This window comes from Lemur catta, chromosome 2 (assembly GCF_020740605.2).
Source record: "Lemur catta isolate mLemCat1 chromosome 2, mLemCat1.pri, whole genome shotgun sequence".
Classification (NCBI taxonomy): domain Eukaryota; kingdom Metazoa; phylum Chordata; class Mammalia; order Primates; family Lemuridae; genus Lemur; species Lemur catta.
The window spans coordinates 131,211,228-131,462,423 of NC_059129.1; the positions used below are offsets into that span (position 1 = coordinate 131,211,228).

At 35.8% G+C, this 251,196-nt stretch overlaps 1 protein-coding gene and 1 pseudogene across 5 annotated transcripts; one reads left to right on the plus strand and one right to left on the minus strand.

The window, feature by feature from the left end:
* The first annotated feature begins 53,530 nt into the window (after positions 1-53,530).
* Positions 53,531-201,504, plus strand: STXBP5 (syntaxin binding protein 5). Of its 5 annotated transcripts, XM_045544542.1 has the most exons (28): positions 53,535-53,966; positions 55,238-55,335; positions 76,131-76,212; positions 79,755-79,855; positions 88,605-88,739; positions 90,298-90,361; positions 95,812-95,895; positions 104,970-105,093; positions 117,901-117,979; positions 136,889-137,043; positions 138,254-138,326; positions 140,700-140,847; positions 141,106-141,173; positions 141,445-141,485; positions 142,714-142,934; positions 143,436-143,614; positions 149,490-149,615; positions 151,647-151,798; positions 157,799-157,864; positions 162,843-162,902; positions 163,005-163,052; positions 177,396-177,446; positions 183,444-183,683; positions 186,727-187,096; positions 187,360-187,525; positions 189,810-189,921; positions 193,824-194,044; positions 195,748-201,504. In XM_045544542.1, exons 1-28 carry the CDS (start codon positions 53,817-53,819, stop codon positions 195,787-195,789), a joined length of 3,456 nt encoding a protein of 1,151 aa, XP_045400498.1. In that variant the 5' UTR covers positions 53,535-53,816; the 3' UTR covers positions 195,790-201,504. The 5 variants fall into 5 exon arrangements, with proteins under 5 accessions (XP_045400501.1, XP_045400498.1, XP_045400499.1 ...); XM_045544543.1 differs by lacking the exon at positions 163,005-163,052; XM_045544545.1 differs by lacking the exons at positions 189,810-189,921; positions 193,824-194,044; positions 195,748-201,504 and adding an exon at positions 188,665-188,693 and having other exon boundaries at positions 53,531-53,966.
* On the minus strand, positions 58,406-58,507 carry LOC123633590 (annotated as a pseudogene).
* Positions 201,505-251,196: the final 49,692 nt, after the last annotated feature.

Genomic DNA, 251,196 nt, shown 5'->3' on the forward strand with positions numbered 1-251,196 from the left:
TATAATCTTTGACAAAGCAGACAAAAACATATCCTGGGGAAAAGAATCCTTATTCAATAAATGGTGTTGGGAAAACTGGATAGCCACATGTAGAAGACTGGAACAGGATCCACACCTCTCCCCTCACAAAAATCAACTCACAGTGGATAACAGACTTAAACCTAAGGCACGAAACTATAAGAATACTAGAAGAAAATGTTGGAAAAACTCTTATAGACATTGGCCTAGGGAAAGAATTTATGAAGAAGACCCCTAAGGGAGTCACAGCAACAACAAAAATATATAAATGAGACCTGATCAAATTAAAAAGCTTCTGCACAGCCAAACTATCACGAGAGCAAACAGACAACTTACTGAATGGGAGAAAATATTTGCATGCTACACATGTGATAAAGGCTGATAACTAGAATCTATATAGAACTCAGGTAAATCAGCAAGAAAAAATCAAAAAAACCCATTAAAAAGTGGGGAAAAAATATAACAGAAACTTTTCAAAAGAAGACAGACTAATGGTCAAAAAAACATGAAAAAATGTTCAACATCTCTAGTCATCAGGTAAATACAAATCAAAACCACAATGAGATATCACTTAACTCTAGTAAGGATGGCTTTTTTCAAAAAGTTCTAAAACAATAAATGTTGGCATGGATGTGGAGAGATAGGAACACTCATACACTGCTGGTGAGATTGCAAACTGGTATAACGTCTGTGGAAAGTAATATGGAGATAACTCAAAGAGCTACACATAGAACCACCACTTGATCCAGGAATCCCATTACTGGGCATCTACCCAAAAGAACAAAAGACATCCTATAAAAAAGACATCTGCACTAGATTGTTTATACCAGTACAATTCACAATTGCAAAGATGTGGAAACAACCCAAGTGCCTATCAATACATGAGTGGATTAATAAAATGTGGTATACGTATACCATGGAGCTCTACTCAGCCACAGAAAACAATGGTGATCTAGCACTTCTTGTATTATCCTGGATAGAGCTGAAGCCCATTCTACTAAGTGAAGTATCACAAGAATGGAAAAACAAGCACCACATGTACTCACCATCAAATTGGTATTAACTGATCAACACTTATGTACACATACAGTAGTAACATTCATTGGGTGTCAGGCAAGTGGGAGGGAGTAGGAGGGTACGGATGTATTCACACCTAATGGGTATGGTGTGCACCATCTGGGGGAAGGACATGCTTGAAGGTCTGACTCAAGTAGGACAAAGGCAATATACCTAACCTAAACATTTGTACCCCCATAATATGCTGAAGTAAAAAAAAAGAAGATTCTACTAGTCCTGACATTATTTTGAGACAGTTGACCCTTCCTTTGTGTGATCATGTAGAGTGCCCTGTCTTGCTGACAGCTTTGACCTCATGGCAGTTTCTTGCAGCTGCACAGCCTGAACAGTGTATTTCTTCTCAACAATGTATGTACTTTTGCCTTCTGAATTTAAGAACAGATAGGTCCATTTTCCAAAAAGCAAAATATTGCAAAAGGAAGCTCTAGGTGCAAAGGTAAGAAAAGGGTACCCAATGAGTCCAAGGATGGTATAGGCATCTGGGACATCATTCAGTGGATATGCATTTCACTCCACACCAGAACCCATGGGGTGATTTTGCACAGGCTACTAAGCAAAAAAGGTTATTTCACCACATCTTTAAGAAAAAAGCTACTAAGGCCTTTCCATTTCACTGTTCTGGCATAACTTCACTGTGCCTCCATTTCCTCAACTCAAAAATGAAAATAATGGGACCAATCTCATAGAGTTTTGTGTGGATTGAATTAATTAATTCATTGAAAACATTTAGACCCATACTCAAAACATGGCAATAATTCAAATGATGTTAGCTATTACTGCTGCTGCTGCTGCTGTTGCTATGGTTGTTATGGAACTACATATGTAGTTGTGGTACCTAACAGAATCTGTAAATCTGAAACCTGTAAGCAATCTAGGTGCTACAGACATCCAAATTTACCACCTTCGTAACTCAGATCATTGTCAGACACACTTCATGATTAAGCACATCTTTCTCCAATTCTAATCACCCAGGAAAAAAAGATTTATAAGTCATCTAGTATTTAATATGTTTGGGAAACCGTACTTCACAATGATTTAAGGAATACATTAGGTTATTAAGTCTAAATGTCTGATTTCCTTAAGGACTAAGTTTGACAGCTGATATCTCTACCATTTCACTTTGATACTTCTTGTTTTCGTTTTTGTTTTGTTTTGTTTATTGTGAAGGTATATCCTCATTCTTTCAAACACATATTTTGGCTTGTGATTATCTTTCAAATTTTTCTTTAGAGCAATGTTTGTGAAACCATGAATAAGTAATTTTTAAATATGTGTTCTGTCATGGAACCAGTGCAGCACAGACAGCTTGAAATGTCATCGAAGTGTTCAGGAAGGATGTGGCTAATGAATGCACAGTACATTGATGGTTTGAGAAGTTCCATTCTGGTGATTTTAATTTTGAAAATGAGCCATGTGGGTGACCTGAGACCAATGTGGATAATAATGAGCTGAAAGCTGTAGTGGAAGTGAATCCATCTCAACCTACACGTGAATTAGCAGCAAGGTTTGCTGTTCCAAGGTTACTATTCAAATAATGTTGGACCATTTGAAACAAATGGGCAAGGTAAAGAAGCTGTATAGATGGGTACCATATGAATGAAACAAGCATCCGAAGAGAAATTGTCTCAAATCTTGCCCTTCTTTGCTGTCACAGCATAAAGGTGAACCATTTCTACATTGTATTGTTACATGTCATGAAACATGGATTCTTTTTGACAATCACAAGCATTTGTCACAATGGCTGGATAAAGATGAAGTGCCAAAACAAACTCCAAAACTGAATATTCATCAAAAAAAAAAAACAAAAACTAATGGGGTCTGTTCAGTGGTCCAGTGCTGGTATTATCCACTAAGGCTTCATGAAACCTGGTCAGTTGATTACAGAGGATGTCTACTGCAACCAATTGGATGAAATGATGAGGATGCTAGTGATTAAGTAGCCAGGATTGGTCAACAGAGACAGGCCAATCCTCTTGCAAGACCTCATGTTGCAAAAAACAATGCTGCTCAAACTACAGAAGGTGAACTTGGAAACTCTCTGTCATCCACCATATTCACCAGATCTTGCACCAACTGACTACCACTTCTTCCAGGCTTTGGACCATTTCTTGCGAGGAAAAATAGTCAATTCTCAACAAACTGTGGAAAATGCCTTTCGCAGTTTCATCACCACTCATTCTCCAGGCTTCTTCACTGCTGGCATAAACAAGCTACCATTAAGGTGGCAAAACTGTGTCTATAGTTTAGGCGCATACTCTGATTCATTGTACTGCTTCTTGTTAGAGATATAAAAAACTACACTTCTGATTCAAAATCAAACATTTCATATTTAACGACCTAATAGAAGATGAGCTCAGGTTATGCCTGTAGTTTTCAGAGAAACAACCAACATGAGAGACTACTACCATCCATGGAGAGTTGTTCAGAAACTGTGGTATTTATCATATAGAATAGATAAGGAGAAATTTGCCAAATATGGTAAATAGTTTGGAAAGTGTCTGGCTTAATATGTCTCCCTGCACCCAAGGAGAGTCCATTCCTATGATGAGTCTGGCCTTGACTGTGTGTCTTGTTTTGGCCAATGGTTTAAGAGCAAATGTGAGGCTAGCAGAAGAGTGAAAGGTGCTTGTATTAGTCAGAGTTCTCCAAAGAAACAGAACCAACAGGGGAGCAGGGAAGGTTAAAGGAAGAGCTTCCTGTGACTGTGGAGGCTGAGAAGTCCCACCGTCTGCTGTCTCGAAGCTGGAGACCCAGGAAAGCTGGTGGTATAGTTCCAGTCCTAGTACAAAGGCCTGAGAACTAAGAAAGCTAAGGGTGTAAGTCCATATCCATGTCCAAGAGAAGACCAATGTCCCAGCCAAAAATAGTCAGAGAAACTGAATTCTCCCTTATGCCATCTTTTGCTCTATTCAGTTTCCCAACTGACTGCATGGGGCCCCTCCACACCAGGAAGGGCTATCTGCTTTACTCAGTCTACCTATTCAAATGTTATTCTCAGCTAGAAACACTCTCACAGATACATCCTGAATAATGTTTAACCAAATGTCTGGGTGCCCTGAGGCACAGTCAAGTTGACACATAAAATTAAGCACCACAGTGCATCCTTCTTTGCCTTATTCTTGGTGTTGGAGGAAAATAATTTAGTCTTTTGCCTTGACTATGATATCTGTATGTTTTTTGTAGATGTTCTTAATTAAGTTAAGGAAGTTCTCTTTAATTCCTAGTTTCTTGAGTGTTTTATCCTGAAATGGTGTAGGATATCGTTAAATATTTATTTTGTTTTATTTTGATTTTTTTCTATTGAGATAGCTAATTGTGGTGTTGTTGTTTTCTTTATTCTTTTAATATAGCATATTACATTGATCGATTTTCATATGTTAAGATACTTTTGCATTTCTGGCATAAAATCCTATTTGGTTGGGGTGTATACTTGTTTTTATATTTTTTGTACTCATTTTGCTAGTATTTTGGTGAGGATTTTGTGTCTGCATTTATAAAAGATATTAGCTTATTGTTTGCTTTCCTGTGGTGTCTGTGTTTGATTTTGGTATTAAGGTAAGAATAGTCTCAGAATGAGTTCGGAAATGTTTTCTCCTGTTTTTTGGGGGGAGGGGGCAGTGGGACGTTGGGGAAGTTTGTGAAGGATTTGTGTTAATAATTCTTTAAATGTTTTTTAGAATTCACCAGTTGTTACTGTTTTTTGCTTAGTGATGTTTCCACACTAATTCTGTAAAGTCTTTATTCTTCGTTATGGGTGACCACTGAAATCTCTACTCAGCCTAGTGATCAGCTAATGTGTAGGCAAAATTTTCATAAATGCCTAAAATCAATAGATCTCCCTGTCTTTATTGAGAGGCCTCTGTGTGCATGTTGCGGCATGCCTCCTACATCCAGTTCGCAAGTCTGCCTTAGCTTCTACTTTCTGCTTGTGCAGAGCTTCGAACTAAGCCAGATCTAAGAGCTCAGGGCCTTCTCAGATCCTTCCTGAGTATGCACACAGCCTTCTAGATTCCCAGGAATATGTCAGAGCTTTTCAAAGCCCCTATACATACCTCATGCCTCACTTTTTTTTCTTTTAAGCCTTTTTGTTAGTTTATTGTTGGCCCTAACTATTGACCATCACCTCTGGTATTATGATATCAAAACACTTGCCCATAAATCTTTTCAATAAATGGCTTCTCTAGGGAGATACTTTTAGCATTGAGCAAGTTTGAGTCATACCCAGCAAGCCTTTCCAGTTGTGTCTTCGAGGGAATCATCAGATGAATCAAATAATGTTGATTCTTTGGGAATGAAGCTTTGAAAGAGCTCTATCTCTGGTCTCTTCCCTCTGACACTGGGAATGCAGGCTTTTTCTTTCCTTCTTTTGTCCCCACCAAAACTATTGCTGAGCTGGGGGGAATGGGAGAAGAGATTAAGGTTAAGTTAAAACACCACAAAGCTTGCTGTTCTTCCCAACATTCAGCAGTTTTTCTTAAATAAATGCTTCCTGGATAGCCACAAGACTTTGGCTAATTTCCAGGGTTCTGAAAACTTCATTCTGACTATTTTGCCAGGTTGTGGTGGTGGTGGTGGTGGTGTCACTTTTATGGAGGGGTACATTTTTGGATCACATTTTTACTACACATCACTACCAGTGGTAAATTAACTTTACTAACATTGAACTAATAAAATACGACCAATTAGCCAGAATTGACACTAATTTTATGACAACTCAATTTTGCATACTAACAGAGGGAAAAAATACTAAAGCAACTCATTCATTTCGACATTTCAACTATGAAACATGACTGCAGGTAATCTCACAGGAAAATCTTCTATAAATATGAAGAACAATTAAATATGAGTAGAAATGTACTTAGGTGACTACTTGAGAGAAATACCATTCAATGGTAGTGTCAGGTTGCAGTCTGAAATGTTGGTTCTTGGTGTGCTCATGGCCAAAGAATAGCCAGACACACACCAAAGTAAGGCAAGCATGAAAATGAGTTTTATTGAGGAGGGAAAGACAGGATTATAGAGCAACAGCAAGATACAGGTTTACAGAGCATGATACATACCCACAGATGACTACTGGACCCATTGTTGCAGCAAAGGGAGAGCAAAAGGAAGGGTGCAAATGGGGTTGGTTATGATCTGCATCTTGTTTTATAGTACCCAGATTGGGACCTCCTTAGTGGCTCAGATGTCACCACGGAACCACTTTGATTGGAGGGTTGGGAATTGCATTGCTACGCACAAGGGTTGTTCTAGGTCAATTTCCAAACTCTATGGTACCTATGCTGCTTGGCCTGTGGGCTAGAGAGTCCTCTGCATTCTTTTGCCGTTGGCGTGCTAAGGTCTGATTGACAGATTCGTAGGGTGTTGCCTCCTCCCCCAGGTATGGCAGTTGCTCAGGAGAGGATTAGGGTGGGACAGGACCAAGATGGGGGCCTGGGGCCACCCTTGTCCTTCTTTCCAGGTGGAGCAATTGCATCAAGGCAACAGCACCCACTTTTGTCCCTAGGAGACCTGGAATCCCTTGTTATCTACCTAACAGTAGTTCTAAGATCTAGAAGAACAAATCACAACTTTGAAAATCAAGACAAGTTATAAAATACAGTTAATAAATTAATAGTAAATTTTACTTGTAAAATTAATGAATCAAAATGAAAACAAAGACTTTTCATTAGAAGTAGGCTGCATAAGAATATTAATCTCACTTTGTACTGAAATTCTCATCGAGGATGATTGATGATGGAAGAATATAAAAAGAAATATATTTCTGTGACTGTAGTTTTATTTGCTGACACTACAAAAAAACCAATTCTCTACTACACAGAAAGTGAATTCATAATGGAAAAACACAGAAGCATCTAAATTTGACGGCATGCTATACCAAGATAAAAACAAACCCAGAAAATGCAAGAGTAAAAACGAAGTTGATTTGCTAATTATTGTACTGTGATCTTTGCATTTTCTTTCATCTATCAAGTAGCTTTACTTTTAAATTCAGTCTTCTCTGATGAAAATAAGAGGGTTTCTTCAAAATCTTATTTTTCGCATTTGTCCTCACAGCAACTGATGTCTTAGATTAGATAAATAGAACTACTCTGGGAGAAACACGATTCTAAATCAGATGATAAAGTATGTCATAAAATGACATGGATGAAGTGTTCCTTCAGTTGGATCATTCAGTACTTAAAAGGCTACTTTAATTTGGTAACTTTGGGGGCATAGACAACAGAGACATGTAGGTAATGATTGTGCGTTATTATAGAGGGCAATTTAGAAGTATATACTTGACCCAACCCTTCCTAGGAAGTCATCACAGTAAAATGTAGTCCCTAGATTATACTTGGAGGACTATCATTGCCCTCTAAACTGTACCACATGGCTGTCTATTAAGATAGTAGGTTAATTCTTAATATCTCTGACTTCCAATTGCAATTACAATAATTTCTACTCAAATAAACATTTTATTGCATTCTGTTAGTTTTATATGTTTTAACAATATGTTCTTTGAGTTCTTAAATTTCTGTATCACCCTCTTCTCTTCTCTTTTCTCCTTCAAGTCATGGAGAAGGCCTCTCCTCATTCGTTTCACTCTAGCTCTTGGCTGGGGCAACAAAGGCCTCAACTCTTCCCTCTACTCATTCAAATAAGTAGCAACCATAAAGTGTTCTTAACTAATTGAAAGAAGTTTTTCAACTTTACACTAGTTTTGTCCTATCTGAATATAATTTGGAGACTTCCCCCTATCTCGTTTCTCATTTGTAAAACCTCATCGTCTCTTCAGTGATATGTCAGTAGAGGGCAGTCTGTTGGGATGTCTCATTCCTCACTATCCAGTTACTGTAGTGTGGATGGCATACAACTACTCCACTGAACAAGGCACACTTTCCAGCCCTTATCTTACTGAAAATTTCCTAGCATCTGAAATAGTTGACCACTCTTGCCTTATAAAACACTCTTTCTTTGGCTTCCTCAGTTTTTCTTCTGGTATTCTGGGCCATGTTTCTCAGCCTCATCCTCAGAGCCATCTCGCATTCCCTCCCTCAGATGTTTACTTTCCGCCCAGATCTCCTAGTAACTTTCCTCTTTTCACTGTCTATATACTCTTCACAGGTGAGTTCATCCACTCCCTTGGCTACAATTGCTGTCTCTAAATTTGTGATTCCCAAATAGTCTTCAGCTAACAACTTTCTCATTTTCTACAGAGCTTCACATCTCCATAACCAACTGCCTCCTGAATATCTTCATTTGTATGTCTGATAGGGTCCGAAATTCAGCTCGTTATTATTCCCATAATTTCTGCTACTCCTCGTGTGTTCTATATCCCAGCAACGGGCACCATGGCAGACAGAAGTGGATGCCTATCCAAAATCTATCCTTGACCTTTTCGCTTTCCAAAAAAAATTTTTTTTCAGAATTCTACCTTCCTGTATGAGATCCCTGAGCTTTAGTCCTGATGTGTCCTGTTTGGTTGAAAGTACTTTAAACCAATAAATTTAGAATCATTTCCTTTGCCAGTAAGTGGGTTTGCATGGGCATATGATACAATTCTGGTGAATGAGACATAAGCAGAAGTCTGCTGGGATGCTTCTGGGAAAAGGTCCCTACTCTTAATAAAAGATGCAGGAAGAATCTTCTCCTTTGTTCCCCTTAGTGTTGTTAGGCTTGGATTGACACCTGAAACTGTTGTGAGTATCTTGTGCTTTTCAGCCAGATCTTACCTAAGAAAAAGCACAATATGATGAAAAATAGTTTCCAAAGAACAGTGGAAAAGTAGAACTAGAGTCCCATTCCTCAGGCTGCTCTTCTTTTGAACGATGGCTCAAATCAGTGGCCCTCAAACTTAGCAAGCATCAGACTCACCAGAAAGTCTTCTAAAATAGAACTAGCTCAATGCTACCCCTAGAGGTTTTGATCCAGTAGCTCTAGAGTAGAGCCCAAGAATCTGCATCTCTAACCTGCTCCCAGGTGACGCTGGTTCTGCTCAGCTAAAGAACACACTTTGAGAACCACCGGTTTACATCATTGACCTAGGATTTCTTACTGCTTGCAGGCAAAAGCATTTTAATGGATAGATAAAGCCATGAACTCCACTGTCAAAACCAGAATCTCATCCTAATAGTGTCTCATCCTAAATTCTCTATCCTTTCCCCAACACATACAATCTCTCATGAAGTGTTACTCATTCTATCTTCTAAATATATCTCATATTTGTTTGGCTTTTTCTATAGTGAATATCACTTCCTAGTTCAATCCAACCTCTCTCCCATGGTTTACTGCAACAATCCACCCAGACTTTTTGTGCTAGTTTCCTTCCCTTCTTGCTGTCCTCCACATTGTCATAACATTTCAAATATATGAATTTGTCCATCTTTCGTTTGCTTAAAACTTCACCGGGGCTCTCCTAGGCCTGCTAAAGTTAGTTCTGAGTCTATACCTTGAATGACAGTACTTGCTCCTACATGTTTTGGGCTCATCCCTGTCACTCCTCATCTAGTGCTTGCCTACTCCAGCCCTCCAGAATGTCTTCTAGTTCCTGGAGACCTGAGATCACTAGGCTTTCCACTCCTCTGTGCCTTCCCACATGCTCTTTTGTTTTCTCCCACCCCACCTTCTTCTCTGATTGAATTATACTTACTTATCTGGAATTAAAATTTCTGTTTAGATATCTCTTCCTCAAGGGAGTCTTCCCTCTTTCAAGTGTGGACTTGATACCCCTCCAACAGCTCTCAGAACACTCTTCATTTCCCCCACTACAGTGCTCATTTTATTGCACTGTAATTACCTCTCTACTTGTCTATACATTTTGGGAGACCACAGACCATATCTACTTCATCCACTATGTGAACCCCTCCCAAATGACCACATTTTCATTATTATCATTATCTTCTTCATCATCCCTCTCCTCCTTCTCCTCATCACCTAGCAAACAGACACTGAGCTAAGCGGCTTACATGGAATACTTTATTTGACATTCTAACTACCATATTTTGCACATAAGTAAAATTGAGGTTCAAAGGGATCAAGTAATTTGCCCAGGGGGTCATCCCAAGGAGGAAGAAGGATTCAAAGCTGGGGATCTAACTCTAGAGCTCATTTTCCATCACCCTTCCTCTGAAAACAGTACAATAGCACTTGATTTTCCTCCAGAAAACCACCCCTTCTCTACCCATTCCTCATCTTCCCTTTCCTGAGATTTCACTCCTCACATTACCCGGCTCCAATATGCCTGTCATCACACACTCAGCAGCCGGTGGGAACAGGCTTCATTGTCGTTTGCCAGAGAGGTACAAAGCCTTTTGCTGGCCCCATTCCCAGCCTGGCCAGCCATCCCCTCACCATGCTCTGGAGAATGACTGTGCAGGGGTCCTGCTTTCTCACTATACCTGTAGGAACACACACACATTAGAAAGAAAAGAATGATTCTTTCCAAGTAAGTATTTAAGTAGGTATGCCCCCATCCAAATTTAGAAAGCACCAGGTTCTAAGAGTAAAAATAAGTGTAAATGTACTCCTTTCGTTAAAGTAATCAAGCTAATAGAAACATAAAAAGAAAAATTATTCTGAAATGTGAAACTGAAAATGCTACTGTTGGTAAACTATAAACCACTTCTCCAGGCTGCCCCTGGCACTTGTACACTCTTCTACTGCCACATGAGTTACTATCCTGTGTCCTTGGCATATGACAAGTTCTTTGAATTCCTTAGCATGAGGACTGTTTTTCATCCTTGGATGCCCAGCATCAAGCATAGTTCCTGACATAACAGAGGTGCTTAAAAAAAAAAAAGAAAAGAAAAAAGAAATGAGGGCAGTTGTACATATCATCCAATGGAGAGAAAACATATATTTCCATCAAAGGGTCTTCTTTCTTAGCAAGATAGTTTAAAAAGAAATCCGGTTAAATAATTTAAAAATCAGATTTGAATCTGTCTGACTAGATGCTATTGTTAGGTTTCATAACTAAAATGGAAAGATATGTTGTCCTCTACTCTGTCATCACCAATGTCTCGAGGCATAGAGATTTATATAAACTGTCACCCTGCCCATATTTCATCAAAATTTCACCTTGCTGCCATGCCTGGCCCCTCTTAGCCTGTAGTAGCATCCATTATGCTTCTGTCAACTGTTCTCACTCTGGGGCAGCCTATCTATGCTCAGCTTCTCATTTTATACACAGGTAGGCATCTTAACATGATTCAGTGATTTCTAGTGACAAGGCCACAAGACCCTCATACCATGTGGCAGAGGGCAAGGGCAAGGTGAAGGGCAGATCCCAGGGCTGCCTGCCATCACTCATTCTTATTTCTTCTGCAGGCTGTGGCCACCTTGGACCGTCAGTGTGTGTAGATGCCTGACAGCTGGCTGGAGTAATCTGTTCCTGAGACTGATGAATTTTCTCCAGTCAGCACCAGGATACTGTCATGAGTAGACAGCCTCAAAATTGAAGTTTCCTGAAAAAAGAACATCCTGAAGCTTGTTTGAACTGTATTACTGAAATTTTTTTAGTGCATGATGACTCAACTCTGTTTGTCCATTGCAAACATAAACAGGGCTGATTTTTAAGGGTGTGCCTGGTTAAACATATTGTATACACCCTCTATAATAAGACTAACACCTGGTTAGAAGCTGCAGTTTATTTTGTGTGGAGTGTTTAGTTTTCACATAGAATAGAAATCAGGAAAGAGGTAGTTAAATAAAGTTAACATATGTCAGATCATGTGTGTCCTTATATGTCATGCATTTTGCTGTAAAGTATTTTATTGGGACAATTAGCAAAACTAGAATGGGGTTTAAATATTAGAGGGCAGTGATACATTATTGTTAATGTCCTCATTTCGATGGTTGTATTGTGGTTATACTGGGCACTTACCATATGAAAAGCACTATGAAGCACAGAAAAACAGTACAAGAATTACCCCTTGTAAACTTCACACTATAAAGTTGCTTACAGCATAACAGGAAAGCTATCAGGTACTTGTAAAAGATCATGAAAAATATAACACACGATGCCATCAAAACCAAACACAAGACAAGAAACTAGTTCTCACTACTTTCTCCACCAATGACATTGACCTTAATACTTATTCTTGAAGACTTATGGAGAGTTGGACCCAAGTCGCTGTGAGCCAGAAGTAATTCCATTCCTTTCACCTTATTGAATGGACATTAGAAGGAGCAGGAGTAACATTATTCTAACATTAGTTTTTAATGTATTCTATTCAGTATTAAAAGATAAATGCCTCACCATCTTGGGGACATGATCACTACCTAATTCATCTCTAAAACAGTTCATCATATCTCCATATAACCCAAATTAATCAATTTTGAATAAGGATAATTTTCAAATGGGGTAACAAGTGACTGTCTCCACTGTCCCTCCTCCCACATTAAGGAGTACTTCCTGCACACTGCATTCTCAGAAGCAACAACTGCAAATTTTGGTGCGGCCATTTGAGAATCCTGTTGCTTGCCACTTTCTCTGTGGCTCTTTCCATGTGTGCCAATAGCACTGTGATAATAAACTCACAGACAGTTCTCAGATTTTAGTGCCCATTCTTCCACAATGATGGAGTGTGCTAGAGGATGATAGGAATACAATTCCTGAAGATGCTTATGGTGCAGTGGAGGGAGATAACAAACATGGGCAAACTGCAAAATGCATACATACAAAACATACACCCAAAAAAGTGATTAGGCCCAGCTAATGACAGGAGACCCCCTTTCCTCTCTCTCCCACTACAAGATTCAGAATTTCCCATCTCTTTCCTTCCCTCTCCACTGCCTTATATCAGAATCCCTTGTTCTCATTCTCCCCCAGCAACCCCAATCCACAAGCATGGAAAATTTCATTTCCCATATATGGGAAAATCAACTTTTTAGGGACCACGTATCTGCACTTTGTGGTCAGGGCAGCTGCTCTTACCTCCCTGAATCTATTGTCCACATGTATAAATCTGGGACAAGCAACTTACTGCCCAGGCTGGAGACCGGATTCAACACGGTAATGCATGTGAGGAACCTACGCTGGAAACACCCTTCCCAGTTCTCTTCTCTGCTTCTCTCAAGATAGGACTAGAGCTAGGAATGCAGTGGGAAAATAGAGGGGAACAACTGGTGACAGGAGAGGGAAAGGGAAAGATCTCTCTCTTCTACTTTAGCTTTGGCACTCCTAACCCTAGCTGATCTTTTGCTCTCAGGGAGCAAGAAAAAGCCTCTGCTTCCGGATCTCTCTCTGCCCTCCTAGCATCAGGAGTAGAGAGGCTTCGGCCCACCTGTTCGGGTCCTTTTCAGTTCCTGGAGTGCCAGGGAGAGCAGGCTCACTCGAGTTGGGCCGATGTTGATCTTCCTCCTGAGGATCTGGAGATCTCTGAGTTGGAATCTTCTCGGCATCCTCTGAATTCAGCTTCTCACACCTGCACTCTACTGCGATAGCCTCCACCCCGTGGTCCAGTGCAAAGGGGAGACTGCTCTGCCTGTCCTATCAAGCCACTCACAGAGCCTGGAGCCCCTGACACCCAGCTCCCCACCCACCCAACCTCCAGTGCAGCTCGGCCTGGGAGAAGCTATATGTTGGGACTAGATAGGAGCAAGATGGAATAACTGTGCATCTGTATAAACTCATATGCAATCTCCCAAGAATTCTTAAATCTCCATTTCCTCCTCTATCCACTTTCACTGTACACAGTTGCTACTCCCACGACTTTCCAAAACTGCTGAACCGTCTGAGCCCTTCACACCCTTCTCTTTCTCTCATCACAAAAGCTAAAGGAATGCTCCCTAGAGAAAGAAAAAAGGAGATGGGGTGAGGGGGAAGAAAGAAAGAAAGAGAGAGAAGACCAAGAAGAGGGCAAAAGTCGGGAACACTCGTGTGGTAGCAAACTGTAATTTGTCACAAGTGTAAGGCTCCCTCTCCCTCAGGTTCCAATAGCATCATCCCCAGATCTCCACGTGATCACGTAGCAGTTCTCCACTCGGGAAGAACGTCTTATTCCCAGGGTAAGTACCAGCAAGTAAGTATTCTGGAGTCATTTCTAATGATATAAACTGAAAAGAAACTGATCAGGAAATTATTTTTAGCTTCTCCAGAACTTTGCAAATGTCACCTCAGGTACTTCCACACAAGGCTTTTATATAGTTTTTTGAGCCAGGAGGCTCCTATAGTCCAGTGGACTGTCTCTTCAGCTGTTTTAAAACCTTGACTCAGCTATTTTGTGCTCTTTTAAGGAACTTAAAGAGTTTGTTTTGTTAGGTTAGGAAAGAAAATCTCACATAGGACTATGTTTTGGTAGTACATTCCACAAACTTCTCAATTCTTCCTTTTATAATATTTGTCTTGTCCCTCTAGAAGAAAGGTAGAGAATTAAAACAAAGGACCAGCCTATATAACACTAGTTGAGGAACCCCAAACTTGGAGCCAAGGTACATGAGTTCTGCCCCTCCCTCTATTAATAAACCACTTGCTGTGCAAAGTTTGAGGAAAATTGGCCTAGCTCCTTGATAGGGCTGTTCTGAGTAGTATATTAGATAATATGTAAAACTAGCTTGAAAAATATAATATACAACATATGCATATATATATATATAGGGTGCTATGTTTAAAGAACTTACTAAAATAAAAAGATAAATACAAAGCCTGTGAAAAAGAGTACAAGACTGCTTTTTACTTAGAATTACCTATTTTCTTTAAATATTATAAGAGACCTTTGCAACAGGGAAGTCTCTGAATCTGAAATGTTTCTTTTAAAAGTAGGGAAGTTTCTTCTTCTACCATGTGATGTTTGGATTACATCTATAAATAAATCTAACCCATTGCATTTTTAATTAATTGGCACATTAATTGTGTCCAATTGACAAACTGACGTTCAAACTATTCTCTGGATAAGTTGATCAATTGTTTTTTTAAATTGTTTAGAAATAAAATGGGATATAACCAAAAGACCAACTGGCTGGCTTACCAAAAGACTAACATCATGAATGAAGACAGCCTACTTGTATAATTTAGGCATAAGGTGGATATGAGGAAGTATACTCAATTTATTTTTTATAACGAAGCTTATAGCTTAGTTCATTACAGCTTAGTCTTCTATGTCACTCAGCTAACTCACAGAGGATACGTTCCTTTTCCAAGGATACAGGACTTGGTTTATGCAGCACACCATAACCACTTAAGTCTTATATTTAATGCATTATTTTCTTTTATTTTATATAATAATTCTTAAATCCATGCTTAGAAAAATCACTATATATTATCCTTTGTTCTAAATTATCATGATTTCTTATGTGATACTTATTTTCTCTGTACTACCTACTGTAACTTATGCTCAAAAAGATTTTTTTAAAAGGTAAAAAATGAAAAAAACCTGAAAAATGGCAGGTTAGTGGAGACCTCCCAGAGTAGGAGGTGAAGAACGTGGACAGCTACACACAAGTGGATCGCTCTCCCACAGGAGCAGCATCATGAATCTACAGAGAAGCAGTGCGGGACAAGCAGCGCTGGAAAAAATAAAAATAAATAAAGGTGAATTGGAGAAGCAACTGCAAAGTCTGAAGAGTGCGAGATATACAACAGGGAATAAAGTATGGGCCGGCCACGCCCGTTGGCCGGCCAGGGCAGTGTGATCTGACCCACAGGAGGACTCTTCCTCCACTGCCCTCCACATCCACTCAGGCAGGGAAGTGCCTGACATCAGTGAGAAGTTGTGGCACGGGATGACAGGCTGCGTGGAGAAGAGAAATTAGCAGGAAACATTCTGAACTCTCCAGTGCTCTGTGCTAGGTCCATGCTGGGCGGGGGAGGGACTGGTCCGAGTGGACACTTCTCGGGTCTGCAAGAGGGAGTTTGGAGACGGGCATCTTGCCTTTGGTGGTCACCGGGACCAGAACGAAGGAGGTGAATGCCAAAAGCGAGGCCCTGCCCCTGGAAACCACTGAAGATTTGGCTGGCACAGGGTGGGACAGAGAGTGCAGGACCCCCTACTGGGCTGACGTGAGACAGTGGGTCAGGGAAGCAGTGGGGACAGCCGGTGGCTGGTTGACACAGCCTGCCAAACCCAGCACCCACTGCCCCCTGAGCAGTCTCCTCCAGTGCTGGCTCTCTGTGGGTGTGCAGCTGCCATTTTGGGGGTCCATAGTCTAAAAATGCTGCGGCCTTTTTGCCAATATGGGCACCACCTCTTCTCCAGCCCAGCAGGGCAAGCCCAGGCAATGGTCTCAGGCATCGCCCCTGCCCCTGACCTGCACAGCAGGCCCCCACCTTGGAGGAGGGGAGTAATGAGAGAAGCCCCTTTCTGAACATTCCTCCCCCAACCCAGCTGCTTGCTTTTGGGTCCAGGAGGACAAATCCCACCCCTGGAGGGATGCAGTAATGAGAGAAGTCGCTTCCTGGGCTGAGACACATGGCAGCCTCAGGCAGTGCCCCTCTCCCAACTTGGCAGGGCAGACTTCACCCTTGGAGGCAGGGAGAAAGAAGAAAAGTCCCTTTCTCTGTGCGACTGGCATGAATCTGTGGGACCTTGGAAGGAAGCAAAAGGGGGAAGATTGTTGATTCGGTCCAGCAGGTTGGTTTTGATCATCTGATAAGAACGTAACACTAGGGCTCACCCTTGGTGCCCAGGCTGCTGCCAGCTTTGGGGCTTGTGGTCTGGGAAGGAAAATCCTGGCCATAGTCCTTAGCAATGCACCAATTGACACTCCTCACCGGGAGCTGCCTCGCAAGTGTGGTGAAAGAGCCCTGAATAACATATTAGCAGCTCTCCCCTAGCAGCAGATCAAGCAACCACAGAAGTATATGCTCTCAGGCTCACAGGCACCTGTTACCCTTACCCCACCTAAAGTGGCACCAGGGCTCAAGTAACCTTTGGGAGTGATAAGACATTTCCCAAAGATCGGGGCACTTGTATACCCCATTCAGTGGTTTAGGGCCCAATAGAAAGGCATTGGAATACCTTGATAATAGACTCCTCCATGTAAACCACAAGCAACAAAAGAGAGGGTAATCCCCTAGCCAAACACAGTGTCTTCCATCTCAAATGAGTGAAGGGCAGTGGAGTCACACACACAAGCGTGATTCACCACCTGGCAGATTAAGCAAGGGATCCAAACTCACTAATCTCCTTTGGCAAGAGGTGAAGACAACAGGTCAGAGATAACCCAACAGGCTAAAACACCTCTAAGGCAATACAGGACCAAAGGGCATCGCCCCAGCACTGACAAGGAACGTCCCTTTGGGGATTTGGACATAAGGCCATAAGCCAGCCCCAGCACCCCCAGTTTTTGATAAAGTAGCCTGATGAGAATCAGCAAAAGAACACAGGAAACATGAAAGATCAGAGAGAAAAGTCACCCCCAAAAGAAAATATTTGATCTCCATCAATGGATACCAACTTGCACAATATGATTTAAACTGATAGAGGAAGAATTCCAAATATGGATTGTAAGAAAACTCAATGAAATTGAAGAGAAAATAGAAACCCAACATAAAGAAGACACAAGAGTAATACAGGAAATGTATTTCTCTAAAGAAATTGAAATACCATGGAAAAACCAAACAGAAATCTTGGAGATGAAGTAGGCATTCAAGAAACTTCAAAACACAGTGGAAAGCCTCAAGAACAGAATGGATCATGCAGAGGAAAGAATCTCAGATCTTGAAGATAATGCCTATGTGCTAAACAAATTGGATGAAGAAAAAGAACACAGAAACAAAAGATAAGTCCAAAACATACAAGAAATGTGGGATTATGTAAAGAAGCCAATTAGAAGAATCATAGGCATCCCAGGGAGAGAAGAAGAAAATACACAAGCACTGGAAAACTTATTTCATGGAATGCTGGAGGGAAATATGCCTGGCCTGGCCAGAAACCTAGATATCCAGATACAAGAAGCACACAGAACTCCCGGGAGACTCAACGTGAAAAGGCAATCACCACATCATATAGTTATTAGGCTGACCAAAGTAAACATGAGAGAAGCAATCCTTTGAGCCGTGAGGCGAAAACAGCAGATAACCTACAAAGGAAAACGTATCAGACTAACAGGAGACTTCTCAACTGAAACTTTACAAGCCAGAAGGGTGCCTATCTTTAATCTTCTAAAACAGAATAATGGCCAACCTAGAATTCTCTACCCGGCAAAATTAAGCTTCATCTATGAGGGAGAACTAAAGACTAAGAACTAAAGACACCAAGCCACCAAGCAAATACATATAAATACAAATCCTGTGCTTTTACCGTAAGGAATCTAATTGTCTTATTTGTTTCTGGCTTCTGGCACAGTGTCTGATCATAGTAGTCACTCAGTAAATATTTGTTTAACTTATTCTGGTAAAATAAATAGAAACATCCAGAGAAAATAACTCAATCTGAGTGTGCATTGAGGCAAGTTTTCTTTTTTTATGGTTTTCTTTTCTAGAAGCCAGAAATGGTTTCTACTCAGCTAATCCCCACCAGCAATTCCCTCATGGCAAATTTCCAAGTAACTATAAGTTTCCTTAAAATACTGTATGGAGAAATCTGCGGTTCACAGTCGTTAGAAAGTGTTTTGATAAGGCAGACCATAGCCTCTTGAAAGGGATATGAAGTAACCTGAGTCCTGCACAACAGGTTCTTATCCTTAGACCATACATAACCGCTTCTTGCAACATGATTTCTACTGAAGAACAATTCTACAAGCCAGAATAAATTAAATATGCAATCATTTTTGCAAAGTTATTCTTATATTCTATAGTATTTATATAATAAACACTTAATAATATTCTCACCATAAGCACTAAAAATCAACCCTTAAATGCTTCTTTTTCTAGACAAAGTGTAAACTTGAGACTAAGAATCCATAGTAACTGTAGGGCTGATTCATCTAGTGACACTTTGTACATTCTTTAATTTTCTTCCCATCTCCCCCCAAAACATGATCAATCAAGAACAATTTTCAACTTGAATATAATGATAAGTTTAGGGCACATAGTAAAGACAAATGATAAATCTGAATTAAACTTAAATCACAGAAATAAAATCTGGAAAGCATTGCTGTTTTCTTTTAATTTGTTTACGCCATTAGGCTGTATGTTGTGAGGCCAGGAAGGAACACAGTAAGCAATGTCATCATTACCCAGATACAGTTAGAACCTGGGGGCCGGGTGAGGTGGTTCACACCTGTAATCCTAGCACTCTGGGAGGCCAAGGCGGGAGGATCACTTGAGGTCAGGAGTTCGAGACCAGCCTGAGCAAGAGTGAGACCCTGTCTCTACTAAAAACAGAAAAATCATCCGGGTGTGGCGGCAGGTACCTGTAGTCCCAGATACTCGGGAGGCTGAGGCAGAAGGATCACTTGAGCTCAGGAGTTTGAGTCTGCAGTGAGCTATGATGATGACACTGCACCCTAGCTTGGGCAACAGAGCAAGACTCTGTCTCAAAAAAAAAAAGAAAAAGAAAAAAAGATTTCAGAGAAATATACTGAAATATTAAAGTAGTATCTCTGGATAATGAGATTGTGAATGATTATTACTTCCTGCTTTATAGTCTTCTATAAATGTTTTACCATGAAGAGAAATTGTATTTTACATCTGAAAGAAAAACATGTTATTTTTATAGATGTCATAGGGTCACACTGTAAAATTGTTTTGATAATAGAGTGATATCTGGTTAGTTTGACAGAAAGCAAATGAGCACATTGTGAGGCTCCCTTTAAATGTGAAATAAATATTTCACTTGTCCTTGAAAGTCAAGCCATTGAATTCTTTGAGACACAAAGTATGAATTTGATTTCTCCTCGAGGAACCCAATCCTCTTCAGAATTTACACATACTTACAAAATTAATACATTAGGTTAAATGAAAGAGAAAAAGAGAAAGAAATTATAAAACTAATAAAAGAATTAGAGATACAGTTGTATACTTTTTAAGAAAGGCTTTCTTTCAATGCGAAATTTTATTATAAAGGATTTAACCAAGTTATTTAGTTGTGGGACTTGGCTCTGGTCTTTTAAAATTAGGTGAAATGATGAAATTCTACCAAGGACCACCTTTTTAAAAAGTTGCTTTCTAAATACATGCCATATTATGATTGTCTCACATTTGTGCTTATTACTCTCTAAATGAATTTCACAAGTACTGATGACAGATACCAACCACAACTTCTCTTCCTATCTCTGAAATGGAGAATCTCCATATTCTTGCTAAATCCCTTGCTAAAATGTAAATAACTAGCTGGGTATGCTTAATGTTTAAAATAAACATATTTAGGACATAATACTGCCATTGATCATTCATGAACATATTCAACAAATGCATATGTCTAATACATGCCCCATGATGTGTTAGGCTCTGACAGTAAAGGGATGAATAAGAAAACTCCCTGCCCTTAATATTTCATATTCTATAGAAGACATAAAAGATACTGGTAGAAAACCAAAACTACACAGTTCCTTGTTTGCCTTGAGCCCTTAATTACACAATTAATGCTTACTTTTCACCTTTGAAAAAATATTGTTACTATTTTGAGGGAATCATGCCCAGTTTTCTTCCTTCCTTCCTTCCTTCCTCCCTCCCTCCCTTCCCCCTCTTTCTCTCCCTCCCCCCTCTACTTTTCCTTTCTTTCTTTTTTGTATAAACTCTATACCTGCGCTGTGCAGTATGGTAGCCACTAGCCAGGTTATTGAGCACATGAAATGCAGCAACCCAAACTGAGATGTGTGGTATGTGTAAAACACATATGTCATTTCAAAGATTTAGTATAAAAATATATAAAATATCTCCTCAATAATTTTTTACATTCATTACACGCTGAAATGATATTTTAGACATAGCGGGTTAAATAAAATTATTATTAAAATTAATTTTACCATTTCTCTTTACTTATTTTAATACAGCTACTACAAAATCCAAAAATACTTATGTGCCTCACTTTATACTCTAGTACAATGCGTTGCACTAAATGCACTCTGTTGCACTTGGGGAAAAACAGAGAAGCTACAACTTCTCAAAGCATGTTTGTGTAAAGCATGATGACATAGGCTTTACTGTTAGTAGTGAGTTAGGAGGGTCAGCTCATGTGAACAGGAACACACAGTTCAGCAGAAAACGAATTGTGTATGAGTCACTAATAGTTTTTGTGTATATTATGATGACTATAAAATACAGCAGCAATTAGGGACTCATCTCTATCTTTTATCTCAGGGACAGAGGGGAAAAGAAGTTGTTCTTTTCGGTCCCAGTAACTTGTTTCATATTATTGAAAGCAAGTACTTTATTTATAAAACACATCAGTAGATCTATTTTTATGGGTTTTATAATTGCCACTTCTTAATTGGATTATTTGATATTCTCAGTACAAATTCTATGTACATCTATACATATCCTTATACCAGAGAATAGCCTCTTACTATAGACAAAAAGACCACGAAAGCAAGAACAATGAAACAGTACTTCTATTTTCTCCTTAAAAGTAGAATAAATAAAATTCCCTTCCCATTTGCTGTGATTCAGAATTAGTATTTGTAGTTTTTAGGGTAAATGGATAGAATTCAATGAAGTGTCACTAAAAGTTTTAAATGACACATAGTATGTTAAAAAAGATATTTTCAGCAAGACAATTATTTGATATACTTACTAAATGTATTCTTTAGTTTTTATAAAGAGAACAGTCAAAATTTTAAACTTGTTTAGTTTTTTAAAATTTATACATTTATATTATTTTTCTCAATAATATAGTTTACAGTGTTTATTTATAACTTAAACCACATTATAAAATATTCCATTATAACTTTTACAGTGATCGTTTTTACAATGACATGTCTATAATATAATAAAGGTGCTTCTCAAATAATTTTGGATATAACAAGAATGTTAGAGCAAAACGCTCCTAAGTGTCATCCTATTAGAATCTGCACTTATTATAAGTCTCACCTTAAATCACTTTGCCATAAATCATAATAGCATGCAATATAATACATGGCCATATCCCTAGTGTATAAAAGACACATTTAAAAAGTAACATACCTGCATACTTTTTTGTCTGATGGAATCATTTCCTTTAATATTAGATCATAATATTAATGGTACATTTTCTCATTATCTTTCTCTTTGAGAAGTTAGAAACTTCTAAAAAATTTTTTCTTTTCTTTTCTTTTTTTTTTTTTTTGGTGAGACAGAGCCTCACTCCGTTGCCCAGCTACAGTGTCTCATCATAGTTCACTGCAACTTTGAACTTCCAGGCTCAAGTGATCCTCCTGCCTCATCCTTTCAAGTAGCTGGGACTATTTAGAACACACCACCACGCCAGGCTAATTTTTACAATTTTTGTAGAGACATTGTTTTGTTCTTGCTCAGCCTAGTCTAGAATTCCTGGCCTCAAGCAGTCCTCCCACCTTGGCCTCCCAAAGTGCTAAGATTACAGGCATAAGCCACCGCATCCAGTCTAAAAGTTTTATCTCTGTGATTTATCCATCGAAAATTTGGTCAAAATACTACTTTTATTTGCACCTGGTCCCTAACAGGCCATGGGCCAGTACCTGGAACTAATGCCTGCTTGCTTTAAACCCACCAATTAAAACTCCTCAAGGAAATCCTGCTTGGATAATGCCCTGGACCCAATAAAGGTATTGGCCCAAGGTTCTCTCTTTCTCCCTGTCTGTGCTCCATGACCAGAGTGCGTGTTGGCCTCCAGGCATGCTGTGTACCCTGCAGGACCTGTAAATAATAAAATCCTATTTCCTTATTGTGTCCCTCCTAATCCTTGAAGGAGTGTTTTCCATCTTAATGATTCTAAACTAATACTCACAATATATGGACACCACCACAAAAAGCTGCTTCCTTTGCTATCACCCCTTGGGTCCAGGAATAAACTACAGGTGTTCATTCAGTATCTCAGTGATTCTCTTGGGCTTTCCAATCATGTTTTTTTGTTTTGTTTTGTTTTGTTTTGTTTTGTTATTTGTATAACATTTCAGATCTTTTGCTGAACATGTACATTCACATCTAATGCATGCTAAACATTATATGTTTGCTAAATATCTATAGTACTGTTTAGGTCAGTTTTTATTTCTTTTATTTTTCTTTTTACATAATTTACATAATAATATATTATTGCTATTGTTTTGTTTTTCTGGAATAAGTCTTGGAGTTCTATCCAACTTTATGATTATCCTTTTAAAAATATCATAGATATCATTATATTGGAAAGACAGAATATACAAACAGGCAATGGCCAGACCATATCTAAAAGTAGAACTATGTCTCACAGTCTGCAGCAACCAGCTCCAGAAACCAACCTATTGTCTACAGAAACCATCCAGGAATCTAGTCTGCCATATGTAAGTCACACTTTGTAGGAAGTCAGACTTCTATATCTAGCAACTAGCTCAGGAAGTCAAACAATAACCTCTGTAATAATCAGCCCCAAATGTCCAGGACTTGATTAATGACTTGGTAGCTTCCCTAATTTTTGTCCTGTCTTCCAGCATAGGACTAGCCAGAGAAAGCCAAATATGCTCCCCTAGCCAATCATATGGGTGCCCTGCTTCCAGTTAGCCCTCTGACAGCTTCCTCATGCTAACAGCCTCCAATCAGGGCACAGCTGAAGACTTCCCTTTCTTCCACTATAAAGCTTTCCCGCTCCTCTGCCTCCCTTTGAGTCCCTGCTAAAACACAAGCGATGGTCGCTGATGCCTTCACTATAACAAGCTCTGAATCAGTAGCCCTCGCTTCTTCTCATTTAGTCAGCCTTCATTTCTTTCCACATGTACCAGGCAATGACAGTTTTTGTGCTTAATATTATTTATTGATACGAAGTGGTTGGCAAATTTAACAGTAACATATGTTTAATTAATGTGTATTTATTTATGATTCACTAAATAAAATAATTATAAGTATTTATTATTTTATCATTAAAGTTTCAGTTGGACTTGTCTCCTTTATAGAACTAGCTGTGGCTAGACCAAAAATGGGATTTTGACTCATAAAGGAAGACATTCTTAAGGATTTATTCATGTCCAGAGTTAGCAATGAAAGCAAAGTTTTCAACAGTAGTTCACATAGTAAATCATGGATTCTTTGGGTTTTGCACATAGAGATGAGTCGTTACCAAAGTGTTTTTTATCTAGCAAAACAAAGCCTTTTTACATAATTTGTAAAAAGCCTTTTTACATTCTTTGTTTAACAAAAGGATGTTAAATCTGAAATTATAATTGACTTTATGGCTGCAAAAGCATTTCGTAAATGGAAGAAAACAGCATGGTCTTAGAGCAGTAGAATTCTAATAGTCAACATAAGTTGAAAAGTGACATGCGTTCCCGGGTATCTATTTTTGTACAGCCCATGAGCTAAGAGTGGTTTTTATATTTTTAAGTGAGTGTGAAAAATCAAATAAAGAACAATATTTCATGATGCAGGAAAATTATATGAAATTCTAATTTCAGTGTCCATAAATAAAGATTATTAGAATATGACCATCCTCAGTTTTTACATATTATCTATGGCTGCTTTTGTGCTACAGTTGTATAATTGAGTAGTTATGACAAAACCACCTGGCTTGCAAAGTCTTAAATGTTTACTATCTGGCTCTTTACAGAAAAAGTTTGCTGAACCTTATCCTAAAGCAATTTTGGGGCAATGTAAAGAGCCACAGGTGAGTGGCTTAAGCCACCAGACCGGGTTGGGAGCCGGAGATCCAGGAAACGCTCGAGTTGTTAGGCCAAAGGAAACAGTCAAATCTCTGGTAGAGAAACTGAGAGGAAAGAAATTCATGTGTTTTCCGTCCATTGTACTTTCTTCAATTCTTTTGAATAGTCATTTTTCTGGTTGATATTAAGCCTTAGGAGAGCATTAAGCCGCAGTGAACTTAAAATGCTAACAATTTCCGTGGAACTGTTCATATCTGCTTTTCATCCCACCCTGTCCTACATCATTATTGTCTACACCATTTACCATACATATGGATAATTATCTGTAAATGCATATGATCTGTTTCCTCATGTAAATTGTAAGCTCCTTGGTGGTTGAAAAACAAAACAAAAACAGATGATGCCTTCTACTACTCCCATGTATTTGTGTATTTCCAAGGCTTGGATCAATATCCTTACACAAATGTGCTCACAAAGGTTGAAGATGATGACAACATGCTGTGAATTATCTATATTTTTCTTTCTCAGGGAAAAGGAAATAAACCCCTACAAAAAACATGTTTCTGCATTCTAAGAATTTCAACTATATAGACTTTGATGGAACTGAACCTATTACGTGGATAGCACAATCTAATTAATACAAATTGTTCTCATTAGGGTATTAATGGGCTTCTGGCTGGTAGTTTCAATTGGAACCTGTCGCAATTGTTCAGTGTACAAGTGGCTTAGATGTTGTTTACTGTGGTTTACCATTAGGAAGGAAAGGAAGCAGATGTATAAACAAATAGAGTTTGGTAAATACCTAATAAAACATATATTTCACTGGTTGGAGTTGCTAAAAAAAGAGACCTTTAGAGCTGTTTTGATTTCCTTCTCTTTGGGACTCCACTCCCCTCAACTCCAACCCCTGCTTACATACACATACGCATCTCAATCATTCCAGCCAGGTACATTCAGAATCAGAGAATAAACTCTTTTATGGTGAAATAAAAGTAGAGAACAGTTTTCAAAGGAATATGTGCTTATCCATAGAGTGAAAGGAAAAAAAATCCAAAAATACTTCTAATCAATGTAGTTTATATTTCTAATTTTCACCCAGGATTCTGAGGAAATGAGTAAAGTATGGTTTTCATTTAATTCACTGAAGACACCCATTTGGGAGGGTTAACCTTTTCCTTCTTGTGTCTTCCTTGTGACTTAGTTAATATAAATTGTTCTCAATAGGGTATTAACAGGGTTCTGGCTGGTAGTCTCAACTGGAAGCTGTTGCAATTGCTCAGTGGCCAAGTGGCCAAGACGCTGTTCACTGTGCTTTTACATTAGGAAGGAAAGGAAACAGGCTTGTAAATAATTGCTTACAGGCTATGTCTGAATTATAATTCTGGAACCTTAAGATATCTAAATAAAATCATAGATTACCCTTTTTAATCTAGGTGAATGTACTGAAGATATTCTAAAACCTTAATCACTGATGTCATCTGTATCTTGTATGAGGGAATCCTTGGCATATTTGACTTTAAAATGCTTCTCTAACGTGGCGGATAAAGTAAGGATAAAGTTGAAAGAAAGAGGAAGGAGGTAGGCCAAGGCAACATGGCCCAGACAATTTGCCAAAAGGAATGCAACAGAATTTCAAAGGTTCTGAAACAGATTTTGAAGAATGATACGGATGGGGCAGGGGAACTGGCAATTTTTCACAAAGAAAAATAATTAGTTCATTAAAATCCCATCACCCCTTTCCCTTCAGTGTCAGCAGACTGATAATAAACTACGATGTAGACACTTCCCCTAGCTTGGTTCACAAACAATGTTGAAGACAACATATATCTGGGATGTTTGCTACTTTTCTAGTAATTTTGGAACTTAAACATGAGGGATTATTTCTTCATTAATATCAGGAATTGGGACAGCATTCAAACTTCAAAATATAACAATGAGCACATAGAGCATCCATGACAATAACTTTGAAAATCCCTTGCCGTTCCAACCATGTCCCTGGTCAGGTTATACATTATAATGACCAGCCGATAACCTGGCATGCAGTAGAGACTGGGTAAATACCTTGCAAATGAACATAGGAATGAACCAATAACTAACTAACTGGAGGTTTAGGTGTACGGTTCCACAAATCCTAACACTGCATATAAAACAAGGCATAAAGTGGTTCACATGTAACACGGATAAAAGCAAACATTATAAAGACACAGTCTAAAGCATATTTGGCTATTGAAATTTATATGGGCTAGTCCTTGGTGAACACATTTCTAATCATAAGAAAAATACCAGCAGCACATTAGAGAAACACATTTGTGCATTCCTTATCTAACAAACATTATAAAATTACTGTCTACTCTTGTGATTACTCTGTTTGATGGGTACTATCTTTTGGAGAATCAGTGACTTTTCATCCTTGGAGAAAGAGGGATTTGTGATATTGTTATGGAATCTTTTTTCTATTCATTCTTCTGACATTTTGATCTTCTCTGGAATAGTACACATTGACCATGGCATGAAAATTTTTCTTTTCTTTATTTTATAGTGTGACTAATAATCACAATTTAGGAAATATGCCGCTCTTTATGAAAGTTGAGGAACTTGCTTGAGGCACACAGAAAATGGGGGAAGGGTCAGAATTAACTTTTATATTTCCGTGGTTTTAATCTCTTAGTTCTTTTTGCTCATAATAATGCTCTGCATTTATCCCTTAACTCCCCATGGATATGGGTAGGATTAAGTGCCCTTCTAACCTAAAAGACACCCTCTGAAATTCCCCTTAGCACATTTCAATAATTGTTTTATTTCCATTTACTCTTTGAAAACCATGTTTTTATTCAAGTACCATAAAATGCAATGGTTGAGAGGCCAGACAGGGAATATGCATCAATGAAGTGGAATGAATGCAGATGTGGCAACAGCAACCACAGCCCATTTCTGGGAGACAAGATGGTAGGAAGCTGGTGAAACAAGCAGAATGCAAAGCCTCCAATTTTCTGAGAGAACAGAAATTTAGATTAGCATATAAGGCTTTAAAATTTCATTGTGTTTATTTTGGTAACTAATTAAAATGTAACACCCTGTAAAGGCCAAAGCCACAGACCAAACCAAGCTTGTCTGTGGGCTGTATTTAGCCAGAGGGCCAGCTCATTTCCTTTGCATGTTGCCAGACAGAACTGCTGGGGGGATTTCACTCCCTGTTTGGATTAGCTTGTAATGTATCAGCAATTAATCACGTTCAAGAAAATCCAATAATGTTCTCAGTAATGCCAACGTTGATGGATTAACTGTACAGCCTCCCCAGGTGTGTACTACTCAACAGGACAACTGATTTTACATTGAGAGGTGGTGTTATACACTAGTTAAGAACATAGACTCTGGAGTCACATCGCATGTGTTTGAATCCCAACTCTGTCATGTACCAGCTATGTCACCTTGTGCAAGGGATTTAATTTCTTCGTGGCTAAGTTTCACATCTGTAGGATGGAGCCAAAGTCAGTTATGGTGACAATTATATGGATATATACACACATACATATATAGTACTAATATCTAAGTTAGCACTATTTGTTATTTGATATTATTCCTAAGTCACAGAATTGGTGAAAAATAACAAACTTTTTCATGTCTGTCTCACATTAGGGAGCAGCCAACACCATATGTGGCCTCAGATAACTTTCTCCTCCAGACAGAACACGTGGGAGTATCAGATCCCTGTGGCAAACTCCCTTTCGTTGTCCTTAACACCACACACCATCACTTCTTGGAAATGTCATAGTTGCATATTTCAGTGAAAGGATATATACAGTGATTTTCTGAAATACTAAAAATACTAGCAGTTAATAGTATGTCAAGCTATCTTTTCACTTTTCTCTTTTTGGAGATCATCCATTTTAAAGTCAGGGACACTCTGTTCCAGGGTTGGAAAGCAGAAAATTCAAAGGACTTTTAACTTCCTCTTTTATGGGTTAGTGAAGCATGAAACTCATTGACAGATGCTTCAGTAGATATAAGTTGCTATGCTATTCCATTCAAGTTCATGTTTACATTAAATAATTTCAGCAGTTTTAATTTTTTTAGAAGACACTGAAAGCCTTTTTGAATGCCTAGAAATGGAGAAAACAGAAGGTCACATGAGGTCTTAGTGATTTTACTCAAATAATCATGTAAATTTATAAGTAATAAATGACACAGAATTCGTTTTATGTAGCACAGGTATATTTGCTCACTGATGAAATTCAAGACACATTCTGCCCTTCAGTGATGTTGTAACTTTCTTTTTTATTTTCCATACTCCTACTAATAAATAAAACTGTCAGACCCACCATGTTTTCATTCTTCCAAATTCTACCTTTCCAAGGAAGGAAAAGTCACAATGCTATGACTTATGAATAATAATAGCAAATAATTAGATAGTGCTAACTTAGATCTTAAGTACTATATATGTATGTGTGTGTATATATCCATATAATTGTCATGAAAGCTGTCATTATCTCCATCTAACAGATGTGAAACTTGATTTTATGGAGATTGAGAAGAACATTTACTTCCACTCTGCTCTTGTACAGTGCTTCTAGGAGGTGGTTTTATATTCACATGAAACCCAACCCAGGAGCCAACAAAAGCAGAAGTGCAGAAGCACAGAATCACCTAGGATAGGAAGGCACATTAGAAATAACCAAGTCTATACACACACAGACACACACACATTCATTTAACAACAAAGAATCAAATCTCAAAGAAGTGTACACAAAATTTACAGCTGGGTGCACAAGGACTCAAACCTAATATTGTTAACTGATTACAAGGTTTTAGAAGATACCAAAAGATAAGATATTTTTTTCTATCCTGTACGGCATGTTTATGAGCTGCTAGATATATAATAAAATTTGAGATGCATAACTTACAACACAAACTGTTTTTCCTCTCATAATTATTTCTAAATTCTCAGTGTTTCTCAGAAATGGTGGCTGGACCAAATACATCAAAATCACCTGAGGTCTTGTTAAAACTGCAGATCCCTGAGCCCATCCCAGACATACTGGGTAGGGGGGAGATTTAGAATTTGGGAGTATGTCATTTTAATACAGAAGTTGGGGGATTGTTATAAACATTAAAGTTTGGGAACCACCAACATCAGGATCTGTTATGTACGTTAACAAAAGTGAATTAGAGGAATAGGAAAAAACATTCCCACCTAATTTACTAAAAAATTGCTATACTTTAAAATCTCTACCCTGTGTGGTTAAGCTGCTTTAGGGAATCATTTCTCTATAAATCCCAAATGTGCTTTCACATATTTGCACTCAGTGATTTTTCATAGGGCCACTTTCTCACCTGGCTTTGAATCCTGAAGAGCTACCCAGGAATGAGCATTAGAAGTCAATGAAAGCATTTAGCTTATAGTAGGTATAAGGAGTTGTATTTTGCAGCACTTAAAACAAAAGTATAGCCAGCATTTAATACTTTAGTGTTTCCTAAAGGAGACTTTGTCTAAATGCTAGAGCATTTCAAACCAAAAGAATGGCACAGAAACTATTATCTAAAGGTAATATTTCTGTATTACACCATTTTTCCTTTTAATTTATTCTTTACTGTAAAAAGAAAAACTATAATTAAAATTAAACACCAACATAGGTTAGTGTTTAAATCATATATCAAATTTAGAAACATAACAGCTTTTAAAATGCATTTAACCAGCAAATGGCATTTCAAATATAGGAGATCCACAGATAATCTTCTAAAACTCTAATTTAAATTTGAATCTCTTCTTTGTCCTGTCGCCACTATTTCCCTTCAACATCTTTTGTGCCAGTACAAACCTGGTACTCTACGCATTCTATAAATGAATTGAGGCTTTTTCGAGATTTTATTTTAAGGAAAAAAAACTGTATATTTTAGTTTAAGACAATAACAATTAGTAAACCTCAAGGTTGCATGCTCAGTGTTTCATTACAAAGGAGTTATTTCTCCTTGTTTCCTGAAAATGCACATAATAATATAGTGTTGTTGTGTTATTGTTATAGTATACTGTCTCTGTTTATTACATCTCCAGTGTGTATAGTTCATTATTATCTTTGCTGCACTGGGGCTGTCTTCTCAATGACAGCTGTGACATCCTGCCCTCTACTATACTCATGACATTTACATCTTACAGGTGATTACGAATGTATTCAGAACAATAACCAAAATTAATAACAGTCTAGAGAGTTGAAGAAATTTAAAATTATCCTTCCAAACTAATGTCACCAGTCCATTTAAGACAATGTTTATCTGTAGAGTAGTGTTTGTCATGCACAAAGTTTTCATTACTTTTTCCATGCATTTCTTGTACACTGCCATATAATGCTATATTACATCTAATATCATCATACACTTTATATACCACTATAGTAAGACATAGGTGTGGTTTCAATGATAGCTTTCTGTAAATATTTGCAGAAAGACTTTAAATAAACTAGGTAGGGCTAGTTAAATGTTTTCTAAATTTATACTGGATTGGTTGTACAATGTTTAATCAAAACATTGGTTTAAACTTGCTGTATCTAAAATATTTTGGGAAAATGGGGGCCAGGAAAATGCCATTAGATTGACTGACATCTAGCAGGAATTAATGACCAATAATAACCCATTTCCCAGGAGAGAAATGCAAGGAACCAGATCTTTGCATACCTGGGGTGTTATAGGAATGCAAAGAGATGACTTGCTGTGAAACTCTACACCTGGGACCAGGTTTCTACACCTGGTCAGCCTCACACTTCTTATCAGTAATTCCCTTCTCCAAAGTCCATTCTGGGTCAAAGAGCAGAGCTAACATGCATGTCTATACCGAATTTTCTTTGAGTCCTTATTTTGTGCCACAACTTGTGCTGAGTTCTTTATAATCCCTTTTGCTTATATAATTACAGTTGAGAAAACTAACAGCCTGTGTTCTCAATGACTATGGCATATAACTGGAAACATCCTTTCTCGTGTAGACAAAATCAGTGACTTGTAATATGACATCTTTGGACTAACAAATCACTCCAGTCAACCCCAGCCAATATTCTATGGTAGGATATTAATAAGGCCTTGTTGTATTTAAATCCGTAGCTTTTTCAAAGTGCACATTTAATTGTTACAACTCCAAGGTAAGCAGGAAAGAGATTATGATCCTTACAGTAGAGACGAGATAACTAAAGGGAGGAGAACTTCTGTCAACTGACTTTCCCAAGGTTATATAGTTAAATAATGGCAGAACTGAGTCTAGAACATTGGCCTACTGATGACTCCTCCAATGTTTTTCTTGCAGAATCCCCTTCAAATAACACTTAAATTTTTGGTTATTCGGTCCCTATGTTTTAGAATTTATATGAATTTCATTTTTCCAGAAACATACAACTCTGTGTGGAAAAAAACTGAGAGGAAAGGAAAAGGAGGTAGAAAAACAAAGCAAAGATATAATAAGCTTCAAACCACATCATAAACAAACATAAAAGGAAACACATTCCCTGGAATACTGGACTTGAGTCCTCAAAAAATTTGTAAGGCTGACCTTCAGAAGGCTAGTTTCTTAATTTATAATTTATCCAATAACAATATTTGAAACTCCCAGAACACTTTTGCAGCTTCTTACTTTTGTCATTCTATGCTGGCTACAGAAAGAATTGATTTATGTATTACCACTAGTTATCAGTCATTGCCATTCTGGACTGAGTAACTATAAGAAAATCTTAGTCTCAGTCAAAAACGAAATGAACTTCAGCTATTTTTTAATTTTTAAAGATAAATATGTGCACAAGTGAGACCAGCATCACAATTCTTATGGCTTACTTTATTAATCAGTATCATTTGGATTATCATTTATTATTATAAATTTTTATAATTAAAAAATAAGATAAATTACTATGGAAACTTGGTTGTTTTCTCCATCATTTACAAAGATTTTCCAACCTAAGTGAATAAATCAAAGCTCAAATTCATAAGACAGCTGCTCTCTTGCTCAGTCAGGTTGGATGGTTTCTGTTCCATTTCTCTCTAAGCATCAATTCTATTCTCCTCTCTGACAATCTACTTTCTCTGCTTATTTATTATTCCTGTTTTTCTATATTCTGTCTGTGGTTTTTTATGTGTAAGCTTTTTTCTTTTTTCCTTTCTAAAGCATGGAGTCTGGCCTCAAATCTCTCTGCTTTATAAGTCTAGCACCCATATTAACCAGCCACAGTTTCGTTCCTTAATTCAAATGTTCAATAGACATATAAAGTTGCCTCAGCCCAGTGTCTGAACATGTTCCAAAAAGATATGATAAACATGGTGAAGATTTGTGCAAATAATGCCACTGAAGCACGCCAAGTCAGGATAATTCCCAAAGAAAACAAGATGAGCCAGGCAAACACCAAAAACATATCTACTGTTAAATAACATTTATCAAACATTATCCTAACAACCACAATAAAGGAAAACAGGATATTCTGGAACCAAATAGAACATGCACCTAAACTACATCAGAAAGCAACATGGACAGTTCTTAAAGGAGGTAATATATGAGCTGAGATTTGAAAGATGAATGGGTAATAATGGTTAGAGAGAGACAATGAAACAGGGTGTTTCACACAGAGGGATCAACGTGTACAAAGTAGTATGGAAGAGTTTGGCATCTTGAGGGAACTACAGATATTTCCATAAACCTACACACAGGCTGTGAAGGGGACAACAGCAAGAGATACATCTGGAGGGCTAGGTGAGGACCAGATTACAGTGCATTAGCCATCTCACCAAGGAATTTGACTTTATCCTATAATCTATTAAGGAATTTTAAGAAGAGTTATGACATAAAAATGCTAATAATAGTATAATAACAGCTAATATTTAACATAGTTAAAATGCCAATAATAGTATTAATGATAGCTAACACATCTCAGGCACCATGCTAAATGCTTGGCATGCATAATTTCAATTAATTCTCACAAAACTTCTTTAGATATAAACTGTTGGCATCTTTATTTTTCAGAAGAGATTATTTAACTAGTCAATATACAACCATAAGCAAGAATGAATTGGCTGGGAGCAAGAATAGAAACCGGAAAGTGAGTTATTGCGTTGTTGTATTAATCCCTGCCTCAGACGACTAGGACTTAGTCTAAAGCAGTAAACAAGAGAATGGAGAGGAAAGATTGGATAGGTGAGAAATAAAGGAGTCATAACCAAGTTGTTCAGATTAGATACAGTCAAAAGGGAAAGGGGATAGTTAATAAGAACTCCAAAATTTCTGCATTTAGGAAGACAATAGTGCCTGAAAGGAGAAGAAAATCTGAAGAGAAATAAGTTAGATTTAAGGTAACCGTGAGATGCAAAAGTGGAAATATCTAGCGGGCAGTTGGATATATGGGAAAGGTACTCAGGAGAAACACAAGAAATGTCATTGCTTAGACAAAATGGAAGGTGTTTCTTACTCATATAAAATTCTAGCACAGATATTTCCGTTTGGCAGCTGGCTCTCCTCCACACGGTTATTCAGGGATCCAGGTTGATGGTAGGTTTACCATGTTCAACATGGAGTTTCTCTAGTGTCTATACTGGGAGAGAAGAGTAGAAGTTTGAGGCCAGAGATTTCCTCTTAAGCAAGTGAGGGGGAAGTTGCACATATTTCTAATTATATTCCACAATTGAGAACTACTGCACATCCATATCTACTGCAGTGGAATCAGGAAATACAATTCCTAGCTTGCTTGACATGAAACAGCTAGAATTCTATTATTATGGAAGTCAGAATAGCTATCAGTCCCTGCTATAGGACAATAGTTAGAGAGTGGATTGGTCCTTTTCAGGCTGCATGGGACCCATCAAGGAGCTGGATTCTAGATTCTTTCATCTTTTTACAGATCTGGAGTCACAGTTCTTACTTTGACATTTTTTTAGAATTTGGTGACCTGACTCCCAGTTGTCTACGTCATAACATATAACACTGTCGTAAGAAATGACCAAAATTCCAGGTACACTTTCAGGTTTATCACCCTACCATCACCACCAACAGCTTGCTACAGCTTTGTCTTCCTGACTTTTCTGTGTTATCTGCTGGAAAGATCAGCATAGATGGCATGTTATAAAATCTTTATATAATTTTTAGGGAAACCAGGGTTAAAGAGGTTTGGAAAAGATGACTGATAGTCTAATATTAACAAGACAAAACTTCACAGGCATACATGGTGTATAGTTTTAAAAAATTAAATTCTTAAGGAGAGAGGTAGGAGACCTTGCTCAACACCAGTTAATATGGAAAGACCTTGAGTTTTATTTGACCACAAGATCAATATGCAGGAACACTATGATACAGCTGCTAAGAAAGTAATGGAATCTTAGGCTTTATTAGTAGGCTTGGCACATACAAAAAAAAACATTGGCACACAAAACATTATATACTGAGCTCTTGGGCATGCCAACTTACAGTCACCCTTGACTTCTTCCTCTCTCTTCTCCCCAAAGAATTAATGTCCAGTCTCACCTATTCTACCTTTTAAAAATTTTGTGACCCTTGTGGCATTGATTGGAATTAGACATATCAGCATGAATTCATTATAAATAATTATATATTATATAATACATATAATATTTGATAGAAAGATGTGTGTGTACATTTCTTAGCAAACACCACAATAACAATGAGTACATCAAACACTCAGATCTGTTTCTAAATACCATTTTTCACTAAAAGTCACCAGGGATCCTTAAGGAAATGGCTGAGGCCAGGGCTGGGGCAGGGAAACTATAAAATAAGCCTGGAACATTTTGTTGTGCCAGGAAGTAAAAAAGTGTTAAAATAATAATAAAGACATGTTAAAAAAAAAAAAGACTGAGTATCCACTTTAATGGGTATTAAAATTAGTGGATGAAATCATGTTTGATGAATAAGAAGATATCTACATAGTTTCAGAGTAATCTCCCACAAATTATTTATTAATTACTAAAACAGAAAAATAGTACCTTTATAGCATATTTGCTTAATAAACATAAATTTATTTACATAATCAAAGTTAATGTCACTAATAGTGAAACAAATTGACACATGTACTTCCTGACATGATATCCAGAAAAGAACACAATATCAATTCTATGGTATTTTTGAGAATAAAGAATACAAACCTGAAGAGAATTGTGAGGAAACATCAAAGAAATCCAAACTGAACAATATTCTACAAAATTACTGGCTCTACTCTTCAAAAACATCATGATCATGAAAGAAAAAGAATGGCTGAGGAACTGTTTCAAATTAAACAAAACTAAAGAGACAAGAAAACCTGTGATTCTAATTATATCCTGAACCAGAAAAAAAAAGCTATTAGGATATCATTAGAACAAATTTTGAAATTTGAATAAAAACTGTGAATCAGATGATAGTATTGTATCAATGTTACATATTCTGGTTTTGAAGGAAGTACTTTGGTTGTGTGAGAAACAGTTCTTAGGAAATACATACTGAAGTATTTGTGCCTAAAAAGAAGAAAGAGAAGAAATGCTTAAGTAAATGGGGCAAAATGTTAAGAATTGTTGAATCTGAGAAGAGGAAATAATAGAGTTCCCTGTAATATTTTTTCCAACTTTTCTGTAACTAAGAAATTATATTAAAATTTGAAACTAAAAAACAAGTTTTAAATCTGACCCAAGTAGTTAGCAATAGAGTGTTTTCTGAATCTGATTATACACCCTTAATCCGTTAATCTAGGAACTTCCATCTGCTGTGTACAAAGAAAAAAAATGGAAAAGATTATGAACTCTTTTAATTATACTAACTCTGTGTTCTTATTTGATATAATTTATCTTTTGACCTGTACCAAGGAGTTCATATCATTGTCTACCAGTCACGTGGGTAGCGAGCGGAAAAAGCTTTCGATAATGGAATTCCAAAGAGAAATAAGATTAGAAAGCTAGATCTAAAAGACTTTGTTTTAGGATAGTAAATGTGATCCCAAATAGGCTAAAAATACTCTGCAGGTGTCACAACATCTTGGGGCAATTTCATCCTCATGGAATGCTAAAGAGAGAATTCTCACTGGAGTACTCAAGCCTTAAAGTTATAATTCAACTACACCAATACCTAAACACATTTTAAAATACATCACACATTTAGTATATTTATCCTCCCAGCAAGAGCCCTACAAAGGAACTACTATTATCCCAATTTTACAAATAAAGAAACTAAGAGAGATGTTGAGTAACTTGTCCAAGTTCACACAGTCTGTAAGGGTTTGAACTGGGATTTGAACCCTGTCGCACTACCAAAGAAAGATAGTGCTTTTTCTCCTTTCTCTTTCATACTTTTCTGTGAATGACGTAAAGACCCTAAAGATTGCAAATATTCCTGAAAACACTTTGCTCAGGCAGGGTAGGTAGAAGAATTACTATATAGAGTTAATGTAGCTGGCCACTAGTGCTCTTCTAGAAACCTAAATAAGCATCATTGCAAATAAAAATTTGTGTCCAAAAATGTATTTATACTGGCAAAAATATATTTAAAAAAACTTAAATGCCAAATAATACAAATGGGTTAAATAAGTCATGGTACATACAATGAACTATAATAAGTTATTTTCAGAGAATTTTGATGATCATAAGAAAATGCTTACTATATGTTTTGTCAAAAAGCAGAATGCAAAATTATTTAGACACTATGACTGAAATATATGTATCTATATATGTTTAGTATACATGTGTCTGTGTGCACACATAGGTAGGAAAAAGACTAGAAGGAAATAAATCAAAATGTTAACATGTTTATCACTAGATATTGCAGGTTACTTTGGTTTACATTTGTGTATCTTGTATTTATTATCTAAACTTTCTAACGTTAGCTTCAATTATTTTTATAATTTTTAAATTATAATAGAAAATTCAATGTAGCTTTTGAAAAGGCAATAATGAAAATAATAGACAAGTTAAACTAAGAAAGCTACCAGGGAGACTGGTGTCGCCTTTACCTACAGTCATGAAAGAAGCCAGACAGTGGAGAGAGTCCCAACCAGCTGTAGGCAGAGATTTGGGGGCAATTGTCCATCTCACAACCACACTCACACAGGTTTACAGTGGCATCGTTGGAGCCATCTTCTAAGTAAGAGATAGAAAAAAGGACCTCAAGGAAACTAGAATGTATCCACTGCTTAGAAAAACATTCAGGAAAAAAAATTGAAAGTAATAAGACTTTGAATTCAGCAATTTAAAACAAATGAAAATAGGTCAGTGAAAGTATTCTGCAGGACAGTAGATACAGGTCATTTATCAAAGCCCATAGAGTGTCCAACATTAACAGTGAACACTAATGTAAAACACTGCTGCAAACTATGGACTTTGTGGGATAATGATGTGCCAATGTAGGTTCAGCAGTTGTAACAAATGTACTCTGGTGCTAGATGCTGATAGTAGCGGAAGGGTGGGTAGTGGGAACAGGGTATACATAGAAGCTCTGTACCTTCTGTTCAATTTTTCTGTAAACCTAAAACTTCTCTGAAAAATAAAATTCATTAATTTAAAAACTTTTAGAAATGAAAATGGAATTTTCTTACAAACTCTGACATAATCCTCTAATCATTTGAACTTTAAACTATGAAATTACTGAAGGAAATTTAATTGGATTAACTTCATTTGGATGGACTTAATCTAATTGGATTGAATTGCATTGAAGTTTTAATATGTGCCTGTGTATTTTATGCCGACATTCCTTAGGAGGAAGGACAATTATTTTTTAGGGGAGTGTTTGTGTGTGCGTATGTGTGGGCAGCTAGATGATAGCTACATACATACATACATATGTAGACAGATAAATAGATATCCACTATGCATTTAACAGAACATCTTGTCAGACACTGGTGCTAGCTATTGGAAATAAAGCCATTAAAGGTAAATTCTTGTCCTTTAAGAGATTATAGTCTAGCAGAGAGGCAGGCATGCAAAGCCAACCTCTGCTGACATACATGCCGTGTACTGCTTTAACTCCAGGGGCCACTCACATTGCAGACTAGGGAATGAATGCTATAACTTGCTTGGAGTTGCTCTGCAGTCCTACAAAAAGTCACAAAACAAAAATAAGAGTGGGCCATCAGGACCTGGGTGACTAGACACCCAGTCTTTTTGAGGAAATGACAGAGGTGTCATAGAACAGATGACATAATTTGGATTCATAGGATGATCAGAAGGAAGGTATGTTCCAAGCACAAGCAAAAGCAAGGCTGGGGAAAAGAAGACAGTTTCCATATTTCTGGAAAGTAAAATGCAAGGTGAGTAGTGACAAGAGAGAACCGGAGAAGCAGGCGGGGACCAGGTGGTGAAGAGATAGAGAGTAAAAATCTCATCCTGGAGACAGGGAGTTCAGAGACATAAAGAGCTTGGAATAAAGACATAACATGATTAGATTTTCATTTTGGAAAAATAATCCTTGAGTAGCAAGAAGAAATTCCATGCTAGAGACAAAAAGATGGTGAACTCAATCAACACTGCAATAATCTAAGTGAAAACAACAAGGGCCCAAACTAGGTTGAGTGGCACGATGGGGAGGGAGGAGGAAACAGACCCAGAGGTGTTGAGGACATAGAGTCCTGGGGCTTGGTGACTAATTGGACGTGGTGGTGAGAGGTGGATAGTGGTGGTCTTCTCTGAGGGAGAGAAGGTGAGAAACGGAGCTTGTTCAAGGGAAGAGATGAGCAGCTTCGTTTTAGAGAAGTTGAATTAGGAGTGCCTGTGTGGCATCCACGTGGAAACATCCACATGACAGCTAGTTATTTGGATCATTTCTCTTTCACTGACATGGAAGAATTGGTGCCATCAGGATGGATATAGCTCCCTTATATTTGTTATGTGGACACCCATCAGGGACCATGCAACTTGCAGAGGGAAGTGGGGCTGGCAGCTCAGGGTGAACCTTCACCCAGTGAGCAGGGAAAAGCCTGATGTGGTCATGAACCAAGGTGAGCACTGAGTTTACTCTCTTCCATGACACCCTTTGCTGTTAGGCTGCTTTCCTGGAAAATGCTACTAGGATAGAACATATATATGTCTTCTCTCTGATCAGAATGGTGCTTAGCTGGTGTCTTTGTACCTCCAAAAACACACGAATAAAGCCGAATATGCACACAGTGAACATTTGAAAACATCTAATTAGGAAAAAACAAATAAACCACCAGCTATCTTGCTATAGTAGCATCAAAAACACATTTATTAAGAATATATTTGGAGGAAGCCCTCTGGTAGGCATTTCACAAAAATCATTAAACTCTGTCCAACAGAATTTAGACAACAGAATTTCAAACATAAAATAGTAAACTGACATAAACAGCCGCCCTCAGGCTAAAGTGATTAAACAGAACTAACACATAAATATCAAAGTATGTAATATAGTTTGAGGAATGGCAAGTTCAGAGAATTACACATGGAGGCAAAATAAAATAGAAAGAAACAGCTACTTCTCTTTCAACCCATCAAGAAAAGCTTCATTGAGGACATAAAATTTTAGCTATTTGTAGAATGCTGAGCTTGGGTTTCTGGGACTAGCAGAAGTTTCCACGTTAAAAAAACAAAAACCAAAAACAGCCTGGAAATGGCTTGTAAGAAGGAGTGAGATAATCTAATAAAAGAAAAATTGTGTTAATGTGCTTGGGGAGAGGGGATATGTTGGATTTTAGAGGTAGAGGGTAGGGATCGTACTTTCAACTTTCAATGGGAAGGCATTTCGATAACTGCTACTTCTGATATATTGTCTGCACTCCATATTAGTAATTGCAATTGGACTGTGTAAGTTATGAATATGCATAAAACCACTCTATATTGTGCCTTATGAGATAGAAGTAAATTTTTAATTATATCACAGTTTTATTATGTGTTCTTCTCAGGCTTCATTGGAGTGTTGTGACTTCTATTGTTACGAGTTTCTAGTTTTCAAGTATACTGACAATGTGCTTATTAAACATGCATATTTTAGGAATTAAAATGCATTTCTATCCCAGGTGAGAGAAATAAGCTTCATGAGCAGAGGAACTTCTGAACAACAAGGAAATTATTTTCATTTCCTTCATCCTTAGTGATTAAAAAATAGAAAGAGACTGAAAGAATTCAGGACATTTTCAGTACTGCTGTAGAATGTTAGAAGAATGAGCATGTTTATAACTGCAACCAAACAACTTCCACCACTAGTAATTCTAGGGGTATAACAGGTTTCACAAACTGGAGTGAAATAGGATAGAGGAACTGAGCCACTGAGGGTAGGATATGACAGCTGGTAGGAAACCAGCCTAACAGCAAGTTTTGGTTTGCTGTGCTGGCACTTAGAGCAGATACATTAAAAGAGGGTTCTTGGGGACATAAGCATCAGGTACCATCACAGCTACATCACCATGATCACTATGATGACCAGTTATGATGTTGAATCTTAGTATTGTTATGGTCAGTTGAGTTTTCTGTTGTTTGGATTGGAAGCACTACGAGTCTATGCGACATCTTCAAAATTACTGATCTAGAAAAGTCACTGATTAAAAAAAAAAAAATAACCAACCAACCAACCAAACAAACAACAACAAGTAAAAAGTCAATGCCAAAAAAAGATCACAAAAGTGGTGACTATATGTTAGGAGGAAAGATATTTCTTCCAGTACTTGTGTAGAAAATCAACTAAAAACTTAGACAAGTGAATTGAAATGAAACACAATGAAAACTTGAAGAAAAGATAACTAACTCGTGGTGAGTGTTTCATTAAACCTGGGAGGAAAGACAAAGTCAAGCTGCATTAACAGATTATTTGCTATTGATGCTGTTTATAACTCTGATTCAGAATCTTTCTAATCATCTCCACAATGTTACAAACTAACAGGAAAATTTCACAAAATGTTTTAGAACAACAGCTCAAAACTATTGTTTCAAAAAATGGAATGGGAGACAGAAATTGAAAAGTAGAGAAAAAGAAATAATGCTCATCTGCTATAAACTGAAATTTATCCCTACTTACCTCTTTCCAGGGCAAAATGAGAGGGGCATAATAAGGTCCTAGAGGTGGATGATTTCAATTCTCCAGAGGAGCACAGGTTCAGAATTGCCACGTGGAAGAGCTGGGCCCGACAGCTCACACAAAAGTGACTGCACTGTCAATGCAAGGGGTGTGTCTTGGATCATTTATGTTAGAGGGTCTTGGTCTGTTAATGCAAAGGAGTGAGATGTTATGCTACTGATAGAATCTTTGCCTTACCTTGAATCCATGACTTCAGATAATCTGGATGACAACATTTTTTTTTCCCTAAAGGGCAACAGAAATTGTGGCCTTCTTGGAAGTATGGAGGATAGAACCAAGCTGAATGTGGGTCACTAATCCAGGATTTTTATGATGAGATTTTAAAATAAAAATAAAATTGATGACTTCCTTCTTTCTATAGTTTATACAAACTTATGACAGTAATAATAATAACATTATAAGGATATTGAATATAATGTAATACAGTAGGATAAAGAAACAGAGACATTAATAAGTATGGTTTTCTCTCGCTCCTTGTCCATCCCTCCCACCACCTTCCTTGCCCTTTGGCCCATTGGCAGATTGTGAAAACCTTTCCAGCAAACTAGAGAGACAATGTCTTCATTTTTTAAGCCTAAATTTAAAATGGAAAGATTTAGGAGGCAGACAAAAGTGATTAATTAAAAAAAAAGAATTCTGTCTGCTCTTTCTGCCCTCCCCATGCAGATATGAGCAGGGAAGAAAGGAAGAGAAAATTTAAAGTTAGGTAGAAATGTGGGGAAACCTACACCTTGAACCTCCCTCCTCAGGGGATGAACAGTTGAAGAAGGGCACTTCACAAACGTATCTGTCTTATTTGGGCCGCTGTCACAAAGTACCTTAGATGGAGTGGCTTATTAACAACAGACATTTATTTCTCACAGTTCTGGAGACCAGAGGTCCAAGGCCAGAGTGCCAACATGGTTGGGTTCTGGTGAGGGCTCTCTTACAGACTGCAGACTGCCAACTTCTTATCATATTCTCACATGGTAGAAAAAGAGTGAGAGAGGTCTCCGGGGTTACTTTTACAAGGGCATGAATCCCATTCATAAGGGCTAGTTTCCTCCCAAAGGTTCCACTTCCTAATACCATCATATTGGAAGTTAGAATTTCAACATATGCATTTGGGTGGGGAAAGGAAGACACAAACAGTCAGCCTATAATACTATGTACCCTTGAAGTTTCTTCTTTTTCCTCCTTTAAGGTTGGTGATCCAAGAGTAGTGAACCTGTGCCTTTTGTTCTAGGTGAGGTCCAGGGAACTACCAGCTTCCCCGAGAAGAAATCTCCCACCCTACTCTAGCCAGTCAAGTAAGAATATAGCACTGCAGTAAGCATGAGGGGCCTGCAGAAATGCTCCTTGGCCCCAGTTCATGTCTTACAACTGGCCAAGGGGATGTCATATTACATGGCTATGGGATGGGCGCTCCCCACCAGAGATCTGTGAGTCCATGGCTACATCTCAGGCAACTGTCAGCTGCAGAGAGTCGAGTCAGCTTCCCAAGAGCATCTCTCTGCCCTTGAAGGCCAGAGGTTCGTCACCTGTACTGAGGACCTGGCGTGTCAAACCAAGGCTGAGAAGTCAACACCATTCCCTTTCCCTGCTATGGCAGCATTGTGAAGGAGACAGAAAACAAACTTCTTGAAATGACTGAGTTTAAAATTGGAAATGGCTGAAAAATATCTTAGCTTACCTGATGTGACAAGACTAATTTTCCATATCAGGTTAAAAAAAAAATGAATGGTGGGCTCCGAGTCAGAAATTAATTTTAGTGTTTGAAATGGGAGAAAGTTTCACTTGCACACTATGAACACTGTGCCTGCCAGTTTAAAGACAATGTTTCAAATATACTGTTTTGGGGATCTCTGTCCTTCTTCCTGATGTGCTCCTGGATAATCATTTGGCTGCCACTAAAGCAGCAATCTGATTTGTATGGCAGCCAAGAAAATCCCAGATCCTATGTTTGCTAATTGGACATAACAATTCGTGCTCAAGGGCAGCAGGCAAAATGGGCTTTACTCTGCCAGAATTATTTTGGCTTCCAATTTTTGGTTAGCCCGACTCCTTCATTCCAAGTTCTCTGACCCCTAAAATACTTTTCTGGCCAATAGAACCCTGAGTCTCCACCCAGACATAGGAAACACTCATTCCACTGTATCTGGAGATGCCAAGGCTTTCTGTGGGAGAAGATGAGGGTTTTCAGGGCAGAGCTTTGTGCTTTTCTGAAACTTGATCACTTTAGAATTAATAAGAATGCATATTAAAATTAATTCACAAGAAACTAGAAGTCATAAACATTAGACAATAATATTCTGGCATATGATCTTTCCATTTTAAATATAACAGAAATCATAGTTTGCTAACCAAATTATTGAGAGAAACAGGTGGGTCAATGATACAACTCTAGGTTTAATTAAATTAAAATTTAATAACTTTTAGTTCTTAAATTATAAAATAGAGGCCCAAATGATGGCCTGTGCCTGATCTCTACAGTAGACATTTAGATTACTAAGGGGGGTTTGGGGAAAGGGGAAACAAAGTGCATTGAATCTTCAAATTATTCCTGCACATTTAATTTTTTTTATCCATATATAAAGTTTGAAGCAGACGAACTTATTATATAGAGGAAATTACTTTGATTATTTACAACGTGGACTAGCCTAAGTTCTTCAAATCAAAGAATCTCAAAGATTTACTCAAAGTTCCTTGATTTGAAGATTAAAAGAGAGTAGGGTACAACAACTAACAAACAAAACTTATATTTCTATTACTTTGCAATAGGGTTTTTTTTTTTTTGGCATTTACTATTTGATTTGCTCTCTACTGCATGTCTTATTTTTCCCCATTTTGCAAAGAGACTTTTGTAAACAGAGGGACTAAGCGACAAGCTAAGGAGTTGTGTTGGCTTATTTTGAAGCCAGAAGGAACTCCTGCCTCTAGCCCAGAGTCCATTGATTCATTCTGCTCAATGAACTGTCCTATGACTCCAGGACACAGCGCAGAAGAAAATAAAGTTCCTTACCCATAAATGTATAGTGCCTCAGGTAGTGGTTAGTGCTAAGGGGAAAACGAAGGCAGGGTAGAGAGATTGGGGTAGAGATGGGAGGTGGCTGTGTGTGCATGTTGGCAAGAGGAGGTGAAGTTATACCTATTTGATGGGAAAAAGTCAAGGAAGGCTACCTCAATGAGGTAACATCAATGTCACCTTGTCACGTCAGTTTGTGACAATTGGCAGGGACAAAAAGAAAATGTGGAATGGGACATGCAACTCTCTGGCAGAAGAGAAGTATAGGCCTGGGAGTGGCCAAATCCAGCCCACAGCCTGTTCTTGTAAATAAAGTTTTACTAGAACATGGCCACGCTCAGTTGTTTATATATTGTCTGTGGCTATCTTTGTGTTACTTTGGCACTATTGTGTAGTTGCAACTTAAGCTGTATAGGGCACACAAAACTGAAAATCTTTACTAGGTGGCACATTACCCTGGTTTATGTAGAGGCAACAAATGCAAAGCCCCGAGGCACATGTGTGCTTGCTGTGTTCAAGGAATAGCAAGAAAGCAAGTGTGGCTATTTTGGGGTGAGTGAGAGGAGATAAGGACAGACAGAAAGTGGAGACTGGATCTGTAGGCTCTATAGGCCCCTGTAAAGAATTTTGATCTTTACTTAGATGGAGATAAGAGAGGACTGGAGGATATTGAGTATAGGACTGACATAATCCGACTTCCATTTTAAATTGATCACTTTGTTTAGAATACACGAGAGGAGGTTAGTTTGGTATATATGCAATAATCCAGATCAGGTAAAAAATGATTCTAGCTTGGACCAAGGCATGAACATGGAGTTGTGAGAATTCATTAAACTCTGAATATATTGTAAAGATAGAGCTGATAGGATTTGCCAGTGGACATAAAATAAAGGAGTGTGTGTGTGATGGGGGGAAGGTGGGGCAGGTGATTGAAGTTTACTGGTGTGGGCCTGAACATCTGGGAGGCTAGAATCACCATTAACAAACACAAGGAAGATTGTTGGAAGTGTAAGGTACAGCTTGCAATTGAAAGTGAAGAATTGAGTTTGGACATTCAATTTTAGATACCTTTTGGGTATAAGCCTCTTATACAAATCAAAGGTTTGTATGAATCAAATCTGGAGTTTAGGGGAGAGGTTTGAAATGGACATAGAAATTTGGGAGTCATCAATGTTTAGATATTTAAGTCATGATAAGAGAATAAGTCACCTGGAGCATGTCTGTAGACATTGAAGAGAATGATTTTATTAGCTACCATTTAATTTCAACACGTGACAATTTTTGTGCTAGCAACTTCATACCATGTCTCTAATCTTACCACACTCTCCATAGGTAGGCATTTGTACCTCCATTTTACACATGAAGAAATGAAAACTTAAATGTTAAGTGACTTGTCTGACTCTACTTAACTAGTGACAGGATCTAGGTATGCCTGCTTTAGCGTTCAGAGCCCTCACTGTTATGCTATGACATAAGAAATAGAAATACGAAAGAGTGAGCATCAGCTGAACATATGTGAATAGTTAAAGCCACAGTAGAATTACCCAAGTACATCGCACATTAACACCAAGAATGTCACCAGGTGAGTACCTCTCCTCTACATTTCAACTGCGGTGAGATGCCCCTTTCAGGAAACCACTAGACTGGTGGACTATGATAATGCTCTCATGAAACTTCCTCCTCCATTTCCTGAATTTAACAAACTCCCTCATCATGAACAAGCAGCACATTTCTAGTTTAAGAGCAGAGTAAAAGACAGCCACTGCTGAGGAATTTATGCATCAATGACATGGACTGCATTTTAGGCAAACTACAGATTACTAAGTTTGGAAGCTTTTATAGGACACTGAAAAAACCCTATATTAAATCAGAGGAAAGAAACTTCATGACTGAAAACTAAATATGAATCATATGAAACAGCACAGGAACAGAGAATGTTATTCATCAGTAGATGTGACCCACGATGTCACTAAAATCTCTATAGTGTTGCCATTACCTGCACAAATCTATCGGCCCTAAGCAAAAGTTTTTTGGTTGACTGATAGTCTCAAACGACTTTGTTTTCACCGGCTTCTCAACAGTGCAGTCATCCCCAACTGCTGAAAACTAATGTGGGGCACAGAAAAGCCTTAAGTGTTCCTCTTTTTCTTCCTACAGCTCTGGGCTGAAAGGATCATTGTTCATTTTGTCACTACAAAATTCCAAAGAGGCTCAGCACTCCAAGTGGAAGGGAAAATAGGAACTCATTCTAATTTGTACACAAATATGAAAACCTCCACTTACCCCAATTATGAAGCCACACCATGAGGTTACACCCTCATTACAGTTATGAGGAAACCAAGGAAGGGAAGTTGTATTTGGGGCCTGTTGAACAAGATTAAGTCTTGGTAGAAATATTTGGGTCATGCTAGTCTGGATGAAACACAGTGGGAACAGTCAGAGGTACTGGATGAATAACAGGGAATTGAGTGATCCCAGCTCCCTGCCTCCACCCTCCTCATCTCCCAACCCCACAGAGGGTCATCCTCTTGGACACAGCGCCATGATGATAAGGACATACCCATCACGAGAGTGTTACTATATAGAGAATGAAATGACATACAGTCATAAGCCTCAGGAGAATTAAAAGGTGCTTTAGAAATTGGGTTTGTCCTTCCTTTTAGGGATTTTGCTTCCTTGCCACTATATTGCCATCTTATTGAGTGCCACAACCAAGTTGGATCATGTCTGTATTTCCCACAACATCCCGCAAAGTACCTGTCCCACAGTAGCTACACAACAAACGTTTGTGCAAAGGAATACTAATGATCACCTGCTGGCAGATAAACCTAAACACTAGGATTCAGATTCTTCACCCTCTATACTTGATCCACTGGAAATTGTACCAGTTCTGTACTCTTCCGTTTCTCCCTTGCTTTATAGACTTTAGTCATTTTGTGTCCCTGACATCATGATTATTTTCTCTCTGGATGGATTTAAGGGCCAGGAACAAACTGGAACCAAAGTACTAACGTGTAAGTAGTCACATTCCTTGTCCTTCCCTTGTGAAGAATATTCTTTGTGCTTCTGGGAAATTCACCTTTTTTTCCCTTTCTGATTAGCTGAGGCTATTAGCTGAGTACCAGAGAGAAGGGAGTAGATGGGACTACATAAGAAAGTATATAGAGCAGAAAAATCTAGGAGGTGAGAGGAAGGGGAATTTGGAGAGAGTGAGTATGCCATCCATCAAAGGCTGGGCTTTTTGAGGGGAAAGGGACAGGGGCTATTTGAAAAACTGCCACAGATTGGGGTAGAATCGGGTGGGGAGGTTGATAAGAGTGAAGAGAATTCCAGGGATGTTTTCCTATACTAAGTGTTTTATCTTCCTTCAAAAGTAACCTTGAAAACATTCAGAAAATATCTAAATTGTTTTCTAAGACTTTGGGAGTTAGGGAGGTGTGTGTGTGTGTGTGTGTGTGTGTGTGTGTGTGTGTGTTGAGAATAAAAAGACCCAGTTTTGTTGGGGGTGTAGTCAATATCATTTACATTCATTTTACTAAACTTTTGGTTTACTAACATGTTAGTAGGTTATTTAATAGAGATTTTGTATTAAACATCACATGCCTAAAGGAACTTAGTTTGTGCCATTGGTCATAGAACCAGTATGGTGGCCACTGAAGGTAGAATTGGGACTAGGAAAGTGTGAAAATAGATTAATAGAGTGGAATAAAAAGAGCAGCTGACTATGAGGCCAGAGGGTAGTCAGAAGGCTGGAAATTTACCCAAAAGTGGAAGATGTTTGACTGGGACGGGGAAGAAATACTCCAATTTTAGGTCTGCAGGCACACTGTCTTTGGACAAAGTGTGTAGTGGTTGCCAAAAACACAGTCAAAAAATCCATTCTGAGTTTAAAGCTAGATGCCTGGTCCTGTTTTGAGGAACTTTATCCCACGGATTGAAGCCATGCTTTCCCACCTTCTGTATAAAACCTTTGAGAGTTAATTAGTATCCTCCACATGTTTTCGTTGTTAGTACTATTTTCTTGGCTTTGATGGATCCTTGGAGAAAGGATTGCTCCCACTCTCCTTACATTAAGGTTTTCGTTTTGATCCTTCTTTATTTCCTTAGGGTTGATCAGAAAGAAAAGAGTTAGCATCTGAATGTTCTATAGTCAGGTGGCTAAGAGAGGTGACACAGCTCTGTGCCAGGCCCCAGAGCTTCAGATGGAAGGCCCTGACACATCAGTCAGCCTCAATTAACACTGTCTCACTGGGCGCCCTGTCAGGCGACGCTGAGGGGAAAAAGTGGTCAGGCTTCTGTTAGTATGCTGGCACTTAGTTACTGACCTATTTTCCAGAAAAGGGGCACTAGTTTGTGTGGTCAGCAGTGTTTAATTAAAAAAAAAAAAAATGTGACCTGGCAATTCCCTTAGAATCACACTTTGTATGCTCGACCTGCCCAGACCCATCATTTAGCAGGGGATTGGGAGCCCATTCAGAAAAAGGGGCTTGAACTAGGCAAACCAACTAACATCTCTGCTGCAATTTACGAATAATTTAAATTCAATATTCTACTAAACGGTGTAGTGAATCAATTATTGTCATGTACACATCCTTTGGGACTCAATAAACTGAAATAAAGATGAATGCTAGTAGGTCAGATAGACTTAGTCTACCTTCCAAAGAGATTTCACCAATAAATAACTTCTAATTAGAATATTGATTTTCAGTTTTCTACTGTCTTTATCTCAAGCAGCATCCAGCTGCCCCTGTGAGACCAGTACCAGAGCCTTCATTAGTCTGGTAACCTTGAAACCAGATAATAAGGAATGGCACATTTAGAAATGTTATGAATTCATAGCCTTCAACCTTCTATGCCTGACAACTTAGTGGGCTGCCTTTCTTTTTCCACGTGTGGTTTCTCTTTTTAAAAATGTATCTTTTAATTTTCATTGTATTAATTAAATGTTGTTTGGTGCTACCCTGACTCAGCTAAATGTTACATATATGTGTGTGTGTATATGTATCTATACACACACACACACATGTATTCATATATATAATTTGTCAGTGGTATGCTATTACATTATCATGTCCTGGTTCACTCTTCAATAAGCAGGTAAGAAAGAATTCCATTTGGGAGAAGGTTGCCCAAATCAATCCAAATGCAAAAAGTGATAGAATTGCTTGAAATCAACATATTTATTCATTTATTAAAATGAAACAAAACAGGCTGGGTGCGGTGGCTCACACCTGTAATCCTAGTGCTTTGGGAGGCCAAGGCAGGAGGATCCCTTGAGGCCAAGTGTTCAAAACCAGCCTGAGCAAAACTGAGGCCCCGCCTCTACAAAAAATAGAAAAATTACCTGGGCGCAGTGGCATCCACCTGCAGAGTCCCAGCTACTTGTGAGGTTGAAGCAGGAAGATCGCTTGTGCTCAGGTGTTTGGAGTTGCTCTGAGCTATGATGGTGTCATTGCACTCTAGCCTGGCTGACAGAGCAAGACCCTGTCTCAAAGAAACAAAACAAAACAAAACTTTCCTGAGAGATCATTATGGGTAAAATTCTGTGCTTTGTGCTACATTTTAAAATAAATAATACAAATTATTAATTTTTTATTCATGTTGTTTTAAACTTAAAAATTTCAGTTAATTTTAAATTAAATTCTTAAAGTTTCAGTTCTAATTTTAAAGATAAATTGATCAATTACTACTGACTTACAAGAAATACCATGAGTTTGAAGATCCATTAATTTATCTTTGCTGTATAAAGGCAGTTATTTTGAGACATTGGTGTTTTTGACTGACTGGGTTTCTGGAAATGTCCCAGTGTCTCTGAGCTTAGAGAGGATGGATTGCAAGTTCATAAAGCTAGCCTACATTCATCTTAAATTCCAGGTATCCTCTTGGTACTGAAGTTTTGAGAATGCCAGAATGAGTTCATAATCTGATGGGAGAGAGAAAGTATGGAAATCAAAACAAAAAATCAAAAGTCAAAATTAGGGAATTTGCTTAAATTGATGGTCTTTTGAAGTTTCTTTTACCTCAAGGACACTGATAGTGGAATATGAAACTGATGTTTCTGAGTATCTACAGAGTGCTATTATAAGTAATGTAGTACAAACTTTTCCTACCCTTTTCTTCCCCCTGCAATTTATCCTCATAAAACCCTAGGGAGAAGGTAGTATTAATCTCATTTTACGCATGAGGAATCTGGCCCTTAGGAAAATTAAGGAATTTTTCCCCAAATTGCACATGTTACCAGGGCCTGGATTGATATTCGTGTCTGGCAGACAGTAAAGCTGAGGATTTTTCCACTACACCACAAGGTCTCTCAACAAGAAGCTGTCCCTTTTCCAAAAAGTTTCGTAATTCAATGATGGGAAATTATTCAATAGATTTATTTTAAACCTAGATGTAAAGGCAGATCATAGAATCCTGTAGGAATGTAATCTCTCTGTTCTGTAATTTTCTCCACGGAGTCATTTGTATTTTTAAAAAGCTCTCCAGGTAATCCTACATTCCCCTCCCCACTGCCTCCCAGTGCACTTCTGCCTCCTGTTCAGTTGGTCAACTCCAACTCATCAGGCAGTCTACGGTGTCACCATTTCCAGGCCTTCCCTGGCCAGTTAAGTGGCTGTCTGCAGTCTTCTTCCTGACATTATTCCATCACTGAACTCAGCACGTTGTTTCACAATTACTTGTTTACATTAAGGTCGTCCTAGTTAGACTGTGGTGAGCTGGTTGAAAGCAAGAATTGCATTTTTGTATCTTCAGTACCTAACACAACTCCTGACACTCAACAAAATGTGTTTTAGAGAACTAAATTCGTAAAGAAAGAGTTCAGAGCCACTTGGGAATAGCCTAATAAAGTCCTCAAATCTGTTTCATTGTTCGTTGCACCCAGTGAATTAACTGCCTAATTCAATAAATTATAAACCGCAAAACAAAATTTTATAAGGTCCAAGGGTGAGACGTCGGCCTGGCATGCGGAAGCTGCGTGGTGAACTACATTTCCCGAAACCCACGAGCCCGGGTCGTCGTCGGTTTGCAGGCTGTCCTTTGAAGGTTGGTGACAACAACCAATACTGCGACGAGAATTTCTCTGGAGGGGCAGGAGGCTGCCAATCACAAAGAGGAGGGCGGGTGCTTCTGATTTCGGTTCGGAACTAAAAAACCCTTTGTAGTTCTTCTGTGGTTTTTCGCAGGACCAGAGGGGGTGGGGAGTCAGTAACCCGGAGATTGTCCTCCCCGCCCCCACCCGGAGCTGAAATTGGTCTTCACGCGCTTCCCTCCTCCCTCGCGTCTTTCCCATCTTCCGCACCTTTGCCGATCGCGTGCCTCCGCCTCCCGCCCACCTGGCCCGGGCGGCGCGCCCTCGGCAGGATTCCCCCCTCAGCCCCGCCTGAATCTCCCTCCACCTTTTCAAACTTGAGCCGGACCTTTGTGTCCAAGCATCCGCGCGAGATTGGGCCAGTGAGCAGCGGAAAGGTCTGAGCAAAAACTTCATCTCACCCTCCTTTGCCCTCTCGAGAGTGGAGAAGCCACCGGGGATTACTGAGTGGATCATCAGCATTAGGGCGGATTTAGGGCTCTGAAAACGAGTGGCAGCGCGCTGTTCACTGCCCCCCCGCCACCTCGCCCCCGTCCCCACTCACCCCCCGCGCGCGCCGACAGGGTTGGGGTGGTGTGTCACCGGCCGGGGCAGACGCCCAGCCCTGGAGCGGTTCCCCTTTGGCAGCCTCTTCCATTCTAGCAGCTACCTGCTGGCCAGACCCTTCCCACCAACAGGAAAGCTCCCGGAGAGAATCCGCTTTTTCCCGTCTAGGTTTCTCTCTTTTCCTAGTACCCTCCTCAGTCAGTCATCCTCTTGCCACTGACATTGTTGCCTAGACGCTCTTTTTCAAAGCCCAAACCCAAATCAATCCAAAACAAAATCTATCAATAAAGCCACAACGATAATATTGCAGCCAGCGGCCGCGAGCGTGTTTATACTTTAGCCGGTGCTTAACCGGAGAAAGCATAACCCCCCGCTGGAATGACCGAATTTGCAATAAAGGTTTCCTGCTGCTTGTTAGTCGTCAACATTTTTACTATGCCAGCTGCAGGAGAAGCAGCTGCATACTCTGGCAGTGCGATTGGGGTGGGAGAAATTTAGCCAGCGTCTGGGATTTTCGCAGAAGATAAATTAAACCCCAGCTTCGCTCGGGCTTGGGCGCTGGTGGGGTCGCGGGGGGGCGGGAAAAGGCAGCGGTGCGCATGCGCACTCCTCGCAGCCCCGCTCCGCGGAGGCCCAGCTGCCGCCACCGCCGCGGCCGGCGCTGTACCCGCGGCTGCCGCCGCTGCTCGGGGCGGGCGTTGGTGCCGTGTGCCGAGGCGCCCTGACAGGCGAGGGGGAGCGGCTGGGCGGGGAGAGCCGGCGACCGCCGCGGCGCCTGAGGAAGGCAGCCGGGGCTCTGAAGGAGCGAGGGTGGGCTGGTCCGGCGGCGGCGGCGGAGCGAGGCGGAGAGCGCGGGACCCACCCCGGGCGCCCTGCGTGCGATGCCGGGCGGGCGGCGGCGCTGAGCGGCGGGGAGGCCCGGCGGCGGCCGCGGAGGGAGAGCCGGCAACCCCCGGCAGGAGAAGGCGCGGGAGCGGGAGGACGCGCCGAGGGACTGCGGGGTCGGGGCGGGAGAGCGGCGGCGGGGCCGCGGGCCATGGACGTGGCGGCGGCGGGGGCGAGCCGGGGCGGCGGCGCGGCGCAGAGTCCGCCCGCGGCCAGGTGAGGCTGGGCTGAGCCGGCTCGGGCGCCGCCGCCACTGCTGCTGCCGCCGCCGGGCCGCGGAGCGAGGAGGCGGCGACGGCTGAAGCGTCGCCACAGCAGCAGCGGCGAGCGGCGAGCGGCGGCAGCCTCAGAGGAAGAGGGGTCGCCGCCCGGTGTTCTCGTGGCCGCCGCTCTCTTGTCGTCTCAGCATTTCCTGTTCGGATTATCTTTTGCTTCCCCCCCAGCTACCACCTTCCCCTCACACTCCCACTACTCCGTGTCCTCGGTCGAAGCTGCCTTTGGCCCCGGCTCGTCTCCCCTGCCCGGGGACCCCCTGTGCCTCCGTTCCCGGGCTGCGGGGGAGCCCCGCCGAGACCATGAGGAAATTCAACATCAGGAAGGTGCTGGACGGCCTGACCGCCGGCTCGTCCTCGACCTCGCAGCAGCAGCAGCAGCAGCAGCCGACCGGGAACCGTGAGCCGGAGATCCAGGAAACGCTCCAGTCCGAGCACTTTCAGCTCTGCAAGGTGAACGGAGCGCGCAGTCCCGCGACGCCGTCATTGAAAAATTGGGGTCGTTTTAATGGGCAACTCGGGCTTTACTGGGGAGTGCAGGGGAAGAGAGCGCCAGTAATAATCTATAGTTGTAAAGGGCTCGCTCCTCCTCTAGCGAACGTTTCTTTGATGGGTTATTTTGGAGATTTATATCTTACTCTTTTCCCTTGATTTTTGTCTCTTCCCTTTTCACATGCAGCAGTCACTTCAAGGTTGCTTCAAACGCAGTATCTGACCTTTAATTCGTATTCTGACATTACCAGCAATGATCTGGAAGCTTTTATATTCAAGCATTTTAATATAATTCACCAACTTTGAAGTTTCCTTTGGAAACAGTGTCTAATGAATACTGTTTATCTAAAAGCCAAACCTGTTCTACCAGATCTTTGCTCATCACTTTTCCCTTAAAATGTGTTATGAGTGGCTTACAATATGAAATCGCAGCGTTCTTTTATCATTGTATTTGGTCAAAAAGTTAGTACTAAGATTTTTTCCTATTAATGACACAGTTATTGCATAGTGTTCTGTAATTCAGAAAGAATGATGCAGCGAATTAATTCACCAGCTGCTCATTGAGAAACACAAATTTGTCGTGGTATTAATACATACCTTCCTTATAAATAGCCATGTGTTTTTATGTCAGAGTTTCTTAAAAGCGTGCGCATATATTTTTTTGCCCTGATTCCCTAAAATGATCATGGCCTCAGTAGTAAATTGCAAAACTATATGTTGTAATCGTTTTCATTCTGTTACAAGTGCAAAATGTTGGGATAGAGGTTTGATAATTGCTTTCTGAATCCTTGACTAAAGTAACTGTATGACAGCTTTTTCTTAGAAGTTCTTGCATTTAGCATCCAAATAAAGTAATGGTGAAGCCATTACTCCTCAAATAAAGCATGAATTGCATTTTTTAATGGATTTACAGAATTTTGAACCACTGCAAACTTTAGTCATTTGATGTCAGATGTAATAGCATAGAATATTAATAAGGAATTTTCTTCTGTGGAATACCAGGATTATGGAAAAAGTAATTAAAGTGTGTCACTGGGATAGATTTTTGTTTTTGTTCTATATGAATAACTTTATTAGTGTAGATTTCACTTTTTTTTTTTAAGCAGTAAGTGCATGTATAGTGTTTTGCATTGGTGATAGCTGGTTCTAAATTCTAATGGCTCTATTGACTTTTCTGTTTTTAAATTTCACTTACTGCCTCGGTTGCTGTGTTGTCTCTTGCCCATCCCTAGACTGTTCGCCATGGATTTCCCTATCAACCTTCAGCCCTGGCCTTTGATCCTGTACAGAAGATCCTTGCAGTGGGAACTCAGACTGGTGCTTTAAGGCTGTATCCTTTCTTTAATTTTATTTTTTAACTTTTACTTTGTTCTCCTTAGTCCTATATTGCTGATAAGTTTGAAAGGCATTTTTATTTTGCTGCTTAATTCCAAAGAAATGGTGTGATCAGGTATATATTATGAGAAATCATGTGGTGTTGGCTTTTCCCTAGATTATATGTAGATTCAGGTTATATATTGCTGTGATGTTTCTCAGCTTAGTTTAAGCAGCTAAACATATATCCAAATAGAAGTCTAAAGTTTTGCTATAATGACTGCTTTTCTTGCAAGGAGATAGAAGTTCCTAAGTGAAAATGTATCTACTTATACTAGTGATCTGTTAAATGGGGTATGGTAAGGATGAGGTTGAGAGATAGTACTACGTGCACATTTTAGTTGCTTTTTAAAATACTATGCTAGATGTTGAGCTTATGACCTATTTATTATTCTAATGAATTAGAGGTTGGATTGGAGTTTGAATTTGGTTGTTTCTGGCATGTCCATCTAGAAAAATGATTAGCAGAAGACAAATGTAGCAAATTAATTTTCTATAAATAGTTTTGAAGGTTAATATTTTTAGAAGTTTTAGAGATTTTCTTCAAAAAATGCATAGGGATTAATGTACTTCCTTGATACATTTTTTTTCTTTTATAGTCTACATAGAAACTATTAGGGTATCTGTACATTATTAGTATAGAAAGAATTACTTTTCCTGGTTATGCATGAACTATAGTAGTTTTGTCATAAGCATTTTTTTCAAATACTTCAAAAGATTTTTTCAAGATCTTTTTTTTTTAGTTCGAACAGTGGAGATTACTTTGTCTTTTTAAATTGAAATAAAATTTGCGTTTGCTTTTACAGCGACATTTAACCAAACTTAACCTAAATATTCTTATTTTTAAACATAAACATAAGATTCTAAAAAGAAAATACTTTGTTCATCTATCTGTAGGATACCTGCCTCCTGCATATTATTGAGGTAATGTGTTGGTAATAAATAGAAAAAAAAAATCACTAGATAATCTCAATAGACATTACTATTGTCAAAAAAAATGAGGTGGGGGAGCAGCTTTACCCCTTTACACTTTAGGTTTATCTGGCTCCTGAGGAAGAAGGAAACCGGCATTTGAGTTAAACATGTGCCGAACATTTTACTTACCTTTTAAAATCTTTATTCCAAAAAAGTTCTGCATGGTTTCAGGATAAGCCTCAAGTTTCATTGTGATTTAGGTGATATCTTCAAAATGCTAATAAAAGTTTTCAGGTGGACTACTGAACCGTGTTACTAAGTAAAGTCTAGCATACATAGTAAATTCTAGTAATGTAGTCATACCTGTTTAGATGGTAAAATCTGACCAGCCTAGATCTGAATCTGTTAATTTCTGAGCCAGTATCTCTAAACTGCTCTTGCCCAAATATCTAGATAGTTGAGACTAGAACATATATATTTTGGCTTCAGTTGTTTAGATATTTTTATTTCTGAACCCAATGATCAAAACCTTCTAGTTTAGGGTTCCTATTTTAGTCTTGAGAAGATGGAAATGAAGTTATTTTGTTAGTGTGGGTGAGTGTTCAGCAAAACCTCTGTGTAGTGACAAGACTAGTGCATTGTTGGATCTAGATGGACTCTTTGGAACTGAAAGCAGATTTTTTTTCTAAGAAAAGAATTTCATAACTGGACTAGGAGAAAAACAGTAAATTTGAATAAATCAGTTATTTTTTTGATTATTTTGCTTTTCTTTTAAATGTGTTCAATTTTTATTATTTTCCCAGTGTGGTAACAACAATCTCTTGGTATGTAACTTTTTTTTCTTTTAAACAGCCAATCCAGCCCTTTTATAATTTAATTATAAATGAATACCACCAGCAAGGCTGATTTTATAAAACCAAGTATTATGCTTAGACAACAGTTTTAATTGTAATGCATTTGAGTAATTAACAAGTTGACACAAAAGATATAGTTAAAATGTTAGGCCTAATGCTAATTGCCAATTAAAATCAAGGACCAGGTGGCCAAAATTATCACTTGTGTATGACTTTTGGTGTATATATATTTTATAATTAAATGTTATATGAATGAAAGTGAATCTGTAATTATAGTTTGCAATTCTAAAATATTTTTTAGAACCCCTTTACTATATTTAGAATGAAGTCTGGAAAAACTATTTACCAAATCTCTTTCTCTTTTCCCTTTTTATGAGCTTTGAATAAACATTCCAGAGTGATACATTGGCTTGCCTACCAGTAATACCACCTAGTCATTCCTTCTGTTAGATTTAAGTAGCAGATGAGCTTATGAGCTTTATTTATTATGGCTCTGATTTATAGAAAATGACTAAGACCTTTTTATTTTTATCTCATTTTCCACATATGTGGTTTAAGATAACACATTTCTCTTTGTTATTTTTGAAGCTAGACACCTAAATTTATAGATTCTAGTTTTAAAGTTCCATATTGGCTTAATATGCAGATTTATTGCAAGTATATATATTGACCTTGCTCTTTTGTATTTTTTTCCTATTGTAGTTGGCTCCTTTTGATCCTTTTCTTTATTTCCTCATATTATAGACTCTTATAATCTATAATACATTTGTACTAAAAGGTATCGTAAGAGCAGAAATATACTCCTAGATAAAATCTTTTCCTTCATTTAACTGCAGAGCAAAACGTAGATGTTTTCAGAAGTGGGATCAGGCCATTAGAATTCCAATGCATATCTAATTTGACTAACAGAAATCTTTCTAAATGTTGGAGGACTATACCAAGTTGATCTATCTACCTTGAGTTAAAAACAAAAAACTAGATAAAGTTGTATGTGATATCTTATGTTTGTAAGCAAAGGTTATTGAAAGTATGAATCCTTAAATAATACCTAACCAATAATGAGGCAAAATAAATTTAACGTATTTACTGCGTTACTGTATAGGAAATGACTGATGATATCATTATAAATATATTTAATGCTCATCCTTCTTCTGGAGAGAAGATGAGGTTGGAATAGCAAGTCATACAGCAGTGATGTGATTGAGTTATCTTAATTCTTTTCTTTTCGCTATGTAGAAATATGTACAATTTGATTCTTATGAGTCATGTAGGGATCAGAACTATTGGGATAAAATGATCCATTATCTATTCTCATATAGATAAGTACACTTGATCTTAGCCAAAAGGCTGAGAAGAGATACCCATATGGATAAGTAAAAGGAAGAAAGGGTTCTGACTGAAGAATGAGGTATTTTTAATAATACCTGTTGTTTTTATCTAGACTTCTGATTTGAAATTGCTTCATACTCTAAGGTAATCATGGGATACCCTGATCTTATTTTTAAGGTAAAATTTTGTCTAATTACAGTGAGTCATTTTATATGTGAATATTTTAGAGACTAAGAAAAATGGAATTCAAATTTACTGAATTTGTATAAGCATTTGAGGTTGTTTAAAATAATTGTCAAATTATTATCAAAGAACCTCATTTATTGTCTTTTTGACTTGTGGAAAATACAGTGTAATAGGCAGTCTCTATTTGATGTGGCATGAACTTTCTTTTAGATTGAAGTGTAATGTTGCTGGATACAGGTTTATAAAATGATTTTTTTTTTAACTTGAAGTTCATTTAAGAAGCTCTTATCAAGTGTCAGATGACATTAGATTATAAATTCTGGCCTGAATTCTGGTTCTTTTCTTTTCACTAAGAATTGTAATAATTATGTGTCCTTTAGAATTGTTTTTTTTCTTACTATAAAAATGAAGGTGCTATTAGATGATTTCTTCAACAAACAATTCTGTGATTTCAAGTAGGTATACATTGTTTAACAAATTTCTAGTCCTAACCAGTGGAGTGGAACTAGGTAAATGTGTTTGAAATTAGAGAATTATTTTAGGGCTTTAAATTTCTATGTGTTGGTAGATAGGATTCAGAATGGCAGGGAGAAAGGAGAGGCAAAGTTATTTTAGGTAAGAAAAACAGTATGGGGAAAAGTATGGAAAAGGGAATTTATCATGGTAGTTTGGATGAAAACTGAAGAGACTGTTTGAAATAATTGAGTTAGAGGGAGAAATAAGGAGCCAGTTGGTCGAGGGTCTTGAATGTTAACCTGAGGTATCTGCATATTATTCAGTCAAGAATTGCAGTTATATAAGGAGATGCTGATAGGACTAAAGTGATTGTTTAGCATGATTATTGGGGCAGTGCTGTCATAGATGAAAAGAATAGTGAAACCTCACAGGTAACTATTAATCCATCTAGGTAGTAAAGTGGACTCTAACAGACATGGCAGTATGGGAATTGGAGAAGGACTTGATGACTTGTTTGTATAAAATCTTAGGGAATAACTAAAGATGGTGAAGTTTTACAAGCAGAGCACTGAGACAGTTAGATAAATGGAAAACTTGGTAAAGAGGTGGCAGAGAAATGTTGGGTTTGAAATTATGTCATCTTTTATCATATTGCCATTTTGAGAAGGTAGCCTAGACTTATTTTAGCATAACAATCTGATACACTTTTATGTTTGATTTCCTTTTGGGCTGGTTCTTGGTGATTTTCTGATTTTTGCTATTGGATTTATATTTAAAGTCATTATTAGCAGATTGGCTTTGTCCATTTATTCTGTCAGTGTTTCTCAATAGTAGTAGCATTTGGGGCGGGATAATTCTGTGGGTTTTTCTACCACATTGCTGGATAGTTAATATTCCTGGCTCCCACCTACTAAATGCCAGTGTTGCTTTCCCTGTCACTGTGGCAACCCAAACTCTCCCACACACTTCCAGGTGTTCCTACTTGAGAACCAGTGGACTTGGCCTTAGTTCTTCATCAGTTAAATAGGAATAATAATCCTACCTAGCTCTGAGGTTATCGTCAGGTTTAAATGTACTAATGTATGTATGTAGCTTTAAAGATAGCAGAGGGATGTTTGGGTGAATGTTCAATATATGATTGTTATTATTATTAATATGAGAGTGTTCCTGGGGCCTTAGTTTTCAGGTTCTTTATTCATTTATGTCACTAAATACTTTCTGAGACAACGAGGTGCCAGGCACTGACTGTGTAGGAAGGCCTTCATTTGATTTATTTTTGTAGCTGATGCAGTCCTTGAAGAAACGATGTTGAAAACTATTTAATGTTATTTTTCTATTTGAGTTTGTCTTTAAAATGGTCAAGTTCTTCTTAACCACAAGTTTGAAGAATTGCTATTTAGATATAATAACATATGTGGAAGTTCCACACACATATTAGGTACTAAATAATTGTTTAATAACTTTCTATATTGTACTTGTAAGATAGCATTAGAATGTTTTGACTTGCTGCTTATTAATTTTATTTTAAAAAACCTAATTATACAACTGAAAAAAGATTTGGAAATGATTTTTGTTTAAAATAGATAAAAGTGAAATAATTAATTTAGCTAGAATTTAGGCAGATTTTTTACCTCCTCCATCCTTTTTGTTCTTAGCCACTTTTCTCCCTCTGCATCCTCTTTGTTCATAGACGAGTTATGGTCATTTGAAGTTCTAGCCATATAGGAGAAACAAGGATCTTGACATACTTTTACTTCTCAACTCTTAGTGCTTCATTAAAGAGGACTTTACATTAAAGGAAGAATGAGTACTGTCTCAGCTGTAAGTTGTGATTCTCAGTATGGACTACTGCAGCAGGAGGAATAGAGACATTTACTTCAGAAATAACCAGAAAAGCAATCTGCCTGGAAGCAGATTATTTTGCAGTGGATTTGTGGAGGGAAACAGAATGTGTTAGAAACTGTATGGAATTGAAAAGGATATGTAAACTATTAAGAATATCAGTCTGTGCTTTGTAAGCCTTTCTGCTTTAAGTAAGATGGGTTCTTATTTCTTTTTGTTATTCTCTTTGTTTTTCAGTATAATTCATTTGAAATCATAACTTGACTTTACCATCCTAAATGAAAAAAGTAAAGGAATTTTGGACAAATTACCTTATTATTAGAAGTTTTCTACCTTATTACCAATTACCTTATTATTAGAAGGTGTTCTAATTTTCAGACTAATCTTGTGTAAGTGAACTAGAATCTCTGTGTTTCAGTTTCCTTTCCTATAAAATGAGGAAATTGGAATGCATGATTTCCAAGAGTCCTGCCAGCTTTAGGGTCTTAGAATTTCTTTTTCTGTGGAGGATTTGGGAGTTCTTTGGGCTATGTCTCTCAAGTGATTTTCTGATCTACTGTTGCAAGTACCTGTTAAAGGGATGAAGTATTAGACTCCATCCTGTTGTGACTTCGTTTGCTTTGTATCCACTGACTGCGTTTATCATCCAGGTCAGTAGATGCACAAGTGTAAAACTTTGTTTACAAAAGAGCATGTGAGTAAACTAACACAAATGTTTTTCCTTGAAATAGCAACTCACATTGAATAGTAAGACGATAGGTTGTAGCATTTTCTTTGTATAACAGTTAGTGTCTCATATGACATAGGAAACTTGGGCAGTTTTTAATACCATTAACAAAGTTTTTCTTCTTTTCTTGGGTGTTAATGGTTGAGATGTAAAATTAAAATGAATTTACTTAAAAAATAATACTGAGTTCCTAATCACATGATCTTAATAATTTTTATACAAGAGATTTAATATAGAAACTATCTTCCTTGAATTGCTGGTATATAATTTGAGTGCTAAATTTGGTATTTGTATAGTAATTTGGAATAGTAATAACTGGGAGTATTCATGTAAATGTGCTATAGGGTTAAGTGTCACTAAATAAAAGATAAGCTTTGGTTATATTAATTTGGCTTTAATTTCATAAATTAGAAGAGATACATTTTTAGCAGGAAGAAAATTAATGATTAGAGTACCAGTATTGATTTGTTTTGCAGTGTTTAAATGAGAACTTCCTGACCCGATTTGCCACATGAGCATCATCAGAAGATATACTTAGTATTTTGGTACTGCAGATTAAAGAAATAGTTTTTTGGTTTGGCATGAACAGATATTCATCTGTTTAAGAATATAACAGAATGATATGAAGAAAGGGACATTTCATTATATGCTGCTTTTGTATTTGAATACCTTTTATTAAGATAGATTTTAAATACAATGTAGTACTAACAAAATGTTTTGGGAAGCAAAACAAAGTGATTGTTGACTTGATTTTTATGAGATAAACTAAGAATTCATAAAACTATAATCATAAAAGACTGCCAAAAGATACTTGATACATCTCTCTTTCCTTAGTCACATGCAACATAAGTTATTCTAAGGAGAAGAAATGGTACTGTCTTGTTTGATTACTCAGATTTCTTCCTGTAAAGACATTCAGGCTTCTATATAATGTTATTTTTTACTTTAATTTGAATACGTTTCTAATTTTTAGTTGCAGCAATAAAAGCCTGTTTAGTGGTCTTCTCTAGATCTGTATCATCATTTTTAATATTTATGAATAATTTAAATATGTAGCAGTAATTCAGCAATGCCAATTGCTTCACTATCTCATTTTCCTCATATTTCATTTTAAAGAAATTTTGGACACTAGCTGTTTACCATGTAACTTTTTTCTTTTTTCTTTGCCTACTGATAGATGGGTAAGCTGAGGGGAGGGGAGAGGGGAAAGAATTGTTGACACGGTTTGCTGCTTACTACTTAGTTTCCACATGTGCCATGTGTTTAGTGATTCCTTAATTCTGGAATATTCTTTTCTCTGTTCAAATAGTTCTTATGTTTAAAGCTCAGTGTCTTTGTCTTTGTGATATATTTTTTGGTTTGATTCCATCCTCACCTCCAACCCATTTAGCCACCTTTTTCTTAGTTCAGCATCTAAAAACTGAATTTCTACATTACCATTCTTTATAAGTAATATCATATAGATATTAAATGTCTAAAAATAGACCTTTCGGAAATTATAGCTGTAACATTCTTTTCTTTTGAGATGGACTTTCTTTCTATGGTGCAATGATAGCTCACCGTAGCCTTGAACTACTGAGCTGAAGTGATCCTCCTGCCTCAGCCTCCCACGTGTCCGGGACTATAGCACACACCAGCACACCTGGCTAATTTTTTAAATTTTTTTCTGTGTTGCCCAGGCTGGTCTCAAACTCCTGGCCTCAAGGGATCCTGCCACCTCAACCTGTCACAGTGCTGGGATTACAGGAGTGAGCTGCTATGCCTGGCCAGCATTTTCTTTTAAAATAAACTGTCAAGAACATAAAAGCATATGAGAAGATGCAGTGCAGTCCAAAGTAACGCAAATCAGCAAAATCAGTATCCTCTGCTTTATCAAGAGTTCAGAAATTAGACCCTAGTCAGTGTATAAATTATAAAATCAGGACAGAGAGAACATACTGTTTCCTAAATGATCAACTTTATGTTCTCTAATAAGGATCATATAGAAGATGAGTATGTGTGTGCACCCACATTTAAAGTAAAAAAGATCTAAATCATTAGGAGGCAGCAGACATTTTCTGTAAAAGGCTAGGTAGTAAATCATTTTAGGCTTTATAGTCTCTGTGGAAGCTACTCAACTCTGCCCATATATAGCACAAAAACAACCATAGATAATATGTAAAGGAGTGAGTGCATGTGTGCTTCAATAAAACTTTATTTACAAAATCAGACAGTGGACTGGATTTGGCCCACAGGCCAAAGTTTGCCTATTTCTCCTTTAATTTGTCAGGCAGACTTGCTTTTAAAGTGAGGAGAGGAATGTTCAGTAAGGAGTAACTAATGACATTTTTATATTTAAGTTTCATAAATTACATTGATGGACCAGTTGAAGTTTAACCTTTTAGTCACAAATAGAAAAAGATTTTAAAAAAAGAATCAGTAAATTTTAATGATACATAGTAACTATATACTAGGTAATTTTCATAAGTGTTTTTTGATCCTGTGAAAGAGGCATTGTCTCTCTTTAATATAATAATAAAAGTGCTTAATTAGACATCTTTTGGGGGTAGTTCAGTGATCACTTCTATTGAAGAATTCATCTTATTTGAGACCTTTACTTCCTAATTTTAATTAAAAGTATATTGCATTTATAGCTTCTTAATATTTTCATTAATATCATATGTATAGATATATCTAGATTGATACCTTTAAAGATAAAATGAATGTAAGCATTTTAATAAAATATTGTGACTTCTTAGATGTGTGCAAACTGTGGTCAAAAATAACTGTGGAAGAAAACCATCTGAAAAATGAATAATGTATTTTAAAAAATTCATAAGGCTCCTAGAAGAAAATTCAGATGCTTGGTTACCTTCTTTAGAATCAGATATGTTACATGTGTCTTCTGGGAAAGAATGTATATGGTACTTTAATTGGAAACTTTAATTATATCCACTTTTTGTGAAAATTTTTATAGTTGGCCACTGTTTACATTATTTTCCAGTAGCAGTAAATACAGATATAATTTTGTTCAGTAAAGAAGGCTAATTTCTACTTGATTCAATTTCTCCAATGTATTAATCTTTTTGGAAGTTTATATGAATGACAGATAATTGAAATGGTAACATGCTGAGCATATTTATTTATTTTTTTGAGCTATGATTTTAACATGAACATTAATCTCAAAGGTTTTTAAATTAAAAAGCTGATTATTTCTGTTTTATATTAATCTTCATTTGAAAAACAATGTTTGCTTTATATATGATATTATTTGCAAAATATATGACTAGTCTTAGAAATTATTAATATATGGTAGTTATTGTTAAATGGTAAGTATTTTTTTAATTGGGGATTTTTTTTAACAGTTTTTGGTCCTGTTTCCCATTCAAATAAGTACAATATAGAACTTTTCAAGCTTTTCCTGCTGAGGTTGTCTGTTGAAGAGTGATTAATCCTACTCTTTCTTGAAAGTGCATAATCTTTTCTTGTAATAGCAGTACCTCTGCTTTTTCACAGCGGTACTGTGCCAAAGGTGACCATAAATCTGGTGGCATCAGCTATCGCAGTACTTTCTGCTAAATTGCTTTCCTTTTGTGTATTTGCTTCTTTTTTCTTTTGAAAAGGAGAAAAGTGTTGAAACAGATTTTTCCATCTGTTCAGTCTTTGTACTATATTTTTCATAATGTGTTGTATTTTTCTTTTAAAATTCACTTTGCCATACTTGAGAAAAGAACTTAGCCATTAGGGATCTGAGAATGGATGCTGGGATAAAAGATTATTTTTACTTATATGTGAGAATATACATTCTTGTTCATTTAATCTAGACCACTATTATTTATGACTACATTTCATAGTAGACATAGCAGGTGGTTTACTTGAAAGTGTATTTATATATAATCAAAAGCCATTCTAAAGAATTGCCTGTGATAATAAATATAATTAATTTTGACCTCTTCAGAGACAAGTCTAACTCCAAATAGTGAGTTATTAGTGAATAATGAGTATTTTTAACCACTCTAACTTGTTTATAAATAATAAAAAAAACACTCAAAATAATAGTGGAAGGGGGTAACTAGAGGCCTATTTCAACCCAGTTAAGACTGTCATTACATTATTAGCCTAGATGCTGTAATTACTTTTTTGTTTTGGTGCTTTTCTAATTCCCATTAAAAGACAGCAGTTGACTGACCTAATTTTTCAGATACTATTGGACATTTATTGTAAAATGTTATAATTGTCTTGACTTAAGGAAGTTTTAAAGGTTGATCTGTTACTTTTTTGTGCTTATTTTTAGCATTTTGTTAAATTTTCGCTGCAGAAATAGTTCATCTTATAGTTTCACTTTAATTACTTATTAGCAGAATATTAGAATTATGAGTCAGCAGTAAAAGTTAAGTATGCTCACCCTTATTATCATGAGGATGTGGCTATCTTCATTTTTTAGAATATTATTTTTTAAAAATAGGCTTTATTTTTTTTAAATAGGCTTTATGTTTTTACAACAGTTTTAGGTTCACAGCAAAAATAACTAGAAGGTACAGAGATCTCACATGTATTCCCTGTCCTCACACATTCATACCCTCCCTAATTATCAACTCCCCCTACCAGAGTGGTACATTTGTTATATTGATGAACCTACATTGATACATAATTCTCATGCAAAGTCATTGGTTTATGTTAGAGTTCATTCTTGGTAGTGTACATTCTATTAATTTTGACAAATGTATAATGACATATATACACTATTGTTATTAGGTTGGTGCAAAAGTAATTGCAGTTTCAGACCATCATTTTAAATCATTATAACTAGACTCAAATACATCTTTATTAATCAAAATAGGAACCATTATAATCAACACATTTTTGCCAATGAGAAATAAGTTTGTTTATTCCTGTAGCATCAAAATCCGTGCTTTGGGTTTCCATGAACTCTTGGAAAGCATTTTCTGCATCCTGCTGGTTGTGGAAGTGTTTCCCTGCAAAAAGTTGTTGAGATGCTTAAAGAAGTAGTAGTCAGTTAGCAAGAAGTCAGGTGAACATGGCAGATGAGGTAAAACTTCATAGCCCAATTCATTCAACTTTTGAAGCGTTGGTTGTGCGACTTGGGGTAGGACATTGTTGTGGAGAAGAATTGGGCCCTTACTGTTGACCAATGCCAGCTGCAGGCATTGCAGTTTTCAGTGCATCTCATCCATTTGCTGAGCATACTTCTCAGATGTAATGGTTTCACTGGGATACAGAAAGCTATAGTGTATCAGACCGGCAGCAGACCACCAAACAGTGACCATGACCTTTTTTTGGTCAAGTTTGGCTTTGGGAAGTGCTTTGGAGCTGCTTCTCAGTCGAACCACTGAACTGTCATTGCTGGTTGTTGTATACAATGCACTTTTCATGGCACATCACAATCCAATCGAGAAATGGTTTGTTGTTGTTGCATACAAGAAAAGAAGATGACACTTCAAAATGATGATTTTTTTTGATTTTTGGTTAGCTCATGAGGCACCCACCTATCGAGCTTTTTCACCCTTTCAGTTTGCGTCAAATGCTGAACGACTGTAGAATAGTCGAGGTTGAGTTCTTCAGCAACTTCTTGTGTAGTTGTAAGAGGATCAGCTTCCATGATTGCTCTCAATTGGTCATTGTCAACTTCCAGTGGCCGGCCACTGCGCTCCTCATCTTCAAGGCTCTCATTTCCTTTGCAAAACTTCTTTAAATCACCACTGCACTATAAGTTCGTTAGCAGTTCCTGGGCCAAATGTGGTGTTGGTGTTGCGAATTGTCTCTGCTGCTTTATGACCCATTTTGAACTCAAATAAGAAAATCGCTCGAATTTGCTTTTTGTCTAACATTATTTCTTTCCATAGTCTAAAACAAATATAAAATAAACAGCAGGTAATAAGTCATTAACAAAAAAACATAAAGCGAGAAATGCCCATTAAAATGACGTATAACATAACCACATTTATTTAAGAATGTATTCCAATATCAAACAGCAAATTTCAACAATGCTAAAACCGCAATTACTTTTGCACCAACCTAATATCAAAAAATAAATTCACTGTTCTAAAAATTCTCTGTGCTCTGCCTATTTATCTCTCTCTCCCCCCAAACCCTGTCAACCACTGATCTTCATACTCTCTCCATAGTTTTGCCTTTCCAGAATGTCCAGTAGTTGGAATGGTAAACTTACAAATCCTTTTCAATTTGGCTTCTTTCACTTAGTAATATGCATTTAAGTTTTCTCCATGTCTTTTCATGGCTTGGTAGCTCATTTCTTTTTAGTGCTTTTTAATGCATTGTCTGAATGTGCCACAATTTATTCATTAACTATTTGAAGGACATCTTCCTCCCCTCTTCCCTCCCCCATTCTTGATTTTTCAATGACCTTTACATTTCTTTGTGCCCATGTGTGCCCATCGATTAGCTCCCAATTATTAGAGAGTACATCTGGTGTTTGTTTTTCCACTCCTGAGATACTACATTTAGGATAATGGTCTGCAGTTCTATCCAAGTTGCTACAAAAGACATTTCATTCCTTTTTATGGCTCAGTAGTACCCCATGGTATATATAAACCACATTTTCTTAATTCACTCATGAATTGATGGGCACTTAGGTTGATTTCACATCTTTGCTATTGTGAATTGTGTTCTTTTGATAAAATGACTTCTTTTCCTTTGGGTGAATACCCTGTAGTGGGATTGCTGGGTCGAATGGTAAGTCTGCATTTAGTTCTTTGAAGAATCTCCATACCGTTTGCTATGGAGGTTGTATTAATTTGCAGTCCCACCAACATTGTATAAATGTTCCTTTCTCTGTGCATCCATGCCAACGTCTATTATTTTTTGACTTTTTAATAATAGCCATTCTGACCAGGGGTAAGGTGATATCTTACTGTGGTTTTAATTTGCATTTTCCTGATGATTAGTGGTGTTGAGCATTTCTTCATATGTTTGTTGACCGTCTATCTTCTTTCTCTGGCCATATACAAAAATTAATTCAAGGTGGATAAAAGATTTAAATGTAAGGCATGAAACCATATAAATTCTAGAAGAAAATGTAAGAAAAACTCTTCTAGACATTGGTCTAGGCAAAGAATGTATGACTAAGACCCCGAAGGCAAGTACAGCAACAACAGAAATAAAGAGGATTTGATTAAATTAAGAAGCTTCTGTATAGAAAAGGAAATAATCAACAGAGTAGAGAACCTACAGAATGGGAGAAAATGTTCACAAATTATACATCTGATAAAGGGCTAATATCCAGAATCTACAAAGAACTCAAATCATCAATTAAATAAACCTATTAAAAACTGGGCAAAAGACATGAACAGTTTTTCAAAAGAACGTAATTTTTTGTTTTATATATGTTCATGGATGCTTGTGTGTAGAGCCAAAGTTGAGAAATACTGGTCTAAATGTTTGACAGGATGGGGAGCAGTATTCTTAGTGAGGCAGATGGTAGATAATAAACATGTTCATTACTGTGTGTAGAGAGGATGTCATTTTAAAGCAATCATAACATCTTGAGATCTGTGATGTAACCACGAGGAAATACGCTTCCTTCTTGCTCTGCCACTGCCTTTGGAGGCAGGGTTGTGAAACTGTGATGTGTGAAATATTTGGAAAGGAACTAGAGTTCCAGGTTTGAGTTATAATATTTTCCCTTCGTGGCAGTTTATCACTGGGCATGAGAACTAGCAATATAAAGACCATGGTGTCTAATTATGAGGTTAAAAAGTCTGGTCTTAAACTTGCCAGGTGATCCTCACACTGATGAGTGAAGAAGTCAGGTGACATTTCACAGATGAGAAAATTACAGCATAGATAGGTTGTTTGAGTCATCACAGAACATTTTATGTATTTTCATTTTTTTTTTCTAGTAAACTCATCAGACATATTTTATCCTGTTCTGTGGATTCCCTTTTCACTTTTTTGATGGTGTCCTGTGAAGCACAAACATTTTTAATTTTGATGAAGTCAGATTTATTGGAGTTTTTTTTTCACCTGTGGTTTGGGCTTTTTTGTTATGTCTAAGAAATAATCCAAGGTCATGATGACTTATGTTTTCTTTAAGAGTTTTATAGTTGTAGCACTTACATTTAGATCTCTGTTCCATTTTGAGCTAGTATTTATATATATGTGAGATAGGGGTGCAGATTTTTTCTTTTTCACGTGGATATCCAGTTTTCTCAACACCGTTTGATGAAAAGACTATTTGTTCTCCATTGAATTGTCTTTACATCTTTGTCAAAACCCAATTGATGATAAATATAAGGCATTATTTCTAGACTCTCAGTTTATTCCACTGAGCTATAGATCCGGCTTTATGTCAATACCACAATGTCTTGATTACTGTAATATTTTAGTTAGTTTTTGAAATCAGGAAATTTGGATCCTCTAATTTTTTCTTATTTGTCAAGATTATTTTGGTTATTCTTGGGTACCTTGCATTTCTACATGAATTTTAAGATCAGTTTTGTCAATTTCTGCAAGTAGCTGGGATTCCAAAGAGATTGTATTGGTTTCCTAGATCAGTTTGGTGATTATTGTCATCTTAATAATAATGTCTTTGTTTCACAAATACAGAATGTCTTTCAATTTATTTAGGTTTTCTTTAAGCAATATTTTATAGTTTTCAGTGTTTAAGTCTTATATTTCTTTGGATAAATTTATTCCTAAGTATTTTATTTCTTGTGATGTTACTGTAAATGGAATTATTTTCTTAATTTCATTTTCAGATTGTTCATTGCCAGTGTATAGAAATATGACTGATGCTTGTGTATTGATGTTGTGTTATGCAGTCTTGCTGAACTTATTTATTCATTCTAATAGTTTTTAGTGGATTCCTCAGAATTTTCTATATACAAGATTATGTCATCTGTGAATAGAGATAGTTTTACTTCTTCCTTTCCAATCTGTATACTTTGTTTCTTTTTCTTGCCTATTTCCCCTGGCTAGAACATTCTGTACAGTGTTGAATAGAGGTAGCAAGAGTGAACAACCTTTTTTCTGATCTTAATGGGAAAGCATTCAGTCCTTCACCATTAAGTATGATGGTAGCTCTGAGTTTTTTCATAGATACACTTTGTCATGTTGAGGAAGTTCCTTTCTATTTCTAGTTTTGTTGAGCTGAGTGTTTTATCATGAAAGGGTGTTGGATTTTTTTTTTATTTCAGCATATTATGGGGGTACAAATGTTTAGGTTACATATATTGCCTTTGCCCCACCCGAGTCAGAGCTTCAAACATGTCCATCCCCCAGATGTGTGCACCATACCCATTAGGTGTGAATATACCCATCCCCTCCACCCCTCCCACCTACCCGACACCCAATGAATGTTATCATTATATATGCACATAAGTGTTGATCAATTAATACCAATTTGGTGGTGAGTACATGTGGTGCTTGTTTTCCCATTCTTGTGACACTTCACTTAGAATGGACTCCAGCTCTATACAGGATAATACAAGAGGTGCTAGATCACCATTGTTTTTTGTGGTTGAGTTGTACTTCATGGTATACATATACCACATTTTATTAATCCATTCATGTATTGATGAGCACTTGGGTTGTTTCCACATCATTGCAATTGTGAATTGTGCAGGGTGTTGGATTTTGTCAAAGTTTTTTTCTACACCCATTGAGATTATCATGTGTTTTTGTCCCTTATTCTGCTAATGCCATGTATTATATTTATCCCATGAGCTTTTTGAAGATAAGATTGTTTATTCATTTCTATTTCCTATTTAACTTTGCCAAGTACTATTCTTCTCACATAGCTATAAGCTCTAAAATGTTTGTTGGCTGATCATTTTACAAATGAAGACATTTGTAAGGAAGTTGTCTCAAAATTAGAATGCAGAATTCCAATTTTTTCCTTATCCTGCTGGGCCATATTGCTTCATCATTAAAATTAATATTTAATATAATACCTGGAACTAACGTGAAAAATGAATCTAGGGTATTGTTTTTTAATTGGCATATTGTTTACCAGCTAATTGGTTTATGATGTTTACTCACTACTAACAGTTACATTTGGTCCAGTTTTATAGTATTAGACCAGTCTGACTTTATTAAATACTCAGTTGTGAAATGATGATTATAAATATTTCTCTTCTGTATTCATTCTTCTGTATTAAGATGACTTAATAAGCCAGGAAGTGACATTTACATTTGAAAATTATCTCTTAATATGCTTTTTAATGTGTGTGTGTGTGTATGTGTGTGTGTGTACTGTAAGAATTGGTAATTTATATTTTGGGTTTTGAGGTTAGACTGGAATTAGACTGTACTATAAATAAAAGGTTTTACTGGTTCTGTTTTTTGTTTCTACTCATTGACATCTCTTCCTGATTCTTCATTAATTGGTAGTTTTACTATGTTTTATTTTTCTGTTAATTATTTCTCTTTGCCTATTGCTTACATAGAAGATCGTGTCTAAACTACCTAGCCTTGCATTCTGCTCCCAATCCATTTTAACTTTGCCTTCTGCATCTTCTCTTCATGAATGTGCCAGTCATAATGGTGTTTATCTGGACAAGGACCATGAGTAGCCAGGAAGTATTTGGCATATATCATAGGTCAGATAAATTAACTAGTTTTGCTCCAGAAATGAAGATGACTAGTAGGATTAGGTACATAGCATCGCTCTTGATAGGTAAGCAGTAGAAAAATTGAGAATAGAAAGGTATCTGAGACAGGAAGATTGCACCATTTTCAAAAGAATGCGTTAGAATTCAGAGTTACAAGCAAAGAGCAACACCAAGAAAAAGATTTATAAATATTCAGCTTTCCCTTATAATTGATTCAAACAAATGTAAAGCACATTATCAGATTAATAAATGATTATTTCTTAATTTAAGGATTGTTAAATATGTAGTCTTGGTTATTTTTTTTGGAATGGTTTTTTCATTTTAATTTCAGATGTTTTGTTTCTTCAGATAGTTGTGAACTAGCTATGATAAATGGGAATAATTTACCAAGCAGATATTTGTTAGTGTTTGACCATTTTCTAAGAAAAATATTAACTCAGTAATGTCAATGTTAGGAAGAACAATGTATATAAGAAATAATGGACACGCTTGAGGCTCTGAGTCAGGGGGATGGGCGGGACATGGACAATGTATATAACCTGAACTTATGTACCCCCATGATGAGTTGAAATAAAAAAAAAGAAATAATAATTCTTACAGGTGTGAAAGGATATGAATGTATATGATCTATTGCTGTTTTGTGATCTATATATTTAATATTGGCATTTTCTTAATTATAATGTTATATTTACTGTTAGGTAACATTTAGGTTTAGCTAATGCAGGGATTACATTGTATTAAATGATGATAATGACTACTGTTTAGTGAGTACACTCTATATGGTTTAATTCTCACTGCAGTTTTTCAAGCTAGACTAAATAGGTCTTATTTCCATTTTATAGATTAAACAGTTAAGAGGTACGCTAATTCTCTTCTGGTCACAGCAGATAATGACAGAACTGGCATATGAACTGACTTGAACATAGAGGTCTTCAGTTCTCACTATGCCTCAGATGTTCCTGTAGCACAATAAATAAATAAGTAACAAACTACCAGCCAACCCAAGCATCTCCTCTGGCAATATGGGTTTAGTAATTTTGCAGGAGGGCTGGAATTCTTATATATTACCAGGATTGAGACATGCTTGCTCTGAAATTTCTGCTTTTTCCATGCTACTATCGCATGATTATATGTAAACAATATCTATTCTTTAAAATTTAATTTTAAACTTTTTGTTATGATAAAGGAATTTATGATGTTTTTTTTTTTTTTTTTTTCAAATCCATAGGGTTGTTTTGGTGGCAGGACTCTTTGGGACTGGCTTCAGCTACACAGTACTATACCCTATCTAAAGGAAAAGTTAACAAAGTCAGTAACTGAGAAAAAGCATTTCTCTGAACCTCAGAATTATCACCTGTAAAATATCAATAATAACTACCTTTCAGAGTTACTGTGATGGTTATGTGCAATTATGTATTTAAGGCACAGTGCCTGAAACTTAGTAGATACTCAGTAAGTGGTTCTCATTGTTATATTAAGAAGATGTAATTATTTTAGCTAGAAGTTTAGTAACTATATTACATCATAAAAAAGCATATTTTTATCTAGAATAGTGCCATATATAGCATAAAACTTCTCTCTCATGTAACTGACTTCCTGGATTTATAGACACTTTTCATTCTCCATGGATAAAATATTGATTGATGCCCATGGCAAACTGAAATTTTATGATCAGTAGGCTACTTCTTAGAAGGTCCGAATGAGTAGAGCAGTTTGCTTATTCTTTGCTTACGAACAATTTTGTATATTCCCAAATCTGTTTTTGCCTATTATATTTGATACTCTGTTCAAGTAATTCACCTTAATATTATATAAAATGATGAAACATGAGTGCAAAAAGAGTTGTTTTTAAATTAAAATCTAAGAGGAATTCTTTGGGAAGAGCCTGAAAAAGAAATAATAAGATTCTACATACATGCTGCACTCATATTGCATTGCTGGTATCTTTAAAGTTCCATTTAAAAAGTTAAACTGGAAATCTTATGCCTGGATGGGTATAGCTATTTAATATGTTTTACTAAACAAAAACAACTCTGAACTCTAGTTAATAGATCCATACTGAAAGAAAATGTCTTTGGCTAATATCAAGATTAGCAAAGTTATGTATGTTTTGTGATAAAATATTATATAAAGTTAATTATAATTTTTATTTTCTACAATAGTTTATCTTTTTTGTTAACTTAGTTATTGATTCTGATCTGGTCACAAAAGAGAGATTTTCCTTAATTCATTCATGTAAAATGGGAATTATATGCTAATTGGTGCCAGAAAGAAGAATTTAGCTAGAAAGATTAGAATTAGACTTACTATACTAAAGAAAGGCAAGGCATAGGCTGTCATATGAAAAAAGAAATGGGTGAATAGAGATGTAGATATTTCTGTTTTTGGCCTATCAGTGTCTGATTTGTACAGTGCCAGTACTAGCAATTTGAAATCTAGTTTCCTGTAGTTGGAGTTGAGCAGCTGGTGTAGCAAAAGTACTACTACTATCACTACTAATACAACTAACAATAATTCTAGGTGTTTAAGGTACTGTGAACTAAATGTGCTCAATCTATTGGTTTATAAAATAATATAAAATTAATTGCTACTAATAAAATAGAAACAAAATCTATCAAAAGTAAATATCACCTAGAAAAATTTATAGAAATCCAAAGGAAAAAATACCTAGCAAATAGGAATTTAATCTCTGGTACAATTATTTTTTCATTAAGAACTCTGTGGCATGTATTAATAGAATGTAGAAATAGTCTACACCTGAATGTGTATTTGTATACAGAGAGCTATAATTTTATTAAATCCCATCAAATCTTATTTTTATATTTGGCATTTTACTTTATATTAATATTTACTAATGAAAATTAGATTAGTATAGTACCATGTTAAAATGACTGTCTTATTTCAAGTTTATGAAGGTAAAATGCATTTAACAGTGCCTGGCACGTAGTGATTTCTCTAAGTGATTTCTCTTTTTGGTGTGCGTGTGTGTGTGTGTGTGTGTGTGTGTGTGTGTGTGTTTTAACTCAGCATACTTTATTAATTTAGAGTGTAGATGTTGGAGCCAGAAGCTTATTCATATTTCATCTCTGCAACTTTATAGTTTTGTGATTTGAGACAAGTAACTTTATTTCCCTATACTTTAGTTTCCTTATCTGTTAAAATGGGGAAAAATAACATATTTTTCATGGGTTGTGAGAATTAAATGATTTGATAGAAATAACATGTTTATAATAATGTACACATAGAAATATTATGTAAATGTTTACCATTATTATATGCAAATTCATATTAATCTGTATCCATGCCTGTTGTAAAAGATTGATTCTTTGGTGATACATCATGTTTCAGTTAGAATCATAGTCATGTGCTTCCTCAGATTTTTAGCCTATTTCAAAGGACTCTGCAGGAATGAAAAATGACAGTAAAAAGATTATTGTTTCTAAAAGCGTTATTCCAATATGCCATTTGCCTACTTTTCAGGTTTGTTTGATGATTTGGGCAAAGTTGGATGCTTTCCAGATCAACTAACTACTTTTTCTCTTCCTTTTGTCATTTTAAGAAGAAAACAGTTTGGGCCAGAGTAAAGTAGGTTAACAATATATTATCTTGTTTTTCATATATTGCTGATTTTAGTACTTCATTTTTTTCTAGAAGGAACAGTTTTCTTCTTTTAGACTCAGACTGCCGATTAGCAACAGAAACTGATTAGATTGATGTATAATAAACCTAGCTCTAAATCTCAACCTCAGTAAATAGCCTGTATTGAATATTAGGTCATTGGAATATTTATTAGCTTATTATATAACTTATCAATTTCTAAAATAAAAAAATTTTACACACACCATAAACTCCTTAATGTAGTTAATGGCAGCTTTGGTCGTCCAGGAGTAGAATGTTATTGCCAGCATGACAGTGGAGCTGCCGTAATCCAGCTCCAGTTCCTGATTAATGAGGTCAGTGAATTGTTTTAATTTCTCCTACTTATGTCTGAAATAGGGCCACCATTGTCTTCATATTTCTTGTGTGCATTCATATTTTCTTTAAATATTTGAACAAAAAGTAATTCCTTGTGGGTCAGAGATAGTAGTAATTCATTTTAAGGCACTATCATGGACAATTACATAAATAATGTAAAATGTTTTCTCAAAACACTGTTGGAAATAGAATGATGTAAGGTAAATATTTTTGGTACAAGGTGCTGCATTTAAGTATTGTTTAAGGGATATTGAACATGTATAATAATCTGTATTAAAATATTTTAAAAGATTGAGCTTATTATAAATCATGGAATATACTTCTATAAAGAATTGCTTTGAAGTATAAACAGGAAACCAGCATTCATTAGAAAGTGGTTACTGCCTGGAGTTCTTAAGTAACACTCAAGTTGTGTTACTTGTTGGTTTAAGTAATTGATGATGCCTTTCTTTTTGATAAGAGTCTATTAGAAGGAGCTAGAGAAAAACATCATTTTATCAGCACAGGAAACACTATGCTTGCAGATTTGAAGAAAGTTATGAGCGGCTCTGAGAATAGATGTTTACTGCAAGTAGTGACATGGAAAGCTGGTCATAGAAATAAGAAAGAGAAATTACTCCAGAAAAGGCTCTGATTTCCTTAGATATAAGGATAGTTTTAGGACATTCCTTTGCCCCTAAATCCTTAGGATCCATGGAATAAATTCTTAAATTTATATGAGTGAAAATAAATTTCTCAATACCTATGGATTTTGATCAATGTTTTATTCTCATCAGGAGATTTAGGAGAAGTATTCTGTATATAAAAAGTTACAGATGATAATATAAAAAAATTAAGTGAAACTATGATCCAGGTAATTTACAGTCATGTAGGTTTTTCAGGGTCAGAGGAAGTTTTTTTTTAAAACTTCAATATTCTGTATAGAACAGTATATTAGGCATTTTAAGATGTTAAAATTCTAAAAAAATCACAATGTAGAAAGTTGTTGAATCCATATATGAGGACTCAAGATTATTTTTCCTCCTTTTAAGAATATTTACTGTGGAATAATTAGACTTACAGCTAAGTTTCAGAATAGTTACATAGGGAGTCTATCTACTCTTCTAGCTTCTCCCAATAGTAACATTTTATATAACAATAACACAACATCAAACCAGGAGAATGACATAAAAACAATATATTAACTGGACTACAGACCTTATTTAGATTCACCAATTTCTACATGTACTCATTGTGTGTGTGTGTTTGTTTGTGTAGCTTTATGGAACATCTATAGATTCATGTAATTACCACCACAATCAAGATACAGATCAGTTCCATCACTATAAGGGAATTCCTTCAGGAATAAAGAAGTTCCCTTAGCAATAAGGGAATCCCTTTTAATTGAACTTCTTCTGCTCGTCCTCAGTCCTAAACCTGGAAATTACTATTAATAGTTCTCAATCTTTATGCTTGTGTTAAGATTATTTTTTAAAGCAACAAACGAGCCAGTATATATCACATTGCCAATTAATTATACCTAAATTTTAGAAATCTTAAATGTATGCTATTTTATTCATATTACAGTATTCTTTTAAATAAGATTTTTCCTAGACTTCTTTGAGATGGCCATTTTGGGTTTTTTGATGTGCTTAAATGTCACATTTTAAATACATAAAAATTATATTACTATTTTAAAAAATGTTTAGCAAATGAAAATTTAACAATTGAGAGAGTACCTGTTTGCTTTCAGTCTTAGAGAACTATAATAATGTACAGTGAAGGAGCCACCATAGGAGGAGGTCAGCTGTTGTTGCCATTTTGGCTCTACATTTTCTCTTCTTCCTTGAGATTTTAAGATGGGGCAAACATTTTGAGAAAGAAGATGACATGGCCTGATATACTATTAATACAATGAAAATAAGAAATAATAGCACAAATCTTTGATGCCCTGAATCCTTTGAGTTTCTGTACTTAAAAGTGTTAGGGATAAAAGGATGTTTTCTAGTGAAAAGGAGAGTATGTAGACTCTATGTGTTTCTGCTTTCCAGTTGCCATGTTACAGGAGTTATGCCATAGAGAAGTCCTCATAGAATTTTGAAGGTGGAAAGAACTTTGAGAGATCATTTCATGTAAATCTTGCCTTGACAGCTCTTTTAATCCTCCTGGATAGATGAGAAACTTTTTTTAAAAGGGGAATATTTTAAGAGTTTTCATAATCTAAAGGATTGGAATTACAAATCTTTTTTGAAATTCATATAAAATTCTTCATGTTACATCTCCTATTTTTTCAGTGTGGATGCAGGATATTTGACTCCTTTGAGAAAAAACATTCAGATGTCTTAATCAATCAACACTTAGTCTATAGATTCCTAATGTTATTCACATATCACAATTACTTCTGAAAATTAAAAAAAAATACACCTGTATAGATCTTTGCTCTGTATCTTAGTCTACTTTCTGTTGCTATAACTCAATACCTGAGACTGGGTCATTTATAAAAGAAGAAAGATTTATTTAGCTTATGATTCTGAAGGTTGTGAGGTTCAAGATCAGGTGACTGAATCAGGCTGGCTTCTGGTACAGGCCTCCTCCTGTGCCGTAACATGATGGAGAAGCAGAGGGGAAAGCAGGTGCATGCAAAGTGAGCAAACACGAGGGGCGACCTCACTTCATAGCAAGCACTCTTGTGAGGACTAGTTCTGTCCTGCCTGCAAGAGAGAACTCTGTCCTCTCTGGACACTGCATAAAACCCTTTGTGCGGGTGGATCAACTCATGACCTAAATGTCTCTTAAAGGTTTCACCACCTCCTAATGCCATTACATTGACAATGAAATTTCAACGTGAGTTTTGGTGGGTACAGACCGCATCTAAACCATAGCAATCTGGAAATTCTGATGTGTTGGATCTGGCATGAGACTGAGCCAACTGGATGATTGTCACATAGTGCCAGGGATTTTCTTCCACATAAATAGTAATATTTAATAGTACTATATATTTTAACTTTCTAAATTAGACTTTTCAACCCCTTGGACATTGAAGTTACAGGGTGCCAAATGCCATCTTTATTTTCCGTACCATTCTAGCAGTAGAATTATGATCTAGCTATAGTACTTTGCTAATGATATTTCTTGAGCTAGTGAAATGAGGAGATTACTTCGTATCATATTTTGCTATGTTAATCAAGGAAGTATGTATAGTAGTTACCAGGTAACTTATAGTCTGACCTCTAATTTTAAATAGCTGGAGTTTAACCATACTGTCCTACTAGATCTTAGTATACTTCCGATTTATAAGATAGTAAATTATACTTTAAATTGCTGAAGAAGTTAAAACATATTTTAATTTATATATAAATACATGTAATATACTTTTTTACAGCAGCTATTTTGAATTTGGGTGAGGCAAATGTTTCTTAGAACTAAATCTACTGGTAGAAAGTGTTGAAATTTGGGAAGGAGATATTTTTCACAGCTATTTAATAGCATTAATGTTTGTAAATGACATTATATATAAAATGTATTATACTTTATTTTTAAGGGAGCTCTTGTGAGTGCCTTGGCTGATGACACCTTACACTTATGGAATTTACGTCAAAAGAGACCTGCGATACTACATTCGCTTAAATTTTGCAGAGAAAGGTAAGAATTTTCTCAGTTATCATATATATAGGCTATGTACTATTATATTTTGATACATTTTCTTTGCATTTTATTCTTTGTTTTTTTTGTGATGGCCTTTATGCATAATATAAAAAATAATTCACAAACTCCTAAAGACATACAGTAAAAGCAAGATTCCTTCCTTTCCAGACTCATATTTCTCTCCAGAGACAACCACATAAATTTCTTTTGTGTCCTTTTAGTTTACAGTCTGTATAAAAGAAAAATATCCCTATCCAGTTTTCTTTTTTTTTGCATAAAAGGGAAGCCAGTACATACAGTTCCAGTAACTTATTCTCACTTAACAACATAACTGATTAGATTGTCTCATAACGTTTAAATCTTCCTTAGTCATTTTCATAACTGTATAATATTCTGTTGTAAGTGCCATAATTTATACAGTCTTCATCAAAGAACATTTATATCATTTCCAGTCTGCTATTCATTTTGCTCTATCGTGATGTTACATATATATCTTCGTCCACGTGTACAATTATATATATAAGATAAGTTTGTAGAAGTGGAACAGCTTGGTCAAAGAAATCTCTTCTAATATGACTTATGAATTTGAGGCTTTCATTAGAAAGGACTTTTTCATGCCAGTTTTATTAAACATTGCCCTCTATAGGTTCTAGTACTCTTAAGGTTTCTTTTTTTTTATACTTAAATCATTGATTTACAGGGAACTTATTTTGGCATGAAATGTGAGTGAGGATATAGTCCCTCTCCCCAATAGCTTGTGAGACATATTTTTTATTTTATATATATATATGTGTGTGTATGTACACATGTATGTATGTATATTATATTTATGTAGTTGGAATTAAAGGCACAATCTTTTTTTTCATATTTTGAAAAATGTATTTGAATTTCTAATCTTACAGGAAAACCAGAAGGGAAACATTTGACTCTTTATTTTAAGTTTATGAAGAAAAGTTGAATTGTTTTCTTGAGTAGCTACTTTTTTTGAGTTAATTTTTACTTCTTTAAAGTCTAAACTTATGATTGAAACCTCTTGACAATAAAGTTGGAAAGAAAGGAATGTGAGAGCTTTTGTTGTAGAGGTAAGAAGTGTGGCCTTGAAGTGAAGGAAGGAAACCTTTGAGTTAGGGCCTTAACTTACACTACCTTAGAATGATCCTCATGATGTTTCATAGAATAAGTGAGAAATGTGAGTTGGAGGAAATGGTACTTGGAATACAGCAAAGAGTAAATAGCAACAAAGATACTGAAGAGTTAGAAGATGTAAGGAAAAATAAATACCACATCTGATTCATAACGAAAAGATAATTAGTGCCATTTTTTAACATAGTAAGTATTTAGTATTTGTGCTACCAAACCACAAGGGCTTTTTGCACAAAAAGCCAGTAGCTACAAGTATTAGGGGAGGAAGGGCTTTGTTGAAGGTGACATCAGCTAGAAGATGGGAGATAATTCTCAAATCTGCCTTTCTCACTAACTGGGGATGGAGGTTTTTATAGATGGGTAGTGAATGTGGCTCCATGCTGCAGCAGGGATTGTGTCTGAGCTCTGCAGAGGTATGGGGTGTGGGTCATGGGATCAGCAGTTAGGCTAATACAGATGTCAAATGCCTGTGATGAATGGAGGGTCTCGGCATCATGGAGTCTGTGGCAGGAGGTCTGGAAAGTTTTAGTTCCTCGATGTTACCTTGAGAGCTGGTAGCTATTTTCTAGGAAAGGAACACAAAGACCACAGAGTTAGCAAAGTTTAATGGTTATTTGCAGCATCTGGTTACTGAAATGCCCCATGACATATATTCTTGTCAGCATTGTGAAGGCACAAACCCTAGTTTATTATTTCAGTGTATTTCTCAGGGGTCAGCTATCTAGGTCATTAAAGTGGCAAAAATTATCAAGTGCAACAGGAGGGGCTCTCAGTAGGGCAGTACAGTGTTTATAAAGTCTACAGTAGTGTCCAGTAATGTCCTAGGCCTTCACATTTGTTCACTACTCACTCAGTGACTCACCCAAAGTAACTTCCAGTCCTGCAAGCTTCATTCCTGGCAAGTATCATGTACAGGTGTACCATTTTTTATCTTTTATCCTGTATTTTTACTGTACCTTCTCTATGTTTAGATATATTTAGATAAACAAATACTTGCCATTGTGTTACAGTTGCCTGAAGTATTCAGTACAGTAGCATGCTGTTTTGAGCAATAGGTTTGTAGCCCAGGAGCAATAGGCTATACCATATATATATATGGGCCTGTTCAAAGTTAAGCTCCCCTTTGGCTTTCATTAGGGCAACAGTAAATAAGGAACTGTAGCAGGAGTACCTGGTCTTTGAATAACTTCCCTGGATGAAATCCTCTAGGATGGCTACAAACTTGTATGGCAGCCGTTGAACTTAAAATGCCAAGGAATGGGCCCTGGTGCCTCATGGATAGACCTTGTCATATTCTCTCAAGACTGAAGATTTCCTCAAGTGGCTGAAAAGATAGAAGTGGCATTTGGGAAGACCCTAGTTTTTCTCAGCACTATCCTGCAGGTGCAGAGGGGATGGCAGAATGAAGGCTCTCCGCTAGCTCTGGGAACCTGCTCCCAGAAGCGGTACCTGTTCTGCCCCTGAGCCTGAGCTCTGTGGCATTCAGAACTTTTCATAACCTACTGCAGTCTGTACCCTTGTGGAAGCCTTCTGTCGGAGTAGTTCCCCAGACAGGAGAAGGGGTGGGATCTTGTCATTCCCCTCCCATCCTTTCACCCTTCATTTGTAGGAGTCCAGCCTTCTTTTCCTTATACAACTGCTTTACCTTCAGTGTTTACATTTTGTATTAGTCAGGACAGTCTGAGCTATGCTGTGGCGACAAATACTCTCAAAATGTCAATGACTTTACACAATTTATTTTTCCTTACACCGTGTGTCTTTTGTGGGTTTCTTGGGAACACTGTTCCTTTTTGTTGTCGACTTTACTCCAGAATCCTGGCTGAGGAACAGTCAGTCTTTAAAATATTGCCAATCTCTACTTCTAATAGGTTTCTTGGAAAGAAAAGAAAAAGTAAAATAAGATATTACCAATCACCACTGAAGAGGTAGAAAGAGAATGTGGTAAAACACGTATTAGCTCCTAAAGCTTCTGTCTGGAAGTGACATACATCTCTTCTGCTCCTCTAATGGCCAGAGCAGGTCACGTGGCCATTCCTAATTTCAGTTGTACACCCGAGAAGGAAGAAAACTGGAATATTTGTGAATAGTTGTAATGACTACTACACAGTTTATTTTTATTGTTGACATTGAAGTACAGTAAGCAATAGCCTAGTTTCCTCTCGATCTACAATGGATTTGAGTTACCTTAATATTTAAATTACTATGTTTTACTTCTATGTTATTTGCATTTTTACTTGTAAAACTAGGAAAGGTAGAGAAAAATATGGAAAGTTTATAAAAATCTGTTTTATTATTACTTTTTCCTGTAAATATATTTAAATTAGGAGGAAGTCCTGGGTTGATAAACAATTAAAACTATCTGCTAGTCTTTTTTCATCACCGTGAGTTACTATGAACAGTATTCTCAGCCATATTAAACTTTTACATAAGTTTTACAATAATAATATATGAAGCATTTTAAGACTGAGGACTAAACTATGTGTATGACTTTTCCTATTTAGTACCCAATATTATTGTCTGATATTTATATCTCAATTTATATAGTGACTTACTGTTTATATAACACTTTCACATAAATGTTATTTATTCTCAGGGGTCAAGAAAAATTTCACTTATTGAAATTTTATAGAATGGATATTTTTCCCATAGGTATGTTAAATACCTGAATAGCAGAGTCATAATATTGAAATTGTTATTAATATTTTTAAAAATATGTTTTTCCTTTATTATAATACTCTGATTTATAGTTCACATATGGCTATTTCATTTGATGATGAATCTGTTAAGTTTTGAGAATAAAATAAGTATGCATGCATTCTAAAGTGGTGAAAGGAAAATACAATATTACATGGAAAACATTAATAATCAAAATTCTGTGATAACTTAAATATCAATGGAGCATTCATGTCTACAGTCCTCTTAAGGAAAAAAAATTACTTGAGAAATGAAGTAATCCATTCAGATACTAACACAGTGAGTGATTTGGTGCTTACAATGTATTGCAGGAACTGGCTGCTGCCCTAGCATCTGATTTCCTAGTAGCATAAATAAGTTAATGTAGAAACAAAACCTCATTTTTCACATTTTACTTTTATCATATTACATAAATATTTTGCTTTGCATAGTTATAAAGCTTATAATTCACTCAATATGCACATGAACAAGGCACGAACTTAGCTGTAAGAGTGTTGGGATAAGTACCAGGCCCTCCCTCCACCCCCAAATCTATACAGGTCTTACAAAGATTTGGAATTAACTCACTGCATGTATTAAATAAGAAAAAAATGTAATCATAATATTGGAACAAATTAAAGAACTAGAATTACAGTTTCGGTGGTAATTGCATGATATTGTCAAAATACTTTTATTTGAAAGCAGCTTAATGAAAAGTATACAAGCAATAGAAATGACTTAGTAGGATGAAATTGATGACTAGAACACAAGAATGAAATGATATCCAAGCCTGATAGAAAGGCAGATAGTAGATCTGCTACTCTGGATCTAATTCTAACCTACAAAGAGAATTGGTTGACAATATGGAAGTGATGAGTCATCTTGGGAATTTTGAGTGTACAGAACCACATATTCAGTCAACATTTGAAATGAAGAAAGAAAGAAAATTCTTTTCATACTCAGAGGAAAGACAATTACAATTTGATGACCTTGAAAATGTAAAAGGAAAGATGTTCAGGAAGTTTTGGATAACTTCCTAGAATAAAATGATCCATAATGACTAAGAAATTCTGACAAGGAAAACAGGGAGAGATATTCAGAGAGACTGGTCTGGTTTCACAAGGGCTTTACAATGTTATATAAAAAGATTATATAGAAGGAAAGAGTATATAACCAAAGGTAAACATAAGAATGATTAGAGCTAAGTCTTGTAAAAAATAATAACAAAAGAATTAATGAAAACACTTCTTTAAAAAAAATTTAGGACAAAATGCTAAGTAGTTTAATGGTAGATATGATTAGGGAATACAGAATTTTTCTGACTGTATTAATGCAATACTGGCCCAGACAAATTATGTCTTAGACTACTGAATGGACTGACTCCTGTACCATTGTTGTTTGGCCTAGGAGGAATGTAGAGTGACAGTAGTGCTTCAAAGTTGGAAATGAAAAAAAAAAATTTAGAATCTGAATTAAGTTCAGTTCACCAAATATTGAGTGTTCACTCTGTGCCAGAGATTATGCTAGGTGTTGGGATAACAAAGATGAGTAAAATTCTTGAATAGCTTACATTAAAGCAGAGACCCAGGCACATATTACAATATGAACGAATGCCAATTTTAGAGATTTATATTAAAACATGATGCAATAATTAACCCAGTCTTTTTTTAATTTTTTTTTTTTTTTAAGAAGACAAAAGTCAGTCATCAGGAAAATGCAAACTAATTCGACAATTCTACAATCAGAATGCCTAGATTGTGAGGCAACTGAAACTTCTCATAACCTACTCATGGGAGTTTTAAATGTCACAGTCACTTTGGAAAATATTTTGGCAGTATTCACATACACCATGAATGACCCAAACATTCAACTGCTAAATATATACCTGTGTTAGGCAGAATTCTAAGTTAGGTCCCAAGGTATCTGCCCCCTGGTGTACACATACATACTCCTCATTATTTAAACAAATGCTTATCTGGATGAAGGCATTTTGCAGATGTAATTAAGTTCCCAAATTAGTTGACCTTAAAATAGGGAATTATTCTCAGTAGGCATAACTTAATCAGGTGAGCCTTTAAAAGAGACTAGATTCTTCCTGACAAAAGGTTCAGAGCATGCAAAGGAGTCAATGGAAAGGAGATTCTCCCCTGCTGGTTTTGAAGATGGAGATGGCCACGTAGGAATACAGGTGGCCTCTATGAGCATACCCTCTGAGATGGCATGGAGAGACACAGACTCAGTCCATGAGAAGTTGTATTCAGCTAGTAACCTGAATGAGCTTGGGAGCAGATTCTTTCCCAGCTCTTCCAGAAAGGGATGTAAGAATGCAGCTTTGCTGATACCTGGATTTTAGCCTTGTAAGTTCTTGAGGAGAGAACCTAGTTATGCAGTGCCTGGACATCTAACCTACAGAAACTATGAAATAATAAATGGGTATTGTTTTAAACCACTAAGTTTGTGGCACTTTGTCATACAGCAATAAAAAACTAATACAGATTTTGGTAGGTGGAAGTGGGATACCACTGTAACACGTTAACTAAAAATGTGGAAGTCACTTGGCAGCCAGGCAGTTAGTTGGTAGAGGCTGGAAGGATTTTGAGGAGCATGATAGAAAAGCTTGTATTTCCCAGAACAGGCTGTTTGTTAGACTGAATACTTGAGATTGCTGCCAATGAGAGCTCTGAAGGATGTGAGGAACATGTTACAGGAAACTGGAGAAAGTGGTTATATAATGGCGGAATGCTAGACAGAATTGTCTCTTGCATAGTGCATAGGTGATTAGCTTGAATATTAAACTGAGGAGATTTCCAAGGAAAGTGTTGAAGGTGCAACCTGATTTTGTTTTGTTGTTTCTTTATAATAAAATGCAAGAGGAGAGAGATAAATTGAGGGAAGAATTATTGAAGGAACCAAGACTTGATGATTTGGGAAATTCCTACCCTGATGCATCTGGCAAAGAGAAATTGCTTCTGAAAGTGAGGCATAGAAGAAAAATGTGAGAGTGTGCTTATGTAAGTTTTTACTAAAATATTTTTAAAGACCCAAAGGATATAGCCCAGCATGGTGGTGCATGCCTGTGGTCCCAGCTACTCAGGAGGCGGAGGCAGAAGGATCGCTTGAGCCCAGGAGTTTGAGGTTGCTGTGAGCTAGGCTACGCCACGGCACTGTAGCCCAGGCAACAGAGTGAGACCCTGTCTAAAATAAAATAAAATAAAATAAAATAACATACCCAAAGGTTAGAGTATTCAGTCACACAAAGGCCTCTTTTAAGATCATCTCAACTAAACCAGAGAGCCTCTAGGAAGTTTAAAAGTATAATTCCACAGGCAGCTCAGCAGGAGCCAAGATAGAGAAGAAATTATCCCCAAAAGATTTGTGGGTGTGACTTTTGTCTAGTGGAGTGAAACCCAATGAAATTTACTTAAGAACTGCAAATTTCTTGAGAAAATTGTATCAGTAGAAACATTGCCAGGTTAGTAAAGGGACACAGTACAAAATAAAAGGAGACAGCAGGCTGATAAAAGTATTCAGCTGTATATGCTTGGTACCTTTCATGAAAAAGGAACAGTGATTAAGAGGGTGAAGCTTAGAACCAAAGAAGATTATTGCCAGGCTTGAAACCTGGTTAAGAAAAATTCACCATTTGCCAAACTTAATTTCAAAACTGTTATGGACCGCTGACTTTTTTTATCTTTCAGTTTCCCTTGTTTTGAACAGGAATTTCTGTACAATTGACCATTCCTGTGCAAGGGTACCACATCCCTGGATTCAACCAACTTTGGCTGAAAGATATTAACAAAAAAAAAAAATACAAATTTTTTCACTAAAAATAAGTGTTTCCAAAAAGGGGAAGATAGTATCCATTCTTTACCTTGAAATCAAATATCTGAAACTGTTGGAATAATAATAAATTATAGTAAATGCATGTGAATTACTATAATTTTTTTTTTCTATTTTTTTTTTTTTTTTGAGACAGTTCTCTCTTTGTCACCCTGGGTAGAGTGCAGTGGCATCATTATAGCTCACTGCAACCTCAAACTCTTGAGCTCAAGTGATCCTCCTCCCTCAGCCTCCTGAGTAGCTGGGACTACAGGCACATGTCATGAAGCCGGGCTAATTTTTCTATTTTTGGTAGAGATGGGATCTCACTCTTGCTCAGGCTGGTCTTAAACTCCTGACCTCAAGTGATCCTCCTGCCTTGGCCTCCCAGAGTGTTAGGATTACAGGCATGAGCCACCACACCCAGCCTATAATTTCTTAATGAAGTCTTCCGATATCATCAGGGCATAGGAAGAAATAGTTCAGAAATATTATCTAAGGCTGAGTATAAGGGTTCTCTGTCCTTCTAGAGGCTTACAAGTTAGTAAGGAAGATGGACCCTAACTATCGTGTAAGGCAGGCATCACAGAGATACAAAGTATTGGGATATCAGTTTGAATGAGAATGGTATTTGAAGTGAATGTTGAACAGAAGAAAAATATGAGGAGGAGCATTTTGCCAGGAAGGAATAGTAAACATAGGTACTGAGATAAATTAGTCAGTTTAGTGACTCCTGAGAAGTACAGGAGTACCCAGGGGTGATGTGAATATTGGAATCCTTTAAGCTTGTGGCTTAAAGGTTAAGTTTGTGATGTGCCCAAGGTTATACAGTTACTGGATGACATACCCACGTTTGAAACACATTCTAACTTCCAAAACTCATCTTCTTTCTATCATGCCATGCTATCTATTTAACTGTAAGACCTTATGCTGATGTATACATTTAATTAGCATAATTAAATATTAATCACAATGAGAAGATAAATCTGATGATTGTATGTCATTTTTGCTTTTCCTGAATTACATATACTATGATTAACCCTCTAATGCAGTCAGTAAAATTTATCAAACATTTTTCAGATTTTCTCTTTGAATATATTTTCTCTTGCAGGGTTACATTTTGCCATCTGCCTTTCCAGAGTAAGTGGCTGTACGTGGGCACTGAACGAGGTAATATACATATTGTCAATGTGGAGTCCTTCACACTCTCAGGCTACGTCATTATGTGGAATAAAGCCATTGAACTGTGAGTTTGAGCAGATATTTCATATCTGAAAGTATCAGTACCATATATTATAATATCATCATATGATAGCCAGTCACTAACTCCATATGGAATTAAATATGTGTCAGACATTCTTGATATTAAATATATTTATTAGCTTTTTGTAAGTATTATCCAATTGACATGGCAGTTTGTAAATTTAAATTTTACAAATTATATATACATAAATTTACAAATGTAAATATAGATATATACAAACATTATATAGGCATATATATGAAACACAAGTTTAATGAAATAATCATTCTTCTTACTAGATGAAAAACACACTCTAAAATTTTCTGGTTTTTTATTTTATAATTATTTTTATTTCTAACATGGCCCACAAATGGGTTGCTACCACTGTTTGAAAACACTGATTATTTGATGTGTTTTAATAATCAACAAATATAAGGCAAATGTTTGCTAAAGTTAACATATTATAGAATTAATTTTAAGATTGATTTTACTTAATTTTGAAATGATTGTTTTCATTTACTAATTTTAACAAGAAAGGCTATAGGTTGAGCTATAGGTCCTTGAGGATCTTTAATGTCAACTTTTCACTCTGTCTTAAATTTTGCCTGCCTTATCTTTTTCTACAAATTTTTTTTACATTCCTGGGACATAAAAATCAAAGTTTAAGGATATTGGCAAGACCCTTCTCATTGTTTCTTTTTGTTTTTGTTTTTTAAAAAATGTTCTTGTATCATTGCATTCCACAGTATTTACATCTTTTTGAGATAAGGATAATTTTGTGGTATATCTTTTAAGTAAGTAACGTCTTAGTGTAGTTGTAATAGTATATTAATCCTGGTTTTTCTTCCTGTGGCAGGGACATTATTATCATGTATCTGTCTCCTGGTAGTAGTGTAGGTTTTCATGGTCTTTTATTTTGAGTTGATTACAACTTCTAGTGGGTAGGCCTGGTTCAGGTGACTGCATAGTTTCACAGATGGCTCTCATGAAGTGGAGTGGTCTCTCAAACTTAGGAGTTTCTGAATTAGGGATATGATTATGTATGGGCATCAGTTCAGCCATATTCTTAACTGTATTAACTTCTTTTTGTCTGAGCAGGTATAGGTAGCAATACTTTGTTGATTTTTAAAAATATAATAGAATTTTTGCTATTTCTGGTATTAACTATGGAACTAAATGGGATTCTCAATTGGAGGCTAGAATTGGGTAAAATAAGAGGGTAATCTTTTAGATGTTGCATTGTTTAAAAATATTTACTTTGAGAATTTTACTTGAGGATAGATTTTCTGTGCTGAAATCATTGACTAAATTGAAGATTCTTTCCTATACAGAAAGTGTACTTAACTGTAAATTTTGCTGACGTGTCAACATGAATTACCATTTTATTCCTGATTCCTGTTTTGTTCCATATTAAGAACTATGTATCTGTTATTGATCGCTTGCTGCAATTCTTTCTTTGTAAATATGTCTCTATTTTCTATTCATTTATTCTTATTGTAATGAATATGTAGCCATATCAAAATTTTTAATTGAGAAAACTTATTAACATTTTCTTTTTTAGGTCATCTAAATCTCACCCAGGACCTGTTGTTCATATAAGTGATAATCCAATGGATGAGGGAAAGGTAGAATTTTTTCCTAAAAGAATACATTCATTATTTTAATGCATGAATTTTTGTATAATAAGCAAACTATTCCAGGACCACTCTTACCTGCAAAACTGAGATTGCTAATAAAAGTTGTATATCATATACACTTAATGCTTGTTATTCAGTATGAGTAACAAGTGAAGGAATTAGAATCATTTATAATTTTAAAATACAAAAGTACCCTAAAGCATAATTCAAAATTAATAAATGCAATTACATGTTATTTATATTTGGCTTATTCAGAATATTTTTCCTGATTTTCTGATAATCCTGACAAAAAGTTTTCTTTTGGTCTTCAATTCTTTTCAACACTTTAGTTATACAATTTTTGTAGCACTTATCCCAAATTGCCTTATGTTAGAGTTGTCTTTATATCTCATCTCCCGTAAGTTTTTCTTCATAAATAGCTCCAATTAATAATGTAGATATTTTTAAAACATTCTTTTAATTTTTAATACTCTGAAATTGGTTCATACAGTCAGTATCTAGCTATTGTTAATTTAGTTAATTAATACTTTTAAAAATAATTAAATTTTTTTCTATGAATCTTTGTTTACTAATTCAAACCAACTTTCAAGTGGGTAGTTCTATTTAATAATATCTTTCTACCTATATAATTTTATGATGGTAACCTAAATAAATACCAGGAAGTTTATTGCTGTCACAAATCAGTGCAGTGAAGCCTCTAGATTTTGTGCAGAAGTTTAACCAGGTGTTTCCTTCCTCAGCTGTGGGAGAGGTCAAGCCTCTAAATTGATTAACATTGTTCTCTTAGTTTCCCACTGGGAAAACTAAAGGATAACTGGACTGTCTGGAGTTAGCATGTAATCATAAAGCAAGTATAGAGTAACCTAGATCTTCATTTTATATTCTTTTTATGTAAGATACTTGTTTAAAAGCCAAGCCTTTGGGTGGGAGGCATGGTGGCAGAGTTGAAAACTTCCCTTTTACCTTGAATCAATCGCTAAGTCATTTTAATCCTTCATTTAATCCTTACTTTGTAATGTCTCTTTTCTCATAATGACCACTGAAGTTCAAGACATTACAACTCATTCTTGAATCATTTCCAGGTTAGTCTTCCTAGAGTACCATTTTAATGTGTTCTACTGTTCAAAGGCTTTCAGTGGCTCTTTAGTATCTAAAAAGCAAAATAAACTTTCCTTAAAATGTAGCTCTAGGTTCCTTTATCTTTCAGAATATTTTTACCTAAATGCTATGCTGAAGCAAACAGTTACAGCTTCCCAAATATGGACAGCTCTTTGCTGCCTCTATGTTTTTGTTTTTGTGAGTCCTTCTGATTGGAATTCTCTCCCAACATTCTCTCTCTGCTGAATTCATACCCTCATTTTAAGGCCCAGATTGAATATATATCTTTTGTGATGTCTTCCCTGATAATCCTGACAGAAAATGCTTTCTTTTATGTCCATATTCGTTAGTACTTTAGTTATGCAATTTTATGGTATTTATCACATATTGCCTTGTATTAGAAATATGTGCGTATCTCAGCTCCCTTGAACTTGAAAGAGTCCTTGAACGCAAAGGCAGGATTTATATGAGTTTGTATTTTCCGTAGTATCCAACATACAATAAAAATAGTAACTACTCAATATATACTTGATTTATGTAATGAATAAATTATATATTAATATAACTGTTTTTATCCTCAGTATTTTCATTGAAACGTTGCATTATGTTATTCTCCTTAGTTCCAAAAATTAATCTCATCAAACATTTAAAAAATATTTTGCTAAAATAAATTATATAATCTTTGATTTCTTGTAGACTCTCTCCAGATTCCAAAGATCCCTATGACATTTTGTCACTGAAAAAAGATATGCGGTGATAGGGCAAGTTTATTCAAAGCTAACCTTACAGGTGAATGCCACCACATTAAGTGGTGGTCTTGGCTAAAGAAAGTTAGGCATTAGTGTAAAATTACTTACAATAGTGATATTTGTCATTTATTGAGTTCTATAAGTCAGGCACTGTGCTGGCCACTTCATATTTCATTGGGATCTCCCATCGAGTTGTAAGTTAGAAATTTTCCCATCTTTATAGATGATGCAGCAGAGACTTGGTGGCATTATGTGTTCCAGAGGTACAGAGCTAGATATTGGTGGAGCTTGGATTTGAACATTGATATCTCTGATTTCAATCCAGGAGTACTCTCCATTATGCTACATTTTTTTCTCTAGATGTAGGTCAGTTATTGATGCTGTAGAGAACTATGTTCATATTCAGTGCTTTTTATAAGATAAAAATTAGTAAATTAGTCAATAGTACATAAAGTAATTAATATCTCTGAGTTATAAAATATTCCAGTAGGAATAGGCATTGAAGGAATATTACAAGTTTAATTAAGTACTATATATTTAATTTAGTTTCCTATTTTTTAATATTTATTTATAATTTTCTTGCTTTTATTGAGAAAGGAATTAAAAAGCCAGAAGATTATGGGCATTAAAATCAAACCTGTTAGTACATATTTCTAACATTCTTAAGATGTTAGAACTAGCTTGTGAGGCTGAAGTTCACTATAACTCTCTTAGGTTATTAAGATCTAGATAGATAAAATTATTTTCCTAGAGCTCCGTGGCTACAAAGTGGCAGATTTAAGCCTAGAACTCAGGTTACCTATGTCCTGAAGCAGTGCAGTGCTGATTACACGGTATATCAACTCTTACATTATATTCTTTTCCTTCTCTTTCCTTATTCCTGAAATTCCTCACTTCCTCCATGTGAAAATGCCATATTACATGTCCAGGATATTTGGAAAGACGGGGAAAAAGGAAAGGAAACAAATACCAGTTTTTCTCAGAAGATTTATGTATCTCAGATTGCATAGGAAAGAAGAGTTTGGGTTAGGAAAACTTACTCCCTACCAAGATGGGAAAACCTATTTTGTTAGCTTTAATAACTAGCCCCTCCACTAGAAATGGGAAAAAAAAAGGAAGTTCTAAACTAATGAATGAGCTTCAGAGAGTATTTTGGTTATCCTGTATTGTTAATGTGAGTAAAAAAGTTACGTAAATGAACATCTATTTTTTTTTTTTTTTACTTCTCTGCTGTGCACAAACTAGGCAAATATTTTTTCCATGAATGTGTTTGTTTCATGTCTTTATTAATAGTATTTTCAACTGGAATTTTTTCCTATGGGTGAATATTAAATGAGGAAACATTCTTACTTGTTTTTCTTTGATTTTCATATAGAAATAAAAATCTATATAGCTATACTAAGTAAAATTTTTTTTTTTTTAAAATAACTAGCCCCTCCAACTATACCTTGTAATCTGAACTCCACTAAATGGCTATTTTGTTAAAATTACTGGGTCTATCCCCAACTTTGTTCATATTCCCAGATTACATGAATAGGTGTAGACTATCTACTAATCATGTTTATATTCATTAAACAAGTAATTATTGAGTGTCTACTATGTGTTAGGCAGTACATTAGATACTAGAGCTATACAAATGAAAATGTATGTAGTAGCATAAGAGAAGGAGCACTTTATTGTGTCTGGAGGAACTGGGTAGACAACCAAGAAAGCAACACTGAATTTAGGCTTACAAAATGAATAGAAATTGCTCAGTGAATGAAAGGGGAGGAGATTTCAAGCAGAGAAATATTGAGATTTGGAAAATACTGGAGTGTGTGTGGGGGGAACTGAGTTTGGATGGGCAGTGCACATAGTCTGTGAGGGAGGATCATGCATTCCATTCTGGAATGTATTCATTCATAAAATATTTTTTAAATATTTATAAGATGTCAGTCCCTGTGTTGTATGTCAGAAGTATTGTGATGAACAAGATAAAACTAATCCTTGGCCAAATACACCAGTATTATGATCTGCAAAAGAATTTATAAGTGGAAAAGGCCATTATTATATTGTGTGGTGACTCTTCTGTTTAAAAATGTACAGAATGTTATTGGAGCACACTGGAAGGGCATTAATTTACATTTGGTAGGTCAGGGAGAGGAAACAATAGCTAAAATGACATCTGAAAGACTAGTAGGACTAGTCAAGCAAAGTGTAAAATGGTCCATTCAAATGGAGTGGCCCAGGTAGGGAAGTAGCACGTGTAAAGGCTCAAAGGTAAAAGAAAGCATAAACTTCAGAATACACTGGAATGTGGGTAGCAGAGATGTGGTAAGGGATGAAGCTGAAGAGGTAAACAGAGGTCAGCGCATGACAGAACTTGCAGGTCATATTACTGAGTTTAGACTTTATCCTAAAAATAATGGTGAGACATTAAAAAGTTTTAAATAGAAGCATTTATTACCCTATCAGATTTGCATTTTAGAGCTGTTATTCTAGCTATAATATGAAATGTGTCTAAAAGAGGAGGAAGACTGGAATCAGAGACACCGAAAACAGATGTTTGTGTCTTAAACCAGGAGAGAGGTGCAGGAGATGGAATGAAGTAAATTAGATAATAGAATGTAATTTTAAATTTACTTGTTGATTTTACCTGTTGGAGGAGAGACTAGAGTTAAGGATGACTCCCAATTTTCTGGCCTGAGCAACTGAATAAATGTTGTGATAAGGAATGGTGAGAGAGAAACTATGGCAGGAAGTGTCAGAGAAACAGAGTAGAGAAGAATATAATTGATTCACTTTTGGGCACATTTCTTTTGAGGTTCTTGTGTAGGTAAGTGAAGATGTGGCCACTGGAATTATGTGTCTGCATCTTATGGGAGGGATCTAGGCTGGATGTGATTTAAAGCTAATCAATACATAGGTGCAGTAGATGAGATTGCCTGATAATACGTAGAATTTGGAAAGTGTCCAAACTCCAAAGCACATACAAATGTTAATTTTTATTAGTAATTTATTAAAACATTTTATATTAGGACTTCAAAATGGTACTGTTTTCTTTTTCAAAAATCAGTTGTCTATGTTGAGTCCCTAATTATCAAAGGCATACAAATATGCAACACAGTGTTCTCATTTGTCAATTATATCAACAGTCCCCAACCTTTTTTGCACCGGGGACCGGTTTCATGGAAGACAAATTTTCCACCAGAGGTGGGTGAAGGAGGTGGGGAGGTGGAGCTCAGGCAGTGATGTAGGCAGTGGGGAGTGGCTGTAAATACAGATGAAGCTTCACTCCCTTGCCTGCTGCTCACCTCATGCTGTGCGGCCCAGTACCTACGCTTCATGGAAGACAATTTTTCCACGAGAAGTGGGCTGCACACAGTGACACACCGCCCGGTTCCTAAACAGGCTATACGCTGGTACTGGGCCCTGGCCCGGGGGTTGAGGCCTGTAGATCTATATGACTACTAATCAGCAGTGCAGATGTTTAATTACAGTTTATATAATTTATACTGAGAGCATATGAATAATATTAATAGTTATCTTTATCAACAAATGTTTTATAATTGATATAATTCCTAGGTAACATGGATTTTTTTTTTATTACAGCTTTTGATTGGCTTTGAATCTGGAACAGTAGTCTTATGGGACCTCAAATCAAAGAAAGCCGACTACAGATACACATATGATGAGGTAATGACATTATCTTTGCTAATAAAAGCTGTTGTGATTTCTCTAATTCAAAGCATAGTTTGTGAGCTTTAAGATCCAAATAAGGTGTGATGGCGATTGATTGATAAGTCTTTTAATTCTCTTTTAATTTGTAGGTCTCCCCTTTTCTTCTTCACTTCCCTTTCTTACCTTTCTCATTCATTTTTGTCACTTATTTGCTGAAGATAGAATCTCCCAAATGCTGAATTTTTCTGACTGCATCCCCATTGTCTTTAACATCTTTTTTTTTTGCCTTTAGATTTCCTATAAATTGAATATTTCACCGAGGTTTGATCAAATTCATATTCATTTTTCATTACTAGCAAGACTACTTCATAGGTGATGCTGATGCTCTTCTATCTGATGGAACCTTAACGTGTGTGTCTGTTTCTAATGTTGGCAGCCAGTGGTGCTCAAGGCCTAGGTCTGTTATTGTGTAGTGCTTGCAAAATGGGATGTATTCTAATTCTATCATTTCTTCTTTATTTATTAGCTAGGACACATTAGTAAAGAGAATGTACTACTATTTGTTTATACAGTAGTACAATTCATATAGCAAAGGCACAATAGATGCTTCCTTTTCTTTAGTATTCACTCTAAGGAGTTGTTTTCTAGTAGTTTCAGTGGTGAACAATTCTTATTTTTGGTTTCGTTATGTTCTCAAATGATTTAAACATGTTTCATGTGCTTCAGTGCATTGAAGTTCTTATCCTTATTGCTTTTCCAATTATCTCGTATTTGGTCAGTGAACCCCCTCCAGTTGGCTCTTGAGACCTTTGGTGATATCTGTAATCATCTTGGATAGCTTCCTTGCTATCTGGTATAACAAAATATGTATCTTGTATATTTCTGATCCAAACTTAGAATAAGATATTTTTCTGTGAAACTATGGCTTCTTTCAGTGTGACATGGTATGTAGTGACCGTAATTGGGGTACCAGAAGTGTTCATGGTTTCCAATTCAGTGACTAGAGCTATAGCTAGAAAATGTGTAAGTGGCTTTTCTTGTTTGTTTTTAAGATAAAATACATCATGTGTTCATATTTATGTATTCAGTTACAGCAGAGTACATTGAGTAATTATAGCAGTACTTTGAATACTTTTCAAATGTTTGGATATTGTCTTTGTAAGCATGACTGAGGGAACATCCTTTGTTTTTATAGCGGTATACGTTTTGCTGCTCACTAGTCATGATCTTCAAATTAAAAAACAGCAAACAAACATGTTTTGAATAAAGAATTTCTGTCTTTTTTCTGGAAGTTTTGAGCCTGTAGGTCTATTTTCTATGTTAAAATGAAAGCAAATTTCAAAAATTGATTTTTTTGGTTTTGCTTTTGATAATTTTAAATAGTGATCTTGGCTTGAGCCATTATGAAATCACAGGAACTCCATGTACCTTCTTGCCTTAAACAAAGAAACTGGACAGATTATATGAAACCACAGTTTTCAGCAGTTTGACAGCAGGTAGTACAGAAAAGGATTCCTTAGAGAGGGAAAACAAACAAAGTGAGCCCTTCAATCACTTTAGCTATTGGTGTGGAGAGATATTCTAGGTCTCAGTATGTGAAGGGGGAACCTAGGTAGAAGCCATGCAGTCTCTCTCACTTGAAGAGACATAATTGGGAAACTGGGGAATCCAAGGCATCTGCAGCTTATAAGGCAATGTGCTAAAGAGAAAAGTGCTGCCTACAAGGAGTGTTTGAGAAGACTACAGAAGGCTCCCTACCCCAAGTCTTCATTTGAATATAGATTAGTGCATGGGTGTGAGGCTTGGAAAAGACCCACTGAAAAGGAGAACCATTTCTATAACACACACAGGACTGAGAATAGTTCACATTTTGAAAAGAGTAGAGAAACCTTATAATGCACATGATACAAAGAAGAGTATTCAGAGAGATATTGCCTCAATAGTGGAACTAAACTAGCCCTACGCTAAAGGCTAACCTAGTCCAGACTGACAAAGCTTAAAGCAAACTTTGAAAGGACCAAACTATTTCTAAGTACCTAACTATATCCCAGAAAAAACATTCAAAAACATTAAAAAGAATATAATAATACCCCTATATAAATTTCACAATGTCTGTTATCCAAATATAAATTTATGAGGTATGCAAAAAGCTAGAAAATATGACCTATAATGAGAAGAAAATGCAAATAGAAACAGACTCCGAAATGGCCAAGAGGATAGAATTAGTATCAAGGATATGAAAGCAAATATTATCAAATATACTCCATATGCTCAACAAGGTAGATTAAACCATGAACATGTTGATGAAAGACATGAAAGACTTAAAAACCACACAAGTAGAGTTTCTAGAGATGAACAATAAAATGTCTAAGATGAAAAATACTCTGAATGGGATCACCAAAGGATTTGATACTGAAGAAGAAAAGATTAAGGGATTTGAGGACATAACATTATAAGCTACTTAATATGAAAGACTGGGGAAACAATGAACAGAATATGAGTAAGCTGTGGTGCAACTTCATGCAGAGTGATATCTGTATTTTGAATCCTAGTAATAGAATGGGAAGGGTGGACAGAAAATATATTGAAGAAATAATGACTAAGAGTTCTTCATTTTGATGAAAAGTATATGAGTAAACCAGAGATTCTAGAAGTTCAATCAATGAACTCTAGGCAGAAGAACATGAAGAAAACTACACAAAAGCACAATTTTCACCTGTTAAAAACTAGTGATAGAGGACATCTTATGAAAACCAGAGGAACAAAAAAACACATTAAATATAGAGGAGCAAAGAAAAGTGATAGCAGATTTTATTTTTGTAGTAGAAACAATGTAAGCCAGAACAAAGTCAAACAAAACCTTACAATAACTGAAAAATAAATTTGTCAACCTAAAACTTTATACCCAGTGAATATATCTTTTCCAAAACAAAGGCAAAATAAAGACTTTAAGGATATTAAAAAACTGAAAGAATTTATCAATTGCTTCACTACAATATATGTTAAAAGAAGTCCTTCATGCAGAAGGCAAATGATACAAGGTGGAAATTTGGATCTATTCAAGGAATGAAAGACACCAGAAGTGGCAAATATGTGGTAGATGTAAAAGCCTTCTTATTTTTATATTGCTTTAAGACATCAGTAAGTATTCAAACCAAATACAATAAAAATGCATTATAGGGTTTATGACGTATGGACATTAATAGTACAAAGGTTCGAAGATAGAATACTCATTAGATTATTATACTGTATGTGAAGTGGTATAATATTATGTGAAGGTAGATTATGATAACATAAAGATATGTATTGCAGATCCTAAAGGAAACAGAAAAACAACAACAGCAACCCAAAAAATTGAGCCAAAGAGGAAATACAATGAAATTTAAAAAAATATCAATCCAGATGAATGCAGGAAGAGGAGGAAAAGGGAAACAAAGAACAGATGGATGAAATAGTGAACAAATGGCAAGATGATAGAATTAAATCCAACTGTATCAATAATCATATTAATGGTTTAAATATGCTAATTAAAGGTAGAGATTGTCATATTGCATAAAAAAGCAAAATGTAAATACATACTATCTATAAGAAACCCGCTTTTAAAGACAGATGTGTTAGAAAAAAGGATAGATAAAAGAGTAATATTAACAGTAATCAAAAGAAAGCGGAAATGACTTTATTAATATCAACAAAGCAGAGAGCAGAGTGCTTCCCCCTCAACAACAGAACATACATTTTTTGAAGTATACATGGAACATCACCAAGACAGATCATATTTAGTGCCATAAAATCAGTCTCAATAAATTTTATAAGATTAAACCCATATAAAATATATTCTTTCACTATAGTATAAATAAATTAGAAATCAGTTATAAAAAGGTAGATGGAAAATCTTCAAATATTTCAAAGTGAGGCAACATACTTCTGAATAACGCATGAGTCAAAGAAGGAAACACAATGAAAATTAGAAAATATTTTGAACTGAAAAAATAAAACGACATACTAAGTTTTGTGGGATGCAGCTAAAGTATCCACTGTAGCATCAAATGCTTTGTATTAGAAAAGAACAGTCTAAAATCAGTGACCCCAGCTTCCAACACAAGAACTAGAAGAAAAAAGGAAGATTAAATACAGAGTAAGCTGAAGAACTGAAATAATAAAAAAATCAATGAAACAGAAAAGCAATAGAGAAAACTGATAAAATTAAAGCTAGATTCTTTTATGAAGATGAATAAGATTGGTAAACATGTGGTCAGAGTGATGAGGAAAAAAAGACACAAATTACCCATTCTAGGCATGAGAAAGAAGATATATCATTTCAATTTCTACAGAAACACAGAGGGTCTGATAAGGAAAAATGTACAACTTACTGCCAGTAAGTTCAGCAACTTAGATGAAATGAACAATTTCCTTGAAAGATGCCAACTTTCTTGAAAGAACCAAAGCTTACTCTAGAAGAAATGCTTTTAACCTAAGCAGTTCTATAATTACTGAAGAAATTGAATTTGTAATGAAAGTATTTCCCATCAAGAAAACTCCAGGCTCAGAAGGCTTACTGGTGTATTTTACCAAATAATACTTGTTGTACCCAGACTCTTCCAAAACTAGCAGAGGAGAACACATTTCCCAACTCATTTTATGAAGATAATGTTACTCGGCTACCAAAACCAGAAAAAAATTATAAGAAAACTGCAGACCAGTATCCTTCATGAACAGAGATGCTAAAGTCATAAAACTTACTATTAACAAATATTGATATACATAATGACTAAGTCATGTGTTTTAAATAATAGTACTGTGGATATAAGATGTAGCTTCTAAACTGACTTGTTCTAAAGTAAACTGAGTAAAAATTTCTGGCTGTATTTCCATGAGTTTGTGCTATTCTATCATTGTTCTTGGTTCATATTAAAATGTATATTTGATTCTCAATACAGTTTTTACCAGATGTACAATTTTAGCCATTCATGAAATTATTATAGGTATAATTCTCCCTCAGTAGTGAGAGTTAAAAATTTAAGACTTTAATAAAATACTACCTCCCAATATTTATGTTCTGTTCAATGGTCCATCACTCTAGACATATTCATTTTTTTATACTGGCACAAATGTATTAAATGGCATTATGGTTTCAATTTGGAACATTTCTAATGTAATTAAAGTTCTACTTGATACAGCTTTAATTGCTTATTTGATTTCTTGAGGGTGATTTAGATGGATGGGAGTAATGGGAACAAAAGTTCATCTTGGTGCCCTTGAGCTTTTGTTGCTTTGTAACCATAGTTAATACTTCTCTAATGGATAGACTCTGCTCTCCCCTGGTTATCTCTTTAATGGACATTCTGTTCTTTTTTAGGCTATAACTAGTATTAAAATATTAGTATTATTTTTATAGTAATCAGTGTTGGCACAAAAAATACTATTGATATTTTAAGACCATAAATTAATACTTAAAAACTTCTTTATTGTAATGATTATTATTTGTCATATGCCTAAGGTTATTTATCAATGGCTTTTGTATTTTGGTTTCATGTTGGTTTTTCCTGGTATATTGAGAAGGAACAGAAATATTGGTAGTAAAATATAAATAAAAAATAGTTTGTGCTTTGCTAGCTCTCTGCATACATTTGTATCTCAAGACCATTGGAAACATTTTTAGAAAGAATGTTGAAATATGTTTGCAACTTACAGCATTGGAATCAATAGGAGCTTTAAATAAATTATTTTTTGTACTACAGATATTAATGGAAGTATTTGTTCCTTTAAGGGTGTTCTTCCATTTTTAGACTGGGATGCTTTTTAGAAAGCTTATTTTCTTCACACACACACACACACACACACACACACACACACTCCCTGCAAAGGTAAAAACAATGCTTAAAAGAATGAATAATATGGTCACATTTTCAAAATATCTAAGAAAGCTTCACTTGAGTTTTATTTTTAATGGAAATGTTAGTGGTTTCAGTTTATATCTGCTTAAAATCTTTAGAGAGAAAGGGAAAAATTATAAATCATTTAATGTCTAATATGTAATTTTTATCAACTACCTTACAAAATACATGATTTAGTAATTAATCTTGTTTCATTATACAGTATTACTGTTGTTTCCCTTCTAAGGTAGAACTAGTATTGAAAAGACTGAAGTCTATATTGTAAATTTTCTTTTATCATTTTTGTTGAAATTTTTCTAAGGGTTTTAGCAATTATAGATAATTACATTGGGAATTTTGAATAGAATGTTAAATCATATTTTCTAGGAGAAAAGAAATTATTTTTGGTGTGTGTTAAAAATGTTAATTGCTGTTTGTCTAATGTAAGAGCAGCTGGACCAGGACTTATATATAGCTTTTACTGTGAAATGATTTTAATAATACTGATTAGTTTTCAAAACCAGTAGGTAGAGAATTTATTCAATTTCCACACTATTTTGGGTTAATGAGTATAAAGTCTGGTAGATAAGCAGCTAACTTGTTCTGTCTTTCTAGAAAATTATTCTTCAGGGTGTCCTCTTGTTTGATAAGAATAGCGCAAAACATCATATGTACTACTTTTGCCAAAGCCTAATAATTAGATATTACTCGTTTTAAAAAATATGTCACAATAGACAGTGCCTTTTCTTTTCCTTTAATTTTATCAAAGATGAAAATACTAATGTCAGATTTTTAATTAACTGTCTCATGAACTTTTTTATAATTTTGAATTTTTGTCAGATACTGCATTTTTTAAGGATCCTTTAGAATTGCATATACTGTTGCTTTGTGGATTATGCCAATAGCTATATTATCACCCCTCCTCCTCTCTTCACTTTTTTGTCTAACCTGAATTCATCTTGTTCCTCCTTGTTTTTATTTATAAGTTCCAGACAGCACTCTAGACCTCTCTTGTATTTTCCCTTATTGATTTTTAAAAAAGCCCAGACATCTAAATAGCTTTGTTTATAGCTTTTTAGCACTATTATTTTGCAGAAATAATTTTACCTATAAAGGCTACTAAGGGATTTCTTATATTAAGATTGAGTTTTTGAAATGGTATATGTATATTTTAGAATCAACTTATTATTTTAAGATTTTGATTGGAATTATTTCAGAGACACAGATGATCTCTGATTTATGATGATTTGATTTATGATTTTTTGACTTTACAATTGGTTGTCAGGATGTAACCCCATGTAAATCAAGCTCCTTAGGACTTAACATTGGTATTATGGTTTCTACTGAATGCATATCATTTTTCCACCATTTTAAAGTTGAAAAATTGTAAGTCAAACCATTGTAAGTCAGGTTGAGTTTTATTTTTAATGGAAATGTTAGTGTTTTCAGTTTATATTTGCTTAAAATCTTTAGAGAGAGAGGAAAAAAGTTATAAATCATTTAACATCTAATATGTAATTTTTGTCAACTACCTTACAAAATGTATGATTTAGTAATTATCTTGCTTCATTATACAGTATTACTGTTGTCTCTCTTCTGTGGTAGAACATATGCAAAAGTGACATACATTCAGTAGAAACCGTAACACCAGTGTAAGTCTTAAGGAACTTGACTGACCATGAGGTTACATCCTGATAATCCATCATAAAGTCAAAAATTCATAAATCATCATAAATCAGAGATCATCTGAGTCTCTAATGTTGCCGTATTACCAGCATTAAGCACATTTTCAACTTAATATATTTTTGGCTTATGGTGGGTTTATCAGGATGTAAACCCATCATAAGTTGAGGAGTACATTTTGAAAGTTTTGAATGAAAAACCTTGTGTCAAATATTGGTATTTAGAAGATCAGCTGATTCTGTGTATCTTTCATCATTTAATGTTTTAATCTGATTTATAATATTAAAATGCCTTATAATAGCTTAAATTTATAAGTATATGAAGAACCCAAATAAATGGGCCTTGAACGAGATGATAGAAAATGTTGATTTTTGTACATAGCAGAACTCTTAAGTTTCAGTTACGTGATTTTTGTGTCAAGTTCTGCAGTTCTCACATTCCAGTAAGGCAGCAGGCAGCTTTTAAAGTCAGTTGACTGTTAAGAATGAAAAATATATCAGCTTGAGTTGAAAAGAAGTAATCCAGAGGGTACCTGGAAGAGTGATTTAAAAAAAAAAAATTTACAGACAAAAATATTAAATAATATTAGAGCCAAAAAATCGAGGGGTTAACATGTTAATACTTTGATCATGTAAAAATATTTTCCAGATAGTTTTGCTTTAAGTGGTTCAGAAGTATAAAATAAATTTCTGGTCAGAAGAGGGCTTCCTCAGATTAAAAATTACTGTGAGAGATGTCTTGGAAGCTCAACCTGTGGTATTTTTATTGATCTTTTTTAAAAATTTTTTTATTTTTGAGACAGGGTCTCGCTCTGTTGCCTGGGCTAGAGTGGGGTGGTGTCATCATAGCTCACTGCAACCTCAAACTCCTGGGCTCAAGCCATTCTTCTGACTCAGCTTCCTAAGTAACTGGGACCACAGGGGTACACCACCATACCCAGCTAATTTTTCTATTTTTTGTAGAGGCAGGGCCTTGCTCTTGCTAAGGCTAATCCTGAACTCCTGGCCTCAAGCAATCCTTCTGCCTTGGCCTCCCAAAGTGCTAGGATTACAGGCATGAGCCACCATGCCCAGCCTTTTATTGATCTGAATTCCAAATTTACATTTTGTGTCTTATAATTATAGTTAACTTAAAAAACATTGTTCTAGTCTCTCCATGCAGCTAGTTTTTCCAATGGAATATTGGTTATAATAACTTGCCAATTTATATTTAGGTATAGTTCATTCTAAAAAACTATAAGAATGCATTTTATTTTCCTGAACTTGTCAATAGATATATGTCACTATCATAGCTTCCTTATGCTGGCTTAAGGAATAAAGTAAGTAAAAAAAATTAAAATAGTGCCAATATGAAATAAAATATCATTTGTATTGCGAGAGGGCTAAATTCTCATGGGAATGTGAAGTTAACATTTTGACTTCAGTTTGGGAAATTTAAAAACATTTAAAATAGAAATTAATTCCAAAACCATTTCTGCATAGTTTGATATTTAAATAAATTTGAAAAATGGAATTGTTCACCTTTCTTCCACAGGCTATCCACTCTGTTGCTTGGCATCATGAAGGAAAACAATTTATTTGCAGTCATTCAGATGGCACCTTGACTATATGGAATGTGAGATCCCCTACTAAGCCTGTACAGACAATCACTCCACATGGTAAGAATGCATCGATTTTAAACACCACGTAAATTATAGTGGATGGTAAACTATTTTGAGTTTGTATTTGGATTTGTTTGTTTGGTTTTGAGAATAATGATGGGTTTCCTTTCATTTTGAGGGAATTAAAAATATTTTCATGTATAGAAATAATATCTAACAACCAGGTAGTAAAATCTCAAATTAAGGATATTTACAGTTTAAATTGCAAATTTGAACATTGAGAAAAATGAATGTTATATTGTCTTCTGAATATAATTTCTCCAGTAGTCCCAAAAGCAAATAGTTTTGTGAGTGATCCAGGACTTTAAGCTTTTGTTATCTTAATGTTACCTTTTGCCAGTTGTTAATGTATATATAACAGTGTACTTGAAATACTTGAACTTGATAGAAAGTAATTTTATTAATAATATATTAAAGTATTGTGTCAGGAGTCCTCAAGATCACCCCAGGTTTGATGATTTAGTAGGAGGACTTCCAGGACTCAGTATACAGTAGTCCTATTCACTGCCGTGATTTATTACTGCAAAACGATGTAAAGCAAAATCGGCAAAGGGAAAAGACACAGAGTGAAGTCTTGGAGGAAACCAGTTTCTAAGAGTTCTCACCTCATGGAGTCCCCAGGATGAGCTTAATTCCTTTAGTAATGAATTGTTACCACATGTGTGAAATATTGTCTAGCAGGGAAGCTCAACTGAGCCTGGGAGCCTAGAGTTTTTGCAGGAGTCAGTCATGAAGGCACCCTTTGCTTTAGTATGTTCCAAAATTCCCAGACTCCCAAAAGGAAAATAAGGGTTCAGCACAAACCACAGTCTTTGTACAAACAGTTTAGACACAGTGAGATACCCTTCTTGGTCAGGGAATAGTGGGAGTTTTCTTGAAAGCCAAGTTCCTAGACACCAACCAAGTGCTAGCCCTCAAGCAGATCTTTCTAAGGATAGTAGTCTCAGTCTTGCTATATTAACTCTTTTTCTGCATAAATCAGTATTTACAAAACTTACAAGATATTTTTATTAGGGTTTTTATTCAAAGCAGATTATGAAGGCCTTCTTTTGGTTTTAGAATTTGCATTTCTTTAATTATCTGCATTTTCCAACCTTGTCCCAAGAGAATCCTTTCTGACAAGTATAAGGAAATCATATTAAAGGAACTGATCTATAAATTGATAGTATATTGAAGAAATCCTTGTAGCTATTGCTAATATTTTATTGTTTGACTTACATATGAATATCCTCTTTTTAAAAATTCATACATTTTGAATTATTGCGATATGGAAATTAAATAGTAAAAAACTAGTTTTATTTATCTGTGGCAATATGGGTTTTTAGGCTTGTTTGCTTTCTGAGAAGAATGACAATTCTTGAAATTGCATATTGTGACATACTTTACTACTTTGTAATAGCAGTCATCTGGAAAAGCACCTATTTTAAATTTCCTACAGGTCTATTTATGAGTGCATCTAGAGGATATTTCTTATGATAGTAGCTTCCAATTTTTCTTTATATTTTCTTTCTTCCTTCCATTAGTGCCTAGGTCCCTGGTCATGATGACACTCCTTAAAAATTCCCGTAATTCTTAAAATCTCCCAACCTATGAATCCAGAAAACCAAAAAGGGGTAGTTAGTTCAAAAATCTTTCATTTCATATGCAGAATAAAATGAAACTAGTATGAAAGGTGATAGAAATATATGGTTTTACAGCTTGAAGTTTATCTGTTTTTATCTTCTTTGGAAGAACATAGTGTAAGGGTTTTTGGATTGGCCCACTCCAGAGAAAGAAAGACAGCAGAGTTGAAAGGGATAAGTAAAGAGGCTTTATTGGAGTGCCCCTGGGTGAGGGTAACGGATCCCAAGAGAGGGGAGCCCGGGCGAGGTTCTTGGGTCCCAGGAGAGAGAGAGAGAAAGACCCGAGAAGTCGCATCGCCCAGAAGTCTGAGTGGGTTTATATATGTTTTTAGGACTGGGGGATGGGGGTCTCTTCGGCGGGAAGATTTTGCCACAAAGAGTGAGGAATTTCTTTGTTGCAGTTTTAGGGTGGGTATTGAGAAATAGGAGGAGCTGGTGGTATGTGTGGACTCCAGGAACCAAGGCCCTTATCAGGGTAACCATCCAGATGTGGCTATTCTTTAACTTAGCTGGGCCTTGCAGGCGTTGTTCTTGGCAAGTCTCGTGGGCCTCTTCTTTTTCCATTAGGGATGTGAGGGGTGCCCGCCACCAGCCTTACACATAGTTCAAAGGGTATTTTTTTCTTTTGAACTATTTGAGAGTATGTTGTCAACACGGTGACCAATCACTCCTGAATGTTCTACTGGTTTTTTTTGTTTGTTTGTTTGTTTTTACAAATAACGACATTTTCCTCTATCACCAAGTTTTGCCTTTTATCAGGAGTCTGTATATGAATGAGATTTGGTTGTCATGTTTCTTCAATCTCCTTGAACCCGGAACAGTTCCTGAGCCTTTTCTTGACTTTCATATCTAATAAATTGTGAAGATTATAGGTCAGTTATTTTATAGAATGTACCTCAAAATGGTTTTGTCTCATGTTTTTTTCATGATTAGATTTAGTTTGCACATTTTTGGCAGGAATATCCCAAAAGGATTGATACATTCTTTTTGCATCCTCTTAAGTATACCTTGTTTTTGATTTGTCCTATATTAGTGATATCTTACACCCTGATACCTTAAGGTTCTGCCTGCTAAGTCTCTCCATTATAAAGTTATTCTTTTTCCCTTTGAAATTAATAAGTATTTTTCAAATTTGTATTTATAATCAGTAAGTATTTTGATTTGAAGGCTCTTTGGAGAGTCAGTGAACATACTGTTCTTCATCAAACTTTTCCTGTTTAGTTTGGGCATCTGTTGATATTTCTGGGCTGAATTAATTATTGCTGTGGTGATTGCCAAATGATTAAATGTTCTATTTAGTCTTTTTTTTTTTCATAACACTAAAAACTTAGGTCTTTGAGAGCAGACTTTAGAAAGTGGTATAAGTCAGTTTCTACAGTGTTTGTAGTATCTTAGCAGTAAAAAGTCATGAGGCAGAATTATTTTTAAACAAATAAGACACAGTATTTAATTTAATATATTCTCTCAAAATCAGAGTCCAAACAAAATGTAAGTGCAGTAGATTTTTTTCTGTAGCAATTATTAAAAAGTAGGATGCCATTTGTTGTACGATATAGCAGTCTAAATGTAGATGGTCAGAATTTTATTTTATAAAAAATACTTTCATTTTCTTGCATATAAGCAATTCATATTTAGAAAATCTGAATTCTTTTCAAGCATGGTAATGTTTCCTGCTTACTTCCTGGCACTAAGAACTATCAAGTGGTAAGGTCACCTACCACAGCTACATTTATGTTGACTTGACAGCTGAAGTCAGTGGCACAGCTGAGTGCATTTTTATGTATTAAAGCATCAAAATATGTTCTGTATACCATAACAAGATACCATTTATTCCAAAGATACCATATTTGTGGTATATGACTTTCAGTATATGATATACTGAAATTTTGATGGATGGAAATATAGTTCTTTTTTCTCATTACCACTTTCTATTGTGTGGTCTCTTGCTCTTAATCGCTAGTCAAACAATTATAATAAATTACTTTAAATGTACTAGACTTTTAAAATTTTGTACTTTTCATTTTTTTCTTATTTAAACCCATCTAATGGTTTAAATGGTATCTTTGCCATTTAAAGATGGTTATTCAGGTTATCTTAGCCTTGAAAAACATTTATAGTATTACTTTGGTAGCCAGGAACTGATTGTACTTTAAAACTCCTACCAGTACTTAACTATGATGTTTAATGTTAGGATGTTTAGTGTTAAAAATAGTTGAATATATCCTTGCAGAGTCTATTCCGAATAATATTACATCGGCCAAACATGGAATTTTAAAGCCTGGAGACTTGTGGTTAAGCCCTGATTCCATAGTTTCTGGCTCTTTGACTTTTGGGAAGTCAGTTAACATTTCTGAACCTAGTATTCTCATCTATAAATACAAATAATAATGAAACTTAATCTAGTCTTTTCATGTGGGTGTTGTGAGGATCACATTTATTTATTCATTCAGCAAATATTTATTGGTTCTACTATTTCATAGGCACTGTTCTAGGCCATGGATCAAATAAGCAAAATGTAAGTGAAATTATCTGTAAATTATGATGTGCTATTCATATTTGATTCTAGTAAATATAAATATACAAATTGTTATTTACTTGGTAGACTAGTGATTCCCCAAAGTATATTCCCAAATACTAATTTTTCTTATGTTGATGAATTGTTTGGTAGAAAAAGTATGCCTTGGTCAAAGAAGTTTTGGAAAAGCTGAATTAAACTTGAGTATTTTTCTTCACTTCAAGACTCAACAGGTGATTTTTGACTACTAAAAACAAACAAAAAAGCATAGTTCCCCTTAATCTAGTTTTTACAAATATCAAAGAACATTTCCCTGGAAATCAAGACAACTTGAAATCTAATTCCAACTTTGCTATAAGTGAAACACCTTGTGGAGATAATTTCTATTCTCTGGGACTTAGTTTTATTATTTGTAAAATGGCAGGATTGAACAGGTGATTTTTAAGTTGTTAAATTTGGCAAGTTTTGTTTTCACTTGTTAAGTTTGAATATATGGAAATTAAGCAGGATTTGGCTCTCCATATTTATTCTGCACAGTTATTTAATTTTGTTCTATATTTCTGTACAGTAAGTCTAGAGATAAGCTTTGCTTTTCACTTTTGGCCTGTTTCTCTCCCATGCAGATAGGTTTTCATTATTTAGGAGGGCATAACTTTGGTAAGTCCTGGCATCACTCACATTCGTACCCTTGTAGTCATCTTGGTTATATGCTTTGCTTGGCCAGAACCCCACAGAATCGCCTCTGTAGCCCTGGGTTGGGAGGTGATGTGTCGCAGAGTGAGATTTTTCAGTGATTTGTCAGCTTTACCAGAATCAAATGCTTCCCTAAGAAAATGGGGATGTTAGATGGTCAAAATCCATGGAATTTCACTGTAGGAAATGAGATTTTAAATTTTGTTTCTGGAGCTTATTCTTCAGTGCAATCAATCTACTTATCAAGGAGTAAACCAAGATTGGGGAACTTTTATTCTATTAAAGGTCACTAGAGGAAAGATAAAATCAAAGCTCATATAGGCAAAAGTCAGTATAATGTGTTAAGAATGAGACATACGAAGAAGTCTGTTAATCTTCTTTTAAGATTTACCTGAAGCATGAAACATGAAATAAATAATAAAACCATACCTCAGTTCTATACATAATTCATTACAAATGTTTCTCCAGTTTATATGTTTGAAAGGACTTACCAGACTCCACAGAGCACACTCTGATAAGGCTTTTATTTAAAGGCAAAGGATATGATACAGCAGGAGAAAGAGATTGCAGGCAGGTATTCTGAAACATCCCATATGCAGGCTCCCCGTGGGCACTTATTTGCACACAAGGAGAGTCAGCAACTCTCCAGCCCCAAGCACCACAATCTGGCTTCAGAAGAGCTGAAAGAGAAACACTCAGAGGGGTCCTTAAGCCAGTCTTGCCAAATGGAGCCAGTTGCCAACCATGAGTAAAACTTCTTTACTAGGGATTACCAGGTGAATTTTGAGCCTTGAACCACACATCATAAATCCCGCTGTCCTTATCTTGACCAACAGTCAAAATCCAGATATTCAGGGGTCCCAGTCTAGCTGTAAGTCAACTCTATCTCTGTACGCATTAAGGAAGGAAAAGGGAGGAACAGCCCTCCTCCTCTTTTCAGACTAGTTTTATTAATATTAATTTTGTGGTTCTTCAGTTTGTCATTTTATTTCTAGGACATCACTGTCTGATAGAAAGGTAATGTAAGGTGCATGGTAATTTATTTTTATTTTTAATTTTTTAGAGATAGGGTCTCATTCTGTCATCCAGGATAGAGTGCAGTTGTGCCATCATAGCTCACTGTAACCTTGAATTCCTGGGTCCAACAGATCCTCCTACCTCAGCATCCTGAGTAGCTAGGACTAGAGCTGTTGCCACCACACCCAGCTAATTTTTAAATTTTTTTGTAGAGATGGGGTCTTGCTATGTTGCCCAGGCTGTTCTTGAATTGCTGGCCTCAAGTGATCCTCCTACCTCAGCCTCCCAAAATGCTGGTATTACAGGTGTTAGCCACCATGCTTGGCCTGCATGTCTAATTTTAAGTTTACTGGTAACCATATTAAAAACAGTAGAAAGAAACAGGTAAAATTAATTTTAATAGTAAATTTTATTTAACCCCTAATATGCAAAATATTATCATTTCATCATGGAATCAACATATAAAATTGAGATATTTCATATTCCTTTTTTGTACTAAGTCTTTGAAATCTAGTGTGTATTTTATACTCAAAGCACATCTTAACTTGGACTAGCCACGTTTCAAGTGCCCAGCAGCCACTGTGACTGGTGGCTACCATATTGGATAGTGGCTCTAGACTGAGAACATAACTGTAGTACAACAACAGTATCAGTTAGAAAATGTGTTCTACATTCTAACTGGAAAAACTAAAAATTTAGAAAGCAATTGTTTTTGTCAGTGATCTTCATTCATTTTTGTATTGAACCTTTATTCATTGAGCAGACATTTTTCGAGCACCTCCTGTGTACCAGAAGTTAAATGCTGGAAATATATTGCCCCTGTAGAACTCAAAGTCAGGTGAATGAAAATGACCTATAAACTGATAACTATAATACATTTTGATAAGTGAATGATGTAGAAACAAAGAAGTAACTGGTTTTGGGTCATGGGTGTAGAAATATTTCACAAATTCAGGTCTTATAAAGCTTGGTTTTAAAGGATGAGAGGGGTGTTACAAGGTAGCAAAGAACAGGGCAAGGTTATCTTAGAAGATACAAAGGCACAAAGACATAAAACTGGGGTGTTGTTGGAAAATTGCTAATAGTTTAATATGACCACAGTTTAAAATTGCTTTGGGCAAGTAGCAGGCAATGAAAACAGAACCATGTACAGAGAAAATATTATACATCAAAGTATGTTAAGAAATTTGAACTTATTATGGAGACCTAGTACATGAGTTTATAGTGAGAAAGAAAGTTTACATCTAGATAATATTACTGTAATGGTTGTATATCACATGGACTAGAGGCAGAAGAGGGTGGCCATTTAAGAAGCTTCTGCATTAATAAATGATAAATAATGAAGATTTCACAGAAGAAATAGGAAGAAATGGACATGCATGAATGAAATTTCAGAATTGGAATCAATAGGACTTAGGCCACTTCATTGTGGCTGAGTGGTTTGGCGGGTGTGGAGGCAGGACATAGTAAAAGACAAGAAGAAATCAGACGTGTCATGGAGGTTTATGTCATTTATTAAGTCAGGTTTATAATTACCCAGACCTTTTCAATGACTAGTAGAAGCAATTCACAGACAGTTAAAAGAATACATAATTTTGCTCCTCTGGTGGCAAAGCACTTAAGAAGTAAAATGACACCTAGTGGTGAAATTCTCTAAATGTTCTTTAATTTTTGGGTTGGTTGTTAGAGTATATATTTGTTTTATTTTATTTTAATTTCACATTTTAATAGTTCTTTCTTGTTTTATTTCAGCATAATACAGGGGTACAAATGTTCAGGTTACATATTTTGCCTTTGCCCCACCCAAGTCAGAGCTTCAAGCCTGTCTGTCCCCCAGACAGTGCGCATTAGGTGTGAATACCCATTCCCTCCTCCCTCCTCCCACCTGCCCAACACCCAATGAATGTTACTACTTTATGTGCACATAAGTGTTGATCAGTTAATACCAATTTGATGGTGAGTACATGTGGTGCTTGCCATCCGATAAAGGGCTGATAATTAGAATCTATATAGAACTCAGGAAAATCAGCAAGAAAAAATCAAACAACCCCATTAAAAAGTGGGCAAAGGACATGAACAGAAACTTTTCAAGAGAAGACAGACTAATGGTCAACAAACACATTAAAAAATGCTCAACATCTCCAGTCATCAGGGAAATGCAAATGAAAACCACAATGAGATATCATTTAACTCCAGTGAGAATGGCTTTTATCAAAAAGTCCCAAAATAACAAATACTGGCATGGATGCCAAAAGATAGGAATACTCATACACTACTGGTGGGACGGCAAACTAGTACAACCTCTGTGGAAAGTAGTATAGAGATACCTCAAAGAGCTACAAGTAGAACTACCATTTGATCCAGCAATCCCATTACTGGGCATCTGCCAAAGGAAAAAAAGACATTCTATAAAACAGGCATCTGCACCATAATGTTTATAGCAGCACAATTCACAATTACAAAGATGTGGAAACAACCCAAGTGCCCATCAATATGTGAGTGGATTAATAAAATGTGGTATACAAATACCATGGAATTCTACTCAGCCACAAAAAACAATGGTGATCTAGCACCTCTTGTATTATCCTGGGTAGAGCTGGAGCCCATTCTACTAGAATGGAAAAACAAGCACTACATGTACTCACCATCAAATTGGTAAATGTTGTTTAATTTATATGTGCTTTATAAAATCATAGCTAGTGCCTTATTACTTGATTTGATTTAGAAAATGGTTAGTCTAGGATTATAGTTGAATAAATTAACCTTTCTGAACTAGAAGCAGTAATCAATGATATTATTTAAAACACCTGAGTTGGAAAAATATGTGAATATGCAGATCACAAGGACTTACTGGTTTCTAAACAAAATTAATAAAGAATGATCACTGTAAAAACTAACATTTTTGATTTACGGAGATAATGAAACTATTAGCATCCTTTCAGGGGGTAAGAAAAAAGTTAGCTTAAGGAATAAAAACTAGACTGGCTTTAGTTTTAATTCTATTAATAGAGCACAATAGAGCAATATCAAAAGACTATTGAGCAAGAAGAAAGTTAAGATTTTTCACCTAGCCAAGTTTTATATCAAATATACAAACCCAGACTTGCAAGGGTTTAGTAAATATACCGTCAGTGTCCTTTTCAAAAAATTATTCCAGCTGTTGAAAAATCGGTGGTGAATACTGAAATAAAAGTGTTATGTTTGCATGATTGTTTTACTTCATAAAACAAAATAATTTAAAAAATAAATGTAAAGTTTGAGTCTGTAATCCCAAATTATATCAGTCTGTCACTTCTACTAGAGCTTGGCATGGTAGAAGGAGGATAAAGACCTGCTGGCCTTCTTTAAAGTAAATATTTAAATTCTTTACTGAAAGGTCATACATCTCTGAGCAGATTGGAATAGAGGTTGAAATTGTTCATTTGTTCCTTGTACAGCACAAGGGACTACTTTCAGATTTAAGCCTCCCTTTTTCCATACTGTTTTTCTTTTCCTCCTCAATTCTCTCTCCCACCACAGCAATCCACTCCTTTTCCTCCAGCAGTCCTTTCCAGTCACCTCGTCAGTTCTATCCTAACCACTTCTTGGTTCTTATAAATTGGGCTGCCAGAGATTCAAGATTCCATACACTGTCATTTCTTCATAAGGAGGGGAGAGGGATGATGCCCTAGGACCTTGAATTAAGACAGAATTAGATGCTCCATTACCAGTTTACAGATGTGTATTTATAAAAATTTAATATGCTATCAGTGACATTTCATATCAGTGGGGATAGAATGATTGTTCAATAAATAGTGCTGGCAGGTATATACATATGTCAAAACTCATCAAATCGTACACTTCAAATATTACGCTTTGTTGTCTGGCAGTTATTACTCAATAAAGCTATAAAAATAGCACTCATGATTGATAACTTATTATTAGGAGAAAAATGCCTTCCCTATACCAAAATATACATCAGAGAATAATTAAATATATAATAAATGAAACTGTAAAACAATTCTGAGAAACAACAAAAATTTATGTGATTTTGGTATGAGAAAGAACTTTCTAAGCACACACATATCATTTTATGTAATTGGGATTATTATCATACTAGTTCCTTCTCCCTTAACCTTCCCCCACATTAGCAGCCCAATACCCCTTCCTACCCTACCAGATACGTCAAAAATCTTACAGATGTTCTTCTAAAATATATATATTTCTAAAATCATATGTATTAACACATACATACATAAATAAGCATGAGGGGTTTATTTTCTGGTCATGATTTTACAAAAATTAGGATTATATTAGTCTTTTTTTGCATCTTGTTTTCTTAGTCCACTGTACTTTAGGAAAATTCCATCAGTTTTCTGGTATAGCTCTGATTCCTTCATCTTAACGGCCGTGTAATTAATAGCCAGTTGTTTGAATTGCAGTTTATTGAGCTATTCCAAAGTAATGGACATTCACTTTGTTTTCAGTTCTTAATCACTACAAATTATACTGCAATTACCATTCTTGTACATATTCCATAGGAATGGGTCCTTTTGTTTCTATGGAATAAATGCTTAGGAGTGTAATTTGCTACTCCTAAAAATTGAAGAGTTTTGTTTTATTTTACTTGTAACAAATGATCTCGACCTGTTTTTCCAAAAAAAGGCTATATCCTTCAGATTTCTATCAGCCACGTATGAGTATCCCTTTTCTAAGGTCCTTGCCAGTAATAGGTGTTATAGCTCATTTTACTTTTTACCATTTTACTTTTTTTTCTTAACTTCTATTTGCAAAGATCAAAGTCAGCCAGAGATGAGCACCTAGGGTCTTCTCCTTTCTTTCCTGAGTCTTTCTTAGGCATTCACGTAGCCTTGTACACATGTGCAGCTCTGTACATCCTCTGGAATAAATCTAGTTTTCCAAGATTAAATTCCTGCTCAAGCTCTATTTGCCTCAACTGAAACTGCAGCACTATTAGACTACTATACTGTTGCCAGCAGATTGTAATTATTTCTGGAATGCCTTGGGGGTAGGGATTTTTGTCTCCCTTATTTGAGATCTGTGTCAAATGAAATGGCAACAATACTTCAGGAATAGTTTTCCAGGGAGCTGCAAGTTAGGATAAAATATTTGATTGTGCTCCTGAAAAAGTAATTTTAACAGAGCTCTAAAAAAACTTCAGTCCTCTCTGTTGACCGTTGCTACTGCATTTTCATGGCTACCTTGACACTGGGCTGCAGAGTGAGAGAATATGTCACAGTCCCCAGTTCTTTTTCCCCTTCCCCCATTTTACTGAAGTTCAGTAGGTTCTATGGGGTAGATGATCTTCATCTTGTTTTGTGGCTTTGGTTAATGTCAGAGTTCTGTAATGGTTAACTTTAATTGCTAGACTAGTATTTTCATAAGTTTACTGAGGTCTTCACTCTATTGTTTGGGAAGTCGATCTCCTTTGATAGTTTCCTTAGCTATTTACAGGCATTTAGTCCACCATTAGAACTTTAAGGTCATTTTGTCCAAGTTCAAGAAAAGCTGTTGGGATTCTAACTACATTAAATTTATGAATTAACTTTTGGAAGAATTGGTGTTTTAGGATTTCATGTTTCCTTAACTGAGAACATCGTAAGACTGATAGACTTGATTATTTAAATGTGCACTTCTGTGTAGTTTTTAAAAATTGGTAAGAAGTCAAGAAAAAGTGACAGTAGGGAAAGTATTTGTAACATACATGATGATACAATGTTAATGAGCTTTGAATATAAAATTCAGTTTTGAGCACAAAGAAGATAAATAACATAGAAGCATTGGCAAGGGGCAACAAATCATTTTTAAAAGAAGAAAAATACATAACCAGTTAAGGATCAAAACAATACAAATTAAAATGTCACCATTTCCATTTAGCAAATCAGCAAAAAAAAAAAATCATTGTTGGGAAGGGGTCTGACAAAATACTCTCTTGCACTGCTAATAAAAATATAAATTGGCACAACCTTTCTGGAATGCAGTTTTATCCTGATATACTTTTTATAGGAATTTCTCCTAAGGAAATAGCTATTAATTTATTCACTCATTAAATTCAGTGCCCACTATATGCCAAACAATGTTTGTCGCCAGGGATATAACAACAGAAAACATGCACACTAAAAAATTTGCTTTCTTGGGATTTACATTCCTTTCAGTTAAGCAAACAACAAACAAAGAAGTAAAATATAAAGTATACTAGAATATGATAAGTGCAATGGAGAAAAAATAAAGCTGTGATAGAGGATAAGAAGTATTGGGATGGGGGCGTCTTCAGTGATTTGTCAGGAGAAATCTAATGTTTAGAGTGATTAATCTCTAAAAGATGGAAAATGGGTGTTTTATTTTCTTTGTATTTTTTGAGTTTTCTATAGTTTCTACAATGAATATGTAGAAATAGATAACTGAAATCAACAGACATTTTTGAAATAATTAAAATTTTTTGATAAAATGAGTCTTTGACACATTTTATAGAGGTTGGTGTATTTTAGGAGTCTCTTGAACATTACAATGGATGAATTTTAATTTAGGAGAATAAATGTAAATGAACTTATTAACATAAGGTTTAATTTTACAGCCTGTCACACTTGGGTGAAAATGTGACATAAATTTATTTTTCTCAAATCTTGCTGTTTTAAAACTTGAACTCACTTAGCAAATTGAAATTCTATTTTGCTTATCTGTAAATAAGAGCATTGGAAAGACTATTAGTTTCTCCTACTGGGATTTTATCACATAAATGTTACTAAGTTATTCATTATATTTGCTTTTCGGCACTGAATTTCAAAAAGAAACTTTGGTTGATCATTTAAGAAATCTTATTTTGTATTAAATACTTCTTTAAAGTCACTTTAAAATGTTTCATGGTGGATTTCATTATATTCACTTTCATTTATAAATTATGTAAGAATTTAGAGTAACTTAGAATTTTAGAATTTAATGCAGGAAAATATATTTTAGGAAAGCAGTTAAAGGATGGGAAGAAGCCAGAACCATGCAAACCTATCCTCAAGGTGGAATTCAAAACGACTAGATCTGGGTAAGATTTTACTTCATTATATATAATTAATTGAATAGCATGGAAGGCTATTTTATTGTTGATTTTCAATGCCTACTTTGGAATGATCTAGCCCAGTCTTAAATTTTATGCTTTCTTTATCTAACCAAAGAAGAAAAGTTGGTAAATTCAGAATAAAATATTTCTTTGTGTTCTTTCTATCTTTAGTAGTTTTACTATATGTCTTGGAAAGTTAGAATTATCTTTCCTGTCAAACTTATATATTCTTTACGTTAGTCTTCAGTAACAATAGTGTATATTCACTAGTGATAATTGTACAATAAGCAATTAAGAAAAAAAGATTTAAAATTTAACCTATTTATACTATATGTGTTACTTATGAAGTTATATATATATTCTTCAGAGATCAAATCTCATTATAAGAATATTTGGCTATAATAAAAATATGTTTAATATTAAAGGAGATTTTCCAGTTATATTTGAAGACATTGTCACTATATGAATTAGGTATGAGAATTAGATGGTTTTTACAATTTATATATTTTATATATTTTTTATGTATCAAATGTTACATTTAAAAATATAATACAGGAAAAACCTTAACATTTTTCTTTGAAATTTCCACATCTTGTTAAGCTCCAAAGGAGTCTTTTATTTATGTTCTAGTTCCCCAGAAGAAAAGTATGTGAAGTTATTTACTTTATCTGTGTAAGAGACTGAATTTATAATGCACTGGTTCTCAAATGTGGTCCCTATATTTATGAGAAATACAAATTCTCAGATTCTACATATGACCCATTAAATAATAAACTTTGACATTGGGGCCTAGGAATCTGTGTTTTAACTAGACTTGCAGGAGATTCTGACGTACTCTTAAGGTTTAGAGCTACTGGTGTGTTTCTTATATACCAGTTTATAACCACTGTTTATTAGAACTGGCCCACATTCCTTTTTAATCTCTTCTTCTAGTCTACTTTAACTTGGCTCTATTCTCATTTGGGAAAAGACACTAAGCTAGAAAAAAAATTAATAAGATTGCTATTATTTTTTTCTTCATCCTCTATATCTTTTGTTGAGATCCAACAGATATGTTGTGTTCCGACAGTAGATTAAGTGAACTCCAAGGGATATAGCTTCTGTTTAATTGACTATGGCATCCCTCATTGTGTGCCTTTTGACATGGGGAGTTATTTGACTTCTTTGTGGTCCTCAGTTATGACATAGATGTTGGTAGGTCAAAAGGTAGTTGTGATGAATTAATTGAGATGATCATGCATACAAAACATTTTAAACAGTGCCTAGTACATAATAAACTTTATAAATGGTTAAGAAACTATTTTTTATTAGGAAACACCCTGCCACCAATTGATTTTTGTCACATTTTTCCTATGGAAAAGGAATTAAGATAGGAAAAGCATGATAGTAAAAAAAGAAAAAAAGGAAGGACATCAGGAATAAAAACATAAAGTGAATTGTTTAAACATTTAAACTAACAGTGCTAATTGTATTCAGAATTCCTATCTATTCAGTTTAACTAATATCGATTGGAAACAAAGGCAAAAATCCAGGGAAGATTTTTTTACCCTTGTGTTCCACCTGTTCCAGTTTTCATTCCTGCATAATGTCAATATGAGTTTCAGGTTTCTTCAAGATGGCAGCCATACATTTCCTTTCATAGAATTAGAAATAAAAATTTGAAATGTTTTGCTCTTTTGTAGGCATTTATAGGTACATGGACTGCACAATGATGTTTAGGACAATAATAGACCACATATACAGTGATGGTCCTATAAAATTGTAATACTGTATTTATTCTGTACGTTTTCTATGTCTAGATGTGTTTAGATACACAAACACGTGGCATTGTTTTATAGTTGCCTACAGTGTTCAGTATAGTAATATCTTGTACAGGTGTGTACCCTAGGAGCAATAGGCTATACTATATAGCCTAAGTGTGTAGTAGGCTGTAACATGTTGGTTTGTGTAAGTACTCTCTGTGATGTTCACAACATTGAAATCATCCAACAATGCATTTCTTAATGTACTTCTTTCCGTGTGATCAAAATATTTGAAAGCCCATGATTTAGTGGAAGTGATTGAGGCTGTGGATTGTCAGACTGTGGTCTGCCACTTACTGTTAATTTCAGCAAGTTGCTTAACCTCACAGAACCTTTTTCCTTATCGCAGTAAAATAGAGACAATAGTTTCTACTCCGTGAAATTCTTCATGAAAAGCTAAATGAAATACTATAATGTGTCCGGCACATGATAAGTGTTTGATAAATTCTAGGTCCTTTTCATCCATACTTCTGTACCTTTCTTTTTACTGGTGGACTACTTAAGAAGGTGTAGGTGGGGCCAAATTTTGAACAAGAAGCAACTTCAGATGGGTTTGACCTTGTGAATAGTTACTCAGATGAACTCTTTAGGGTTTTGTGTTACAGAGCATCAGAAGAGTTAGTTTTTCTTCAGAAATGACCACTGTTCAAAAAATCACTAGCTTTGGGGAAAGCATCTCTTCGTTATGGAACCTAAAAGCAAATATTGGATCGTTGAGCAAGATGGCTGCCTAGAGGTGCCTAGTGCTCATTATCCCCATAAGAAAGGACCAAAACAATGAACAAACAGCTTAAATTGACTAGAAGATCCAAAGGAGAGTGCTGGAGTACAAGGGAGTGGTGAAATCCCTGTGGAGCAGAGAAACCCAGAATGACAGCATAAAGGGGCAGTGAAACACTCTGCCTCTGCTGCCTTGTCTCCCCTTTTGGGACCAACTTAGAGTGAAGAGGGACATACCTTTGTGGGGAAAAAGTAAGCAGGAGGCCACCGGCAGCCTCTTTGATGACTGCAGACACCTATAGTCCTCATAACCCCTGAGCCTAGTTTGGGAGCTTTGTGGAATTCCCGTGGCCACATTGCTTCAGAGGAGCCCATGTTGTAGAGCCCTACCACTTTGTGACCTAAGACACCGTCTTGAAACTAGAGGCAGTGTTGGAGTGCCCTCTTCTCTGAAGGCCAGTAACTACTGTGTCTCTCCAGTGCTGAGGCTCCACTGTCATTCATCTGTGCTCACACAGGTGACTGCAGCACCATGACCCCAACTGCTCAGAGCCTGGGACCAGGAATAGTTGTGAATCTGACAGTGGAGCCCATGCAGTGAGCTCACCCCCAAATCAGCCTGAGAACCAGCTTGGCAAATCCACCTACAGCAAAGCCATGCCACCACCACTGCCACCACCAACTGTTGCAGCCTAGGCCATTGAGGCACTCACACATATCACTGACATGGGTTACAGCTGAAGAAACTGCATAGAGATTTACTGCTACATCCATCCAGAACCAAAACCAATGCACCCTACCCAGCTTACACCCTAAAACCCACCTACAAGAATAAGTCTCCCCTTACAAAAGCTACTCCATAAAATTGGAAGAGGCGACCATTCTACTAAATTTTCAGATTTCATTGTAGGGACACAAAAAACATGAAAGCTAGGAAATATGACCCCTGCCCTAATGGACCATCATAATTCTCTAGTAACAGACCCCAAAGAAGAGGAAATTTACAAAATACCTGAACAGGAATTCAAAATAAAGATTTATTTTTTAAAGGGAAACTCAGCAAGATACAGGAGAATACAGATAAACAATTCAGCAAAATCAGAAAAGAAATTATAATCTGAATGAGAAGTTCAGCAAAGAGATATTATAAAAGAACACCAAACAGAAATCTTAGTACTGAAGAACTTAGAAAGTGAAATGAAAAATATAATGGAGAATTTCGACAACAGAAGAAAGAATTTCTGAGCTTGAACATAGGTCTTCTGAAATAACCCAGAGGAAAAAAATGAAGTAAGACTAAAAAAAAATGAAGAATGTTTATAGGACTTATGGGACACCATTAAGTGAACAAATATGTTATTTACAGAGGGAGAAGAGATGGAGGAAGGCACAGAGAGCATATATAGCAAAATAATAGACTTCCCAAGTCTTGGGAGAGATACTGATATCCAGATCCAGAAAATTCAAGGGTCCCCAAATAGATTCAATTTAAAAAAGTCCTCTCCAAGATACATTATAATCAAACTGTCAGAAGTCAAAGTCAAAAAGAGAATTCTGAAAGCAACAAGAAAAAAGTACTGAGTTACATGTAAGGGAATCTACGTTAGACTGTCAGCAGATTTCTCAACAGAAATGCTGTCAGTAGACAATGGATGATGTATTCAAAGTACTAAAAGAAAAAAAGAAATTATCATCCAAGAACACTATACTCAGCTAAACTATCCTTCAGAAAAGAAGGAGAAATAAAGTCCTTTTTAGACAAGCAAAGGCTAAGAGATTCATCACTACTAGACTGGACTTTGAAGAAACGATTAAGAGAGTGCCACAGCTAGAAGCAAAAGGCAGATAATTACTATCATGAAAACTTGTGAAATTATAAAACTCACTAGTAGAGGTAAATTTATAATCAAACATAGAATACTCTAGTAGTGTAATGGTGCTATGTAAATCTTTCAGACCTCTGGAATGAAGGTTAAAACTCAAAATGGCCAAAAATAACCACAGCTACAATTAGTTGTTAAGGAATGTATGATATCTAAAGATACAAATCAAGGCAACAGAAATTTAATTTTGGGAGGATGGTAAATATCTAGAATATTTTTATCCGACTAACTAAATTGTTATCACCTTAAAATAGTCTAACTACAGGATTCTTTATGTTAGCCCATGATAACCACAAAGAAAGAAATTGCAGCAGATACACAAATGAGAAAGTGAAAGGAATCAAAGCTTAACACCACAGCAAACCATCAAAGCCCAAAGCTAAACAAGAAGAGAGGAAGAAAGAAACAAAGGATCTATAAAACAACCAGAAAACAGCTAACAAATGACATGAGTAAGTCCTTACCTATCAATAATTACCTTGAGTATAAGTGGATTATTAATAAATTCCCAAATTAAAAGATGTAGATAACAATATTTAACTATATGTTGCCTGAAATTAGACTCATTTCACCTATAAGAATACACATAGAGTGGAAGTGAAGGGATGGAAAAAGATATTCCATGCAAATAGAAAACAGAAATAAGCAGGAATAGCTATACTTATATCAGGTAAGATAGATTTTAAGTTGAAAACTGTAAAAAGAGAAGAAGGTCATTATATAATAAGGGATTGATTCAGCATGAGGATATAACAATTATAAATAAATATGCACACAACATTGAGGACCCAAATATCTAAAGCAAATATTAGATCTGAAGGGAAAGATACACTGTGATGTAATAATAGTAGGGGAATTCAACACTGTACTTTCAGTAATGGATGGAAGAATGTTCATTTAGACAGAAAATCAACAAAGAACAGATTTAAGCTGCACTCTAGACCAGATAGACCTAATGAACATTCATAGAACATTCTAGCTGACAGGAAGTGAAAGATCAAGACACTGAAAACTATAAAACATTGATGAAAAATATTGAAGAGAACAAATAAATGGAAAGGTATGGTTTTTTCATGGATTGGGAGAATTAATATTGTTAAACTATCTATACTACCCAAAGCAGTCTACAGATATAGTGTAATTCCTGTTAGTGTATCAATGACATTTTTCACAGGAATAGAAAAAATATATATAAAATGTACATGGACCCACAAAAGTCTCCAAATAGCCAAAGCACTTTTTAGGCAAAAACAAAAGAAAAAAAAAGAAAAGAAAACAGCTAGAGACATAATGCTACCTAACTTCAAAATATGCTACCAAGCTAGCCAAAACAGCATAAAAACAGAGACACATACGAATGGAACAGAATAGAGAACCCAGAAATAAATCTATGCATCTACAGCCAACTGATTTTAAACAAAGATGCCAAGAACACACATTAGGGAAAGGACATGCTCTTCAGTAAATGGTGCTGAGAAAATTGGTTATCCACATGCAGGAGAATGAAACTGGACCCCGATCTTTCTCCATATACAAAATTCACCTCAAAATGGATTAGACTTATAATAAGACCTGAAACCATGAACTACTAAAAGAACACATGGAGAATTCTTCTTGACATTGATCTGGGCAAAGATTTTTTGCATAAGGCCTCAAAAGCACAGGTGGCGAAAGCCAAAATAGACAAATGGGATTACATCAAACTAAAAAGCTTCTGCACAGCAAAGGAAACAATCAACAGAGTGAAAAGACAACCTACAGAATGTGAGAAAATATTTATAAACTATACATCTGACAAAGAGTTAATATCCAGAATACATAAAATACTGAACTCAATAACAACAAAACAAATGATCTGGTTAAAAAATGGACAAAAGGTTGTAATAGACATTTCTCAAAGGAAGACATACAGATGCCAAAAAGTATATTAAAAAATGCTCAGCATCACTAATCAGGGAAATACAAATCAAAACTATAATAAAATATCACCTCACTGCAGTTATTATGGCAATTATCAAAAAAGACAAAAGATAAGTATTGGTGAGGATGTGGAGAAAAGGGAACCCTCTTGTACATTGTTGGTGGGAATGTAAATTAGTACAGACATTATGAAAACCAGTATGGATGTTAATCAATTAAAATACAACTACTGTATAATCCAGCAATCCCACTACTGGGCATATATATCTGAAGGAAATGAATTCAGTATGTCAAAGAGATATTTACACTCCCATGTTTATTGCAACACTATTCATGATAACCAAGATACAGGATCAGCCTAAGTGTCCCAACAATGGACAAATGGTTAAAGAAAATGTGTTATATATACATAGTAGAATACTAATCAGCCGTAAAAAATAATGAAATCTTGTCATTTGTAACAATATGGATGAACCTGAAGAACATTATGTTAAGTGAAATAAGCCAGACACTGAAAGACAAATGCCACATGTTCTCACTCAGATGTGGAATCTAACAAAGTTGATCTCATAGAAGTAGTGAATAGAACAGCAGTTGCCAGAGACTGGGGAGAACAGAAGGAGGGGATAATGGGGAGAGGATTGTTAGTGGGTACAAAGTGACAAGTTAGAAAGGAAGAGTGAGTTCTGGGGTTCTACTGCACAGTAGGGTGACTATACTCAACAATAAGGTATTATTTAATATATATCAAAATATCTAGAAGAAAACATTTTGTATGTTCCCACCGCAAAAAAAAAAGATAAATGTTTGAGGTGATGTATATGCTAATTAACCTGATTTGATCATCACACAATGTGTGTATTTATCAAAAAATCAAATTGACCCATGAATATGTACAGTTATTGTGTCATTTAAAGATAGAAAAGAAAAAGTAAAATAAAAGTGAGTATTATTATGGTTAAATATGGCAGTCTAGTCACATTTGGAGAATCACAACTAAGATATTAATTTATTCCTTTTCATCATAACACATATTATGGCAAACACATACTATGGTAAACTTTTGAAAAAAGCCATGTAGCAAATATTTTAGCTTTTGCAAGCCACATGCTCTCTGTTGCAGCTACTCAACTCTGCCTTTGTAACCTCAAAGCAGCTATACTCAATACAGAAATGAATGAATGCAGCTGTGTTCCAGTGAAACTATTTATGGACACTGAAATTTGAATTTCGTATAATTTTCATGTGTCATGAAGTATCATTTATATGATTTTTTCAAGTATTTAAAAATGTAAAAGCAATTCTTAGTTTGCAGGGCATACAAAATTAGGCAACAGGCTGTATTTTTGTTGATTCCAGACAGGTATGTACTTACATGCCCATGATACCTATAAGTTTATCTTTAAGGAAAAGTAGTTAGGTTTTTGTGTTTGTTTGTTTACCCCATGGTGCTGATATTTGTTTTTAATAGGTTTAGAAGGTAAGATGATTTCTGAAATTTTAATTTTATATGCGGACTAAAAGCGGTAGGTGAATTACTCATATAAAAATTTGAAAAAGCCCAGATTATAATAAAAACCCAGGGTACATTTGTGATAGTCTGGTTCTGAAAAATCTAAAAGTCTTGCTACCGCGAGTTTTCTCCACTGCCACCGGGGCCTTGTTTCAAATGAGAGAATCCTAACTCTCTGAAACTTAAAAGCAAACTCCTCTGCGTACATAGTTGTTGTTTCTCCCAGAACACAGGTTTACTCTTACACTCTTGTAGAAGTTTTTCCTTCCTGCCTGTAGAGTGTTCTTTTTTAACTATATCTATTAATACTTATGCTGCACTTACTATGTGCCAGACTCTATTTAAGTGCTTTACACATTAATTTATTTAATCTTACCAGCAACCTTATGAGGTAGGTATTACTATTATCCCCGTTTTAGAGATTAGGAAACTAAATCAGAGAAATTGAGTGATTTGCCAAAGGTCATACAACTACTAAGAGGCAGAGCCCAGGTTTAATTGAGTCTGTACACTTAATCACACTGCACTTCCTTTTTAATGAAACTGGCACAAAGTAAGCACTTTGTAAATGCTTGTTGAGTGGATGAATCATATTAATATTCTAACTTAATCTGTATAGTTAGTCTTTAATGGCCCAGGGAGCAGAAAATTCTTCAGCATAAACTATATTTTAGCAAAACTTTAATACAGAATTTAGTGACAGATATGGAACTGACATTTGAAATTGGCAAATTATTTTCACGGTATTTCAGGGGAAAATGCATTCTTTTTTTAAAGTATATAATTAGTCATAATTATATTAATCATATTAATTATATATTATATGAATCTCATTTTTAACCACTGATTATTTTATTCTCTGAGGAGTTTAGGGGGATATCTAGGTTATAAAAAATCATAAGTATGACATTAAATAAAATTCTGGGGACAGAAGCGTATTTTCTGTAATTCCACCATTCTAAACATTTTTTCTATTTGTTCACTTTCCCTGAGTTTTCAGATATATATCAATTTTTACTTATTATATTCTTAGAGCATATCAGTTTGCCATTTTAATAATTTAAGAGTTGTGTACTTTACTCAGACACTCATCCTTCCCTTTAGTTGAACATTAAGCTTTTTTGATATTACAGATAATCAGGTTTTTTGTATTATAGATAAAAATATAGGAGTGAACATATTTTCTTTTTTGATGTTCTAGATAGTACAGTAGTGAAAATCTTCTATTAAATTATTGCTTTAAGGTCAATTTCCAGTGGTGAAATTTTGAGGGAAAAAGGTTTCTATGTCTCTTGACAAATTGCCCTATTGCTTTTCAAAAGTGTCTTTATATACTTTAAAGAACTGAGTATAAAATATAACAATTTCACCAATAATCTCAGCAATATAGGATTATTTTTTGTTTTATTTTGTCAATTTAGTACCTTAAAAATCAGCATTTATGCTTTAGAATTACCTTAAATACTGTAACTAACTACAATGTGAACCTCTAAATGACTGCTCTTACTGGAAGGGCAATCTGCTGTGATAATAGGGGTTCAGGTTAATTTGTTTCTACTAGTACACAAAGCAGCAATGATTTATAGAAACTTGCCAATTTTATTTTTTGCAAGTAGTCCTTCAGGTAAGTATTTATATTTTGACAGACACCAAAAATAATTCATATACTTGTTTGTGCCCCTGTATCTAGAAACTATGAATTTAACAAAATTAGTATGTTAGTGGTTGATATTCTCTTGGTAACAATTCTTCCGTTTCTGAAATCCTAAAGTAGAGTTTAAAACCTTGTACTGATTTTAATAGGTACTATTTATAAAAAGGAGATGGTTTCATTTCAAAAGTAGCTTTGAAAATTATGTTATTTGTTAAGCTATTCAGATATCTCCTTCTTATACTGCCTCTGATTTATTCATACTACTTTTCCTACTACTGAATTTCATTCTGACCTTTCCCACGCTCTCCTCTTTTATACCTGTGCCTTCATGATCTAAATTGCTTCTCTGGAACATCATTAAAACTTTATAGATTGTTCAAACTAACCAAAGGATAGGTTTCTCATCATTAGTCATCCTAATCTGTATTTTTCCATCCCTAAAATGCTTTCACTTTTGATCTATACGTAGACTGAATATCTTAGTGGTGGTTCACTGATTGTTCTATTACTTTTACTTGGCTGTTTATCATACATTTGATATCAGTTTATATAATGTAGATTTCGTCTTTCTAGACGGCAGGGATCAATTGATGTTCATGTAAAATGTTGTCTACAGTAAATGATTTTGAAAACTATGAAATGTTCTCTCATAGGTGAGCTTTGAAATCATGCTTGTAACAATGTGAACCTCTAGATGGTCTATTTAACTTAATTCCTCATGTAAAGTCTACTTTAAAGATTTTAGATTTCTTTTATTAAACAATGCCCAATTGATACATAACTCTTCTTATATTGATACTAGAGAAAACCCAAAATAATAGAGTGATATGAATTGCTATTATAGCCTTATAAATCTCATGCATTCCAATGAATCTGCATTTTAAGACTGTAATAAATAGAAATTCCAAAGCATAATTTTTGTGGAATTGGTTATAGTTTGGATAGGTCTACCAAACTCTTTGTCTTTATCTCATTGAGTTATCATTTTGATGCTTAACATTTGTTTTCCTTTCTATTTTAACTTAAACACTTAGTTCTACAAAGCACAGGTAGAGAAAAGCTGTGTTGCCAAAGACATGACAACTTCGTCATAGTAGCTTTTGTTATGACTATCAGGCTTTACTGGTTACAAAAAATACCGTAATTCCTCAAAAGTTATGAATGCTTGTGAAACTTTCAGTTTATAGAGGCAGTTAAGCAAGTTTCTGCCTCCAAAGTGGAGAAGGTTTCCTGAGATCTTTTTTCCCTTCCATAATTGAGATGACTTAAAAATTCATGGATTCTCCCTTTACCCTTATTTCCAACTGTGGCTTGTGAGTCAGACTTTTAAATGAGGATCTCAGATGTTAGAGGTCTAATGATAAATAACCCAAATTCTCCAATCATTAAGGAAAACTAAAGTGTAGGCAGTGTGCAAAGAAATCATGAGGGTATCCAGAAATATTTGTCACTACATTAGTGGTTTCAGGAAATGACAATTTAGAGAAGGATACCATTTTATTTCTTTGCATGGTACTAATAGAATCCCTTTTAATAAACTTAAGACCATAATCATTATCTTTATTATTAATAATTATAATACCCTGTTGTAGAATCTTTCAATAACTATAATTATTATAACTTTTATGAAAATGAAACCTGTCATTATTGCAGATTTTCTTTTGTGTGTATTTGATTTTAGTTGCATACCAGCAGTCCTCAAATTGATTTCGGGACCCCTTACATTAATTATTGAGAACTCCAAAGAGCTTTTATTTATATGGGTTTTATATTTACCACATTACATATAAAGTTTAGAATTATTTGATATTTATTAATTTACCTTAAAAATAATAATAGAAATTCTTTGGCCCGGCGCGGTGGCTTACGCCTGTAATCCCAGCACTATGGGAGGCCGAGGCGGGCGGATCATTTGAGCTCAGGAGTTCGAGACCAGCCTGAGCAAGAGCGAGACCCTGCCTCTACTAAAAATAGAAAGAAATGATTTGGACAGCTAAAAATATATATAGAAAAAATTAGCCGGGCATGGTAGCTCATGCCTGTAGTCCCAGCTACTCGGGAGGCTGAGGCAGGAGGATCGCTTGAGCCCAGGAGTTTGAGGTTGCTGTGAGCTAGGCTGACGCCACGGCACTCACTCTAGCCCAGGCAACAGAGTGAGACTCTGTCTCAAAAAAAAATAAAATAAAATAATAATAATAATAGAAATTATTTGAATGTTAATGTAAGCAACGTAATTTTAAATAACTTTATTTCTTAAACCCAAAAAATAATGAGACAGTTGATGTGTTTTACTTTTGCAAATCACTTTAAAGTCTAGTATGATAGGCTATGGCTAGATTCTCAGATCTACTTCTACATTTAGTCTTTTTGGACATGTTGTTTTAATTGAAGTCTACGAAGAAAATCCAGCCTTACACAGATAGTTAGACTTCTAAAATAATTGTAAATATTCTTTGATACTATACCAAAACTTGGTGATAGTTTCTTAAAATGTAGTTATAGTGTGAAATCTGAATCCATATCAATAAAATGTTTATACTTTGTTTCATGAAAATCCATTGATTTATCTGTACTGTCAATGAATGTTGACACATTTCATTATATAATATAAAAACAAATTGTTAATATCACCACCAGTCTCATTAGGAAAGTCTTTAAGTATTGGGAAACTGTCAAGCTCAATATGGCAGATATTATTATAGTTTTCCAATATTCTGATTTTTACCTAAAAGGCTAGATTTTATCACTGTAAGCAAATAATGTCAGTTGTTTTTATTAAAATGACAGATTTAATGCATTTTGAAGAATATGTCTGTCAATTATCCAAGCATAAATAGTGATAGTTTGTCATTCTTTTAAGGAAAAATAATAGCAGCTAGTTCACTTGATTCACTCAAATGATTGCACAAATGCTTTTCTAGACATAGCTGTCTAACTATGATGCATACATAAGTGCTTTAGCATACTTCTCATTTTGTCAGCACGTATTAAAAAGACATGTCAAGGATCAAGATTTGAAATTAGTCATTTTATTGCTTCATCAAGGACATTCAAAAATGTAGGGGGGGGACCTTTTTAATTTGTGGCAATGAAGATTACAGTGAGTGGTCAGGTGCTACTACTTTGATTAATGCTGAGATGCCAAGATATTTTATCCACCTACTGTTACTTTTGTTTAGATATTAACACAGTGAAAAGGCAAGTAATGTCTTAATATCATAATGAAAATAGTTTTGCCTTCACAAACATTTTGAAAGGGTGCAGGGAAACCCTAGGGGTCCACAGGCCACACTCTGAACATTGCTATTGTATATTACACAGCAATTTAGAAGAGCTGTACAAAAGGAAATGTTTTTGGATTTAACATTTTTGATACCTAAAAGGGGTATAAATTAGATCCAATTGATATAACAATTTAATTTAGCATAACAAAAATTATGTAGACAAAACATTTAACATAAAATTATATTAAAATCCTAACATTGTATTCAGATACTATACTATTTGAATCCGCTCTACCAAAGCTATATTATTATTTTAAATTGGTCTTTAAATGAATAGGAACTTATCTATATTTTGTTCCTTTATTTTTTTCCCGAGCCCAAATCTTTATTTGTATTAATGAGAGAATATTGGGATTGGTCACTAGGAAACATGGTTTCAAGATGGCTAGCCTAATTCCAGGTGGTCCTTTTAAAATTGACAAAGTTACAAATCTGAACCTTTAGACACTGGAATATCATCATCATCGTGCTAGTAAAATAACAGGTACATTCTGAGAACGTATTTTGTACTGAGCACTGTACTAAACAATTTGTATATTATGTCATTTAATCCTCACAATAATCTTATGAGGTAGATAGATTTTACTGAAAAGAAAACCAAAGATTAAAAAGTTCAGTCTTCATAAATACCAAGTAATAGAGCTGGGATTTGAGCACAGATGTCTGCTTTCAAAGCTTGAGCTCTCACCCAGCGTGCTTTTTTGTATATTCCATACTAACTTAATTATCATAATGATTTATTATTATTCTACCCTCTCATTTCCCCTTTTAGTTCAAAAAGGACCCTGAAGAAAACTTGTCATGACTAAGCATTAGTTTTCTATTTTTGTCAAAAAGTAGTTTTGGGGATTGGCCTCCCTACCCAGACACACCCATCTGTGGAGTTTTGTTGTTTCAGAGAGTGTGAGGGGGATGGGGCCTTGTAGTGAGATCCTTGATAATATCCTTACATTCTCCCCTGCCACCCGATAAGTGATAGGGTAAGTCAAGTAATATTATTAGAAGTTTCAACTTTGTGCATACTAGACTAGTGCTGCTCAAAGTATGACCTGTGAATGGTTCCTGTCTGCTAACTGGTCTGAGACTAAGTAAGTACAGAAATCAAGGGTAAGAATGTAGAAACTTTAATGCCATTTGATGTTGCTGAAACATTTATATACACATGCACAGTTTTTTGGGTGTGTGTTTGTTTTACAAAAGCATAGATTTGCAACAAATTAAAAATTAAAAGAAGTTCCTGACCACAGAGTTTGAAAAACTAGTTAGTCTCGAGACTAACATCATGTGATTAGACAAGTGCTTCTGATTCATCTCCTGATATTTTAAATTTTATATATTTTTTCTTCTCAGCGTTTATATTAAAGTCAGATGTTTTTCTTTTACACAACCAGAAAGAAGATATAAAGTCAAATTTTTGAAACCATTGTCCTAGTAGAAAGAATTTATTCATACATTTTTAGTGTGCTTCACAAGGTTGTTTTTCATTCTAACCATTTATGCACATGAACATATTCTACCTGACATGCTATCATCAAAATAAATCTAAACTTTTAAATTTTATTTTTCATGAAAATAATTTGATGTAAAGTATGAGAGCATAGATTTACATTAGACTATTCAGTTTAGATATTAATAATTTACATTTGCAATTTGAACTAAGAATTTTCAGAATTTGATATGGGGTCTTGTAAAAATCATTATTTGTTCATTCATTTAGTAAATCTGAATGTCTTTGAACTTTGTGCTAAGCACTGGGATTAGAGTGATACAGTTTAGGTGTTGGTTACCAGGTGGCTTTCAAGAGCTAATTCTACTCACCAAATAAATAGTTATTAAGTGTTCGCTCTAAAACAGAAGTATATATTTCCATTTCAAAAAAAATTGTTGACAATTTGGTAATGCAATTAGTAATATAGACAATAGCATATTGTCTATTTAGAACTTAAATCCCCATTTTTAAAATATGTAGAGGTAGTGAATAACATGGTAGAAGTACTAATTATGCAGGGAGAGTATCAGAATGGCACAACAGTTAGATTTCAAACAGCTTTAGGCAGCATCTCCCAAATCTGGCCATGCACTAGAATCGCCTGAGATGCTGGGCCCCATGCTTCAGCATTTCCAATGCATTAAGTCTGCTGAGGCAGTGATCAGTTCAGCTGCAGGTTTAGTGGTATTTAAAATGTGTCTTTGACACACACTTTAGGGGTACCTAGTTAGAGTTTAGTGACACAGAGGTAAAATAAGCAGAGGGAAAGTAGATAAACCATGACAGTTCAGTGTGGTAAATGCAGGGTAGAGGTATGCAGTAGTTTCCCCTAACTCTGAGTGGTTGGTTCAGGAAAAGTTTTTCTGAGGAGGTAATGATTGGATTGAATTTTTAAGGTAAAACAGGAATTAGCCAAACAGAAAATGAGGGCAAGTATATCTCAGTCAGTGAACAACTTGTCCAAATGCTATTTTAATGACATAAGCCACAGATGATAAAGGCCAGAACTAAAGTAATTGTGGAGCTGAAAAGGAGACAGATTCTAGAGAGCCTAACAGACTAAACAGGATATGTTTGCAAGATTGAGAGTCCTTTCCATCCATTACCGTGCGCTGCCTTACTCGCTGTGCCACAAACCCACTGGCCTTTTAGTTTCTTGGGTGCACTCCACGCATTTCTGGCTTGGAGTCTTTGCAATGGCTACTCCTGCTGCCTGGAGTGGACCTCTTCTCCCCAAATCCAAGCTCTTTGAGTGGCTGGCTCCTATTCATCTGGTCCAAGCTCACCTACCATCACTTTCAGGGCCTGTCCTGACTGTGCTATCTTACCGCAACCCCTCGGGCCAGCCTACCACTCTTGCTTGTTTTATTTTCTTCATAAGACATACTACAATGTATTAATTGTTTGCCTATACTAAACATGTTATTCGCAGGAACACAGGTGCTCAAAGATACTTGAGTGAATGAATAGGTTAAGAAAATGAGTTATACAAATGGCTTTTTAGATACAGATGGCTATTTTAAGTAAAGAGGGCTTCAAATGAAAACATAGCTTCAGCCAAACCTATTGTCAAGGCAGACCTGGAGAGGTTAATCATTGACAAAAAGTATATACACTCCATGAAGTGTCTGGCCTCATGAAAAATCCAATCAAATCATAAAACTTCCAAATTGACATCTCCGTAACCTGGATGTCTTCCAAAATGAGAGCCTTGGTTAACGTACAATATTAAAAGGGATTCTACTAAAATTCTTCTTAAAGTAATAGAATAAAAGTTATATTACCTGTAGACCTTCCTATCACATTAAAAAGGCTTCCTTTTTTATTTAAAAAAAGAAAATTAAATATTCACCTCCTCCATAACTTGTGTATTACCTAGAAGTAATCTAGATCCGTAGAACTTTTAATAAAATTCCAAACACCAACAAAAATTTTGAATCTTTATAATTGTTCTTATGTAGGGCTAAAATATTTAACTTGATTCTACCATTGTATTTTGGGCCAATTTCTTCTTGGAAAATATTCATTAATATCTACTGTTTAAATTTCGGGGCATTATAATGAAAAAACTACAACCTGTAGGAGCTAATAGGTTGGGTGGTTCTTGCCTGGCAATGAGACAGACAATTGTAAAGAAACAGCCCATAAGATAGCAAAAAATATATATATTTAAAAATAAAGGCATTTATTGCTGGATTTGGCAAGGTTTTATTCTTATGCAAAGGAAAATTACCTTGGCACTAGGTCAATTGGCATTCCTTTCAAACTGTTTCCTTTTTTCTAATTTATTTTTTTTCCTCCTTAGTTCAGAAAAGAAGTACCGTCAGCTTAAAAGCCATGGAACAAAAAATTATTTGCCTTCCAGGAAAACCAACCCAGTTGCCATAGTGCTAAGACTATACACTGGTCACCTACGTAGTTTGATCTCCATAGTTGCTTTTTGGACATTTTATTCTGTAAAGTAACTCAACTGTCATCTCTCTGTTGATGGTTCTGACATTAATAACACTGTTTGCTTTTGTTTGTTTGTTTGTTTTTTTAAAAAAGGGTTATATATAAAAACACACTTATCAACTGTTCTTGAAATACTACATATGGAATAACTGGTCCAGGTCTCCCACTTTGTAAAAATTTAACAAGTATTATTAATAGTTCCCTGTTGGTCTCCTCATCCCTATTCCTGGTATTTTTTATTCAGTTAAATATTGTATTCCAAGATTTAGAAGAGAGGGGATATATTCTGTTTATTCATTGTATGTGATAAAAAGTGGAAGAAAATTAAAGATAATTTCCTGACCCCAATCAGAATAATCAAAGTGTGCTGACATTTTGAAATGATGAATGTATGGGTGTGGTTCTATTCATAATAAAATGTTAAGCTTTGTACTGGAATTTAGCTAAATCTAAATGATAGTAAGCTAGAGAATGGTTAGTGTAACACACATTTCTATTCGTTCATTTACTGATTTGAAAAAATATTTAATTAGTACCTACTATGTGGCAGGTGCTGTTCCAGGTACTGTTTTATATACATACAGCAATGAACAAAATGCACAAAACCCCTGCCCTCATAGAGCATACATTTTGATATGAAAAACAATAGACAAAATAAATAAATTCTTAGTGATAAGTGCTTTTGAAAAAAAATAAAGCATACATAAGAGTGTTGTTTTACAAAAATATATATAAACACATATACACATTTTATATATTTTAAGTATGTAAAATGTTTAAGTATTATAAACAATTTAGTTATTTGCCATATTATTTATATTCACTTATAAATTTCATACCTGTTAAATTTTAGGGAAGTTTATTCTTGTTTTAGATAAAAGTAAATATGTTTAGCAGTTTCATGGTTTTTTCCCCACACACAATTAAGGGAAATTTTCACAATGGGTGATAAGGATGACTTGGTGATACTGGCAGTAATAATAGTTAACTCTTACTAAGGATGTACTGTGGGCCAGGCACTATCCAAATTAAGAATTGTCTGAGATTAGATACTTATCACTTTACCTCCATTTTATATATGTGGAGACTATGCACAGAGAAGTTAAGCACCTTATCCAAGATCACACAGAAAGTAAAGCCAGAGCTAAGATTTAACTGCAGGTGATTTAGCTCCAGAACTAGCACTTTTAACCATTAGATATTATTACACCCTGCTTGTAGAATATGTGAAGACTTAAAAAATTTGGTAAGTGGAAAAGAAGGAGGTAACATCATGAATAATGAGTGAAGAGGAAGATAGACATACTGGCCTTAGAGTAAGCATTAAAAAGCAATCTAAGAGAAATTATAATTGAAGAGATTTAAGGAAGTAACATAGAGAATATTTAAGATCATCTGTATGATGTACCGTAAATAACTTCACCGCCAACGAATGGAAAGTCAGATACAGAAATACACTCAGACTGTAATATATGAAAAAGAAGTTTAGAATACAGTTTTTAAAAATTAGGTAAATCATTTAGATTTAATAATTACTAATAGTGAAAGAGTAGGAAAATTATATTAACAGAATTGTAGGACTAATTAGAATTGTCAGGCTGACAGCTGATAAATGACAGTATGGGAGCTGTGTGAAGAGTGTATCAGCCAAGGTTCCAGCAGAAAATTAAGCCCTACAGGAAATGATTTGAATGACTCTTTTGTCATTTCTCTCAAGGGTGATTTGTGGTTAGTACAATTCTTGATGCATCCCTGGGAAGTTAATTCATTACATACAGTGGATGCCTCAAGGCATTAAGATTCTGTCTGGGAACTTGTGTTGAGGACTAGTTAGGATTGGAAGTTGAGGAAGTACATTCAAGATACTTAGCAGAAACCCTGAGAGAATTTTATGACAGTTTTATATAGGGGGTGAAAGAAAGTTTTAGGGACCAAGGGAAGGTATGAGAATTGAACATGGTCAATGTTCATTTATGTAACAGGTTAATTTTCAGAAATTCATCCGAGTCTTACCTAATCCAAGTAAAGATTCCACTTGGGACTATTCAATATATAATGTATAAAACTGTTAAAATTTAAGATTTTGTTATTTCACTAAATAAAAAAATTATAATGCAGCAAGAAGATAGCCTTCACTATGCTATTTATAATCCCAACTATGTATTTTATTTCCAGGGAACCTTTTATTATTTTATCAGGAGGTTTGTCATATGATACTGTAGGAAGAAGACCCTGCTTAACAGTGATGCATGGGAAAAGTACTGCTGTGCTAGAAATGGACTATTCAATTGTTGATTTTCTAACACTATGTGAAACACCATATCCAAATGGTAAGTTTTGCAACTTTAAAACTTATTCTCTATGGATACCTGATATTCAAAACAAAGGCCTATATGTTGTCTGAGTAGTTTTCTTATCCTGCTGTGCTAGTTCTGGGGAAGAGATGCTGTATTCATAACCTCACAAATTTTATTTCAGTAGTTTTTTAGTTAACTATCATTTAGTATTATATGTTAGTAGTAAGTGCCTTTGAAGGATAAACAGCACTATCCACATTAGGAAATATTTTAAAATTCTATAACATAGTATATTAGTTAGAGTTCTTCAGAGAAGCAGAACCTGTAGGAGACAGAGATTGATTGATTAATTAATTGATTGATTTTAAGGAATTAGTTCACACAGTTGTGGGGGCTGGCAAGTCTGAAATCTATAAAGCAGGCTAGCAGGCTGGAAATTCAAGTAAGAGTTGATGTTGCTGTCTTGAGTCTGAGATCTGGGTATTGAAATCTCAAGCATGATTTTTCTATGTTTCAATCTTGAGGCAGAATTACTTCTTCATTGGGAAACCTTACTCAGTGCCTTAAAAGCCTTCATCTGAGTGGATGAGGCCCACTCATTCAGAGGATAATCCACTTAAAGTCTACTTATTTAAATGTTAATTACACCTAAAAATACCTTCACATCAATTTCTAGACAGGTGTTTGATCAAACAGCTGGGGGCAGCATAGCATAGACAAGTTGACAGGCAGAATTAACCATCACAGCTAGCATATATGATTCAAGAGGAATTTAAGTCTGAATCTTTCTTACTTCCCTTCAAACTTATTGAGGTGTAAAGATATAAGGCATTAACAGGCACATATAAAACATCCAAGAAAGATATCAAAGTATTATAATAGAATTCTGTTGTGTTCCTATGTGATCAAATAGTAATAATTGTTCTTGTGGTATTCAGACTTAAATTTTGGTTTTGTTATATATGTCCAGCCTGGAATTTCCAATACCATAGAAGTTACTGTGAGCTTCTTGTTTTACTCATTTTTACAAAAGTGAAATAATTTTGAATGAGTTATTAAACAGATTTATCTCATCTAAAATATACTAGCTTTAAATTACATTCATGAAGTATCATAGGATCAGAATGTTAAATACTCAAGAAAAATAAAACAAAATAAAACCAAGCAAGAAATGTTTATTATCTAATTTGCTGTCTGCTTACATTTTTAAAACTATTGTCCATGCATTATTTTCCTATTTTAGATTTTCAAGAACCATATGCTGTGGTGGTTCTTCTAGAAAAGGATTTAGTACTTATAGACCTTGCACAAAATGGGTAAGAAAATTTGGTGAACAATTCTATCAGTATATGGTTGAAAAAAGAACCCTTTAGCATAAGATTGGCTATTTCATTTCTTTGTAAATCCTATCTTTATGTCCATAACCTTGACCTCTTTTTAGAGCTCCAGGCCCACATTTCTAATTATCTCTCAAATTTCTCTATAATGTTGATCTCATAGAATTTACATTTTTAAGTGAAAATTTGTTGTATGTCTGACATTTTATATGTTTCAACCTGACACTTGGAATCCTGGGGCCAAGGAATCAGCATGTCCAAAATTGATCTCCTCATGATTTACAAATAAGCTCTTTTAGTTTCTTTACCTCTGTTCACTATTACAATGTATTGTGCATACCATTGTCAGATCAGTTTTACATGCAGCACCGATTTTGTTACTGTCCTCTTTAAACCTTGGTTTGCTATTATTTTTTGATTTAAGAACACCTTCTCAGCCTGCTACTCCAAACGGCAGAATTCAGGGTCCTTTCCAACCTGCACTCACTATTTTCTCACAGGCTTATTCCCTGGGAGCACTGAACTGTGTGTTCAACAGACTTCACACTTCCATGTCTTCTGTTATATAATTCCCAATAGCTAAAACAGTATACTTGTTTTGCTGCTATTAAAAATCCACATAACTTTCAATGTCAGCTTTCTTTTCTTTTTTAAGCTTTTCCTGTCCTCTCTTTACCAGGTACATCCATCAGATCTGTAAATCGCTATCATAGTTTCTTTGTGACTTTTCATGATATTTGCCATATTCTGCTTTTCCTGTCATAGATGATAACATGTTTACTTATAAATTCTTTGAATTGTAAGCACATTGTAGTATTTATTTGTATCTCCTGAGAAATAATCATTAAGCATGGTTTGAATTGCGTTTACCCATTCAGTATTTCAGTGTTTCTCAATCAAGGGTGATTTGCCCCCCCAGGGGATATTTGGCAATGTCTGTGGAGACATTTTCATTGGGGCTGAGGGTATTGCCGCTGGCATCTAGTGGGTAGAAGCCAGAGATGCTGCAAAACATCCAGAACGCACAGGACAGTCCCCCACATTAAGGAATTATCTGGTCCAAAATGTGAATAGTACTGAGATTGGGAAACCCTGAAGTAGGTGAATAGTTTGACCTGCTCTTTAAGCAATCCTAATACACTGCAGCTTAGCACCAGCTACTTATAATAATCTATTGTGAGGGGTTTTTTCTTTTCTAAAATAACAAGACCATTTGAAAATACTATTTCTATTTAACAGTCCTAGAATAACTTATTCTTAATATGATTTTCTTTTTTCCCCTTAGGCAAGTTTTTCAAATAATTGAGACTTTTCACATGTGATCTGTACTGAGTTATATTTAAGTCAAAGAACATACTATGCAAGTAACCTGTGACTAGGCATTTTATTGAGCAAAAGTGTCAATTAAATGTATAGTACTAATGGAATCATTGAACTAAGGAAATACCTGTGTTATAAAGAGAAAAAAGTTGCTTGCCATTTTATTAATGCGTGTTGTTTATGCTTTATCTTCTGGTTGCGGAAGAGGGTAGTAATAGTTGGGTTCATTTTGCAGTCTCTAAAAGATTTTTCTCTCCTCTATTTTTGAAACTTATTTTCAGCAGTAGACTGATCTAATTTTTGCAGATTAGCCAGCCACTTTGTACTTTTTAGATTTTTTTTAGCCAGTTTCTTGTTTTCTGGAAGTTTTTAAGTAGCTGTTCTGATTCTAAGAACTTTAAAACCAGAAAAGAAATATATATTTTGATTGGATTCTACTTTAATTTCATGATATTTAAAAGAATTTTTTGCTTTATTTAATAAGATAATTTTACATCTAGGAAATATTTATGGTGAAGTTTTATTTTAAGTTATTACTAAAACAAGAGAATATTCTGGATTAAATATTGGACTACATATCATACTAATGGAGAGATAAGAGTTGAAACTTTGTATTAGCCCTGCTGATGTAAGGATGAAGTATCCAATATTGATAATTTAATGGTTAAGAGAACAGTTTAAATTCTGTTTTTACTACCTGCTAGCTGGCATGCCTTTGACACATCATTCTCTCCAAGCCTTTGTAAAATGCCTTCAGCATAAGTTTGGGGAAGGAAGTAAATGAGATAAATAATTTATTTTAAGCACTTAGTCTAGGGTATGGCACATGGTATATAGTTGCAACTACAGCCTTCTGTTTACTTTTCTAATTGCACATCTTTTATTATAAAAGACCTCAATTGTGGGTTTTTTTGCCTATTTACATAAATTAAATCAATTTAATCTCTATATTTTTAAGTTTTCATTTTTGTATTAATCATACATTATAATTCATTAAATTAATGAATATTCTCCTTTTTCCTGTTGTTAAAGATATCCTATATTTGAAAATCCCTATCCTTTGAGTATACATGAGTCCCCTGTTACATGTTGCGAATACTTTGCTGATTGTCCTGTGGACCTTATTCCTGCACTTTATTCAGTTGGAGCTAGACAGAAACGTCAAGGTTACAGCAAAAAGGTATTGAACATGAGCTTCAGTCCAATGTTGCATTTTAGTGTTTTGTATTTATTACCTTGGAGTGTTTGATAATATTGATACCTTTTCTATAGAAAATCATTTTTGGAAGCAAAATATGTTGTTCATTATTTTGTTATGTTGCTCAATCTTCTAAACTCATCAGTGTTTTTAGGATTTATATGTAGGTTGGATTTATGTTATATATGAATGTATACAGTATGCTTGCAAGTTGCTTTATACAATGATCTTTTTTTATAGGAGTGGCCCATCAATGGAGGTAATTGGGGCTTGGGTGCTCAAAGTTACCCAGAAATAATTATTACAGGGTAAGTAAAAGTCTGTTTTCACCACATAAATCAATAATAGCTAAATATTATTGGTTAAGACTACATGAATTTTAATTTTAGGCAAGTAGAGCTTTCCTTTATGTTGTAATGTAACAAGAAATAAGTTACAGTCAAGAACCTACCAATTTACCCTGATATTTTACCTTTTTACTCATTTTGGTGGACTGTCTTTTTAAATAACAATATACATTTAAATAAGGAAAGACTGTAGTTTTCTTCTATTCATCACATTTTAACTTCCTTTCCATAGACATGCTGATGGGTCAATTAAGTTCTGGGATGCTTCTGCAAGTAAGTATTTGATTGTTTATTATTTGTTATATCTTACACAGTCATTTCTTTTATATATCCTGTTTTATAATATTGCATAACCAACATTTAATTTGAAATTTAGAGGCTATAAATTTAATGCTTGCTTTATCAAGTATATGAGTTTAGAATTTTTAATAGACTAAAAGTAGTCTTAAGGATATTAGTAAATCAAGAATAATTCTCAACAAAAGTATTCAAATTTTTTTCTTCAAAATTTCTTCAGACCTCTTCCTGACTCAAAGATAGGAGAAGCAGGAATGTATTCCAATCAACAGAAATTTCTAGAATAATTTTAATGTCTGACTCTAAACTTATACCTCAAAAGTTTGTGTTGTCTGTGCACAGTATATCTGGTGGTTACATAATAGCAAAAAGGGAAAGAATGCCTTTAATGATTAATGTTTGCAGAACATACATGGCAAGTATTCAGTGGGAATCCAGTTAACTCAGGACACATTATGTTAGGTAGGAGTGTTTCATAATATTGGTACTGTACTTTTTTCTAGAAAAAATATGTAGAAAATTGTTTTAGGAAACAAAATATGACCTTTATTATTTTCATTGTATTTATATGTTTTTTCCCTAAAATCTTTTTGTTACTCATTTTTTTCAGGTTACATAAATCTGTGATGGTGTTTTTTTTGTTGTTGGTTTTTTTTTTTTTGGGGACAGTCTCACTCTGTTGCCCGGGCTAGAGTGAGTGCCATGGCATCAGCCTAGCTCACAGCAACCTCAAACTCCTGGGCTTAAGTGATCCTACTGCCTCAGCCTCCCGAGTAGCTGGGACTACAGGCATGCGCCACCATGCCCGGCTAATGTTTTCTATATATATTTTTAGTTGGCCAGCTAATTTGTTTCTATTTTTAGTAGAGACGGGGTCTCGCTCTTCCTCAGGCTGATCTCAAACTCCTGAACTAGAGTGATCCGCCCGCCTCGGCCTCCCAGAGTGCTAGGATTACAGGAGTGAGCCACCGCGCCCGGCCGATGGTGGTTATTTTTTAATGAATACAATGAGTACAGCTGTTTTTGGTCAATGAGAACAATTAATAAAGTACCTAAATATAGAATAGACTACTACAATATAGACAGAGAAATGAAAATATGGTTTAGATAAATATAGGCTATTTTCTGTACATAGTATGACTGATTAAAAATTACCTTATGTTTGATCTCTTCTGTATTAAAATGTCTAACATATTTTTTCCAGTAACTCTACAAGTATTATATAAACTAAAAACATCCAAAGTATTCGAAAAGTCAAGAAATAAAGATGACAGGCCAAACACAGACATCGTAGATGAAGATCCATATGCCATTCAGATCATCTCCTGGTGTCCAGAAAGTAGAATGTTGTGCATAGCTGGAGTTTCAGCGCATGTCATTATTTATCGATTCAGCAAACAGGAAGTGATTACAGAAGTCATTCCGGTAATAGTCTCTCAATTATTTTCAGTGTCAAGTGTCTGACATTTTTAAATTTGTGGATTGTTTAGAAGACTATCGGCAGTCAGTTTGTATAGAATTTTTTAAAGCACCTCGGTATGTACATTTCCATTTCTCTCTTGTGAAAACTAGCATATTTTTTGCATGTCTTTTTACTGAATATTTAAATCCTTAAGAACATTGTATGCTTCATTTAAGAAAAGTGAACATGAATATGAGTGTACTCTAATTTGATATTAACAGAAGTGGCATAAATTCTAAAATTATGCATGTGTGCATGTGTACTCCCGCATATACATGCATGCATTTTTAAAAAGCTGAGTCAGAAACATTTTCTTCCCTGTGAAATCCTTATCTATAGAAATCTTGCTAAATTTTTACCTTTAAATATATTCTTTCCACTGAGGTTTGTGTGTGAGACTGTAAATTGTAATGAAATGAATAGTAATTATTAGGAGTAGGTAAACTGCCTTACTTTTATGATAGATGCTTGAAGTGCGACTGTTATATGAGATAAACGATGTGGAATCTCCAGAGGGTGAGCAGCCACCACCTTTGCCAACACCCGTGGGAGGTTCCAATCCTCAGCCCATTCCTCCTCAGTCTCATCCATCTACCAGTAGCAGTTCATCTGATGGGCTTCGTGATAATGTACCTTGCTTAAAGTAAGTTATAAAAAATTACAGAGTTGTTTTGGGTATTTTCTTTTAATTTAGATAAATTGTAGGTATTAGCAAAGCTACAGTAACATTGTACTATGATGGAGCAAAGCAGCATAAGAGTGGCTCTTCCTTTGTTTTGCTGTGGTTAATCCCACTCATTTTTCTATGGCATCATGAAGAATATGATTACATTTTATAATTTTATCCTTAAAATACTACAGTTTAATCTCTAAACATTCAGTAAAGCAGCATGGATCTTTCCAGTATATATCACTCAATCTTCTAAATCCAGTAAGTCTGGATTTATATGTAGATTGGATTTATTTGAAGATTGCTTTCTACCACTCTGAAAATTCTGGCCTTTTTCAGTCTTAAAGACTCACTCATTTCATAATCATTTCCTTACCTTTTTCTGAATTTTTTCTAGCACCATAGTATCTTTATTTAAAAGCTTTTATTATAGCATTCCAAATTTAAATACAGAGATAAATCTTGCTTTTATACAGGGATAAATTGGATAAGGTTTTCTTTTTTCTGTCCAATTTATATTATTAAGTGGTTAATTTTTTTTAAGATATGGGCAGAAAAATAAAACAATGAGTAAAGAGTTAAAATCATTCAAGAATTACATGAAGACTATGTGATTAAAAGTATTATATTTCTGGAGAAGTCAATCAGGATAATGACTGAAACGTGGTTCTGGAAGAGGTCAAAGAGATTCGGTAGAACAGTGGGGGACAAAAGCCAAATTGTAGTAGGTTTGAGGTAGGGAAAGTGGTAAGTAAGAGAGAGAATTTGCATTTATTAAAAGAACCAGGCTTTGCCTTATTTTGCTTTAGATCTGCTCAAATCAGTCCTATTGGTAGATAATTTAACAGTTGCCATGATGAATGTCTGTGATCAAGAATGCATTCACACCAAAGATAAGGCAAAGAGATATTTTTATATCACAATCATTTAAAAAGTACAGATTTGTAAAACATTCTTTACATGTTTACAAAAATTTAGGGTCGTGTATTCTAAGCCAATGGTTCTCAACCGGAGTAATTTTGCTCCCCCAAGGACATTTGACAATGTCTGGAGACAGTCGTAGTCACATCAGGGGGGAAGGGGGATGCTATTGACATTTAGTGGATAGAGACCAGGGATGATGCTAGATACCCTACAATGTGCAGGACAGCACCCACAACAATGAATTACCCAGCTCAAAATGTCAGTAGTGCCAAGGATAAGAAACTCTGATCTAAGCAATATAAGTATTGAGGTTAAGCAGCTGCATTGCTCAGGAAGGTCTCAAGTTTCTCTCTTTTCATCTCGCTCTCTTCTCTCTCTCTCTCTCTCTCTCTCTCTCTCTCTCTCTCCCTCCCTAACTCCCTCCCTCCTATACTAACACACACACACACACACACACCCCTCCTTTTAGCTACTGTTAAGCACATGTTTAGCTAGAATTAGACTTGGGAATACAGAATTCTACGTTTTTCTCTCTTAGATACTGATTTGATACTACTTTACTTTAAACTTAAATTTGTTAAGTTTCCATGAATGCCCTTTCTTCTGATTTAAATGTGTTTTTCCAAGCTATTTGTTAAATTTAATCTTTGTAAGCGTATAAAGTACAATTTGTCTTTTGAACATATTTTGTAACATATTTCTGTATTTCTTTAGCAGTTTTAATCAACTACTGAAGTGACATTTTAACAACATAATTCCATATAAATATACATTATTATCTTCAACAAAATTAAGATACTTTAATTTGTACTTTATAATTTCTTACGCCTCCAAATGTTCTTGGGCTTGTGGCCAGAGATCCAGCAGTGTAAAACATTAAATTATTTTCCTACCTGAAGAGTAAGTATTATCACTGCATTGCTTTCTCAGGATGGCATAGGTCAGAGGAAATAGTACTGACAGGAGCAATAGTACTATTTGAACCAGAATAACAAGACCACGTACCTTGGCATTCTAGGTTAAAGTTAAAGGCAGACCTAATAGGTGAGACCTTGTCCTCTGTTCTTGGAAAGGTCTTTTTCCAGTTTTTTTACTGACTGAAAGAACATGGAGAATAATTAAAGTAACAACCAGGAGTAACTTTTAAAACTACCAGCCAGCAAACCAAAACAGATCTGCAATATCCAAATCCTTTTAAAAGGCAATATTGACTTAATTCTGCAACTATGAGTTTGCTTTACTGTTCATGGACCTAAGGTCATGGTATGGCCAGCCATCTTATTGGTTGGGAGGGCATTTCATATTGTGATGGTATGTTTTGGCACACTATTAATCTTTTATAATTATTTAGTGGGATATCACTTAATGCAGGAATGCTTTTTATTGCTATTTTAAAAATGCTTTTTGAGGGAAGTCCTGTTAGCCACAAAATCTTATAGGCCAATCCATTAATATTTTTTTGTGAGGAGAGTCCTTTTTTGTTGTTAGCATTAACTGTTAACTTTTATGTATGAATATACTTTACCTATCCTGGGAATTTTTCGTACACACAATTACATATAAACAAATTTTTTCTTAAACCTAAAAAATTTAATATGACTGATTTGATGGTAATGTTCTCTTTTGTCCTTTTGAATATCATTATGGACTCCTAGTTTTTTTAAAAAAAAGTCAATTTGTTTTAATTTATTGAATTTGATTAACTTGATGTGATTTTTGTCACAGTTTGCTAAAGGAAGCTTCTTTTAAGTTGGTGTTTGAGAATTCTTAACACTACCTCAGAACTTTTTTGAACATCCTTGGTTTCTGTCAGGAAGATGTTCTAGACGTGCCTTGAAGTCTGCTCGTCCTCTCACGTAGAATCAGCTACTCCAAGAAGCCCTGTGTCCTTTCAGTGGAGAATAGAGTAACATACTAAAATATGATTTCTAGAAATGTATGTAACACTGCTTTTAATAATCACTGTGTTGTTATAATAGACTACCTGGTAACAAGAGCTACCAAAAAAAGGTTTTTTTTAAAAAAAACTAACTAAAACTCTTATACTTCTCATTGAATTTTCACACTACTTTTTAACTGCATTCCCCAACCCCCCAAAGGCAGACCAGTCTGTGGCCTGCTAGGAACTAGCCTGCACAGCAGGAGGTGGGCTGCTGCTGGCTAGCAAGGGAAGCTTCATTTGTATCTACAGCTGCTCCCCATCGCTGGTATCGCTGCATAAGCTCCACCTTCTGTCAGATCAGCAGCAACATTAGATTTTCAAAGGAGTGCAAACCCTACTGTAAACTGTGCATGCAAGGGATGTAGGTTGAGTGCTCCTTATGAAAATCTAATGCCTGATGATCTGAGGTGGAGCTGAGGCAGTGATGCTAGCGCTGGGGAGCGGCTGCAGATACAGATTATCATTAGCAGAGAGGTTTGACTGCACAATAAATATAATGTGCTTGAATCATCCTGAAACCATCCTCCCCACCCCCAGCCCATGGAAAAATTGTCTTCCATGAAGCTGCTCCCCAGTGCCAAAAAGGTTAGGGACCGCTACTCTATAATGTAACTAATTAATTTCTTAACCTCTTTCCCAAAGCATTCTTCTCCTATAATTCGATTAACTGTAATTTTTCCTTTAATTATCCAGTAACAAAATTAATTCCAAAATTAGAGTACTAAAATTATCTTTTAGACCTTTGAGCATATTTCAAGGAATGTGTAGTCAAGTTACTTTGTTTTGAGTTACGCTAACCTCATGTATTATATAATACAATTTTATAAAATCATTATATCTTGAGACTGTTACTGTTTTAAATGACAGTTCTTTTTTGGAAGCAGCATGACAGCCTCAGACAGCAGCTTGCACAACCAGACGTGACTATAGCACCAGAAGTGACTCCATATTAGGTGTACCCTCAATGATTCACATTTACCCTGAAGTCTGGACAATCTGCTAGCAAATATGTCATTCAAAGTTCAGCTGTCGTGGTCTTTCTCACTAGAAGTACCAACTAGTGATTCAGAAGTGTTCTCACCTCTGAGTTTGGTGTTAGGAGAGTCAACACTGAATAGTATTCCTGCTCTCCTTCTTTCATGCACTGTCACTTCAAGCCAGAAGCCTTAAGAATTGTTGAAGTGTAACCAGGCTTTACATATGTTTTGCTAGAGCAGTTGTTGGGGAAAGAGTTTGTACAATCAAATACATTCTCAACTTAAAGTCACATCAGATTTTTTAATAATAAAAGTAGTCACACGCAAAAATAAATTGTTCACATTTTTAAAAAAAATGTATCTTTCAAATCCACTTGAAATTTTCTGTTACAAATATAATAGGTATTGTGTCAGAAAGTCTCCCAGTGTTATGAGCCCCTCCTGACTCATTTCTAACATGCTTATCACAAGTTTAATCAGTGTAAGTTTAGCATGAACTTACTATTCGTGAGGTTTGGGAATGCATTTAACTACCTCCTGCTGAGTAGTTCCATCACCTCAGGTCCCATCAGACTGCCATCCTCAGACTACCATCCACCACATGATCCCCTAAAACTACCTCTGCATCCTGCCATCCATCTATTTTTCTTTCTTCCTTTCCTTCTTTTCCTTCCTTTCCCTCCTTTCTTTTTCTTTCTTTTAGACGGTAGAATCACTCTACTCTTCCTCTTCTACAGTACCTCTAATCAGCTTCCAGCTCATTCATTCATTCAGTAAATAATTGAGTACCACTTTTGCCACAGAGTATTAAAAGTAGCTGCAAGGTTACGGCCTTCCTGAAACTTAAAGCTCTGTCCATTCTTACTCCATAATGTGTTTCAAATCTGCCTTTTTCTTGTTTTACATCAGAATCACAGGAACTTCCTATTTGGCCTCCATATTCTACTTCATCTTACATAACGTCTGCCAAATTAATCTTCCCCAAATATTTCTTATAAACCTTCATTGGTTTTAATTATTTAATAATGAAAATGTATTACTTTTGTATAATTTGACTATCTACAGACTACTTTCATAGGCACGCAGAGTTTCCTCGTATTGTATGTAGTTATATAGTAACATTTCCACTTTTCAGATGAAAAGACAGCTGGTGAGTGACAGAGCCAGGACTCACACTCCAGCTTTCCCAGAGCCCAGAATTCTTCCTACTGTCTTCAAACCTTTGTGGCCAGGCCTTAAAGACCCTCTAAAGTCTGGCCCTGGCCTATCTTATTATACTGTCTTCTCGCTTTTTCTATACCCACCTTCCACTGTGACCAAACTTATTAATCCTTGATTATGGGTTTTTTGCTACTTCTTGTTGGAATATGTTTTGCAAGAGCAGTATTTTTTTTAGCACTATTCAGCAATTATTGGGGAAAGAGTATGTACAATCAAAGATACTGTCACCTCAAAGTCAAAGAAGATTTGTTTTCTAATAAAAGTAGTCACACAAAAAATAAATTGCTAACATTTGTTTGTAATTCATTCTTTTACTTGTATGTTTGAGGCCTGTTTTCATTTAGCAAAATCATGTTTTAATTATGTTTTAAATCTGCTTTTCTAACTTATACTTTTTACTAACTTGACTTTTTTTTTGCCTCTTTTTAACTCCTAGACTGCTGCTGCTCCTCAGCTTTCACCCTCGTTTCTCACTGCCCTTCTTTCATCCCTCCTCTTCCTTTCTCCCCACTTCTCACCTTCTCTCCTCCTCTGCCATCCTCCCCATTTTTATATGTGGAGTTTGCATATGATTTCTTATTTTTATTTACATACCTGTTTAGTCTCTCTAACTAGATTATATGTTTCTTGATAAGATTCTGATTTTTATAGTTTTAAATATCTAGTATAATGTCATATACAAAGTTATTTTTATATGGCAATTTATATATGACTTTATAATTACATAGGCTAATAAGATAATTTGAAAATGGGTTAAAAGGTAACATGTTTTTCTTTATTTCAGAGTTAAAAACTCACCACTTAAACAGTCTCCAGGTTATCAGACAGAACTAGTTATTCAGTTGGTGTGGGTGGGTGGAGAACCACCACAACAAATAACCAGCCTGGCAGTCAATTCTTCCTATGGACTGTGAGTATAAGTTTTATTTTTCTCATCCTTTCTTAGTACTCCATATGTCATTTTATTTTTAAAAATAGATAGGATGGTGTTTGTTATATCATCACCTAAAATAGTGGTGTATAACTTTAATTTCAGACCAAATTCGGTATGTTTATTTGGAACATAATTTTGTCCTGAATAACTTACTCTGAGTATGTGTACAATGCCTTCTGATATAAAATTGAATATCTCAGGGACCAATGAATTATTTGAGATAAAGTTTTAAAGTCAGTATATCCTCTCCTGGATATACGCCCAGAAATAATTTTCTTATTAATATTCAGTATAATGAAGGTACAACAATATGAGCCCAGAAGATTGTGTTATAAATAGATTTTGTAAAGGTTGAACTGTAGCTGTGTAGTTTGTTCTTTCTACTTCCAGAATTAACATATATAAATTGTAAAAGCATAGCAGTAGTTCAGCAACATATTCATCTGTACTACAGGTATATTTGTTTTATTTGTCAGCTTATGCCTTCAAATAGTAGTGTTAATTACACATACTTTTTATTAAAATATGATAGACTTATAAAGCATTTTGCTGCTATTTCGTTTCAGAAATCAACATTGCAGTTTAAAAAACTGCTTACTAACTGTTCAGTCCCAGAACTATTTATCATGTATAGTTCACTGTCTCCTTCCTTGATGCTGTCCCTGGGGCCTCATTCATCGTTTTTCTTCCTGGTAGCTAGCACCACCTTCTCTATCTCTTATACAGGTAGCCGTCTGTGTTTGTGGGTTCCACATCTACGCATTCAGCCAACTGTGGATTGAAAATATTGAGGGGGAAAAACAATAAAAAATAACAATACAACAATTAAAAAATATAAATTTAAAAAATATAGTGTAACAAACTATTCACATAGCATTAACACTGTGTTAGATATTATAAATAATCTAGAGATGATTTAAAGTGTATGGGAGCATATTTGTAGGTTTTATATCAGGGACTCGAGTATCCACAGATTTTGGTGTCTGTGGGGTGCTGGAATTAGTGTCCTGTGGATACTGATGGACAACTGTAGATCACACTAACAATGGCAATAGTCTTCTCTCATATCTTTTATTTCTGCCCCACAATGTAAGCACCCAAACCTCCTTGCAAATATTTTATCGACCACAATCATAAAGAAAACAAGCAGGGAATGAGAAAAAGAAGCAATAGGAAGTTTCAAAGGAAGTTGCAAATCAGTCACAGGCCTCATAATTGCAGTTTAGCCCTTTCTGTATATTTTTACAATTTGAATTAGTTACCAAGATTATATAATGTGTAAATGTATATCTAAAACTTCAACTGAAAAATCTGATTATTGGCACATGTCTGGATTCCTGCATGGCAGTAGTCGGCTGGAACTGAGTTGAAGTTATTCCTCTTTAGATGCATCCTACACTCTTCAAATCATCACAGTTCTTGCATGACCTCTTCTACTTACTTACGTTGCATCTCTATGTATGTCAGTTTTCAACTCCTGGCTTAGATCTTAAAAGAATAACATTCCTTTATTCATAGTTGATTGATTTAATAGTGCCTGACTCATAATTGAGAATGTATTTCAAACACCCCAAAGGGAGGCCTCTAAGACTTATGCTTCCTACTTTTTATTTTTAATTGTAGGGGTTGCCAAAACTTTCCCCAGTATATAATCTCCTACTTTCTTAGTGGAAAGGAATGTCTTCCCTGAAAGGCTCAAAATGCCCTCAAGGCAGAAAAAAATGTTACATTGAAATTTGTATCTCTCGTCAAATTTCAACTCTTTTGCCAAATATTTTTTATAAATGATATTGATAATTGATTTAGTGATGATAATTAATATCTGCAGATGATCTAAACAGTTCTTTGAGAGGGCATATGTAACCTGTATTCCTATGATCATGGTTTTCTTTTGTTTCAAAGAATTTTCTGAAAGGCCCATCATGCCTCTTTCTTCAACTTTATAGACTACAGTACATTTTTTTGTAATTATTTGTGCTAAAATGTTTGCTCTTTTCCTATTCCCAGGGTGGTTTTTGGCAATTGTAATGGCATTGCTATGGTTGACTACCTCCAGAAAGCCGTGCTGCTCAATCTGGGCACTATTGAATTATATGGCTCTAATGATCCTTATCGAAGAGAACCCCGATCTCCTCGTAAATCTCGACAACCTTCAGGAGGTAAAAAGAAAAAAGAAAACAAAATCCTGGGCTTTAGGATTCCTATACATTCTGACTTACTACTGTGAATATAAGTACTTCAGTTAGGTAAATAGCTTGCCTGATTTAGTCTGTCTATAATATAACCTGTCAAGAACTAGCAAAAGGTATGAGTCTCTTTTTTTCTTTTGTATTGTTATTTTTGGCATCTGTTTTTGATATTCTAGGATTTTATTTAACATTGAGAAAGAACCACAGGGTCAAACTTTTCAACTAAATTATGACAGGAATATTTTTCTCATTATTATGGAACAAAAGTTTATTTCAAAGTTTTTCCCCTTTTCATTGTTTTGTCTCTGTGAAACCAATAATTGTTTCAACTATTAATGTTTAATTCAAAGGCATTATTCCGATGTGAAAGAAAATGCAGATGAAAAAGTGAATTTGGATTGTAGGGAAAATAGCATTCTCAGAAAGCTTTGACTCAGTGCAAGCCCAGATTCATTTAGAATTCTTTTTATAGCATTCTTACTTTTGTGTTTGCTAGGTAATTAGTCTTAATTTTAGACATTTTAACACTAATAACTCATGAAACACATGTATAGACGTGTATAGTTAGCTATCTGTACAAATACTTCTTTGCCTTTTTTTTTTTTTTAAACTTCATGACACAACAGAAAATGGCATTTCATGTATGTATGGCACACAGGGCACACTAATGAAGCTTCCAGAAGTAACTGACCCGAGGGCTCCAGTTTCCCCCGGGCTTGCCCTGCTGGACCAGGGCTTAAGGGCAGCCCTATTTGGGGCATACTTATTTGTAGAATACCAGTGTGCACTGGAGCACTGGGAAGCTGTGGTCTGTACTTCCAGACTCAATCTCTCTGCTTTAAAATTCTTTCTGAAATTCATTTTTCAGTTGCTTTCAATACATTATTAGCAAATACTACTAATTTTACAATTCATGAGAAAAGCATAAAACAAAAAAAGATGAGGGAATATAGACTTTTCTGTTGCTTTGGCTTGATAATTGACTTTTTCTTTTCAAAGTTTTTTTCAATTTGTGTTTGTGTGATCATTTTGTCATGTAATGTCTTCAGCAGAGATTATTGTCCCAACCATACCATTCTAGTATCTTTGTCTCCTTTTTTTTTTCCTTCCCCTTTTCATTGCTTCACTAAGGTATGCTGGTTGTGACTGCTTGCATGTGCGGCCTTCCTAGTTTATATTCTGAGTCTGTGAAAAAACTTCGTTCTTCTTTTTTAAGTAAGTCATTTATGTCTTGGTAGGTTTATTCTTTCTGTAAAATCATTATTTTCCCACTTATTTTTAAAAGAGCTTATTAAAACATTCTATATCTAAAACACTATACTTTTTACTTACATTTATCTTATACTATGTATATAAAACAGCCATTTAAATGCTTGTGTCACAATCTTATTTCTTTATACAGCAAAAATACTAATAGTGTTAGAAAGTTAGAACATTATCATGACAGAGAAGAAGGTTTTTTAGAAGACAAAACCTTTTTTTTTTTTTTTTGAGACAGGGTCTCGCTTTGTTGCCCGGGTTACAGTGAGTGCCTTGGCATCAGCCTAGCTCACAGCAACCTCAAACTCCTGGGCTTAAGGGATCCTACTGCCTCAGCCTCCTGAGTAGCTGGGACTACAGGCATGCGCCACCATGCCCGGCTAATTTTTTCTATATAGATTTTAGTTGGCCAGCTAATTTGTTTCTATTTTTAGTAGAGGCAGGGTCTCGCACTTGCTCAGGCTGGTCTCGAACTCTTGAGCTAGAGCGATCTGCCCGCCTCGGCCTCCCAGAGTGCTAGGATTGTAGGCGTGAGTCACTGCGCCTGGCCGGAAGTTTTTAAATGTTAGTTGAAAAACAAAAGAACTAAAATAATTTCGCTTCTCAACTCCCCATTAAGAAGAATGATTTTTCCTCTTTGGAAAATATGAAAACTAAGAGGAATTTAAAACCAAGCTACTTTATGTAAATAACAAATATTAAACAATAATAAAAGGTTATCAAGAGAGTTTGTGAATTTAAAAAGTACCCTCAATTGGTGAAGGTCAAATATTTTAAAAATCAGTTAATTTGAGGTACACATTTTGTGTGCATGTAGAAAATAGAAGTTAGCAAAAGTTTACTAAAAGTAAGTTGTAGCAAAATCGGTGTTATTTTTTATTTTATTTTTATTTTTTTAGCGCATAGATACTTTATAAAAATAAAAGAATACATGAATCAAAAACTAACATAAATAAAAGGAGAAATAGAAAATTCAACAATAATAGCTGGCTACTCCAGCTGGATAACAGCTGTATATCCATTTTCAGTAATGATAGGATAACTAGACCAAAGATTATCAATGAAATAGAAGACTTGGACAACTCTATGAACCAGCTAGCCCTAACAGACATATACAGCACACTGAACTGCAGAATATACAGTCATGTGACACATAATAATGCTTTGCTCCACGGTAGACTGTGTATTTTTTTTTATGTTACATATTTATTTGTTTTGTAGCTTTGTAAGATACATATTCAAGTCTCTTAAAATAGTTCCAAAACATACTTATGGCAGCCTGTTGACATAATGTTTCCTGAAGTTAAGGAGGTGTTTGGTAAACAATTCCAATGATAACTTTCATGAACCAGGTAGAAGTAACTTAAATACCTGGTTCAATTTGAAGATTGTGAGATTGATTTAACCAAGAATCAGCAAACTACTATTTGCAGGCCCAAACTGCCCACTGCTTGATTTTTTAAATACAGTTTAATTGGAGCAGTGCCATGCTTATTTGTTAATGTGCTGTCTGTGGCTGCTTTTGTGCTACATAAGAGCTGAGTGGTTGCCACAGAGATTTTGGCTCAAAAAGGCTAAACTGTTTACTTACGTGAATCTTTACAGAAAACATTTGCCAGCTCCCCAGGTTAAACCATGGTACCTACCAGGTCAATTTGTGACCTAATATTAACCTTGATTGTAGTGTGCTTCAGTTAAGGCATATAGTATGTTGAGTAACACATGATTGTGTTTTGTTGAGTATTTTAAATAGTAAATTAATCTTCCTATCTGGACATTTGAAAGAGATGGTAGGCTTATCAAAATTGTTGCTATATTTAAGGGGTAACTACTTACTGCATTTGATGGCAGAATAGACTCAAAAAGGTACTTAGAGGTAGAAATAGTAAATTTAAACCAAAGAAATGAAATTTCTCAGCAATATATGTTAAATCCTGTGTCTAGGTTATAAAGATTGATTGTATACATACAGAACAGAGAAAACCGGCTCAAGAGTAGTTCATGTGAAAGGAATACTTGCAGATTTTGTTAGTTTAGGCAGATCTGAGTTTAAATCTCAGCCCTCGGTTTTTTTCTTTTTTGTCTTTTTTTGAGACAGTCTTGCTTTGTTGCCCAGGCTAGTGGTGTAATCATAGCTCACTGCAGCTTCAAAGTCCAGGGCTCCAGTGATCCTCCTGCCTCAGCCTCCTGAATAGCTGGGACTATGGGTGCATGCCTCCATGCCTGGCTCATTTTTTTATTTTTTTGTAGAGACGGAGTCTTGCTATATTGCCTGGGCTGGTCTCGAACTACTGGCCTCAAACATTCCTCCCACCTGTCCAAGTGCTAGGATTACAGGCATGAGCCACTACTTTCAGCCTCTGCCCTTTTTCTAAACATGTGATGCTAGAAAAGATACTTCTTTGAGGTTTAGTGTCCTCATTTATAAAATAGAGATGATTACACCCTCATACAGTTAGTGTAATCATTAAGTGAGGTGACATATGCAACATACCTAATCTTGTGACTGGAACATTGTTGGCATGCAGGTGATTCTTTTATTCCTATTGACTACAACTTAATGTGTGCCAATAATGGGACAAAATTGCTGAATACACTAATGTGAGAGGTGTAGAAGATTTAAAATTATACTTCTATGTTTATGTTTTTTAAAAAAGCTAATTTTGACCTAATACCACCAGGAAAATGTCTCTAACAGTGGCAGTGAACTAGACTGTCTCCGGAAGTAATTAGGTTTTTTAAGATACCTAAAACAGAGCTGTTTCTTCTTTTGTAAAATGGGCATAATAATGTCTATCTCTTGTGCTTCTGTGAGGGTTAAATGAGGTAGGCACTTAGGACAGTATCTGGCACATAGGAAGCTCTCAGTAAATGTTGGTTATGATCAGCAGCTAATTGGGTTGAGATACATTTGAGTAGAGCCTAGACAACTATATTTCTAGGAGTATTTGTTGAAGGGATTCTGGTAGTAACAGAGAAGATGGATTAGATTATATGCTATGAAATTCTTTCACATATATTCACTCAATCGTTCAACAAATATTTATTGAGCACCTACCATGTGGTATGCACCATTATAGATAACAAAACACGAAAATCTCTGACCTCATGAAACTCATGTTCCACTGGAAAAGATACACAATTTAAAAGATATGTATGTAATATATAGTAAAAGACACACAATTATTAAGATGTATAATATATAGTAAATTACATTAATAAATTACATTAATAGTGCCAAGGGGAAAGGTAGTAATTAAAGGAAGGAGGGTTTGAAATATCACTTATGGGGATGTTAAATTTAAAATAAAGTGTCAAGATGACTTTAGATTTAAAGCAAGTGAGAAACCTTTTATCCATGAGGATGTGTGGGGAAAGAACATTTCAAGCTGGAGAACAACATGCCTAAATTACTCTAAGGCAGTATACCTGGTGAGTTCAAGGAGTGAGGAGGAGTCAGTGTGGCTGGAGGAGAGAGAGTGAAGGTGGTGAGCAAGTAGGTGGAAGAAGGAAAGAAAGTCAGAGAGGTAACAAGGTATCATGCACCTCAGGATCATGTACATCAACTTAACATGTAGGGTTGGACTTTGACTTTTACCCTGAGTGAGATAGAAGACATTGTAGGGATATTTAGCTCATTTAATGGTCATCGTAATAAATTTAATACCTAAATCAAATCTCTCTATCCATATTTTTTAATTCATCTTCCTAAATACTTCTTCCTGGGCCATTTTAAAAATGAGAACTATATCACATGGTACCTTTTAAGAGTCAGTAATTTTTACATCATAAGGGCCTTCAACTCAAACCTCAAAAGAGTTTCCTCTAATGTAGTACTGTTTATCAGTAGTTGACAAAAATACCAAGAGGTTAAACTTTCAAAATGTATTATTTTTATTCAGTACTAGGCACATTATAATACTAGAGTATATTATCACTACTATTTGGAGATCAGCTATCTTAGTGTTCTGTCAATAAAGAGTTCATGTAAATGAATATTTAGTCAAAGATTAGATATACACCTGTAATTACACGTCTATCATCTTGGAACTATATAAACTAGGGTTTTTGTCCAGAACCATTAATCTGATGAAGATTTTTAAAAAAACATACTGATTCTCATTCAAGAACCTTTCCTGTCTTATAAGGAAAATAATATATAGTTCAAAATAGAAAGCACTTGTTATAAAGCCAATTTCAGCATTCAGTGTTCTCGGAAATGTTCTATTGTAAAAGCTTTCTCAGTGACTGTAGGGATGTGACATCAAGTCTTTTACCAAAATAATGGAAAAGCAGATACTGGTCATATGTGCACATCCTGTACCTCTATGTGACTTCTGAGGCTTAGCCACATGGCTCCTTGTTTGTTGCCCTGATATATTTTTATTTATGCTTTTTAAACAATTTTCAGGAATTTTTTCATTTCAATCACCAGGAAAATTAATATTTATACTAACTGTTTACTTTGTATTTTATCATAGCTTATGTTTTTATTTGTTTAACTGATAACCACTGTATTAGTTTGAGGTGGTTTCAAAATGTTCCCGTGTTCCTATCTCAAACCTAATGAGCATAATATCAATACCAACAGTCTATTAATGTTCTGGATTCTCTTAAATGGAGAGCAATTACATATGTACTATAAATAGAAGACAAAACTGCACTTATATAGATTTGTGGTGTGATTTGGTTTTTGTTTTTGTTTTTTAGCAGGTCTGTGTGATATTAGTGAAGGGACTGTAGTCCCAGAAGATCGCTGCAAATCTCCAACTTCTGGTAATGTTTTTTTATTTCATGAATAATTGTGATGGTACAAAAGCCCAGCATATCAATGTACTTTTTTTTATAGATCAGCATTTAAAATGAACAAAATCTTTTGTGTCATATATTTATTCTTAAAATCATAACTGTATTGTTCACATTCTTATTAAGTGAAAAGAAATGCAGCTTATGCTAAATAAAAGTCCAAAGCTTTTACCTGTTAAGAGTCATATAATTGTTTACTTAACTTTCTAGTATTTATACTTTCTTTAGGGAAAATATATTTTACTACTTACCATTGAATTGAATGTTTTAGTTATCTACAATCTTTTCTTTACTCTAGGCATTCCTGGCATCATCTATTAGAATTGGGTAGAATCAAAGAAAAGTTGATGATATAATCTGCTTTTCTCTAGTCCTTGAATAATATACACAGAAATTTTATGAAGGAATTTTAACACTTATAATCTATTAACATAGACAATTAGAATAATATTAGAATAGTTATGTCTACTTTGGGTTTTGATGAAAGTAATTTTTGATATATTTATAGCTGTATTAAAGCAGTTCTCTTTCCTTGTTTATATATGGGTCTTTATGTGACTTATATGTATATCAATATTTCAAAGGAACATTATTTTTAGTATCTTTGGAGACCCCTTAAAGTTAAGAGGATCCTGAATTTATTATTTTATTTTAGTGTATTGAAACTTAGCTAATCTTTAATAAAGTTGACTTCGTAATTTTAACTACCATATTTATTAAATCATTCTGGCTGGAAATTTTCATCAGCTTTCTACTAGAAAGATTGTTTTTAGCATAAGTAACACTGTTCTTAGACAGGTTTTGATCCTTCCATAGCTGGTTCTGTTATATCAGAAACAGTAGTAAGAATGGGAAGTATTGAGAATAGCAATTTGTTTTACTTATATTTTGGTTTAGCATTTTGTTAGTTCTAAGACTGTGAAAGCTTTCGTAGTGTTCTTTTTATAATTGCATTTTCCTGATGTTTGTACAAGTTGATCGTTTCTTAAAGTTAAAATGTATCCTTACATTTTCTTTTTTTTTCACTATTTCTATTTTAAATTTACTCATTAAATGGATAAAACGTAGAGCCATAGGAATCACTAACATAATTAGTTACCTAATATTAAGTTTTAACATCGGTGGAATTAAGTTTGGATGAATCATATGAAGTGAGTAACTTTTTTATCTCATGGGACTAGTTATTTCTGAATTTGGAATTTAGAATTATAATATATTTTAATTATTACTCTTCCTCTAACTACATAAAATACTGTTTTGATCTCACCTTCCCCAAAGGCCACATAAATGCAGTTGTCAATATGTTAAGGATGTAAGCCAGGGTAGATAATTTGGACAGGTAACATAATATATTACATTTAAATATGTTAAATGACCATTGAAAATATTTTAATAAGATTCAGTCAAGGCTAGGCACAGTGGCTCACACCTGTAATCCCAGCACTTTGGGAGCCTAAGACGTTAGGATTGCTTGAGACTGGGAGACTGAGATCAGCCTGTGCAATATAGTGAGACCCCATTTCTGTTAAAAAAAATATTCAGCCAAATAAAATAAATTAATACCCCTTTTTATTCCCAAGCCAGTCTTTCAAAAGGTGGATACATGTAGCAATTTAAAATAACCAAACAAGAGGTAATTATAGAAAAGTTTCTAAGTATTTTTAAATCTAAATATATAAATATAAAAAGTTCAGAAAGGTAAAAACCCTCCAAATTCTCTCTTCCTCAAACCAGAGAATCTCAACCATGGTTTGGCATTTTCAAATATATTTTGCTCTTTGGTCCATAGGAAAAGACAGAATAGTTTTAACATACAGAAATTTGTATGACACGAGATATTTTATTGTTTCTATCTCAGTGCATTTGAAGTGCAAAGTGAAAATTGTGACCTCAAAAATCATCCATGAATCATTTATTCTTACCTTTAGATATAGAACTCATTACTTAGTCTTTGGTTATGCTCTGAAAAATACAAGAATTCTCTGAGGAATTATATCCATTCTTACATATCAGGAAAGACTGCTTTAAAAAAAGTCAAACTTTAGTAGTCAGTAGTTGTGTCTGAAACGTGTTTCAAATAATGGAGATAGGTGTCAGTCATGCATAACTACTGAGAGCAATGCAACAGAACCTGTAATGAGATTCTGGATAGCTGTCCTTTGTTACTATACTCCTATAGCTTATATGTGTCTTTCTCTACTCGTCCATTTAAAAGTAGTTAATAATAATTTTTGCCATCTATCAGGGATTAATTACCTTACTCTTCACATGTGTGTGACTTTTTAGCATTTTAATAAAGAAATAAAAGAATGACTAGATAGTCAAAAAAGAAAAATGGATGAGTTTGAGGTAAATCAAAAGAGCCACATGGATATCATGTTTTCAAAAACATAAATTAGTGATGAAATTGCCAACCTCAAATACTTTTCACAATGAGATAAGATATAAATAAATAGTTAAGCGATGCATTATAGATAATTAAAACTAGTACAGTTAATATAAAGTAGGTTGGTATTTATGGGAAAAGAAGAAATGTGTAAAAGTAAGTTAGGAGTTAAAATGAGTCTCATAAATGCTAAGAGGAGGACCAATGTAGAAATGTAAAATAGTCATATGCCTTCATCAAAACTAAAGAGACACCTTTTTGAAAAACTTTTAAATCTCATAATCAAGATTTGTGATCTCAGCTGTTTAGCTAATAAATATCAAAACTCTCCTCAGAAATCATCATGAGAAAATACACTTAATGAATGTAGTGTAACCTTTCCATTTATTTTTAAATAAACCAGTGGTCTCTCTTTTAGACAATTAATTCTATCTACTGAACATATACATCTTAAACAAATGAAGGGGATGGTCTCCATTTGATCTTTATTTCAAAGAACTCACATTGATTCACTGAGCACTTTAGTAATGGTGGAATTTTTTTTAGTACTGCATTAAAATATATATGTATACATACATACACATACATTTGTATATATAAAATGTTGAAATGATTAAAAAGAAAATATTTGTTAGCTATTTCAAACTAAAGAAAACCCAGGGCCACACATACGGTGATATAAATGGTGCCTTCAAGAATTGCTGTGAGCCTTACCTAGAAGAAACAATAAACTATAGATATTATCTGTGTTTATTTAATTGTAGAAACTTAGTAAATATATTAAAATAGGATATGCTGAAAACTGTTTTGGAGCTTTTTCGTCAGCTATCACAGAAGTTACAATAATCACTAGTAGGCATTTTCAGTTAGGAGAAGAGTAAATCTGCTTGTTTTATTTATATTTACAGCCTATGTTGACTACTTTTATTTTGAAAATACCATCATTTTTACAATTTTATTGTTATGTATAGATATGTCATTGTGCTATTGCTCTTAAATGAATTATATTAACTAAAACTAGTATTAATAAGACATTTTCATACATTTATGTGGCTATTTAGTATCACAGATGACAGTGGTATTTTAAAATATATAACATATAACCATTATATTCTTTAAATCTGAATTATATTTATATGAAAAACAACTGTACCTATTTCTGTTCCTGGGAATGTTACTAAGCTCAGTGTTACCTGTGTGATAATTTTTTTTGATATGGGATTTATGAGGATCTGTAAACGCTATTTAGCAAAAATAACATGTATTTTTAAAGAGTGATCTTTTAAGACCACTATAGAAGCAATTGGGTCCTGCCAACATTCGCAGGTTTTGCTTGGTCAGAGGATGTTGGCCACTTGGCCAAAGAAAGAAAGTAAAATTTTGTGAGGAGTGTATGGGCTGTCAAATTTTGACCTAATTCATTAAGATTCAGTACTTATATTGGGATTTTTTTTAACACAGAAAGGAAACCTTTTTATTTACTTCCTATGATGTTCTAGGTATTTGCTTCTAGCAGAAAAGCTTTATGCATTCAGAAAATACTTAGAGATGCCTACATGTAAAGCACTGCTCTGATCACAAAGGAGATACAAAAATGAATCAAATGTGGGCCCTGCTTTTAGAAGTTCATTCAGTGGAGAAGGTCATATGTACATAAATTGAAAATAATAAAGTATTAAGTGATTAACATCATCTGAGAAATATATAGATAAAGTGTTATGAGAATTCAAAGGAGAGGAAGTGATTTACAGCTGGGGAGATTATTGAAAATTTAATTGATGAGATATCATTTGAGATGAGCTTATAAAGAATAGGTCTCCTAAAGTTATCAGTCATAATACAATTTAGAATTGCATTTATAATAAAAGCTTATGTTACAAATTAAACACTATGAAAAATTAGAAACATTTTTAAGGAAAAAGGACAAATAAAATCGTAATTATAGAATGATAGGTAAGATTATATAATATCATTAGGAGGAGTCACAGCCAAAGGTAAATGTTTCTTGCCTCAGTACATTTAAGTAAAAATTTGAACATATTTAAAAATATAAGTATTATCTTCACTATTTTAAAGATCCCTATTGTACATTTATATAGTAGAATAGATACATGGTTTTAAACTGTCAGTCTAACTGTAAAATACCAAAATTTACTAGTACTAGTACTGTATCTTGATTCTGCTAGAGAACTCTTATTCAGTTAACTGATATCAAGAATTTCTAAATTTTAAGACATAGTAAATTGCTACTTATATTTTTCTTTGTATGTTCTCTGGCATATAATATATACCAAGATTTTACCAAATTGTTATGTAAGGAAAAATGATTGTAGAGTTAATATTTACATATACTAGAATCTACCATGAAAGATACTGCAGTAGTGATTGCTGTATTACAAGAATTGTTATTACCTGTCTGTATACATGGCCCCTCCTTATGGTCAGTAATGTGAGAACTTGCTTTAGAGGTTACCAGATTTTTCTTTGGACTTTTGTCTTATTATGACTCAGCGTTTGTGACTGACTATGTGCCTGTTCCTTCCATTGTCTTCATTTGTGTAGGTTCTTCATCACCACACAATTCAGATGATGAACAAAAAATGAATAATTTTATAGAAAAGGGTATAGTATCTTTATTTTAAAGTATTTTCTTTTACTTATGTTTAATTTATTTAGTTTACTTTGAATAGATTTTGACATTTTATATCAAAATATTATTTTCAGTGAAGACCAAAAGCAGAAAGTTTTCCAAGATGGTAGCCAGTGACATAGGTACGAAATAGAAATTTCTATTTTGTTTCTAATCCTTGCTATATGCAATGCTAACCCAACACCAGAAAATTATCCCAATGCATTGCATTTTGTATATATTAATTTGTTCTTTTGCTAAACAATAATCTCTTGGGCTGTATCTTTTCTAAACTCACTGGGGCAATAATTATTAAAAATCAGTTAAATTGGGTTGCATTTCTTTCTCTGACTTACAGTATGAATTGTTCTGTTAATTTTATTGTTGCTTTATTTTAAAATAAAGCAGGGTTCAATTTATACCATAAATAGCAAAAATTTATACTCCAAAGTTAAGTTTTGAAATAGTTTTGTTTGTTTATAGTTTTATTTGTATTTTTTTCTACTTTTACTCCATCTGCTTCACATTTTCAAGAACCTATTTTTCAAGGAAATGGTTTTCTAAAAGATTGACTCCTTTATTCTGTAGTCTGTACCATCCTTGGGTTAAATGGGAATTTTCTAGGATTCCCCCTTTCCCCACCAAAAGTTAAAAATATATTACTCCTTCTGATTGTTTCTGTAGATATACTTGGAAATGAATTATTCTGTCCAAGATTCTCAAAGTTTAGAATTGGGGAACAAAATGTACAATCAAACTCTGGGAGCATAATCAATTGGGGCTTTATGGCCACAAAAATTTGAACGTTCTCCAAAGCCTTTTAAAGGCTTCAAGAACATTGTTTTAGAAAGAGAATAAATTTAAAATTTTTATTGTACGGTTATTATTTATTTTTCCCCAAAACCCCCACCATATTATTCCTTAAATTCAATTAAATTAGATGAATTTATAGGCAGCTGGAATAGCTTTACTTCAACTGATAAAGTTTAACATATGATTAAATTTCCAAAAATTCTTACAAGTAACATCTATGTTGTCTGCATTTTGTAAATTGAACCCTGTTTAGTCATATTATTGGTGGCTGACTATAGCCCCTCTGGTCATTTTTTAAATAAGGTGGTTTATTCTTGGGTAAAGGGCTCTTCATTTACAGAGAATCAATTATTTATCTCTTTATTTATGGATTTTTAGTGAATCTGTTGGTAATAGTTAAATCACTCTAATTATGTACTAGCACTATGGCATAATACTTTTCAACCAATTTCCTTTATAGTACATTCTATCTTAATATTATGTTAGAGGTTCCTTTAAGCTGTCATATAGTGTGAAAAGTTAGAAAGGTCTTTCCTACATACATTTTACTGAACAACTTTTACAATTAAATGACCTAGGAATTTTACCTGGCATGAAAGGGACTTTATACATAATTAAATTTTTTAGAATAATTTCTCTGTTTGATGTTTAGTCCTGGGGTTATATTTGCTTTATGAAATGTATTGACTAGCTTCTCGTTTTTTTCTTGTGTTTTAAATAGACTGTAACATGGAATATTCAAACTTGACTAATTGAAAGACTTCATTAAGAAATTTATTAGGGCTGATAATGTTATTGGAAGGATATTTCTTTAATAAAACATTATTACTTTCTTTTTATGTTATTGATGGGTTTTACTTTATGTCATGACAGTTTCTATAGTTATATATTTTTGGAAATATGTTAACTTTATTCAGCTTTTCAAAATTATGTTGGTACATAGTTTTGCATAGTTATTTTTAACCTTCAAGAACCATTGATATATTCCTGATTTTATATGTAATCGTGTTTGTTTTCAGTTGGAATCTTTCAGTGTGCTTTTTTAGTCACAAGATTTGGGCATATAGAAGGAAAGTTAATGGCTTAAATTTTCTTCTTTCAAAGGGAGACTGGCCCATTTTAGACTATGGTTTTTGTAGTTGAAAAAATAGAACGGTAGTTTATCTACCGATGTTAGTATCTAGTTTTGTAATAAGAATTAGCTTAAAAATGCTATTGACAAACAAAAAATGTCAATGAAACGTTGGAAGAAAACTCATAGACCTCCTAAGGGACCTCTCTGTCAAGTGTGGTGTTTTCTGTGTGAAGCTGTGGTGTCAAAAGTGCTAGGACTCCTTGAGCATTCTGAACTCACTGTGTACCCCATCATCGCATCCCATACTTGTTATGATGTATCCTGAAGCTCATAAATTACCACCTCTTGCCACCTGAATCTACAAGTATTTATGGCTTCAGCTTTAGGTAGTTATGCAGTGGCCTCATGAGAGAATCAAGCCTAGAACCCCCAAGATTGGCCCTGCTAAGAACCACCTGGAGTGGAAGGTTGACTGAATAGCTGGGCTCTGAAACTTTGTCCCTAGGTTGTTTTAGCTATTCTTTGAGAGTAACTGCTGCTGGTGTTAGAGAGTGTGTGTGTGTGTGTGTGTGTGTGTGTGTGTGTGTTGTGGGTGAGTGGTACAAGATGCCATTCACCCTTTAACAGTTAACCCAAGCATGGCAAATCAGCCCTTTTTTTTTTTTTTGTAACTTTCTGACAGTACAGCTGAGATAGCTGAGATGATGATAATAATTTTTTTTAAATGTACTTAGTCTTTATAATTTTTCTGACATTGTGCCAGCCCTTTATAACTAATTTTTCTTATTTAATCCATTCAATAATCTCAGCGAGCTAGTTACTATCAATTTCCTGTTTTACATATGAGGAAGCTGAGTATAAGTAATACATCCATTGGTTACACCCCTAGCAAATGACAGAGCAGGATTTATACCCACGTAGCCCAGCTCCACTCTCTGTCCTCTTAAACACTGTGCTGAATTACGTTTTAATGTAATTTACCGAGGCTCCAAGGATTCAAAAACAAATCCATTTCCTGATTAATAACTAGATAGTCTGGTTATGGCCTTGTTCTATCAACTTTGTAACTTGGAAAAAAGATGGCTCATGTTAAGTTCTGTTTTAGCACCAGATCACAGATGCCATCTTGGTATACATGTATGCATAATATACAGTGCCTGAAAGTCTACTTTCCTAAAAGACCAAATTCAAGGGAAAGATAACTAGAGCAAACTGTGAAGTACCCTAGCCCATCTACCCAAAGCCTAGCTTCGTAGTTTATTTCCTGATTGACAACTAAATTAGGTGAATAATCCTAACAATGACTTTTTTGTTCATGCATAAGAAGAGCAGCCTATAAAGAAATAACTTCAGGTGGGGCAGAGGGGGCTGTAAACTCACAACTGATAGATGCAGTGTGCACTGTATGGGGGAGGGGCACGCCTCTAGCCCTGGCTTGGGTGAGGCAGAGTCATTACTTGTAACCAAAATGTTTGTACCCCCATAATATCCTGAAATAAAAAAAAAATGCTGAGTGCAGCAAAAAAAAAATAACTTTATTAACAGCAAAAACATAGCAGAATATAATGCAATTGCAGCATCCACAAAGAAAGCTACATGCATGTAATATACATATAGTAATTTGCCTTGTGTATACCTTATGATAAATTTTTGTTAAATATTAATAACCAACATTTTCAAAATCAATAATTTTTCTATACTATTAGCAATTTCCGTAAATCACTTAGAAAATAAGCAGTTATTTTTTTATTTGCTCATTATATTTTATAAAAATTTTGCAAAGCTTTTGTTATTTTAAGTTTATATAAAAATAGTCCTAAAATGTGTATCTTTGTTAACAAAGAATCAAATTTTTATATCATTATGAATAAAATATCCACATGCTAGCATTGTGTGATAAATTTGAAACTACATGATTAACCTTTTCTAAAGAGTATTCTATTTTATTATGATTCTGTTTTATGCTGAACATAGATTATCTGAGTACATGAAGCTGTATGGGGAAAATAATCCTAAAGATAAAAAAATAATGACTCAAAAGTTATAGTGACTTATTAAATGAGTACTATGCCAAAACAAATAGAAATAATAGCTCCACTTGTTGGGTACCTCCTAAATTCTAGATACTACGCCAGACATCTTTTCAAATGACATTTATCAATATAAGGAAGAGTATACCTCCAAGGTCCTTTTTATCTCTCAAATTCTGAGTTAGCATAATTATTTAGGTAATGGTTAACTTTCTTTCTTAGCAAAAACTGGAGTAATTTTTGAAGTCAGTTTAAATGAAGATAATGTTCATTAGTCCAAGTGCTGTCTTCCTTAGTTCTCTTACACAAGTCTCAATAATTCCTTTTTTAAATGAAAATGTTCGAACACAACGAAAATCTACTCCTTGTCATTTTATTCGAAATCACAGACTCATTAAATCACAATTTTAAAGCAATTCTAACCCTTTTATTTTTCAAGAAAAGAAATTGAGCCTTAGAGAAGTAAAGTGGCATATTCAAAGTAATACCGCATTATAATGACCTGGTCGGGACTGTAATCCAGGTGTCTTGACTCTTGTCTTACTATAGCTTGTTCATACTTCATACTCAAGCATCTACTTTTTATTTCTTATGTGGTTGCTTTTTCTTGTGTTGTCTTCCCAATTCTTTATATGTACAAGTTAAAAAATAAATTCATAGAGATCCATTTAGAATTTGTTGTCTTATGGATAAAAAAGTATGTATCAAGTAGTATTTTAAGTTTTTAAATTATTTAATTTATTGTAAAACTCAAAATCATGCTGATATTTCTACCTTATATTCAACCCAAAAAGTGTCTGTTGAATCTATAAAAGTTTACCTTTCTGTTCAATCCACAATATGACTGTTGAAAGAATAGAAACTCATCTTGAAACAGGAGATGAGTAAAGTGTGCAATGATACCATTTTTTCAGGTAACTTTAATATTTTCTACCTTGAGAGAAAATTATTACCCTTCATTTGACAAGAGCTAAATTTTATAGGTAGATACATTAAAACTGTTATACAAGTCTGAGTTCCTCTAATGAATTTGTTTTCTTTTTTAGGATGACTAAAATCTGAAGGGTATTGGCATATTGTGTATTTAAATTTAAATTTTATTTTTGAATGAATTTTCTGTCAAATTTCCTAATAAAATATGCTTGAAAGTCTATTTGTGTTTCATATTCCAGTACTTTTTGTGTGTGCACGTATCTCTCTATAGAACTGTCTTTTTCTTACATTAAAAGAATGTGCAGTTATCTTTCTAGAAATAACTTACTGTTTGCTTCTTAACATAAAGAAAATTAGTCTGAATTACAGTTACATTACTATACCAGGCACGGTGGCTCACATCTGTAATCCTAGCACTTTGGGAGACCAAGGAGGGAGGATCCCTTGAGTCCAGGAGTTCAAGACCAGCCTGGGCAACATAGCAAGACCCTATCTCTACAAAAAATAAAAAATATAACAAATTAGCTGGGCATGATGATGCATGCACCTGTATTCCTAGCTATGGGGGAGGCTGAGCCAGGAGGATCACTTGAGCCCAAAAGTTTGAGGTTACAGTAAGTTATGCTTATACCACTGCACTCTAGCTTGGTTAACGGAGTGAGACCCCATCTCTTAAAAAAAAAAAAAGGTTACATTACTAAAATAATACCTTTGTTAACAATTCTTTGAGTAGGACTATAAATGTGGAAGTTTATATTCTGTCATTATTTATTTTACTGGTTTGTTAGGGCTGCCATCACAAAATACCTGAGACTGGGTGGTTGAAGCAACAGAAATTTATTTTCTTACAGTTCTGGAGGTTAGAAGTCCAAGATCAAGGTCTCAGCAGGTTTGGTTTCTTCTAACTCCTTTCTCCTTGGCTTGCAGAGAGCTGCCTTCTCACTGTATTCGCACATGGTCTTTCTTGGGTGCATGCACATGCGCCTGGTGTCTCCCTGTTTACCCAAATTTCCTCCTCTTCCAGGAACACCAAGTCAGATTGGATTAGGGCCCACCCTAAGAGCTCTTTTTAACTTAATCATTTCTTTGAAGGCCCTGTGCCCAAATACAGTCACATTCTGAAGAACTGGGGGGTTATATGTAAATTTATGTTTACATATAAATTGGGGGGAGACACAGTTCATCCCATAACTTACTATGTAAGGTTTATGTGATACCTTTTATTCTGTGGAAAATTGTCTTTGAGATATTGCAAAGGGTTTAATTACGGTGTTATATTAGACCTTAAGTTTTATGAGCGTTTGCAAAGCAAATAAGGACAGGAAAAAAAATTGAAGACAAAAGCTCTGGGAGTTCAAAAATGAAAACTTGTTATAGCCAAACCATCTTTTTGATTAACAGACCCGTATTCACTTTGCCCTCTTTTTCTCTTTATTTCATTTGTGAAGAAATTTAGCTTTCTATAGATGTACAGTTCCACCAAGTTTTTGTTCATTCATTTATTCATTGCCGTGTTTATTGAGCACACACGTTAAATGCTGAGCACATACATAGATACAATGTTTTATAAGATAAATTCTGTTTCTTAGAATTTCTTGGAATTCTCATAGAATTTATTTTCTAGTGTAGAAGATAGACATTAAAATTATTAGTTCTGACCGGGCGTGGTGGCTCACGCCTGTAATCCTAGCACTCTGGGAGGCCGAGGCAGGTGGATCACTCGAGGTCAGGAGTTCGAGACCAGCCTGAGCAAGAGCGAGACCCCATCTCTACTAAAAAAAAAAAATAGAAAGAAATTATCTGGCCAACTAAAAATATATATAGAAAAAATTAGCCGGGCATGGTGGTGCATGCCTGTAATCCCAGCTACTCGGGAGGCTGAGGCAGAAGGATTGCTTGAGCCCAGGAGTTTGAGGTTGCTGTGAGCTAGGCTGACGCCATGGCACTCGCTCTAGCCCAGGCAACAAAGGGAGACTCTCTCTCAAAAAAAAAAAAAATGTTAGTTCTAATGGCTAGTAAAATATGTGTGATAAATGGTGAGAGTTTCTAGTTCTTGGTCCCACTTTTCCCCTTAGATTCTTTGCCATATCTTGCAGTCTGAGTTTTAGTCTCTTCACTATCCCAGTTGTTTTATTTAACATAAATACATTTCAACATTATCCTTTTTTAAAGAGTAGTGTTGAATCACTGCATGTGGTGAGAGAAGTGATATTGTCTTTTTATCCTAATTATTGAACTTCTCTCAGTAGATAAAAAATAATAATTTGCTTTTATGACAACTTCATCATATTGTCATAATCGTAAGCCCTTTTACATTTTATTTTGTTAAGCCATTTTTTACTATAAATGTCACATTCTAAAAAGTAAAGTTATAGTTCTTTTTCTTTCTTTCAAGAAACCTTCTTTAGAAAAATAAGATATGGACATGGGGTAGAAAAACTAAAGGAAAATTACAAAATGTCTGTTTAATTTCAAAGAAGCTGTAAGAATTTCCGCAGTTGAGAAAACTTACAAAACTTCTCCAGCTGCAGAGGACTAAAAAGCGTCAACCATGATTAAACTCATTTATGGTATATTCTTCCAAGTAGTTCCCTTGCCTGGAGACTTGCTTCTCTTAGACATCATACATCTTTCCTTGGTATGGAAACTTGCATTGCAAACATAATTGTTGTGATCAGATATAATTTCTTTATTTCTATCAAGCAAATGCAGCTCTTTACTCAACTAGCCAGCTTGATGTCTCCATTCAGGTTTATAAGGGGAGGGAACAAAGACCCAGCTTAACAACCTGCTTAGGCATTTCTCTGATACCAGTTTTCCTCAGACTGAAGAAACCTCTTTGCTGTCATTCCCATTATTTCTGCCATGGACAAAAGCATAGAAAAAGAGCTAGTTTATAATCTCCAGTGACAAAAGATTTCTAAGGAAGGTATTGAGTGTCATGGGCAAGGGTTGAAGAATACACAGTTGAAGAAAAAACGGATAATGTCTTTCAAGAACTCATTCAAATCACATGCTTCAGTTTGAAGGCCACAATAGAAGATAAGTAACTTCAAGGCACCAGCAGAAGTTTCTTGATAATTGCAATAGAACCGGCTGACAGGGTAAATCGGTTGGCAAGTGCTTCTGAGACTCCTGAGATGTAATAATATGAATGTCATAAAATTGCTGGAGAAAGTCTGCAACCCCCTCATCACAAAGTTACACCAGAGTACAGGGTTACAAGCGACAAGAACTGACTAGACAGAGATTCTCCAGAGGTGGATCTGCCTCTTTTAGACCTGCTGTCAAGGAGGTTGACTACAGAGACCCAAAAGCAAGTATATTCCCCAGAACTCAAAAATGGAAAGATACAAACTTTTAGCCTAAAATTCAACTTTAGATCTTAGATTTGGGACTTAGCCTCCCCCAGAAAACAGCTATAAAATGGGTCAAAAGATAGCTTATTATTTCCAGGCAGTGAACAACAGGCATTCCAGAGCTGTTATCCTTGAGAAAATGGAAAAACATGAGGTGAGCCCCGCAGTCTCCCCAGCTTTCCACTACAGCAGACTTTGCTGTTGCAGCACAAGGTGGGTAGAGCCCAAATGGAGCTGCAGTCTCGCTAAGCTAAGGAGGCCAAGGTTAGAGTTCTGGACTACCAAAGTGACTGCAGTTTTGTGGAGCAGGGTACTAGAGATGAAGGAAGAAGTCTGGGGGGATTCAAACCAGCTCCTGAGAAATTCATACTTTAAATGTTTATATTAGAAAAAAGAACCATTTTAGCCCAATGATCTCAAGTTTTCATCTTAAGTTAGAAGAACAGCAAAAAAAAACCCCAAGTTAGTAGAAGGAACGAAATACCAAGAAGCAAATATCAATGAGAGAGAAAACAGATACACAATAGAGGTAAATGGGTAAACAGTTTTCAAGTATGAAGACAATAGATATTTCTAGCCATGAAAGAAGCCAAGGAATGTAACACCAATTTAAAAAACACCTCATGATGAAATGTATGCAATTAATTATTGAAGCAAAATAACCCAACAAATGGAGAAGCCATGGTAGAAAGGCTGATGTTGAGCTTTAAATCCATTTAAACATAAAACCAACACTAAACCTATGTGCAAATTATGATTATAATATGCAGTGTGTTTTAAAACTTGCAAATGTGAAAAATATTATAGCTAATGAAAATCGGGAAGAAGAGATGTTCGTTGAAGTGACAGGGCTACTTTTTCATTGCTGAAAGCCAGTCTTTATTGTCTAATACTAAACATATTAATAGTTGTAAAAATGATTTCACTGAATGTTTTTCATTATGCATTTTCTTATCTATAGACCTTTTAAGAAATGATACATCTTGTAGTAAAGAAAATGTTTAAAATATAGAAATTCTTTTTGTTTCACTGTAGTTAAACTTAAAGAAAAGTAAATATTTATTGTATTTAAGTATATAGTATCATATTTTTCTACAAATATTTATTAGTGGTCATCTATCTGTGTATACAAAGAAAAATATCAGAAGGATGTTCAGCTAATCTTAATAGTTATTTCTGGTTGGTAGGATGTTGGATGATTTTTTAACACGTACTTTTAGATAATGTTTGAATTCGTTATCATGAGAATGAATTATTTTTACAAAAACGGTTTTGAAAATGTAGTTTAAATGTTAGAAATGACATTGTGTTTGGCTAACAACTGCTGCCTACCGTTTTCTTAGCTTCACGCAAAAGTACCTATGAAATCAAAGAAAAACGTGAACATTCAGTTTCAGTAGAAATCAGATACAGGTAGGTGATCATACCTCAAGTCAGCAGTGCTACTCGAGACAGATCCTTCCTTAGACACTACGCAGTTCTGCCAGTTAGCAAGCATTGAGATAGCAGCCTCTTCATTCAAATTAAAGAAACTCGTTACAGACACATCCTGTATTTAAATCTTTTCCCTCTCTTCCTCTCCTGTCCTCTCCTCTGTCCTCTTGTTCCCTGCTCCTGCCCCACCAAAAGTATCCATGCAAAATAGACAAGTTAACATTCAGAGGGAGGAAATAATCAGTCTGGCTTCAGATTTCAGCTACACTCGATAAAATAAAAAATTAGAGCAATTTCTTGAGTTTTGAGGGGACAAGGTTGTGAGCTAGAACTTTGACATTTTGCAAAAGTTATGTATGTTTTTCTTTGTTTTCATCTAAACAGAAGCTTGTAAAATATGCCGTTTAAAAAAATACTACTTAAAGACATATTTTAGAACACCTCAGGGACTGGGAGAGTTGTACTGGCATTAATCTTCCCCTGTAGAACTCTATCCTAAGGAAATAATACAAAATGTATGCAAATATTTATATACCACATTTTTATGTGTATATTGAAAAACTGGAAAAAATAGCGAAATGTTTTATGTGTTCGTCCATATAAATATGCAGCCATTAAAATACAGCAACAGTTAATGAGTAAGAAAATGCTTGTCTTAATAGTGAAAAAGAGCAGGATACATATTTGTATATTATAGTTGGTCTACACTGTATAAAGAAAAATGGATTTTGAAAAGTAATAGGCAAAAATGTTGCTTCTGACTATGGGCATTACAACCTTTTTTTTCTATTTCTCTATTTTTTTTCCAAATATGCTATAAAGAACACATGATTCAAAAAAACCTAAAGATAAAAATGCAAAAAGTGTATGAGTAAGAAAATGTAAGTTTGATATTTCCTCTGAATCTTTTAATAGAGTATCTTTATTTATTTATTTATTTATTTTATTTTATTTTGAGACAGAGTCTCGCTCTGTTGCCTGGGCTAGAGTGCTGTGGCGTTAGCCTAGCTCACAGCAACCTCAAACTCATCCGCTTAAGCGATCCTCCTGCCTCAGCCTCCCGAGTAGCTGGGACTACAGGCATGCACCACCATGCCCAGCTAATTTTTTCTATGTATATTTTTAGTTGTCCAGATAATTTTTTTCTATTTTTAGTAGAGACAGGGTCTTGCTCTTGCTCAGGCTGGTCTCGAACTCCTGACCTCTAGCGATCCACCTGCCTCGGCCTCCCAGAGTGCTAGGATTACAGGCGTGAGCCACCACGCCTGGCCAAGTATCTTTATTTTTTCATTCTCATTCTGTGCATTGAAAAAAGAATGTAAGCTTTAAAATATTTTTGATAAGAAGCTGTAAAACATTATCCTGAGTGAAAGACACCTTACACAAGAGTTCATGTTGTGATTTCATTGATACGAAGTTATAGAACAGGCAAAACTGATCTATGGTGAAAAAGCATCAGAGTGATGGTTATTTCTGGGGATGGGGCAGAGATTGATTGGGAAGGAGCATATGTGTGTAACCTTTGTGGGGTGAATAGTAATGCTATATATTTTACTAAGAATTTGAGTTACATAGGTGTATATATTGTCAAAACTCAGTGAATATGCATTTAAGATTTCTGCATTTGAATATAAATTTTTATATCAAAAGAAAATACATTGTCAACAACAACAACAAAATGGGGAATATTTTACCTTGTGAAAATGTACAAAGTCTCTTGTTGACTTTGCCTCTACATCCCACAGTCTTAGGTATGTGTTCCAGACTGAGATAGGTATAAATCCAATGTATTCCAGTCAGCACCTTGTGCTCACCTATGTGAATAGTACTTGCTATATTGCATTGGAGTTGTTTCCTCTCATTGATTGTGAGTTCCTGGGGGCCAGGAAGTGTATCCTGCCTCTGGCACATTGCTGGCTTGTGCCCAATAAATATTTAATATATGAATAAATATCCTTCTGTCCCATTCTGTACCTTCACATGTAACAAAAATTTTTCTCTGCTCAGGGAAACTCCTTAGTTCTGTATTTTAAATGGTACTTGATAGCTAGAATTAATACAAAATAATAAAGTTTAACCCTTCTAATGTTATTTGTCATTTCAAGTTCTGTATTCAAGGACATTTGCTTAAAATTATATCCAAATATAATTAAGTAGTATGGCTTAACTATCTGTCACTTGAACGCTATGGTTAAGTTGATGGCCAGTTGTGGATATCCAATTGCAAAGTATCTCAGGAGGAAATAATTATTAGACTACATAATTAAAATTTTTGTGACGTTTATTGTAAAATTACTGTCTTCAAACAATCATAGTCACTTTATGGGTGGTTTTAACCTCTCAGTACTAATAAAATGTTGAAATTAGGCAAAATGAAGAATTATTTTAAAGCTGGTTCATTATATTCAGTACTTGTACATATTAAAGAAGTTTAATATAGTGCTAGACAAAAACTTTTATTCTATGAGATTAACTTAAATCTTTAAGAATATGTGAGGTTATATAAATTTATTTCTAATAGAGATCCTAAGGAAGATCAAAAGCATACACTTACAAAATACAGAAGGAAATTATGTGCAAGAAAAATTTTTTGGCAGAAACATGGTTACTGAATGAGAACCTCAGAAATATTTCTAACTGGTAAAATATTTAGCATATTTTAAGTGATTAACTTAAAGAGGGATAAACTTGTTACTTGTAAATTAGTCAGGCTATTTCTCTTCTTTGTTATGTTTAGCTATATATTGAATTTAGTTTTTGAAATGAACTTGAAAGTTTGAGCTACAATGGTGTATGCCATTCTATACATTTGTCCTAAAGTTTTTTTTGTTTGTTTTCTTGTTTTAGTTACTTAGAATATTACCATAGAATTAGAGTGAAGGAACATTAGGTTATTTGCAAGTATAGTAATAGCTCATCTATATAGTGTTTTACAGTTTATAAAAAATCATATTCTCATTTTATTAATAATAATAAATAACATTTATTAAATTATGCTATGTGCCAGGTGTTATTATGCTCAGTTCTTTGCTTACATCATCTTATCGAATACTCACAACTATCTATCTGGAAATTTGAAATTCAGACAGGCGGTGATTGGCCCAAGGTTACACTTCTAGTAATTGGTTGAAGTAGATTTGAACCCAGGTCTTGCCTGATTCCGAACCAAGTCCTAACCACTATACTTTACACTTCCACATTTTACAAGTTAGATATTGAAGCTTGTTCAAGAAATGCTTTTTGTGGGTTAACTATATATACATACTGGGATTCATGGATTTGTCTTAGTTACTACCCTGAAGTTGCTGATAGTCTAAAGACAGTGATACTCAAAGTGTGGCCCACAGACCAGCAACATCAATGTCTACTGGGAGCATGTTAGAAATGTCTCTTAACCCTTGGTCAGGCAGTACAGAATCAGAATGTGTATTTTAACATCTCCAGGTGACTGGTATGACAAGTCAAATTCGAAAAGCACAGGTCCCAAAGACTTAGAATAACTTGATCAAATTAGAGAAATGGGGTCTATAGGGGCAGCATCCATCTCATCTGATTCTATGAATATCTTTAGACTGTACCAGATTGATTTTTTGCTTCAGATATCATGCCCATTATAAAGATATCACTTACCAATCTGTGTATATTATACCAATCATATTTGATGAAAACCTCTGAATTATTTCAAAGTGTTTAATACTGCCTTTTTGAGACCAGTTTTAGGGGTGTAATATCTTCCAGTTCTAAGGGTATTGGATATCAAACACAATAGCAATCATGTATGTGAGGCAACTAACTGCAGATTTTGTCTGTTTTATTTTGTGTTATATTTTATCTTTTAATTCAGATTAAGTCAGTGAAAATGACTCTCTCCAGTCTGCCTAATGCCTCTTTCCTAACACTGGATTTGTCATTTTTTTAGATGTGGAAGTTATGTACTATGACTGGATTTCTCTTTGTTTACATGGCGCCCTTATGGACTAGCAGGGTCTGTGCTTTAAATATCTCCTAACAGTCCAAAGTTTAACCCAATATACACTTTCACGTATTAACAAATGCTTTTTCAGAATTCTGCATAGGAAGCACTATTGTGTTACGCATGCAATACCACTAACATAATAGATATAGCTGAACAACTCCTAACTTTAAATCACTTGGTACATTAAGGCAATAACTGATTTTGAGAGTGGAAAGTGAATTCCAGTAATTTTATACATCAGTTTTTTTATTTTTCTAATACATAAAAATACCTGTAGTTTATATTTTATGTAAATACTATAATTTTACATTATGCATGATTTTTTTCACTATAATGTAAATGGAAGTGTTATAACAAGTAATGGTTGAGTCAGATATTTCTATGATGTAATCAAATACTTTGATCATAGATACAGGTTTGTCCTAAAATCTAGAAATTACTTTTAAAAATAATAAGCCCAATAGCTATGAAAATGATGAGCTGGAAAGATTTTATGTCACTTACCCAAACTTGGTCTTCTGCTTCTACTGTCCTTATCTACAACACCTTTATTCTGAGCAATGACTTTTCTTCTCTTAGAAAAGCCTAACCCTTTCCTGTGAGCCTATGAAATAATTAAGTTAGAATTTAAAAGGCTTCCTTGAAGTGAGAGCTTCAAGTACAAAAAGATATTACATCAAGTAAGTACAAACTTTTAGAAAAGTTGAAAGTAAAGTTTACTTTCACCTTTAATATTACTTATATTTAATTACCCTATCATCTAGATTTAGTACTAAAAATATTCACTTCTATCTTAAAATCAGTTGATGTTAATAAGTATGAATCAAATATTCTTCAGAATTTTAAAAATGCGTTTTATTTTTCAGCAAAGATGTCAAGGAAGTTAAGCTTGCCTACTGACCTAAAGCCTGATTTAGGTAAGTAAAATAAATAAATAGATATTCAATGTAATTAAATTCCTTATAATGGAAGACAAATAAGGAAATCAGAAGATATAAATTACTATAAGCTAAATCTTCATTAGAAATCAAATTTAAAATGACTAAGATATTTAAAGATTAAACATCTTTTGGAATAGCCTTTAGAATGCTATCTGTAAATCATAAAGTCAATTATAATATAAATTCAAGCAAACCAAAATAATATATTTTCTCAACCCTGTGACACTTTAAACAGAATTTAGTATAAAATTAAATGTGTGCAACTTCAGATTAATTTTTATTAAAAGTTGTTATATCCCATTTAACCATCTGAAATTTGAAATTTTATGATTTATAAAATTATTTTCCTACGAATTTAATATTTTAAAAATAAATTACTAGTTTTATATATTACAGTTAATCTCTCATATCAAGAATCATTACTGACTTTAGGTGATAATAAGTTGGGAACTTTCTTCCATAGCACTTTCTATGCAACTCATTTATTAGGAAAGTGGGATCAATGTATTCTCTCATTCATTTTGCTTTATATCCAGCTCCAGCACAGCTCCTGAGTAGGGATAAATGACATGACATGTCAGTAAAGATAAATAAGACTTTTTGTAATATATAAAACAGTATATTTTCTTAAACTTATTTTTTATTTCAGAAATTTATATCACCTTTAACTGAATAAGAAGTTTAACTGCTTAAGAATGATTTCACCCACCCCATCTTAGAGATAGATTTTGTCTCTTGCATTTGTCCACCCCTCTTACTCTCCCACTATTTATTCTTTAGATTTTTTGACTTTTTTTATGTACACTACAAACTTAGGTATTAGTCCATTTAAAAATACAAATTTTAGCATTTCCAAATTATAGTCTTACCTCAGTTATATTGATAGAAAGCATGTGATTATGAAAGAGTAGGCATATAACGTATTCCACTGTCATCAGTAGAAAGTTCCATTCATGGGAAAAACAACTTAGTAGAACTCTAAAATATCACTAGTGTAAGAGAACAAGACTTAACCATAGAATGTAGGATAGCATACATTTTGAGAAGGGCATAGTTCCCCTCACTAAAAAAATGCAAGACATAATTTGAACCCAAATACATATGAGGCTTACATTGTGCATTCTTTCCGTACGAGAGGATCTAGAGTTTTCAACAGAGTCTCAAAGAGGCCCGTGATTTTAATAACATTAAATACCACTAATTAAACTGGTTTTGTATCTTTTAGTATCTTAAAAATCTGAGTAAACACATTTAGAAGTAATTTGAAAATTGTAAAAATATTGTAACCAATTATTTCTTAAAAGAACACTCACATTTATAAAACATATAAGTAATTTAATCAAAGAGTATATTCCATGCTTTTACATGTTGTCTTTATTCAGTTTACAGTTTAGCTAGCATGCCCATATATTTTAATGCCCTAAGCCAACTATAATTTATGATTAATACATACATTGCTTAAGTAATTTGCCTCAAGTCTTTGTGCTACTGAAATACTTTTTGGTGGCAGTTCTTGGCTGCTATTTTGTTATACACTGGTCAGGCAGGCTATGGGGAAAAATCCCCAACTATATTGAGATTTTCAAATTGCCAGATATTGCTAAAGCAACTGAGGTTTTTGGATTGTCCTGCAACTCTAGAAGCTTCTGTGAATAGAATTCGTTTTTGCTTATGGGAAATTGTGCAGCACTGCACTTTTACTATAGCTTTCGTCATCCTGGATCCCATGACCCATGTGAAGAACTGTGGGTGATACTGTTATACTTCCATTTTTACTTTTCAAGTGTCACCCATAGGAGACAGACATCAACCTATTATATAACTTGATGTAAATTAGTTTCTTGTGCTAATTTTTACCCTGAGCAGATTCATCTCTTGGCATTATGTTTTGATTTGGACATACAGAATTTTGTTGCATAGGGCTGTGTGTGGGGAAAAGAGTGATACATGCAAATGGAATGCTCTAGATATCCAGAGAGTAGCATGAAAGCAATGATTTCATAACATCATTGTATCAGAGCTGGATGGAGATATTAATGGCAATTTTATCTGAATTTAGATCTGCCAGAAAGATCGCATATTCAAGTATTTTTCTGACATCTAAAATCTGAACTTTAAGGCTCAGTAATAACCATAACCTTCCAAGTCTATGTTACTGGTGATAATAGCTGTCTGGAGTTGCCTAACAGAAAGTTTTAGACACGAGTACAAATCCTGACTCTACTGTTTACTAGCTTTGTCATTAAGGCAAGACGTTTAACCTCTCTGAGCCTCTATTATTTGTTAAATTGTAATGATAAAACTTTTCAAGATAGTTATGTGGATTCAATAAAATGATAAAGTATTATGATAGTGCCTGGCACATGGCAGGCCTTGCTTAGTGATAGCTATTTTCATTTCTGCTCTTATTATTAGAACTACTAAAATTAAACATTCCATCCCATTTGTTTAGCTTGTCCAATTTCTAGAAATCAATCCACAAGAGACCCACAATGCCTAACTAACTAGGAGTAAGGGGAAGGTATAATACATAAATTGCTGAAAATTCTGACTTTTTCAAACAGTTGTAGGCAGATAATAAAATAAGCAGCCTATCTGTCAATTTCAAACTGGATTCTTATTCAGTCCATTTTTCTGTATTCATCTAGCCTTAGGAGTTTCTTTGGTAATCTAATTTTATAGATAAGTCATATAATAAAAATCCAATTATAGTTTATGAATTTTATATAGTTAAATTAACCCATTAAATTAAAACACTTTTTATTTGGTCTCTGAATTAACATTTAAAGTATAGGTTGTTGTGAATTATCTGTTTTAATTTTAATAGTTATCAGTAAGAGTTTTTCCATAGGTTAATTTACATTAAAATTTACATTACCAGCCAGGAACAGTGGCTCATGCCTATAATCTCAGCACTCTGGGAGTCCAAGGCAGGAAGATAATTTGAGGCCAGAAGTTTGAGACCATCCTGGGCAAAATAGTGAGATCTCATCTCTACAAAAAATTTTAAAAATTATCCAGCCGTGGTGGCATGCATCTGTAGTCCCAACTACTCGGGAGGCTGAGGCAGAAGGGTTGCTTGAACCCAGGAGTTCAAGGTTACAATGAGCTATGATTGTGCCACTGCACTCCAGCCTGGGCTACAGAGCAAGACCCTGTCTCAAAAAAAAAGGAAAAGAGAAAGAAATTTATATCATTAAATTTTCTTGTATCATTGTTTTCTATTGTTATTACTCAGTCACAACTGAAAATATAATGTCCATTTGTCTTATATGTATATGCTTTATTTAAGTAACATGCATTTGTCATTGGAAAATAAATTTAAAATTTTTATTATTTTACTAAAATAACTTTGGAAACTATGAAGAGTTAATAAATATTTGTAATCAATATCATATTACAAACTCATCCAGTAATGAAGTATTAATTATGGAAAGTTATTTCATTTACAGTATGAAGTTCTTTTCTGCTATGTTGTAATCTGTAACGGGAGATGCAATCTCAGGCAAAAAAAAAGATGTTTTTCGAAACTACAGTTAGAAATGACCTATGCCTTTGTCATAACTAATAATTTTATTTTCAGAGGCTAGCTATAATGAAAATTATGTTGCATATTATTATTTGGGGGAATATCTTTAATCTATGAATCTAAATTTGATTGCAAAAAGCTTTTTGGGGGTATAACTAGGATCTGGTTATACTTTTTTATTTAATAAATACAGCTTAGGAGACTTTAACATATTTTTAATCTTTCGTGACATGAAGTCATTTCTTTCACAGTAGCATTGAAAGCATATGATTTGAGGAATCATTTATTAGCTGTGAGCTATAGGAGCTACTGGAAATTTTAATGTATCCTAATGGTGCAACAGAAACAGATTGGTAGATATTCTTAACTTTAGATCTGTCTTTAGCAAGTTTTTATTGAATATCTTTGACATGCAAGGCACTGTGCTAAATTTTTACAGGGTATCAAAATGACACAGTCCTTCCATTCAAGATGCTTGCAGTCACTTTAGAGTGGGGCATGAAACAAGTTAGAAATGACTACAGAACAAATCTAGTGTAAGTTCCATAATACACTTACACAAAGCTATAGTGATTCAAAGGGGAAAGAAACTATATATGGTTGTAGGAATCAGCAAAAACTTTAGAAAGATGAAAATACCTGAGATGGAAAATAAGCAGAATCCTGATAGGTAGAAAAAGGACTGATGCAGGGGCACCAATCAGAAAATCACAAGCAAAAGCCTAAAGGTAGGTAAGTGCAGGTTATATCTAGAGAAAATCAAATGGCTCAGCTTGCTTCCCACAATGAAATGAAGCAGGGCAGCTTTGGAAGTTAGGGCCAGGAGGGGAGATTAAATACAATTCATGAACAGTCTTAAAAACTTGAGTAAGATTATGAGCATGATTAAATAGATAAAGAGGAGCCACTGAGAAATTTTTAAATCAAGGCAACAGAATTAAAAGTATAACTTATAAAATTTGCAGTGAGAGACTGAAGTTGGGGAGATGAGTTGGGAATTGTCTAAGTAAATGATGATGAGAGCCTGAAGTTAGGGTAAAGGAAGTAGATTGGTAACAGAAAGGAAAGAAAACATTGTAATAAAATACCAAGGGCATGGCATCCCATCAGGCGAATAGGTAAACTGAAAGGGAAGAATCAAAACTGACTCATCCTTAGTGTTGCTCCCTACAAGAACAAGGGTGTCATAAATAGTGCCATTAGAAGAATGTAGTGGTTTGGAGAGGATGGTGTGTTTTGATTTTGCATAGTGAGCTATAACAGGAAAAAAAGTCCAATAAGCATTTTAGAGAAAAAAGTTTAGGACTTGAGAGAGGCTTAGGATTGGCCACAAAGAAGGTAGCTGAAGATGAGAGATTTAATTTTAAAATATCCCTGTCCTTACAGACATAGCTGGATAAAGGGAATATATCTAGTGACAAGCATGAGCCAGATGCCAGTTATACATTTTGATGAAAATGCCTTGCATTGAATGTTGATTACACTTAAATTGGCATTTAAGAAAAATGAAAGCTAAATTTTTCTTAATTAAAGGCTTTCATATGGGCAGATTTAAATAAATAAAAGGTCCATCATATAGTAAATTTGAAAGTAGAATCGGAGTACTTCTAAATGCATTTTTTAAATGTAGAAAATTGAAAAAATCCACACTTGTCTAGCTCTACCTAATCGGGAATTGTATTACCAAAGGAAGGAACAGCACCATGAGAACCAAGGTGATAAGGGCTAAGATTAGAAAAGCAGCCTGAATACTCAAAGGGTCACACATTCAAAAATTCATCGGGATGCACCCAGCTCAGTTCTGACAAGTGTGGATTTGATCGTTTGTATTTTATTTTTAAGCAAAAGAGAAAATTTATTAGCATATAAGTAAATTGTTTGTCTTTTCAATTACAGTTGACTCTTACACAATGAGGGGATTAAGGGTGTTGACCCTCCCATACAGTTGAAGATCCACATAGAATTTTTGAATCTCCCAAAACTTAACTACAAATAGCCTACTGTTGACTGGAAGCCTTACAGATAACATAAACAGCCTGTTAACACATATTTTATGTTATATATATTAAATAATGTATTCTTACAATAAAGTAAGCTAGAGAAAAAATGTTATTAAGAAAATCATAAGGAAGAAAAAACATTATTAACTGTTCATTAAGTGGAAGTGGATCATCATAAAGGTCTTCTCCCTTGTCATCTTCACATTCAGTAGGCTGTGGAGGAGGCAGAGGAGGGTCTCAGGAGAGGCAGAGGCAAAAGAAAATCCATGTATAAATGGACCCACGCAGTTCAAACCCATGTTGTTCAAGGATCAACTAAAAGGCAAATTAAATATGCTGTAGATTTTGTCTTTTTGCAGATTAACTATTAGGCCAAATTTGTACAAAAACCAGATATGATATTTTATAACTTAAGCAATCTTGCAACATCTTAAACCATTTCAGATGTAAAAGATAATTCCTTCAGCCGATCACGGAGTTCGAGTGTAACCAGCATTGACAAAGAATCCCGGGAGGCTATCTCTGCTCTTCATTTCTGTGAAACTTTTACTCGAAAGGCAGACTTATCCCCTTCCCCTTGTCTGTGGGTTGGAACAACGCTAGGAACAGTGCTTGTCATCGCACTGAATCTTCCCCCAGGGGGAGAACAAAGACTTCTTCAGCCAGTAATTGTGTCTCCAAGTGGTATGTATGTTCTGCTCTGGCACAGCACTTAGAGTTATATTACAGATGTGATTTACTGTGATTTAATAGAAGCCTTTGCTTGTCATTCTTCAAATGATCTGAGAACTCGAAAATGTAAAGTATATGGGGATAGTGACATAAGGAATACATAAGACAAGATTTCAGAATATTGCTTATTTATGTTGCCATTCAGATTTTACAATTTTTATAACTCTAGGATCATGTGTAAAATAATTACCACATAAAAAATGAAAGAAAATGATTGTTATAATAATGCATTCCTAATACCTCAAAATATTATATTCCACAAGCAAAAGAATGGTACCTACATATATTGATATTTAGAAGAAAAACAGAAAATTACATTTTTAGACATTCTACATTGGGTTATTTTTGATCTGTAAGTGAAATCTGAGATTATTTTTCTTCTTTGAAGTATTAGGATAAGGTGACAATAGCAAATTTTTAAAAAATTTATAGTCTTCATATATTGAAAATGATACTGGATTTTATCAAATGTTTGTAGAGTCTATCAAATGTTTGTGGAGTCTGTTAGGTCTAGAAATAACAGAATTCTTGTTTTTGTTACTGCTGATTTATCCTCATCTAGATAGAAACAACCATGATTTTGCTCATTAATATATCTCTTGTTTGCATAATAGACTTTTTCAACTCTTAGAATTTATAATTAAAATGTAATTATGATTTTAAGTTTATTTCTGAGCCATCTTCACATTAAATAAGCAGTTTGATTTATTACTTCAGCTCAATAAATACTTGAGTATATACTGCACACCTAGTTGTTAAGGAAAATGTGATACTTGATGATATTCTTACTAATTTTACTTCTTAGTAAGAAACAAATAATGTGTATAGGAATAAAGAAACTAGAAAGATGAAAATCAAAATGTTAACAGGAATTATCATTGGTTAGTCAGATTTGGGGTAATTTTTTTTTCATCTTTTTACTGATTTCTAGTTTCTAAATTTTCTGCAAATAACATGTGAATTTGTGATAAGGAAAACATTGTTTCCAATAAATAAAAGTAAAGGAGAGGGATTAAATATAGATAATTTATTATTAACTATAAAGTATTTAATACATTATCTAGCTTGAAATAAAATCAAGTTAGCTATAAAGTTAGTTTGATATAAAAATAATTTTCATAGATAGAAAGGAACCTTTTAGTTCCTTCTCAATGGTAGGATATTTGAGATTTGTTTTTAATAAGATGCCTATTTAAAAATATATGAATGACAATTCTATCATGGTATCTGTATTGGAACTGTGAGAAAAGAGTATTTTCAAGCAGATGGGATTCTGTGCTTAAAAATCTGAAGTAGTCTACTTTGTCCACTATTGTTTTCTCTTTTAAGAGAGTTGTCACTATTCTACAGGGAAACATGCTAAAATCTAGTCACCAATAGGACAAGCATACATTTAAATGTTATTTTGGGCCAATTTTTAAAAATCCACATACTATAACTATATAAATGCTATGAACAGTTCCCAAATTAGCTTGGATAAATCAGCTGACCTCATCAAAACTTTAAAGCCAGAGAGACTCTTCGGGTGGACTAGAATAAAAAATAACAGATCATGAAAAAAAGGCTAGCTTTAGAATATGTTTTGAGGTAGTGATTAAAACTGTAAGATTATAACTGTCATTTGTTTCTTACTTTTCTACTAAACTGCTTAAAATAGTCAGTTAAATTATCTACTTGTCAAACCCGGACTGTAGACTGGGGTTGCTAGATTTAACAAATAAAATATAGGATTAATTTCAGGTAAAAGATACTTTTTTAGGCTGGGCGTGGTGGCCCATGTCTGCAATCCCAGCACTCTGGGAGGCCAAGGTGGGAGGATCGCTCAAGGTCAGGAGTTCGAGACCAGCATGAGCAAGAGTGAGACCCCCATCTCTACTAAAAATAGAAAGAAATTAGCTGGACAACTAAAGATATATAGAAAAAATTAGCCGGGCATGATGGCACATACCTGTAGTCCCAGCTACACAGGAGGCTGAAGTGGAAGGATTGCTGGAGCCCCAGGAGTTTGAGGTTGCTGTGAGCTAGCCCGACTCCACGGCACTCTAGCCCGGGTAACAGAGTGAGACTCTGTCTAAAATAAAAAAAAAAAAAAAGATACTTTTTTAATACAAGTAATACTAGTGTGTCCTATTTAGATTTGGAAAAATACATAGTGTTTGGGACATACTTACACTAAAAGGTATTCATTATTTATCTGAAATTTGAATTCAACTACACATTATTTATTTTATCTGGCTGTATCTACTGTAGATAAAACATACAAATGCAAAGAAAAAAAAGGAATATTTCTTTTCAATGCAAGCCACACATATAATTTAAATTTTCAGTTAGCTACATTTTAAAAAGTAAAAAAGGTGAAATTAATTTTAATAGCATTTTATTTATCACATTGCATCCAAAATACCATTTTGGCATGTAATTATTATTTCAAAATTATTGAGCTATTGTACATTTAATTTTGGGGAGTACTAAAGTCTTCAAATATGTATGTGTTGTACTCGAGTACACTACATTTGTTCACCACAATTTAGACATGTGTGGTATCCAGAAATGCCTAGTCCAATGCTCTACAGCGGCATGTGGCTAGTAGCCCTGTCCTAGACAGCACAGCTCCAGATGCCATCCACTTGCTCTGGTACTCCTTGGTAGTGCCCTTGCTGGGTGTGAGAGGAGGCATAGTTCCAGATCCCCCAGCATATCAGTTGTTTATTCATCTAAGGGTTAGGTATATCTTTGCAGAAATCATCATATTTAATTAAATTGTGAATGATCAGTTAGTGACATTAATTTATTAGGGGTATGTAATGTTGATATCTTTTTCCAGACTCATAAATACCATGCTTGAGTTTGAATCCTGTTAGTGAGCCAGTGTGCAATTTCAGTTCAGTATGCATTCAACATATTTTTGAGTGTGTATTATCTATGTCAAAGTTGGAAGGAACATATTTACTCTGGATTAAAATATTTCAGTTATTTATTAGATTTCTATTTTTAGGTACAATACTGAGGTTAAAAGGTGCAATCTTGAGAATGGCATTTCTGGACACCACGGGCTGCTTAATGCCACCTGCATATGAACCCTGGAAAGAGCACAATGTTCCTGAAGAAAAAGATGAAAAGGAGAAATTGAAAAAACGGCGACCTGTCTCAGTATCCCCCTCCTCTTCTCAGGAAATTAGTGAAAACCAGTATGCAGTGATATGTTCTGAAAAGCAAGCAAAAGTAATCTCACTGCCAACCCAGAACTGTGCTTATAAGCAAAACATTACAGAGACCTCATTTGTGCTTCGTGGGGATATTGTAGCGTTGAGTAACAGTATCTGCCTTGCCTGTTTCTGTGCCAATGGACACATTATGACATTTAGGTAAGAGGCATTTTTTGTTTCACAAATTATATTACAGAATTATATGGTTTGAAGGAAATACTTTTTTATTTATAGTCTTATACACTGAGAATTTATTTTCAGTTAATAGTGAACAGGTATATGAGAAATACATTATCTCCAACTCAAGTATACAAACTAACTCATAAGACTTACAAAGTCTCTGCCCTTTTTAAATTCTATAATAATTTCTTCAAGACTAAAACATACTTTATTATTAACAAATTTTTATTTTCTTTCTTAAGTTTGCCAAGTTTAAGGCCTCTATTGGATGTGTATTACTTGCCCCTTACCAATATGCGGATAGCCAGAACGTTCTGCTTCACCAACAATGGACAAGCATTATATCTTGTTTCACCTACAGAAATCCAGAGATTGACTTATAGTCAAGAGACCTGTGAAAATCTTCAGGTAAATAACAAAAATATTACTATAATTTCTTCAGAGGTGAAATATTCTCTAAGGGCCCTTTTACTGCCAGTCCCTTATTTATCAATAGCAGATTTTTCTGTTTTTATGCATATACCATTAATGTCTACTCCTGGCACTTTTTTTTTTTTTTTTTTTTTTTTTTTTTTTGGAGACAGAGTCTTGCTTTGTTGCCCGGGCTAGAGTGAGTGCCATGGCGTTAGCCTAGCTCACAGCAACCTCAAACTCCTGGGCTTAAGCAATCCTACTGCCTTAGCCTCCCAAGTAGCTGAGACTACAGGCATGCGCCACCACGCCCGGCTAATTTTTTCTATATATGTTTTAGTTGGCCAGATGATTTCTTTCTATTTTTAGTAGAGATGGGGTCTCGCTCTTGCTCAGGCTGGTCTCGAACTCCTGACCTCAAGCGATCCACCCGCCTCGGCCTCCCAGAGTGCTAGGATTACAGGCGTGAGCCACCGCGCCGGGCCCTGGCACTTTATATGTTCATTGTCTTTAAGCCGAGCAATGTTCCTAAGAGGCAGGTATCACTATCCCATTTTTAAATTTGAAGAAACCATTTCCTGACCAACCAGTTTGCCTAAGATTTCTCTCCTGGTTTTAAAAGGAATAAGTGAGTAGAAAACCCAGGTCCATCTGGTTCCAAAGTTTATACTCATTCTATATACCACGTGGAATACAGTGACTTTTTATAGTGATAATCTCCGGTTTTTTATATTTCTTACTGTACGTTTGTAAAAGTGTAAGCTCATTAAAAACCAAATAAATTAAGAAATAAAAACCATAATTTCATAATTCTAAGGTGAGGTAAATTTTTAAAAGAACAAGAACATGTCTTTAAACTGTCACTATTTATATGTCACATTATTATTTTGATTTAGCATAAAAGATACTCAAATAGTAGCTGTGTTGCCATTGTGGTTGTCGTTATTATTATATCAATGTAATAGATACAATTTAGATTACAGTGAAATACAGTATTAAAAAGATTAGAAATATGCTTAGAATTTCCTTTGTTATGGAGTCTAATATAAATACCAATGTAGTAACAGGTATCCATATATTCTGTGGTGGGTTTTAACAAGTTTGATTTGTTGAATTTAGGAAATTTTTCATTCTAGGTTTACTCCATTTTGTAGAAATCCAGAGGAAAGAAAATAAAAATGTAAGGGCTTCAAACTACTTCATTGTTATAAATAAAACTGTGTTGTGTGGTGTTAATAATTGTCTCCTCCCATTTACAATCTGATTAGAGAGACAACATTAATATGGATATGTCTAAAGGGTAAAACTTTTGGACTTCCTTTATCAACTTTCTTAGCCCAGCCCTAAGGAAGAAACCCTGAAAAATACGTACTTGGGCTCCCAACTATTTAATATAATAATGTAATTCCAAAGTACAGCAGAACTCCTACCTGGAGCCAATAGTGTACTTGCTCTTATATCATAACTATTTCTCTTTAATGGACAGAAGTGCAATCCCAAAGCCTCAGTGTATTTTTAATTCACTTTTATAGCTTCCCAAAGCTGCCTTGTAAATATACGAACTATTCCTTCCTCTTAATGTATTATCAATAAAATCAATAACATGTCAGCAATCTTACTTCTCTCCTGACTAACTTTTACCATTTCTGCATTTCAAAGAATATTGACAGTAATGTCAGAAAAATCTGACAATATAGAAGGAAGCCTTCTCATCTTCCTGCAAGATGTCTGAAATTCCAAGTGTCTGTTGGCATAATTCTCTTCCTAGCATCTGTTTATGCAAAAAGAAGTTAATATGTCTAAATTACTAATTTTCTGACTCAACTAAAGGTTTTAATTCCAGAATTGTATATCATCATTACCACACCGGACGTTTAAACTTGCTAGTAAAAAATTTTCTTCTTTCTAAGGTAAAACTTAGTTATTAATCCAATTATCAATTCTTAATAATAAGTTATATGAAAATTTTGTCTTGAAGAATAGTATCTCCTTACAGTCTAAGAAGAAATATCATCTTTGCCTGTAATGCAAAGAAAGTAATCCGGCAAAAGGAGCAAGTAGCCGGTTAGTCTCAGTGAATTTAGTCTTAGAAACTCACTGTTTGAATAAGTTACTATAATATTTACTGTATCTGATCATTTGAAATGTGCTCAATAATTATTTGTGAATCTCAATAGGTAATGTTCTAAGCTTAAGTTAAAGACTTTACAATGATGGTTTTGTGAATTACAGTTTAGTTTCCCTAAAACTTTAACAATTACAATTTGTTTTGATTTTAAAGGAAATGTTGGGTGAACTCTTCACTCCTGTAGAAACACCTGAAGCACCAAACAGGGGATTCTTTAAAGGCTTATTTGGAGGTGGTGCACAATCTCTTGATAGAGAAGAACTATGTAAGTTGATTTATTTAATTTGGATAATACATCTGTAAAACAGAAACATTCAAACCATATAAATTTTTCTTGCATGTGTAAATATGTTCATTTTTTCCTCTTTGTTACAATAACATATTCATGTTTCAACAAAATACATAAAATTATTTTTGATCTTTCTATCCCAAATCAGGGGAATATTTTACTCCAGAAACCAAAATCAGAATAGCTTTAAGTGGCTAAAAAGTAATATTCACAACTTTAAATGAATAATTTAGAAAGTACTTTATTTTCATTATGTGGGATGTTCATTATCATTTTAATGCAATGATTGATTTTAACTGATATACTTAACTTTGAAAAAGCTTTTACTTAAACATTTAATCTATCTTCAAAAACCTCCAAAACTATTCTCATATCTAAAGGGTATTTAAAATAGCAAAATCTAGCTCATTTACTACCTTCCACATAATTGATGCAAATCAGCAAAACTAATGAATGAACTAATAAATCACTGAATGCTTGACCTTTTTTTTCAAATGGATGCTTTTATCTCTCGTTGAATTTTTTCTTTTTTTTTTTTGCTAAAATATTGTATAATTGTTGTTTCATGTTTGTTTAAGTAGAAAAACTGTAACATTTAGTAGCAATAAGTAGCAATGTAGTGCAATTTCATACTAAAAACTTACCCTAATGATTTTTTCATAGTTTTAATTAAATTTAAAAAAAAATGAAAACTATTCTTCAAGTCAATAAGGACTGATAATTTGGGAAAACAAACTTACTGAGGAAAATTTATAAAGTTATATAAAACTAAAAAAACATATTTTTAAAAAATCTTAAAAACATCCAAGAACTAATAATCTAGTAAGAAGTTTTCAGAGTGGACACTATCCATGGGGATGAAGGGGAGCCCAGGGTGGTGAGCATGGCAACTTGGGCTGCAGTGCTTTGCTAATCTGTAGAAAGAGGCTGAGATACTCAGCTGTGCTGTGGCTAGCAAGATGGGCTCTCAGGCCTTGCGAGGGTGGGGACCCTGAAATAGCTCCTCCTCTTTGCAAGGACCCCCAAGGGCTATAGCTTAAGTGTAAGGATACACAATACTGATTTACAAAGTTAAGAAGTCTAATGAATTCCAAGGATATATTTTTTTAAATTCTCAATTAGATATGTCATATGAAAATACAGTACACCAAAGACAAAGAGAAAATCTTTAAGGTGGCTTGAGAAAAGTGATAGATATCTTTTAACAAGCTACAGGCTGATACCTAACTTCTCAACAGCCAAAGATGGAAAGATGATCTATGTATTGACAGAAGATATAATTTAATCTACAGTTCTATACACAAAAGCAAAACTCCTAGGCAGTAGCTTTTCAGATGTGACAGCTAAATCAGAAGCAACCAAAGGAACGAAAAGAGATAAATTGTAATTCATCAAAATTATAAACTTTTTCCTTCAAAGAACACTATCAAGAAAGTAAAAGGTGATCCAAAAATGGAATAAAATATTTGCAAATCATACATCTGATATTTGATAAGGTCTAGTATCCAGAATATAAAGAACTCTTTCAACTCAATAATAAAAAGACAAATAGCCCAGTTTTTAAATGGGTAAAAGGTTTGAATAGATATTTCTCCAAAGAAAATATACAAATGAGGCCGGGTGCAGTGGCTGCACTCTGGGAGGCCAAGGCGGGCGGATTGTTCGAGCTCAAGAGTTCAAGACCAGGCTGAGCAAGAGCGAGACCCATTCTCTACTAAAAATAGAAAGAAATTATATGGACAGCTAAAAATATATATAGAAAAAATTAGCCGGGCATGGTGGCACATGCCTGTAGTCCCAGCTACTTGGGAGGCTGAAGCAGTAGGATTGCTTGAGCCCAGGAGCTTGAGGTTACTGTGAGCTAGGCTGACGCCATGGCACTCTAGCCCAGGCAACAGAGTGAGACTCTGTCTCAAAAAGAAAAAGAAAGAAAGAAAGAAAATATACAAATGACCGATAAACACATGGAAACATGGTCAGCATCATTTGTCCTTAGGGGAATGCAGATCAAAACCACAATATGATACCACTTCACACATATTAGGATGGCTGTACAACTGTGGTCCCCAAACCCTGAGCTGTGGTCTGGTACCAGTTGTGACCTCCTGTTAGAAAATGGGCCACACATCACTGCCTGAGCTCTGTGCCACCACCCCTCAACACTCATGACACCCCATCCCTTCACTCCTTCACCCCCAATCCATGGAAGAAATGGCTTCCATAAAACAGGTCCCTGGTGCCAAAAAGGTTGGGGACTGCTGCTATAAAACATGCACAATAGCAAAGATTGTAGAGGATGTGGAGAAATTGGAACCCTCATACACCAAATATAAAATGGGGCAACGTCTTTAGAAAACTGTCTGGCAGTTCCTTAAAAAGTTAAACAGAGTTACCATATGACACAGTAGTTCCTCTCCCAGGCATATACCCAAGAAAATTCAAAATATATATTCACACAAAAACTTATAAAAATATTCAATAGTAGCATTATTCATAAAAGCCAAAAAATGGAAACAACCCAAATGTCCATCAATTCATGAATAAGCAAAATATGATTTATCCATAAAATAATATATTATTTAGCCATAAAAAGGGATAAAATAGTGATATATGCTCCAATATTGATGAACCTTGACAACATTATTCTTAGTGGAAGAAGCCAGCTATGAAAAGCCACATATTGTATGAATTCATTTCAGTGAAATATTCAGAAGAGACAAATGTATAGAGACAGAGATTAGTGGTTGCCAAGGACTGGGAAGAGTGAGAATGGAAAGTATTAACAGGTATATTTTTTATGTGTGTAATAACAGGCCAAATTTAATGCTAGCACCTGAAGCTGTACAGGGTATGCTTTATAACCTTCATGGGACTGTTGTACATATTCAATAAAGTGACAATGTGCACTTAGGGTATCAAAATCAGGAACGTATTTTTGAATTGTTTAAACACAGTCCACAGAATTAAAAACAAAATCAGAAGCCATCCACAGTTATACTAATTGTTAATTAAAAATTTGCAATTAATACTTGATAAAACAGTCAGTATCTAGTAAGGGATATTAAAAGTGATTTGAGTCCCCCCTGTTGTACTCTGTTGGGAAGGTTTTTGAGTAGAAATGTGATTGGCCAAAGGTTAAGAAAGAAGAAAGAAAGAAATATACGCCGAGGGAAGAGGATCAACCTTTAAAGAATTTAAGACTTTTGCAGTGATCTATGTGTTACGTAATCAGAGTCTATATAAGAAAGGGAAAGGAACCAATGAATTCCTAAGGTCTTTTGAAGGAAAATTGGATCTGTGTGGTAAGTGACAAGGTAAATGGAGAGAAAGAAAAGAAAGGAACGTAGCATATCTACAACTTTGGGAGACAGAAATAGAATACTGAATAAATTCTTCAGTTTTCTTTGTTTCTGAGCCTAAGCATGGTATTTTGTTTAAGTAAGAGAAAGTGAGGAATAAACTAAATCAAATCTACATATTTAAGTTTAATCTATATACTTGAAGCTACATATATTTAATTTATCTTTAGTTTTTTTGCACACTGGAGCAATTTTTACCATTATGTAAATTGGTATAAGTATATTCATTATTCATTTCAACAATTACCAACCCCTTTTTTGCACAAGTCCTGCTGTTCTGAACTAGTATAGAGTAGAATATTTATTAATGTACGTTGTGTTTTTGTATGTTCAAAAAAGTATCTAAAAATTGCTAAAACCATAATAAAAGGAGAACATATTAATTATAAAGTGAAATGTGTAATAGTTCAATTATATTGTCACTCAATTTAAAAACTGTATTTTAATATTGTTCATGTAGTAGGATTTTATATAAAATTTTCATTTGTTGAGTTACTCTCATTTATCTAATCCGTTCAGTCGGAGAATCATCCTCGGGAAAGGCCTCACGGAGCCTTGCACAGCACATCCCTGGGCCTGGTGGTATTGAAGGTGTGAAAGGGGCGGCATCCGGAGTCGTCGGTGAATTAGCACGAGCCAGGTTGGCACTTGATGAAAGAGGGCAGAAACTTGGCGACCTGGAAGAAAGAACTGCAGCTATGTTATCAAGTGCAGATTCTTTTTCTAAACATGCTCATGAGGTATGTCTATCAAACAGATATTTAAACAAGAACCCCCAAGTAAAGCAAGTATGAAAGTTATTGTATGTTTATAGCTATTGTATTTTTACACACATGAATTTTCGTATATCCTTTGTACAATTGCAAATTCCTGAGTTGTGCCACCAGAGGGAACCATTACAGGAATGTGTCTCAATAGCCTTTGATCTCTTACTGAAGATTATAAATTTTGAAGGAACCTGCTCACTTTCAGGCTCTTTGTAAACAAAGCCAGATTGGTAACTATTTCTTAAGGAATGCAATAACAATGCTGATTTTCCTTAATGCCTCAGAGTCTATTACACTTTGTCCTAGAGAAGGAAATAATTTGCCTCCTTGATTCTTCCAGGTAGATGTAAATAACTAAAATTAACAAACAGTTTTATTTAAATAAACAATACTAAGTCTGTCTTGTAGAACAATGAGTATGGAGGGGCAGCAAGATGCATTTTGCAATGAGTTCATCTTGATAGACCTAGGAGGTCATGATGAAGCTCAGAAATAGATGCTATAAAGTAGGGATCCCTAACTCGCCCTCTTAAAAATATGTTTTGTTGACCAACATAGGCTCTTACAAGGATGAATTTAAAAGCCTTTAGGTAAAACACACATTTTTCATTTTGACACACAAGTCTTCCACTTCTTGATGCTTTGCACTGGGTTACTTCACACATTTCGTTCCTAGCCTAGCCCTTGAAGACATTTTGAGTTTGTTTTCTGAAAAAAACGTATCAACATTGCTTTTATACTTGAGCACCCAATCTGTAGTGATAGCTCTCTTAACTTTTTCTTTCGAAAGTCATCTCTCCCTTGCTCAAGAATTCTGAAACCTAAAATGTATGAAAGAGATAACTTGACCTGAGAAATACTTGCCGAGGGCTTCCAAGAGATTCAGAGATCCTCTGTGAGTACTTGTACTATAGGCACCTCAGCTATAGGCCAGGTCAGGATTTTTGTTGTCATAACTTTGCACCTGATTGTGTGATCTCTAAGGCATATAGTGCTTTAGTCAATTTCAGATTATATCTACACTCTAAATATTTAGCAAAGAGCTCAATCTCAAACTTTCAGTTTTCCTTTCAACCAGTGTTCTTGAGCCATATTTGAGAATCAAAGGAGGACAACATATCAAGGTGGTTACAATCATGGGTTCTTGAATCAGACTGCCTGGGCTAAAATTACAGTTTCAAGCCTCAGTTTCCTCATTATAAAATGAGGAGAAAAACAATGCTTAACCCAAGAATTGTCATGAGGATCAAATAACATCAAGCAGGGAAGGTGTGTCATACAGTGCCTGGCTTCGATTAGATGCTCAGTAAATTTGAGATGGTAGTAGCAGAAGGATTTTCAACCTTTCACCCACCAGTTTGTTAAGTTAAGCATTATTTTTAGTTCATATTAGAAAACTGAAAATTACCTTATTTGTATGTTATTAGTTTAGGTCACCAAATTATGTCACATTGCTACAAAATTTGAGGAAATTCTAGGTTAGTTCTTAATGGTTATGGTCTTTTTTCTCTAAATAGAACTCTTCTTATTGATTTATTTGAAGTAAGCAATATATTAATACTACAGAATGTTTCAGAATGTTAGAACATTTTGAAAAACATATAGAAACCAGTTACAACTTACAAATATTGTTCTGGCATTTTCAAAATATGGTTTTCTTGTTTTTTTCCCTTTAGATGATGTTGAAATACAAAGATAAGAAGTGGTACCAGTTCTGACAACCAGAATCCATTAAGTTCAACTTCAGCCAGAAGGAAGAATGTTTTCCTTTTTTATTACATTGATTTATTTAGGAAAGTTAACATTAAAGGGATGTTCATCGCTGGATACTGTTCTTTCCTAGCACAATCATGCACTGTTTTACCTCAGTCATGTGGCTTTCACTGAGGAGCGTTCACACACTCAAACCGGAGTAGATGGTGTGTGCCAGCTGTGAGTTGACAGTCTGGGAACCAAGCAGGTCACACGTGACAGATGAAGAAACAAAGGGGGATGTTGAAGAGATATGGCAGGGACTAATCCTGGATCATTCCTGTGTTAAACCTTCGTATGCCAAAAGATTGTGTGCCGTTGTATCTGCCGTCAGTGTTTGACCTGTTTAGGGGAGAGGCAGTAAGTCAGAAGTCCTGACGCTGAAATAGTTATATTTATGGCATTGGACTGGATCATAGACAGCTGTCTTGGACTTTCCCTCTCTTAAACTGACTGGTCATCAGTATCATTAGTGAAAAAAGAAACAAACTGTTTGTTGCCATATCTTTAGACAGATAAGCTGAAATGGTGGGCTTTAAATTAAAAAAAAAAAACATACACATAGGTGACTTGTGTATGGGCTACTCTTGGATTCTTGTTATTATATACTCGTGTTTAGTTCATATTTTGTCAAAAGCAAAACAAGACAATACATCACTTTTCATTGAAAAGAAAAGTGTAGAGCATGACTGAATTGCTCATCATTCTGGGAGTTTCCATGTAGTGGCTATGCAGTGTGGAAAGTGAGAAAAACCTCCATTGTGGTGAGGAGAATACTTCAACGTTCCTTGTCCTTGTTCTCATTAATTCAGCTAAAGGTGGATTTGACCAAAATAGTTACTGGTTAAATTTGTAGAAATGTTAAAATTGGCTAAGTTTTTAATTTTGCTTGAATTTTTATAAAATGTTTAACCAAATGTACCTTTGCATTATTTAATTAAAATTGCAAAAAAAAAAAAAACTTTCATTATTTCAGTAAAATGCTCAGCTCCCTTTTTAAAATGCCCTTTATTTGCTAACAGTTCTAATACACTCAGGTGATGAGTCAATTAAATCTTAGTGCACATGCTATCGCATGGAAAATTACAAGCATCTGTTGTCAATAATTATCTATGTAAGAGTCTAGTCTGATGACCTACAAAATATTTTCTGTAGAAATATACTATAAATCTGTACATACCCTTTCAAGGTTTTAAAAAGCCAAAAAGAAAGGAAAATACATACACTTTGATAACTAAATTATTTCTGTATTGGAGTATAATGCAAATGGAGACCAGCAATGGACTATGAATGATTGATTCATAGAATAGCATTACAGACAGGAAAGAAACCACTCTGTAGATGTGGAAATAAGCAATCTCATAAGGCGGCTAATCTGAGATTATCATCAATTGTTGTTAAAGCAATGAAGTAGGAGCAAAGTAGAAGCATTAAAATTAATGTTAATGAAATTTAAATATTGTCTTCTATTAAAAAATTGTTTTAAATCATTTTCTTTTTTCATTAGGAGATAATCAGAGCACAAATTGATAGCAAACATGATGGTTGTTTTTCCCTTCCATATGATCATTAAAGGTATATGTAGGACATCTTAACTTTTTCATGCAGTCTGTTATGCCTTTTTTCCTTCTTACTCTTCATTAATAAAGCTTTTATGTTTACATTTTATAATGTTCACTACTGGATACAAAAGTTTATATCAAAGTTTACTTTAAATATCATTCAGTAGGGACTAAATATATGTGATGGAGATAATTGATCAAGCCAAAAGAAATATTTTAAAAATATAATCATTTTCAACAGTTTTTGAATTTATAGAAAGTATTGATGATAACATTTCTGTTTAGTTAATGTCAGCTGTCTGATAAGCATTCAACAGTTTATGAATTGCTTAATTTGTATTATCTATTATCCAGTAAACCTATTGTTCCATGATATGTCACAGGAATTATTAGGTCCTTTTTAAAAGGTACAGTTATGTGAATGTCATCAATAAAATCAACAGTTATGGATTTGAAGAAGTTGAGAAGCATTAAGTAAATTAATATATTGGTTGATTCCCTATCGATGTGGAAGGTCATATTAGCCACAGTTATTTAATTTGCTGTGTTACTTTGTGTTATTTGTATATTAACTTCATTTTTTACTGTCATTTTTCCTGTTGTATATAAAATGAACCACTCTTATAATTATTTTCAAATAGAGAAGTAGCTACATTGACCTGAGATGGATTTTCAGGATTTTATAAGAAAATCTTAAATTGATGTTTTGAGTTATTTAATTTTTAAATTAATCTACAAATTATGCACAACAAACTAGGGACTCAGTTAGGATTAAAAAGCTTAAAGTATGTTTGAGTATAGGAAATAAGCTTCTTAGAGTTATACTTGATTCAGTCTGTAGATAAGAGACAGTCTGCAGTAATAACTAACCCAGGGAATTTATTGTAATTTGAGATAACATCTCTATTTTTTTTTTCTTTTTAAATGCAGAAAGTTATAGTCACCAGCAAGCCACGATTTCAGGAAAACTAACCAAAAAAAAAAAAAGGTTAAAATAGAAAGTGTCAGAAAAATGAAAGATTTTCATGTGCTCTCTCCATATCCTCAACATTGTTTTACTGCATTTGTCCTTGCCTCTAAAATCACTGAAGTATTGATTAGCAATTTGTCAGTAGGAAGTAGTTTTTCTGTATGTACCATATATCCAGTTCATTTCACTTTTTAAACTAAAATCCATATATATTTGCTTAGAAAGTTATTTGAAATCTTATATTCTGACAAATTCAGTAGATTACGTCCATTTGAAGTTTTGCATCATCCTAACAATTTTCATTTGCATTTCAATTGTACAAAGTGTTTCCAAAAAGTTGTTATAGATTCAACTGAGCTATTACTAACTTCTTAATTTGATTTTTTATGGATGTGAAAAATGCTGCTACTTGTCTGTAAGTATATTACAATTTAATTAAGTGTAGTAGTTTAAAGTAAAGAAAGAAGAATTTCTTTTGCTTAGAACTTAATTGTAGGTTCCTCTGAAATTAATTTGTGGGTATGTGAGTGAACAAGTCTGAAAGTGTTACATACTTTTAGGTTACAGGGGTGCTGGGGAGACAGCTGAGGAAAGGAAGAATATGTGGAAGACACCACAGAGTTCAAAGTTTTTACCCTGGGTTCTATATTCCGTATATGTTTTCCTTAAGGCATTTCTCATGTGACATTAGAAAAGCTATATCCAAAGGTAAATTTTTTGTGGCAAAGATTTATTTTACATTTTAACTTTTGGGACTTTATTTGTTTCTGCAAAATAAAGAGCACTGAACTTTAAACTTGAATTTTTTCTGCACTTTTTTAGGTAATGAAAACTTTTTATTATCATTTAATCCACATTTCTCAGTTTAAATCAAGTGATACATATGTATAAAACATGCCAAAATCATGAATATGCTGCTACCTGCACCTTAAACAAACTGATCAGTTTTAAAACCTTCAATAGGGTTTTATATAGTTTTCAAAGATTTAAAAAATAGTAAAATAATTTGCTGTATGTTTCAGTGTTCTTGGTCTTAATTATTGCAACACTTTCAGATTTGTTTTAAGATCATACAGTAACATGTTATATTTATACATACTGCTAGAGAATATACTTTTAGTTTTAAAATGGAATTTTTATAAATGTACTCTTTAATTTTAAAAATGGTGAACTTGTTAAGTTTAAGTCAAAGTACTTAAAAAGTATGTATATTATCCATACAAAAAATTATGTTTTACGCTTATAATAAGAAATATTGGTATCTCATATCGAGATACAGTTAATTTTAAAGAAATCATACATCATTTGAAAATCTTCACACATGACAGGAAAGATGCCATTACTATGGTTTAAAAAAAACCCTCTATTGAGCATTTTCAAATATTAATTTTATTTTGGGGGAAAATGCCCACAACCATAATTGCAAGATCTTTCTCAATAGCTACAGCTTGCTGTTGGATGCCTACCTTAACTATTGTTTTAAAATATAGATATATATATATATATATTTAAAATAGTTTTCCAGGTATTTTCTTCTACCTTTTTTAAAAATAAATTTCCAAAAATGAAAACAGAGTTTATGTATTTTTGTCAATGAAGGTTTTTATTTTGTAGTTTATAGAATTTGTTCCTTATTAGTTTGATACTTAATATTCTTAGAATTTTTAATCTGTATTTACTTTGAAAAAAAAAAAAAACACTCCTATATCTTAAATGTCCTTTTTTTTTTCTTTTCCCTTTTAGGGTGTTTGTTCTTTTGGATTGAAATTTATGCCCACAGATTTTTTTGTTCATTTGAAAATGAATGTGAAGATACTGTTTACAGCTTTTGTTAATTGCGCTTTTCATCACTCTGATCAATTTCTTGTAAAGTGCTATGGGGATTATTTTTCCTGTGAATACTAATGATCTTACTACTGCCTCAGAAGTTTTAATAAAGGTCTGTGGACAGAAAACAGTTGTTGCAACCAAAAACAAACAAACAAAAAACACATAAAGGGGAAATCTTTAGCTTACCTTTCTCAGCCGAATTAAATGATTTTAATACCTTCCCAATTACCAGGGTTATAACGTTGCTTTCTTCAGTTACTAATACACTTAAATTATTAGGCACAATTCATTTACAAATTGAGTAGAGTAGTCTGGGGCTACTTGTAAGTGCTCTCTTTATTTTATTCTTTACATCAGAAAAATCATGAATGTCAGTTTTGCCAGTATTTTACAATGAGGCTTATAGTTTAAATTAAAATTTTATAGTGTATGAGATGTAAATAAATCAGTATTAATTTATTGTAGGTTGTTTGACTCAGGCATTTAAAATGGATATAGGCTAATGGCAATGGAATCCTATTTATTTCGTAGTTTGGTTTTTTTTATACTTTTGCTATTTGTTTTGTGTTGTCTTCAATTTCTGTTTACTTCAACTGAAGACAATGTATGGAGTTGAAAAACAGATTCAACATATCAGTGGAAAGCAATGCAAAGAGGGTAAATCATGTTTTAATTTTTAAATTTTTTTTTGTAAATAAACAGTACCGTGATATTTTAGGTGTGACCTCTGCTCAACATGATAGTTAGAACCAGAAAAACATTTTGCTTTCTAGTTATACTATTGGTTCATTGTAAATGCATTACCAAAAGACAATATGAAAAAGAGCAAGATTAAGTTTTTCTAACATTGTCCACTTCAGGGGCAAGCATGCGTGGTATAGAGCTCTAGCTTGTGTATACCTTAAACTGTACATGCAGGTGTTTTTCAGTTGCTGCACTTTTTAAAAAAAAATATCTTGCTCAGTCCCAGTAACTATCTCATAGGTAATTACTGGAATATGCATTTTGAAATACAGTTTTAAAAAAAAATCTGTGTATTGTTTCATCTTAAAAAAAGCATTATTGCAAACACGAAAAATGTGTTAAACTTTGTAGTTATTTTGCATTCCTGTACTTTACAAACTGTCATCACAGCAAAAGGTTTAAAATTAGGTAATGAAATATTTTTGTAAATAAATACCGTTAAGCTGGTATTTTAAAAAATGTATTATAAATTAATGTTTCTGGAAAATGTTCATATATATGTAAATGAATGTCTCTTTATGCTGAAGGGCTCTGATTGGGCAAAATAAAATACTCTACTCTCTCCTGAAACTAAACCAGCCCTTTTTTCTGAAAAATTTGTTTCAATGTTTTTCTGAATTGTGGAGCTAACCCAGTAGTTTAAGAAAATAATTGATAAAATAGATTTCCACATTTATAAAGAGAAGGTCAAGTTAATCAGGTAATTCAAGTAAAAACTATATTTTTCTTAACTATCTGGAATTTTGGGTGAAAGTCACCTACCCCTGTGTTGGGTGGGTGGAGTGTAAAGGACATGGGGCTGGAATCAAGGCATAGGAACTAGATCTAGGTGCACATTTCTCAGCCTTTCTTGTGTTCGGAAATTGCCTGTGGATCCTGTTCAAATACAGACTCCGGTTCAGTGCCTGTGAGGTGGGGCCTGATTTTGCATCTCGAACAAGCTCCAAGCTAATATATAGATCCTGCTGAGCTTGGAATGTACTTTGAGTAGCAAGGATACAGATAATTTTCATAATTGGCATTTTGCTAGTTGACATTGTCAATGTCAGTGTCCAACTACTTGTACCAAAAATGAACATTGCATTAATGAATCTAGACTAATGTAACTTAAAGAAGACCAAACAGTACTTATTTATCATTGTTTCCATTGCATTTTAAAATAAAGAATTCAGTAGTTCTCTTATTACATTGAAGGCTTATTTGAAATATATACTTATGGTGCATTTTTGTTCCACATGGTGGCAGTCATGTCTCACCTTACTGTATGAGCCTTTAACAAGAAGTGCTTATAGTAGAATTTTACAAGGGAAAAACATCAGGTTTTGCAAAGGTTAATTTTCAGGATAGGTAGTTTTTATCTAGAAAGTTATTGAACATTCTTAGACATGGAAGAGACAGTATCTTAAGTAATTTATATAAAGTGATATATATCATTTGATAGAGTGATCTGGTTTATTAAAAGAAATTTTAGTATTTAGGATTTAGAAAATATAGGCATCAAGTGATAAAATTTTGAAAACTGAAGATGATCTTCACATCTCTGGTCTTGCCTTTTTAAACAACATTGCTTTTTGTGTCCTGTGTAAATGGGCCAGTGGTATCCACTGCTTTAGATATAAATGGACTTGTCATTGGAACTCTTCATAGGCATTTTTAAGAAGATTCTGATTATCTTCCATTACTTTAAAGATACTATGTTTACTCGGTCATATTTTTTTTCAGTTTTTGTACAAAATTATCTTCTTATAGGTATCCTAAGGAAAGCTTTCCAAAGGCTTATTGTTTAGACTAAAACATCTTTTAAAAAAGAAAAGACTTCTCTATATCATTTTATTTTTGCAATTTTATTCATATTTTTAATATCAATACTTTAGTGTATATTCAATTCATTCAAAACTTATGGAAATATTCTAACCTTTAGTTTGGGTCCCTTTATGTGATTTTATACTATTTTGAAAAACAAAACACCATAGATTCTTTTATAACTGCTTTCAAAAACAACATAGAAGGTACATATTTAATCAATAAAAACAAAGTTTCAGCCAAGACAATATTTTGTAACTGGCAAAGGAAAGAAGTCTGAGGACTCATTTAAGTATCAAAATGAAGTTCTTGAGCGTGTGTGTGTGTGTGTGTGTGTGTGTGTGTGTGTGTGTCCTTCCACACAGGAGAGACACCGCTCTGAGCTTCTCTCCCTGACTGAGTTCAACTCTCAATCCTTTTTTCCCACTTCTCTCTGCTCCCTCCATTTCAGTTCGGACTCTGTCCCCCATGCTTTGCACCTCAAATCTCTTTAGTAAGTTTTATTTTAACCAAATACCTTTCTTTGCCCCCTTAGTGAGGAAATATTACAATTCCTTATGTGCCTCAAGGGCCCTCCTAAACATTGGGTAGGTTTGTAAATAATTGTTGTAAATACAGTAATGCCATCTCTACTCCTTGTAGCCTCTGAAAATCTCAACAGATGAAAAACAATTCAGTATATGGCGGAAGAACTGAAGAGAATCGAAAGACACAGAAGCGCTGGAGGAGTGTGGTAGGATAGGAAGCATGGGGCTAGCAGCCCTGGGTCTAGTCCTAGCTGTGTTGCTAGGGTGTTTAACCGGGCGGTGATTCAGCTTTCAAGATCAAAGATTCCAAGAAGTCATAGCATTGCCGGAATGCAGAAGTTAGAAGACGACATTTCAGAAAGTGTAACCCTCTGTGTTCCGTTAACAATAATGTGACTACAGATACCGTTAGTCTAAAAGGTGCTCAAACCTGAACATCAGAATCTCCTGGGTACACAATGTCTGTTAAAACACAGATGGCTGGACCACATCCCCTGAGTTTCCAATTCAGAAAGCATGGGGTGGGCCCTGAGGATTGGTATTTTTAACAAGTTCCCAGCTGATACTGATCATGCTGGTCTGCAGACCACACTGAGAACCATGCTGTAGAGCGATGCCCTAGAAGCAATTTCTTTGCATCACAGATATTTTGGATGCCTCCTTTACTATGCTGGCATGGAATTCAGAAATAATATACTTGCCTATTCATTTAACTTTTTAAAAATCAATATGATGTATAAACTAATACACCAGAAGTATAAAATGAAAGCAATTTTATAATTTTTTAAGAAATATTTCAATATATAAATGCTGAGGTTACACACTAGAAGAACAAAAATAAGTCCCCACAACTTTCCAAAACACTCCCAAGGGGGCAAACCCTCCTTGTGAGCTCCCTCTCTAGAAAGCCTCATCCTCACCCCTCTCATCCTCTGACATTTGAACCCTTGGGCTGGAGAGTAAGACCCACCATAAGACCCATCCTTTTTTATATCTGTTGGGACTGTCACAAATGTATTTATAAATGCTATGCCATGATGTATATACATGCAAGTGTAGAAGAAGTCTAGACTACCTAAATGCTACTTTGGATTTTTAGTGCATTTTGCATTAATTCCTTGTATAAATTTATATTTTTTTGTTTAATGCTTATTTTTGAACTAGTCAGACTGGATGAGAAAGCCAGGACTTCTCTTTGTAAATTTGTGCCTAAAACCCACTAATCAATATGTGGTGTGATTCTCCTGACAAATACGCCTCCTGATAAATAGAGCAATGAATCCATTCTGTGAAGATTATCTAGATTATTATAGATTATAAAAATCTATTACATAATCTTAATAATGGTTAGTCTACTGGAAACTTTACTGTTTTCCTGATGGCCAAAAGTCAATGTGTGATTATTGGTTGAGCATTAGTGAAGTCAATTTGCCTAGTATTTCATTTAAGTGCATTTATACTTAGCTCGTTTCAAATACCAAGCACGTGGGCCTGAGTATGAAGACCAGAATTCTGTCCCTGAGTTTACCAGCAATGCCAATGACCTATATGATTCCCAAACTCCTGTGGTGGTCTTTTCATCACATGACACTGCCTCCAAAACATTAACAAAATTGAATTTTAACTGAATGTATCCAGATACGTTGACATCTTTGAGTTCTGTTGGTATTCCTCAAAAAGAAGTATTTCAAACTGCACAGAGGTGATCCCTTAGCAAACAATTTCTTAGAATCCAGAATTCTGGAAATGGAAAGGACCTGAGAGATCATTCCACCTCTTTATATTTGAGGAACCCAGAAACCCAGGGCGGTTGCATGGCTTGTACTGTGAGCTCCCAGAGGCCACGTCCTGAGAAGTGTGTCACAGCTTTGTGAGTGGCAGGGAGGCCGCTCCCCCAACAGGAGGTGATTTCACATCTGGAGCGAAAGCTCCTGGCGGGAGCTGAACCAATGGTCTGTCTTCCGAAAATACTCTCAGGATTCATCTGTCACTCCAGCCATCCCCTTGCTCCTGGACCACTGCGTGATGACACAGCCAGGTCTCTGTCATCACCAGGAGTCTATCCACACACTTACTCCCCATTCCTTCCATAGGCTCTCACACTCTGTGCACAGACATCCCCAATCCTTCCTCTGTGTCCCCTAAAACTCACAATCATTAGCATATTTCCCTACTCCTCAAGTGTTTCATGTCCTTCACTCAGCTGCTCTAACCGTGCCCTAACGACACTGCTTGCTGCAACCCTCTAAGTAGAAGCTACTTGTTTTCCTACCCCAAGTCCCTAAGGGCCTGGAGAAAAAGCAGGCATCCTTCTTAACTTTCATAACTCTCTTTACTGCCTTGAAAAGTTAAAGTCACAATTAGATGAGAACTCCCTCATCTTTCCACTGGGTGCATCTAACTCATCTCCTCTGCCATCCCCTCTCTCAGTGGGAGTGTCCAGGCTCTGAAGGGGCCACCCTCCCGCTTGGGTGCTGGACTCCATCTCCCCCACCTCCTCAAGGACTTGGCCTCTCATCTTTCCCTCTCCTTCCTGCATCACCTCACCTTTCCCTTCTGGCCCCATGTGCTCAGCACACAAATGCACTGTACCATCGCCTGTATTTAAAACAGGTTCTCCTTCGGCTCCAGGCCACACCTCCCCAGTTACATACAACACCGTTTCAGAGCAAAATGGTTGGAGTTACCTGGACTCACACTTCACTCCTTATTTCTCTAAACTTGCCCAAGTCCCACTTCTGTTTTCCTAAAACTGCTCTGGCCAAGGTTAAGGATGGCTTCCATGGTGTCAAATCCAGGGGGGTCTTCTCTGTTCAGCAGCCTTCTCTTGGCTTCTGAGGCATGACCTCCTTCTGCACTGGGTTTTTGTTTGTTCGTTTGTCTTCTTTGTTAACTCCTTCTCCCATACCAGTTCCCCAGCTGCAGGACACCTCTGTTTACACTCACTTCCCCCTTGGTAATCTCATTTGGTCATTTGAACACCATGAATCCAAAATGTGCCTCTACAGCCAAGATCTCTCCTAAATGACAGGATCCCTTATGGAGGTATCCATCTGACATCACAGAGTCAACACGCTCAAAACAGAACTTCTCTGCTTTGGAAGCAGATAGAGGTAGTGGCTGCACAACACTGCAGGTGTACTAAATGCCACTACCTTGTTCACTCTAAAATAGTTCATTTTATTTTACGTTATGTGAATTTGACTTCATTAAGGAAAAAAGTTTAGAAGCCCAGAACTTGTGCTTTCCTTCTCCAAGCAAACCTAGTCATCCCCCGCGGTTCTCCGTCTCAGTAAATGGCACAAGCGCAGCCACCTCCCTCAACTTCCCACTTTCCCTTACGTGCAAAGCCTGAGCACACGCCGCCACCCCCACCTCCAGAGCCCCTGCGCCACTGTCCCTCCGCCCAGGCCACGTCGTCCCCGCCTCTGCCACCGGCCCTGCAACTCTGTCCCTCTCCTGCCTCCACTCTTGCCTTTCCACCGTACGCTCTCTGCAGTGGCCGACATGACATTTAAACGTGTAAATCAAACCATGTTACTTTCTGCTTACAGCCTCTAACGGGTTCCCATAATGCTTAAAATAAAAGCCACCTCCTGCCCGTGCCTGCAGGACTCCCCACGGTCTGACCCCACCTGCACCTTCCCTGATCTAAGCTCTTGGCATTTTGCTTCTCCCTTGATACGCTTGAGTCACACTCACCACCTTTCATCGCCATGAAAATGCCAAGCTCGTTTCTGCTGCTTTTGTTAACGTGTGTGTCTGTCTTTCTCCCGCTAGGAGGGCAGCTGTAGGAGCAGGCACCTCACCAGTCTTGAGCCCTGTATCTCCAGTAGCTGGAAAGTCCCAGACACACAGAAAGTTCCAGACACACACTAACTAAAGGAGCTGGGTCCACAGTTCTTTCTGGATTTGTTTTTTCACAATAGCTTCAAAGCATGTCAGCACTATTTAAAAAAAAAAAAAACTATACAAAGTAAAACAAAAATGTAATTTCCAGATGGTTTTGGGTCAAATTAAAAACAATAAACATAAATAAATATATTAGAAGAAAATGTTAAATATGTGTACAATTATTGTGGGGTGGTTGAGATTTTCCTAAGCAACAAAGGAAATTAAAACCATTAAAGAATATACAGACATATGTATCTCTCCATACACACAAAAGTATTGTATGGCATAAAACAAAGTGAAAATTTTTAAAATAGAGAAAAATATTTACAGCACATATGATAAGTTGAAAAATAACATTTTTAATATACATGTGGCTACTATTTGGTATTGTGTGCATATAGGTTCACCATTCTGCCTTCTTTCTACTTTGGAATATGTTTGAATTTTTATGGAAGAAAAGAAAAAAGAGTGAGAATAAGAAGATATTTTACATTAAGATGAGGTAGTTTAAAGAAACCATTTGTCAAAATAAACTCATGAAACTCAATCACTGTAATAAAATACAGAGAAAATTTTTATGCTGTCCTCCAAGATAAGCAGTTGTCTAGAGCTGGGGAATAGGGGTCAGGGGATGACAATTAGGGGAAATAGATTTTCTTTATGGAGTAAAGAAAATGGTCTAAACTTGCTAGTGGTGATAGATACACAACTCTTTGAATATACTAAAAAGCCATTGAATTGTACTCTTTTTTATTCTTTTTTTTTTTTTTTTTTTAAGGACAAGGTCTCACTCTGTCACCCCAGCTAGAGTGCAAAGGTGAGATCATAGCTCACTGCAGCCTGGAACTCTGGTGCACAAACTATCCTCCTGCCTCAGCCTCCTGCGTAGCTGGGAAGACAGGCATGAGCCACTGTGCCACACTATCCACTATCCGAGTGATGGGCACATTTGTAACCCTGACTCAAGCATAACAAAAGCAATCCATGTAACCAAAGTAAAGAGGTGTCCCACGGAAGAAGAGGACCAAAGCCCTCAGTGGAGGGGCCAAAATTTAGGTGATCAAAAGTATCTATTTAAGAAAAAAGAAACAAAGAAAATGCTGATATTTTCACTAATCTTTCTTTGGTTATTCGTTCTGGCAATAGGATGGAGAGACAACTCCTTAGTGAGGATTTCCCTGGGCTATCGCCTCTTCTGCTGCTCTGTCTTGCTCCTGGGTTTGTAATCCTAAGGTATATGAATTCTGAATTTGCAGAAGCTGGTCTCTTGGATCACCTACAGGGTGCAACTAATAGCTCTGCACTCAGAGGTCCCGTGCTTCTTTTCTAACCCAGCCCTGTATCGGACATCCTGCGCAAGGTGACAGTCCATTTCACCTTGTCAAACCTCACAGTTGTAGTTGCTGCTTATGCCCTTTTTCACCTGGTAATCTGTACCTTCCATCTAAAACATCTCCCCAGTTCGGCAGGAAGTAGCTTGATGACTGTGTCGCCCTCCTTCCATAGATAAGGAAGGTAAAATCGACAGTGGGGAATATGTAACAGAGACAATAGCCTGAAAAACAGTAAAAACTGTTTTCTGTCTCTTTAAAACCTCCCCCACTCCTTTTGGAGAACTAAAACCTGTATCCCTGCCTCAGGCCAGTGGTGGGGAGGGGCAGGAGAGTGTCCTTTGTTCTTTGAGGTACAGAAGATGGTTCAAGGAACTGTTTGGGCAGACAACCTGGGTGGAGGTCACAGGATTGTCTTCGCTGGAGATGGGATGATCAGAATCATCAACTGGAGGTGAGCAACAGTAGCCTAGAATGGAAAACCCTTCCTTTGAAAGCTCTGTATTTCTGTTTATGATTAGGACGATGGCATTTTTAAGACAGGAGTCTCCATACTCCTCATTAGCTGGCAAAGTAATAAACTCCTCTTTTCTTCTCCTAAAAAAAAAAAAAAAGATACAGTAGGAAGAAAAAAGTGGTGAGAATCAAACACCAAGGTTTTTTCTCATACACTGGCTCCTTAGATGACTATAGCATTTCAGGTTACCTCTCGTGAACTTAATTTCTTCAGCTATATAATAAGGGAGTAGTTCTGATGATCTTTTCTAGTACTTTGTTTCTAATATATATAGAAAAAAATCCAATTCTCAAATCTGTAAATTTAGAAAATTTTTATAAGTTTATAAATTTGTATATCTTTGGGGGAGGAGAAGAATTCTTAAACTCTTTAACCATCCCATAAAGCTAAATATTATTTTACTTGAATGTACTTCTCACACATACAGGCACCAAAACTTTTCTTCGGTACTACATGATAATGAAAAGTATTTCACAAGGTCCAGATAACAAACAAAGACAAATATTTCTGTAATCCTCTTTCCATGAAAGTACACAATCTTCATTTATCTTCAGGGATGACATCTATTCCTTTAAAAATATTTCCTTTATTAGAAGCATTTTAGGGTCTGACTGTGCCTCCTCTTGCCTCCTACATCTATTATAAGCCATGGTGCCCTCCAATCTCTCAGCTGAGACACGGTTCTGCTGACTGCCTGCATTCCCGCTGCTGATGGATGGGCTTCCTTCTAACGGAGCTGCCAGAAAAGCAAAACGCACAAACTGTACTTTGCCCCTATTAGAATGATGGTCCAATAGAATTCTTGTCAAATACTGCAATTCACGTTTGCCTCTGCCCCCTGAAATGCACGCTTTATTTTATAGCTAATAGTGTATTTTTAAATAATGTGAATAAAGTACAATTGCATTCAGGCTAACTTCTGAGTTTGTTTTGTTTTGTTTGTTAACTACTTCAGTGTCTTTCTTGGCACAAGTTTCTATATTATCACTCGTCTGCCAAAAATATCCAATGGCTCAGGCCAGAGACCCCTGTGATGGCTAATTTTATGTGTCCTTATCACTGGATCATGGGGTGTCTAGATATTTGGTCAACCACTATTTTGGGTCTGTCTGTGAGGGTGATTTGGACGAGACTGACATCTGAATCAGTATATTGGGGAAGGAAGATTGCCCTCCCCAGTGTGGGTGGGCCTCGTCTAATCAAGTGAAGACCTGAAGAGAACAAAAAGACTAAGGGGGAACTTCAATGCATAACAGAATCACCTGGGTAATCTTCTTCTCTGTTTCTAAGATGATCAGCTGTAACATTCAGAGCTATAGTTGCTCTGTGGTGTGGTTCAGGAATCTGCCTTTTAAAGTTTTCAGGTGATTCTAATAGGTCAAACCACAGGTCAATATCTGGTAACAAGGGCCTTAGGTTAGGCAGGTGTTTCTCAAATTTTAGTCTGTATCAGAATCACCTGGAGGGCCTGTTAAAACACAGGCTGTTGGGCGCCATTCCCAGCTTCTAACTCAGTAGAGTTGGGGCAGGGTCCAATAGTCCACAGTTCTAACAAGTTCCCACGTGATCCCTCTGCTGCTGGTCCAGGGACCACACTTTGAGAACCACTGGGTTAGATTATTCTCCTTGTTTTGAATATGCTCCTTTGTACCTTCCTCTAATCCAAATTTCTGCTTATTCTTCAAAGCTACCTTCTTCATAACACTTGCCCACTGGGGCTCTTCACCTCCCTCCTCCTCTGCTTCCTGCAGCAGCTACTTACCGCGTCACCCAAGCCAGCAGGTCCTGGCAACTCAGGTGAACACCGGGGTGAGAAAAACACAATTCTGTCTGCTTTTGTCCTTCCCTGCAAATGCAGGACTTCTAACCTCCCTTTAAAAAATGCTCCACGTATCTGTTTAGGGGATGCCTGGGATGTCCCTGTGTGCATATACGCTCAGCCACTGCTGAACCTGGCCATGTCCTCTCCTCCCGTGTGTCCTCTGAGGACATTTACACTGAGGCTGTCTGGGCAAGGCTCGGGAAGCTGTCATCAAGATGTCAGGGGCACCTGACTGTCTGCGTTCCCAGTGCCACCTGTGCCATGCCTGCCCCAACTGCTCTGGCACCTCTGACTCAGCACTTCTCAGAGTTTGGATAAGACAGTCCTCAGCTGTCACTCCCATTGGTTCATTTCCATACTCTGCATCAAGTCCTATCCCTGGGAGCCAGCTGTGATCTTCAGGTACACTCCGTGTGACAGACTATTGTGTACCTTGACCCTCAACCCTGAATTTTTAGGCTGTGACTGATTCTTCACTTGGGATGAGTTATTTCTTACAAAGCACCTCAATCCCCTCACAGGGACCCTGAAAGAGCCAACCATTGATCCTCCAAACAACTCAAACTCCTGAGCTCAAACAATCCTCCCACCTCAGGCTCCCAGAGTGCTGGATTACAGACACAAGCCATTGCACCCAGCCCAGAAAATTAAAAGTAGTTTTGCACTAAAATTAACACAGTTCACTCCAGATTCTTTTCTGTATGTGTGTATGTAAGTGTATGTCCAACAGCCAAGAGTTTAGTGTGTTGGTTATTCATATTAGCAGCACATAGAAGATGCTAATCCTTTCTTTCAGATTGAATTGAGTTTGCATATCTTGTGAATTCTCTCCTTTTACGTCATTCTTCTTGACATAACTGCTGCCATTTTGTTTCTGGACTAGTAATCGTGTCCAGTCATTAGACTTCAGTTGTGTACTTTTCTGTTACCTTTCCTGCTTTATCATCAAGCTTTGGTGTCTCTTCAGATCTTAGGCCTCTATTTGTTCTGTGATTATTTTTAATTCACAGTTTCATTATTTGCAATATGACTGCAAATTTAAGAATAACTCCCATCACATTCAGGACCGTAAGCCTGCATCCTGAAACTTACCAAAGAAGACTCAAAAACACAAACATTCTGGAGGCCTTTGTTTTTCTTTTACCCTCATTCCACTTGACTATATCAGGATGGGATGAGGGTTGACAACAGATCTTACTCATAGCACAGGCTAGAAATTCAGAGACTGTGAATTCCAAGTTGGGCTTTAATGTTTGCATATTTATGACCTCAGGGAAATTATTTAAGCTTTTTCTCTGGTCCATGACACACTTGTCATGTGTCATCTATGATAGATGCTGAAAACTAAACGTGGGCTTATCTCCTTAGCAGGGTAAAATAATTAGCACATTCATTTATTAGAGCAGCAGTTTCCAAAATAAATTCAGATATCTGACTCCCAACCAAGCCTGCAGCATTTGACTTTTAAGTAGGTCTCCCGATGTGTACCCAGGCTTGAAGCCCCCTGGAATTGCAGGACAGGCTTGAGAACTGCTTCTGCCATGGACACTTACCATCCGTCTTCAGGAGAAATTAGTTCAAACTTTCATCCTCGTGCCTAATTTGTCAGTAACTAATGACAGATGGCCATGTTTGAATCACCACAGACATGCCAAATTTTGAGCCCTTGCAGTTCACAGCAAGATCTAGGCTGTCAGCACACTTGTGAACATTGTGGAACCGGACGTGAGGGCTTGACTTTCACCAATTTACAAATAGTCTTTGTTTAAAACAAAACTATAAATAAGTGGAAGAAGGAAGTAGAATCAATAATAAGTTTTCTGTTGTATATTTCAAGACTGCAAAAATTTGGGATGCAGCGAAATTTAGCAAACTTATTACACCAGCAAACAGGATAACCTTTTAAAAAAGGATCTCAGATGTGGATGTGTGTCTTTAGGTATTAGGTTATAATGATGCTCTTCAGTCAATTCACTACTTCTTGGATAAATTTCTGCCAGAAAAAAATTAAAATTATCCCTGAAAGCAGATTTTTTCCAAAAAAGGTGTATCCTTAAATTTTTTTCCCAGAAGGTGTGCTCACCTGCAACCCATATCTTCCCCTTTTGTGTACTTTTTTTTTCCGCCTTCTCAGAATAATATTCTGATTTAGTGATTTAAAAGGCACCAGGATTTTAATCTCTTCTAATGCACTAGAATCATGAGTTGTAAAGAACATTTGTAATCAGCAAATTTGGCTGGGTCAAATCTCTCAGTACTTGCAATCCTCCTTCCCAAGGCAAGAGATTATCCGGCAAAAACTGTGTTCCTTTAATAACTAGGTTAGTTCAGACTGGAACTTCAATATAGCTCTTGGCTTTTGAGCAAAACATTTTCTTAGAGTCATAGGAATCTTATTTGCAGTGTTGAGTTCCCAGATTCCTACCTCACAGGTTACTTCCCACGTATCCCTAGAATTCACCTCTTCGTCTCCTTCCCCAAAGCTCTGCTTTGCTTCAGACCCTGCACCTGGCGGCTTGCAACAGGTTGCTAATTTCTCATTTTTATCTCTAGGCCATCCTGTATATAACAGCCAAAGTGACCCAGTATCTTCTGTACAAATCTAGCTGTGTTAGTCCATCCTTAAAATCTTCTCAAAAGTTCCCCAAGGACCACAGCAAAGATTTTCAATGTGCTTTATGTTCCCACACATCTAAGGAAATCCTGTACCCTTGCTAGGAACGGTGACTCTGTGGTCAGTAGAGTGGAGTCTGCATGCTGTCCATGGGCCCGTGCTCCTCCTCATGCTCTGCTGCGGTTGGAACGACTGTCCTCTCCAGAACTCATGTGGAAATTACCTGCCCTTGTGACAATATTGGGAGGTGGGACCTTTAAGATGTGTTTAGGTTACGAGGGTCCGCCCCCAAGAATGGACAAATGTCATTATGGCAGGAGTGGGCTCCTCATGGAGGGAGTGGGTTAGCCCATCTTGCTGGCTGTCCCTCACCCTCTCTTTGCCCTTCCACCACATGATGACTCGTCAGGAATGCCCTGGCCAGATGCCAGCACCCTGATCTTGGACTTCCCAGCCTCCAGAACTGTGAGCCAATAAATTTCTGTTCAGTATAAATTACTCAGTCTCTGGTATTCTGTTATAGCAATGCAAAATATACTAAGACACACTCCTCTTTTCTCGTCTTCTGTGGGACTGAATTAGCCACTCAGTTGTAATAGCTTCCAGGCTCTCGTGGCTGGGCTTGCTGCTCTATTGGGGCTTTGCAAGAACAGTGACTTGGGTTTGAGACTGGGACTCTTTCCCATGGAGACTTCTTTAAGGTCAACAGAAAAATTCAGAATGAAATTGGAAGATTTATTTTGGGATCTGAAAGGGTCTCAGCAGAGCTAACTGAGAGGGACTAGGAGAAAAGATGCATAGACTTTATTTGGGGACTGTTCCCTTAACACAAACTTTCCATTAAAATAAGGGATTTAAAAATAAGACAAAACTCTGAAATGAAAAACTAAAATAAAGCAAATATATCAAAATATAAAGAGGATAAAATAACTTAAAAATAACAAGTAATAATGTTAAGCAATGTCCTTAAGCTGATTTAAATAGCTTAAAGTTACTGACAACTGCTATGAGGAATAGAGGTTACCAAGTTGCATATGTATTTTTAGGGGAATGGTTGTTTAGTCTAGAAAGTTAGTGCTTCTTGTTTCTTTTGATGTCTTACTTAATATCACTGTTACCATTATTTTGCAAAAAGTAAATGCTATAAACTCTACCATTGGGACACAATTTCCCATGTGTCTCTCAAGCTTCTAGCAAGCAATCGCATTATCTGCCTTTGTTCCGGACTATCTTTTCAGGGATGTTGGTACAGCAAATAGCCTTAGGAGACAGAAACACTGTCTGCCTACACAACAAAGGGCAGCCATGCTTACTGCCCGTAATTAAATGAATTTCAGAAATCCTTTACATTTATTTTTCTTCCATTAAGTTCAAGCAGAATTTAATTTAGTATTTTCTAATTACAAATAACATGCATTATATAATTCTATATTTTTATAAAATTATTTTTTGCTCAATCTACCCATCATTTTATCTGCATATACGCAGAGAGAAATGTCTAGAATAATGTTCATCAAATGTTAACTTTGATTATTTCTGAATGATGGGACAACATAAACAGTCCATTAAAACATTTTGTATATTATATGTATTATACTGTATTCTTACAATAAAGTAAGCTAGAGAAAAGAGAATGTCATTAAGAAAATCATAAGGAAGAGAAAACATTATTTACTACTCATTAAGTGGAAGTGGATCACCATAAAAGTCTTCATCTTTGTTTTCACACTGAGTAGGCTGAAGAGGAGAGGGAAAGGGGGGGCTTGGTCTTGCTGTTTTAGGGGTGGCAGAGGCAGAGGAAAATCCATGTAAGTGTGGACCCGCAGAGTTCAAACCCATGTTGTTCAAGGGTAAACTGTATATGTGTACCTATGCACACAAATATATATTGCAATTAATGTGTACAGCTTCTTTGACTGTCTGCAAATTATCAAAATCTGTACCGCCACAGAGAAGACCAGCACCTATCTTTGAGGACAGACTAAAGTCCGTGCCACTTCCCCTACTGATAACAAAAAAGCAACACAAGGTAAGCTTGTGTTAAAGAGAGACCACCTGCTGGGTCTGTCACCACACAGCTCATGACGACAACGTACAAACTACTCTGCAAACCTGGGGTGAGCGGCAGAGCCAGGCGCCCACCTGTTGACATCGGTCTTACTGGCAACTGAGCAACTGTAAGATTTCAACGAGAGATTTTTCCCAAGTTGGAAGACCACGAAAATTGCTCCTCCTGCCTTCAGACTTTGGAGAAAGCTCTTTCCAAGCCCGTCCTTGTAGGAGGCTGCAGAGCAGCATCCTCAAGAGAAATGGCAGGTGTGGCAGGAGGCAACAGCCAGGAAGTAGAGTCACATTGTTTTAGGAGGCATCTCTTAATAGCATTAGTGACCAGGGAATATTTTGTCTATCAATCTGTGGAATACTGGATCTGGAGAAAGCCAGATGGACTGTGAGAAAACCTTCACTTTCACCTCATCCTCCCCAAAATGACTTTTAGGTCCCTTCCAGGTGTGTATCCACAGGTGCTACTTACCAATATCGTCATCAGGCATCTAAGTCAATGGTCTCCAAAATGGGGCACCAGCTCCCCAAGACATGTGCATGACAGAACGAAGAGCAGGAGAGTAGCAGATTAACTGCTTGCATTTGTTTTTAAATTTCCTGTTTTTGTGATATTTATGCACTTATAAATAAAAATATATTTTTGCATGTGGTCAGGGGCTCTAAAACTCTTAATCAAGGTGAATGACAAAAAGGATTAGTGCTACTGATTCGAAAGACATTCAGATTCGTCAGATGTATTTGCAACTTCAAAAACGTGACTGGCATTCACCTTGTTTCTGCTATGGGACTCCTGCCCTGTGGGGGTTCCTGGGCTGTATCCCCCCATGTAAACTCCAGCACACCCGCCACGTCTACCCTGCACACGGCAGATGAGGCTCTGAGAGCAGAAGCAGCTCGAAGGCACAGGCACAGCCCCATGGTTTCAGGACTGTTAAGAATTATTAGTGAGGAGGGACTGTTAATTTGAATTAGCATGACACTGATGGCCCTATAATTAGTAGAAATGAAAATTGTTAATTAAAATGGTATCTTATTTTCCCCTGGTGTGATCTCTATTTGCCACATGGTTTTAATAAAATCAAACCATTTGATAGAATTTGTCAACCCAAAATAAACATTAAAAGAAGTAGAATGATCTTACAGCACAGGTGTTAAAAAAAAAGTAGAAAAAAAAAGCTCCTCACTTCCTGAGGATAGTTTATTGCTGACAAACCACTCCACTCAGAGCTCATGCTTAAATCAGATTTTAGTGTATCGAGTTTTTAAAATTTTGCTATAACGTTTTTGCTGCCAATTGTTATGGCCTAAATTCGTCCTTCTCAAAATGCACATGTAGAAGTCCTGACCTCCGGTACCTCAGAATGTCACCATACTTGGAGATGGGGTCTTTACAGAGGTAATTAAAGTTAAATAAGGTCATTGGAGTGGGCCCTAACCCAATATGACTGATGTCCTTATAAGAAGAGGACACTATGACATAGACAAGCACAGGGGGAAGACCACGTGAAGAGAGAAGACAGCCATCTACGATCCAAGGAGGGACCCCTCAGAACAGACAAACCTTCTGAGACTTGATCTTGAACTTTTGGCCTCCAGAACTTTGAGAAAATAAATTTCTATTGTTTAAGCCACACTGTTTGTGGTACTTTGTTATGGCAACCCTAACAAACTAATGTACCAATCAAGAAACAAGTAAATTTTAGGAAAACTCTTCTACCTCTTACTGCATTGACTATTTCACCTCTTACTGAATTAAATTACTGAACTCTATTAGAATTCAGTGGTCCGTAGGTTAATTATGCCTATAAAAATTTCTCTCCATCATCATTTACTATATGACTTAAAATAGACTATTGAACGTGTTAATAAATATGGAACATGCTATTTTTTGAAAACTTTTATTCATAAAATTATCATCTGTTATTCCAGTAGTCCACATTTTATCATAAATATCATCTTCCTCTTAAAATAATTCACAACAAACTCTTTTTTGCTACAGTGAGACTGTTCAAATGTGAATTACTTCATTGAAAGGAAACGGCTCGCTCTATAGCATGTATTGTCCAAAGCAAGGAGCTCTTCAAGAGATTTGAAGCACTTTGCATAAACATTTAGGGCTTTAGACATAAATTCACTGACAAAATGCACTTTAAATAGTTCTTCATGACTGCAAATATAATTTTTGTACCATAAAACTATAAATTGCCCTCCACCACCTCTTGGAATGTTAGAAATTTTCCACAAGTAAGTATAGATCACAATGAATTGTTGATAGTTTCCACCATGAATACCCTTAAAATGGTATCTTTATGAAGGTGAATGTGCTGCAGACGATTTGGACCTACAGCAGGAGGCTCCTGCCACGTGCTGCATCCTGACGACTGGGCCCACACCGATGTACCATTGCGGCTCACACGGTCATAACCAAGAGCCAAACAAGCCCAAGAGCACTCGTTATCGACCTAGAAATGACCTAGAATGACAATCCCCTTGTGCACAAGTCATCTCCCAAAACAGCCAAGGATTGACTTGATGTCTTGATGAAGAAGGAAATGAATTGGGTCACATAATTAGACACCCAGGATTGGGTTACACTGCAGGGGTGGATGGAATCCAATAGCTCCAGTTCCATTTCTCCATAATTTCTTTGCCCTTGTCCACCTCCATGTACGAATTTCCTTCTGGAGTTAGAATCCGAATGACTGCACATTTCCAGGGCTCACATCTATTCACAACCACACCAGGGACTCCAATAGGCTCTCTCAGAAGAGAAAGAACTTTCCTAGTCATAGCAAATACCACATCACATCTCGGTGGGTAATGCCTATTTCTGAACTGAGCACTGTAATGGGAGATGGATTATTCTTAGACCAATTAGGTCCTTTGCAGAAGACAGAGTCAACCTTCTCAGAGGAAACTGAATGCGTGAGATATAGGGAAAAGTCCAAGACAACTGAGGCTGTGTTACAAACGAGGAAAGAGGGGAACGTAACAGGGTTTGTAAATAGCCTTTACATTGCACGAGGTCTCTTCTCCATTGAGGCAGCACAAGGCAGTGGTTAAGAGCTCAGCCTTTGGAGTTATACTGGCTGGACATAATCTCAACTCCTCTAATTACTAGCAGTGTGACCTCTGGCAAGCTACTTAAACTCTGTATAGCTCAGTTTCTGATTTATTTTTTTTAAATAAGAATAACAATACAGCCTACCTCATATGTAGAGGACTGAATTAGTTAATATATGTAAAGTACTTAGAAAAGGACTTAACACATAACAAGCAATTGTTTTCCAGAATATAAAGTTCAAATGTAATCCTGTTCCACCAAAAAACTGAACGCCGAAAAACTCTTATGTCATTGACAGATCACCCACAGAGTTGCTATTCAACTAACGTTTCCTGAGGAAAGATCTAAGGTCCAAGTAAACCCATGTCCTCATCCAGTCATTTTATGAGTTATTATGATTAGAAAGAGGCAATTACATGAGCGGAGACCTAAAGGCATCACTACCAAGATTATAAGTACCAGGAACCTATTATGACAGTCTCCCCAACAGAGAAGTATCAGAAAAATGACCTTAGTGTTATTCAGTGCTAACTTTACATGGGAACTGTCTCTTTGTCTGGCTTCATTGGCATTAAGAGGGTAGGAGCTGTCAGAAGAGCATCAAGTGCCTCAACTCCATCTAACAAAGGTAACTTTCAATCAGGCAGTGGCAATTTTTTAAAAGCACAGGGACACTTTATTTCCATTATAAAACCACCACCCCCTGCCCCAAGCTCACCCTCCTACACACCCACATCTCCCACTCATGACTCCTCTAATTTTTTCACTGGGTCTGAACAACTTTGCATCCTCTTATGTCAAGATTGAAATTGGGCTCTGTACTATTAGAATGTTTATTTCTCCTTATAATTAATACTTTGGTGAATTGTCAAGACTTTCTGAATGAATCTTAGACCAAAAGCCTTTCTCTCTATAATAAAAATGCTGACCAGACAATACATTCAATGACAGCTATAAGAAGCATCACATAATGAAAACACTCTGAGGTCAAATAGAAATTTTTTTCTCCAGAATAAGCACTTGGAAATCTCTGCACTGAAATTCAGACTTTCTGAGAAAGGTCACTGGGATGCTGGCTCACCTAGGAAACTCACTAAATTATACCCACGCTTCTTTCGCTCAATGGTATCAGAATGCCTGGCTTTGTTTGATTCCTTTTCAGAAACTTTGGGCACTTATTTAGTTATATAATAAGTGTGACTTCTTTTTGGACTGCTATTACTATTGCTTCCAAGAAAAGAGTTTTCAATTCTTTTTCCCAGTTAACAACAAAAGCCCATTTCTTGAGATTTCTCGCCTTATCTACTCTATTGTTTGCTGCCTAAAAGTCTTAGATTTAGGTAGAGCATAACCCCCCATCGGTTTCCAGAACTTATGATTTCAAGTTTCAGTGCTCTTTTTGCCATAGTTATAAGGATATATAATTTAATTATTTTTTCTAGGGTAAACAATGAATCACTTCATAAAAGTAATGATTCCCTAATTTTAATAAGCCTTTCATTTTACAACAGATTTTTGCATGTCTCATCTCACTTAATTTTTACAACAAACCCGTGATACGGGTTGCTATTATGCCATCTCAGGGCTGAAAAACACAAAGGTCAGACAGCTTGAGCAGCTTTCCCCAGAGTAATCTGGAAAGGTCAGAGCTGGACTTGCACCCAATTCTGACAATGTCACCGTTGGGTCCTCACACTTCATCGCGACATAAATTATAACACCTGAATTCTCAATGAGCGGGTCCACTCTGACACAGGCAATGGGAATCTCCTTTAATCTACGAATTGGACTCAAATTACTATCCATTATCTTCTCCCTAACTCCTGACGTTTCTTTTTCCCTTTGAATCATATCATTTTCTTTTGGCATTTTCATGGCTATTACTGCTTTTCATCTCATCTCCATGGTAATAAAAGGGAGGTGCCTCTGGACCTCATCAGATAGAGCAGTAGGCTCAGTTTAGGAAATTTCAGCCAAGGATGCACATTTTACAGTTTTGAGAAGCCCTCATAAAAAAAAATTAAATAACCTGAGAAAACTTGTTTAAAGAGAAAACCCTTTCCTCTGTCCAAACTCTTCCTCTGAAACTCCTTTTCTAAAGAAGTACACTCAAAAGTCCTTGCATAAAAGTTTGTTTTGATTGTTTTTCTCCAAAACAAAGGACACAATGTAGTGATATAGTGGATCTTTAGTCATCTACATTAATGCAGCCAATTTATGGTATCAGTAACCTTGATGTCTTAGTGTTAGCAGAACTTAACCTACATTAATGCAAGCAATTTATGGTGTTATGAACTTTGATATCCTAGTGATTTCAAAGAGATCACCTGCATCAGAATTACCTGGACTGTTTGCTTAAAGTGCAATTCTTGGGCTCAATTCAAGATTTACCAAATCAAAATATCTAGGAGAGGAGCTATAACATCTGCATTTTAAAGAAGGCCGTGGCTGATTCTCAAGTCAAAGTCTGAGAAACGCTGTCTCAGGAGCCAAAGCCACCAGGCCACACAGTGCTACCACCAGAGTTCTCGGAGAGCTCGGAAATCATGGCACTGAAACTCAAACTTCCTAAAATAGGTGACTGGGATGTTGGACCGTTCATTTAACTTACTGCAGCTGGAGGAACCTCAGTGGGATGACAGTTCAAATCCAACAGGCAGATGAGGAAACTGAAGCCCAGGAAAGATAAGCAATTAAGGAAAAGTCCTTTTTAATGTTATCCTCAGTACCAAACAGAGCAGTCTCTGTGGGGCCTAGGCACTCCTCCAAGGAGGCCTGACCCCACATCTCATGTTGTGCGTAACTTGTATTTTCACAAATGCTGAGTTTAAGTGCAGGTGAATAGTTGATATAATTTTATATTTTATAGATATTTACTCAAACATTTGTTGACACTGATTGATTTAGCCATTTTCCTTCTAAATATGAAGGCTTTCTTGTGGGGTCCAATGGATTAAAGATTGCTGGCATCCAGTATGACCTTGGAGAATAGTGTTTTAGTGCAGCATAACTGGCTGTCAGCCTCTGTCTTCCAAACCTTAAATTGTCAGTTTTCAGTTCTCAAATTTTCATTTTCAGAAATGGTTTAATGAGTTGACCCACAAGTCATCAGGCAAGCATACAGACATGAGATGGAAATTTGATGGGATAATTTACAAAGAAAAACACAATAATCAATAATTCCCAATATCCATGTCGTCAGTGTAGCATATAATCATCTCTGGAGGGAAAATGACTTAATTAAGTTGGGAAGTCAGCCTAGTGATTACACATCTGAGAATGAAGCAGATTTTCTCTCTGGATATTTTTCTTCACTAGGGAGTATCTGGCTGTTTGATTGGATATTTGTATTTGTATTCTAGACAGTGCTTTCCAACAGTTGGCAGGATTTTTGTGTTATATAGCAAGTGTATTTTTAATTTTGTAAAAACCTGTTGCTATGGACTAAATGTTTATGTGTTGGTTAATTTTATGTATCAACTTGACTGTGGTCTGTTTCTCTAGAGAACCCTAACTAATAAGGTTTGTGACTCCCCAAAATTCATGTTGAAATTTTAATCCCCCATGTGAGGGTGTTTGGAGGTGAGGCCTTTGGGTGGTGATTAGGCCATGAGGGTGCAGCTTTCATAAATGGAAGTAGTGCTGTTACAAGACACCATGTGAAGATACAAAGAGAAGACAGCTATCTGCATGCACGCCAAGAAGCAGGCCCTAACCAGACAGTGGATCTGCCAACACCTTGATCCTGAACTTTCCAGCCTCCAGAACTGTGAGAAATAAATGTTCATTGTTTAAGCCACCCAGTCTATGATATATTTGTTACAGCAGCCCAAACTAAGACACCTGCCAAACTATTTCCAAAGTGACTCTAAAATTTTCATGACTCTCAGCAATGTATGAGAGGTCCAGTTGACCACATTCTCACTGGCACTTGTATTGCCAGTTATTTTTAAAATTTAGCAATCCTAGCAGATGTGTGACGGCATCTCATTTTGATTTTATTTTGTATGTCCCTAATCACCAATGAGGTTAAAGATCTTTTCACGTGCTTATTTGCTATTTGTATCTCTTCTTTGGTGAAATAAAATCTTCTGCTCGTGTTTTCTCAGTGTTTTGTGGTGTTTAGCATACAGATTTTGTATATGTTTTGCTAGATCTATTCCTAAATTTTTCCTTTTGCTTTTGTTTTCTGAAGTTATTGTAACTTAGGAGGTGGGAGGATCGCTTGAGGCCAGGAGTTTAAGACCAGCCTGGGTAATGTAGCAAGACCCTGTCTCTACAAAAAATAAGAAAAAAAATTTAAAAAGTCTATTTAGGAAAAAAAAAAAAAAAAGATCAGATTCAGACCCATCAGATACAGAGCTTATTCTTCTTCTGATTATTTCAATATCTGAAGTCTCTATAGGAATGTTTTTCTTGCTTGTTCTCTTACAGAAACATAACCTCAAAGGCTGAGGTTTCCTTCATCCTTTGTTAGTTTCTTAGAACTTTAACTGGACTGGTGTGAGGCTGAGTTTGAAGGTGTTCAGAGAGTGAGTTTGTTGGCCAGATCCTTGGAAACACTGCCGACCCCTGGTCACTTGGAACTAAGTTTTAGAAGGGGATTTACCAAACAGGAAGGGTGTATTCCTGTTTCAAAATCTCAGCACCAACCCCGGAGTGCTAGTTTCTTATTGGGAATCTTCCAAGGAAACCTGTCTTCCTCCTGCCACTCAGAGCCAAATTTGAAATAAGGATAAGTTTATTAACTCCCTCCCTTCATGTGGTAATATTTTTCTATTTTACCCTGTTAGTGGGGTTATCATCTTTTGTAAGTTTCAGCTTTATGTGGAGATCAGTTGTCCAAATCCTCAGTGACTCAAGCTCCAGATTTTGTATGTGGCTCCTTCCATCCCAGGATCCTGGATCCCAGGGATTGGCAGATACAAACACAGCTCCAGTACTTGGATGCTGCTCTGAATTTGTACTTTCTTATCATTTTTGCCCTTCTTATTATTTTTACTTTTCTGCCAGCTCAATCTTGCAGAAAATCAGCAATTTTCTTTTCTTCTGACCATTTAATCCACAGTGTTGTCTGCCATGGAACCTCAGTAAGGTTTCCTTAATTTTACTCCAGTTGAAGTAGAAGGGATGGGATTTGATCCCTGGACCAGCAGAGTGTGACCTTTAGTAAGTCTTTAATCCTCCCTGTGCCTTAGTAACTTCCTGTGTGAAAAATGAGGAGGTTAGACTTAATGACCTCTGTGGACCTTTCTGGCTATAAATGTCTGTGACTCTTAGATGTAACCATTTTTAATTACATAGAATCTTTGATTGTTATTAATCACATTCAGGGAGTTACTGTACATGAGCAAGGACGATTTAGTTCTACTCAAAAGTATAGCTCTTCCCTGACCTGAGTGAGTCATTCATTTTCTCCCAGAGAGTGGGAGTTCTTATACTGGGGCCTGTGCCCCTGATGAATGACTATTGTAACTCCACTTAAAAATACCATAAAAATAAAACAAATATGCCAAAGTGAAAGGTTTTTTTTTTTTCCTCCACATGGATTTTAATAGTACCCAGAAGAGATAAACTAGCAAAGTCATGCCCTTGAAAATATTTCCTAACTACCACTAACTTTTTTTTCTTTTTAAGATAATGGTTTAGATTCCTTTAAGAGTTGTTAATCATAAAAATTCTAAAATTTCTGATAACATTCTGAGATAAGTATATTTTTTAGCAAATTCAACACTTTCAAAGCCCTTCAAAAAACAAACCATAAATCGGTAGCAGGCATTGTAAAGGAAAAATCATCTTGAAGCAAACACTGTGTGTACTAAGAACCCATGAATCATATAGAACAATATAACCCAAGCGTGTTTTCCTTCTGCTACTTGAAGTTGCAGGAGCAAATCTGTGGCCTTGATGTAATGAAATGCACTGGGATGGCACAAAAATACATTATTCAAGTTGCTTGCTATACAATGTGATTTAAATTGTTTTTCATTCCATTATCCTCGGCTCTTGGGCACTTAAGTTAAGGCAGATTTATGAGGATTTCATAATTAACGAGGGTTCCTCTTTGACAAAGAAAGTAGCCTAATTTGGGGGGGAGAATCTTTTTACTCTCTGTCCCTGCAAAGTTTCTCCTTCAACACCTTTACTTCCCACCAGTCTGTGACTCCATTAACTTTAAAAGCAAATTAGAATCTAGCCTCTTTAACACTTCTCACTTCATTCCAATCAAAAGGCACTTAATTAGTTTGCTTCTAGGATATATTGCTGCAATAACAGGGTCTAATACAAACAGTATAAAATGATAGTCTAAGGCTACCTGGGTTCCAAAAAGGATTTTGAACCTGAATTATGGTCAATGCCTAAAGGACATTCTGGACAAAGTCTGTGACTCCATTCAACACTTACTTCTAAGATTGCCATCTGTATATAATGCCTTAAAAGACCCATTTTGCCATGTTTGGTGGTAATGAGGCTTTTGACAAAAGTAAAAGTTTGATAGTCCATTTTTCCAAGGTGGTTTTAGCAGAGGCTATTTATTCTCAACCAATATGAGGGTCTCTGGAAGGAAAGTGGCTTATCTACTTTTCTTACCCTGCCTCCAAATACCTGGCACATCAGGCCCTGAGGACTCCTTCTTGCTGGCAGGGTCATGCCCCAGGTCACCGAGCTACTCAGGAGCTGCCACAACCCTCAAAACGTGAGAACGAGACATAGGAGACTTCTTCACACTCTGATACTGGTGACGTGCTCCAATCCTACACCACATGGTCACTTTGGGGGCCTGTGGCTTAAATGTCTTAAACTCCAACCCTCTTCCTCCAGATTTAGAAAATTATACATCCTTCTGTGTGTTTCTCGGGATGGTTCAGTGATGCAGAAACCAAGAGAAGAAGTATTTTCAGAGGATTGAGTGATTGACTCCCTCCTGCAGAGAGAATAGAGAGGAGCCTTTTGGATTGGACAATGTGGAAGTTGCCGGTAACCTTTCAAGAGTGGACAGAAAAGATGTTCGATGGGGAGGGGCTCAGGGGAGATGAGGAAGTGGAGACTAGATTAATAACTTTGCAAATTCTGCTGTAAAGAATAATGAAAAATAGTGATGTGCCCAGAGCAGGTCATAGAGTCAAGGAAGTATTTTTAAGAAGGGAAACATTAGAGAAATTTGTATGCAGATGACAATAATTTCGTTGAGATAGGGAAACATACAAGAAAGAGAAAGGGAAACTGCAGGAGCAAAGTCATGTAGACCACCGCGGCCAGGACCTCCATCACTCGGGTGGAGAGGCTGGTGGAGTTCAGGGCATGAGCTTCTCCCACTGAAGTAGAAGGGGAGGCAGGTAGGTTGGTAATTTAGGGCAGATGGGGTGGTTCTCAGCTAATTGTATCTATTTTTGTAAGGAATTAAGGGAAGCAAGGAGAGCACCTACCCTATTTCTGAGCCTTAGTGCTTGAGGCTTATAATAAAACACAGATTCTACTTAAGATGAGTGCAGTGAAACAATAGTATGAACTGGAAAGATTAAAATTGCTATATGATGTGATTACTACTTTTGAAAGTAACTCCTTTCCACATGCTAATGATTAAGGAAACAAATAAATGAATGAAATGAGTTAAAAATAGGGAGATAATTAGGGTTAGAGGTTTAATATTTTAGGAAGGAAGGTCAATTTTGCAGAGAACAGAGAAAGACTTCAAGAGGGTACAGTCAACCCACTCCAGAAATTCGGGGGAGCCATATGAAGGAAAGTACAAAAATGTTACTGAAAGTGACTAAAAGAAAAAGTGAGACAGACATACACACACTCTATCCCTGAAGTAGAAGACTGATTTAAGGCTATTGTGTTCAAAATGTTATATTTTAAAAAGAACTCTAAACAAAATGTGCACTGGGAAGACTAGGCTTGGTTAAAAAATTTTATTTGGAAAGGAAGACAGATTCTAAGCAGATTAAAAGATTATGCAAATTAAGTCAGTGTTGTATTGGCCTAAGAACAGATAAGCTAATGAACATAACAGAAAACAAAGTAGAGAAATAGACTCCAAAAGTTGAGAATGTTGACATCCCAAACTAGTGCAGAAAGAGAGATTATTCCATAGATGAGCTAAGAAACTGACTGGTTATTTTTTTATTTATATTCTCACTTAACAATATACTGTAACCAAATTTAAGATGAATTAAAAACTTAAGCATTAAAAAAATGTATAAAAGCTACAAGACATTTCTTTACCTAGTTAGCTCATCTTCAATTGGGGAAATGACTTCCTAATCTTAAAACAAAGAGAACAAATGATTTGACTACATAAATGTTAAATTTTCCATTTTAAAAAAATTACATGTAAAATTAAAAGGCACACTGAGGTACTATATCATACATAAATAAACCACTCAGAAAATATTACTCCCAGGAGGAAAATAGATATAGTTTACTAAGAAAAAACACAAATCATTACTAAATAATATTAAAATGTAACTTTTCTAATGATCAAAGAGATGAAAATATAAACAACACTGATATGCTAATTTTGTCAAAATATGAAAAAGTTACTTATATTGCTCAGAACTAGGTAAGACATATGCACCTTTGGCAGACGGGAAATTTGGTAGAATCATCATGGACAGTAATTTTAGCAATATGTATCAACCATTTTCACAATGTAATGTCATTTTCAGGAAATTAATCTAAGAAAATAATCAGAAATATGAACAAAGAGGAATGTACAAAGATGTTCATTGTATGTCTATTTATACTGGTGGAAAAAAAATTTATATGTACATATAAAACTGGGAAGAAAATGTACCAAAATGTTAATAGCATTATCCATGGTTGTTAAGATTATAAATAAGTACTATTTTCTTCTTGGTCATCTATTTTCTAGATTTTCAATGTAAGTATGTATTTCTCTTAACATAAGTTTAAGAAAAGTATTTTCTTTTTAAGCAGGTGAATGTGTCAAAAGCTCCATTGAATATGTGGAGATCTTCTTCCTAATGACAGTCATCCCCTAAATATATTATAATTTGATTAGGAAAAAGAGAATTTTTATTTATGGATGAAAGCACAGTGTAGCCAGAAAAGGCATATGTCTATAATAATTTTGATTTTCTATATTCACCATTTTAAGACAAGAACATTTATTCCAAAACTTAGTTTATCATGTTGAATATTAAAAAAATAAAATTTACTAGAGCTTCAAGCATTACACATGAATACACAACTCAATCAACTGATTCACGCACATTTACAAAAATTGCATTAGGTGTATGAATCATGATAAAATAAAGTGCCTTGTGGTAAGCTGAGTGTGTGAACCAAATGTTTAAGAAATGCTTCTTTTAATATCTTAAGTGTAGTAATTCTGACATCTTGCAGGTTGTCCAGCTGAAAACTCAGAATTAGAATCCAGTCAAGTTGATGATAAAGTAGATGCCTAGAATACAAATGTGTAATTTATCCTTGTATATAATTCATTTATGATAAACGCTGCTTTGAAAAATTTGAAATAAGCCCAGTTCCTCTTTCATATATATCTCATAAACTCATTTCTATTATTAATGGTCTTGCAAATACAATGGTTTTATATTTAATTTAATTTTCATTAGCATCTTCTAGAACTGTTTTTCCCCTGAAATATTAAAGAAGAAAGATGTTATATTGGTTATATAACTTACTACAACAGCAGGATCTGCTACTTTATTTTTTTATAAGATTTTTTTTCTTGTATTCAAAAAAGTTCACAAGACATACAATTCACAAGTGAAATATTTTCCACATCATCAAAGGACTGGCTTCATTTATGAATTCTTGTTATGTTCAAATTTGTAACGTGTCCGTTATTTTTCTGAGCTTTGACCTCTAGTGTGATAGCACAAAATCAGGCAAAAATCTTTATAATGTAAAAAATACATTCTGAAATATTTTATGAGACTACTATAAAGAAACAACACAGTAGATTGTACCATTAGTAAGACTGTTTAACAGGCTGGGTGTGGTGGCTCACACCTGTAATCCTAGCACTCTGGGAGGCCGAGGCGGGTGGATCGTTTGAGCTCAGGAGTTTGAGACCAGCCTGAGCAAGAGCGAGACCCCGTCTCTACTAAAAATAGAAAGAAATTATCCGGACAACTAAAAATATATAGAAAAAATTAGCCGGGCATGGTGACGCATGCCTGTAGTCCCAGCTACTTGGGAGGCTGAGGCAGGAGGATTGCTTGAGCCCAGGAGTTTGAGGTTGCTGTGAGCTAGGCTGATGCCACAGCACTCTGGCCCGGGCAACAGAGTGAGACTCCCCCCCCCACCCAAAAAAAAGACTGTTTAATAACCAACTACCTAGAGAGCATCATCTAACTTTATACTCCTTCAAATGCCTTTAATAAGAACAGCAATCGTTTTTTGAGTGTTCGGGAAATTCTTCAGCTCAGTAGAACTCTCTCTTCACAGTGGGACCACAGAAATGCTGACAGAACGTGGAGAGAACATTTATCTCCACTGCTACTGTCTTTGTTTCTGTGATGTCTGTAGTTTTTGCTTTATTTTGACATTTCTTTTAATTTTGACACTGACCATTGGTTTCCTTTTTGCATCTCAACCTCTTCCCTTTAGTGAAAATTATCATGAAGGTCTACTTTATGCAAGGTTTTATGCCATTTCTTTACACAGATGCCCCTGGACTGCTTTTAGAAATCAGTTTATTTCAGACGCTTTAGTAAGTTTTGATTAAGGATCAATTAGTATGTTAACCTAATGCAGTGAAAACAGCATACAATTTAGAGCGGTAGGATGTGGGGTTGGTAATCCTTTGTCATTGAATAGTTAGGTGGCTATAAATGACTCACAGCCTCTGTGAGTACTAAGGTCCCACATCTTTAAAGGGATAAAAATGCTTATTTCAAGGCTTATAGTGAATGAGGCTTCCAAAAGATAAAGTTCTCAAAAGTGCTTTGTACAGTGAAATACTAATACTGTTATTATTTTAAGATTGAATGTTTCTTTGTCTTCCCTTCCTTCTAGTGTCTCTGAGGCTTTCCACATCTATAATTGAATCTGCTATTTTGTCTTTGTTAACATTCTAAGTTTATGCTAAAACCTAAATGCAACCATGCTCTGGAGCCCACACATTAGTACTTTATTCTTTTCCAGTTTATCTGAACGGTACAGGTACAGTTCTAGGCAGAGGAGTGTGCAGTGGGGTACACTAAACTCTGAACAACGAAGTGACAGAGATAAATTAGAAAAGTGTTACAAAGAGCTAGTAAAAATGAGACCAATTTTCATTTTACTGCAAAGTTCTTTGAAGTTGCTATAATCATTCTGCCATAAATCTGTAAACACAATAGGCACCAGATGTGCCAAAATAAAATAGTCTAGAAGAATAGAGGAGGAGAGCCAGATAACTTAAATAGAGGGCTTTAAAAATACTAATAAATAAGTGTCTTTGAATTCTACTTTGTATGGGTTTCCAAATAATTGGAGTAACATGGCTCATTACACGCTTAATGAAAGTGTTTTCTTTACCAAGAATTATAGAAAATGTGCAAACTCTTTAACATAAGCTTGCTAGGTCTAGAAGTGCCTTGTGGATTTCTCCACCAAATGTCTTTACTGATCTATTTAAGAACATCTACCATTGTTTATCATTTCTTCACTCCAAAAATATTCATTAAACACCTACTATGTGCCAGTTCTGGGCCACAAGTAAAGACATGGGAACGTTGGTGGAGCTGTAGGTGTGGTGGCATCTTTCGGGGCTTTATATTAACAGATGGCTGTGAGGTCATTGACTTCCACTCTGAGAGAAGGGTTGGAGGAAGGGCAGTGGGCATGCAATTCAGAAATGCCTGTATTTATAAGGTGGGAAGAGGAAGAGGAATCCACAAAGCAAACCAAGCCTAGATTCAGAGTTGTAGGAGATCTGGGGCTCTGCTGGACTTCCCAAAGCAGAAAGAGGGACCACGAAGTTGTCTCTTCTCCTGTGGCAGCAAGGCAAGGATGTCTGCTTTCACCAGTATGTTCAGTCTTGTACTGGATGTCCTACCCAAAGCAATAATACCATTAAACAAAAACAAAACAACAACAACAACAAAAAGACACAAACATTGCAAAAGAAAAAGTAGAGCTTTGTTTATTATCAGGTAACACGATCATCTATGTAAAACTTCTAGGAAACCTACCAAAAAAAATCCCTACTTCAACTAACAAATGAGGTTAGCAAGGTCATAGGATACGAGGTCAATGTGAAAAAAATCAATTGTATTTCTTTATAATGGCACTGAATTATTACAAGTTAAAATTTTTTTTAAAAAACATTTAAAATAGCTGGACAAATATGAAATACTTAGGGATAAGCTTTTACAAAAGTTTGTGAGAACTGTACATTGAAGACTACAAAGACATTGATAATGAAGATGAAAGAAAATCTAAATAAATTGAAAAGTATGTCCTGCTCATTCATGGACTGAAAGACGCAATATGTTAAAATGTCAGTGTTCCCTAATTTGAGCTGTAGATTCAATGTAATCTGTCAGACATCATCATCATTTTATTATTTGTAGAGACTGACAAGCTCATTCTAACATTTACATGGAATTGCAAAGGATCTAGAATAGCTATAATAACTTAGAAGAAGAAGAAATAGGAAGTCTATCTGATTTCTAGACTTTCCATAAAATAACAATAATCTAAACTATTTAGTAATGGCCTAGATATAGACATATAGATTAATGGAATAGAATAGAAAGTTCAGAAATTGACTCACACATATATGGCCAATTGATTCTCCACAAAACATTGTGGTAATTCAATATGGAAAGGATAATCTGTTCAATAAATGGTATTGGAAAAATTGGATATCCATATATTTAAAGGAAAAAAAACAACAACTTTTGTGTAAGTCCTGGAATCTGAAAGCTTGAGAACCAGGAATTACAACGCTCAAGGGCAGGAGAAGATGGATGTTCCAGCTCAGGAAGAGAGAGAGAATTTGCCCTTTCTCACTTTTTTGTTCTATTTGGGCCCTCAATGGATTGGATCATTCCTCCCCACCCACATTAGTGGGGTGATCTCCTTTACACAGTTTACTGATTCAAATGCGAATCTCTTCCAGAAACACCTTCACACACACCCAGAACTAATGCTTTACCAGCTATCTGGGCATCCCTTAGCCCAGTCAAGTTGACACATAAAATCAACCATCACAAGACACGAAAATGTGACCCCCCCAAAGAACAAATTGATAAATTGGACAAAATTATTATCCTTCAAAAACCATTATACAGAAAATGAAACGGCAAACCAGATACTGAGAAAAAATATTTGTAAAGTGTATATCTGATAAAGAACATGTATCCAGATTTTATAAGAACACTTGTTACTCCATAGTAAAACAACTTAAAATGGGCAAAAATTTGACACTTCACCAGAAAAGATAATAAGCACAGGAAAAGATGGTCAATGTCATTAGTCATTAGGGAAATGCAACTTAAAACCACACTGAGATACCAGGACACTTCCAATTGAAATGAACACATTTGGCTCAAATTAAAGGGGACTGACAATGACCAGTGGTGAGGAAGATGTGTAGCAAATCAAACTCCTACATCACTGGCTGGAATACAAAGTCATTCAGTCACTTTAGAAAACATTTTGGTAGTTTCTTATATAAATACTTATCATATGGCTCGGCAATTTCTCTCCTGGGTGTTTACCCATGAGAAATGAAAGTATAGCATCAATCCACACAGAGATTTGTGCTTAAATGTTCATAGCAGCAGTGTGCATAAAAGCCAAGAACTAGAAATAACCCTTCGGAATATGACTCAACCCAAAGATACTAATTACAGACACAACAACATGGATGAATCTTAAATGCCTTTTGCTGGGTGAAAGAAGCCAGGCACAAAAGACCACATATTTTGTGATCCCATTTATATGGAATTCTAGAAATGACAGAATCATGATAGAAAGCACATCAGTGTTTGCCTGGGGCTGAGATGGGAGTGGGAATTGATTGCAAAGGGGAAGGAAGAACATTTTGGGGTGATGGGAATGTTCTCTATCTTAATTGTGGTGCTGGCTACAGGCTTATTTATGTGCGGTGAAATTCATAGAACTATACAGTTTAAATGGATGAGTGCCATTGGATGTAAATCATACTAAATAAAGCTTTAAAAAAATTAAACATAAAGGAAGCCTTACAAATGTATTTTTAAAAGATGGCAAAAACTGGATGAAAAGATACCACTTATCACAATAACTTATCTAGCTTTTCCCTCTACCACACCAATACTAAAAGAAGAATTTTAGATTGGGTTAAAAAATTTTTAAAGTTAATCTTTCCCTTATTCATTAAACAATTATTTGTAACGGGATTTATTGGGGAACATGTTTGCCTGGTGGCAGATTCTACCAGTGGGGAAGACTTGCAACCCTTTGCAATGCCATGAAGAGGTGGGGAACCCCGCTTGGAGGAGTTTTTGTGTTTGGCTGGGGCTTGTGCATGCTGAGGCGGAGCGTGGCATTAGAGATAGCACCAGCAGACACCCACACCTGCAGATGGCCCCCAAGGGCCTGGACAAGGAAATGCAGCCAGGGTTCACTGAAGGCTTTCCTGGTGTGCAGAAGCCTCTGCGTTCTTGTATCACAACAAAGGAGGGGAGAGCACCCCTGAAAAAAGTTTTATCCTTCCTGCCACCTCTGGCTCTTGAGAGTGAGCAGATCTGATTTGATCTGATTTAGAAAAGTGAAGGAATGGGTGTTTCAGGCTTGTGAAATTTATGGAGCAATTCCTAACTGTTGTGTGTTTACGAATATCTTCTACATTCCTGGGACTGCTGGAAAAACAATAAACAGGCATGATAAATAGCCCCTGTTCTCAAGGAGGTCGTAGTTAGTGGGACATACAGACACAAACGTAGATAATATACAATTCAGTAAGTGCTGTGATAGAGACAACTACGCTGTATTATGGAAATACAAGATAAGAGGGTGAGGGGAAGGTTCCCTGCTGTAGCTACTCTGCAAAAGCAGACCCCCACCCAAATTTTGGCTCAGATATCAAGACTGATGATGCCACATACACCCCAAGAGGGTATGGAAAGCTTTAGTACTTACATAATTGAGGTCTCTGGTGAGAGCAGGGCAGGCCCCTCAAGCAGCCCCAGAATGGCTTGAGGATGCAGGGAAAGGAGACTGGCTCTGGGTTTTTACTGTGGATATGGGCTGGGTTTGAATCTCCCCTTGGATCCAAGGGAGGGAGCATCCAGGCTGTCATATCAGCTGTGGCACACCAGGGGAAGAGGAATGGGTGAGGCTTAAAAGCTGTCAGCAGACATCAAAAATGGAGTCCGATCCTATTATAGTCCCTGACCCCATTTCAGAGGAGTTGGGTGTAGTTAGGAAGCTTTCCTGGAGAAAGTCATGCCAGAGATAATATGAATCCTAAGAAAAGAATATTTATTTATTTACTATTGTTCGTGTCTGCTCATAAATACATGGTAATTGCAGAAAATGGAAAAATACAGTAAAGTACAAAGCAGAAATTAAAATTCACTCATGACCTTAACCATCCAAAGGCAATCACTGTTAAGATTTTTGTTCCTTCCTGTCTGGATTAGTTTGATAATTAGAAAAAAGAAATTATCTAATAAATGATAACGTTAATTTTTTCTGGTGTACATTTTATTAACTTTAGCTACTTTACAGTACATGTACCTTTTCTCCATGAAGTCTTGGTATAATAGCTGTTTTTAAACTTTTTATATGAGAGAACGAACACTTCTATTCAATTTTCCTTACCATCTCTGGCGATGCTTTCAGCCTATTCTGTTTTTTTAAACATGGCAGAACTGAAGCTACTTTACTTTGTAAAAGTTTGCAAATCTGCATTTCTTTGTCAGAGAAGCATTATTTTTACCATGTCTATTTTCATTTTGCTGTCAAGAAACTGCTGGAATTCAAACTTGACCTTTCTCGTTCAAGTCTCTGGTAGAACTAAGAATCACCAAAGGACCAACAGTTCTACACCACTCCACAAAGAATACAAGGTACATTCGGAAATCCACATTCCCTTACCACTTTCATCTTTCCACTGGTTGAAGTACTTGTTAAATTCAGGAGAGAGAATCACAAACTTTCATGTTTAAAAAATTTCAAGGAGGTTTGACGATGATGCTTAGAAGACTTCAGTAGCCTTTAGAAGACTGATAGAACAGGCTTCATTATCCCTCTAAAGCTCACCTTTTCAAATTCCTTTCTGGTATATCTCATTTTCTTTTTCTATTGCCACCATTTGGGGGCAAAGAGGAAAAGGAACTCCCTTGTTCTGTCTTGCCTGTTCCCTAGCCCTCCCTGTTCATACCAATTTCACTATATTCTGTTTGGTGAATATCAGCCCACATAGTTCCACTACAAAATGAATGAAGTTAGCTCTGTCATAAGGCAAAGGGGTCACAGCCTCGGGTTCTGTGAAGGGAAGTCTCAAATGTGCAAGGGCCTTTAAAGACCTTGATTTTCATGGTGGTTCCCCAATAAATCCTCCCCTAGCTCCTCAAAAGAAGGCCGACTTTGGATCATAGAAACATGTGAACCTATTTCCACTGTATTTGCATCAGACACATTTGTGTGAAGTATACGATACACATGTATGCAGACTGACATTTCTATTTCAAAGGGGAAATGCATTTTGGACCCTTTCCTTTGTGGAATCACCAGCTGAGTGTGTTCAGATATTTATGTAGAACTCAAAGCCCAAGACCTTTACTATCTGTCCCTTTATAGAAGTGTGGCCGTCCCTGCCACAGTTGCCCATGCTCACACAGAGAAAAGTGTTAATGTAAGCCACAAATTGGGAGTTGATATGGCACTATAAGCATTTGAATTAATTGCAAAGTATTACTAGTTACTGACTTATAAAATAATGAAATTATACCCATTGCAGATATGTGTGAGAATGGGGCATAACGTTCAGGACAGGACACTGGACTCACATGGTACAGAAAACAAGGCAAGGGACTTGGAAAGAAGGCATGTGGCCCACTGTGTAACTTTTCCTCAAAGCCTCATTGGTTCCTACAACTTAAGTAGACTGTGACAAAAATAAGTGCAAAACCTACAGACCTTTGGGGAAAATACACAAATAAGCTTCATCTTAATCAACAGATATTAAATGAACTTGACTTGGCGCTGTGTATACAAAGCTATAAATGTCTAGTTTTTTCTCAAGAAGCTTAATAATAATAATATTTGTCAACATTTACAGAGGTTTTATTATGTGCTAAATACCATTCCAAGTACTTTAGCTAAATTATCTAATTTAATTCTCCCAGCAGCCCTATGAAGTAGGTACTGTAAGTGTCATCTCATTTTAAAGAGGAAATCCTGTGGCTTAGAGACGTTCAATAACTTGCCCAAGGCATGCAACTATAAATATTTGCTGTGACGCGGTGTAATGAAAGCTTCAGATACTTAACTACATTGTACACCATCTCCCTGAAGACCCCAGTCCTGTGTGGCAGGTGCTCTGATGGGGGTGGGGACAGTAGTGGGGGGAGGGGACCCCACTTTAAAACACTGTGGGGAGGGTGGGGTTACTAGAGAGGCCTTCCCAGAGCCTGGAACCATAAACAGAATCGGATCAGGGGTAGTGGGGGAGGATATATTTTAGCCCTCCCAAGTCATTTTCAGCTACAGGCAATAAAGATCTAGCCCATAGGCTTCGCTCTACCTCATCTATCTCTTTTTTTTTAAAATAATTTTTCTATTCTTTATCCTCCCTAGTAATCCTTTATCTACCTCATCTCTTAACAAATCCTCTTCAAGTTGGAGGGTAAATTAGGAGCATAGCGTCTCTCCATCTCTCCCTTCCTTCTGTTATAAGTCCACATGAGATGCCAAGTTGAAGGTTTCCTCTCTCTTCTCCCAACCCTCATCTGTGCCTTCCATGCTGAGTGAGAGGGCTGCATCCCTGCCCCCTTCTTGGTGCTCTTTCTGTCACGCTGTGACTGCTAGATGCCACCCCGTGCCGTGCGACCCCACATCTTCACCTGTCCAGCCTCCCCGGGATGAATGACAGGTTTCCCCCAGGCATTATCATCACAAGTGACATTGCAGTGAACATCCTTATAGACCTTTGGGATATATACGCGTGTACACATACACACACACACACACACACAAACACATACATACTGGAAAAGAATTGTTGAATCTTTGAACCAGTCTGTACCTCACCTCCCAGGAATGTTTGAAGTTTTCATCTTTCTACCATCTATCATCCATGTACCTATCCATCTATCTATCAATCTTCTATCTATCTACCTAATCCCAGTACATAGGGTAGGTATTACATGTGGTATTTTATCATACTTGGCAAGGTAATGTTTGGCATTTTCCATCATATTCTTCATCCCATAGTCATCAGTGTCTAAAACCACACATCAGATCTCATCACGACACACGTGCTTAGCATGCAGCTGGCAAGGTGCCCACAGCTATTCATTCTTATAACCAGCCAAGCGCTTGTTCACTGTGTTCACCAGTGTTGAGGTGTCTGTGCTTCCCTGTACACCAAGTCCTCAAGGGCAGTGAGTGAGTGTACTCACTTCTATATCTGGAGGGCCTTTCACAGTGTGCTCAACACATAGCTGTTGACTCTCATAAAGAGAGAACAGAGGATTGAAGAATCAGTTTGGAAGGAAAGATGATTATATTTCGAGCAGATGGAATTAAATATCACTTTAATTAATAGTGAAACATTCATGTATATTTGTTCTTCAGGAAGACTAAAACCTTGGATCTACAGCAAAAAGAGAGAGTTTGGGGACCGGGTTGCAGCTGTAGCTTTTGAGTCATTACTAGTGAATCAGTGAATTGCATGGTGAGGAAGAAGTATATTGAGAGAACGACGGAAAACCGGTTTGTTTCTCAGTAAGCAAAGGATGGTCCTCTGCCAAAATGGGGCCAGAGGAGGCTCAGAAAGGTTTACCTGCAAGAGGGGAATCAGTGGAGTGTCACAAGGCCAAGGGAGGATGGATAACAGAAGAGAACAGTGTCATAACAGCAAGGCAGTAGGGTCAGATGAGACCAGGAAGAGGCTGTTGAGTCTGAAAATTTATATTTCACTGATGTCTTTGATAGAGCCTATTAGTTTGTATTGATTTTAAGAAATGTACATTTGTTTCTCTTTTATCTATAGAAACAATTTTGTACTTTTTTTGTCCTAACTTGATAGAAGACTTGAAATATCTATATAAAGAAGAAATTCAGAATGTAATATTAATAGTTTCAGGAAAAAATGGAATTTTACTGAAAGAAGTCATGTTAAAATATTTTGGTTATAGATTGTACTGTGCAAGGCTTCAAAAAAACCAAACCATTAGCTAATTCCCTTAGCTCCTCATATTGTATAAGAGTTCCTTTGAGAGTGTAGGAGCTATTTGTAATTTCTTAAATGAGTTATGTGTGTTTTAAAGAAAGGGATAATCCTATATCTTTCCACCACACGCTAACATCGACATCATTTGCTCCAAAGAAACCTACCCTTACCTAGAAATTCCACAAGGAACTAGAAGATATGTGAACATAAGTTCCTGCAAGGTTATATAATTTATCCTTGTAGTCTTATTTGTCATCAGGTATCTTCCTTGTTGAATTTCCATTTTCATGCACACCCTAAGGTTTTTGTCAAAAAAATTTAAACCTTTTCTGCATTAATCTCATAGAACTTGTTGGAGAACATAGTTTTTTTCAAAGATCTTAAATTCCTACCTTTTCAGAAAAAGTCTACTTTATAGCTTTTATATTTTATAAATCTTTCATGGTGATTTTTATAAGTTATTCCCACCTTCCTTTTAGCAATCAAAAGCATAATCTTTCCGAATTTTCTGGAAAGAAAAAAAAATGGCCTTGAGTCATTTTCCATTATTTCCAGGAATAGAATAAAATTAATGCAATAAAACTTAAAGAAGAAATTCTTCCTTTCATATAGCTTTTGTGCTCATTTCTTTTATTTCTTTTGTACCTAAAATTTATGTCTCCCTGTGCCCACAGTCAGTGACTTGTAAATTGTCTTTGCCCATCTATATCACTGATGTCAGGCCCTGGAAAAAAGATTTTTTGGTCCTGTCATTTCTTTTCAGGGTGGCAGGTTACATACATTAAGGTGATTTTGATTAGAATGTAAGTTGGGTTCTCTGGAATTCTGTCAGTGTAGCCAGTCTGTCCTCGTCTCTCCCATCGAGGCCGGTGCTCCTTTCCCTGGTGCAGTCGATGGTGCTCCGAGCCTCCAGGTATCAATGGTTTTCATGACCATCAAGAATGTTGCCAGGATGGTTCCAGTAGGCTCTTTATCATGCTAATTCTTTATAAAGTTATAATCCTATATTATGAAGCTTTTACTAGTCAGAATATTAACTAGATAATTCTTTGCTCTATGTTGGATAACAGAAAAGACTGTTGGTTTTTGTGATTGATTGGTTTTTCACTCCCTATATGGAAAACCTCTCTTGCATTTTACTCTGTGCTTTGTTCTGAGTCAAGGTTTGGTAACCGTGAACCCTCCACTGGCTCTGCACCGGCCGTGGAGCGTCTTGATCTCCCAGCACCCTCGTCCTCCTCTTCTCCACACAGGTCACCTTGCCTTTGGGCTGTCAGTCAGAATAGAACTTCCACATCCTCCCATCACCAAATCTGCTCCCTCAGCTGCACCTGTGCCCACAGACGCCGCCTTCGCAGCCGTTACATGCAGGATGGACCCTGTGGGCTCCTGCTCAAGGCCAGGCACTCCACTCGTGCACCGGGTTCCATCCCCTCCCGCCTCCTGACAACTTCATTCCTGAACCATCTGCCTTCCCCTCTCCCCTGGATCATTCCCTTCTGCAGATCCACTTGCAGTGATTTCTCCCACCATTAAAGGGACCCTTCCTTTACCACACACCCCTCTCCAGCCCTTACCCCACTTCTCGGGTCCCTTACTCAGGACTCCTTAAAGCAATGGCTCATTGCCATCTCTACAACCTCTCCTCAGTCTCTCTTGAGCCCGCTCCAGCTGGGACTGCTCCTGACATAGCCAGAAACTGACCCCTGTGGTGCCTGATTGAAAGTCAGTTTCAGCCATCAAGTCCCTAGACCCTGCGGCGGCACGGGGCACAGCTGGCCATTGCCTTGTTGAAACAGCTAGATTTCCAGAGTCCAGCTCCCTTCCTCACTGGCTGCTCCTTTTCCTTCCCTTCTGTGGCTCCCCAGAGTCCGTTCCCGAATCTATATGTTGGAGAGCCCCAAACTTTAGTCTTGGCCTTGTTCAATCTAATCATTTTGACCTATGACTTTAAATACCAACTACAAGCTGAAATGGTCCAAGCTTGTGTCTCTGAGGCCCCTCTCCCCTAGCTGCAGACTCCACTGGACAAAGCCACGTGAGGCTCTGTCTCTGGAGGGGAACCCTTGCTTCCTCCCCACGCCCATGCCCAAACTCCCTCCTTTTCTGTCCCAGGCATTATATAATTTCATGGGCAAAAATTTCATCTTTAATGTGTAATATAAAAAAACATGACATTTAAAAAAAAAGAAAATGCACAGCACTACAATACCATATCACAGCTAAAAATTAACAATAATTTCTTAAATATTGACAGATTTCTAGTCAATGTTCACATTTTTTCATTTTCTAATAGCAATTTTTAACAATGTTTGTGTGAATCATGTTCCAGAAGTTCCACATTTTAAAATTGGTTGATCTGACGTTTATTATGTCTCTTGTGGAAGTCTCTGTCTCTCTCTCTCAATTCCTCCTGCTCTCCTGCCCCACATTTTTGTTGAAGAAACCACATCATTTTTGTCTGCACAGTTTCCCTTAGTCTGTATTTTGCTGATTGCATCTCCCACATGTTCATTGTTGTATTTCCTATAAATTGGTAGTTAGATATAGATAGAGCTTCGATCAGATTCAGGCTCAACATAGTTTTGGCAAGACTACTTCATACGTGGTGTCGTCTATTTCCACTAGAAAGAAATAATGTCTAAATTTCTCTATTTTTGTGATGCTGACAGACATTGATAATAGTACTTAGATCAGTAACTATCAAACTTTTTGTTTTATGAGTGTATTATATTCTTAAAAGTTACTAAGTGCCCTGCAGAGCTTTTGTTTATGTGGATTTTATCTGTGGATATTTATTATATTAAGAATTAAAAGTGAGAAAACTTTAAAATAATTATTTGTTTAAAATAACAACAATCCCTTACAAGTCAACATAAATAACATATTTTTTAAATTGGCAAAAACTCTATTTTCCAAAGTAAAAAAATTGTAAGAAGGGAAAGAGTGTTTTACATTTTTACAAATCTCTTTACTGTCTAGCTTAATAGAAGACAGCCAGATTCTTCTTTCTGCGTCTCTTTCAATCTGTTGCAATATGTTGCTTTAGTTGAAGTATCTGACGAAATTCAATCTCACAAAAATGTATAATTGGAAGTGGAAGGATTATTTTAATTAACATCCTCTTCAGATAATTATAGATAGTCTTCTTTACCAAGATTAGACAAGTGGTAGTTTAGTAAAGGTTAGTTGCGGTGTAAAGCCTGAAACCATGTCAATATTAACTTTCCTGTTACATTAAAAATCTGTTGGTTTATCTTCCTTTTTAATGATCTCTTACCCATGCATGATTTTGTGACATCACTTGGAAAATACTGAGTAACTGATACGTGTGATCTTACAAAGGAGGATCTATTTCATTACTCAATATCAAAAACCTCCACATTTATTAATAACCACTGATGTTATTAGAAAAGCCTGTAAGTATCGGGAAGCTGCCAAACTCATGGTAACAAATACAAGTTTTCCAAGATTCAAATTTTTATTTGAAAGCTTGAATCTTAACCATCAGCAAGAAATAATACTGTTAGTTGCTTACTTGAAATGTCAGATTGATTTCACTCATTTTCAAGAAAATACCTGCCAAATAACCAAATCTGTATAACTATATCTTTTCTGTCAGCCATTTCTTAAAGGGAAAATGATTTTTCCTGAAAAAAATGGGTAATTCATCTGGCAACTCAAAAAATCACACAAGTGGTCTTTGAAGAGGTGGCCATCATGGGCCACAATGCAGCCCACGTGCCTTATACACATGCCCCATCTTCTTACATGGAATATTGTTTTAAAGTACTCAAAGGGCAAGATTTAATACAATTAATAATTTTTACTGCTCCATGAAGGAAATTCTTAAATGCACCTGTCTTTTTCCCCTGCAGTGCATGGTAGTAAAGAATGTAACAGCTACTAGGAGCATGGTTGGTGCCACTGCCTTGATTTGTGCTGGGGCACCAGCTGTTTTGCCGCCCTCCCCCCATTGCTTCTGTACCATCAATGTCAATGTTAACACAGTGAAAAAGGTCAATAATGTCTTAGCATTGCCATGCAAACAATATTGAACTTGTGATCTCCCTGGAAGAGTCTTAGGGGTCTTCAGTAGTCCATACTTAGAAATCTGCTGGCTTAGATCCATTCACTTACTAGGAGTTGCATTAGTGATACCACAATTTACTTAGCTGGAATACGTTTATAAAGAAACTCCTCCTCATCAATGATTTTGTGTCCCGTGGTATAGATCATATAAGAAAAACAAAAAGTATTTGAGACATTCCTTTATGTAACAGTATTCACAATAATGAAGTAGTTCTCTAACGTTCTCTAGAGGTCACCTATTAAGGTTTTATTAAAATATTACATGAACTTATGAGTTTAAACATATTTGATGGGTTTCAACCCAATTAAATTACTACCTCTATTGGTAATGCTCAAATTATTACACCTTTGCCTGATGGGAACTCAGTCAGGTTGTCTGCTGAGTCCTTTTGGCATGGCCCTGGCTGTCTTTGATAGATTTCTTGCTTTCTGATATGAAAAAAATTTTCAGGCTCATCTTGTTCATTTCCTGCTGTTGTCTACAAACAGGATTCCAAACCTAGAATCAGGCATTTTTTTCAAGGAGCCCTAGTTACTTTTACTGGGAAATGGTTTTAGAGAACACAATTTGGGCGCTAGAGATCTCATTACTATTGGGTCAATCATTGTTTCTAAATCTTTTCATAGACAGAGTCAGAAATAATGGGTTTTCTTAAAAAAGATAAAAATATACTATGAGCTCATACGGATATTTCAAATTAAAATTTAAGATTACAGACTTTTTATTTAAACTCATTGATCTTACAACTGTATCTCCTTTCAATTATGCCAAAAATCTTGGATCACAACAACACTAACAATTATTGATTCTATTTATACCATATTATAACATAACAATCACAGTATAATAATCCCAATGCTGTCATCCACAGTCTCATTACTGAAAACAGTTTACTATTCACTGCTGTTCTTTTTTCCATAGGGTAATTCCATCAGGCATGTATGGTCAAATTATTGTTTGTTTGTTTTTTTTTAACATTTCTCAGAATAGCTCCTCTCAGTGTGATTATGCCACTACAAGACAAGCAGGTTCATTTGTTGTATTTTACTCCTAATTTGGGGAGTTTGCTTTTTTAAATTTCATTTTGTTTTATGATTGTGTAAAATGTTTTCATGATTCCACAGTCAAATGTACAAAACAAAATATATTCAAAGATGTCTAGGTCCTATCCTTATCCCCTCTACTCTATTCTATCCATCCTTCTTTAGGTAATCATTTCTCAAATTGTATGTTTATCCTTCCATCGTTTTATATTAATATTAACAGATATATATTCATACATCCTCCATTTTATATAAAGAGTAGCATACTAATACGTACTTTTCTCCACCTTGCTTCCCCTCCCCCAACATACAGTTGACCCTTGAACAACATGAGAGTAAGAGGTGCCAACCCCACATTGCAGTCAAAAATCTGAGTATATCCTTTGAATTTCCAGAAATTTAACTACCTATAGCCTACTGTTCACCAGAAGCCTTACTAATAACATAAACAGTTAACATGTTTTTATATATGTAATATATACTATATTGTTATAGTAATCTAGAAAAAGGAAATATTATTAAGAAAAGCATAAGGAAAATATATTTACTATTCATTAAGTAGAAGTGGATCATCATGAAGTCTTTATCCTTGTCATCTTCAAGCTGATAGGCAGAGGAGGAGAAGAAAAAGGAGGGTTGGTCTTGCTGTCTCAGGGGTGGCAGAGATGGAGGGAAATCCACGTATAAATAGATCCATGCAGTTCAAGCTCATGTTGTTCAAGGGCCAACTGCAGTGACATACCCTGGAGATCACTTCATTCTAGTGTACAGAAGTAGTCTTCAATCCTTTTAACAGTTGTCAAGTACTTCGTTGTGGTGATGTACCACAGCTTATTCCATCAGTCCCTTATTGATGGACATGTGGGTTGGCTCCAAATTTAGTTATTACAAAGAGTGCTGTGATGAATAGTCTTGTGCATACTTTTACCTTTTAAATCCCTGCTAGTGATCTTTGGGATAGAGTTCTAGACGTGGGATTGTACAAGTGCAAGGGAAAACGCACTTGAAATTTGTTGTATATTGCCAAATGCCCCTCCATAGGCATTGTGCTGTATTCAGTTATTTTTTCTCATTTCTATATTTACTGTTTTACCCTCCACTTTGAGCTGCTCAGGCTAGGACTGTGCACACATTTCTGCTTTACCCTGTCAAGTATTGCCAAAAGCATGCGAGAAGTAGATGGAAGGACCAGGAAAAGAAGGATCCAGGGACTTGCTGCTTTCTGCTTTGTTTCCTTCCTGCCAGCATCACCACAGCCGGCCACAGTTTTCTAAGTAGGAGTAGGTTACAGTTCCCAATTTTCCACACTCCTAGAACTCACTCTGAGGTATCCACCACAGCCAGTCAGCAGTCCCTCCTCAGAAGTCTGAGTTTTTGCTCTGCAGGGTCCTCCTGAGGCTCCCGTAGGGCCAGCTGGTGTCCCTTCCTCCAGGGCTGATGGGGGTCTTTCTGCTCACCCAGCAGGCAGCACTCCCTTCTCAGAGTTCTGGGTCCCAGCTCAGCAGGGGTCCTTCTCCAAATTTCTAATTGTTACAGTCCCAACATTCTTCCTTTGTTCCCCCAACCTTTAAGGATAATAGCTACTTCTTGAAGTTACTACATGCGGGATACCTCAGGGTTTACTTTGCCCTTTAGACTCTTGGATACCTGGTTAACAATTCTATTAAATTAAATAATGTGAACTCCACTTTCCTAAGTCTGACCAACAAAGAGGTTGTACCATTTTGTCTTCATTTTTACCCTCTATGAGAATTCTTGTTTCTCTTCAGCCTTGCCAACAGAGTTTGTTGCTCAACTTAAGGATTTTTGTTCATCGGATAGGGAAGAGACGGTCTCTCAGTATATTAACATTATTAGTTTGAATGTCCATTTTTCTTACATTGAGGGAAGTAGAGAATCATTTCAAAGGAAGATCCATTTGTATTTTTTTCCTGGGAACTCATTTTTCCAGAGGCCTGTTGGCTTTTTCCTTCTTTATTTTTAGGTGCTTTCTCAGTATTAGCTATACCAAACTTTGATTGCTCTATAGGCTCTAAACTTTTTTCCCACAAGGTCAAGGTATCATTTGTCTTTTTATTTTGCTAATAGAGTTTTACATTTCATGCAAAGTTTTATCAGATGTATGTGATCAAAAGTATCAACATTTTTTTTAACCACTGCTGCCTTCAGAATTAGGAAAGTTTTCCACAATCCCACATTATAGAGGAACATATCCATGTTTTCTTTTAATTAAATATACTGTTTCATCTTAGTCTTTAAATTTCTGATACATCTTTCTAGGAAGCTCCCTAGGAAAACCCTCTCTCTTTGCCCGTGACCACAGGAAGTTCTCTGAGGCCATGGCATGCTGGCTGAGAGCATGATGCGGAGAACTTGGCCCTGGTCCAAGCTGTGGGCATCTGGGCTGACTCAGACAAGACAGCTGAATGATCCCAAGGAAGAGTCTGGAATCTGGCTTTGGTCAAAGTGTTAAGCTCAAAAGTTTTGAAGATATATTCAAAAAATGTCCTATTTCTGGATTTGCCAACCATCCTTCTAGGAACTGGGCTTTGCTGATGTAAGGATCCTATACGCCACCCAGGTCTTGTCTTTATATGTCTATAAATAGGGTCTAACATTTCATACATATGTAAAAAGTGGCCTCCAAGGTCAGGGATAGTTTCAAAACTGGGATGCACTCCATCCTGCCTGTTCCAAAGCTGGAAAGGGGGCAAGATCTCAGGTGTCCATAAGAGCTCTAATTATGTGCAAGTTTCTTATAAGATAAGCGGTCAAGAGTAATAAAGTATCTATTTCAATAGCACGTTTAAACCAGGTAAGAAGGACTAAAGATTTTAAAACAAATACATAAAATTACTTTCGCTAAAGAGAGACCAATGATCTCTCAGTCATCAGAAGCCAAGTAGGTCTTAGGAAGTAGACCCCATGGAATCACTGCCCTAACTCCTGAATGGGAAGAGAACATCAGATGGGAACAACTGTTGTTTATTGAATTTGGATAACTGGTCAAAAATTGAGTGATTTCCTTATTGTACTTATATAAATAACTTGCACTTGTCTGAAATAGCATCTATCAATATAATAAGGTTATATAACCTAATGTTACGTGCTAAGCTAACCTGCTGAGTTAGAACGGAAAAGAAGAAGAAGGTATTTCCAAGAGCTGCTGGTCGTTGTCTAACAAAACACTGCATCTACCAGTTTTGCCTCCAGAGATACTGGATTCATCCTTTCCTTCTTGAGTGCATTTTAAAATATAAAATTTTGGGGAGATTGCCAGCGATGAGAGAATAAGAAGTGTTTAAAATGGATTTAATTTTATTTTTCTATCACTAATACAGTCTCTAGCTTGGCTGTCTTTCTGTTAGTGACCTCTAAGTCTATGACTTCTTGAACATGCATTTTTCCCCATTGTTCCTTCTTTGAAGAAAGAAAGGCCTGTTATAACAGCAATGAATAATCTAATGGAATCCTGCTGCTACTCCCTACTGTTCCTTGTCTTTCCTTCTTTCATATGTGTGTTGTCACACACAAGTCTAATGTATACAGCTCAGACATATTAACAGACACCCCCACCCAGCCTGCCCTCAATTAAATTGCCAACCCAATGCCTCACTCCCAGCCACTGGAGAAAGATTGCCTGTTACATCACTCAAGCCCATTATTCTCATTTCTCCCCATGGCATCCATTACTTCTAGATGCTTTTTAGCTCATAGTTGAAGCAGAGGCAAGACATATTTTGCATTTTAAGATTAATATTATATATCTTTGACTTTTACAAGGCTAGACACCCTGGGGACTGACATTTAATAGATGTTAATGGAATTTAATTTTTACACATGCTAGGTGCGAACATTTATCTTCTAAATAAAATTGTATATGAAACCTAATGGGGCACCAAGAAAATCTCATAACAAATTGTTTTGCACTCTAGATCCTTAAATTGAGTTACTGAGCAAAGTAGAAAAGCTGTTTTTTGATATTTAGGATTTAAAACCTGAATATAATTATCATTAATTAATGACACAGAGTATCAACAGGCATTTTGCCATAGTGATTACCATTGCAAAACAGTTCTAAAATGCTGCCTAAAAAGAAATTTTGTGCATAACCTATTTTCCTATTGATTTTCATTAGGCAAGGGGCAATGGTTTTCACTGGGGCAAAACAAGGTCTGGCCCCAAATATATTAAATAATAATCAGCATGATAAACATTCTCAAAATTTTTTATGTAAGGAAAAAACTCTAATAAAGCAAAACCACTCAAAATTAACTTGTAGAATTATAGTTATTTGACAATGTATGCTGAATAAATTAATGTGGTGGTCTAAGGCTGTGACTAGGAGCGTAACAGCCACTGTTTTGTTTAAGTACATTTTTCTCTGGATGTCAAATATAGTTTAATTTCAAATTTTAGCTAATGTTATGATTCACAGAATTTCACTAATACTAAAAATATAAGAAATCACCCCTTTGTACCTTTGTAATCTTCACAATTTGTGAACTATCATATAAAAAACTATGTTTATTCTCTACATATTTAAAATGCTGAAATCTCTCCAGTTCCAATTAAGGAAGAAAAGCTCTTCTCTTTTTGCTTTAGTGCCTGGCACTGAAGTGCCTGCTTAATAAACATTTGATGAGTAAATGAATGATTTTGACAGTAGTCAGGTGCTCACAGCAAAAATGAGGTAATGCAGTATTGCAAAGAGCAACGTGAGGCCACAGATCTGGGTTCTTGCCCCAGTTCCATCACAAGCTAGCTGTGTGACCTTAGGTAAGAAACTTGACCTGTCTGAGCCTGGACTTCTTCCATGTGTTTGAATGCTGGAGATGATCTCACAGGGTCTTTTTTTCTAGCTCTAAAAGGGTACAGTTCCAAATTGTAAAATTAGTCAATTATTGTTCTTGCCAGTTTTACTTTGGACGATAGCCAAGGGCCTCTATAGGACGTAGACACATTTAGACTGCAGAACTTCTGCATTTGAGATTACATGTAGTAGCCTCTAGAATGAAATCTATAAAGAGGTTCCCTATGCTAAGGCAAATAGTAGAAAGGTACAAGCCTCAAGGGTTTACACAAAGAATTGAGCAAGTGTAGGAGAAGCGTATAAGAGAAGTAGAAGGGAAACCTGGGGAAAAAAAAAGTCTCTTTAGCTCAGACTAGTGAAGTCTCCAGATAGTAAGTTTCTTCTAGAGGTCAAAAGTGAGTAGGTTTTATGTAATATTTATGAATTATTAACAAATGATTAATTTATAAAAGGCTTCCCTTCCAAAGAGAGGACCAGGGTGCTTTATTTCCTAATTGGATAGTGCTTTGCAGGTAAATAAAGGAGAATCACAGCTGCCAGTCAGGGAGGCATTTTGACAAGGCAGGTGTGTTCTTGTCTCTCTCCTGATTTACTGTATGACCGCGGGCAAGTCATCATCTTCCCCCAAACCAGCTGCCCTGATTATAAAATGGAAATCAAAATACTCACGGCTTTCACCGAAGATCGAGACAAGATGAGTGTCTTTAAGTTCCCAGAGGGGAAAAGGCTGTATATAAGGCGGCAAAGAACTGCTAAGTAGTACTGTTGGGCTTTTCATACAATTTGGGAAAAAAAAAACAGGACAATAAAAGTCTGAAGTTTTAAGTTTTCCAGTCTTAAAAAAAAAAAAAAAAAAAAGACTGGTCTCTTACAACCAGCCCCAATTTTTCCTGCATGTTACACGAGCTGGAGCCTGCGAGGTTAGTTTGTTAGTAGTGGGGAGGGTGGGGTTAGTTTGTTAGTAGTGGGGAGGGTGGGGTTAATTGGTTAGTAGTGGGGAGGGTCGGCTTAGTTGGTTAGTAGTGAGAAGGCTGGTGCCGGATTTACCCCCAGAGTTATAACCCCAAGCTCCATCGTGAGCAGTGTCATCTTGGGCAAATTAGTTTCGATGCCTCAATTTCTTCACCTGTAGGATATTGGATAATCCTGCTACTTACCATATATGTACCGATACATGTATAGACGCGTGGCATAGAGTAATTTCCTAATAAATATTTGCTGATAATTTCTGCTTCTTAGCATCATTCAAACTGATGGAATATTTTCCCTTAAAATATCCAAGGTCCTTATGAGAGGGTGCTGGGATATAAAGATGAACGTGACGTAAACATTTGTACTTTAAAAGAGCATGGAACTAATGCAACGCCACAAAGCTCCCTTCCTCTGAATACGGTTCGGGGACACGGAGAACGCCCGCGCGGACGCGAGGGGGCACTGCGAGCCTGCTTTGGCGAGGTAGCGGCGGCGACCGCGCGGGGAGGGGTGGGGTGGGCGCTTGCAGCGCCCCAGAGCCCCGACGCGTCGCCACCTACCAGGGTCCGCGACCCGCACTCGGGCTCCGGAAGGGGCGGCCTGGGTGACGCAGGGCTGGGGCCACACACAGCCCCACTGGTCTTCGCATAGGTCTCTTCCCTTCCTTCCCAAGCATATGGTCGTTTTTAGCAGCTGTTCTTAATTCGAGATTCCTGAGTCCCAGGTCTTGGGAAAATCAAAATCCCCCTGCAACTACAGGGAATACTTTGTGTGCGTCTACGTCGGGTATTGTCCCGGGCAAAAGGACCAAACCTATCAATTCTTTAAGGGGTTCGGGTCCCAAGAGGGGGTTAAGCTCTTTTGATTTAGGGAAAGACGCCCCCCCACCTCCCCGCCCAAAGGCCCAATGCGGAGCAGGTTGGGAAAGGATTCTGAAATCACAGCGTGGCCACCTACCAAGGTCAGGCAAGAGGCTGGCACCTCCCCGAGGACTCCTTCAGAAAAAGGGTCAGGTCAGGTCCTGAAACAGCTCAGGTACGAAGCTGAATCGCTCCTCTGAGAAAAGAGGAGACAGTATGCCCGCCCCCAAGGTCTTTTCCTTCCCCCTGAGGACAGACACCGGGAAATGCGGTCGAGGCGTTCTGTCAGTTCCACCTGCCGCTCGGGTCCCCACTCCCAGGCGGTTTGGCCCGATGGGGAAACTCGGTTGATTTTCTTACCCCCTAGAGAGAAAGTGCTGATGGGCGGAGAGGTCCCAGCGTCCCCTCTAACGGGAGCTGCTTGCAGCTGTATCGATTCCCACGCGATCCCGGGGCGGGAGGAGAGAGGGTCTGCTCTGATTCCCGGGCTCCAGGGCGAACGCCTCGCAGTGTCCCCGGGGGCACAGCTGCCCAGGGCGCGCGGGCAGAATACAAGGGTGGGGAGCCCGGAGAGAAAGCACAGCGCAGGCAGGGGTTCGGGGCCGGGCAGAAAGCTGGGTGGGGGACTGGGCGGGACGCGTCGACCGAGGAGAAAGTACAACCCATCGCAAACTTTCGCAGACCCAGGAGCCTAGGCAGGGCGAGCCAAGCAGAGTAGCAGCCTCTCCCGCCGCCCCGCGAGCCCCGCTGCAGCGAGGAGGGGCCACGCGCACGCCAGCCGGACGCGGGCGGTCCCCACCTCGCGCCCACCCGCCGGGGCAAAGCGCCGCGGCTCCGGGCACTGAGCGGGCGCCCACGGAAGAAGCCAGACCGCCGGACTCTGGACTGCGCGGGGGCTCGAGGAAGGGGGATTCAACGCGGATCGGGAAGGGAGAAGGGACACTTAACCTCGCAGCCTCGCCCAGCGCGGCGGGGCGGCGGGGATGTGCCCTTGGGCGGCCCTTGGGCGCGCAGGCTGGAGTCTGGCAGGCTCGGGAAGAAGTGAGCGCAGCGACTTCCATGGGCTAGAGAAGTAGGATTTAAAAGAAATGTGAAAAGCGATCCAGGCCAGCCGGTGGGCCCGGCAGCTTAGAGGCTCCCCACTAGGAGGACGACAGTGACTGCACTCGCGAAGACGAGGCGCGCCCGGCTGCCGCGGGTCTGAGCGGAGGAGTCGCCTCTCCGGCGAGGGACGCGTGTGCAGACGCCGGAGGCAGCGGCCGGAGAGCGACATGCGGCGCGCGGCCCCGGGACGGTTCGGGCTGGGGAAACTCCGGGGCGGCGCGGCGCGGCGCTGACCCCGCGCGGGTCCGAGGGGGGTGCCCGGGCCCCGCCCGCCTCCGCCCCCTCCCGCGCCCGCCCCGCGCCCCTCCCCGCGGCGGCGGCGCATCCAGGGGCGGCGCGGAGCCGAGCGGAGCGGCTCGCCCAGCCGCCAGTGCCTG

Bases quoted from the DNA above. Each gene is read 5' to 3' on its own strand.
- STXBP5 (XM_045544542.1), top strand. From the start codon at position 53,817: ATGAGGAAATTCAACATCAGGAAGGTGCTGGACGGCCTGACCGCCGGC. The intron at 157,865-162,842 runs GTAATGTTTTTT...TCATTTGTGTAG, and splicing joins CTGCAAATCTCCAACTTCTG to GTTCTTCATCACCACACAAT. The intron at 163,053-177,395 runs GTACGAAATAGA...TTTATTTTTCAG, and splicing joins GATGGTAGCCAGTGACATAG to CAAAGATGTCAAGGAAGTTA.